The 278,375-nt window shown below is 41.4% G+C and overlaps 22 protein-coding genes and 2 non-coding genes across 32 annotated transcripts; 11 read left to right on the forward strand and 13 right to left on the reverse strand.

Moving 5' to 3' along the window:
- Nucleotides 1-3,619: 3,619 nt before the first annotated feature.
- On the forward strand, nt 3,620-7,919 carry LOC135488500 (uncharacterized). Its single transcript, XM_064773133.1, has 2 exons — nt 3,620-4,302; nt 5,015-7,919. Exon 2 carries the CDS (start codon nt 5,083-5,085, stop codon nt 5,824-5,826), a length of 744 nt encoding a protein of 247 aa, XP_064629203.1. The 5' UTR covers nt 3,620-4,302; nt 5,015-5,082; the 3' UTR covers nt 5,827-7,919.
- A 625-nt stretch (nt 7,920-8,544) lies between these two features.
- LOC135488498 (receptor-type tyrosine-protein phosphatase eta-like) lies at nt 8,545-31,733 on the forward strand. Its single transcript, XM_064773131.1, has 39 exons — nt 8,545-9,222; nt 11,350-11,545; nt 11,904-12,167; nt 12,535-12,777; nt 12,992-13,294; nt 14,343-14,405; nt 15,202-15,459; nt 15,757-16,041; nt 16,251-16,523; nt 16,716-16,979; nt 17,132-17,401; nt 17,537-17,833; nt 18,147-18,352; nt 18,664-18,859; nt 19,105-19,386; nt 19,576-19,863; nt 20,176-20,466; nt 20,757-21,038; nt 21,501-21,782; nt 22,046-22,219; nt 22,783-22,926; nt 23,213-23,343; nt 23,716-23,811; nt 24,109-24,175; nt 24,349-24,528; nt 25,284-25,421; nt 25,686-25,818; nt 25,961-26,028; nt 26,574-26,673; nt 26,786-26,923; nt 27,158-27,239; nt 27,662-27,755; nt 28,217-28,299; nt 28,629-28,763; nt 29,107-29,229; nt 29,481-29,638; nt 30,087-30,222; nt 30,326-30,428; nt 30,913-31,733. The coding sequence occupies exons 1-39, from the start codon at nt 9,202-9,204 to the stop codon at nt 30,927-30,929; spliced, it is 6,864 nt and encodes a 2,287-aa protein (XP_064629201.1). The 5' UTR covers nt 8,545-9,201; the 3' UTR covers nt 30,930-31,733.
- Nucleotides 31,723-37,758, reverse strand: LOC135488499 (uncharacterized). The gene is made up of 10 exons (XM_064773132.1): nt 37,396-37,758; nt 36,954-37,121; nt 36,520-36,696; nt 36,178-36,308; nt 35,586-35,767; nt 34,989-35,136; nt 34,604-34,660; nt 32,926-34,483; nt 32,558-32,649; nt 31,723-32,245 (listed from the first exon to the last, which is right to left on the reverse strand). Exons 1-10 carry the CDS (start codon nt 37,509-37,511, stop codon nt 31,980-31,982), a joined length of 2,895 nt encoding a protein of 964 aa, XP_064629202.1. The 5' UTR covers nt 37,512-37,758; the 3' UTR covers nt 31,723-31,979.
- Nucleotides 37,759-39,101: 1,343 nt separating this feature from the next.
- Nucleotides 39,102-48,832, forward strand: LOC135488451 (probable insulin-like peptide 7). Of its 2 annotated transcripts, XM_064773068.1 has the most exons (5): nt 39,102-39,625; nt 44,155-44,272; nt 44,745-44,908; nt 46,166-46,401; nt 46,873-48,832. In XM_064773068.1, the coding sequence occupies exons 1-4, from the start codon at nt 39,532-39,534 to the stop codon at nt 46,357-46,359; spliced, it is 570 nt and encodes a 189-aa protein (XP_064629138.1). In that variant the 5' UTR covers nt 39,102-39,531; the 3' UTR covers nt 46,360-46,401; nt 46,873-48,832. The 2 variants fall into 2 exon arrangements, with proteins under 2 accessions (XP_064629138.1, XP_064629137.1); XM_064773067.1 differs by having other exon boundaries at nt 46,166-48,832.
- A 2,832-nt stretch (nt 48,833-51,664) lies between these two features.
- Nucleotides 51,665-57,065, reverse strand: LOC135487624 (tumor susceptibility gene 101 protein-like). Its single transcript, XM_064771606.1, has 11 exons — nt 56,934-57,065; nt 56,571-56,656; nt 56,168-56,252; nt 55,790-55,855; nt 55,292-55,455; nt 54,888-55,035; nt 54,438-54,686; nt 54,039-54,163; nt 53,517-53,743; nt 53,098-53,200; nt 51,665-52,754 (listed from the first exon to the last, which is right to left on the reverse strand). Exons 2-11 carry the CDS (start codon nt 56,613-56,615, stop codon nt 52,659-52,661), a joined length of 1,308 nt encoding a protein of 435 aa, XP_064627676.1. The 5' UTR covers nt 56,616-56,656; nt 56,934-57,065; the 3' UTR covers nt 51,665-52,658.
- A 175-nt stretch (nt 57,066-57,240) lies between these two features.
- Nucleotides 57,241-59,288, forward strand: LOC135488151 (uncharacterized). Its single transcript, XM_064772624.1, has 2 exons — nt 57,241-57,444; nt 57,787-59,288. The coding sequence occupies exon 2, from the start codon at nt 58,108-58,110 to the stop codon at nt 58,960-58,962; it is 855 nt and encodes a 284-aa protein (XP_064628694.1). The 5' UTR covers nt 57,241-57,444; nt 57,787-58,107; the 3' UTR covers nt 58,963-59,288.
- A 532-nt stretch (nt 59,289-59,820) lies between these two features.
- On the forward strand, nt 59,821-66,718 carry LOC135488009 (tyrosine--tRNA ligase, cytoplasmic-like). Of its 2 annotated transcripts, none has more exons than XM_064772366.1 (13): nt 59,821-59,888; nt 60,383-60,459; nt 60,600-60,746; nt 61,228-61,403; nt 61,608-61,818; nt 62,096-62,147; nt 62,351-62,533; nt 62,806-62,891; nt 63,163-63,298; nt 63,486-63,577; nt 63,788-63,981; nt 64,332-64,467; nt 64,728-66,718. In XM_064772366.1, the coding sequence occupies exons 2-13, from the start codon at nt 60,388-60,390 to the stop codon at nt 64,836-64,838; spliced, it is 1,596 nt and encodes a 531-aa protein (XP_064628436.1). In that variant the 5' UTR covers nt 59,821-59,888; nt 60,383-60,387; the 3' UTR covers nt 64,839-66,718. The 2 variants fall into 2 exon arrangements, with proteins under 2 accessions (XP_064628436.1, XP_064628437.1); XM_064772367.1 differs by having other exon boundaries at nt 59,887-59,976.
- A 7,276-nt stretch (nt 66,719-73,994) lies between these two features.
- On the reverse strand, nt 73,995-78,051 carry LOC135488172 (inhibitor of apoptosis protein-like). Its single transcript, XM_064772651.1, has 2 exons — nt 77,895-78,051; nt 73,995-77,637 (listed from the first exon to the last, which is right to left on the reverse strand). Exon 2 carries the CDS (start codon nt 77,608-77,610, stop codon nt 75,955-75,957), a length of 1,656 nt encoding a protein of 551 aa, XP_064628721.1. The 5' UTR covers nt 77,611-77,637; nt 77,895-78,051; the 3' UTR covers nt 73,995-75,954.
- Nucleotides 78,052-86,619: 8,568 nt separating this feature from the next.
- Nucleotides 86,620-90,215, forward strand: LOC135488060 (cilia- and flagella-associated protein 298-A-like). Its single transcript, XM_064772451.1, has 8 exons — nt 86,620-86,755; nt 87,195-87,345; nt 87,575-87,742; nt 88,007-88,074; nt 88,318-88,476; nt 88,760-88,891; nt 89,168-89,263; nt 89,507-90,215. The coding sequence occupies exons 2-8, from the start codon at nt 87,207-87,209 to the stop codon at nt 89,615-89,617; spliced, it is 873 nt and encodes a 290-aa protein (XP_064628521.1). The 5' UTR covers nt 86,620-86,755; nt 87,195-87,206; the 3' UTR covers nt 89,618-90,215.
- Nucleotides 90,216-90,632: 417 nt separating this feature from the next.
- Nucleotides 90,633-106,692, reverse strand: LOC135487992 (protein eva-1 homolog C-like). 2 transcript variants are annotated; one of them, XM_064772327.1, is made up of 8 exons: nt 106,388-106,692; nt 102,691-102,908; nt 96,455-96,578; nt 95,490-95,642; nt 95,216-95,359; nt 93,223-93,426; nt 92,554-92,664; nt 90,633-92,213 (listed from the first exon to the last, which is right to left on the reverse strand). In XM_064772327.1, the coding sequence occupies exons 1-8, from the start codon at nt 106,479-106,481 to the stop codon at nt 91,861-91,863; spliced, it is 1,401 nt and encodes a 466-aa protein (XP_064628397.1). In that variant the 5' UTR covers nt 106,482-106,692; the 3' UTR covers nt 90,633-91,860. The 2 variants fall into 2 exon arrangements, with proteins under 2 accessions (XP_064628397.1, XP_064628396.1); XM_064772326.1 differs by having other exon boundaries at nt 93,139-93,426.
- A 1,595-nt stretch (nt 106,693-108,287) lies between these two features.
- LOC135487716 (uncharacterized) lies at nt 108,288-110,434 on the reverse strand. The gene is made up of 5 exons (XM_064771780.1): nt 110,012-110,434; nt 109,618-109,791; nt 109,278-109,463; nt 108,839-108,916; nt 108,288-108,509 (listed from the first exon to the last, which is right to left on the reverse strand). Exons 1-5 carry the CDS (start codon nt 110,432-110,434, stop codon nt 108,288-108,290), a joined length of 1,083 nt encoding a protein of 360 aa, XP_064627850.1.
- A 2,147-nt stretch (nt 110,435-112,581) lies between these two features.
- Nucleotides 112,582-112,663, reverse strand: Trnas-gcu (transfer RNA serine (anticodon GCU)). The gene has a single exon. It is a non-coding gene; the product is annotated as a tRNA-Ser (tRNA).
- A 1,573-nt stretch (nt 112,664-114,236) lies between these two features.
- Nucleotides 114,237-114,318, forward strand: Trnas-gcu (transfer RNA serine (anticodon GCU)). The gene has a single exon. It is a non-coding gene; the product is annotated as a tRNA-Ser (tRNA).
- Nucleotides 114,319-114,839: 521 nt separating this feature from the next.
- Nucleotides 114,840-120,099, reverse strand: LOC135488354 (uncharacterized). The gene is made up of 11 exons (XM_064772931.1): nt 119,932-120,099; nt 119,721-119,768; nt 119,531-119,623; nt 119,244-119,369; nt 118,899-119,092; nt 118,556-118,694; nt 118,221-118,407; nt 117,772-117,964; nt 117,287-117,478; nt 116,078-116,182; nt 114,840-115,890 (listed from the first exon to the last, which is right to left on the reverse strand). The coding sequence occupies exons 1-11, from the start codon at nt 119,960-119,962 to the stop codon at nt 115,624-115,626; spliced, it is 1,575 nt and encodes a 524-aa protein (XP_064629001.1). The 5' UTR covers nt 119,963-120,099; the 3' UTR covers nt 114,840-115,623.
- A 4-nt stretch (nt 120,100-120,103) lies between these two features.
- LOC135488355 (poly [ADP-ribose] polymerase tankyrase-2-like) lies at nt 120,104-122,761 on the forward strand. Of its 3 annotated transcripts, none has more exons than XM_064772932.1 (7): nt 120,104-120,214; nt 120,450-120,574; nt 120,879-121,013; nt 121,193-121,245; nt 121,510-121,568; nt 121,845-121,958; nt 122,162-122,761. In XM_064772932.1, the coding sequence occupies exons 1-7, from the start codon at nt 120,104-120,106 to the stop codon at nt 122,255-122,257; spliced, it is 693 nt and encodes a 230-aa protein (XP_064629002.1). In that variant the 3' UTR covers nt 122,258-122,761. The 3 variants fall into 3 exon arrangements, with proteins under 3 accessions (XP_064629002.1, XP_064629003.1, XP_064629004.1); XM_064772933.1 differs by having other exon boundaries at nt 120,147-120,214; nt 120,454-120,574; XM_064772934.1 differs by lacking the exon at nt 120,104-120,214 and having other exon boundaries at nt 120,453-120,574; nt 120,884-121,013.
- Nucleotides 122,762-123,456: 695 nt separating this feature from the next.
- LOC135488194 (SET domain-containing protein 4-like) lies at nt 123,457-126,613 on the reverse strand. The gene is made up of 7 exons (XM_064772688.1): nt 126,241-126,613; nt 126,003-126,141; nt 125,422-125,842; nt 124,987-125,161; nt 124,432-124,597; nt 124,120-124,225; nt 123,457-123,949 (listed from the first exon to the last, which is right to left on the reverse strand). The coding sequence occupies exons 1-7, from the start codon at nt 126,479-126,481 to the stop codon at nt 123,821-123,823; spliced, it is 1,377 nt and encodes a 458-aa protein (XP_064628758.1). The 5' UTR covers nt 126,482-126,613; the 3' UTR covers nt 123,457-123,820.
- A 1,326-nt stretch (nt 126,614-127,939) lies between these two features.
- On the forward strand, nt 127,940-150,000 carry LOC135487482 (uncharacterized). 2 transcript variants are annotated; one of them, XM_064771178.1, is made up of 27 exons: nt 127,940-128,043; nt 128,381-129,598; nt 129,960-130,067; nt 130,354-130,392; nt 130,722-130,808; nt 130,996-131,023; nt 131,336-131,460; nt 132,812-133,318; nt 133,519-133,983; nt 134,355-134,786; nt 135,178-135,678; nt 135,838-136,365; nt 136,665-137,240; nt 137,477-138,193; nt 138,767-138,886; nt 139,069-139,107; nt 139,401-139,475; nt 139,767-139,800; nt 141,438-141,534; nt 141,868-141,915; nt 144,599-144,680; nt 145,389-145,631; nt 146,030-146,747; nt 146,990-147,131; nt 147,360-147,750; nt 147,873-147,950; nt 148,065-150,000. In XM_064771178.1, the coding sequence occupies exons 2-27, from the start codon at nt 128,408-128,410 to the stop codon at nt 148,344-148,346; spliced, it is 7,653 nt and encodes a 2,550-aa protein (XP_064627248.1). In that variant the 5' UTR covers nt 127,940-128,043; nt 128,381-128,407; the 3' UTR covers nt 148,347-150,000. The 2 variants fall into 2 exon arrangements, with proteins under 2 accessions (XP_064627248.1, XP_064627249.1); XM_064771179.1 differs by lacking the exon at nt 141,868-141,915.
- Nucleotides 150,001-150,236: 236 nt separating this feature from the next.
- On the reverse strand, nt 150,237-158,699 carry LOC135488308 (uncharacterized). Its single transcript, XM_064772866.1, has 3 exons — nt 158,627-158,699; nt 157,421-157,757; nt 150,237-152,127 (listed from the first exon to the last, which is right to left on the reverse strand). The coding sequence occupies exons 2-3, from the start codon at nt 157,693-157,695 to the stop codon at nt 151,071-151,073; spliced, it is 1,332 nt and encodes a 443-aa protein (XP_064628936.1). The 5' UTR covers nt 157,696-157,757; nt 158,627-158,699; the 3' UTR covers nt 150,237-151,070.
- A 3,321-nt stretch (nt 158,700-162,020) lies between these two features.
- On the reverse strand, nt 162,021-166,126 carry LOC135488326 (growth hormone secretagogue receptor type 1-like). Its single transcript, XM_064772885.1, has 3 exons — nt 165,265-166,126; nt 164,668-164,885; nt 162,021-164,251 (listed from the first exon to the last, which is right to left on the reverse strand). Exons 1-3 carry the CDS (start codon nt 165,567-165,569, stop codon nt 163,758-163,760), a joined length of 1,017 nt encoding a protein of 338 aa, XP_064628955.1. The 5' UTR covers nt 165,570-166,126; the 3' UTR covers nt 162,021-163,757.
- A 6,603-nt stretch (nt 166,127-172,729) lies between these two features.
- LOC135488051 (neuropeptide CCHamide-1 receptor-like) lies at nt 172,730-231,380 on the forward strand. Its single transcript, XM_064772437.1, has 3 exons — nt 172,730-172,953; nt 205,577-205,621; nt 228,643-231,380. The coding sequence occupies exon 3, from the start codon at nt 228,710-228,712 to the stop codon at nt 229,883-229,885; it is 1,176 nt and encodes a 391-aa protein (XP_064628507.1). The 5' UTR covers nt 172,730-172,953; nt 205,577-205,621; nt 228,643-228,709; the 3' UTR covers nt 229,886-231,380.
- Nucleotides 231,376-236,231, reverse strand: LOC135488050 (DBH-like monooxygenase protein 1). The gene is made up of 10 exons (XM_064772436.1): nt 236,063-236,231; nt 235,690-235,863; nt 235,073-235,186; nt 234,402-234,591; nt 234,030-234,233; nt 233,663-233,788; nt 232,971-233,059; nt 232,634-232,727; nt 232,182-232,333; nt 231,376-232,036 (listed from the first exon to the last, which is right to left on the reverse strand). Exons 1-10 carry the CDS (start codon nt 236,069-236,071, stop codon nt 231,929-231,931), a joined length of 1,260 nt encoding a protein of 419 aa, XP_064628506.1. The 5' UTR covers nt 236,072-236,231; the 3' UTR covers nt 231,376-231,928.
- A 6,074-nt stretch (nt 236,232-242,305) lies between these two features.
- LOC135488446 (cholesterol transporter ABCA5-like) lies at nt 242,306-259,794 on the forward strand. 2 transcript variants are annotated; one of them, XM_064773056.1, is made up of 30 exons: nt 242,306-242,321; nt 243,806-243,929; nt 245,271-245,370; nt 245,765-246,158; nt 246,416-246,531; nt 246,969-247,061; nt 247,422-247,555; nt 247,703-248,051; nt 248,565-248,730; nt 249,014-249,176; nt 249,467-249,713; nt 250,045-250,191; nt 250,512-250,631; nt 251,028-251,166; nt 251,521-251,611; nt 251,721-251,860; nt 252,239-252,343; nt 252,570-253,019; nt 253,440-253,582; nt 253,711-253,974; nt 254,320-254,604; nt 254,952-255,182; nt 255,572-255,820; nt 256,245-256,469; nt 256,822-256,994; nt 257,328-257,403; nt 257,660-257,754; nt 258,360-258,479; nt 258,701-258,939; nt 259,161-259,794. In XM_064773056.1, the coding sequence occupies exons 3-30, from the start codon at nt 245,284-245,286 to the stop codon at nt 259,286-259,288; spliced, it is 5,169 nt and encodes a 1,722-aa protein (XP_064629126.1). In that variant the 5' UTR covers nt 242,306-242,321; nt 243,806-243,929; nt 245,271-245,283; the 3' UTR covers nt 259,289-259,794. The 2 variants fall into 2 exon arrangements, with proteins under 2 accessions (XP_064629126.1, XP_064629128.1); XM_064773058.1 differs by lacking the exons at nt 242,306-242,321; nt 243,806-243,929 and adding an exon at nt 243,955-244,186.
- A 1,083-nt stretch (nt 259,795-260,877) lies between these two features.
- Nucleotides 260,878-266,819, reverse strand: LOC135488411 (uncharacterized). Its single transcript, XM_064773016.1, has 6 exons — nt 266,694-266,819; nt 265,875-266,126; nt 264,456-265,774; nt 263,928-264,102; nt 263,311-263,486; nt 260,878-262,949 (listed from the first exon to the last, which is right to left on the reverse strand). The coding sequence occupies exons 2-6, from the start codon at nt 266,113-266,115 to the stop codon at nt 261,024-261,026; spliced, it is 3,837 nt and encodes a 1,278-aa protein (XP_064629086.1). The 5' UTR covers nt 266,116-266,126; nt 266,694-266,819; the 3' UTR covers nt 260,878-261,023.
- Nucleotides 266,820-267,865: 1,046 nt separating this feature from the next.
- Nucleotides 267,866-277,339, reverse strand: LOC135487600 (uncharacterized). Of its 2 annotated transcripts, none has more exons than XM_064771543.1 (3): nt 277,264-277,339; nt 273,426-274,546; nt 267,866-272,756 (listed from the first exon to the last, which is right to left on the reverse strand). In XM_064771543.1, the coding sequence occupies exons 2-3, from the start codon at nt 274,533-274,535 to the stop codon at nt 268,596-268,598; spliced, it is 5,271 nt and encodes a 1,756-aa protein (XP_064627613.1). In that variant the 5' UTR covers nt 274,536-274,546; nt 277,264-277,339; the 3' UTR covers nt 267,866-268,595. The 2 variants fall into 2 exon arrangements, with proteins under 2 accessions (XP_064627613.1, XP_064627612.1); XM_064771542.1 differs by lacking the exon at nt 277,264-277,339 and adding an exon at nt 275,535-275,707.
- Between the last annotated feature and the right edge of the window lie 1,036 nt (nt 277,340-278,375).

A 278,375-nucleotide genomic window follows, 5' to 3' on the forward strand; every position in this document is an offset into this window, starting at 1 on the left:
AGCTTCATGCAGTCCAGGGGTTCTCTGTCGGAAGTTGTTTCGACGCTTTCGCTGATGCAGCGCCGTCGCCAGCGATGTCCCTGGAATGAAATGAATAGTCACATTCACTGATGGGAAGGACGTCAACCCAGTCGTCATATGCGACAGCAAAAGTTTGTTGGTCGGATGATTTTACTTTACATTTGATAGTGATAGAACGTATTAATAAAGGCTGGACCAATCGCCATCCTATACAAAACATCTTCACAGTCCTAACTTAGATATGGACAATCCGGTCAGGATTCTCACCTCCGGTCTTGGCCTCTCAGCACACCCCTCAAATTCTAAGGACCGATTCTTCTTGACGCCAATCTGTCCCGTGCTTCGCCATCGACTTCCTACCATGTCCGCGAAGTGCACCGATCGAGCAGGCGGAGCGTCCTCTCTGTCGATGAACTGAAAGTCGGCTTCGTGAAGCAGGTTCCTGCTGCCCAGCTCCTCTTCGTCGTCGCTGCTTGAGAGTACCTCCGGCAATGTGGGGGCGTAGTCGCGGATTTCGTGCATAGAGTTGGTGCCACGGGCGGTGCGCTGGGCCCATGGGAGAAGGAAGAGAAGCAAGGCAGCGATCATCAGGGGGATGGCGGCCACGTGGAAAGCCAGGTTGTAGGAACCGGTTGCATCCGATATCAAACCTTTGATTGGAGAAAATACAAAACAGAAACTCTTGACCCAAATTTAACTTGCGCATAGCTTGTCGTTTGCCAGTCAGACTTTCTGTAGGGTGGGGACTGCGAAAACAGAGTGAACATTATAGTTAAAGGGGTTGTCAGGTAATCTGAAAAGTTTGTAACTCTGGTTGATCTCACTCGAAAACAGGCTAAATAGCACCTAAACAGTATATCAAAATGATGAGCTTATCTTACCGGCCATAGGCGGGCCCGTCATGAAAGTCAAGGAGCAGACTCCGACAAGGAAACCCCATGCGACTGATGCTTTCTCTGACCCGACCAACTTGGACGTCACAATCGGGAGGAGCACCACGAAACAGCCGTCCACCAGTCCGTGGACAATACAATAGGCGACCAGACCGCCGTAGGATTTGATTGAGGGCAGCATCATGTACAGCGTCCCCGTGGTGATCATCGAGGCCTGGTGAAGGTTGACGCGGTTGAGGATGCGCCACTGGACAATTTTGCCCCACATGATTCTGCCGACTGCGGTGGATCCCCCGAGGAAGATAAGAAGAGTGGAACCCTTCTCGGGCGGGATGCCGATGTCTTCTGCATGAGACACCTAAACATAATCAGATAAAATATATTAGGTGTGGTCAAATCCCTTGGTTAATTCAGTCCAGTGTTAACCATGAGATTTGCTCTCTTGACGAAGTCGTGCTGAGATGGCTCTGGAGTATAAGTGTTGACTCAAGGGTTTACTAAGAGTTAACCTGAGCACTTAACATAGAATACGCCCTCTTTTTCTTCTGTTTTGGCTATGTAGGATGTTCCAAACCGGGGAAGTGAACTGTCACCTATTGAGTAAATGCGTCTTAAAAGTCTTCTTACCAGGTGGACTCCGATGATAAAGTATCCGAAGAAGGACATTGCTAGTGCAATCGTCCACAGGACAAAAACCCTGTTCTTCCAAATCTTCAACTCCGCCAGGAACTGCTTGGCTTGGCTGTGCTGCTGTCGTTTGTTCGCCTTCGTTATCGGGGCGGGTTTGACGAGAGCACCGAAGAATACTGTCGTGAACGTGAATGCAGCGAAGACTCTGAAACTGTTTCGCCAGCCGACACTCCTGAGAAGAGCTTGCGCGATTGGTGAAAGTATCAACGTCCCGGTACTGCTCCCAGCTACCATGATCCCCGTGGCTAGCGACATATACTTGTCGAAGTAGACCTGGCTAAGGCACATAGTCGGGGTGTAGGCCATGGAGGAGCCGATGCCGTAGACGACAGAGAATGTTCCAAATAGGACCTCTATGGTCGGGGCGAAGGAAGAGGCGACAAGCGAGATGGTACAGATAGTCGAACCTATCATGAGGACGGGCCGGGTACCTATCCTAGACTCTATCAGTCCGGTCAAGCAGCCGAATGCCATGTTCAGACCGTAGGCGATGGATCCAAGCCATGCTGAATTTTTCGAAAGTTTATACGTGTAATACAGTATATTGTAATAGAAATTAAATGTATGTGTTGGTAAAAAATTATATCGAAATCATCAACACTGTCTATGGTCAAATGACGATAGAACGACAAAAGGTCTTCGTAAATGTTTTGTGCGCATCGTTTGGGGTTCTTTAAAATGGACTCCTCGCTCTGATACCACAACCCCTGTATTAGCTGATTTTTGTCCATTCCAATGAGGGCGTTGGACTTGACTTCAATCCCCGGTTGGACCTTGATGTTTTTCCTCTGTTACATTCCGATGGTAAAGATGGTCCTCAACAAATAGACCATGGTTTCGAACATCCAAACGTACCAAGGCAAACCCGGTTGTTAGGCCTATATATAAGCTACATATCATTTGGAATATACGCACCTGTCTTTGCTTTTGTAGTTTGAAATTCCTCCACGAAATATACAAAGAAAATTCCAAATACATGTAAGAACCCAACTATGATGACCTGGAGCATGAAACCAGCGAAACAAACAACCCAAGAATATCTGGTGTCTTTTATAGAAACCGCGTAGTCTATATCTTCATCGACATCATCAGTCTTCGCCTCAAGGGAAGGGCCAGTCTTTTCTTCGTCACACAGGGCCATTTTTTCTTTTTCAGCTTGAACGATGTGACAAGTGTCGCCTATATATTCGACGTTCCTCCTTTTCCTGCGGCCCTGCCCCAAGGACTATTTCCTGGCTACCACTGACCGTCGCTCTATTTTTTGGACGGATAAAAAAACTACAGAAAAGCTGTCCCGGTAGATAGATGTCACATTCGCCGCCCAAGTCCGGAAGGTTAACCCACATAGGGCCTACTAAAGGGTCACTCAATGTTCCTTCTCCTGTGCTTTCACAACGAACGCCATTCCAGTCACGATCACTCTACGTCTTTTTGTCGACGCCGTAAAACGAAACGTCGCCCAACAAGTACGCGTGACGTCACATACGGTTCTCGTTGTCGCACAGAATCATGCACAGAATAGTGTCCGATCTATTTTGTGTTGATAGGTCTTATTCCCAAATGGGCGTGATAAGAAACAGACATTTGAGTCACCATAGGCCTACACCCGTTTATTCGGGAAAATATCTGCGCCTACATTATTCATCTAATTCGTGGTACCGTGACAGATGATTAAAAAGAAGGGTACCTAAATGGAAAAGGAGGATGCATACGATTGGCTGTTAGTGAATCGTAGAATATCCACGATAGGCCAATATAAAGGCCAGATGCGAGACTACGTTCGTTGTGCAGGACCAGGCCAGTCCACGTTGTCTCTGCGTCCGGAGTGTAATGAGGGGAGGCCACGGACGGAGTACCTCTGATAGTTTAGAATGCAACAGCTGTCGGCGAAGTACACCTGCAGTTAGATATCGGCTAATGCAGAGCCAATTCCTTTGAAGAGAACTCCCCGGCCTCTGATGGAGGTTTGGCATTGCGTGAAAATCTATCTGATGATGGGACACTCGTTTTGTAGCCGTGTTTCATTGTAGGAAGAATACCTCGAAATTGCTCTAGTCAGGTTCATTGGCAATGGGCCGCGCCAATTACTGTACATTCATTACCAATTGCGAGACAACAAAAGCCATGGCCGCCAAGATCCCAGACGATGTGGAGGAACTTGCGAAGGCAAAGGGCATCGAACTGGTCGAAAGTACTTCTTCGGTTTCTAAGGGGAAGTGTATGGACTGTAAAGGCCCGCTCCTTGAAGGAACCGGTACCTGGTATGAGGAGCAGATTATATACTTCGAGGAGCCAATGGTTAAATATTGGATCGTTTGGAGCAAGCAACTGAGGCCCGCTGCCTACAGCTGGCCGATGGGCGAGCGGAAATACCGTTGTCACAAGTGTTTTAACGACTTCAACGACGCCCGGACAAAAATGACTGCGACTCGTGAACAGGCTACGAAAGCTGCCTCAAAGAGGGGTATCAAGCTCTTCAGCGATGGCCCGTATTTCCCGGGCAGGGAGAGACGTCGATGCAAAAAGTGTTCTGTCCCACTGACAAACAAGGGTTGGTACTCAAGTGGAGACACATCGAAAAACAACAAGCCGGTGTACGTCTGCTGGGATGTCAGGGATGGCACTTTGGTTCCTCTTGCATACAAAGTCGCGGGAGAAATCGAGGCGTACGTGTGCCATGACTGTTACAAGAAAAATGGTAAGATAGTTTGAGAACTTTGGCACGCCAAAAATGATAGACAAGGTCGAACAAGGATATTCTCAGTTGGTTTCTGTTTTACGTCGTGTATTATACGTGTATCATTCTCTTCCTTTCGACTAAATTCATGCCCGGTAACTGGCCGCATCGTCAGTTGATAAACATGTACAGTGATTTAACATGTATTTCTCTCACATACAGAACAAGCATGATGTGATGCGAAGCTTTTTTATTGCATACAAACGATGGTTGTGGTACAATTGCCGAGGAAATAACATCAAATCGGTGACACCATTTTCTCCTTAAATGACCGCTGGATCAGCCGTCTCTTTCGTACATTGTTATTTCCGATTGCGTTAAATGTGGAATGATAATGATCATCCGTTAATTAGATACTTATAATTTACTGATGTCATCAACGTAATAGGCACTTGTTTGACTCATCAAGTCTAAATATCAGCGGAATTAACAATATTATGTGTAGTGATTGTTTGCAGGCGAGACAATGGACACGCTGGGCCCTACGCCAATTTCGTAGGAGGAATGACACCATGCCATTGTCGAGAGGATATAATTAGATCGAAACGCATATTTAGAGACGCAGTAAGCGATATTGACTTGGTAACAAAATATTTCATCTCTATAAATAGTTCTATATCCGCAACTCTCTCAGCTGATTTCATTTTCCATTATATTTTCGCCACATACGCAGTTGGATAGCTTGAAGTCGCAATCCTGGAGGTCGTCAGGGACTTATCCGAACCACCATTATACTCCCAAATGTTTGGTTCTAAGAGTTTCATCAGAGAAATGTCCATGTCTGGGTCTTCCTCAAAGTTGGAAAAGTTAGAAGATGCGGCCCTGACGGATGATTTATACGCAGTACAGCAGATTATCAAGAAAAAGAAAAAGAAGATTCGTATTCGGAAGGCGTACGAGCCATGCGGGCGGATTCGCTGCGGCGACTGCGGCGGATGTCTTCCCGAAGGGACTTGGTACGTCGAGGAGATGCTGTACTACGATGAACCGATGATCAAGTACTGGTTCCCCTGGGACGGTGACCTGCGCCCTGCAGCCTACAGCTGGCCTTTCGAAGATAAGGAGTACCTCTGCACGAAGTGCTTTAACGACCGTGACGACTCTCGAACCAAGATGACGGCAAGTCGGCCGGAGGCGTTGCAAGCCGCGGCGAAGTGTGCCATCAAGTTGCACGAAGGCGGACCGTTCTTTCCCGGCAGGCAAAAGCGTCACTGTAAACGTTGCAGCGTCATTCTCACAAACCGTGGATGGTATCTGAGCGATGATACCACGAAGAACAATGTTCCTGTGAATGTCTGTTGGGACCTTCAAAAGAGTGAGTTGATGCCAATAGCGTATAAAGTTCGCGGACCTGCTGAAACATATATCTGCTTCAGGTGCTTCAAGGAATGTGACGAGAAGATCGATGTGGCTTCTTTAGCTCAGAGTACAGACCAGGAGGGGCAGGACCGTCGAGGCTCTGCTCCATTTTATCTTGGGGAGTGACCTTCGACCAAACTGCATCATATCAAAACATTTATACGGACACGATCATAATCACTTTTCAGCCGAACAAAATGTAAACCTTTCGGTTCATAATGACTGATTAGATAAGAGAGTCACGACAAGGATGTTCTGCGTGACACAGTGAGTCTGTCACAAGGGCGACGTCTAAAAACGCTACGGGAAATTTCAGGGAAAAATATCGAGTAGGCGTCGTCTTAGATGTTAATCGGTTCTCCGCCCTTCAAATTTGATGACACCCTGCCTGAAGTTTGTCCTGTGTAAAAGTCAAAACATGTGAAAACATAGTGAAAACAGATTGACAATTCTCTGAACCGGGATTTGCACTGGTCTTAACAAATATTCAAGCCAATAGAACATTATATGACAGGACCTAGACATAAAATGAACAGCCTTTGATATGTTGAATCTTCTTTAAAGTATGGTTGACATAAACATTTGTGTCGGTATGAATTGCTTACAATTTCTTAGGTTCACTTTTATGGAAAACGACCTCAACCAAATACGTGGACACTAAGAGCTACTAGATTCAGCAGGATGGCATCAAAAAAGAGACCAACAAAACCTCTGGACGAAGAGTTTTTAGCATTGCAACAATTGGCTGCGAGGAAGGGTATCAAAATCAATGCTTCGTTTGGCTCAACTGGTACCAACAAATGCGTGGACTGTGAAACTTGCCTACGAAGCGGAAAATGGTACTCCGAGGACATCGTGTACAACGAAGAACCAATGATCAAATTCTGGTTGAACATTGGGAGTGATTTCAAGATGGTTTCCTACTGTTGGCCGTCAGGAGATAGGAAGTATCTCTGCCCAAAGTGCTTCGATATCCGCGATGAAGCCCGCCTGAAACATACCGCGAGTCGCGAGGCTGCACTTCAAGCCGCGACATCATCAGGGATAAAGCTCGACCCAAATCCTGGACCTTACTTCCCCGGGCGGGGCAAGCGGCGCTGTCTGTATTGTCAAGATTCCCTGTCCACCCAGGGATGGTACTTCAGTAGTGTGAAGAGTAAGAATGGCATTGCTATGTCCGCCTGCTACGATGTCGGCCAGACGATGGGCTCCCTGATCCCCATTGCATACAAGGTCAAGGCCGCGGTGGAGGATACGTATGTCTGCCGGAACTGCTATATGGCTTGCGATGGGGATATAGAGTTGTGAGGAAAGTGAGGTAATGTGCTTCATAGAATTCGCATTCGGAACTTGTCGTTCACGATGGGCTCTGGAAACTTAAACATTTTTAGATAGATATTGCATGTTTAGCAGGATATTACGCGATGGATTTAGTGACTGTTGTATAGCTGCCGTACGTACATGTAGTTGCAATCAGTCCTTTTGATTACACGATGTACTACAGAACCTTAGGGATTAGGTCAAGGATTAGGTCTTATGTCACCTCTACTCGTTCTCAAATTCGTGATCAAGGTTCGGACAGAATTTGTGGGTTTGAAAGAAGATAGAAAGTTGATAGATTTTCACTTCGTGGACGGCCGGTGTAACGTCTTTGGGGGTTTCCGTTTCTGAACGTCTCCCTTCGTTGTTAAGGAATGCTGAAAAACAAATCGACACGTTTTTCTCCTTGGTGTTTCCCCTTGTTTACAAGATCGCTGTCTATTTTATGGAAACTTAAATATGGGGACAACCACAGGTGTTAAAACGGACTGGCTGCACTTGGTACAGTTACGAGATAAAGTAACAGGACACCGGCGCTGCTTTTACGCCGTGAATTGGGTGAAAAGCGTCTTAAAAATGAATTGACCTTCGACCCTTTTTCTCGACAGTTGCGGAGAATTGCAGCAGGCGATGGTGGAGCAGGCAACTGACACTGGTAGGCCTATACGAGGGTTGAACAGACGTTTTGCTGCTGCTAGCTTCTCATGCTAGTTATGACGCTGCCTACTATAATCCTTCTAGAATGTTAAAAAGTCCCATCTTGAGAATTGTATATACATGTACCTACATTTTCCTTACATTAAGATTGTATTCCGTTTATAAGCATGTTCATATTCAATGCCAATGTATATATATTCGTACACACACAAAAGTAAAAGTAATAAATCATTTACTGTCAATGGCTTTAGTTGCTATATGTCACATTAAGGACAATCGCTGAATTGGTCTGAATCAATGGGTCAGGCAAATTTCAAATTGGCACTTGGAACTGGAGATGATCGATAGTCGAGCCCTCCGTATGGTTATGAACAGGGAACACTGCGAAATGTACACAAAGTCAACAAGAAGTCAGTGATGACCATTGGACAACTACGGTGCCGAGCAATGATTGTCTATCCAAATTCAAAATGTTGATGGTATCGAACGACCACTACCGTTTCTTGAATATTCAGCAGAAACGGTCGTAGACAGGTGAAATTACATAAGATTAAATGTATTGTACGTGGTCCTTTTAGATACACTTTGAGCATAAAACTAAGTGTCCTTGTTACGGGGGTTCCCAATGGGATTGACATGAAAGACAGCACAGCCGCTGAGCATATCACCAAGCCTTGATAAAGACTTCATTAATTGTCGATATCGCCGATAAATAGATAAAAGTGAGTTTTGTTTAAAAAAAGTTTAAGTTTCTCCCAACAGGCAGCGCGTCCGTACGCACAAAATTAAAACTGGCCATCATCGACCACTGCCCTCTTTTGTAATCTTATTAAAATACGAACGAGGAAGTTCAACTTTGTCAGTGGTAATTATATAGGCCTGTCTGTATTGGGTGACGAACACACGAGAAGGCTACTGGGCTGATATAGGGACAATCGAAATTTTATCAGAAGATCGTGTGCAGGTTTAAGGAAGTGTTCAAGGCCCTCTAGACTTTTTCGTGACATTCTTTCAAATTGATTATCTTTCTGTTTGGTGTTGGGACCGCAGGCGGTTTTATTCCGTATTTTCCATCATTATCTCGAAACTTCCCGATACCACCGACTATAAATAGGATACAAAGATCTGACGCGATATTGTCCAAGCTGATCTTTTATTTGATGCATTCTGTTCTGAGTCGGTTATTTGAGAATCTTGCTGAGTGGATGCAGGACTAAGGTTGGCACATTGTTTCCTTATACTGTATAAAACGAACACGGGAACATTCGGGATTAAAAATTGTGTCGAAGTCTTGAGTCAGATATTGTGAGTTGTCCGATTCTAAAAAAAGAACCCTGACATTTTTCATTGGGTCATTAAATTTATCATTCTCGGATGCCAAGAGTAACGATGGAGTGTATTCATGCGGCAGTATAGCGCCGCGGAAGACTTGATGGACCTTCTGCAGGTCGCCACTTCTTTATGAAAGAGAACTGACTGTTGAGGAATTATTAACATAAAGGCGCAGAAAGGGAAGATTTCAAGATGGTCATAAACGGCCAACAGGTTAGTCGGTAAAGTTAATCAGTTATTGACAGACACATGGTTAAGAACGAATTTCTCCCTATTTTGTCTGAGTGACATGAAGATGCGCTCTTTGAGTGTGACGGGGGCGAGAGAAGTAATCCAAAGAAGGTCCAATACATGTATATCCTATTGCTATAACTATAACATAAGACCCCTGTAGGAGATACATGTACAGGCCGACCCGTACAAGCCTGCCGATGTAACAGTCTTAACCCACCTAGAAAAAGTGCCCTGAAGGAATAGTGTTGGCATCCCGGAGATTAGAATACAATGATAGCCATTTGTCCCCAGCATACTCAATTCTAAGACAGGTAACCCCTTTACAATATCTTCGGTCGAATGTTAACGTAAAAGTTCAAAGAATATATCAGGATGCTACATTTTATATCATTTTAAACTGAAATGAGTTCACGCCCACCCACTCACGTATTTCTCACCTCATATATAATATCAATTTGATAGATTCTTGCAGATCGGTATATTGATCAACAAGTGGGGCATGTGACCCACATGACTGATGACAAGTTTTACCTGCACTTTAAAGGCGGTGGTCACGTCATTCAAATTCCGTTTTTTATTTAGTTGAATCAGCTTGTCTAATGTACTACATGTGTATCTGAATACCTGTTCAAATGAGCCTATATTTGGGTCATTTGAGCATTGTCTCCTCTTAACTTCTTATCTTATCATTAGTCTAGAAGCATGACGATAATTTCGATACGTAGGCCTATAATGTACATTCAAGTTATTTCACCTCAACACTGGCCCTCGAGTCAATATGCTTGATATCACGACGTTCATCCCGTGTAATGTAATAACTAGGAAGTTCGAGATTCGAAATTCAAAGGATCGGGTTAATAATAGGTTTCCTTTGAATAAAATTACATGACGAATAATTTACAGATGCCATGCCGATATAACAGGTCCGGGTGATTACCCGCCAAAAGCAAAAGGGGAATTCCCCTTCTTGAAGGTGTAGCTTATCATTATCTACGGCCTCAGAAAGACGAAAGCAGTTGCAAAGTGAAAGTTCTTTTGACCCCGTATACAATAACATCAATGAAAATAGAACTGTCTAAAAACAATGGGGACTGCGAATTTGATATTTTACATTGACTGATATATGGATATTTACAGTAATATTTGCCATATTCGATAAAAAATCTAAGGTCTACGTAACAACCATTGTCAAGGAAGGAACACTTGCAAAATCTTCAGTAACAAAATGCGGCGGAAAAAGCTAATTGAACATTTTTTGTCTATGATGGCCATTCGTATGCATTATGTCGGAAGGTAAAAAAAAACTAGTTCTCATATACATGTACTACATGATTGCAGGCTTACTTCTAAAAATGCGTAGAATCAAATGCAATTCATAAAATAAGTTTAGGTCATCATTTCCTTTCGTGTATTAGTTTCTGATTCGACGTTGTATTACTGATATGTACTAATTTCAATTCGCCCTTAGTGCTGGGCTGGTATAGTCTAGGTTATTCCGATGATAACCCATTAATTGAAAATGTCAAGAGAGCCTCTCTTATCAGGGTGTGCCAGCATTGGAATTTAATTCAACCATGCAGGAAGATATATTGTGTACACTATGTATTCGTGACTTTTAAGATGTCATCACTGCAAAGTTGTTGAAGCGTGAATCATGGATATTATAGTTTTATGGAAACACCAGTTGATCTTTGGATTCTTCTTAGAATCATTAAAAACAATCCTTCATGTACATGTATGTATCATAATTGTATTGATCGATTACATTTTTAAAAAATGGTATCTCATTATAAAGTGACGGTTTTCAACGGCGTTTCGGGCCGGCCAATCTGGTAAAATGAAAGCGAATAATTGTCATTATATATATGAATGAACAAGGAAGTTTCAATGTAAGTGGTTAGGTATACAATGTATATACGCATATCTATATTACACTATACTACCCCAGAGTCTTTCAAATAAGTTATAGTCGACGTCTACGTTTTTGACAGCATTTATGAAAAAAAGAAGAAATAAGGTCATTTTCTCTTCGTCAGCAATTCCTTCAGAAGTGTAGTCGTCGGTTCGGTCGTGAGTTTTATCCCTGATACAAAATGTTCTTTATAGATCGCGTTTGTCATCGTTCTCCTTGCAATTGCGATGACTACAACCACAGTACTGTCAGCTACAACTGTGTCAACAGCACCAGCAACAACAACAACAGCGGAGACTGTTAGCACAACCCACCCAAGTTCTCCAGTGACAACAGCAACATCGGTGACGACGACAGCATCCGCCACCACCTCTACGCCTGCTGCTACGGGTAAGGGAAATATGATACCATAAAATTTCGTATCACTCATATCATTAAAACATGGTAAAACAAAAGAGTGATAAAATTACGAACTCGTTGTGACATCACAATGCTTTTGATGATATCCAAGCAGCATTCCTTTCATAATTTGATTGCGAAATTAAAACGTCATAAGTGGTTTAAGAAGTTGTCCAGTTACATTCAAACCAGGAAAATGCAACACCAGCTTGTACCTGCATCGATTGTAAATGAGGAGGAAGAGGATAAATAATATCACGAAATGTTTGGTTTGTCGTTTTTCGGGTCTTGGGATCTGATATAGTTTTATCATGCATTTTCTTACAGACTTTATCTACGTATTTTTCAGTACTTCTGGCAGTTGCGGGACTAGCAGTGTCTAATACGAGCACAGCGGGACTTACTCTGACATGGATTAAACCAGTTGGTGATGGTCATGTCTACACTGTCTCATATAAGCGGGAGGACGGTCCAACAAATAGTAACAGCACAGAGGCAGAGACTTTTGAGTTCTCCGGTCTACTGCCAGGTTATAACTACACTTTCAATGTCACATATGAGGTCAAAAATGCAACTGAGGAGAGCCCAGCAGCATGGATAGCATTTGTATTAGGTAAGTCGATTCAGCTCATTTTGATAAACGACACAATTTTATCTTACTCAGTTTTGGTATATAAAACGTCAATTACTTCCCAACCTGCACCTTTAGGATCTTAGCACAAATAATTTGTTACGGGAATCATTGGAAAATTCAAAGGTACTTTCGAAGTGATCATGTTAGTGGTCTCTTACCAGCCAGAGACGTGGTGCTTGTGTTGATGTGATGCTCAATGTCGAGAGAAGTGTATTTTGAAAACGGAATGATGCTCACAAATGTTATAGGGTCGCAGAAAGATATTATCTATACCCAAGCAAATGATGACCAGTCAGTCACTGATTAATCGTTTTCATCGATAAAACGAACCAATTATACATTTTAGCTCCGGAGGAACCGAAAAACATTACGGTCTTGCAATATACGACTGCACTGACTTTGACCTGGGAGAAACCTGCTGGTAAGGTGGACAAATATGTATTCAGCCTAAATGGCACAATCAAGGGGAATACTACCACAGAGAAGTTAGAAGTCACCGGACTATTGGCTGGGACCATCTACATGATTGGCATCAGCTCTGTTAGCAATGGAAAGGAAAGTCAAGAGGAAGTCCTGCATGCTGCTACGAGTAAGTTTAGTGACCATTGATTGTGCTCTTACATACAGCCATTGTAAGCCAAAGCTTAGACATAGCTAACGACTCATTATTACTTTTAAGTTCCTAACACCGCTAAAAACTTGGCTGTTCACAGTAGTTGTTATATTAGCGAAGTGTGACGTTCTCATGTCCTCCCATCTGTATTTATTATCTATTTTACGACTGTTTTCTTTATCCGCCAAAGGACCAGAGCAGCTCGTAAAAATGTTAAAGGCAGAGGAATCAACTTCATCAAGCGTCTTGCTGACGGTCATTTTATATAGGCTTAACCCGGACTATATGATATCCATCCACTATAAAATCGAATATGGTACTGAACATACTTATAGTATCCAGCGTTTCCCCATGCCGGCCAGCGGAGATGCTAATGTCAATGTCACTAACCTCTCCCCTGGGACAAAATATTCGTTCACTGGATATACGGAATTACATGCAGTCGAGTCGGAACTTTCAACTGGTAGTTCAGCTTTCGATAGTTTTTATACCCGTGAGTATATCTTCCACTTAGTATGTCTTCTTCATCTCAGCGTTCGGTGACAGCATCAACTTCTTAGGTCGGTGGATGTCACAAATCAGGTTTCACCATTGCTGTTATTGTGAAAGGTTGTTCTTGATCCAGTGGAACATTTTGCTGGTGATGCTCCTTTTCAGGAGTTTGTAGAAGAGGCCCACATTCCATACCCTGTCAAATGCCTCGGCGAGATAAGAAAACACAACTAAAGTATTTTCCTTTTTCTGAAATCCACCCTCCGCCACCTGGGCGAGAAGTAAGCGCTGGTCCTCCGTTCTTCGGTGTTTGCGATTAGCAGACAGTGTTGAGCTGAAAGGGTGGTTAGACACCGGATGCCAGTAGAGTAGTCGCTTGTTGACAATCCTTTCCTGCACTGGCAACTTTCCATGCATCTGGGAGGAAATTTATTGGGTGGTAACTGTCTTGACTGGCATTTTCCTTTCCTTTTTGTGGATAAGAATGATGTTTGTTACTTTCCACGCCCTTGCCACAGTTCCTTTTCTGCAGCTTACATTGAAAATAAATGGGGAGAAGCTTGGCTGTTGGACGGAGGTGTTTTAGCATATTATTGCTGACTATATCAGGACCCGTTGTATCATTCTAGTATATGGGATCTTTTAAAACATACTGTTGCTTTCGACAACGTTGCTCATAGAACTAAGGCTTGTAAATAACGAGCCGAGCTGTGGAGCCATGCCTTGATCTCTGTCTACTGAGGACTCGTACAAAGTGTTCGTTCGATCAGAAGATGACACCTTTTGGCTGTATAAAGAATTGATCAGACTTCTGCTGAATTCATATTCCTGACGCCTCTGCAACGTTTGCGCTTCTGATCTTAAATGCTGAAATGCCTTTGGTCTGGAAGGGACAAATCAATAGCAGATTCGTCGTTGTCGGGCAGCTTCAGGAGTTGGAAATTCAGGCCATCCTTCTCACTTGAATATCTTGTGTGACAGAAAAGCTAAGACAAAAAGATCTCTTTTGATCTATAGAGACAGATATAAAGAAACTGTCATCGTTTCAGGTAACAGCTCCTCCGAGGAGAAAACTACCGTCAATATTTTCGTGAGGAAAGCTACCAAGTTTGGTATAACATTAACGTATTATTAGCATCGTACGGCGTTGCCTGCAGCCTATGCATGTTTTGCGTGTTTTGTATGTTTAGCATATTCATTGTATGCTCTTTTGCATCATATACACGTAGATGTACACATTATATCAGTCAGTCACCTTTATTTATTGGCCGGGTCTATTTGGCAAGCCGCTCGCCGAACAGGCATCTTTTTTTGTCCTGTTTGGAGAGCCGCTTGCCAAACAGCACTAAAAAGCCACCCTGTTCGGCCAGCCGGGCTTGCCAAACAGGTAGAGACTTTACTTTAATATTAATGAGTTCGGCTCTCCATTCAGGACAAGAAAAAGTCGCTGTTTGGTAAGCCGGGCTTGCCAAGTAGTCACTTCCTTATTTTATTAAGCACGTTCCAAATGTTAACAAATTCCCAAAACTGTCCTTGGTAAAACTCCCAACCAATCACCTACATGTAGGACATAATGGTCATGAAAAATCACACTCTTGCGTATTTCAAGTCAGTCTGTTTGTACAATTCAGGGATTGATTAATTGTTCTTAATCTTTTTGATATTTTATATGGAAACTAACTATCATAATTGATTGTATACCTAGACGAAGTCGCACAAGCTGTTGGTGGAACTCTATCCTTGATTCAAATCGAAGTGAAAGAATGACCAGTTTGACTACACAATCACAAAGTCTGTTCAGTTCCGTATGTTTAGCCTTTCTTTTCGCGACTCATCACAACATGGTTAGCTTTTGAACCAGTTGCCTGTAACACTTAACCTTAAGCAGTTTCATATTCCCTTCTCCAGGGTACGCTGCTCCTCAGAACCTTACAGTCAATGAAATGACGCGAGGCACGACTCAAGTTGGAATAACCTGGGATCCATTCGGTGACTTTACGGAATTCGTCTTGCATTGCAACGACACTGCGGAGGTAGCAGTGAAAACGACCAGTGGAGAATGCAACAACCTCACCCCTGGATCTATTTTCACAGCCTATGTTGTTACCAAGGCTAATAAAGATATTTTTCAATCTGAACCATCTGAGATACTGACTAGTATTACAGGTAGGTTGACGTCCATCCATTTCATAGGCTATCGATTTATTTCCAACTAAATTGTATAGGCATGCATCGTACAGAAGAGTTTGTTGAAATAGGAGGCGGTAAGCTCAAACAAGCTTCAAATAAATTTCATTCATGTGGCATTAACTTGATTAAGTCAAGTCAAATTCAGTAGCAGTTGCCTCAGCCAAACTAAGAAACTGTACGAGGGTTGCGTACAGCCTTAACAGCTACGTCCAACACAGCCGTGAACTGCAACTGTACTCCGAATACTCATCAGAAGATTATCTGTCTACACAGTTCCTCTACAACCAAAGACATTCACCGCTTCTGCCTCGACCTCGACCACCATCCATCTCGCTTGGACAAAAGACGAAGGCAATTTGAGGAACTGGATGTTAAAAATGGATCCTGCTGAAGGTTCAACAGAATTCTCATTATCTCTGGAGAACACCCAAACAACACATTATATTGATGGCCTGACACCAGGAAGATTGTTCAACTTTAGCATGTTCGCCCAAAGCAAGGACCCAGTGACTAATGAGACATTTGATAGTTCGGTCACTTTTGTTGACGAAAGGACATGTAAGTTTGAAAATACCTTGTACAAGTGTTCAGCCATCATTTTAAGTCAAGAGTAATCTTTCATTAACATTGTAAGATATATCATCATGTAGATGCTTCTTCGTGATTCACAAATTTCGCCTCACTATCTTCGATTCGAACCGTAATAAAATGCAATTTGTTGACCCCTTATATATATATTACAATTTGTAATATGTGGATACTTGCAGATCCAGAAGTACCCGAGAACATAACGATTCTCGGTACAAGTGAAAGCTCACTGGATGTAGCCTGGGATGCACCAAATGGTGATGTGAGCTTCTATAATGTGACAGTTTGCCCCGCTGATAGTAGTTCACCTTGCAAACCTGCCGTGAACACCACGGGCACATCATTCAACCTTACGAACCTGGAGCCTGCTGGACTGAAGTGGACTGTCAAAGTAACAGCTGTGAGTGGTAAAAAGGAAAGCCAGTCAAGCCTTGACCAAGATACGTTTACCTGTAAGTGAATTATCCTTTTTAGCTTTATATTAGAAGACCCCGATTATGACACTGTAAAAAGGACAGCATCAGACTAGTATGTGGAGCAAAGCAACAAAACTCTCTTTACCACCGATGTTTGTCTGTGATATAATGATTAAGGTACAAACAACTTGAATTGCTCTTCATTGCACCGATATTTTCTTCGTCTAGATCCCCTACAGCTACTCTCCCTAATCATTGACGACGTGATGACCACAAATGTCACACTGACGTGGAAACACGATTCTGGCGACAAGGCAGAAACGCTCCTTCTTCGCTGGGAACCACAGACCAGTACCGGGCCAATGAATTTCCCTAGTACCAGTGCTTCCCAAGTCATTACTGGCCTTACCCCGGGACAGGGATACGTGTTCTTCATGAAAGCAATGTCTGGCCAGTGGAACAGCACAGAGATCAACAATGCCACGACGATGGGTAAGGCGTATTTCAAATCAAGACGAGAACTGACATTAACTATAAGATGTCATCCACATATACAATGAGGCGAGCATAGAATGATATTTCACACATACAGCAGTAAACTATTCATTCTGTGATGTATAAATCGAACTATTACGTCGTTTCAGTGCCTGTCAGCCCATCAAATCTGATGGCAACCATAACAAAGCCCCACCAGTTGGCAGTATCTTGGAACGTCACCGAAGGCCTTTACGACTCCTTCATGGCTTCAATCAACCCAGGACCAAGTAATGGCTCAGCAACCATTGACACCAATACCACAGACGCTGAGTTCATAAACCTGGTTCCCGGAACAGAATATACTGTCACCGTCTTCACCAAAGCTGGTGACAGGGAAAGCGAAACTGTCTGGCAGTCTTTTAATACTAGTGAAACAGGTAAGTTTGGTAATACATTTGATGGACTGTTCTTAATGCTCTTTAATGGAACATCAATTCACAGTGGAAAATCACGGCGGGCTTTTTTGGACGTCGAAATTTGATTTTATAAGTATATTTTCAATTCCGTTTCAGAACCAGGTCCGCCTCGCAATCTTACTCTTGTTGAACCAGCAAACAGTCGCTTCTTCACTGTGAGGTGGGAAGACCCTTTGAAGAAAAATGGTTGGATTGAGCTCTACGTGATTTCTGTTGCACTGCCCTCCGGTGTTCTGTTCAGTCTAAATACTTCTAAGAATGAGACGACAGAGAGGAAGAAGACGATCATTGGGTTAACGCCGGCGACGGAGTACACTGTATATGTTAAAGCTGTCAACGGTGCTGGTGCGGGACAGACGTCAGAGAATATTAGTGTCACGACAGGCGAGGAAGGTATTAGATGTCCACCAAATTTTCTTAGAACATGTTGAAGGAAAACTTTCTTTGAATTATTTGTTTCCCAGTGATACAAAATGTTCGACCAATATAATAATAAAGATTTGTTTCTTCATAATTTACCATTACTTGCGTGGCCACATGAGCAAAATAAAGAAAAGAAAAAGATTTGCAAGCAAAGATTTTTCACTCACCAACAAGATGGCATTAGTTCCTCAAAGTCAAAGAGGACTCATTCATTCAAAATAATAACAAAATTGCGGTAGCAGGAAAACGAAAAGTGTATTCTGTATTTCTGACTTTCTTACAGCCTCTGGTGTAGTATCCAACCTTACCGTGACTAAAGACACGGCCTTCTCTATGATGATTTCCTGGGGTCACCCACTCGTTCCACACGGCAACATTCTACATTACGTTCTTGAAGTCAGGTTATCGACAGGGGAAGCCAAGTGCCAGCAGGTCGTCCTCTTTAACTGCTCTGACTGTCCCGCGATGAACGAAACAGATGCTGTCTTGGTAAGGAGTTTATCTTTTTTATTGTGTCGTACATGTATACCTTCATGATGCCAAGTGGTTATTGTGACGACTCTTATACGCAACGGCAACAACCAGTCGTTTGCATAATTGACAGCATCAACCATTGGGTTTCAACTTTCTGAGATGCCAGGTGAAAATATGGTATTTCGTTCCCCGGTTACGGATATTGGTCTGGGTCAACAAATTGGTGCTCGCTGTAAGAGCCTGGTCTATTATTGAGAAGAGCTAAGAACGTGCATTTGTAGCTTAGAATGATCAGCATATTACGTAGTACTAACGTGTTTTTTCAGGGAAAGGTGATTACACCCTGCTACCCACGAGACAACGATGTCCGTGTTGATGGAGTCGGATATCAAGACGAGGCATCTGTAACTTATAACGTGGCGTCTCTCTCGCCCTTCACTGAGTACATATTTACGGTGTACCCCGTCAGTCGACCTGGGCTGGGCAACCTGACGTCTGTAACAGAGACAACTGAAGAATATTGTAAGTGGAACACGAACCTTAACAGAATAAGCAATAAGTAATGATATCTATAACTATGATAATGATATGTTACGTTTTATGATCCATTTTGTCTGCGAACGTCCAATTTTCTTTAGGCTTATGCTGTGGATAGTTTTTGGCGTTGGTTTGTTTGAGATGAAAATCTTATCTGATAATATCAATTTCAGTTCCTATTTTAAGTCAGATTATACGAAATACAAAATGCTGGACAATGGTAATTTCAGATCCTGGCATGGTTGGTAGCATCAATGTCACTGACATTACAAGTACAACGTTCGTCGTGTCCTGGGCAGCCCCAGAAGAACCCAATGGAAACATTATGAACTACAATATATCCACGGAGGATATTTCCACTGGCGACACTGAATTCTTTTCTACGGATTCCACACAGACGTTGATAGACAACCGTAAGATGTTTAGTGACTATAATGTCAAGGTCCGGGCTAACACGAAAATTGGTCCGGGGAACTGGAGTGAGGAGCAACTTGTCAGAACAGAAGAGGGTGGTGAGTTATTTTTCTTTATCAAAACTACAAACTCCACTGGACTCTAATGGCCATGCCTAAGACTGGAAGCTTTATGTTTAAGGCATATACTTATTCCTATCACAACCTTTGTCTTCGATGAGTTTCACCACCGTGCGTGGACAGCTCAGTGTGTTCAAAGTCATTTTGCACAGTTTATCCTGTTTTCAGCACCGGCTGAGGTACAGAATCTCACTGCTGAAGCCAGGAGCTCATCTTCGCTGGCATTGTCGTGGGAACAGCCTGCTGAATTGAATGGTATCCTGAGAAATTACGTCATTAACTACACATACAAAGCTGACTTTGAGGACATCACAAACTCGACGGAAGTTTCCAATGCAACTACCAACTACATCCTTGACGGCCTGACGAAGTGGACATTTTATAATGTTGCCATTGCTGCTGTCACGGTGAAGGCAGGGCCATCTAGATCCCTTGTGGTGAGGACTGACGAGGACGGTAAGCCATAGATTTTGTTTTTTCTCTTCTGGATCAAAACAAGAAAACAACTTAATCTCCCTAGATGACCAGATTTAAATAGTGAAACAGCACGTCCAACGATGGCACCTTCTCTACAACGTGTGCTCTTGGGTTGTATCTCTAGTCATGGTTCTATGTGCTGATTAAACTTCTTCACCATCTGTTATTGTATCATAGCCGCATCACCTCGTGATCCTGTCTGCAAGGAAGCAACCTATCGAACCAGTTGTTATACTATTTGTTTGGAAAATGGTCAAAATACGAAAGGTTAAGATGTTCCATTTCTTTCAGTGCCGGATGGACCTCCAAAAATGGTAGAAGCAGGCGACGTGACTTCCACGTCAATCAAGTTGTCATGGCAGCCGCCGGAAACACCTAACGGATTCATCACAAAGTACACAGTTGAATACAAAGATGTTGATGCACAACCCAAACGATCCAAAGAAACTACTGATAATTCAACCAGCCTTGTCATAGATGGTTTGCAGAGTCACAAATTGTATGCCTTTTCCGTTTGCGCTAATACGAGCAAAGGCCAAGGTCCTTGCAGTGATGAAGAGGAATGGCGAACGGATCAAGACAGTACGTAATTTAGAAAATGTTTGTAATGTTCTATTTTCTAATCGTTGCATTTCCAACCAGAATACGTACGTACCGGTACATCACATGAAAAGCTTTGATTTGAGGTTGATTTTGGATGGACGACGTCATTATCAACCTTCTGAAGAGATGGGACGATGGGAGTAAACAGTTTCTCGTGAGCCAAATCAGGCTGCCCTTTTTATTAACAAACGTTGCTTTTATAATTCCATTTGCCTCTCCCAGAGACCTGCACAAATTACACTATTTTGATAATCGTCTTTCTTTTGCAGAACCCTCACCACCACAGGACGTACTGGTCGTAGATACAAACTCGACCTACTTCATAATCAGATGGGAATCCCCAGCCACACCTAATGGTATTATCCTAGAGTATGAGGTTATTGCCACAATGCTAGCTGATAGTACCGAGACGAAAAACACGACCAACCAGACAGAACTATTGATCGTTGATCTCACGCCCTATAACAACTACAGTATCAAAGTCAGAGCCAAAACAATCAAGGGCTTCGGAAACTGGAGTGATGTCATCTATAAAGTAACATTAGAAGATCGTAAGTGTTTGCTTTGATACAGTCCGATCGCTGTCTTTGTTTCAAAATCCATTTGTGAATGCTAATTTATTTTGTAGATCTGTATCACTATGCTCACCTTGAGAGATAGAAGTGAGGTAATGCCTCAACCACGAATTGTTGTAAGTTCCGAGTGACATTGTGCCCATCACGAATTTTATACATTATACATTATATTATTAATATGGCCGGGTCTATTTGGCAAGCCGCTCGCCGAACAGGCATCTTTTTTTGTCCTGTTTGGAGAATCGCTTGCCAAACAGCACTAAAAAGCCACCCTGTTCGGCCAGCCGGGCTTGCCAAACAGGTAAAAAATCTACCCTGTTTGGCGAGCTGGAGACTTTACTTTAATATTAATGAGTTCAGCTCTCCATTCAGGACAAGAAAAAGTCGCTGTTTGGTAAACAGGGCTTGCCAAATAGTCACTTCCTATTAATATTGCAGTCCCCGATGAACCTCAAACGCTGACAGCAGCTGAAGTCCAGCCTTACGCACTGGTCCTAAAATGGGATGCACCTTTGAGGCCGAATGGTATCATCATTAAGTACACCATCAAATATGGAATGAAAAATGGTAACATCTCCACGGCCAACGTGAACGGTACAGTTACCAGTATAAGGATCGGATCACTTTTGGCATGCCGTTCTTACGACTTTAAAGTTGCAGCACACACGAAAGTTGGACCTGGAAATTTCTCGGTCCTCAAAGTTAGCACTTCAAATAACAGTAAGTACCACTTGTCTCACTCCGCACGTACACTTTGCACGTCGATAGTAATTTCTTTTTGAATGAGCTTGTGAAAAACTGTTTCGGCCACCCTTCGAGTTTTTTTATCATTTTCACAAAAAAACCTTGCATATTTGTGTTGGGTGAAAAACCTTTTTTTCAAAATTTAAAAAAGCCCCAAACTTTTATTTCTTACAGTGTACATTAGCAAGAAAACAACCATATGTCATTCCTTTCTCAAAAACTTCTCTATAAATTTGCAGCACCGAGCAAACCGTATAACCTTGACCTCAAGCCACTAACATCCACCTCCCTGCGATTGATATGGACGAAACCTAACGAAACATGCGAGGCTAAGTACACAATAAAGGTTCGTGAGGACAATCCAGTTGGAGAGGACAAGTTGTTGGAAACACGACCAGAATTTAATATCGTGGGTAGGTTTCGGTTGGCAACTTAGCAATTATTAAGCGGGGTGTTACGACTTTTAAAAATCCTTTTTTACAACTCCCCAGTCACTATCCTTTGTCAATAATCTACGCGTTTTTTTGTCTTCTGAAGTGGCACTAATGAGGATGTAGCTACCTCGGTAACTAACTACATGTACTTTGTATGTCACGTTTTCAGTTATCACGAAAACATGTCCCGAAATGAAATAATGATTAACAATATAATAGAGCACCCCATGATGGAATACCAAACGTATGGGTCCATAGCTGAAAGAATATGACTATGAAAACTTTGTCGAAGTGGTTGTGATGGTTGTGCCGACACCAACAGATGGTAGAAAAATACAACATGGTGTATATATTGGCAACATTCTTTATGATGCATCAAAAACATACTACTTCAAAGTAATGTTTTTTTAAAAATACATTTATATTTATAGTGGTTCACGTTGAACTTGTTCGCCCCACTTTTTGTGGAGACCACCCCTGTATCCACAATGTCTCTAACGCTATCGCTTCAGTATAATCACTTCTAAATTTTAAATTTGTAGATAACGGCGCACCTCCAAGGACTTCTTCAGTTGACATAACCGATCTCCGCATATACACATTGTACTACATTGAAATCGAAGTGGTGATTGGCAGTAAAAGAAACGTTTCAGACAAGACGGAGAAGATTAGAACAAAAGAGTTTTGTGAGTTGAAATATTCATTTGACTATGATTGTGTTCTTCGCAAAGGAGATCCTGACAATGAAATTTCAAAACATGTACCATGGGAAGGACCCCTCTTGGCGACTTCGTACATGTATAACGTAATCTGATCTATGACTTGCTCCTGTCTATAGACTCGGCCTTTGATTTGAAAGACTCTGGTATAATGTATAGTTTAGAAGATTTCATATATAACTGGTCAGTCAGTATTCAGCTGGTATCAGCAGTCTGCCCATTTCGAAACCTACCACTTATTCTCTTTCTTCAGTTGCTGGGCCAGTTACTGACTTCAAGACAAGGGTGTGCGACGACTGCTATACAAGTGTCCAGGCAGAATGGAAACCTCCGTCGAGAGAGAATGGCAAGATAACCTTTTACATAATCACATGGAAACTTGAGGTATGGTTCAATCTTTCCTTTTAGGAATGCTCTGAAAATGTCTTCATGCTATCAAGGAAGTGATGAATTATACAACACGTTATTATTTGGTGATGCAATAAACATACTTACAGTATGAAAACCACAAACATGTATAATGCTGCTGGACGGGGGATGTTTTTCATCCAAATAGCACTCAGGTATAATCAAAGTGGCCCACTGGCAGTAATTCAATTTATTAATCATAAGAATCATGCGAAAAATACGAGTATATACACGTAATACGGAATCAAATCAATGGAAAGTGTCAGCGAGTGTGGAATCGAATAAAGAAATTAATTGAGGAGTGAAGCCCGGGCATTAAAAGTTGATCCGTCTCTATCCATATTTAAGGGTTTTGACAAAGAATATGACAAGTCTCTCCCAGCAGAAAGTGTTTCCGTCAACATCACAGAAAACATTTGGTCTGAGACAAAATATTTATTCACGGTAGGTTTAACAAGAGATACTAAAAAGGTTAGGGGGAACTTATTTGGATAACTCCAAGGGAGATCGGTGCCTGGTAAACAACCTACGGTCGTTCAATTGCCAGTTAGTATTCTGCAGATGCCAATACCTTCTTGAACGCACATACCATGTGTGAGACAGTATGTTTTGATTGGAGAAATACATTTTACAGAAAAAAGTATCTAATTCGAAAGGAGTTTTCCTTTAATATCTATGTTCATTCCTTTTAATATCTATGTTCTTACCAAACATTAGGCACCATAACTTTTACATTTTTAGATTCAAGCTCAAAATGGTGCTGGCCTTGGTAATAAGTCCTTTTCAAACGTCGAGATCGGATCCGGGCGTAGGTATCTTTATCAAACTTGCTGAGAGTGAGAGCGAATGATGGCCTTTGCCAGGGTCCTAAACTGCCACTCAGTTAAAACCGTTGGAACATCCGACTAGAATAACCAAAAGAATCATACTGCAGTTTTGAATTGATACACTTTATTTATATCAGTTTTCTTTACAATTTAGCTGCCGTACCAGTCTTCACCGATCCTGCCATGATGACGCGGACCATCGCGAAAGATACGACAGATGTGGAGGTAGATAAATGGCAGCAGTTCGCGATCAACCTTGAAGAACAACTCTTTGATATGAAGAATGGAGAAGTCACGAAAATAGGCGTGTTTGTGGCCGAGTCAAAGAATGGAAGTAAGAGATCAGAGCACTACGGCATCGTGTATATAACTGCATTTCAATTTTCCTGAACCACCAATAATAACCAACGGTTTACCCCTTTATCAAAGCTAAACGCAGATTTAAAGTCATGACCATGTTTCCTGAAGACGATGTATATATGTCGGCAAATATTGAAAGCCAATGAGGTATTTTCGAAGGCCGGGTCTATTTGGCAAGCCGCTCGCCGAACAGGCATCTTTTTTTGTCCTGTTTGGAGAGCCGCTTGCCAAACAGCACTAAAAAGCCACCCCTTTCGGCCAGCCGGGCTTGCCAAACAGGTAAAAAATCTACCCTGTTTGGCGAGCTGGAGACTTTACTTTAATATTATTGAGTTCGGCTCTCCATTCAGGACAAGAAAAAGTCGCTGTTTGGTAAGCCGGGCTTGCCAAGTAGTCCCTTCCATTTTCGAATCATGTTTTACCATACCGCTACACTATAGACGCGTATATACAAATTTACAGTCTTGCTCGATCCTCTTGGCATACCGCATAGATATCTTCTTACATCGTGCATTAGCTACACACTATGCAGACACGCTGGCAAACAACAGCTTCACAAAGTGTTCAGGACCATAACCAGTGTGTGCCGGCGTGTCCGTATACCGTCAACCCATCCTAATAGAATCATATACGCATATGAACAAATCTAGATAATGAAATAATTGATAGTCAAGGCAAATAACAAGGCACATTGGCTGCATGAAAATGAATTTATTGAATATTTTTAAGACAAGATACCTAAGGTATTGAAAATACCCGATTATCAATTTCCTACATGGCATGACACCCTTGGTGCCGACGGCAACCCGAAGGCAACATACTACATGATAAAACCATGGGAACAGCCTCCGAGCTCATGGAAAAAAGGTAAGATGCTCGTTCATTATGTTTTTTAACCAGTATATTTTGTAAACCGAATCGTAACTTCACTTTAGTGGGGAGCCTACTGTCATAAACTTGAAAAAACGGGTTCTTCTTCTTCTGCTTTTGGAATTTTTGAGATGCACGCTAGACAGTCAGTCAAAAAAAGGTTTATCGTTTCTCTCATTTGTGTTGGAAAATACTTTGAATACACAAAAAAATTGTCCGTCTTCATTTTAATTTGTCCGTTTTCATTTTAATTCTTTTCAGTAACCCCGTCCAGGAGACGCCGTGCAATCGCTCCGAACATCGTGATCATAGGTGAAAACACTGCGGGTTGTTCAGGCAGTAACGGTGAACAGCAATACTGCAATGCCCCACTTCAGCCAGATACCGAGTACTGGTAGGTACAGTCTTAATGGCCAACTCTGTTCGTTTAAAAAGATGAAAATTTAACTCGAATGTGAATCTTTCTGATTGACTAAAAATGTACTGCATATAAATTTCAACAGTGCCGGTGTAGACTGTTTTTTCTCCATTTTCAGTGTTGCGGTTGGTGCTTATACAAAATGGGGATTTCACAGAACGCCGTGTGCCGAGTTCAGAACCGGAGGTGAGAAACATGCAAGAAATGAAACCTCTATTTTGACCAAAATCGTTCTCCATCAGCTGCAAGTATTGGCCACACTATGGCTGAATTGCCATACTTAGTTGGAAATACTATGGCTACCGTCTCAATTGACTATGTCCTTACCTATCCTCAAAGACATGGTTTATTATCAATGACGCTACCGCAGCTTATATCATAGCTGGGATAAAAATGTGTACCTAGAAAAATGGTCATGATACATGGACCATTGCCACAAACTCAAATGTCCTACGGACTCACGCCGGGCCCTTTGTTGTATATCTGCTAGGGATGACTGTGTTCTTCAGAAATGACTTTTGCCAACTAGGGACAGCCACTTCGAAAAGGCTGGTTACGCTAAACTGCTTGGACCAAAGTATAAGTGTTGATCCCCAAACGGAAAGTTGTCGCCTATTCAAGTGATACCCCCCTCAAAACTCCTCGATTCATTTTATGCCGTGGAGATACCACGGCATAGGATGATCGGGGAGTTTCACGTCTTTATCCGCATCATTTTGTTTGTTTTTCAGCTGCGCCTTTCCCACTAACTGCAGTTGTAGCTGGCGTCACCTGTGCTCTCCTTATCATCATTATGATTATCATCATAGTGTTCATCGTAAAACGCAAAAGGTAAGTTGGTTGAGTTTACAGGGGTTGGCAAATGCTTGTCTTGGCTCTATTTCCCGTTTTGTTAGTGAGCTGGTTTTGGTAAGTGAGCGGCTCAATATCTCCTCTTTTTCAGGCGAAAACGAGGAGACCGTGAGACAAGTGATGGTGTAATGATTGAATTGGGCACCAAAACACCGCTGAATGGAGAAGATAATGATGCTTTTATTATCACTGATGAATCCGGTGATGAGGTCACTGTCGAAAAGCCTCCGTAAGTATGAATGTTCATAGAAACCAATGACAGTAGATTGATATTTGAGACGTAAGGCTTCTAATTCTCCAGAACTATACACTGAAAGTCGAGGAAATTGTTTCCTTGAGTTCAAGCGGTATGGTTGCTTGATTGAAGGACAAGTATTTCTTGCCTAATTCTAAATGCGCATGAGTGCCAAGATCTATGATGCGCAATTAAAAAATGCGTATAATTCATTTGTTTCTACTATAGTCCTATCAACGTGCGTTCCTTCCCCGCCATTGAAAGTCAAATGCACCACGACAATGACAAGCTACTCAAATGGCAATTCAAAGTAAGTAATGATGCCATGATTATAAGTCGTTTATACATGTACGGCTATAGAAAATTTACATTTCGAAATTCATAAAACCAAAAAATCAAGTTGAACAATGGGACTATAACGTGTAATGTTGGCCCGCTCGCAAGAACTTCGTTCCGGCTTCTGAAAAAGAAACAGGATTCTTTTATCTATACACTCTGAGAAATAAAGGTTTTTTAGCTTTTAAAAAGTCTTGCCAACACAAATAAGCACCCCTTTGAAGTTTTTCAGTGAAATGATATACGACTTTATTATTTTCTTTTATGCCCCAGTGTCGTGGATTAGAATTTCAAATATTCCTTTGGATAAAGACCAGGTCCATCAATTTGAAAATGTCAGTTCTATTCTTCTCACTTGTTAAATGTAGTCGCACTCTCCACTTCTCTGTTTTGTAGCTTCTGGAGAAGGTCAGTCCATATCACACGAGCGAGAGAGCTGTCGAAACCGCGGCCGTCAAAGCAAAGAATAGATATATCAACATACTACCATGTGAGTTCTCGAAGAAAAACATATGGTCCATAGACCATACTCCGCGCAGTGATAGTAGTGTGATGAAGCGGCCAAACTACTACTGATTGAGTTGTCCGCCATTGAATCACTACTTTGAGATTTTGTTCCCTCCCTATAATTCAAAACAAAAATATTGAAACGAAGAGTTTTTGGTATTTTTAGGCGACCTATCTTCTTAGCATAGCAAGGGAAATTGCTGCGTTAGCAGATTTGTTCGTTCAGAGGATGACTTTCAATTGTCTCATAACAGGAATAAATGTTAGTAATAATTAGTTGATATTAGTAATAATAAATGTCAGTACATGGCTACATTTACATGTAGCTGACTCGAAGACTTTTGGTAATTAGTCATGATGACTGCAATTCGTTTGGATCATTCTTGCTGCGTACTTTTGTGATGATGACAAATAAGTTTGGTATGTTTTTTCTATATCTTCTAGTTGATCACACATTGGTGCGCCTGAATATGCCGGAGGGTGAATCTAGACCAGAAGCAGGTTACACCAATGCTAATTATATCCCAGTAAGTTATTCTTCTCCTTCTCCTTCTTCTGCGTTCTCTATCGACGATGGACAGTCCTGTTCTGTTGACAAATGCTGCAGTCTGTCATCATCTCTATTACCATTATTTTTTTCAATCTGGTGTTTTAATGTGTGTAGCAGTATGTGTAGTGCTATCGTTATGGATTAAAAAACTAATTATTTCATGAAAAATACAAACTAATTGCTACAAGGTAAGCGGACGTGGTTATGCATCGCGCACGAATAAAATAATTTGTCTTCGATTGGAGACTGTGAGAACCCTGTGTTCTTGTTTGAACGTCACTTCCTACGATATGGCAATATTTTCAGGGCAATAACCACAGAAAAGAGTATATGGCGTGCCAAGGTCCCTTGAATCGGACAATAGATGACTTCTGGCAAATGGTCTGGGAGCAGAATATCTCAACGATCATCATGTTGACCAAATGTGTAGAGTCGGGGAAGGTAGGCTTGAAAATTATTTAGACGTAAAAATAGTGATTTTTCATATTTTGCTATCTTCAAATGATGCTATTCAGTGGAATTTTCAACTGCATGTACCAGTATTCTCTTAAAGTCGGTTTTTCTCTTATACAGTCAACAATCCTCTTCACGTACATGTAGTTCTGACACCGTCACTTTTCCGTTATTCACTCTCAAGCGTAAAGCGGGTTTTTGAGATTTTGCAAAACATTCAGGGGGATTTCGGTGGGACAAATTGATATTCCAGACTTCCAGAAAACAGTTTGGAGCAAATATATGCTTGAAAATACAGTCGTCTATAAGATTAAAATATCGTAATTTTCAGGAAAAATGTGCTCGGTACTGGCCTTCAGACCAGCATCCAGTAATCAGAGGTGACCTTCAGGTTCAGTTACAGTCCGAGTCCTTTATGGAAGACTATGCTATCAGAATTTTGGAATTATCAGACGTAAGATATCAAAACCTGTGTAAATATGCTGAATATCTAGATTTGCTGTTATCATCCTGTGGTCGAGCGCCCTAATCACCTAGGTTGACAAACCTCGATTCAGGTTTTGAAGAAGTATACACGTGTTATCGTTGACCACTTCAAAACGTCCTATTTCCTTCAAAAGTCAACAACGAAATTGATATGAATGAAGAATCTGACTATACAATCATCATGGAGACCTCCACACTGATTTTTTTTCATCACTTCAGTTACAGTCAGAGAAAACGCGCAAGGTCATGCAGTTCCACTTCTTAAGCTGGCCAGATTGGGACAAGCCGGACTCGGCTTACTACCTACTCAATTTCGTCGATGTGGTCAAAAATCATCGGCGAACGAGTGACACTGGTCCAAAGCTGGTGCACTGCAGGTATGTCCACTTAACATTATGGCTACAGTTGATGAAAGCTTTTAAACAAGATGGTTCATGATTTTACTATCGTTGGGACAAATCATATTTGCATGTTTTCCGGGTATTCTGTCCGCCAAAGCCTTTAAAGGGGACTGAATGCAGGAGCCAAGTTACACGAAGTCGGCGATAGGTTTCGTCATTATTGCACAGTAAATCCATGCACACTGTTCGTGATCGTAAGAGGGTTGTCAAACCTGCATACCCAGCTTCCGTACTGTGCATAGCATAAATGAGTTATGACTTTGTGATATAAGTCACCAGCAGACCACCAATTGGGTCATCTACAATCTCTCATCAGAGGTCTCTCTTTAATCAGATATTAAGAAGTTCTTTCTATCTTTCCCGATTCTATGTACTTGTCGCCATATTTTACGTGGGCCATTCACTCGACTCTCTTTCCTTTAAGTGCTGGGATTGGAAGGACCGGAACATACATTACAGTGGAACGCTTACTGGAGCAGATAACCAGACAGCCAAAGATAAGCATCTTTGACACTATTTTGGACTTGAGGGAAAGTCGGAAAGGAATGGTGCAAGGGGTGGTAAGTTTCCTCGAAAGAATCACTTCGTATCAAAGACCAACATATCTCATCTTTAATGTTGAAAAAAACACTTTCTCTATCCAATTCTATTGTCTGATTTTAGAAACAGTATACGTATATCCACGAATGCCTCAAAGATGCCATAGAACAGAGACTAGCCCGAAAGCAGATTCACAAATCATCACCTACAATTGCCTCGCAGAACGGTAAGGTTTTGTTTCAACCCATTTTCTCTATTAAGTATCTTTGAAGCAGTACTGGCCTAATACTCCCAAAGGACCAACACGATACGATTAATCATGTTAATTATGGGTATTTAAACCCCAGCTTTAGTCACCGTGATATCTTTTACTGTTTCCAAGGACTAATACTGTTTGCAACCTAGCCGACTTTAATTCTTGATTGCTTTAACTGTTTTCATCATCATCATCATCATCTTCTTCGCATTTTAACCATGTTTGGTTTTTACGACTATGGAATACGCGTGCGGGCGCCTTAACTGGTAACAAACTTAAGTCATTTTGTGCTGAGCAAGTGTCTATGAAGAACCAAACGAAAACGAAAATTTCCTAACTGCCGGCGTGCGTGCAAATGAGATACATGTATGTACAATCCTTCGTCAGCTTATTCATATCTGGTGTCGTCTCCTTCCCAGTGCCTATCGAGATTACATTTGAAATGTCTTTTCAGGGAACATGCAGTGCTGATGTCTCCAGGTCGGAACATTGCTTGATAAGACAGACACCAGTGAATGACTACTTAGTAGCCTATTTTTTGAGCATATCGCCCACGATAAACAATGTATTGTGGCTATATAGGCGACAAATGGCAGTTTTCAAAAGCACATTGCTACATTTTCTCTCCACAGTTATCCTGGTTATCGGTTCCGAGATTCTAGCTCGGCCTATTTGAAAAACATGACGTTTTCGGGCTGATTTGATGACCGACCTATTTATCAACTTGGTCGATGAATCGAAAATATCAGAAATGATATTTAAGCATAATTAGAATAAGCCCGTCCTCTCTGCAGAGACCCGGATAGTGATCTCAGTCATGTCTGATCAAACGTCATCTTAACTTCCTAGTACAAACTTCCTAGTTTACCATATCAATGCTGATTAAAATGTATATATCTTTTTTTGATGGTGCTTATTACTCGAGATATGGACAACACTACTATTTATTGACAAGTTACTCAAGATATGGACAACATTACTATTTATTGGCAGAGACCTGGATGTATAGCTCCTTGGCAGAGATGCTGGAACATCAACTTGGCCCTGTCCATGGGTTCTTAAGGCCACTGTGTCACATGTAACATATTCATGTAGCGAGTGCTTGATTTAAGTATTTATCATTCAAGTGAAGGATACGTGTTCATTTATGTCATGTATCTATAAGTAAATGTATATAAGTGTGCATGTGTAGCCAATGTAAAAATTAACCCAAGAATACAGCAATTTAACACTATCTTAACAAATAAGGTCAATAAAAGCTTTCACCAAATTGAACTACTTTTGATTAGTCATTTCATAAGGTTTTCAACCTCTTCAAGCATTTCCCAATCGTTTGATACGGCGTAGACCTGTTCCAACGATAAGTCTTTCCCCGCCATCAAGATAGCTCAAAAATCCTTTTGCATACTACGTAGATGTTTATAAGTCGAACCTGTCGTCACGAGACAACTGTTATTCAGCCTCAAGGTTGTCCTCAGAGTTGTTGAGTTTGCAACCTCTCCATTAATCAAAATAGCCTTGCTATGGACTATCTATATCTAGAGAAGTCTTGTAACCGCCTTCTCCTGAGAGAGTGGACCACCCCTCTGGATCTGTCGTGGAACATTCCGACCCTGATGTTTCCGTCTCGTCTACCGCGCGGCTATCCATGTATGTCACAGGTTCGGGTTTCTTCTTTTTCTCTTGGCCAGCTTTCTGAACGGCATTGTAGACGAAGACATCTAAGATTTCAAAGATGCTGATGACGCTGCCTCCTACGAGAAGTCCCATAGACCCTCCTATGTCACCTGATAACAAAAGGGAAGAAAAACATCGTCATGTCATGATCATTTAGAATGTAAATGAACGGTTTTATAAAGTGACCATGACTTGTCACTACGGAGAAACAGAGAAAAACGTGTCAATCTATCTTTCAGCGTTTCCAAACAATGAGGGGAAACACTCAAAATCGTTACGCCCAGGACCTCAGCGGCGATAGGCGCTGATATTTCCACTGCTAGTACCACTCTCTGACAGCTCTCGAGGAGTGTTCTTGTACAATTAGCTAACCCAAAGGAGTTAGTTCTCCAAATTCATGATGTCCAGTTCCGAATACTTACTCAGTAAGCTGAAAATCGTGTAAGCTGTCTGCTGCTCAACGGACTCGTAGTTCATCTCGCGGAGGAATATGACCATCGAAAGAAAGTTGTCTCTGAAAATATCCAATTGCTTGTAATGTGGTTTCTTTGGAGATCTGATTCATGTTCATGTAGGCCTACATATCATATGCATGTATATTTCTCACAAGATTATTGAGCGTTTGTTATAACTCAGAATCATATAAGAATTCTGTTTGGATTTTCGACAATCTTCTTCCAAAAGCAAAATAGACTAATGTGATCGGATCATTATTGCTGACGCTGACGACACCTTTGCGTGCGATGAGGGATGTTACTTCGGACTACAATTATTGTACTCTAATACCTACGTGAAGAACTTCCTTCCAATCTCGTCATCTCTCTTGTGTTTGCCCATCATAACCGCAACCGCTTGACAGGTCTCGAAAAACATGTCGGCATTTTGAGTCAAGTTCTGTCTAAGGTCCGCCCATTCTTTGGCCCTCTTCTTACTCTGAACTTGCTGATAGAGTGAGCTCTTTAGAAAACTTTCTTCGTCTGCTAGATCTGGGTGGTAACGCTTCATGTAAAGAAATATGTCACGGTCCGTCATAGTCCTGTTAAAGAGGAGATCCGACCAGAAGACATTCTCTATCCAGTTCCATTGGGCTTCCATTGAAGTCGCCAGGGTGTTGACCAAGTCAAGGAAGTACAGCACCTCGTTAAGGTTATCCCTGGTGTCCGGAGAGGTGTGGAGATTTGCCAGTGTACTGAAGTTTACAATAGGATTTTCTATCGTATCCAAGTAGAGTCTCGTGATGTTCCGCACCCGTTTCAAGGTCTGTACATTTTGGCTGACCGTTGCTACATGCTCTTCCAATGAGTTAATGTTCTTTTCTATGTTGTCTATACGTTCTGTTACTCTTTCCTTCATGTATTGAAGATGTTCAGCCTTCTCCTTTAGATCCCGCTCGGGCAACCGGAAAATATCTGACATCATCACGCTGCGGTTCCCGTTGAAATTATCAACAGCCCTGAAATATCTTGTTTCCAGTATGGACAGGGCCTTTCTGTTATATTGCCTCGTTTTTGTCACGCGCCCAAGAATGGTCAAGAACTGGTTATTACAAAATAAAATCTCGTTACACATATTAGATATCATATGATAAATCAACTGAATGTTGTAAGCAGATTTAGACGCTGTTGTGGCGTCCAGCGCCTTCCGGAGAAGACTCCTGGGCGTGATCAGATTGTGGGCGAACTCATCCTTTCCCGGGTAGCGCGTATCCAATCTACCTTTGGCGTTCCGGTAACTGTCAATAATGTCTGTTATAGCCATTAAGGTTCCGTTAAGAGAGTTCCCCTTACTTCTGATTGAGGAATCTACTGCATCGAAAATGACCGTCCGACGATCATGATTCTTTTTTGTTATGACCGAAAGCCTCTCAACACTCTCGCGAAACATTGTCAAGAACGCCACCGGCTGCCCAACAACACCCTCGAAAAAAAGCTTATTGTTGTCCTCAACGTACTTAAGGAACCTTTCCTTGACTATAAACTCTTGAAATTCGTATGTCTCTTTGATATCCGACAGGATTTTGTTGGTTACCAGCTTAAGTATTTGCAACTCGTTTCTCTTTTGATGTAGGAATTGCTCAAATTCAAGTTGAAGAAAGTCACTCAGCATGTCCATGGCTTTCAAACATGGCGTCAAGACGTCTCGTGTCTCGTCGATCTTTGTCGTCATTCGCCTGATATCACGTGCCTCTTTATATCTAAAGTTCAGCTCGTCTTTTCGGGAGTAATTATCTAGGATTTTCGCCCGATCGAATGCGGATTCTTTCAGGAAAGAGAAGAATGGATTGTATTGCGTTGTGTCGCAAGGTGGCTTGCAGTTACACAGGGATCGGCTGTGCTCATCAAATTCGGCTGAAAGGTAGAGAAGAGATTTGTACAAGTAGGCCTACTAAAGACTGTAATTGCTATATTTTAGCCATATTATTACATAGATCTTACGCTTAGTACTTTCATTATGAAAAAATGACTTACCCTTAAATTTCTTGTAATGAACGGCATATTCGAACATAGTGCAAGTCGGACCATCGCCTGCAAGACAATAATACACAGAATGTGAATTTAGAAGTAAAAATGTTCGTGAGAAGATATCAAGCGTTTTCAGTTGATTAAGATTCGATCAGCAAAAGAATCAAAACTCATTGTGATTGGGTCCGAATATGAAACAAATTCATTGTGAGAAAAAAAGATGCTGACACTCGGAACACTCTCCAAGCATGCAAGGAGCATGGTCGAAAGTTAAGTGTGCAAGTTTTTGTTCGCTCGCACTCGCCGACCCTGGACGCAGTTGTGGCTGTGGAAGGAGCCTGCAAATTAAGGGGTGACGCTTTTTGCGGATGGCTAGAATACAACATTGTACCTTTCATGTAGGGCAGCTTGCACCCAGTTTTCCCGAAGAAAAACCTGGTAAAACACTCCATGTAACAAGCGGTCTCTGAATATGTTGGGTAGTATTTAAGCTTGGCACTGTTGGTACAGTTGCCGTAAGGTGGAGGCAGTCGCTTGATCTGAGGAATGACATGAGAAATGTAAAGGATTATCGGTCAAAATACAGAAACCTCCTGCCATCATTGCTTTATGTGGAACGGGCACGTGATCCAGTGTAGGCTGATTTCTTAGGATGTCGTGATTATTTGTTTTCCTGTATGATTTCATTACAAGTTAAAACTACGCCAAATGGCAATCGATGTGTAATGATCAATGACGACAAGATGAGAAACAAACAGGAACTATAGCTACAATTACAGTAATAGCAGCATTATCAGTATAGCAACACGAGCATCAGTAGCCTTAGCATAATCTGTAGTAGAAGCAAGTGGAATATCAATGAATTGAAGAATAAAGAATTCTCTCCGCGGAATTATTTCGTTGGTGAAGATTTCTTTAACAGTGTATATCATGACGTTTTGTAGCAAATTTAAAGTTAACTACATGTTTAAGAATTCAGTTGGCTTACCACTTTCAGCTTTATTGAAATAAAGGTATACGTCCCGGGAAGTACCCCGTCACCCTTTCCAGCGAAGAGTGGTACTTCACTGTGGTCAGCCAGCAGTAGGTAAAGCCCACTGGCCTGGTTCGGACCCACCATAGCCTCATAGGTCTCAACGTTGATGACCAGCTTCAGCGAAGCCTTGGTGCCTGCAAAGTAAACATCTCTTTCAGATACAAGGAAAGGGGGGCAAATGTGATAATTAAAGGAGCCGAAACAAAGTCTTTTGCGTAAAATAGGGTCCATTGCTCGTATCCTGCTCGGACACCATCCTGTTCAGGCACAGACCGTAGAAAGCATGTTTATTGAAAGATTCTGTTAAGGGCAAGTAGAATTGTTGTCGTCAATGAAAAGCTTCAGCCCTTGTTCTTTGTAATTGTGTGAAGTTTATGAATGTGAAGCGCTTTGAGCGACGAAACCACGTTTGATTTTGTCTCATCACTGTTATCATTATCAATAATATTTGCAGAATAAAGTCTATTGAACCATCTTGAAAAATGTTCTATGTTTCAGAGCCTTATAGTTCCTCACTAGATAAGATCTTAAAGGAATGTCTAACCTGACTTGGAAGTGTGCAGTGGTTCCTCTGAAGATGCTGGATAGAAGTTGTTGAAAGAATAGCAAACACCGTGATCCGTGAAAATATGACTAAAGTTGGACGCACTGCATTTCAGGCCGAGCCAGTTACACCTAAAAACCAGAAAGAATCGAATAATAGAAGGGTGACAGTTATCATGACCGTTTAAAACTTTTGAGGTATAATGTAGTGCAGCATGCGCATCCGTCGAAAAAAACTGATAATGTGAAAAGAAACTGTGGAAAGGCATGCATCGACGGTCTAGTTTTGGTGTAGTGCATTCATTCTGGAACGAATGGAAGAAGGGCTTAGTAGCTGACTCACCCCACAATCATGTCCTCAGCCTGATGAGCAGTAGAGAGGAAAACATCCTCCATCGAAAGATTGAGGAATCGTTCATCGAATTGTGTGATATTCGGCCCCGTTACGTCATCAGACTTACTCGAACTGTAGAACGTGTTCAGTTGATCTTTGTAGCCGAGTCGATAAGCTTCACGAATTCTGTAAATGAGACTAAAAGCTTGTCTTCGCTGTGTTGATACACTCAAGCATGCTTGCTACAATTGATCTGTTGTGGCAACATGGCAAAGGATGTGATCGAGCTGGCATCTGGGTAAGATAAGATTTTGTACTCTAAGGAGGTATTGCAAATGCTGTAAGAAGTAGATGTAATCTCCAAACAATGAAGTTAAGACAGTCCAAATGAGGATACTGCACTCATGATCATTGGAATCTGTTCATAACCTTCGGGACTTTACCTGAACGAGTTCTGGTTGCAGATGGCAATCGCAGGGAATCGCAGCGATTCGTTCAAGTTGACATCGACCTTGACTGTGACCGGCCATTCCATATAGTGGATGACACTATTCACCAACAGGTTGACAAAGATACCCGTCGAAGCGAGGAAGATGAGGAGCCAGAGAATTCTGGAATCAATATATAATCTTATACATGTATCATTTGCATAAATTTCACACTGCACATTTTTTTTATCTTGCTTCTTCACCTCTGTAATAACCAAATGGTATTAAGTACAGAATTAATGGAAATTGAAATTGATTTTGGCACTATAAAATTAATACAAAAAATATGTCGATCTACCCTCGATGTGCATATGTCCATGGGGGACACTTAAGGACTGATGTTCATCGCCGGTTAGTCAGCATACACGCATAAACCTACATCTTTTATTAAACTTACCTTCGAAGCGTCGAAAGGGATGATCTGTCCCAGACGTAACGAATGCCATGGAAAGTCGTATCCTGCGAAAACTGCTGCAGGATGTCGCGCCACGACTTCTCAGTCTCATCCTCCATTTTGTTTAAACTATTCTTTCGCCGCCTTCTTCTTCCTCAGCAATACAACGTTTACATATGTACAGATATGTATTTTGATGTTATTTGACTTTTCTTCATGTTTTAAGTAAATAATAATGGACTCGACTAAATGATTCTAATCCAAAATTAATTCCTGTAGCAGCAGTGCCAAGTTGGAGACTAATTATGAAACCAAAACGAAAAAACGAAGCAGTGTCACATATCTAACACCCAAAGCCAACGAAGTTCCTGTGAATAAAATTTTCATACATACAGATTGGCCATGCAACTTGACTGTACGGATATGGAATATTAGCTTTTCGTATACCAGCTACTGGGTGCGCTGAAAGGCCGAGACAGACCATCCTTTCTATGAAATTCTGTGTTATCATAATTATGCTAGAGACCAATTAGCATGATTAGTTGACACAGACAAACTACTGTAAATTCACGATATTACTCTCTTTTCACTTATATAAGGTTTGCAATACTTTTTGTTTCTGTGATTCACCGTGCAGGGAAGCAGGAGCCAAGTGGGAAAGATGAAGTTTCCCGAAGTCGCCAATAGGTGTGTCTCACAGTACATCGGCACCTCCATGCTTGGACGAGGAATGTTTAAAAAAAAACCTGAACTATGTTTCTTGACCTTGGCATGATACCGATATCATATCTAGCCATGTAGTCATGTAAGGTCATTAATGAATAGCAACATACCTAGCTTAGTATCATACTTGTATCATCTATTGAATAAGATTTCTATTTGACCCCAGGCTCCTTATTCCGTTAATTGAATCCTAGATGTAATTCAAGGCAAACATTCCGTAGGCAGAGTGATTTCTGTATAAGTGACTCCGCGTCACCGTCTCCATTTGATAACCTAGGACACATCTCATTCGAGAAATGCTGCATTTAATTGGAAAAGGTCAGGTCTGAAATGGTCACAAGTAGATGTACATGTATCAGGTCAGCAGCACTCAGACGAGGATAAATGCGAGCTGTCGCCATATTCTGGCCCGCCCGCATTTTCGGCTACGCCACTTATCCCCAAGTCATGTCCGCCCTCCGTAGCGGGGCCGTGCTGTGGGGGGGGGGGGGGGTTGGTACTGCCCACAGACGTTTCCGAAAAACGTGTGGCCGCCAGGCGCTGATGTTCTTCATTTCGAACATCGGGCTTACCACTTCGCCACTCTGACAGAACTCCGAGTCTGACAGTATCAGGGTACGGCGCAGATGCTGTTGAGGTCTGGTGTGGCCTGCAGTTCGGAAGCAGAATATTTAGCTTTGATGGTTGCATTCATGATATATAAAAGCTGGTAAACTCGAAAACGAATCATTTCCGCCAGAAATTCACTGCCTAATGTAAATGAAAAAAATGATACGTACACCGGTCTTAAGCATGTAGGCATGAGATTCTAATCAAAGCTGTAAAGAAATCGGTACATTTACGATTCAGGTCTTGCCTCGAGGCCCTGGGGACCAGATCAACCGCTGCAAGTAGGAACGCGGTCGCTTATTAGGTAAGCGGGTTTTCTGACTATAGCATGGTGACTTCTATTGTCGAACTATTCGCGGAGGTGGTTAAGACAAGAACACAGACTACCATCGTCTTTAGTTCCCCATATGTCACATGGAGCGCAGGAGACTAGGGTTATATAAATCTTGTTAAGATGGATCGTGTTCTTTTAGTAATGGTATTTTTATAACTACATTTCGGCCCAGATAGGTTTTAACAAACCAATTATTTCAGATATTACACGTGAATTCTCTTTCTTAAATCCCAAACAAGGGACTCTAAACGTATCGTGCATAGACCGCAGATGATTCGGTCCCAGTTTTATTCTGAAAGGAAAGTAACTTTGACATATCAAAAGTAACGAATTAAGCCGAGACCAACCCCAGCGATATCCTTAGACTTTCCAACGGTCCTGAACCGACAATCAGGAGGCTAAACTATACGTAAAAAGTACGGACATTGGTTCGGAGACTTATTTTTTATATCAGCAATTTGTTTGTGTCAGCGATGTCGGCGCGGATTTGGAGTGGATATCCTAAACAGAAGGGAACAACTAAACGGAAGGAAGTTATATCGTCTGGCTGTGCCACGATGCTAAAAGGTGAGTGAAATTTATTCACTTCTTCCTGACCAAAGTATAGGTACTTCTACTCTAATAACTCATTGATTACATACCTCATTGATATTTGAAACCGCTTAGTCTAAATCACCACTTAGAGTGAGCCACGCCCTCGGCTGCATCTGTAGATGGCTGCGAGTCGGGTATGTCGAGTTCGTTAATTGGCGAATCTGGCTGGTAAGTTTGACTCAAAAGTTTGTCAACAGACGAAAAGTTTGGTCACCAGCAGTTGACCAACCTTTAAAAACCTCAAATTTATCAATTCACCAATTTTTGGCTCGTGGAAATGTTCGATAATACGCGTAATCCGTCCGCCAAGTCAATGAAGCCATCATTTGATGCATGTTGCATAATGCATGTACTATGCTTTTTCTTCGAGAATAAAATTATGCCAAAGGAGTCCACGTTTTCATCTTTTTTTGGAGGAGGGTGTGAGAGGGTCTGGAGAGATATGAAATATTAGACTGCATACTTGTTATTCGTTCCGTCGAGTCAGTATAGTTGACGCCAAGCGGTCGTTACTCTTTTCAGTTGCAGATTCTGTTGTGTTAGCGTTCTCTGACGCGATACAATTTTTTTTGTTGAATGATCAAGCCAATGGTGTCTTTTTTAGGGGTGAGAGCTGGGTCCGGAGAGACATGAAACGGTTTCATCTCTCGTGACATTATCAGGTGATTATGACATGGTCCTGAGCCCTTTTCCTCTCCTTTTCTTCAAGGTCAATGATTATGATTACTAAGCAAGCTAAGCCTAACCATTAATAGAAAGCTGTCGACGGTAAAATCACGTCTTTTCACCTTGAGCCACTCTCAATGTGGTAATCAATAAGTCTCTATTTAGTATATTCTTCTCCCAGCACATGGATCAGCATTAATATCAAAAGGTATATAACATGACGAAGTTGGGCCGAGCGCTTGACGCATATCACAAGTCATTGCCATCTGAAGAAGCCACAGAGATATATATGTGGATCTTTAGATCTCGCCCCGCTCGCGACAAAAAGAACAAGAAGAACTGTGGATAACATGATCCCAAGCCTTAACTTGACCGAAGCTTTGACATTGTAGAAAGGTCGTTGATACTGTACTGCGATACTGTACTTTCGGTATTCGAGCCATGTCTATATTTACTTTGACGTAGGCCCCATGCCCTGGAAAAAAATATACTAACCACTGGATGAGGCTATTTTGCAAATGATCATTGGGAATACTACTTGTGACTGAGGTTTAGGGAGTTTGCCTTGGGAACTGACACCGCGAACTGGAGGTATGGTTTTCTCACAAAACATCGTAAGGGTGAGCTAAATAGGGCGGCAGCAAAGGTTTTGGGGAAAATGACAGCTCGACTAGAGCGAGACTGACAACTTGCTTATGACAGATTACAAGCATTACATAAGATTTGTCGAATACTTCATCATTGACGAGAAGCTATTTCTAAGAAAGCTTCTCGCTATACCGAATAATCACGGTGGAATAATAGATACGAAAACACAAACACACCTTCGCAAATAAAACGGAGGCCTTAAAGGGAGGCTATAGGTATAGACTGGAGACAGGTATAGACAAAATAGGCAAAACACACCATGCAGAGTCATGGTTTGGAATTGTCTGCACCCTAGAGGTTCTCCAGCGAAATAAAAGACCTTTGAAGCTTTTCAAACTCTCAAAAACCATGAGAGCTGTTTCATTTTACCGAAAAACCTCTCTGAGTACATGCATCTTCATTTGGTACACCATCATATTAAGGAAAATCTTTACCAAAGTGTTGCAGTATGTCCTTGGATCAAGAATAAATAAACCCAATAGTCCTATCCTCGCTTGGATGAAATATCGAATACGAAACTATCACAACAATCGTATTTTCTTTACCAAACGAAATGAAATATAAATCCTAGTCTTTTCATATTCTTATGGCAAACATTCAATTGAAGATTTCAAAAGGCTTAGCATTCGAGCTTGACAATTATTCTAACTTTGGACTAATAAGTAAGCGCGTGTATATTCGTAGTTTTTCAAGTGAAAACACTCGAATAAAAAATGTATTTCATTTACCAAGTGTTCAAAGAAGATATTTCGTCTCTAACAAGCTTAGGCAAATAACACATTTATGTTTACTTCTGTGCATGATTATAAGAAGTGAACCTGACGTGAATCTTCACGTCAGAATTTACCAGATACGACATTTTTTTCAAAACATATTCCTTAAAGGTCTTTATCTCGTTTAAAATGGTTAAACGGTGTTTTTGTCAAAAGATGTAATGGACGGCATAGGCTTCACCCGGCAATTTGGGCCAAATATCAGACGAGCCATGTCATTGTCACCCATTCCCTGTTCTGTTCCATGCTATAATAAATCATCGTTGATCAGGACATGTAAGTACTTGTATATATACCCCAATATTTAAAAAATGACTCATTCAATGTGCCTATCCGCAAGTTTTAGGTCAACTTGACACTAATTTACAGGTCTTTGTAGACAGGAAACACATCGGAAACATTCAGCCACCGCGTTGGCGAAGTGATTTATGAGAAAAACTAGCTGATGCCGTGTTAATACAGCCCCTTAGCCTTTCAGTGCCAATGCTGAAGCGATACCCAGGTTGGGCAGAAAGCTTATAGTTGATTAATGGTGCAGTGTGGCAATAATTTTCCACCAAATAGCGTTTTTCTGCTGATGTTGGTCACTGAAGGCGCCTTTTGACTTACTCATTCGCCACTTTGATGATGTTTTTCCTAAGAGTTTCTGAACTGCTTCCACGAATAGCAAACAAAAAAAATTAAGAAGGAAAAGACTACTTTTCGCCCGATGAAAGAAAAGTTGGAGGACCTATACCCAAGGTTTTTTTCTCTTTCTGGGCTGCAGTAACTAAATAGGCCTTCATGATGTTTCTTTTCTTGAGGAACATCGACAATCTTCCGGTCTGGGCATTCAACGGAGCGATCGACCAACCAAATATCACGAGATCTCGCCGTCAGGTGCGTGGTTTACCAGGCTGTTGATTCAGTCATTTCATTTTAATACGTCAAGCATTGATGACGTCGACATTATACATGTTCATCATCCGAAACTCGAAACAGAGTAATAACAGTACTTAAATACGAACATTTATGGTGTTCACCAGAATGTCGACAAAATGATATTCAGCCCATTATCACATTAGTATGGTTCAATATCTGGAGGCACTAAAATTCTGCACGACCCGACGATTTTACGAAACCATCTTGTACTACATATCATATACATGTACAGGATAGGTCAACATAAAAAACGTCGCATTATATTGCGCGTGGGGCGTTTTAAGAAACAGAGAGAATACCAATTAAGGGTACTGACGCATACCTTTCAAATGCATAGCAACTTGGAAGAAATATCTGGCCTCATCTCTCGAGACAAATCTACTGACTGATTACCATTTGCATTTAATTTACAATCAATTATACCATCATTTTCAGTGTAAGCAGATTTCAAGAGATTTTTTATCAAATAAATACCCAGTGACGCCATTTAAATGAATAACTGCATTTTAAATCGTCTTTTTTGTAACAAGTTGCTGATTTTTATCAAGGCAGTTACCAGTCTTCTCTATACGTAAGCTGAATTTATTCTTTGCTTAGTTCTTTAATGTTCAGGTTTTGAAACATGTGCATTTGAATACATGTATGTGGCGGTTAGATTGGGACACCACTCTCTTCCCACGTCGAAGGTGGGTTATGCCAATGCCTCGTTTCTTAAATTATACTAACATAATTGTGTCTCACATGCTTCCCGTTGGAAATTTACGCTTGCGACTGCAACACATGGTGACATGATTCAAAATCTCTGCACCCAAGACGCCGATTATACCATCGTTGCATAGGGGATTACAGCTGTATGACAACTGTTTTAGCAGCGCCTGGCCTGACGACATCCGGGATTTAGACCCAATCTGCTGGAATTGCAACACTTTTTTTCCCAGAAATCTTACGTCAATACTATTATAGTGTTCATTACATTTATCCAGTAACATCATTATATTCATTAAAAAAGAAATTGTATTGGTTTGTCGTGAAAAACAGAACGCTTTGCAAATCAGTCTCTAATTACGTCGCAGACCTGTCAGACGCCATTCCATTGACTCTTCTATGAGGTTAGTCGGTAAAAAACGAGTGTATGAAAAACCAGTGGCGAGAACAATTTTGAGAATACGCTAAATCCAAAAGGCTGAGTTTACATATAGAGCTGGACGGTACTAAGTGATACGGACGCCGGCCGGCGAGCAGTAGCTTCACGAAGGGTTCTAAAACACCTCGCCAAATTTGCAAGCACCTGTTATTGAGAGTGTGGTCCATTGATTCTCTATATTTCAGACACAGTTCATTTGGTCCCATTGATTCTCCTCGCATGATATATATTTCAGACACAGTTAACTAGGTCCGTTGATTCTACTCTACACAGCCTCGTCCACGCGGCCTCTTGATTTTTTTACGCATGTCAGAACGTTGAAGCTTAACGCATCATGTTTTGTGTTTCAGTCCGCAGTTCACATGGCTCATTGATTCTCTACGCCGCCCTCTTCATTGTCATCACCTGCCTCGTCCACTGTACGGAAGCGGAGCGTTTCGACCACATGCTTGCCGATTTCTTACTAAGGTAAATTTTTATATTCCCCCTGATGAAAGGCTTTCTGACATCTTCTAGGGGCCCTCCCCGCCGTGCGGTACATTCTGCTCCAACTGATTATCGCTTTGTTATTACTTGTTTGTGAATACTGTGGACCTATAGGGTGAATTATTCCGCGGGTGCGCTTCCATATTGAAGGGGGCAAACTGGTTTATTTGAAAAACTCTGTAACCTTGATGAACAACGGAATATTCGCAACACCAGCCAAGGCGACGGCAGGAGACAGCTTCGCTGTTGTACATTAAGGTTTCCCTTGCAGGTGTCTGTATTGTCACCGTACGGAAGGCATCATAGGTGCATAAACATACAAAAACATCCCAAAGAAAATATGACCAGATGAAGAATTATTTGGCAGTTTTCCCCCAAATGGAACTGTCAGCATAATATAGTAAAACGATAGTTATTGTTAACGAAACCGTTCTGTATTTAAAATTTCTTACAGATCTGAAGACCAATGGCGCCAGGCTTGGCACACGGACTGCCATAGGCGATGCCGCCACGAGCTTGACTCGCAGATCCGACTAGCATGTGCCAAAGATATCTATAGAATCAGACGCGCGGCGGATGTCGATGCCAGCAATGTTACACTACCCCCAATTCCAAAAAGTAAAGTATTCGTTTTAATTTTGTTTCTATACTGTTTGATTACATATTTCCGTTCATTCAAAATTGATATTTTGAGGACAAAATCACAATGACCATAACCCGGGAGCAAGAAGTCCGGGTCATGCCCAGGATAAGTTAACTTTAAAATTGAGGACATCACGCCGAACCATGCATGCAGCAACGTTTTATGTCCGCTAAGCGATTCACTGCACCTCAAACTTCTCAGTGTGCGGCACCACAGGCAGTTGCACCTCAGGTGCAAAGAATCGCACCCCAGTTGCTATTAATCGCGTAAAGTGTGCAAAGCCTTTTCTAAACAAAAACAATGATGATTAATTGTCATTCATTGCAACTGATCCAACTACACTATTTGAGTTGCAATGAATGGGCGCTCAGTGTGTGGCGGCATTGAAGATAACGAAATAAGTTGCGGGTGAAAAAATCTTTTCAGTGCCCCTCCGTCTCCGCTGTCACCGGCACTGTTTTCTTTTCGTCATTATGTATCTTATTTCTTAATAAATAGCTATACAAGGATATTATATGGTATACTCCTCCATTCCCTTTAGCGAGAATTCCCATTTTATCACATTTCCTTTTGTTCCAAAACCTGCAAATAGAAACGCCACATACATGAAATGTTTTTATGAATTCGTGGATTGTGGCTCATATTTTTATCCTTTGTTATGATTGTTATCGCGCAGGAATGAAGTCGTTTTGCCTGGAATGTAATCCATATAATGTAGGGTCATTGGTGTTCTTTTCACCGAATTTTTCTTTTCCCCTTCCTAATAATTTTAACAAAAGAAGACTCATTTGTTGTGACCTGCATACCTGGCTTTTATGTATTTATGCCTCCAACAATTACGGAGGTAATTGGCTTGAAGTCACACATACAATTTGCCAGTTTCGTCTTTGGCTGGCTGTCGCAATCTTACTCATCAGTCAATTCTCAGTGGCACAAGATTCATTCCGTACTTGCTCATAGTAGGGACACTACGCAGCTTATCTGACATCGCCTTCAACATTAACGAACAACAAAAAAATGTATGACTTGCAAATTTAATCTTGAATGATGTATTGAGTCGGAGTCGCATATGTATACAAATGTAGTTTGGTGACATTTTCGGTTTAACTGCTGGTTTTCAAATATATGAGCCACCTTCATGTAACAAGGTAGTTGAAGTCGTCGACGGAATTCAGAATGGAGCTCAACCTGAGACTTTAACAAGCATGCACCAATACCTTCTCCCGTTTCAGACCAAATCTTCGACCGGAAGACAGCCACGGCGTTCCTTCATAAACTGCACCGGCAGCCCATCAGGATGAAAAGGGGTATCATGGAAGAGTGCTGCTACGCCAAGTCATGTAGCTGGGAGGAATACGCTGAGAGTTGCCATCACTACGGCCGCTCCGATGCGGACAGTTCGAACATCTGTGGGCCGTGGGATTAACGACATCTTCGGAAGCAACATCGACTTGTGCCGGTGTGAAAGGTATCCAAGACCCCTCGTTAAAGATTCAATTGTACGATCAGATCCAAGGCCGTGGTCTCCTTAGCCATAAATACATAAACAATCATTGAATAGCAGGACAGAACGCATGCAGGAAGAACTAAATTAATACGTTCACGCCGGTGTATAAGAGAACGCCATAAACTGAACTTACAGCGGTATTGCCTCCGTAGCCTCCGCTCGTTGTCTGCAGGCACATTGAGGCTGAAGATGGAGGACGCAGGCTGAAATTATGTTGAGTTCTTGCGAGGCAACCGTAACGCCAAAGCGAACGCCGTGGCCGACTTTGGCATGATGTAAACTATGAGATAGGCGTTCGCGTTGGGTGTTTTGCGAGCTTTGCAGAAGCTTTCCCTTCTCCATAAAAGGGCTTATTTTTTGCACGCGCCTGCTCTGCTGTCAATATGCAGTTTTAATAGACAATACATAATCCACCTCTCTCTCACTTTACAGGAAGTATGAATTCAAACATCAGATTCTCTATGTGAGGTGTTCCTGTTTGAGAGTTATACAACCATTGGAGGAAGTCTCCGACCTTGCATCATGATCAGCTGATTGGCACGCTGATGACTCTCAGATGTTACGCATGTATAAAATGTTGCTGACAACATTGTTTCAAACTGTAATTTAATTGTGCTTTCCTCCTACGTTTTCTTCAAAATCTTCAACATTCCAGTTGGGCACAGCGGTAAACTATCTAACTGTTGAGTTGAAGCACCGTGTCTCCAACTTCACATCAGCGTTTCCATGAGTGTTACCAACTGTTTGATAGAGTGATACCACACTACCATATGCAGGAAATGTCCGAGTTTGCATAAGGGACGGTATATAATTCGGACCCCTTTAAACGTGGTTTGCCTTTATTAAATCTATGGACCTGGAAGGACAGCTGGAAGAACCCAAACCATGCCTACGAATCCGAAAGATCCGGTCATCAAAACGTCCCCATTTTTCATGATGTCCAAGAGATGGCACGTCTGCTTGGCATTATTCTGTATGAAGCCGCTGCAATCCACACGTGTCAGACAGGTCTGCCCACATTCAAATCTCGATGTTATACCGATCTTGGTGTCGATTACTCCGCCAGTCACAGGTCCAGTCTTCCCTTCGAAGTAAGCATGGCTGGTAAAATCTGAAAGGAGTAAGGCCCGAAAGTGAAGCGGTATTCAAACCATGTGGTCAATGCAGCCAATGAACAAGACTAGCCATTCAACACGGAAAAGGGGCAATGGATGCTGGCAATACAACAGTTACTCTTACTATCAAGCAGGTAGGCCTACCTATACATGAATGTGCCACTGGTATAGGCAAGCTCCTGCTATTAAAAATCCCTCAAAAGACTTGGTCAGAGTCAAATGCGTTGCAGAAGGAATATGTTGCTGTATTGTGAGTGGCGCATGCAGTGGAGGCTTGAAAACAGCTCGCCTTCTTATCAAAATTAGAGAGATTGTGAAAGAGAAACTGTGAACAACTTTAGTCAACAACTGATACCTCTCTATACATAAACCACATGTCGAATTTCGCATAACTCGAATTGAAATTGCCCTCGTCTCGATGAATCCGACTTTTATAAGGTTAAAAAGAACACATTGCATAAAACTTCGCAAACTTCGCCTACCTTATGTTGGACTCAATATTGGTGAATTCTGGAAACAGTTGCTAACGCCAGAATCACTAAACATGAAAATTCCAACTTCCTTCCACATATCCACCATTGTTTCAGGTGTATCGAGAGCGTTTCTTTGCAAGGGATTTTTTATACCACTCAAGCGTTCTGTATTTGTGCTAAAATATATAACTATTGAGAACAACACTGCGGACAGTGAAGCCGTGCAGATTTTCATGCAATTGTGTTCGGCAATCTTTTACCTTTAGTGCCCGGCTAAAGAGCCGCTCATATTTCAAGACTGGTACTTTGAGTTTTTGTTTTTAGTCTAAAACAGCTAGATTCTAGCCCGCAGGGTCCTAAATCATCCATATCGAAGTATGAACTAGTTTTTGCAGACCAATCGCTATTAAGTTTTGATATCAGTATTGAAATACCAAGTAATTAACCTTAAATTGGTTATCTCACGAAAGCCGCACGACATATCTTGCAAGTTGACCTCCACACACTGATTCAAGGCGTTTTCGAATTAAATACCTATTCTCTCAAAGAAGTTGTAATTATCATTGGTGTGCGTCAATTCTCCAGTGACGTCCTTTACGGAACACTTGTTCTGGTAGTACTGGACACTCTTGCATGCTCGCCACTTGGAGCACAATGCCAGACACTGCACGTACGTGACATCCTTTGTTGATTTGTAAATCGGAGGCGTGCCCCCACAACAGTCCCCCTGCTTCCATATGTAGATGTTGTTAGGAACTGGAGACGGAAGAGACTGATTACATCACATCTTGCAATTATAGATCTCAATAAGGTAGTTGATAAAGCTTGGAATCAGTGAAACCTTGGAACCAGTGATAAACCTTGGAATCAGTCCTAAAAATGCATAAAAACATGAAATAATGCCATTCGAACCTAACGTGGTTACGAATCAACATTTGGAGCTTATTCTTACATGATCAGATCGGAATTTTATGGTAATTTAGAAATCTGTCGCATATCCGATTCAATAGTCTATATTTAAGAACAACCGAGTTGTACCTCGCCTCCAGTGTACAGTACTGATCTCCCAAATATGGGAAGACACGCCCACCACACACCCATAATATGAACCAATAGCGCTCCGCTTATAAATACGCCACCACCACGCGGGGCCTATTTGAACTACGGATCGGTCTGTTCATACAGGGTGATACAGAGAAAATTGGGGGCCTGTCATGCATTATGCATGGATAAGGTTGACGACTATGTCTAGGCTTAATTGTCTATGATTGACTGATATTTTATAACAAACGATGAATAAAAGAAGCCTAGTCATGTATGTTTATTACCGAAGTTTGCGGATGAAAATTTCCTTCGCCGTGAGCGATTTCTTACATCTTCCAGTACGCATCGAGGGATGCAGAGATCTTTGTGACGTCACCAGTTCTAAGCGGTTTTTTTATTCACGTGTGTGTTTGTCCTATGATCTCGTGCATCTAGTACCGAGCATAATACTTTATCGTCTATGGAATACAAAACAATCATAAAAACTAATTTTTGCTTCCATTGAAGAGAAATAAAATATTTTAACGACCACAGCGCATTGCCAATTGATGACGTCATCCTCCACATTAAAAATGTTGGCTTCTGAACTAACTGGCAAATTGCTATCAATAAAGTCAGCTGGGACGAGACTGTCAGTTGGGAGGGTATAAATCGTGGAAGGAACGCACCCGATTTCCCGCGCTATTTGCACAGTGATTCCATGGTTTACATTGAATATTCCAAGGTTTATCAGTGTTTCCAAGGTTTCACTAATTCCATACTTTATCAACTACCTCTCAATAATCATTTTTTAACAAAATATTTAGAAGTTAGTCATCCCAGCCCTTAGCTTCGTTTTGTCTCAGCCGACAAAATGTCACAAAACAAAACATGCGTTTTTCAATTAATGATAAAAGGACATAACATCGCTGTCGGCTTTTAGCGCTTGCTTCAGAAGTGCTTCTTAGGCGCTACATATCAAAACTTGAAACATTCAAATTGGGAATTATACGTTAACCTAATACGAAAAGAAGAAAAACGCTCGACAAGATAACCAAGATTAAGAAACAAGAAGCACTTACCAAAAAGTGCGCCCATGGCTGTGGATGGTAAGTTCATGCATGTGGCAAGAATTGCGAGTAATGGCCGGAGTAGCATATTCATTGAACAGCGTATTACCTCCGTTGTCAGGCTTGAAATGAAACTTAATCTCTACTAACCGAGCGCCAATCATCTTTGCGACTGTGGCACTTACAATAAAATCATTAATATTTACCTTACGTTTGTGTCCGTTGCCAATTATTTCTCAATTTGTAGTCAGCAAATCAATCCAGAATATCATTTCATACAAAATTCATGATTCGTGATTTTTTTTCAGAAGGACCATTGGTATTATTATGGGCAATATTACCCAGCTGTCCGCTCCCCACTCACCTCCTATTACATATAAGTATAGTTCCAATCAATATTTTACAGTCGTAAAGCAATCAAATTAATTAACTTCTCCCTGAACTATTTGCGATGGTTTAAATTGAAATATGAAATCAATAAATTATGCAAAGTTTGCCTGGCCTGTGCTTAATTGTTACGGACAGGTTTCAATCCCAAATTGTTGTTCCCGAATTATTTCAATTAATATATGAAGTCAATTCAAAGCAAAAAATTAATCCAGAACGTAACTGCATCTAAAATTCATGAGTCACTGTGTGGCAGAAACGGAATTAAAACTTGGATCAAAGCAATAGGTGATAGCTCACCCAAGCGCATCAGAGTGGTTGCCTGTGATAGTGACCCACACTGCCCAGGTTGTGACATCAATGTGGTCGCCTGCGATATAGACCCTCACTGACCAGGCTTTGACATTGGCATCAGAGAAATCTCGCCCGAGATATAGACCTACACCAACCAGGTTGTGACGTTGACCTCAGAGTGGTCGCCTGCGATATAGACCCACACTGACCAGGCTTTGACATTGGCATCAGAGAAATCTCGCCTGAGATATAGACCTACACCAACCAGGTTGTGACGTTGACCTCAGAGTGGTCGCCTGCGATATAGACCCACACTGACTAGGCTTTGACATTGGCATCAGAGAAATCTCGCCTGAGATATAGACCCACACCAACCAGGTTTTGACGTTGACCTCAGAGTGGTCGCCTGCGATATAGACCCACACTGACTAGGCTTTGACATTGGCATCAGAGAAATCTCGCCCGAGATATAGACCCACACCAACCAGGTTGTGACGTTGACCTCAGAGTGGTCGCCTGCGATATAGACCCACACTGACTAGGCTTTGACATTGGCATCAGAGAAATCTCGCCGGAGATATAGACCCACACCAACCAGGTTGTGACATTGACATCAGAGTGGTCGCCTGCGTGTATAGACCCACACTGACTAGGCTTTGACATTGGCATCAGAGAAATCTCGCCCGAGATATAGACCCACACCAACCAGGTTGTGACATTGACCAAAGAAATGAAGTAATGTTTAGCGACACCACCATGCTTGGTCTCTTCAAAACGATATGTAATGGCTATATAAACAACTACAAAACTGTCATCCTCCAAACTCATCTGATAGATAGTCATATGACAAACAAGATTTCTGTGATAACTGTTTTTTAATTGATGAATATGTACAGAGGCGAAACAATATACTATTTACAGAACAATTTGCATCAAACATGACTGCTGTCATGTTCAAATAATTTAAATGAGGGCAGCATTGCTACATTACATGAAATAGAAATCAAATTTGACTGCGATGTGATCTTTCCAAGCTTATCTTCATACATCACCATCTCCCAAGGATCATAATTGACGGAATATGCAATGAGAAACTGCAGGGAGTTTGCCTGAACAGTAGAATGTTACAACCAAAGAACAACGAAAATTTCAATTTGACACAAATGTGAAAGCCCTTTTGGCACATGAAGTTTACATTGTACATACTTATCCGTTACATAAAAGGTGAAGTTTACAGCTGACAGCAAACAGCCTCGTGGATTACAGACAACAAAATACCACAACTACATGATTTTACTTCATTGTGAAAACTAGATAACTAAACAGTGCTCATTGAGGGGAGACGTACAGGCAGGAGTTTAGAGGCAGTATTCATCTGGCCTATCACCCAATACATCCTTATGAGCACTGAGGTTAGGAATAGTTTTACAGATTCCAGGTTCTCCCCAGGTTCCACATGAAAATAGATGCTGCTTAGTGCACTACAATCAACTGAGTAGACAGTGCAGCTCATAGCAGATCTACAGGTATAGGGCAGATAATGACTGCCTCTAAATATGACCATTTACAATCACCATTGTTTACAGTGCAGATACCTTACTTTAGGATTGACTGCAGCTGTTTGCAGTGAAATGTCATCACACAGCCCAATAGCACCTCCTCATATGCACAAATAAAATATTCCAATATTTATGATGCCATAGACTTCAGAGAGAGAACACATTATCAGAATATTCCCATAGCTGACAGAATGCATGGCATGGCATGGCATGGCATTAATGGGTCCTATCAAACAAATATAGCACATTATATACATGAAAGTCCTTTTTCCGACAGTTACACATTACGAGTTATCCTTATGCACTGACAACTTCAGGTAGTCCAGCTTTTTGTCGGCATTTTGTTATTAGGGCACGGAGCATGAATTGTCGTCGGGATAATTCACGCACTTGCTGCAAAGGAAAAGTCGACCAAAGATTAGGAAAAGACCAACAATGACGCAGCCAGCAGAAGCTGTAGGTTTCCTTCGGGGTTACTGGTTTCCTCCTACTTAACATTAGGAACCACCCAATGTCAATAGAGATAAGAATGTTCTTGTTGACACACACCTCTCAACTCGTCAGACTGATACATTTCACCTCAAGGATACACAACACAGGATTGCCCAATTCATTTCGGAGCTAAAGGTACCTGATCCAAGTTGTGCTGGCAACTATACATGTAAGCTCCATGAGGTTACAATTCAAGTATGGCAAACTTCAAAGAAGTTTTCATGGCCATTAACTAAAAACTTACTTTAAGGAACACATCAATGTCTATTACTTCTTTCCTTAGAGCTTCACCTAGGTAATAAATGGTATCTTCTATGGCCTGTTCTTCAGCAAATGAGTTGAGTAATCTGGAATGTTGAGAGAGGGAGAGTATATCACATGAAGCTCTGTGATTCAATAATCTTCCAAAGGCAAGAATGTTTTCCATCTTAGAGGATGCCACCTGTGATATCACTAGTCGAGGACCCAATGACGTTTCCAATAGCAGCACCTTGCAAGAGTAAAATTCTGTTCTGTCACAACATTCACAGTTTGCAACATGGTTCTTCGAGGACTACAGCTGAACCTCTCTCAGCAGACACCACTCTATTGTCTACTCTACTTCTTGTACTGTTTTTGATACCAATTGGCACAAAAGACACTAGTGTTTCTTTTAGTACTCACTGTTTATAAAGAGGAGCTGTGGGAACCACGGCTTCATCAATATCAAACTCCTTCTGGTTATCCATGCTTTCCAATGCTTCTTGAATCTCAGCATTCTTAGTTGTCAAAGTCGAGACATTCTTTTCCACTTCTAATTGTTCATTCTCCAACCGCTGCACCATACTTTCTAACTTTGCTTTCCCTTTGTTTAGATCCTCTTGGGTCTTTTTCAGTGAGTCTATCTCAGCCTGGTAGAATAAAGTAGAGCTATAGGAACTGCTTCTTTTATAGAGAAATGTGAGGGCTAAGTCTGAAGTAATTAGTACCAAATAAATCTATATAAATATGAACAATAACTGCATTTTGAATAACAACTATTTGCAACTCCATCTTACAGATAAGATGAAAACTCTTCACAACGCTAGCAAGTATGGCAAAGTGTTCCAGTCAGTAATAACCACAGCACCCATGCATCAGCAGGATGATGATGATGAAGATTATAGTCGAGCATTGACTTCTTTATGGCAGACATAGAAAGTTCACCTTTGCTTGGCTGAATATGTCCTTCAATCTTCTACGCATTTTGTCCTCAACTGCCGAGAGTAAAGAAGCCTTTATTTGATCTTCACTAAGAGAGGGTGTGGACTGTAGTTTTCCATGTGATGTAGCTGAGGAAAATTAAAACTTATTATCTACAATGTTTAAGTGCATTTTCTGAAATGACATGTACCTTGGATGAAATTCTCATACTTTGAATAAACAAAATGCATTATTGTCGAAGTTGGGGACCCACTGGTCAGTCCGTCCCAGTCAGTTGGTCTGTACCATGCAGAGGGAAGTGACAATGTCCCCCCAGAAATAGATTTTTCATTTTGTGGATTTTACAGGACTTCAGGTTTTTCTTAGATTGGCCAAATGGAGAACCTTAATCCAGGAACTTACATGTCTGAGTAACTGCTTGAGATCTATATCCTGCCCCTGATCCAGGATAAGGTGGTTGGGCCGAGCCTGGGTAAGGATAACCTCCTGTTGATGATGCTGATGATGATGGTGGTGGTGGGTATCCTGGGTATGAGCCACCTCCACTGCCATAACTTGACGGAGGGTAGCCTGGGTAGCTACTGGTTGGAGGTCGATATGATTGCTGATAACCCCCTGGTGGATTTGGGACGGGCATGGGCATACCTCCACCTGATATAAAAAAAGCATAGGTAAGACAATATTTCAGGCTAATATAATTCTGTACTATGAGCAGAAAACAGATACCTTGAAAATGGGATACAGGAAAATGTGTGAAGTGAGAAAAACCGAACATGATGTTCACAGTTTTGCCAAATGAGTGAGATTTTAATAGATCCAATAGATCTGACAGCACTCATCTTCACAACACACCTGGTGTCGGATAAGGGGTGTGTGAACCAGTATGTGCCCCAGGATAGGGAGGACGGGCCGGCAGGGCAGCAGCTCGAGAAAATACAGGACACTCTTCACCAAACACTATAATCATAATCTGCACCAGTCCAAACAGGTCTGAAGATGGCTGGAAAATAATGGAGAAAAGACAGAATTATTTTCAAGTAACAATAGAAATGGCACAGCAGGCATAGAGCTATATTATGATGATCATCACACCACTTCTTAATTACTTGACCAACACCAAATCAGGTAGCAAATCGCCAGGCCCCAGATTGAGCAATAATCACTGACAATATGAAATTATGAAAATTTGGTCGACTTTTATTTAAAACGACGCAAGCTGCATAAACACTATGTATATCAGGGTGGCCTGTACTTACATGCTTCCATTCATGAAGATAGGGCAAATAGACTCGCCCATTCGAGTCAACATGTTTGCCAGGCTTGATTTGCATGGTACTGGTTGGTTTGACAAAGGCCATTGGTGGATTGTAAGGCTGAGTCTCCAGCAGCCACACACATATTGGGATATTGTAAATATTCCCTAAAGAAAGAGCAGAAAGATTTAACGACAAGCCCAAGACTCTTATGCCTGGGAGGTTTGGGATGATTTGGACGGCACAGACAGTTGCTGCTAGCATCAAACCTGGTGTGGTACATGTTTTTGTAACTGGCACAAAATGTATAGGGTGTGGATAGGCAATGTATACTGCATCCCTATGTATTGTTCATTTGATGAAAGACAAAGGACAAAACAATGTAGGTTTTTGAATGTTTTGCTCAAGGACACAGAGGCCAACAGTTGCAACCCTTTAGAGCCAAGAACCTCCTAATTACGAGCACAGCAATTTAACCACTGATCTCCTTTGAAATATTACCTTTGTATGGCACAGGGATGGTCCCCTCCAAACAGATTAGTTCTCTTCTTTGCCCATCATTGAAAACTGAAAACAGACAGAAGTTGTTAATTTTGAAAAAAAAATTATTCATGAAATTGAGAGCTTTCCCATTCAATTTCATTTCCAGCAAGACATGCAAGAAGAACTTACTCATGAGTGGGTTTACTTTCATCAGTTAGTAAAACGTTTTTCTTTCCTCAGCAATTCTAGTTTCATTCATTCTTGAAGATTGGTTTCAAATCGCTTAGGTCTGTAAACTGCAACATGAACTAACAGAATCGTATTGTTCCAATTGTATACGCATATACATGTACTGCGCTACACCAAAATTAAGTAAAAGTTCTGGCAGTTACGCACCAAAAAAGTCCGCCTTTGGGCGAAGATCAGAGTACTGATCAATCAGACTACAGATATCGCGTCTCACAGTATCATAGTGCTTGTACTGAAAAGGAAAGCACAATAATTTTACATTAGATATAAGAATCAATGTCAGTCAAGTTGTATTGCAAATTCTGAGACGTGAGACAGGTGAGAACTTGCGTCACAATCAGCCACCCAGATCAAATCGCTGTGGCAAAAAAACATGGCAGCCGGCCTAGGAATCATCTATCTTTACTGCAGTCTCTCACAGCATCAAAAATAATTGAATGGAATGTTCCTTTCGAAATAAGAGAACAAGCAGTAAGCACTAACTTACTAAGCCGTTGTCCAGAATTATGAATTTCATGTGTCTTACTCTTAGTCTAGCAATGAACTTTACCTTAGGTATCAAGTGGCGAATCTGATTTTCAAAGGAATAAGACATGGTGCATCAAAAATTTCAGTCAGTCAACCTGTGGCATGAACCTGAAAAATAAACAACCCACAAGTGAGTCTTCTTCTTCTGCATGCGCCCCTGCTGGTCTTTATTTTGATGAACTGAAACCTTACTGGACGTCATATCATGCATACACCTAAAAGCCAAACGTCCCCGCTATACGGCAGTGAACATTCACATTGCTTAGCTTCTGCAACTGTCAACAGGACCAGGAGAAAACCTTCAACTATCTGAATCAATAAAAAATCATCAACATCATCCACATAGACATATTCATTTGTGTAGTTCGAAATGACAAATACTTACAACTTCTAACAGTTCACAGATCCTAAAGCAGACCGAGTGCTGATCAACTCGTTTTGCGTATGATCGTAGTTTATTGATAAAATCGATGAAATTTCAACACTTTTCTGAAGAATGACTTTCGTTTCCGCATTCCAAAGTGCGCATGCGTATCAAAATATTGATGAGTTTATGTGAATAGGTAATAAATTAGTTTCTTAATGATTACTTGCTAATTAACGCATATATGTTTTCAATATTGAGTGAATGTGTTAAAATTGAAAAATGAACACAGAAAAATGCGTTAAAACAGCAAAAATACTGCTATATAGAAAAAACCCTCATCGATGTTTAGATGTTTAGAGTCAGTTGTAATACTTCTGGCAAATTTCAGAAAATGTCAAAATTCTGAGGATAAGTATCGATTTTAACTGAATCACGGAATCAAGTTGAAGAATTATTGTATATATTGGTAAATTATCTTGTGAAGAGATAACTTTGGTGTGTCTAGATAAGGACCACATCTATGCATGAGGTGTGTAGCTGACATAATTTGCCAAAGGATTACAAAATTTGAAAAGAAAAAAGACTCATCGCAGTCACACTCTCAGACTCTGACTCCGACACTGTCACTTGTAAAGCCTGTCACTGGTGGTCTCAAAACCTGCAAACCAGTAGGTGAGGCAGGTCAGAAATCGGTCATGCGTGCATTCCTCTTGGCAGACTGCAGCAGCAGCTAAGGACAGGCAAAATGTTGCAAGGTAGGTCATGACTGAGGATCAGACATTGAGACAACACTTCCCCCTGCCAGAATCAACACACATCACTGGTCAGGATTGCCAGTCCTGTGAAAACTAAATTCTTTTTTCTTTTTCAGCAAGACTGTTCAAGCTTGATGACCTGAGAATGAGATGTCTGCTGCATTTTTCATGGTTGGTATAACCAAACCAAGATGAACTCATCAATTTAATGTTGATATGTTTCATGCGCGAATTTCATGGATTGTTCCTTGTTGGTACTCTGGTGTGGGGGCTGCACAACTAATACCTGGTGGGCATCACAAGAGGAATTGCGACACCTCTATGATTCCCTAAAGTTCTGATATGAGATCAGAAATCAGTTAAGCAGACATTGTAAGGCTAAGGGAGGCCTACTCTCGTTGCCTATTTTGATAGATGTGCCAGCTTATTCTTCCAGAATGGGTAGAGTGTACAAGAAAAAACTGATTCGTATACCAGTAAGCCATTCATGTTCAGTGCATGCCGCTGCAGATTTGGTCACAAAGAAGCCACATTTAACATTCCCTCAACTGAGGTCAATCTATAAGAAACTCGTGAAATTTGTTGTGTTTATCCTAGTGTTTGTGATGCTGCCCGTGGGTTTTGTTTATGTTGCAACATGGGGGCGGACCTTTACACTGTCCCCAGGACTTACTGAACTGTTCAAATTTAACCAACCAAATCATATGAATACTGATCTAAATCGCCTGAAGTGCACAATGTCGGCACAGGAACGTACAGACATGGTCAAACTTCTGAAAGGTATTGATTCAGTTTTGGAAAAACATAGAGTGACGCATTGCCTTTGTTACGGTAGTCTGTGGGGAATGCTTCGAAAGGGTGATGCTATTCCATGGGACCATACTGCTGACTTCTGCCTCCTGGAACGAGACTTAAAACATATAGACAACGATCTGTTTTTCAAGGATTTCCTAGACTTGGATATGATCTTGCACTATGACCCACACTTTGGCCAGTATACAATAGACTTTGGCCATGCGAAAGCTCGATTGGTGCTTTTCAAGGACTGGTCGAATAAACTTGGTTGGCTCATGTACCGTAGAATTGGATCGTGGATTAAATTCTGGAACTGGCAACATGAGACATTTCCTAGGATTCTAATGGAACCGCCTCTTAAGAAGGGAAAATTCATGGGCCTAGACTTGCCGGTGCCAAGAGAAAGTTTTGAGATTCAGAAGTACCTCTACCCCAATAGCTGGTGGGTAGAAATAGTGCCGTTTGAGTGCCAGAATGACCAAAAAAATTTCTTTTAAAACCATGACATTAATTTTTATTATCATGGCTGGCCATGTTGTACATGTACATGTGCATGAAATAGTCTGTCAGAGGTCCTGTGTGGTGTTTTCTACTTAAAATATTATATTTGAAAATGGATGTTGAATCTCAAGTGTTTGCATGATACTGGTATATATTAGGCCCACTTCTGCTACTAAATGTATTATCTCCTCTTCCAATGTGTGTATTTGGGGCTTATGAATGGTTTGGTGTTTTCAGATGTCCTTGGGTCAGAATGTATGAGCTGTTGTTAGTGTCAGTCACATTATATCATGGAATGTTTAATTATGATAAATAAATTCGTTTAAACCTTTCATTAATCAACATCAGTTTAGTTAGTCTATCTCTGCAGCCATTCTTGCCTTTGTCTTGTTGATCAGAAGGGGCTCTAGATTATGTACAGTTAACTGGAGGAGGCAATCTTCTTTTATTCTTCTTATCCACACAACAGGGGTTTGTTTGAGACTGTTGTGTGTTTTAAATTACCCCCATCTTGCCCCTCCTTCCCTGTCCAATTCTTGGAGACACCAAGACAATCATGTGATGAGAGGTGAGGGATGATAATCATCTGGGTAATTGGACAACTGGCCTATGAGACGAAATTGGTAGCTTCTTCGGTTCTGTACACCTGTGTGCAGAGCTGGCCAGAGAAGGGGACATTAATTCTTGATTTCCTAAGGATGACAATTGGCGGGACTACCCCCCCCCCCGCAAAGTGGGAAGGACTAAAAACTCGGGCACCAATTCGGCAACGAAGACAGTCTTGATCGCGGAGAGGTTAGCGGTAAGAGGAGAACGGAGCGATATGCGTTTGCGACAACAATGACACGTGCTTCCGGTTTTTCTGATGCAAACTTCAGAAATTTGCAGTGAGATATTATTACAGATTTTTTCGATATCTGAGGTAACTTTGCTTTAAAGACGTATACATACGCAATCATTTATACTATCCTAACATTACAAGGGGACATCTGTGGGGAGATCGTTTAGAGGTTAGTTGTATGTCGGAATTCGAAAGTACACAGGTCGGGGACTACCAGTCTACAGGGTGTGTCCCAAAAAAGGTTTAGGTCTCTATTTCATGGGTTGAAGAAAGCCCCAGCAACCAGCTGCAAACTGAGGACTGAGTGGTCACATACCATTGACTTGTTCTTTGTTGTGTCTATGGTGTTTTTTTTGCTCTGTAGTCTGTGTTTGAGGGGGGGGGCAAGAAATCTGCTGACTAGAGCTAGAGCCCAGACTGCCCTAGAGGTTAAGAGGCGCTTGGACAGAAGACGTTTACGTTACCCGCCTACCGTCACCGTATGGATTCTTTCTCCTCTTCTACCTTTTAACTCCTTGATTCTAGGTCCTATTTTCAAATATCCTATCATCTTTTTTTTATTCTTATATTTTCAGATACAATGGCCGAGAATGGAAAAACCCAGCCTGTCACTCCCGAGGAGAAGTTGCAGCTAATAAAAAGAAACCTTCAGGTATGTCTACTGGTAGGATTGCCAAAAAAATTTTAGAGATCCTAAAGTTTTCCTTTTTTTGGCAAATAATGAAAACAAATAAGCGAAAAAAAATTGGCAGTTTACGGCCACTTTCATTTTCAAATTTCCTCATGTTCCAGGAAATCATTGGTGAAGATCGCCTTCTTGAGGCCTTGAAGACACAGGATGTGAAGGTTTACTGGGGAACAGCAACAACAGGCAAGCCTCATGTGGCCTATTTTGTGCCTATGTCCAAAGTAGCTGACTTTCTAAAAGCTGGCTGTGAGGTAAGATTTGGCCTTTTGTGGTGGTGAGTCTTAACTGCTGAAGTGACTCGTATACAATATCATTCTCCTGATTTCTCATGGAACTGGTCAGGTTTATTTTTAGGGGTAAGATGTATTCCAAAACCAAGGAAGCAATGCTATTTCATGCTTCATTTGACTGGCAGACAAACTTGGAAGATAAAGTCATGGCAGTCTTGTTTAGCTGTCTGCTGGAAAAAGGTGGAAAATTTGCTTGTCATTCCCGGATTCTCCAGAGATCTTTATTCAGGAAAATTTGGCAAAAAATGTCTCAATGAAGTGGAGGTAGGAAAAATGATTTTTGTGTTAGTTTTCAAGCTGCAGTTGTCAATGACGATGCAAGATCAGTGCTGCCCTGGACCAGCAAGGATAGGTTAGATCCAGTCTATCCTTGGTTCTGGTCAAGTCAGTAGGCATGAAGGGACAATGAAAAAGTTAACCATAGAAATCTACTCTTTCTTAGGTGACAATTCTCTTTGCTGATCTTCATGCTTACCTGGACAACATGAAGGCACCCTGGTCACTCCTGGGCCTTCGAGTTGAATATTATGAAAATATCATCAAAGCTATGTTGACTTCTATTGGAGTTCCACTGGAGAAGTTAAAGTTTGTCAGAGGAACCGATTATCAGCTAAGCAAGTAAGTGTGAGGATGTAGCAGGTTCATATATCAGTGGGTTACTGGGCAGCTGATCTGCTAAAATGACTCCTTCAGTCCTAGTTCAGCTGCTTCGTCAAATCAACTTCAGGCTAGGGATAATGTGGTGGGATTCTCAAAGTATATCGTATTAGACATATGACATATGACACTCCTATTCCTAATCTTGTTTTTTCTTTCTTTCAGAGAGTATACTTTAGACGTTTACAGACTATCCTCAATGGTGACGGATCACGATGCCAAGAAAGCTGGAGCTGAGGTTGTGAAGCAAGTTGATCATCCTCTACTTAGTGGCATGCTTTATCCTGGTCTCCAGGCTCTGGATGAAGAGTACTTAAAAGTGGATGCACAATTTGGTGGTGTGGACCAGAGGAAGATCTTCACATTTGCTGAAAAGGTACGTTTACAAAGGTTTTGTTTTTGTAATGTTCTAGATGTACAAAAGCTCACATCCCTCTGGCACATTTCTGTTGATGATAATAGAGGGCAGTACATAATCTTTCATGTCATTTGTTCTTTTGAAATTGATGGCAGTAGATTGAAAATCTTTATATCTCATTCAGTGATAATGATACATGTAAAACAAGTATATTCCGTTATGCAGTATGAATGCACATGCTTTTAGATACGTGATTTTCTGACGTTCCTTAACTTTCCCCTTTGTCACCTTCCAGTACCTTCCACAGTTGGGCTACAAAAAGAGAATTCATCTAATGAATCCCATGGGTAGGTGAATTATTGACAGTTGGGGGGGGGGCTGTATGTCTCTTACCTTGGTGAAGAACAGCTACCGTATATTAACTTGTAGTAATTGGAATCCAGTTGATATTTGAGTACATCAGAGTTGCATTGGTTTGTTTGAGACTTGTTCAATTTATCTTGTACTGTTCCATTGTCCTTAAAACAACATTGTCTCTTTCATATTGCAGTCCCTGGGCTCACTGGAACAAAAATGAGCTCCTCAGATGATGAATCCAAAATTGATTTGTTAGACAGTGCGGCCCAGGTTAAGAAGAAGTTGAAGAAGGCATTCTGTGAGCCCGGCAATATCAAGGACAATGGTGTCTTATCATTCGTCAAGTATGTCCTGTTGCCACTAGCCAAGGATGAGGGTAAGATATACTTACAGGTTAGAATTGAGTATCAATCTAATAATCATAGAGTATGATAGTTAACATTATCAACTGAAATCAAAAGCATTGCTCTACGTGGCATCAGTTTCAAATTATTGAAAATGCCAGCGAAAAAATCAGTCGTTGTCGACAGTTATGTGCCCTCGTATTGTGCACAGAAAAAAATAGAATGCTGAATTTCTCAAAATGACTGCAATGCACAAAAGTCATCGGTTTCTGAACGTATTGCTTCACTTCGTATTGTTCTCCAGAATTCGTTATCGAGAGATCTCCTGAATTTGGTGGTGATGCTGCTTACAAAACGTTTGAGGAACTAGAAGCCGCCTTTGCTAAAGAGGTGAGAGCATCGTAGGCTGCTAAGTTATTCCTCTTAAGATTTATGTGATTGGCAATTTTTCTAAGCCTTTGCTGCGTCCTGTTTTGCTTCTATTAAGAAGCACCTTAAAACATCTGCTCCAAAGTTAAATCTCTGGGGATAAGTTAAAAGTAAAAGGCTGATGCTAACATGATGTTTTCACAGTCAAATAAGCCCAAATAAGGGATATCAACTATCAGAAGACAATGTATCTTCAGAAATCTGGTAATTAAATGCTTCCTTTTTCATTTAGCTTATTCATCCTGGAGACCTGAAAAATGCTGTGACGAAGTACCTTAACATACTAATGGAACCTGTTAGACAGGCCTTCACTACCCCCGAGATGAGGAAGTTAACTCAGCAAGCCTATCCTCCACCAGTTAAGCAGAGTAAGTGATTTATTTAAGTTTGGGAGCCATTTTTGTGACGCAATTAACGCATCGTTTAATGTCACATGACAAAAAAATGTATTGTGGAACAAAAAATGGCTGAAAAATGTGCGAGAGATCAATATCCTACTCGGATTCCATGCTTCCAGATTCATTAGGCTCACTTAAAAACTTTCTACTATTTCAGAGGGGCCAAAGGCACAGCCAAGCTCAGCCAGTGAAGAATTGTCACCCGCTGCCTTAGATCTGCGGATAGGAAAAATCATTTCTGTCAAAAAGGTAATTTCATTTCTGGAAGTAATTTGGTTGTCAGCCCTGTAGTACTCTCTAAGAGAACACCTCAAACAAGAGATGATTTCCATTGACAGACTTGGCTCTTGTGGAATGGCAACTGCTCTTGTGCAAGTCGTGCTTGGTTCATTATATTTGCCCTCTTTGAGTTCACCTGGCTTGTGAATACCTTCTCAGATCTTTTCTTCCTTTCTTCAGCATCCAGACGCGGACTCTCTATATGTTGAAGAAGTTGACCTAGGGGAGGAGGCGCCAAGAACAGTCGTGAGTGGTCTGGCCGGGTTAGTTCCAATGGAGGATCTCCAGGGAAGATTAGGAGTATTCTTATGTAATCTCAAGCCGCAGAAAATGAGAGGGATTGAATCAAAAGCCATGTTGATGTGTGCTTCCATGTAAGTATTACACAGCAAACTTCTCCTGTCACCAGAAAACTGGTGACCCACTTTTAAGTCTGTTGGGCTGAAGGCTCATTAGAGGTTATCCCAGTTTCTGTAGCATTAGCCATGGGGGAATATGATTCCAATGGGATGATGTGCTCGTCCATCACAGATTAACTTCTCAGGCAAGACTGGTACCAATGTATCCTCGAGGGTTGAGAGAAGTAGTGTGGGATTAGGTGTCTTGCCCAAGAACACAGTGATGAAACAGTCAGTCCACAACCTCTTGATTATAAGCCCGGCACTCTAACCACAACCTACTGATCGTTTGTCCTCATGAAACATCTATTCATCCCATTTTATAGGGATGAGCCTCGGGCTGTAGAGCCCCTGGATGTGCCCACAGATAGCCAAGTTGGCACCAAGGTGTTTTTTGAAGGATATGACGGTAAATCTGAAGGCGAATTAAAACCCAAGAAAAAAGTATGGGAGACAATTCAGGTGAGTTATAGGGATCTTTTCCTGCCAAGCAAACATTCTCGAAAAGTCGGTTTTTGTGGGTTGTTTGAATGTTAGAGCGAAGTCACAAGGCGAGGATAAGATCACTTCAAGCGTGTCTGGGTTTTCAGTGAGAGAATTCGATAACTTTGAAAAAGAAGATACAAAATATGGTCGATGCAGTATCTAGGTTCTCAATCATTTCCTGATTGCTTTGTATTACCGGTAAGACAACAGTTATATGATGCAATTCATTCTTTCAGTCGGACCTAAAAATAAATGCAGAATGCGAGGCCCAATGGAAAGACAACCAAATGATGACGAAATTAGGAAAGATCACATGCAAGTCGCTAAAGGGAGCACCTATAAAATAGGACACCACAGTCGAGATATGAAGGGCTTGATTCAAGTCTGTCTGTAACATTTTAGACATTCGTTATTGTGCTAATTTCAAATTGCCCGTCATTTTTGTCTTTAATAGGACTATTACTCAAGTGTCATATACTACTGGGACCGTCTTTGCAGTGGCCTGGTCATGTCACATACTATACCACTACTTGCGCTCTACTCCATTTCATGTGGGGTTGGCGACAAATGATTGGCGGTGATTCACTTCATATTGCTTGTTATGGGCCCCAGACCCACAGTCTGGGGACCATATTGAGATTGCTGGAAGTTCTACATTCTTCTATCTGTTCACCCACAAACATTATTGTGAGTGTTCTCTAAAACACCTAAATAAACCAAAAATCTTTCTTCCGTATACCACCAAACATAACCCCAACCATTCAACGTCACCAAAGACTTTTCGAAATTTGGGTTCATTTTGATGCTTTTGAAGCGTTTTTATGCGCCGATTTTCTGATTTGCTTTCAAATCTCCGGCACGATTCTGTCAATCCATGCAATCACACGTACACTAGCATGAGCTCCGCCCCGTAATGGTGACGTCATATCCTCATGCATCATGGCGGCGGTATCTCTTTGCCGAAGTGGGGGATCCCCCGAAGTGGCGAGCTGTCGAGTATTTTGAGCAAAGAACGACGGTTGAATGTAGGAATAAAATAAAGGAATAGCCTTAAATGCTTATCGATGATCCATCCTGCCCATCTGAAAAGGTTAGGGTGTTGTTTAAATGTTATTGAGCGTGTGATTTTGAGAAAGCGCGAGCGTGTTTGTCCGGAAATAGATCATCCGCGAAACGGAATAGACTTCAATCCTCCATACGTGTACTGTGTGGGCCCGTGGGGGCTATCAAATTTGCTGACAAGCAAATTTCAATTAAATTTCTAGTAATCTCTTGTATCTTAGTTATTCATATTCTATCAAAAGTATAAAAAAGGATTTAATTGAATTGTCATCTCAAAACAAAACGTAGTACAGTAGACCTCACCTTAGTCGAACCTATTGGGACCATAGATTTTTCTTCGACTTACACAAAGTCTACTTAGGTGATGATTATTCAAAAGAAAAGCATGAAATTTGCTTCAGCGTAATCAGATCTCGGCATATGCAAGTTCAACTTTGGCAAGGTTGACTGTATCTTCAATTTTCATGACACGGCATACCTTTTCAAATGACAACTCAATTATTCCTACATGGACCAAAGCAGTTGTGCCTGCCATGAAAACCACCACCACTAGCCAATTCTGAGGAAAACCAGATGCTGCTACTATGTTAGTCCTATGGACAACTCCAAAATACAGAAGTACTTGATTTAATCCCACAAAGCAACTACCTTCTTTGCTCTTCTACCCAGGTGCCTCCCTACCTCACAACTTCCATTGTACATCTTCACACCTCCCTCAACCCTAATTAGTGGGGACCATTCAATTTGCTGCCAAGCAAATTCATAGTTCTAGTTCTTGGAAATGCATTTAGTGAAGTGAGTGTTCTTAGATACATTGTACTTCTGACTTAGATATTTCACACGGAAGAATACACTTTGTTCAACTGTTATCCGTATGAAACCATTAAAAAACCTTTTGTCGTTAAATGGATCAAGTAGTGCATTGTGCCCATATATACATGTATGTTGTACTTGTGGTTTCTCAAATTGATCATAGAGGTCTCCCTAAATGCTTGGAGACTCAATGTTGGGCTTTCTTTTATGCAGAGTTCACCTACCCAGATACGCTGTACTTCTCATTTATCCTAGGCTGGCAAGAGCTTGGGCAACTCTCATCCTTTCATGCCACTCATATCAGTTCTTTGCTATAAAATCTATGATAGTTGAATAAAGCTAACTTATTACATGTATGCTTCAGTGTTGTTTTCTTTTAATGTTGCACATCGGGTGTGTCACAAAAATTAGACGTTTCAGTTCGACCCCTATTAGTCAACACCTTGAGTTAGTGTTTACACTGACATTTATCATGAATGATATCAGCTTTAAAATGGTGTCAGTATCGGCAAGAATTAATGCAAGTATCAATTCGTTTCTTGTCCCCCCCCCCCCCCCTCAAGGGTAGTTAAGCTATCACCACTAATCTTTGCCGATGCTCGAGTAGTATTTATTTTTCCTTTAGTGAAAATTTGGCGAAGCTGGAAAGAATAAGGATGCTAATGTGTCGATGTCTTGTCGAACATACAGCCTTACCCAGTAAAATTAGTTTGGTTACTTTATATGACGGTGATAACTGATATATTGTTGATGGTGATGTCTTGACGAAAGAAAAAGTTGCATTGGTGAAAAAAGGGTGATGCTTGAGCCTCAAGATGTCGTTATAGGGTGATAAGGTGTCGTACCCATGAGGAGGGGGGGGGGGTACAAGACACGAATTGATACTTGCATAATACAGACTAGAATTTGGAACTTCAGAAAGCCCAGTTACTAGCTGTTATTCTTACTCTAATTGAAGATATAATAATCAAGTGCCTCATTTAGTTCTCAACTCCCACACATAAAGCAAATAGATGTTTGAAATCCTGCGCCATGCTAGGGCATGATAATGGGTATACCTGCATGTCTGAGGGGTTTTCCTGGTTGGCTTGATACTTAATTTGTCAAACATTTTGTGACAAAAATCAAGCATTGTCCAACCAACAGGAGCAATGGCCATTTGATCAGACGCTGATGTAGCCTTTAAAAGCCCCCTATTGTCAGAATTTGGCATCTAGTACTGAGTAATACGCTGTTCAGTTTCTTGGTCTCAGTTAATTCTTGGGAAAATGAATAATTCTTGCATGCAGAACAACACTCTGATTCTTATAAATATGTATTTATCTGCTGGACGGGAGGTCTATGCCTATGGTACCGAATACATACAGTGCAAGATCAGACAGGCAAGATCCCCAAGGTCGTCTGATTAAGGCCCATCTCATCTGTGACAAACAAACCCTTATGTCAATCAACATATCGGGCAAGTTCTTGCCCGGTTCGGCCTTGAAAGCACATTAAATCGTTAGTTAGTCAGAAGCAATTAAAATGGCTTTTGTTCATGCTTGTCAGCTTTTTATCATCAGGTTCATGATTTCATATAGATCTAATAGTAATACGCACAATGGAGGTCCTGGGACTAAACTGTATCGGAGAGCGTCATTTACAAGTGTAATAATGGATGAAATTACCAATAAACGGCTGGTCATTAGAATCGGATAGTTTGGCCGATCTTACGACTGACGAGGACACAACCCCTGCCCCCTAATTCGCCTTGCAGATTGTTCGTATCTTGGGGTTCTTCAAGTCCTTCCATAATTTTATCAAATTACCAGGCGTCATATTCGTCATGACAAATACTTTCTTCTTGATTAAATGACACACTTTATCATCTTTTGGCAAATACGCGTATTTCTGAAACTTCTCTCCCCTGTCTAATAACTTGACAGTCGTTCGTTTCTTCATCTGCCCAAGAATTTCTGGAAGTACCCCCATTGAGAAAAAGTCAGCTTTTTGGTGTTGCTTTACATTCTTGGAGGTTCTATACAGTGCCGCAGCAAGCCTGGGCGTAAAAATAAACCCATCTCTCTTTACGTAAAATGGCATCTTTCGAAATTGAAAAATTCTGTTATTGGTTGAGATTCCTTCAACTTTATTTACCAAAATTTCATCATCCTTGATGGGTTTCTTTTCGAGATAATGTGAAATGGCAGGAATATTTGGAAATGAGTTGTCAGTGATTATCAGAATGAAATTGACGTCTTGGCATTGTTCCGATGTCCATAGGTACACTAGTAGAATTTTCTTCGCCTCATTTTCCAAAGTATCAATGAAATTTGCTTGAATGATGTCTTTGTGAGTTTCGCTTTCTTGAAAAACTTTGAATTGATTTTTCAATGTTTCATTCTTGTAATAGCCGAGAATGAAAAACACCTCAACGTGCACATTCTTTGAACCCCTGTTGAATGCTGGCCACACACCAGTTTTGGAATAAGATGCCCAAGTTCTCCTAATCACGTCTCTTTTATGATGGGCTCCCGGATCTGATAAAACCAACACCACTAGTTTACTTTCTATCTCGCATGGGCCAGGGTTGATGACGTATCGCATCTTTGGGAGGACATTCCTCCACTTTAACCTGTCAGAGCTACCATTGCTTCGGAAACAGACAATGACGAGAAATACCGCCGTTAAGGCTATAAAGAGAATCCGGTAGATACGTCTTGCATTGAGACTCACGGAGATGTTGAAGCATCGTGTCTGCATTGGCGTCCTGAAACAACTTTGGACGATTGGGTTCAGTGATGGATTTATGGATATGGTAGGCATCTTTCCCCTGCTCATGGAAGTTCTGCAAGTAGATGAACCAAGTCCCATCAAAGTACAGGAACATGAAGATCAAAACTCAGCCCAACTGACACCCTCATACGATTATTTTACATGTAATGTACATAAGATAATTTTACATGTACAGTACATGTATATTGATGAGTGGAGTCAGTTGGGGTGGAGTTATCGACATATAAACTATTGGAAGTGACTACTTGGCAAGCCCGGCTTACCAAACAGCGACTTTTTCTTGTCCTGAATGGAGAGCCGAACTCATTAATATTAAAGTAAAGTCTCCAGCTCGCCAAACAGGGTAGATTTTTTACCTGTTTGGCAAGCCCGGCTGGCCGAACAGGGTGGCTTTTTAGTGCTGTTTGGCAAGCGGCTCTCCAAACAGGCCAAGATGAAAAAGATGTCTGTTCGGCGAGCGGCTTGCCAAATAGACCCGGCCTAAACTATTACATCATACACGGCTGTCACAACGAATGTTGTTGACATGCGGTGTCCCGCCGTGATCCACTCTTTAACCCGAATGTGACGACCGTCGTGGCCCCAACTCCCTGCCCCAGCTTAAGTAAATTCAGCCTACACTTACCACTTATCTACAAACTGCCTTGTCAAGGTCCTTTTCATGCCTGTGGAAGGAAAAGGCTGGGAGGAGATGAAGACTCGAGACCACTCTCATATAAGCGACTGCTGAGTGTCTTCTGATTGTGACTTCTCGGGATCACAATTGAGATAAAGAGCCAAACTCGGTTCGACATTTCCTGCCAGTTTTTGAAATATTACAATGCTACGAGAAATTCAAATAGGCCTATGCCTGCTTACAAATTCATCCATCCATGAACATTGAGGCATATATATATACATGAAATTGTTTGAAGAGATTTCATTATATCAAATACTTTCGAAGCTATTCAGCCTGTACAAAAGGCCTATATCACGTGTAGTAGGCCTATTTTAAAAAAGACGCATCAAAACCGGCTAAAATAGCGTCTACACATTTGTATGCAAGGATATACATTGTCTGTTGACCGGTCTCGTCATAGATAGTCATTGGTATAATCAATCTCGTTATGGTGAGGGACGAGGCCGGCCTACTGCGTTAGGAGTGTACCTACTGCACTCGCCAAAGTGGTTCTTTTTTTGTTAAATGCTCAGCAAAACTTAAAAAATAAACCTTGAAGTGCCTTCGTGCACATACCTTTTCAAAAAAACTTGATAGAATTAACCACCCTTTGCCGGCTTTTTCGGGGACATGAATGGGCAAACCCCTTTCTATCGAAGTGACCAACCGAGTTGATTACAAATTACAATTACATGTATTTGCGTAACTGACGAGTGGGCGGGGACATCACAAAATAAAAGGTCCCAGGCCTGAAGTCTTGTCGCACATCCCAGAATTTTCTCGTGAACGGAGGTATCAACCGTCCTTCCCAGTAAAAAACATCCTTCGTCCGAAATGGTAAGTTTTTTCAACACTTTTTGTGTTCGAATTTTTCCAATAGAGGCATACCAACTCTCTTCATCACGGATAAGGATGAGCTGAAGGGATGGTTATAGATTGACCACAGGCTCCACCATTTCGGCCAGACCCGCTTAAAATCTAAAGCACTTAGAACTCTTTTAAAAAGTGAATGTCAATTGCAAGAGTGGAACTCTAGAGTCGGTTCCGGAGAATAGACTCCCACTCTTGAAATTGGCATTCACTTCAATTTGAAGAAGTTGCTTAGGATTTCAAGCTTGAGCCGAAATGATGATGCCTCGGACTCGGTTTTGAGAAGTGACACACTGTATATGTCAATCACCACAGTCTGGAGAAGAACACTACGCTCGGCGAAATGGTACCCACTATGGCAGCTGCTGTCATGATCATTTATAACGCTGTCATTGTCTTCGGTAGTTCTTCATTTTTTTGTCTTCATTGCAGCCTAAGACTGTTGACAACATCCGTGAAACCATCCAAGGTGCTATCAAAAGTGATCTTGAGAGTAAGTAGCCTGTATAACGTAATATTCCCAGGTAACACGTCCCGATGGGTGCAATCCATACACCCCCAAAAAATCAGTCTCCCGGTCTTCAGTTCTGGCACTTTCTAATTACTGATTTCGCCTTGTCGGTAAAAAGAGTTTACAGACGTCCTTAGCAACGATGCTTACATATGTGGATGCTTGGAGAATGACGAAATAAATTTCGAAAGAATTAACTTCGTTTTTAATGCTGTGCAGATCTCCCTTCACACGCGTAGTGATCCTTCGCGTGCATCTAACTTCACACGCGTATAGTGATCCTTCGCGTACATCTAACTTCACACGCGTGGTGATTCTTAATGCGTCCACATCTCACTTCACACGTGTAGTGATCCTTCGCGTACATCTAACTTCACACGCGTGGTGATTCTTCATGCGTCCACAAATCCCTTTACACGCGTAGTGATCCTTCAATCATTGGACCCTAAAACTATCAAGCTCGGCAGGGTTTCAATCACAGTGACTTTATATCATCAAAACAAAGTGTTTAAAACATTTTGCGGAAGAAATGTTGTTCTTTAAATCGCTGATATTATTAAAATCATCAAACCACGGCAGAGATAATGGTTGCCAAGTGCGCGACACGCTCGTTACCCATGAGTTACTGCATGGGTCAAGAATATTGCTCCAGGTCCGAAATGCTGACAAAAGGTAAGAGAAACGCCCCCTATATAGCTATACCAGTATTTCGTGACAATGAACGTGACGTATGGTTTACCCTGTGTAATGATTTGACGTATACATATATATATATGCATATTATATCACTTTCTTTTTTTCAGGGGCCGAAAAAACTTTTAATAATTTAGATGCAATGGGGGATAAGAATGGTAAACTTTCCAAAGCTGACCATGAACAAGCATTCATTGGCCTCGGGAAGAAGTACCACATACCGAGTGAGTATGCTTCTACCCATATGGACCCCTTGTGATAACCAAAAAAGCTACCGACTATGATGTCATCTCGCCACTATCTTTATCTCCAGGTTATCCATTGTATCATTAACATATAATGAGACCTGATGGTTTTTCTTTGAAAATAACTAGAAAAGGGCTGGCAGTATATGTAAAAAAGGAAAAAAGTTAAAGAAACTAAATAAACCGATGCACAAGTAATTATCTTCGTGCACGCGATCTCACCAATGCATAATCTTCAATAATTGTCCAAATAGGGCAGCTTGTTGGTACAATTATGACGAATGGTAGACTTAAAATTTTCTGATGGTTATAGGCGACATATCAAAGCGTCTTGTCAACGAGAAATCTCCTATTCTGTCAGGATTTGAGTAGGCCAGAACAAGTTATTTTGACAACAGTTTCGAACCTCCTATTAACCTTTTCAGGCGATGCCGAAATCACCCTGGACGAATTCAAGGCCGCCTGTGCATCCAATGCTCTCGAGAAGAAACTAAATATCGAGGCGTACGATCAGGATGGCGTGATTGGTATGATTGATTGCTCCGACTTCAGACGCATGATTGAATGCGAGCTGGGCGAAAACATTGAAAACGAGGATGATGGCGCACTCCGCACCATTATGGCGGCGATCAACACGTCCGGAAAGGAAGGCTTGTCATGCACTGGTGTGTTTTTAAAACTTCTTCTTTGCGTTCGCTGGACAGTCACTTCCAATCTGTTGATAAATTCAGTTGGTCTTTACAGTATACTGAATGTTCTTTGCAGTACTATACACCTGCAAGTGAATAGTTAATTGCAGTACTATACATGGACTCAGCTGCATTTACCGTTTTTAGGTACATGTATATCATACTCCAAAATCACTGGCCTAGAGAGCTTTTCAGGACATACCATTGGCCAAATAAGGGTGTTTTGTGGAGAACGACTCCCTCCGAGTCTGCTTCGCCTATTATCTCTGAACATATACATGTATAACGAATATACAAAACTTTTGTTGCAGTTTTCAAGACAAAGTTATACGAAATGTACAGCAGCCCAGAATTATATGGGAGTGACGATGCATCAACGGTAGGATAACGACAAACTAAGAATAGTGTTTCCATAAACATGGCACATTGGAACAATGTCATTTATGCTATATTTACTGGATGGATGTTGATTTGGAACAGAAATGATGCAATCTTGCAACTGTACTATATTTTTTAAAGGCCGGGTCTATTTGGCAAGCCGCTCGCCGAACAGGCATCTTTTTTTGTCCTGTTTGGAGAGCCGCTTGCCAAACAGCACTAAAAAGCCACCCTGTTCGGCCAGCCGGGCTTGCCAAACAGGTAAAAAATCTACCCTGTTTGGCGAGCTGGAGACTTTACTTTAATATTAATGAGTTCGGCTCTCCATTCAGGACAAGAAAAAGTCGCTGTTTGGTAAGCCGGGCTTGCCAAGTAGTCACTTCCTTTTTAAAACGCCCTGTCTACTCGGAACAAAAAAAGAAACTGTATATCATATTAGTTTAGCTATTTCCTTTTTAAGTAATTGGAAAAAATCTCCGATATAAAGTTTTCCTGATAGATCAATATCATCTGCAATAATGTTGTAACAACGCTCAACCTTTTATTTGTACTCCGTTATCTCGAAGTTCATAACACAATCACAAGTCCAATAAGAAGTTAAGTTGGCATTTTATGTTCTGCCCCCTCTCGCCTCACACATTACACACACTCGACGCACACAAATCCCCCTTGGGTGTACATTGCATGTTTCACACTCGACGCACACAAATCCCCCTTGGGTGTACATTGCATGTTTCATGTTTCATTTTTCAGGCATTATTGAAGGCATGCCATGCTAAACTTGAACCCTCCGAAGAACAAACTGTGGGTATGTTGAAATTATTTATTATTTACAGTTTATATACGTGAATCAAAAACAGTCAAATTGGTAAATAATAAATTCGCGGTCTTCTGTGTCGCACCGATATAAAACTAATCTTTAACAGTCAGATATACCATTTACAGTTACGTGTATCGGCGGTTAGACAAGAGGACATAGATCTACATGTAGGTACTGAGATTGATTTCCTTGGATTCTTCTTATAGGTTTTTATTGCTAACGGTCACATATGGGTTCTATTTTTCAGTGCATACAAAGAATTTTGAAGAAATTGATAAATCTGGGAACGGTCAAATCGATGTGAAGGACTTTGAAAGTCAAGGAGAAATGACCCCCGAGTTCATTGCTGCTGTTAAAAAGATCCGAGTCGAAGACAAGGGAAAAGGTAGGTCACACTGCCAAATGAATCATAGGTCTGCTGTTCCTCCTAATCATTCTTCCTACGGACATGGCGAGTCCGATCCACGGCTTCCAGAGTGCCGTAAAAGCGATTCTTCATGTAAATAAACGGTACACTGTGGCTAGTGTATCGGCTAAATTTCATGTGACCCCACCAATCAGCAGGATCGGGAATATGTATACATGCAGTGAGGGACAGCAGAGACATCGATATTGGTGACCTTTCGGAACATCAATATGAGCCACCGCACTCCTGTCTATATGAAGCCATTCAGTAATTTAAATCTTTAAAAATTTGACTCATTTTTCAGTAAGCGTCGATACTTTCGTGTCCTTGAGGGAATACTTGCTGGCTTTGACGCTGTGCGGATGGGACAAAATCATGGAAAAGGCCAATGGATCACTCCCTACAACAGTTACCAAGGACGTATTCCTGAAATTCCTAACCGAAGCCGGCGTGAGCGCTGACGCCGCAACTGTAAAGACCGTCTACAACAAGATGCCTGTGGCGGAATATTCAGCCTCAATTGATGGTAAGATGCTTCGTGTTATTAGGAAGTGTTAAACATGAAGTTCTTGGGAAGGTTCCCAGCGTATATAGCGCCCGCCCGGCCTCGGGATTTCCCTGGCTCGATTGCTGCGGGCGGGCTCTGCCTTCTCTGTGTCGGCTATACCTTGGGAGCGCTGCTCCGGTGTATAGCGTTTTTGTTTGTCCCTCACATTACAGTTTTGCCATACAATAGAATGCTAGAGAGACTATGACTTTTCAACATGAGGAATCGGATAAAAACGTGTCATTATTACTGTCAATCTGTCTTAGAGCGTACCAAAACGATGAGGATCAAACACTCGGAAACGAAACCACTCCCAAAACGTTGCTCCAGCTGGTATAAACCGTTTCATGACCTCGATTTAACTGAATTGACAAACGTTTTCGAATAGAAATGCAAAACCAAGATGTGGACACGATGGTTAATTTTGTCTTTAAAATCTGTCAAATTCTGTTTTCAGATTTCTACCAAGGCATTGCAAACTTCGTCGTAAATAAACTGCTTGCCTAAAGCAACTACATGTAGACACTAACGACGCCGGGGAACAGATAACTATCGCTTGATGGAAATTCAAGAGACTTCTTCTCGCACATGACAGCTGCTTAGGCATGTCCATTTCTTGTCGGAATGGAAGTCGCTACTAAATGGCTGCCATTAAAAACTGTAAACATTTTGGAATATTTCAAAGATTTCCACGGATATTTCGTCCTCAGTAACAGTTTACCAACCCTATACCCCCTCCGCCGTTAACTTATATAGTGCAATCTTCTAGAGAAAGAAATCGATGACTCTATGTATAACATTTGAATATGCGTGGCGTCTCTATACGGACACGTGAATAAATAATTATATTGTACACGAGTGGTTCAGTAATTTTTTCCAGTCTGCACACCCGGAGAATCACCGAATTTACCAAAGAGTGTTAGAAAATAAACGACTGTACCCAGTCAACTGTATCATTATCATGGTTATGTTGTTCTCCAATAAGATGGTAATTCATTACTCGTTGACCGCAAGGCGGTCGGTAATCCGTACCCTGCATATCGGACACTCTCTCAACCTGGCAGCGCAAGTGCGACAGCATATCAAGTGATGGCACGGGACGAACACGGTGTCTCGGTCCTTGTCGACACAGATGGAGCACAGCTCTAGATCATGCAGACTCTCGTTCTCCTCATTGATCTCTCGAAGATCGCCGCTGCTGTTCACACGCGGACCAAAAGTGGGCGACACAACTGGCGTCTGCTCATATCCTTCCAATGGAAATTCTTCACTTGACCTGCTCTCCATTGGTAACGGGGTGGTTTGGCTGCTTGGTGTCCCAACAATGCTGTTATAGCGTAATGATCCAGGATTTGAGACCACAGCACTGGTAGTACCTTCGGAGTTCGCGGGTCTGCGGTGAAACTGTACGCTTGGTGGCGGCCGGCTCTTATTTCTTATACCGTCGAGGACCTTTACCATTTCTGTTGCGTTCTGGAAATCCGCGCCTGTCTGCATCAGTCTTTCCTGGATGACGCTCCCGACTTCGTCCTCCGAGTAGCCCATGCCTATGACATAGCGTGCCATGTCCATGTCCAGGCGGGCCATCACAACTCTCCCATCGACCAGGTATTGGTTGGCGATTTGAGATTCAGCGCCTCTCTCCTCCACGGAACCCTCCCTCCTCTGGCTCATCCGTTCGTCTCGGAAACCTGGCGCGCTCATCTCATTGCGAACAGAGGAAACAAAATCCTCTCCTTTCCGGAACAAGACATATTCACAATCAATGCTGTACTTTGCATGCTCCTTCCAAACGTTGTCGTTTTCTTGCCATTCATGAAGAATCAATTCGCAATTGAAACATTGGCACAAGTCGTCTGCAATGAAGATAAACCCACAGTCTGCAAGTTCTTCCTTTGTTGGCCATTTCCTTACAGGCCAGAGATCGAACGAGGAAAGCCTCGACTCGTAGGTTTCGAAATCTCTTATCTTAGCGTTTCGAGCATCAAAAATGGGTCGTTGAATTCTTTCCGTCGCAGCCGGTGATCTTAAAAAGGTCGATATCGGAACAGAGCATTCTCCCATTGCTGTTGCATTTGCAGGCTCGTCATTTGTCGATGTGATCATTCCGAATGGGCCCCTCTGCAGGTAGAGATCCAGCCTTGAGAGCTCCGGGTGGCTCCCGGATTTCTGGGGTCCACTGGCGTACATTTCATCATCGTTGATCGACTCCACTTCATCAAATAACTCATCGCCAGATGAACTCAACCGCTGTGGATTTTGCCATCTTTTAATAACACCATTGCTCTGCTTTTCACCAGATTGACCATACATGTATCTCCCTACCTTCTGCTCCTCAGGCTTACACATGGGTGACTTTGCCCGATGTTGGTCAAACAAATCATTCATATGCTTCGGAATGTCAAAGCTAGATTCGCAATCAACACAGACAACCCTCTTTGTTATCTTGTCGTAGTAGAACCCCTTGTCAGCAAGGGTTATTGATGATAAGTTGATTGGAAGGGAAGAAGCCACGGAGAAAGAGGCTAGCCTTCTCATTACGTCTTTCATCCTTGTGGCTGCCGCTCCTGCGTGTTCATTTGTTCCCGGGCCTTGGTTGTGACCAAATGGTTGTAATTTCGAGCTCCAGGATTGATTCAGGAAGGCTGCCATGACCGACAGGGATTATCAAGTGATAATCTGAAAGTTGAATTGAGAGACGTATGAGATGACTATAGGAACTTAGAAGTAACCAGCAGAGCGTACTGGAATTACATGTAGATTCCGAGAATTCGGGGGCCCTCCTCTTGAAAATGAAAGTATCCGTTTTTCGGGCATCTATTCCTTATATTATAAGTAGTTACATGTATTTGCTTCTAATGGTGGAGAGGTGAAAAATATCTCGGCCGAAGGGGTAGGTGTCTCAAGCGCCTCCCCCTAAATCTGCCACTGCTTACCTTGCTTTGAACTGGCTAAAAATCCCAACATGAAAATGGCGACTTGTCTCACTATCGGTATCACTTCCTATAGAGGAGTAGGGTAAAATGTACATAGAACCGAGTTGCAATGGGGAAATCCCCCATCGTCATTGCTACTAGGTGTCAAAGTGAACACAATACACTTTTAAAATTGAATAGCATTATTCTCCTTTTTTACACTCAGTATAATTTTTAATCGGCTTCGACATATGGTAGATTCGTCATGAGAATAGAATTTATCAGTATACATCTTTATACCGAAAATGTATAAGGACAGGAGTGTTTGATGATATGCAGTGCAGCCATGTGGAGCCATGCCATACTATTCTCGGCGTGTTCTGCCATGAGCCACATTATTATTGATCGGTGACCTGACCTAAATTCCTAAAAGAACTAAAGATTATCATCCATCCCAGAATAACTTTGACATGACTTGATGATTACTGCCCGGGTTAGTAGCCAAATTCTCATGGCTAAACAGCGTCTCCACCGGTTGACGGGGATTATCGGAAGATTTTTTGATTCATAGAGGTATATCGGTGTGACAGAGCGTGGGGTAATCTGTCAGTGGTCAGTGTCGTGAAAAAACTACACCAAATCCAACAGTACTTGTATCTCTTTATTGCTTCAAATGAAAACGTGTTTGATAACTTCGGTATTCCCTATTTGTTCGTCTTTTTTCTGACAAGTGTTTTTACCCAATAAAACATACTGAAATTACTCGCAATAGACAGGTTTCGCAACTCCGTCTGACGAACGACGAAGTATGCCAAGGTCTGAGGTGTCAAAGTCCTGCGTGATTTCATCTACGACTACGTGACACTCGTTAATCGGCTTTCATATACGTTGCACGAGGAATCAAAACACTCTTCAAAAACACATTTACGTCGATAATATATATATACATCAACATACTTCGTACTTGATCGTTCGGAGGGGAGTTACATGTCAACGAGATCTGTGTCGGAGCCGTACAGTTAGCCTAGTCGTAACTGGTGGCGTTTCTGAACCTCTCTGTTAGGCACTTAAGCCACTTACAAGAGGAGAACGGAAGTCCGTCACTAGAGAGTTTTCGCAAATACCCCGAAACATCAACGCGAACGCCTATCTCATTGTTTGACTTCCTCAAAACGAGATCGAAAGGGATAGGCGTTCACGTTAAGGTTTCGGGGGCTTTGTGAAAACTCTCTATTTTGCACTCCCCGAAACTCTTCATTAGAAAGTGGGCTAATGTAATATCTCGTCTTTTTTTGTGTGGGAACACAATTTCTTACGTGTTATGGGTTTTAAAATTGAGTTTTTGAGATACTCATAAAGCTATACAGACCGCTACATCTGATGGCGTTTCTTGTACCAGCCCTACATCGGGTCAAGGTCCTGGGGTCCATTGTCTGTGTCAGCATTCTCTAACTTGATTCGTACCTTGTTCATGATCACCTTGCTTAGCAAACCCTTCCATTTTTGCCGTACAGAAACAGAGTTATTGACCAGCTCAGGATTCTGCTGTTCTTCTACAAGAACTGACGTACCTTCATTTGCGTCAGGATTCATGGCGTGGCTTTCTGGGCCCGCAATCTCGCCATTGTCACCAGCGTCAGTTTCCGTACTTATTTTACCATTCTTTGATTTTACCTCCTCCTCGTCGAGTGCTTTATTTGCATCGATTTCCTTTTCAGCCCACTCCGGAATCTCTTCTCCCTCCGCGAGATCAAGCTCAGGTTGTAGACCTTCTTCTGTTTGAACCGCATGAGGCCTATCATCGCTGCTCCCTTCCGAAATGACGTCTCCTGCGGAGAAAGCTGCATCGTCTGCTGCCGACAGAGTTGGGTCGTCTGCTTGCGGTTCCTCAACGTTTTCCACGGACCTTGCCTGTCCACCTCCTCTGTGATTAGACTTTGCCGTACTTGCCCTTGTATTAGATGGAGTTGTGCTAAGGCGAGGGTTTCTAGCGGAAGTGACTTCGGTACTTTTCTCTAAACCACGAGACATCGGTCTCGCCTGCCCAGGATTGTTGTCATCTGAAGCTCTGCGTTCACCTTTCTCCATCAATGGTGAACATAAGCGAGGCGTACTGATTTTGGTCCTCGAGACAGGTCTATATCGACCCCTTTCTCGCTTCAGTGGTCGTTCCAGACACACTGTTGGGTAATGTGGTGGCTCAGTCCCGGGGTCACTTTTTAACGCTGCCATGGAGTTCCTCAGCTGAGAATGGAGACAGCCAAAATCACCTTCGAGGCTTTCCCGTTGATCCACGCGCGGAGTTGTGCGGAGCTCGAAAAACGGTATCTCACGAGCATTTGCCATACGGTTGAAGATATGACTTGCACTTACATCCATCTTGTTCGGTCGAAGATAGTTCCCATATTTCATCCTCTGGTATTTCTTAAAAGTTGGCAAGATCTCCATGTCGCCCGCGGATCGTGGACGTTTCGTTTCTGGAATAATTGGCGCTTGTACGGTCTCCATCTTTTTCTCCGACTGAAGGATGTAGGTGTTTGTGTAGGAGACATCGGGGGCCGATGGGACCACACCCTTCGTCTCGACCGAAGTCGTCCACTGGTAGCGCTGCAGACGTGGGGCGGCTGCCACATCCTTGATTTCAGTTTTGGACCGCTTCATGTCTCCGAGAAGAACAGGTTTGAGCACAGATTTTCCTCCCACGCCTTGCCTACCTAAAGCTACTTCCTTCTTCATAGTAATCGTCTCAACAAAACTCTTACCACGCTTACCGCCAAAGATTCCGCCGAGTTGCGTCCTCTGTCTATGTTTCATGATGGGCGAAGGGTGCGGCGCACGCTGGTTGTAGGCCGGTCCGAGTATAGTCCTCTCATCCTCCTCTGACAAGAGCTTCTGACGAACGCCATACCGGAACAGTTCCTTCAAGTCACTAGTCGTTGGCTGTACAGTTCTGAAGAGGTACGGGCGTTTGCTGATCTTAGCCTCTCCAGCTATAAGATTGGGCATGGGTTTTTCTGTACCCTTGCCGCGCAGTAACATGACTGGACCACTTAGATTCATGGTTCCGGAGATTTGAATCTTGTTAAGCTTGTTCTTCTTCATGTAAGCACCAACAATTAGTTTAGTTAGTTAGCAGTCTCTGCTTTTACCATATTCCATATCTTGTTTTCCAGGATATGGAGCTGTCTGAAGCGAAGACATCAATGAGTCGTCTCGGAACGGGCACAAACTGTTTACGCCAGAAAAAGCCGCGCGCTTCCGGTTCTTCTAAACAGAAAGTCGGTGTTATCATGTACTTCTGTCCTCAAATTCTCCTCCACGTTATACCGAAGTATTTCCCGGCAGCTTATCCTCTTGTGACTTTAAATTTGAAATTGAAAGTTGTTCCTCTTCTTGGCCAAATACGAAGTTTTCACGACTACTGTGTATTCGTAAATAGAACTTCCCCATATGGTCACGGACCTTCTACATCGTTGACGTTGAGCTGCCTGTGGGAGTCCTACGCCCTTCTGCCAACTTTGCCCAGTTTACCCTTGAACAGATAACATACTACTAAAACGAACGTCTCTCTAGCGCCCATTTGATCCTGTCTCTCCTGGTGGACGATTCAATGTTGGGTCTAGACTTCTTTTTTGCAACATTACTGACTTATGGCTGGAAGATTTTGACATTTCGGAACATGCTTGACATAATCTCTGACGGATTTGGATATAAAAACATTTTAATCTAGCTTTTTAATTCCTCTGTGGCTTTCTAAGGGGCTTATATTGGTCTTAGCAACCGCGAGGCGTACGTAAACTCACTACAGGTCACTACATGGGGCTCTGTTCGATTTTTAAGATATTTTTTATATGAATTATATTGCCTCCAAAGGTGAATACTGTATCACGCTTCTGCTATTTCATGGCAATTTCATGGCAATTTCATGGCGGATCCCGTCGATATACAGGCCTCGTTGTTAACGATTTAATCCTTTTAACAATGTTCAGAGACCAAGTCGGGCGTAACATATGCCAGCGGATATTTTCTTACACGAGCAGAGGATTAAGAAATGACTTTTTATAGCAAAAATATTTGTCAATTTTTTTGTAATAGCGTTTACACGACGACTCCACTGACATTGCATTCGGCATTATTGTTTGCGTGACGATCTTTTTAATAATTTTATCACTTGGATTGGTGAAGCAGTCTTAAATAACCCCCTGGAAAAAGTGTCCTTCCTTATTGTATGATGACGGATTGAGGTATAGCTATATAGAGACCCTTTGACCTTCAATACCTATCTGGGATTAAAAGCATGCGTTGACTATATACCCTGCTATACACCGCTCGAGTCGACCTCAAATTACGTCCCAAATCACCGGCTGGCGCCTCCGGTTCCAGCCTGCATTTTCGGTCAACCCGAGTGGTCTTGATTCCAACGACCGCCATCTCGGTTACACGGATGTAGAGCACAATAATTCAAAACAAACACTGTCAAAAAACCTTTATTTCTATTAAAAGAGTGTATGTAAAAATTTAATGTAGTCTTGATAAATTGATTTTGCAGCCCGAACTATATATAACATTGCATAGCCAACACCTCAGGCCTGTAATACCCCTATTATAACATCCGCCATCTCTCATTATTATAAGGTTTTCACAAATCTCGGATTAAACGGAAGAACAGGATCATGCCTATATACATTTTGCAATTAATACGCGTGTTTTCAAATCTTTGTGAATTTTAATGATCTTTCCCGCTGGTTGAGCCCGCTTTTCACCAAATCTAAACAGTTATTGCCAATACATTCGTTCCATTTTATTTAGTAGGATAAGCTTACCAATGTACGTCTGCCGTGAAGAAAACTCTGAAGTTTTCGTTAATCTTTGAGAAATGTTCTTAATGACGCAAGAACACTGGTATTGGGCTTGTTATAAGGCATAATACTTGTTTAACGGCGGACGCAGACTCTAAAATGGAGGACAATCTCATCATACCTAAAAATGACGACAATTCGTTCTATCAAAACTGCCACACCTAGATGAGTAAGGTAAGTTACACTTTTCCTTGTTTTGAACATCGAATAGTTACTCCGTGGATGGACTGGTTGTCGTGAAGGGCCATTTCTTGTAAATATGTCCAAACAGTCGCCACACACTAGACGTATCCCTTGGCGAATTCAACGGCATAAGCATGCTGTAACGGAATCCATATAGTGACATCGCTGCACGGAGAGAGATTCTGTGGTGTTTGATCAAAGCATCGATCGGTTTTTACTCCGAGGACAAAGTCACAACCAGACGCTCTACCACAGCCACCGCGCCTCACCAGATGAAGAACTTTGGTTTTGCCTCTCATTCGAAGGACGAAGCAATGTGAGGTCGGGGGGTGCATTATGGGGGAACATCGGTGATCCTTCTGAGAGTCGCACCAACGATCTCCTAGTTATAAGCTGCGCAATGTAAGCACGATGGTACTGGTCTTCCTTACTTTCCTTCACTTCTTCACTACTTCACAAGCCTGTTTATCTGATTCAATCTTTGATTTTTTTTTTCGTTTCCTTTCAGATATATGCAGCCCTATAAACATGATGAGATTACATGTACTTTGACTAGAAGACAACCAAATGCAGACATGTCAGTGATGCACCCTGTTGAGCGACTCCGGGTCTGGGGTAATGGAGGAAGTCCCGTGAGATGGCCGTCTGCTCTCGGACCAAAAAAGGAAAAGAAGAAGGTTCACCATGGCTTACGCAGCGCCATTCGCAAGCAGCCCGCCTCTTTTTCCGTAGCCCTCTCTAGGGCAGCGAAGCCGGCAGCGAAGCATGAAATCTACGATGACCCAGTCGAAATTGAACGTTTAGCAGACATGTGGGCAGCACAAGGTGACTGGACCGAACTTGCGAATTCGGCTATGTCAGATTATGTGCTGCAGGGTACTAAAGTCAGTGATAAGAAACCGTTGAGTAATTATGAGAGGGCTTTATGGACGAGAGCTCGGAGGTGCAGGAGTGAACCTTCGGGTCCTGACGCGAGGGAGGGTGTGTCCAACGAACGGGAACAGTCTGCGAAGACTGTGAAGAGCGAAAACTTCTTGCCGGCGCTAGGTTGTGTCGCGAATGAAACCAGAGCGTCAACGCGATCTGCTCCGAACTCTCAACCACTTGAGCTGTTTGGTCGACACATGCGACCTAAAGATTTTGATGATGAGGATCACATAGACATGGCATTTTACGTGGCGCAGTATCAGCAGCAGCTACCAGACTCCTTCAGGCCGCAAAAGAAGCTGCGGTTCAGTCACACCCTTGAGACTCCGCGAGACCGCAGGGCGGATAAGACCCAGCTTCGATCGTGCCTCAAGGTAGAAGCCCAGACTCGGGAGATCCCTCGGGATAACGTCAAGATGAAACACTTCACACAATATGTCAGGACCACGAATCCTCCCAGAGTCAAATTCGGAATGATGCCGACGAAAGCGGTGCAACGAATCAATAATGCAAAAGCACAACCAAAGTACGCTTTCGTCAGTGTTGAGAGCTACTTGAACTATCCTGTTGGAGACAACACAACTTCACCGGAGAAATTGCTCCTTCAGAACACTGCTGAAGATGATCAAAAGCAGTTTGGTTTCATGTACAACTGGAACCCAAGTCCACAAGCACGAAAATCAAGCACGTATTCTGATATTGCCGTTCAGAAAGACTTGGAGGAATATTTCAAAATTGGTAACAAAACAATGGGAGCTCGGACGATAGACAGCACGAAGAAGTCTGTTCGGTCGGCTTCGCAGCGAAAGTCTGCAATGACTGTAATCGAGGACGTAGAGGACACGTGGGCAGCAGACGAACAGGAATTTCTGGCAGACGACAAGGATGTGACGTCGCAAAAAATGGAGGTTGTTGATGACACTGAAATGGAAGTACAGAACCATTGACATTGACATTAGTCCATCCGGCTGGATCCAACACTTCTATTTATCCAGGCGCCAAACCGGTTAAACCATCACATCATTTCTAAAGTGACCCCACCAGCCGCAAATGTTCTCAGAAGCTGGCCTAGTCACAACCAACTGGATTCGCCTCTGCAGTGGCGACACACACGCAGAAACTGTCAAACCAATAGGGCTTTGGCACAAACTTCGCGTTTTGTTGAGAGTTCCTCAAAGACGTTATCACTTTCAGTTCATCACTTAAAAAAAAATTTAAGTTGATTCTAGCTAACATGGTTTTGAAATACCAAGACCTGATCTAAATGCCTCCAATTAATCCTGGTTCGATACCTGGCCTATCCCGACCAGGCCACCCAAACGACAGTTCACAACCTATATGCTGGTCTGCTGTTTGACCCATATTTTGGTTAATGTAAAATTGTTATGACAATATATATATTATATAAAAAACATTTGCATTAGAATATTTATAAGTGTAAGAGGTATCTAACCATAAAATCAAGATTACTTTCAAGTTGATATTTCTTGAGATGAAAATGAAAAAACTTAATAATAAAAGCACATTATACCAATATATTGATCTTTCAGAAATTATTTAGGTATCCAACATTCGTTTCTCTGGTCAACTCATCTATTTAAAGGAGTGGTAATCGCGTTAATGACGAACGCCTGCTGCCTTTTAACAAGATGTGGACCATTATTCAAATACCTAGGGTCTAACCTCAGCGCTAGCAGGGACTGAAGAGATAATAGTCAGAATCGCCCAAGTAACAGCAGCATTAGCCAGACTCCATCCCATTCTTCAGAGCAAGAATATCAGCCTGCAAGTAAAGGTCAAACTCTACGGGTCCCTCGCCGTCTCCATCTTCCTCTACGGCTGTGAAAGCTGGACGACAAACGCCGAGACAGAGCGCCGCATCCAAGCGTTTGAGATTAAGTGCCTGCGGAAACTACTTGGGATCTCATACCTACAACGAAGAAGCAGTTAGATAAGAGGTGGAGACAACATGTGGAACGCACGAGTCCTGATTACCGTAAAAAGACAGAACTCCTCAGATAGCAAAGAATGTGGGCCCAATATGGGTATTTGTGTGGGCAATACGTTTCCCATATGCCATGTATGGGTCCAATGTGGGTGACGTAGGCCCTATAGGCAAATTTAGGCACATTTTGCATGTGGATTTCATATGGGGACCAATACAAGTGGGTAGATGTGGGCTCACTGTTAAGTGTCACATGTGGGGCCGACATGGGATATCACAGGGACAACCTGGGCTGATTGTTCAGGTCAACTAATTAATTACGTTGTAATTATTATGCTCAAAATCAATTAATGAAAATAAAGATTAGGGTAATATCAACCAAACAAGTGCGAAGGAAGTGTAAGTTAATTGATTGATTTTGGTGACTAGACTCAAAATGAATTCAAGTGTTTCAGAATGCAAACCATGGGCATAAAACATCACAGATTTGACAACCCTTGAAGGCACAGTCCCGGGTACGGTACTCTCTCAATCCCCAACAAACGTCCAAGGGAGCGAAACAACTTCGATCTGGAGCGAAACGACTGGGGCGAAAAGGTCAGGCAGCGAAACAACGCAATTCTGCTAAACTTCCTTGCAGAAAATTTAGGCGAAGAATTTCAATGGCTATAAAATAAAAGTATTAAAATACTACCAAACCAAATGAATATTTATTGACGTAAAATAAGGTTTTATAATATTCTGAATCGAACCGACTCTATTTTAGATCAATTGTAAATCTTTCTGCAATATTTACACTGTTGCTATGACATTTGTTGCTGCCGAACAAAATCACAGTCTAACCGGAAGTAAGCAGGTCCTTGTCTTCACTTGTTTTTCTCGAAATTTCTCCCTTTACAATCTACTACATCATTAATCTAGGCACACAAAGTGTCATATTTAGATCAGTCTGCGAGAATCAATTAGTGGTAAGTAGAGATTGTTGTTTAGTCATTGAAATCGAGCAAATAACAGCTAATCTGACAACGAAACTCGAGAAATGTATCATCATTCATAGTATGTTAACACATGGAGGTATTATTAATAATACCTCCATGGTTAACACAACAGACTACAGTTCATTTGTAAAACTTAAATCTTAATTTGGAATTAAAGGCTGTGCACTCTGACTCAATCTGTGGCCTGCTGCAATGTGTGTCTTTAATAGAGTGAGTCTTATTATTACATATCACTCGGTCTTTACTCTCTGCTTTGATTGGGAGATAAATCACAATCACGACATATCATCGCCATGTCGGAACATTGAAGTGTTGCCAAATATTTATTGGGAATTAACATGATGAATGACATGATGATGTAAACATTCATCTGTCTCACAATTGCTAATACCATAGAATTTTATTTCAGATATATTCCAAAATGGTTAAACTTCACATCAAGAAAGGCGATGAAAGCCAGTTTCTTTATGAAACAACAGTCAATATCCCAATCGACGAACTGATGAAGGATGTAGTGGCCATCTACAACGGGAGGTTGAAAGTCAATAGGATATGTGAAGGTAGCTTACTCACTATTTCTTCTGGTGATATACAGGTGTTAGATATTCTTTTGTGATGAGATTGCAACACAACAATAGCTTGCACGCTAAAAAAACCTAGATTATTTCTGTACGGATTCAGTTCTAAACACAACAATATCTATTTGTTGAGAACGATACTGGAGACTTGCAATGCTTTTCAGTTTCCTGTCCAGTCTTCCATATTTATATGGTTACATAATCTTTTCAGAAATCAAAAGCCTGGCGGAGCATGGTATCATGATGCCGCCAAACATGCAAGGTCTGACAGATGAACAGATTGAAGAGTTGAAGCTGAAGGATGAATGGGCAGACCGCTGTGTCCCTAGTGGTGGCAATGTTTATAGGAGAGATGAAATTGGAAGGAGAAACGGAATGGGTGAGTCTAGTTAAAACTGTGGAGTAAAAAAATTAACATGTGTCTCACATTCTTATGTTGATTTCTGGCAATCGGGCATATCTGGTGTGACCAACTGCAGTGGATATTCTCTATTCAGGATATGGATGTGTTGTTTATGTTAGCTTTTCTTTAGAGGTATCCTGATAACAGGTTACAAATAACTAAACTGTCTCTCACTGTTACTTGGCAGTGGACGCGCATTTTGATGTATCAATTACAAAAACATTTGATTCTCTTTTTTAGCTCCGAATGAACAGATGGCAGAAATATTGACAAAAACTGTGAAAGAAGCAAAAGATGACGTATCAAATGTAAGTACACCATTTATTTATGGGTGGAATTTGATTCTTATCAGCCATGAAAGTTTGACACTTCCCACATACTGGCTCTATGGATAAGATCTTAGCATCTCGGCATCAGTGCCAAGGTCAGATTGAGGTCAAAAAGTACATTTTTGGTGCGACTCATGTGAAAATTCAGGTGAAACAAACAGAAATACATGAAGTTGTATCCTTAGTTACTTCAAAAACTGACATCTTTTCACTTGTTTGTAGAAAAATGTTGCAGCCGACAGGTGTGTCACACAAGTAACGGTAAAAGATGCCTTAGATAAACTATGTGGGGCGATCATGATAGTTTACCCAATGCAACTGCCGCCTCATGATCCAATCCGTATGGAATTTGAGAATACAGAAGATTTAACCGGAATGCAGGTAAGATGGATTGCACTATTAGAGTACACAGCAACCCAGCTGATGTATAGTCAAGAGTTACTTTTGTACAAAATTATGTATATCTCAGGAAATATACCCCCATAAAGGCCAAAATCAAGGTTAGAATTGCTTTTGAAAAAGTTCAGCACTAGAATGTATCATTAATAAGACCAACTTGCTTACCGGTAGCAAGTTTTCATAAAGACTTCGGTTTTTATGAATACCGGTACTTGTATAATAATAATTATATGAAATGTTACAAGTTGAGATGATTTTCTTCCAGGCCTCTTTAGAAGTCTTAGATGAGGCCAATGCTTCCCTCTGGTGGGCTGGTAAAGAAATGATCAGGGGGAAGAAATTGATGGATTTCATTGGCAAAAATGAAAAAACGAAAATCATAGCCAAGCTACAGAAGGTAGGTTCATTCTGTCAAACAAGTTGAATGCATGCCATGCATTTTATCATAGAGCTGTTGCAAGTGTCTTCAACGCACAGGATCTTCTGAAGATTTTAACCCTTGCCGTCCACTGCTGACATGGTACCTAACTGGTGGAGCTCTGCTATAGTTGTGAAGCATAGTAATGTATCAGCATTTCCTTCATACCACAGAGAACCTCAATGGAGACCAAATGAAAGAGATAAACTCACCCTTTTTACACTTATATCAGTCCATGATAATTTTGCATTTCAGAAAGGAGCAGGTGCTCCATCTCGAGAACCTGTTGTCAGTGAAGAAGAACAAAAACAGATGATGGCATATGCATATAAAAAGCAAGAGGAATATAAGGTTTGTGTAGATTATTTCAATCGTTTGACAACACATTGTTCCTGAACTCGTCTCTGACAAGAACGCTTCTTCAAGGGAACTGAAATGAGATGAGTGAGGCTCTACTCAAGAATGGGTGTATTGAATTGTAGATTTAGGCCTGGATGGATATTTTTAGGTCAGTTCAGACCGCACAATAATACAGCCTTCATTTATCGAAACTAGCTTGTCTGAAACTATCTTTTTTACTTTCTTCCTCCTTAGAAACTCCAAGAAGCCGATGACACTTCATACCTTGACTCTGCCTGGGCTGATTCAAACTCCTTAAAGAAGAGCTTCCAGGGAATACGAGATATCAAAATGGGACCGAGATAGGGAGGGCATTAAGGACACTGATCACCAAACTGTATTCTTGTGACATTTTTCACCTCATTTGGATATGCTTCATGTCATTAGAGGTACGCCGTGAAGTACAATTCAGAAGCATTTGAGAAAGTATACCAGGGGTGGTCGTGGATCAAAGACTCGGATAAAGAGTGGGCACCCTGCCCTAACTTTTCAGACTTTCATGGTCAAATTCAAAGATTATGAAAACCATGCGTTTCCCATGTTGTTAGGCTAAACCCACTTGGGGAATCAGACCTTCAAAGAAATGTCCAGTTCTGTGGAAGTAGTGTCTAGCAATATCAGCTGCAGTGTATTCATACTACATTCATTCACTGACTGTAGGATGGTCACTTCTAATCCTAATAAAATCTAACTTCATTCCTGGTTAAGGAAAATCATCATTCCGTCCAACACATTCAAGTGTTACATGTTCAGCGTCAATTGAAACATCTGCTAGAATTATTCAGGAAAAGTTGTAAATGAAAAACCATTGGAAAATCAAAATTGACTCGGTCATAATGTACATGTAATTATTGTGTTGTCATATTTTGCTGCATGTCAAATAAAATGGTAATTTTTTTCAAGATTTTTTCTTGATTGCTTCTTTAATAACGTCATACGGTACGAGCTAACAGAGCCAGCAGTAAAGCTAGCTTTGGAGAATTATCATCATTATCATCATCAGCCTCATGGTCCCGGTTTTGGCCTTTGCCTGCATTTCAAGTCCTGCTTAGCTAGGCTGTTTTCTGATTGTGACGTATCACAGAGGACAAACAAATCCTTACACAAGAGCATTGGGAACGTTTGAACGATGGAGCATTTCAAATGCAGTTGCGGTCATAGCACTGGATCCATGTTTCCTCCGCAGTCCAAAGCCTTAAAATTCATAAACAGCCAGGTAAAAGACCACGGAGCATCTCATTAAGGCATGTTTCAGTGCTCGTATTCATGGCTGCCATAGTCCATTGTTCAATATGAAATCAAAAACAAATTGTACTGAATATTAATATGTTTATTGATCTTACAAAAGGACAAAACTTTATACAAAATCCATGGCTTTGTCATGATGCATAAGTTTGACTCTATGAACAAAATTGTCGGTAGCATTGTCAGAATGGCAAGAAATAGAAGCTGTTGTGAACTGATGCAGGCTTTTGGATGTCGACCATGATTGAGTTGTTATAGGGCCATCTTATGAGTTGAAGAGGTTGCTACAGGGATGAACTCCAGAACCAAGCAGAAAGTCCATTCACGGTCCATATCTTTGCCCTCGGATTTTGCTGGGAATCAGACAATCAATACAAATGCTTAAATTTGATAAACCACACTACTACAATACTACATCATTTATTTATTTACAAATGAAATGATTACAGAAATCATAAATTTACAAACGAGCACCTTCAATTATGTCGGTAGACATCAGCAATAAATAGGTTCATTCAGAAATAAAAACGCCATGTCACTGTGTTCAGATTCTAGTACAAACGTTTTGAGTCAATTGAATCCACAACCAGTTGTGCTGGGCAGGATAAATGCGAGAAAAGTAAAATAATTTGCTCATGATTGTACAGAAATCTTTCCTTCCCAAAACTATTGGATTCAATTAACAATTATATACCTTGGGATCGATCATGATCCTGAAGGCTTATACTCTCATCTGAAAACATGCAATGCAGCATATAAAGAGAACCCCAGTGTTTGCATGTTAAAGACCGCAAGAATCAATGATCAAATTTAGGTGACACCCAAGAAAACTGAACTGAAAATGAAAATGAAATTAGCACATTTTGTCAAAACATAGCTGTCTTACACGGTTTTCCTCATAAAGAGATCAAAGTCTAAGCTGATATTTTGATATAACAGTACCAACAAGTTGGGCTAGGCACTTAAGGAAACATCAGTACCTTCTCTGCTGCTGCAAGCCCAACCCTGCGTAGTCAGTCAGGGCAATTCTATCTGATATCGACTAGATGAAGGGCTCCACAAGGGGTCCATTGATTGCTCAACATTGTCTGTGCCAGGACTAGGAGCCAAGCAGTTACGGTCGCAGCTCAGCTCAACCTACCACAAGGACAAGTTTTGTAGAATCAGCTTCTTGACTACCCCTGTCATTGCCACGTCACTATAACTCGTCTTCTCCATTAAAATTACACAAAAATCATGCATAGAAAAATGGGCATCTTTTAATGGCATCATAAAATACTCATACAAACAAAATCCTAACTCCATCACGTGTAGTAATGATTCAAAGTTCGATTACCCGATTCTCCACTCGTGCGGAGCGGTACACGACTATTATACCGTATGACCTCAATCCCGTTACCCTGATCGCTCTGGTTACTTTGAACAGTATCTGTATTATACGCTAACGGTATATCTGCATCCTCCAAGAGAAGACTGTGATGCGCCCCAGGTGGGCGGCTGAGCCGTCTTCCCCGTATTTCTTCTGGCGTTATTTCGACAGATTTCTTTTTTCTGTTTTGTCTGTGAGTGACGATTTTAAAGATGATGACTAGTAAAAGGCAGACAAGTCCTCCACATGTTCCAAGGACGAAATATAAGATTGCTTTTTCCCTGTGGTCTGAAAAATAGATGAAGAGATTTATATACTGAATTGTTGCCTAGCATGGTGACAGAAATGAACCCCTTGATCCTCCAGTCTGACGACTGGTGTGTTGGCCCATTCAGAGCTCTTCTGCATTTCGAGTTCCTGAGTCAGCCTCCCTTTATGCCTAATGCGGTTATTTAATTGACTCACACAGTTTGAGTAACTTGGATGGTAGCATACTGTGCATTGATAAACAATTGCCACAAGAGGAAATGCCAAAGATGAAGAAATTTGTTTATAAACCTCCTCGAGCTGGTTATCATCGCACAAGTATAGAATATAAGTTATCTGGTTTGTGCCAATCATAACTCACCTAAAATGAAATTATATGTGCTGATCCAGTCTGATATGAAGCCGATCATGAACTGGTTCGATGATGATAATGATGTGTTGCAGACTTCCTCCTCGGTCGGAAGAGTTGTCCCTGAAAATGAATCAAAGAAAGGTCAGCTGGAGAACTGTGATATGCAACTTGAGACCAAAGACCAGGGGCCTACTGCAAAACAGGTCAAGCGTGGTTGCAACTTCCAAATAGATGCAACATCAAGGCAAACAAGGTAGATGACTGATACCACCTCAAAGGGTCTCCAAGACGTTCAAATATGCAATAAAAGTGCCTTTTGGTGGCCTATGAGTTCCAAACTAATGTTTGCACTCAAATTGAGATGAACAGTGACTTTGTCAACATTAGTAACAGTGCCACAGAGACAGAAAGCAAGATTGTGATTGAAGACAGAGATTGAGACATGGACATGCAGGGAGGGGTGCGTGATGACGCTTCGAGATGGAAACAACACCCGATATATAACCAGAATCCTTGTCGGCAGCTTTCTGCCCTTTACAAAGATGGAGGAAAATATCAGGGTCTAAGTTTTCATCTGGTAGTGACAATGTGTACCTGAAGGCGAGTGCAGACTAGTGTCAACAGAGATAGTGGTAGACGAATCAAGAGTGGACGTATCACCATCATAATTTGGCTGACCGTTAATGCTCAGATGACTGCTGCCAGTTTCCTCCGGTTCCCAATTCGTTTGAATCGGCAATTTAGGTTCTTGCTGGATTGCGTCAGGGAGATCAATTTCCACAGGCCGAGGACGAGGTTTCCGCCGATCCTTTTCGAGGTCTGGTGCGACATGACCACGTATTGATGGTTCTCTTTTTAATTCTTTTAATATTCTTTTCTGAACTGAAATATATGAAAATAAACAGTCAAAGAAAAAAACAGGTCAAAATGTGAGGATTAAAGTATTTTCACCTGGTAGGCCAGGTGTTGACAGATTTCTATCTTTGAAGGCCTTCCTTTTGGAAATTCATGTGACATTCTCTCTAAATAGAAATCAATGCAGTGTAATCTGCTGCAACCAAGCAGATAACACAACACAATGTCCTTGAAGAAACATGAAACATGATCGTGCATTCTCTGTGAGAGTGATGAATTATTAACCCCAAGGGTCGATCAATATTCAGCGATTGAATAGGGAAAGACCTTGCCTATTGGGGTGGGGCAGGGAATGCAAGGAAATCAAACCCAGTTGGAAGCGGATATGAGTCAGAGACGTACGGTGGATAGCCAAGCAGATAGTTGGCCCTTTGATGTCAATACAGTATTGGGTGAAATGATGCTCGCATGCGCAGAGGTGAATCATGTTTGGTTTTTTCTGGTACAAAAAGATGGATGCACCTGATAGCTTTCATTGCCATGGTCACTAACGGCAAGCTACTGATTTGAGTATATTGTCCCCATCTTTAGGAGATCAAGTCATTTTGGGATATATAATATTATAAACAATCAAGCTAAAGAGAAAACCTATTCATATCTGACTCCGGAACACACATTTATATTGTGCCCCATGACATCTTATCATATTGTTTCCATGTATTTCCTCCACTGGTTATATCGATGTATACCTGGGGAAAGAATGTTTTGTTATCGGGATAGCGGTTGGAAGGCAACTCAGCCTCATCCAACTCCTGCGCTCATGCTTTCATGCTACGATGTGGCAAAATAACAGCTAGTGCTCTCCTATAAGCATTAACTCATTCATTGCTGCCATGGTTGAATGGTGTTTAAATGTCTTATCGTACTTGACATGATTTTCAATCGGTGAAACTACACTATTTTACAATCGAGGAAAATTTTAGAGCCGTCATTGAAACCACTGTTCAATGAATTCTGGTTCAAATTTAACCTCATGTTAATGGCAGAAACTAAGCCTCATGCGCTGCAAGTGGTAAAGAGCGAATGGTTCAAAGTTTCAAGAGTCATAAGCACCTGGTGTTATATGTAAGGTATCACGTACTTAGTACAAACTGTAGTTACCTTCAATCAATCTTCACCTTTGATATTTTGGAAATAATTCAAAGCTATTCTAGTGTATTTAGCATAGTAGCCTTGCCCTAACGTATGCCAAAACAGGAGCCTGGAGCTATACATTAGTTCCCACCCAACAATAACTTTGTCACCCTCCCTTTTCTGTTACTCATTCAAAACTTAGTCTAATGCCAAATTTTGACCCGAAAAAAATTCAATTTTTTTTTCAAATGAAAGACGGTCTGCCATTTGTTCCACTGCATTGTGCAGGTTATATACCTGAAATATTATTGAAAGTTAACACCTTGATGGGTTGATTAGCTCTACAGCCAGCTAATCCAAGGTAGACATTACCGTCTATGAAATAATATCATGGTTAGATGCTAACATCAACATAGGTATTGCACAAGATGAAAGGTGATAACCCACCAACATGTATAATATACTATATAACAACATTAGCGAAGTTGAAAATCTGGGGATGATTAAGTTTTCCTGCAAAAATTGCTGAACTTTGTCATAAGTTCAAAATTCTGAAAGATTTTGGGGGCTGATGATGTTTCTTCTTGAATTTGAGCAGAAAAAAAACAAGTGAAAAAAATATTTGGACTCAGAAATTCTTTCATCCTTCATTGTAGAATTTTTTCACCAAAAAGCAACTCACCACAAGTAAATATCACATGAAGGTATTTTTTCATCCTGGGCGGACAGGGGTCTCCAAAAATATGTTCATTGGCTTCGACCATACATTGACGTCTCCCGTGGCAGCGCTTCATCACCTCATCTAAAGTATATGTTGATTGGCACTCTGAAATAAGCAGGGTAATTTGAAAAGTGTTGATCTTGATGTACAATGATGAGGAGTGAATCGGGTTGAGAAGAATCACAGAGAATGGGATAGATGAACATTCCTGAATGAGTTCCCAAGTCACAATTACCTTGATCCTCGTCGCCTGAGTAGGACGGACACTCGTCAGTCCCCTCTGCTGTCCGTCCAAACATGGCAGAATAAATAGCTATACGAGTTTTCTTTTTTGGACAGTAAAGCACCATTTCTTGACCTTCACAGGCTAGCTGACTTTTGAATTCATCTGAAGAAAAGAAAGTGTTGAGATTAGACCATCCTGACTCATCTTAAGCTGACATTTACAATTATAGATATGCTCGAGCTGAGCAGAATTGTGCAAATTCAAATCCTTGAAGGTTCCATCTAATCTAAAGTATGACATTTTTCCTTTTCGTTACAACTGCCCACAACAATAATTCATCTGAACCTGGGTCCATCTCATTCATCAAACAAAAATTTAAAGACAATCGGGACTCCACTTATTTCATTGTGATTGTTAAGGTGCGAGGTGAAGATTTAAAACAAGAAAGACATGGTGAGGGTTATGAAAATGTGATACGGCCACCAAGACCCTTGAGTAACCCAATAGGCAGCGATTTCACTTGGCAGCAATTTAGACATTTTGGTCCAAACATGAAGAACAATAACTACATCTATTGGTAGTATTGCAGAACATGGAAAGTTATTGTTGCTGACATCAATACGGTTGAGACAGGACAAGAAAAGAGACAAAACTGTTAAATGGAGAAGTTTTGAAAGGAATATTACCAGTAATTATAATGCCTCTGAAGAGGTGGTATCCTGAAAACCAGATTCAAATTTAGAAATGCTCATTCAGAACACTTTCTACTCATAGGATTGGTGTGGCGCCACACTATATTTCTAAGATTGGCACACTATACAGAGGTCGGGGAAGTGGCCACTTTTTTATTTGGCACTCACAGCTGTCTGGAGCATATATGCTAACTAAATGCCGATTGCCGGGTGTCTTCAAACTGTCATAGATCCCGTCATAGATGAGTGAAACTTGTGTACACCGAGTGGTTTAAAACTTACTTGGTCTACACTTATAAGCAACTTCTAGGTATTTCGTTGTGCCGGCACAAGGATCCTGTCCAAATGTGTCTGACGTTGCCTCCACTGAACAATGGCGTTTTTCCTGACAAGCTTTTAGCACCACCTGCAAAGATAGAAAAAGAAGCCATTATTGATTTACCACTTTTCAGACTCTTCAAAGAAAAAAATCACAGCCATATTTAGAAGTTCTTCACCGCAATAGATGACTTCTAAGCTTTTTTTGCATGCAATCATGATTGCAGGTCATAGTGATTCAATTTTCTCTTCTGAGGGCGCTTTAGTATTCAAATTTCTGCAAATTGGTATAAGGGAGCAGGAGGGCCCAAACTGAAGATGATGGTACATGTAACTAATGTAGCAGTCTCCGATTGGTGAAACCATGGAGGAATTTGTAGAGCGCTTTTTTGGTGAGGCTGTGACACTTTTAGTGAATCCATGTACACGGAGTACAACACTCTCCAGGTAAATGGTTTTACTACACTGACAGGTGCCAGGTCATCCACAGAATCTTCACAAAAAGTAGCAGTTCTGTTTCAGAGCTTTCTCCACCGGGAAAGATTACAACACAGCACCGTGCCAAGAGATTTGAAAAGCAACAAAAGTACATGAATACTCACAGAAATAAAGAAGAATTTGAGAAAGATTTCTGCAGTACCGGCAGTAAGAAGATGCTCCGGCATATTGCAACCTCGGTGGAACTTTAGACATGCTACCAGTCTGAGAGGAGAGAATGGAGCTTATCGCTACACAGAGCTATTTTCATCAGCAGAATTGCCTCTGAGGGTTATCAAGATAAATAAGACACTGACTCCAGGGAGGATGGAGTTGCATTGGGTAGAAATAGAATCATTGGATGCATGTGTTTGCCGGCTCCAATGCACCTATCTGTAGTGAAACATGTTGAAAAGATGATAAGATTTGTTCGAAGTCAAGAAAGACCACTGAAAACTCATAGCTGGTGAGTCAGGGCTGGCAATGGTGGGCAGTTCAATGGGTACTGTCAACCCCATTATTTTGGCGCACATACTATTTTTGCAACTTGAACCTGACACACCCTCCTGGATCAGCTTATGGAGACTTGACCATGAACCATAATTTCAAAATGGCAGGTCATTGTGAGTATAATGAAATCGATCACTTGAGCCATCTCAAGGCCAGAGCCAGGGGTGTGTTATTTGATCAAACAATTCTCAATATCAAATTTATGGATCTCGGTCATTGCTTGTGGAGCCAAATGGATTTGTATTTAGATTGTAACAGCAGAGGTGTTGACACAAGATGTAGATGGAGATTGAAATGTAGTAAAATCTTCACAGCGTCCTTTTTGATATCACAATGAAGAAAATCATTCTTAACTTCGTAACTTCTTATTGCTGTGATATGATGGCCCTCCGGCACCATCCAACAACAAGTTCAGAGGTGTAGCTTCAGTTCAATTGTTACAACATAGATGTCACTCAGGTATTTCAATAGTCGTCTCCTCGCACACATTTTAACCCTTTTTGTCATGCTATTTATGAAAACATGAGAAGCAAAAGGTTTCTTGAACAGTTGTGCAAAAGTTACTTTTTGTTACTGACAATAATTGTAACAAGACGGCATATCACACACAATTGTATCTATATACTGTACAGGGTGTTATAGTAAGCTATTTATTGACATGTACTGATGTAGTTTCAAATATTAGAGCATGTTTACCTGAAGGCCAGACCAGCTCTAGCAGAAGAATCATTCACAGATTTGAAAACCATTGCCAATCAGCCCATAGGGAAACCAATTATTTAACATGCATCCCATCTTGTTTTTAGAAATCGGGTAATCAAACACCTCAACTATTTCTTCTTTCATCTCTGAATGATACACATGCACAGGTGGTTCTCCTTTTGAACAAGCACTGCTTAACCCAACCATGAAGCCTGCTCCATTCAGTTACCAGAATCCTGTTTTAAATTAGCCACCCCACAAACTTGTATATCGAATGCAACAACATAACCTTTTTAAATATTGCATCGTCTCTGCAATGAAGAAATGATTGTATATGCAGCACCTTAGATTTGGGTCATTTTCTAAAAACATGGTTTTTACAAAAGGTTCCTGTATGGATTTAAAAAATATCAATTTTGATAAAATGGCTGCACTCATTTCATTCAATAGTAGAGGATTTCTACATTTCAAGGACCTTTTAAACCATTCACATACTTTAAAGCGGCCAGAAGGACCCTTTATGGTGTAATGGAAGGCCAGAAGGGTGTTTGCCAAGAGTCCATAATGTAAGGGGCTATTTCAGTAGTGGACTCAAGATCAACCAAATAATGAAGTAAAGCTGGTATTCATATGATTACATCCTATTCGTTATATTTTTCTTTGATCGCATCTCAAAGTAGTTTGAAGGCAGAAAAGTTCCCATCTGTTTTCTTCCCTCACATGATTCTGTTTCATTGGATCAGCACCCAACACCAGTTGTCTTTGACACCGCCCCTCATATCATAATGCAAGAGTAAGTGTCACCCAGCCACAGACAATTCTCTTCTCATGACCGCAGTCATTTTAATATCTTTATTGAGCTGTAAAAGTGTTTACTCTGTGTTCAAATCAATTTCTGAAGTAGGCAATCAAATAACAGGATATTAATTAACCATTACCAACTCATTGTTGTCGGACATGCTCAACCTTGCAGTGGCCAGATGATGGTAAATATTGCTGACAAAAATTTGAATTTTCCCTGGATAAAATTCATGTGTGTGCTGAGGGAGTTTCATGTTACAGCATATACCAGAAGCTAATGGACTATATGGTTATCAGCCATTGGTTTGTCCATAGATGACAGCTCATGCAAGATTTGAACAGAAAATGTCAATGCATCTTATGATACGACAACATTTTGAATTGAGCCATTAAGTCCGCCATTTCTAAGATGACAGGGACACCCAAGAAGTCTGGACCACCACTTAGCTCATTTCATAAGCTTGCAATCCTGTGGCTTCGATTGTGATGGGCTTTTAAAGTTGTTGCCTTTAAAAGCCACAGCAAGAATTTGAAAGGATGTTTATTTAGACATTTCCAAGATGATAAATTGGTTTATTTGCATAGGTTTTCAATGGTCACCTCAGTTCACCTTATGAACTGTTTTTGACATTCATGACCAAAACAAGCTTTTGTGAGGGAAGCATTTCATCACTTACACAACACTACATTTATTCCTAATAGCAAGGGACACAATGCAAATGGCTACTGAAATCCATAAGGTCTAAAGGACACACTTAACAGTAAATGCTGTATTGGGCAAGTCGACTAAGTCTCTAACAAAGATCGAGTACTACAGTCACTGCCAATCAATCACAATCACCATTGGTCCCAACAAAGGGTGTCATTTTCAAATTATCATCAAATGTTCCGCTACGAGGAGTTACATGGTCATAAAATTTCACGGGATATAATGACGGGGTCAAGCAGGCATCTAATACCCCACAACAATGCAGGGCGTGACCTTGAACTTGGACAAGTATACGCCCTTCAGGTTCACTTTCCACGAGCGCTCGCAGTTCTTATACTGGGTGTATTGTACGCGCCGGTCACCGATCCAAAGGTTGACCGCGCTCGACGTTGCTTAACTTCCGCTCTGGGGCCAACGCGCCAACCACTGGGCCATAAAGGAATTCCCTCATGGCCGGCGGGTTAAGCCGTGCCATATACCAGGGGGTACTATACACTGGGTAGTATTATATCAGGGGGAACCAACAGACGAAGATGAAGGCAGATGCAGAGAAAATCTATTTGACTATAATGGTGCTTGAAATCTATACATCCACCTGGTCAGTTCTCATACACTAAAGACTGCTTTGTCTGAATGATCAATAGGCTGATCTTGACAAAGAGATTAAAATAAGTTGACATTAGTATCAAAAAGTAGCAGAAACATAGCAACAGAATCAGAAATGTATAAGTAATTTTTTTGAGTAGTTTTCATCTGAAGACTTTGCAACTAACTACTATGTACATCAAAACCACAAAAATGCCAGATGGCAACTTGATAGCACTAGCAGCTAGCTAATCTTATCAGAGGGGACATCTGGTGAAAAATTCTTTTGCACTGATTTTTTTTAAGGAAACTCAACAAAACAGCAGATTTACATATTTGAGGTTGATGTGACAGACATAGCCTCGCCATCTGTCATTATAAATAAACTGAGTCAGTGACCTTTTTTCGGAGAAAACTCATTTTCAAAATTGACCATGAATGGCCCTTTCAATTAGTGAGAATGACCACCCTTTCCTCATTCTGAGTATCCTGTCTATATCGATGTCTTCGTTGCTTTTAAAACTTCCACACAATCATGTCAGTTTGCTCCAATTTGACATTACCACTGTTCTCAACTTACCAGAAAACTCAACTAATGTGTTTGGATGTAAATTAAAGGTTTCAGATGTACAATATCTTGCACTGCTATTCAAGTCTCTAAATATTGTGTCCTGAGCTCAATCATAGGAGCTGAGATGATGATTACAGGTTTTAGTTAGTGACACATACAAATGACCATTGTCCACCAGTCTGGAGCACCTGCTGAACAAAAGACACCAGAAGGATGACCAAGGGTACCGAGGCTAAAAAGGGCAGCGCCACAATTCTGTCACATCAGGGGGGGATTGGGTCGTAACAAAGTGACAGAATAGGGCTCAGATGGCTGGAGCACAAGATTACAGGATGTTCTAAGAGAGCAACCTACTTATTATAGTATTGGAGCTTATGCAATTTTTATGTGCAAGGTATGGTACATGCAAATACCATTTCTGAAAGGTGATGCTGATAGGTGATTTAGCATGACGACCTTGAATCCAATGCTGTGTCATCAGAATGGTCACAGTCACCGTGTCTCACTCAGTGACATCACCAGCAATGAGTCATCATCATCCCCCTGTGCTGCAACAACCATGACAACAGGACATGCAAGGGTATACGGACACATCATTTCTTCAGTCTCTAGTCATAGTTTCTGTTCACGGATCTGTTGCCTGTGTATCTAGGAAGAATCTACTGAATTTGGGTGTAGGGTTCGAAAAGCAGCTGTTTTGCCATGATCGACAAAATGGCTGTATTTGCAACTACATGTATCATGAATATTCACGTATTGGTGACCAGTTATATGGTTCATAATGGGAAGATGATAATGTCAGTTCATAATAGGGTTGATTGCAGTAATCCACAACTGGTATATACTCTCTGCATCAGAGGACATAATCCTTCTCTATGTGGTGGACTCAATGTCAAATCGATCTTGGTACATCACCAGGGTTTGTCAGGATAATAGAACAAAATTGCTATTGTGTCCAAGGGTTTAATGGATAAGTCCATTGGAGACCTGCAGATGACAGACATTATTTGAGGCTATACAGTCAGAAGGGGAAAGAATTATCCAAAGGCTGTACTTTAAAGCTAAGACAAATCTGTCTTCAATTTGAAACAACCTTTCACATCAAATTTTTTATCATGTTATGATACTTGGATTCTGACATTTTTTATGTGAAAAGTGAAGTACAAGTTTGGGTAATTAATTCTTTTTTATAGCTGATCATCTTCCTGGAGATGATGGCATATTTCCTGTGACCTTTATTATGGGTTGGGTCTATAGGAAGAGAAAAATTCCCAGGAGATCGTCATACATGCATAATATGCAGGGAAGAAGTTGTCCAAAACCAATATACCAACTGAGATATATTGGGAATTCTTTGCGTGAATTTGAGTGACAGGTATTGTCAATCAGGAACATTATCAAAAACAGATTAAGATTTTTTTCATATTCGGGCTTTATTCACGATTAGCTTATAAAGCTTGCACCCTTGAGGACATGATAAAACTGAATAAGTTCAACAAGCAATAACATAAAGAATGTCTCGCTGGTATATTTGCTGATATGATTAGCCTTAACCACCCAACACACCCAATATCCTCAGAACTGGCAACCTGGTTCCAGAATAGCAATGTTTGAAATGGAAAATACATGTATGTGAAGCTTTTTATTGAAGCAGTCTATGGCTTGGTGTCAAGAAATATAAACTGAGATTTGATGGCATTATTGCTGACTATGAGGCCTTTACGAATAGAAATGTTATTCGTTACTGTAGTTCCTTAGTTGTCTCATCAAGACTGCTTTGGTAGACTTCAAGGCAGAAGGCAGAAGAAGAAATCTGCCAGAAATCTAGCTATATCTTGAACTTACCTCAAGGGATGTTGTAGCCAGACAATTCGTATCCTCTTCCTGAGATGACTGAGGTAATAAGCTGCCTGGTTTCGATGGACACATTTGATGACTAGGGACTTGGCGGCCAAATTGTGCAAACTGGATGCTCAAAGTTGTATCTTGGGGACATCGCAGTTTCAGCGTTTCACCACTGCATGCATGCTCCTGAAATGTGTACAGGGTGCTCGATAACCGACCTGAAAATATACCAAATCAATTCGGATTACTGTGTTTGGCTGTTTTTTTGCTGAAAGGTTGCACAGCACAGAGTTATCAAATTGTAAGAAGCCTTTTGTAGTCATCCTGACAAACAAACTATAGTTAACAACCGCATATTCTTTTTTGAATAAAGTTTCAGAGTTATCGCCCTATGCAATGTAATAAAAGAACCATAGAACCCATACCAAGAGTTAACTGCGCTCTAGTGGCTGTGGTTCACAGCTTGAAGAACACTTGGCAAGGAAAGTATGCCTACTTGTAATGTCTGAGCTTCAAGCAGCCACCTTTTGAAAGGTATGTCAGGGACCATCTCAAACAGGTTGAAGCAGTGGCAATCCCTTGCCTAAAGAGAAAGAAACTCCCCAGTGGTGTCTCAGTGGCATGCAGAGCCATGTTCCAGACACCACGTTCTTCTTCAAGCTGATAACTTCTTCAGTTCAGGCCGATGAATATGGCACTTGGCAGGGGTTCGATCATCTCATAGAATAGGAGCAATTTCAACCCAATGTCAAAGCTCAAATAGGTACTGTGTGGACCAGTGGCATTCAGAGCCAGACAGTTATCCAGTGGATCATGAATGTGAAAACTGTTGACAACAATAAGGCCTTGGATATAAAATGTAAAATCATCCAGCAGCTATTTTCGTACATTTGTATACCCCAAAGATGTCAATATGAGAATATCCTAGTAAAACTCAACGGTGCATGAGAACATCAGTATACCTGGCCATGTACACGGCAAGTCTCATTTAGCAACCATAAACATGCATTTTTATTTTTTCCCTCCAACAGCTGGATTAGCTGTAAAAATAGTAGGTAAATTTGACTTGAGTGATAGCTAGCTTTCTGTGATAAAGCTGGAGTTATAAACACCTTCCTTCAACAGGTCTAATCAGTGTTATTGATGAGCATTATCATAGAGATGGCGCCAACTTCTGAAATGATAACCGATGATTGGCTTCTCATCAGTTTTAATGATGATGATAAGCTCATAATTATACAGTGGAACCTCCCTTCGTGGACACCTATCCTATTCGGGTCATACCTCATCTCATGAAAATATCTTTAAAAGTTTGCTGAGCCCGCTATATAATGTGACCATGCCAGTAGGAAGGATAGAGGCACAAGTCTGAGTGCCCTTTAAAACCTGGGAATATAGTAAAATTCTGCAGATGAAACTTCACACTTTAGCGCCCCGCAAAACTTTAACATTCCTCAGGCATTGGTTAGAGCTGAGCAGCAACCTCCAGCAAAACTCAATCTAGCTGCACATCCATGCCATTCCATGTGCTATTTAGACAACTGGCTTGAGAGGAACGTCTACCTGCTGGTTCTGCCTTGAAGTAAGGCAAGCATGAAATTAAGAAAGTCTTGAAATTGGATATGATATCCATATATACTGTATATATACTTTAAGAGAACATGAATCCAAGACGGGCCACAGAATTGTAAAGCCATGGACCAAAAACTAGACCACTCAGCGTAAAATTGGTCCATTTCACTAGGACTTCAAAATCATAAGTCATTAAAACAGTGGATGAAAGTTGGTCGACAACAGCCCCGGTTCTTGCTGAACAGCTTCCCCCAGCTGGTGATCAGAACTCCCAGGCAAACCCCTTCAGAGTTACACTCAATGATTCTCCAATCATCCTCTCAGACATGCCTAACCTGATGCTGACATCTCATGCGCCATCCTGTTCCACGGCACCAATAGCTACCCCATCAATTCAACACCAAAAAGGGTCCAAAAGACCCATGCTAATTTTACATAATTCCACAAAGGGTTCTATTTTAGGGAGCATGCCAGGGGCGTATGTCCACATCATTACTCCTCAAAGGGTCAAAGCAAGTCCCTTACAGGGAAGGATTGGTACTCTTCCCCTCCCACTGAGCGATATTGTCAGGATGAAAGCGGTGATTTGGGATAATTTTATGGCCAATTATGAGCCAATGTATTTCCACCAGGTTGGACACTGCTGATTAAATAAAGGCCAGCTTTCACCAGTCCACCAGTGAGCCAGTGAGCTCAAAGAGATCAGGAATTTTGGACATGCCTGATCTCCAGCAATATCAAGACCTGGGAGAGAGAGAGAGGGGTGCACAAAATTAGAATTTTTAAGACATTTGAACTTTTCATTTAAGATATACACTTTCCAACTGATTTTAATCACCACAAATGTCAACCTGAATTCACAAACCCCCTCGTTTTTTCTTGGACGATGTGGTCGCAGGCCAAGACTTTCCCTTAGTTGCTGTTCCGATTTATCAATGAAAACTCCCCATTTTTACAGGTGTTTCTAAGACTTGCTTCCTTTTATTAAAATGCACTTAGGCCCCCATGTAGTGCAAAATAATACAAAAAATGCAAATAATGTATATGGATCCCGGATTGGAGGTTCTGACTACTTTTTTCCCACGCCGCTATACAGGATAAGTGCAAAGTTCTTGACCTCAACTTCTCAATTTGTGGAAAGAATGGGCTTTCTTATAATGAAAGCTAACTGCATGTTTATATGCTAATATTTTAATCTCACAGAAACACAAAAGCAATTCAACTTTTGTCTTTGTGTTTTACCTCCTGTTTTGCTTTTGCAATTTCATTAAATCGGTACTTAAGTAAGGTGGGACTTAACGAGCCAGAAAGCCCTCCTCCTATACCCTTTGTACACAAAGTCATAAGCCATGGTGGTACCAACAGTTTTAATTACATCCAAAATTGTGCACAAACAGTAATGTCTGAGTAATGAATAGAAATATATTCATCACATTTACTTCTTTTGCTATTACAAAATGTATGTAGGTTGCAGTTTCTTTCACTTTCGACATGTTCAAAATTCAGACAGCTCTGGGCATTGTTTGTGATCAAATTAAAGGAGGACCCCTTTCAAAAATGCTGATGTGTGTAACACATGAATAGCCCTAGCTTTCCTGTCATATTTTTTTTATATTTACATATCTCAAGTTAATCACCCTAATTATATACCCTGCACTAATTAAAGTAAACTTGCTAATCATACAAATGGAAAACAGATAGGTGAGAAAGCGGGACAAAGGACACACATTCCAACAGGAGGTATGACAAACTATTATGTAATCCTAAATAGGTCAGACAGTTAGCCCCAGGCTCCACTATGCATTGGTAACACGTTGCCACGGTGCACAGTGCAAGGTGCACAGTGGGAACTGCTGGCTATGCGGTAGCTATGCTATTAGTATTAGTATTAGGTTGTGACATTCATTCCGCCTTCTAGCCATTCTTCTTTCCTTGCGTCCGTTCGGTTACTTCAAGTAAGACACACCCGGCCGACAATGACTGAAAATGAAATCATGCTTATGTCGTCTGCTCGCTGTCAACTCAGTGTCATCTTACTCGGCTATCACAATTGCAGTAACTTTAAACAGAAATCTAGAAGTTTTATAGGCTCAGGAAGTGAAATAATGATTATATAAAAACCTACCATAATTTGAATCACTACTATCCTTTGAATCACTAATGTAAGCCAAGGATGCAAATATCAACCCAAGTGTATTCCAACTCCACGACCACGGCATGGTTAATAAAAGTGGTTAGCGAACAATCTCACGTTTTCTCCCATAAAAGCACGAACGATTTACATCCTGTCAGCGCGATGTCTTCCTAGGACACAGACCTCCGTGAATTCCAAGTTTGGAGGCGAAATCAGGCCTACATTTTGAGAAAATCACGATAATCCACGAGAGTAATCCTGCACTGGCTACAGCATTTCAAGCCGACCACGCTGCTATATCGGGGTCTTATAACAAATGAGCGCGAATGTGAGAAAGTGGGCGGGGCGTGTGGTGCGTCATACGGTGTGTGTGTTTTCAGTGGTTTAGCTCAAAATCTAACACTGGCAACACCAAAAGAGTTGCAAACCTTCTAAGTCAATTGAGAAGGCGAAAAAAGGAGGCCAAGGATTCCTACTGAGAGTTTGTAGGCCTACTTCACAATATTGTCTGAGATGAATTTGTTAGTCTTTGGTTATTTTAAGGGTCCGTGTTTTGGCCTGAAGTGAAACTACCACAATATAGACCCAACAGTTTCAAGTCACAGACATCCTGAGGATATTTTCTCCATCGTGCCGCAAGCATAGGCCTACTACTAGAGTCAGTCGTATGCTCCTCCCCTCAAACACGTAAAGCGCGGTCACCGGGCGCGGTCATAAGCGCCGAGAGAACGTCCTGAAGTTCAGGATGACATGTAGCCTACCGCATTAACGTTATTACCATTATTATCATCATTATCATAAAACCATTTTTATAGCGCTTAATTGAAGTAAACCTAAAGCTCTTTACCATATATTAAAAGATGGACACATTCATTCAAGTCTATTCCCACAAGACCTGGCCCTCTCGTCCAAATTTCGCTCAATTTTCTTCACCTCAGAACCGAGAGCATGGAAAGTGAGAATCAATGTCATAGATGAGATAATGAGCTTCTAACATTTCGGTGACTTTTTAATTTATAAGTTATAATTTATAAGTTAATCCTATCACTTGAATCGTATCGTACTAAATGCCATCTTTTGGCCAATCAAATAACTAAACGTCACGGCAAAAAATTGTCTTCGAACGTGAAACTAGATTGTGACTACCTTTTTCAGCTACTGGTGGGATAGCTGTTCGATACGACATTTTTTTGCTAGCATTTTCAGGCCAATTCATCACACGTCTTCTGTAGAACACTGGCCAGACATGGATCGGTGGACGATAGATATAGGCGCACCTGGTTAGGAAACATGAGAAGTCAAAGCTCTGTCGAATTTAAGTGTCGCCGAGGAATACTCAATTACAAAACATCATCAGGCAGCTGGTTTTGCAGCCCTTCCGAACCTCGTTACCAGCTTGGGGAATCATTTTGGTAATTAGAGAGGAAATCATTCGGGACCGGCGATTCTTGGTCGTCATAGCGGGGTGCATGGTTGCGTTACCAGGGTGGTCGCCGACCGGGGTTCCACTGTATCAAAAAACCAGAGTCTTTCAAATAAATTATTTATTTATTTGAAAGACTCTGATTAAAACCAGAAACAATAAAGGAAGCATACATATCATTTTAGCAAAAGAAAAATATGTCACTTGTTTGTAGTCTTTCAGAAAGTCTCAAATAAGTCCTATTCTTCAAGTTGACTGAATTACACTGTATGATAGAGGCTGAAAATTCAAAAGGAACTACCAATCAGCCATTGTACTGAATAAGCCTCTAGCTTGGCCATTAGAGGGTAAGCTGGTGCCTTGGTGCTTCGTAGACAAACGTATTCCTTCAAAAGACGCCTGGCATGCTTTGAAAGGAAACGTGTCCACGAACCAGGACAACCAAGTACACCCTTCTGCTGGCTGCATTTATAAGAAATGCAACTTTGCCATCAGATAGATATGGTCGGATGGGAAGTTGGTGCTTGGTAGACCCACTTCTTCCTTCAGTAGACGCTGGGGAGGCGTGTCTACCACGCCAGAACAGCCAATGGTCTTACTGTTGTACCATATGTAGTCCAAGCATCCAATGAAGACGGGGTCGTCAGTGAGGGATAGCGGGTCACAGTTTGTGGCTTCTGGATTTCGCCCCTATAATATAAAGGAGGAGACTGTCCATTAGGGATTAAAGAAGAGTCAGTCGTTCTTTAACCCTGCAGAGAGGTTTGTTATTCATATCCGTGGAACCGTAATCAATGAGAGCAAAATTGTTCCAAGACGTCTTCTTATTATCGTAATCGCCATCAGCCACCGCATTCTTCGACACGCATCCATGGCCACCCCATCCTGACAATATCAAGCCATTTCACTCGATACATACTTACTCCCTCAAAACATGCGTAAGGAGAAGTCGTGTTGTAGGCCCTGTTTGCAAGAGGATGCGGCCATCCGCGCTCAAAGATGTCAAAATTGCTTCTCACCTTTACGACCAAATATGCATTTTTCAATGGCTCGTTATGGCAAAACAGATGTGGGACAACTTCAGGAAGCGAAAAAACCTGGAAAAATGAAGTACACGAGCAATAACTTACAGTGGTCGTGTGTCCGTCCCCATATGAAGGTCGGGGTAGCAATGGCACAATAGCAGACAGTTCTCTGTCATGTCACGTTTTGAAGCACTGAATTTGGTAAAAGAATCAAAACATCAATTCCTTAATTCGATATTCATGACACGGCGTGATTCAGTCGCATCTTGGCCCCTGTTGGCTCCATAACTCACGCAATGGAGCTAACGAAGTCACCCTATACCTCAAATAAACCACTAGCACCACGCTGGTCTTATCGGCATTCTGTCTCGGTGTCGAGACTTTAAGATTGACGCAGAACGCCGATAGATCACGGAAATGGCGTAACACATACCTCGCCGTTGTCCAAGGCAACAAGTTTCTTGTCTGGATACTTTGCGAGAACTTCCGGTGACAGTCGACCATCTCGGAGAAAGCAATATGGTGGACAGGAGGGCAAGCTATTGAAATCTCCCGTGTAAACATAACAGGAGTCACTTCCTCCGGATAGTTCGAGCAGTTTTCTTAACCCCGCACAAACCTGTTCAGAAGTCAAAACAAAAATAAAAAAATAAAAATAACATATTAACCGAGATGTAGTCCGGTTGGAAAGATGGCAAGAGGGGCGAGATGGACAGTGATCATGAGGCCATTTACTGATGAGTGGTCATAACTATTGCATACGTAGAGCGTACCTGAGCCGTCTGCACCGTCGGCCATTCCAAGTCTTCCCACGTCGTATGGATGTTTGCAACAGTGACCAACCATCCGCTCTTTTTACACTTTAGCTTGGTTAATATGAATTCTTTAGGACGTTCCAAATATTCTCTGACTGCTGCCGTAATTTCATCGGATAGTGAATTGCTATCCTGAAAGGAATGGAAAGAAACATGATATGGTATGACGTGGCCGGAAGATCCATCGCACCTACGTCCCAAAAGACGTCTCGCTTTTTCGGTATCCCCTGGTAAAAACATTTTGGGATGTATTAGGAAACATGAGGCAAATTTTGCAGTCACCCACTTGCATTTTGGCAGAAAATGATGAAGTGGTACAAAACTCAATGATTCAAGATGTGGAACAACTTACTTGCAAGAGTTCCATGAATGCATCATGTGCCACACGACGCGCGAACCACTCAAGGGAAAAACGTTCAGGCCTGTAGAATGTGGCAGGTCCTTCCTTATAGCCAGTATGATCAGAAGCACAAACATACCCCTCCCTCTTCAAGTCTGGTATCAACCTCTCACTCAAGTTATTGTTCTCAACCTCTTGCAGACAGAGCACATCCGGGCACCGCTGCTTCACCTCTGCTACAATGAGAGGATGCCGGTCCTCCATTTTCAGAAAACCGTCCCTGACGTATTTGTACCCTGGATTGTGCAGGGCGACAACATCGCATAAAATGTTATAGGTCATGATAGTGAAAGCTTGATCTTCGACAATAGGGGAGTCTGCGTTGATCCATTCCCTCGGGTAAGGCTGCCAATCATGGCGTCTGACGTCAGCCATAATGGTTAAGAACATGGATGTTCAGCTCACGAACGCACTGAAAGAAAATATCAGAACAGTTTATTCAATCATTTTCGATGTACCCGGTACATGTATTCTAGATCTTGGAGACCATGACGGGAATGGGGAAAGAGAAAACGTTCAAGCTTGAAACAGTTATCACCACGACCTGCTGCTTCCGGCTCAGCTACATTTGACAAATTGGAGTTGTTAATGATCAACCCATCAGCTTTAACGTTTGACCCTTCAGCTTTAAAGTCTGCATTCCGGTGTGGCAGTTAAAAGTTTCCCCCGTGAAGAAGTGTCCGCCTATTGTATTTTGACGGATTGTGGTTTTCAAAACAATGACCGCTTACTTCTCAGGGATTAAAGAGCGCACAATAGAATTCTGTGCCCGTTCTCCAGAGATGGATCTATCCAACATATCAATGGGAGATCCTTGACTGCATGTATCCTACAACATTGTATTTCCATTTAAGCTTGATATGTATATCACTGAACAGTTGTATCGACAAAGCATAGTGACTGTGCATATGAGCCGACGTATTGATTTTGGCCGGGTCTATTTGGCAAGCCGCGCGCCGAACAGGCATCTTTTTTTGTCCTGTTTGGAGAGCCGCTTGCCAAACAGCACTAAAAAGCCACCCTGTTCGGCCAGCCGGGCTTGCCAAACAGGTAAAAAATCTACCCTGTTTGGCGAGCTGGAGACTTTACTTTAATATTAATGAGTTCGGCTCTCCATTCAGGACAAGAAAAAGTCGCTGTTTGGTAAGCCGGGCTTGCCAAGTAGTCACTTCCATTGATTTTATCAGGTCGGAGCGCTGATATATAGGACATTTCAAACTTTTACACAGCATGCATCAACGTAACTCTAGAAAACTGGTGAAGTAGTAGGGCCGGGCAGTAGTAGGCCAGTAGAAAATTGATAACTCACGGCCACTGCATGCACTTATCAGCGCTGATAATCGGTGTTCTGAACGTTGTCCCATGATCCCATGATCCCATTGTCATTAAGCCATCCAATTGGTCAATCAAGTTCCGTTACATGTGATTGTCTCAAATACTTACTTGACCGACGGAATCCCATTAGGTCCCTCTAACGGTTGTAGTACTGGGACATCATTCTGGGGTACTCTAATTCCAATTACACCGGCAGATCGGTGGTCAGGACGGGACCAGGCAGATCTGTCGTCAGTCTGGCGTAACAATTTCGAGTGTTTCATTGAGGAACGCTTGAAAGACGATGTGCATCGGTAGAGACTTTCGAAGAAACACACCGTGGACGATCAGGATGGCGAAATGGACGGCATAGGAGTCTAAACAGCTGCGGTCTTGAATTAACTATTGTTGTCGAATATTAATTAGTTTGATCCCCAATGAGAGACAACAATAATTATCAAGTATGTCATTAAACACTGTCAACAAAGAGAGGTTGCAACGTTCTCTCCCTTTCTTGTGATATCTACACGTCCTAATTGATTAGGTTTTTCCCTGATAATGACCAAGTAGTCAGACGAGAGGTTGTTACTTTGGCTAGTTTCCACGTTCACATCATAATGATAAAGACAATCATTGGAATCCTTCTTTTAATCTCCTATGCTGGCTTCTGGATGATTTGTGCGGTGCCGTGTCGATTAGTTGACACTGAAGGTAAGGGTGATGCGTTTAAAGTGTGGTGGGCCTGAGATCCCTTAAAGAAGTCCGGGAAATAGACAATTGGTTGTTGAAAGCTTTTATTGTCAAAGCCCTTTGTTTTCTTTAGCCATGCATCCTGACGTAATCAGTGGTTTTAAATATACTCCTCCTCTCGATAGCAAAAACCTGATCTCAGGATGTTAGCCATGTGGCTTCATAGAATAGCGCAACTGCACAACTGCACAACGGGCACGTGATCGCATACGTGCAGTTGTTAATGTGGGAGGGTCATTATGTACATCTATAACTAAATTAACAATCAAGGAAGTCTTATTATTCTGACTTGTTTGACTCAGATATCAAATTTAAGTTTTCTTCCAAAATTATAGGTGGCAGAACTTGCTAATTATGCTTTTATCTTGGTTAAATGATACCCAACTAACAGAATGGAACAGATAAAATAATAAATGATATGGAAAACTACAGAAAAAAAGGAGAAAAAAGAAAAGTATCGACGAGGATGGGATTCGAACCCACGCGGGGAAACCCCAATGGATTAGCAGTCCATCGCCTTAACCACTCGGCCACCTCGTCCGCTGGTTGGCGCTGCAAATTCTAAAAGCTATCAACATGACAATACTGATAATGCGAAGCGTGGTGGTGTCGAAGAAAATGTCCACCTTTAAAAAGAGTCCGGCCCTATTGTACTACAGTGAATTAAGGTATATAGAAGTCATGTCTGAAGATGCATCAGAGAATGAAAGCACACAATGGAATCCTTATCCCGTACATTCTATCCTATACCATGTAGACCCCTGATTTCCTCAGGATAGCCTAAAGTCGTTGAGTTGACCGGGCCGCCGGGTTGGTTGGGACCAAGCCCAAGCCCAAAGTCAGTGGGAGCCGGGGCCAGGCCGATCAAATACAACTTTGTCCTTGTACATTTGGTCTATTTGTAATAGTCAGCGTGAAGTTCGTGGTAATTTTTTAAAGATAAAATTAACTTTAATTAGTTTTGAGGGTTTTGTTAAAATACTTTGATTAGTTTACCACAGCATTATTCAGGGCATTGACAAAAAATCTTATGGAATCTTTGATTGATTTCACAAGTTTGCATTTCAGAGCCCAAGATGAGAAAGAGACGGAGTGTGATGCTGCGTGATGGAGAAATGACAGAGAAGAAGACGTCAGGACAATCGGACGAAGATGGAGTGGGGGCGTCTTGCACAATAAAAATCGTTAATCCGTAGGACTGAAGATGCCAGACGTCAGTCACGATGGTCTTTCTGAAATTCATGTTGGCCTAGGCCTTGACGAACTCGACTGGTTCAATATGAATAAAGGCAACATTTCTTTTCATAAATGTTCGGCGTGGTTTACTTTACAAAATGCAACGGGAGTGGACAGTCTAGCATTCCGCGAAGTTACTATTTATAGCTCATAAGGTCATTTGCATAAGATATTGATGACGTTTTAGTCACGCGACAGTCGGACATCGACACTTATTTCTACGCATTTGAGCTTATTTCAAAGTCAATTATCTTTGACCCTGCATTGTTTTTAGCATGAATGATACCATAGAGTCAGAGAGAGAAATATTCAGAACAATTATGTAGTATTTCCAACACTCGGACATGTGCCAGATTGAATCTGACTGCCCCAGTTAGAAAGCCTGAATCTATTACGAAACCGCATGTTTGTCCAACAATACAACATTGCCTGTAATTCAGCGATGGGGAAATAGAGGGCAGCAGCTGCACTGACGTCATCTTCGCGGAATGCTAGAGCCCCAGCCCCAGGCCGCCAGCTATGAGGAGAACAGGAGAAGTAAGTCCCCCGAACCCCCGTTTAAACATTGAGAGGCGGCCGAAGAACGTTACTCTAAGATGAAAATCACTGGTTATACCCGACAAAGGTCGACAATGACATGATAACGATAATGCTAGGTTACTATCAACATGAAAACGAATAGTAGACTCCCGGGCAGTCCATTGCATCGTTAGGACGAGGCTGGAACGCTGCCTCCGGAGTGTAACGTATATACAAACATTCCCGCTCAATTTTGTATGGCTCTTTGTCATAACACGTCACAGCAGCGTCATATAATTCTGTGAATAATCAATGCATTTATGTTTATATTCAATGGAATTCACTGGTACCACCGGCAGACGAGGTGGCCGAGTGGTTAAGGCGATGGACTGCTAATCCATTGGGGTTTCCCCGCGTGGGTTCGAATCCCATCCTCGTCGATAACTTTTAATTTTTTTCTTATTTTTTAAAACTTACTTGTTCTTTTTTTAACAACCATGGCCATGTGTTAACGATGTTTTACCATCTTCTGGCACGTAACTGCTACATAATTGCAAATTTGCCACTTGTCACCTAAGCCGGACGGACAATGTATTCTCAGTTGAAAATCACAGGACCAGTCCAACTCTTGTTACACCAGGGGACCCAGCCATAATTAACAATGTTGGTACCAGTAACTACATGCCCACTGTTCAGTTGAGCCCACCTGATAAAACATGGCTTGTTTTCTCTCATCGTGCCAGAGACATAGCAGCACCATATTATTTAATTGTATGTACCCATTAGGCGTGAGACTATGTCCATCTCCACAATGAAATTTGACTCAGGCAGAGGATCTGAGCCCATTGTTCAACTACCATTCTAACTGTTGACAATCTTCGCGTAAAATGATGATGCAGAGATATGAGATAGGCTTGAATAGGGTGTTCAAAAATAACACAAGAAATATCTTCGACTTACATTATTTTATTATTATCATTTTTTGTACAGTTGCTATTGGAATACCAGCTTCCAGAAAATATTTTACCTGAACTATTTCAAAATGATCACAGACACCATGACTGAATAATAGTCGAATGCAGAAGATGATTATAAATGAGCACAACAAAATTGGCTGGCAATCATCCAAAAGTTATGAAAGTAACCACCATGATTCATTATGACTTTGATAATGACTTGTTAGACTTGACTAGCTGTTCACTAATCAAAACCAATCATGGAAAACAGTTTGACTATAAGGTGGGATACCAAATGATTTCACCAAAATATTTTATCATTTCAAAGGACAACCTGCATCCTTAAGACTAGATAATGAAATACTGATCACACACTTTACTTGAAAACTAAAGATTGCTAAACATTGCAAGCTGACAATAATATATAGGGATACTGGTACAAAAAACAGAGGTCAGCAGCATTACCATGGTTACTGGTACTTCTAAACTCCTACTCCAGTAGAATATAAACATTATAAAACAGATGGACTGGTTAGTTAGGATTATAATCATACAGTACTTCTTTAAACTCCTGAAGTCATTAAAGTACAAAAATATTGATTGTCTATACATGTAAACATCATAAAATGGATGGATCTACATATTGGTGATTGTTTGAATCTGCAGCTTTTATGAATACAGCACTAAGGGATAACAGCAGATAGTGTCTATCAACAGACAGGACTCACATTCCTAAACCACTAATTTTGGAAATGGACCCTGTATTCTTTCTGAAGACAAATGCACCCTTCACCACATGAGGGCATTTTTTATTTTCTCTTTAGTGTTTATCACAGTGGTCAAGTTTTCCTCCATATGGTGTATAGATGAATCTATCTCGGCGTTATGGTTCTCAACTGCCTTCCCAAAGGTTTTCAGCTCTTGATTTGGGCGTCCCTCGGCCTTCCACCTGTCAGCTGCATCCTCCGCTCGGTCCTCCAACATGTTGTCAAGTTTGGTAAGGAATGACTTTGCTCCTGGGACCTCTCTGGCAATGGCCCGACAAACATCACAAAACTGCAAGAAGTCCAGCCATTCAGTCAAAAAAGAATTGTTTAATACGTAATGGGACTTGTAAGACAAGGTGAACTGATAAGCCTTGGCAAAAAGGGGGGGGGGGGGGGCGCAAAAAGGAAGTATCCCAATATTTAAAATATCTTTAAAACTGACCACAAATTAGCCTGTACACTGTAACCAAACTCACCTTTTGAAGAGTTTCAACACATTTAGCCATATCTTCTTCAAGATCGTCAGCAAGTTCCCGCTTCTTTTCAGCAGAAATCGTCAGGAAGTAGCCATCATCTTCAATCTGAAAACAAGCGATTTTGATGCATACATGTACAGTGGAACCCCGGTCGGCGACCACCTCAGTAACGCGACCACCCCGCGAACACGACCAAAATTCTCCGGTCCCGAATGGTTTTCTCTCTAATTCCCATTAACTGGCCCTCGCTAACACGACCACCCCGGTACCCAGACCGCGACCACCAGCTTGGTCGGTCCCAAACTGCAAATTAACCCCGCTAACGCGACCATGAGGCCTAATTGCCGTAATCAACCATGACCGCATCGTATCAATTGGCACCTTCTCGCAAATCCGTGTTGATAATTAGCACCTCGAACACATGGGAATCCATATGAAAATAAATGATGTGTAAGTGAGTTTGATCAAATGTAAACGCAAATAAAATGAAGAATAAACTTTCTTTTCGACTCACGGTTTGTGTTTTCATCATTTAGTATTAAATGATGTCAAGAGGCATGCACACGTAGTTTTTAGGACAAATAAATTATGTTGATTAGTAAGAGTACCGATACTCAAGTAAAGAATGCTCACTACGTCGTAATGTTGATAAAATACGTTATTAAAAAGATGATTTAATCAGTACCAGTTCAAATTGGCTGAAGTTAAAGCAGGAAGACATCAGGAAGAATTCTCAACATCTTCTCACATCACCTCTCTCAATGTTAGCGGGAATATTAGCTTGACATCAAGAAGGGCAGCTGCCGATGGTGTGAATTACATGCTTGTTCTAATTAGCATGCTCAAGTTTTAATGTAATGTTTGGTCTAATTAGCTCTCGTCAGTTTATTTACTCATTTACATAAGTTGCAAATTAAACGCAAAACACTCAAGAAAATGATTTTTTATTCGTAATATACACACAAAATTATCGAATCACCCGGTGGCGTAGTCATTCATGCATGTCAATGTACACACAGCAGGACGATGTTTTGGCGGGAAAACCTACTTATGATTCTTAAATTCACTAACGCGACCACCCCGGTAACACGACCACTTCGGCTTAGTCCCTTGGGTGGTCGTGTTACCGGGGTTCCACTGTAATTACATGTCAATTTAGATAAATGGACAAAAGAATGCTAACTCATTTAGTATCGGTATTTCACAAACCTTAAGCTCATAATCTCCCTCTATCTCTTCCTTGATACCAGTAACACATGAAGAGAGTGTACACTCCTTTCCATCCACCAGCTGTGCTTCAACACATGCTATGCGGAATTCCTTCAGGAGGAACTTGTAATTCTTGGTGAAATTGTAGTTCATCTTCATGGGAAGATAGCAGCGTTGATAAAGTTCATCAAGCTAAAAAAAGAAGAAAACCACCATTGGGACTGAACTGAACAGTGAAGGGCAATGTAGTCCGATGTCTCTTTGCGCCCCAGGTTGATGCAATAAGCCACAACCTCATTGTTCAACAAGGAAATCTAAAACCTGATCACAAAACAGAATGGCCTGACCGATGCATTGCAATCAGTGCTACATGTATGCACTGTCGATTCCTTTAGTTTAGAACTCAAGACAAATTCATATCTTGTTATTTGACCCTACTGAAGGTAAAATCGACAAAGGACAATAAAAGCCTAGTATTCTCTCACCTGCTCTACCCCAACAGGGTCAAGCTTGATTGGATCTTTCTCCCCTTTCTTCTTCTTGTGAACTTTCACCACTGTCGCTTTCTCACATTTCTTTGGTGATGCCTTTCCGAGGTGTTTCTCCAGCAGATGGCGGATCAGTGACGTCATAGCTAAACCCACACTACCATCGTTAAACTTCGCAGCGACCGGACAACTGAAAGTATACAACACTTTGAACATGAAAATGGTAAGCCATACGTTATCCTTCAGAACTTCAGTGACTTTGTTACAACTAGATCACCAATGCCTATGATGAAAATGATGATGCATGCATAATTCCTTGCAATCAAAACTAAAAGCTATTGCTGATGATGTGCCATCTCACACATCAGGCCCATAGCTAGCTTTCAAAATTGGCCCAAGTCCATATGAGAAACAGCCTATTATCCCACTAGCAAAATGATACCAACCTTGATATGAACCCGTGTTCCTCTCCGATCTCCTGAAACTGTTTTACCATTTCTGGTGTGTCATCCTCCAGCACCTGTGTCTCCTCCAGTTTATCATCTGCTTTCATTGGTGTTCTCATTTCCTTCCTTGCCCTCAAATCAATCAGCGAGTCCATTTCTATATCCTTTTGTTTGTTTCTGTATGTGTCTGGAAAACCAATGTAAAACAGATTATCATTTCTGATAGCTACAGAATCAATCTAGGGAGGAGAGTCAAATTGTAGGAGAAAGAACCAAAACAATTATTTGCCAGGATAATTGTCACAGAAAAGTCCCTGTGCCACAGAAAACCTTACCTGGCAAACTGTCAAGTTCCCACGAATAGATCTGCTCATCAAATGGCTTATCTATCGTCTCGACCTGAACTTCCTCAACTTTCTCTTGGGCCTTCTTTGCAAGCGCCTCAACTTTGTCCTTCATAAACTGCTCCTCTACCTAAAAGAACACAAACATTCAGGTTCAACCCATGAAACGCCCATTTTTTTATTCTGCCAAATAACATCGATACAATTCAGATGTCCATTTCTAGAATGAGGTAGCGGTATCCGTCTTAAATGTATAAATTCAGGCCAATTTTTGATTGGTCACAGTATCAAGTGATCAGCCATTTTCAGAGAATTTGACAATTGATCAACTCACCACATCAAGCTTGTTGCCAAGCAGCAAAATAGGTATCGTCCCCTGCTCTGCTGGAATATGGGTGACCGTGACCCTTGGCTGACCATCAGCATCGACCTCTCGCTTGGTCTTTGTTACTGTTGCATTATTAACCACCTCTTGCTTCCATGATGCTGCCAGCTCAACACTCTCACGATCAGCAATATCAACTACGACTGAAATTGAACAAAGTCTAGCTCAGCTCCAACAGAGAATGACTCACTCATGCAACAGCCAACACAAGCTTTCAAGAGACCGTAAATCTGCTGAGACCTCACTTAAGAAGTTGAAAATGTAATAGGTTCTAAAGGATGGGGAACAACTCACCAACTGCAGCATCTAGATCTCTGTAATATGTCTTCCGTAGATCAACATCATCCCTGCCTGGAAGATCCCATATCGTCACAGCAACAACATTGTTTTCAGGTATATTTACTTTACGAACTGAACTCTCTGAAATTGAAGTGACTAAGGTAAGAGAGGTTCTAAAAACAGACAACAGCTCTGAATGGTATAAGTATAGACAGATATAATGTTTGCTAAAAATTCTGATTCAGGCGAGTTAAACTGAGACGAGTAGCCAAGTACTTTTGTATTAGGAACAGAATACATACCAATGCACACATCCACTGTTGGCCTGTAGCTGTAATCAAACTGATTCTTAAGAAATCTGTTGAATACGCTTGTTTTCCCAGCCTCAGGTTGACCTAAAATAAAAGAAGACATGTATCAGCACCCCAGCATCATGCTTTATTAGTTATTACTAATAGGAGTTTCACAAGTCATACTCATGAACTAACTTACCAACTAGAACAATCTTGAAAGAAGGAACCTTTGGTTCGGCGACAAAATCTGAAATCAAGGAGGTCGAAAATTTAAAAATATACAATCAACAGCATGGATTAATTGATTTGTTGATTAATTAATTTCTACATTTTCTCAATTTTTTTGACACACCCTGTAGTGTAAAAAGTGTAACTTCCAAAATATTTGGCGAGTGGTTCACACATCTTACCAGGTCTTTCACTACTACAGCCAGCACCCATGGCTAAGATTGACTGTATCTGTGCTGGAGTATATTCTCTATACTTGTGACATCAACATTTCTTTGAGATCTACCAATTTTGGATACTATTTAGATGAAAGTGAACAGGAAATCTGACAGTTAGTGCTTGTTTACAATTGCTATGTGGCCTACGTCATCATTTCGTGAGTGTTTAGACATGGCGACGGATCGGCATGTCGAAAATTTTTCTTCGAAGAACCTAGCTTCTGCTGCTGCAAATGGCAATAAAACGGTACATTGGTCCCGTATTTACAATAACTATATATAATAGAATCTAGCTTTTGCCATAAAGTGCTAGTTCAGTTGCAAAAAAACTTGAAATTCTTTTTAAATCGTTGTGATTTTGAAACAGATTATTTTGCGTGCATTGCATGTATGCAAATTACAATGCATTGATCTCTCATGATTGATCATGCAGAATGATGCACTGTCATTGCACTTGACTTGTCTATGATTTTCTGCTTTAGGAAGTGTTGGCAGCCATCCAGCATGGAGCAGACATAAATCAGAGATCCGGGGATGGGATGGTACCTTTATGCATAGCTGCATTCTGGGGTTATGCAGACATTGCCGAAACCCTTTTGAAACATGGGTGAGTGTTGAATAAAATCACCAGACACCGAGACAGTTAAGTTTAGAGCAGAAAATAGATGGTAAGGCAATAAATAATTGAAGGATGGAAAAGTACATTCTTTGTAGCAGGGCTAATCAGGTCAAAATTCACATTTGGGTTCTAATTTACCAAGAATATGCCAGCTACATTTGAATCAGTTAATGGCCGAGATGGAACTCCGTAACATGACATGATACTGTATTTGGATTGAATTTGGAATTTAAAAACATCTAAATTGGACAATATCTACATGTCACTCACTGATCTTTTGGACTGTTTTCAGAGCAGATGTGAATGTTACAAACTCTGGCACAAGGTGGACAGCAGCTCATTGTGCAGCTTTTCAAGGACATGGAAAGGTTCTCATGAAGCTGATGGAATACAGACCTAATCTTACTCTCAGGGATTCTAAAAATAGGTAAGTGATAAGTGTCTTATTATTGCAGTACAAAAATTGAAGACATTTCTCCTGCTTTATTCTTCATATACCCCACTCTTTTACTATTCTTATGACACAGAATTCATATGTGAATCGGAGTTAGTACCATGACCACATTCCACTCGACTGATAGTCTTGTATTTTATCTGATTATACAGGACAGCAGGAGACTTCGCCTCTGCACTTGATTCAATCTGGTCAATATTTGCAGGTAAGAAAAAAATTCAGGGTGAATGTAGCCTGCAATTTGAGAAGACCAATTTTTGCATGTCTAAGCCGTGGTTGAGCTTGGTGTCTACAACAGTTAGTTTGTCATCATTTGTTGTCCTCAGAAGATCACAGTTTCAAAACTGATAAACTTGTGATAGCAATGTGAGAGCCAGTGCACATATATAAATGTACCCTTGTTCTGATCTACCAGTGGTCTTTATTTCGAGAAAAACTACCATTTCCACAAAAACATTTCTTTTCACAGCTGCAGGATGCCGGAGGACACCTAAAGCAGATTTAATTAGGATGGACATTGTCCAAAAGGTATGTGTTCATGTATGTCTACACTTTCAATGGTGTGAAGTCTTCATGTCTGCTTGTTCATAAGAATCCCATCATACAGGATTGATGGGACATACTCAATGAGAAAAATTCCAAGAGGGGCATATGAAATTTGAAGCATGTCGCATCTTTAGAAAAAGACAACAAATGAATTCAGTTGAATTTGTGGAGAGGGAAACTAGTATTGATGGAAATATTCATTCCCTTGTATCTGACCGAATATGCTGGAGGAATATACTTGCACATTGTCTTTTCTAGATTTATTCAGAAGAAGATCCGACAATTTCAAAGTCAGATTATGCCCACTTTTCAAGGCCAGGATCGGCATATGCCATGCGCTCACAACCAATGCAAGGATTAGACACAAGAAGGGTAAATAACGTATTGTTCCTCTCTGATTGACTTGTAGATATTATACATGTATTCACAACTCGACCGTAAGAAGAAGTCACAATTTTAGAATGGGTCCGTCCTGAATGTACAGAATTTGAATTTCTTCAGTTTATGTACACTTTCTAAGTGATAGCCATAGTAATGCTCAGAACTCATTTCTTGATTGTCTCTTTGTCTTTCAGGATATGGCAGCAGCAACTGGTGATGTGTTAGCAGGAATAAGTGAAGAGCCAGTCATGAATAGCCGAGGACCTTCATTACAGATATGGAGACACTGACATGGGGTCTTCCTGGAGGTGGAAAAGAGACTGTGTTTGACTTTTATTAGGCCTGGTCCATTAGTCACACTCTTGCCAAGTCGAATTCAACTTGAATTTAGGTTGCCACATTGAGTTGTTTTAATGGGGTGTCATGCTTGTATAGCCTAATCAAGCTTCACTGCCGGATTATTAGGCAGATATTGTTTACATTCGACTTGGCAGAATACCTGACAGAAATTTATTCCGTCCAGAATTGAGTCAACGCCCACAGAACAAGTTCTGTTAGTGAACATGCCGCACATCTATCAGTTCACATATGTATGTGTCCATTGAGTTGGGCATGGAAGCATATTCAGCTGGGATACACAATGAAAAGCAGCAACACAATCGAGATTATACAATGTATTCTATTTACATTCCACGAGGAGTTTCCTAAGTTATTTACAATCATATTCATATATCATGATGCCAATCACATTCCATACATTATATTTTGAATTGAATAAAATATTTTCACCAAAATTCATGTGTTTCTCCTCACTGTTGTGATCATCATCATTGACTTTACCAAGGTCATGTGGAGACCCATGTCAAATACTATTCGAGGGAGGCAAGGGGACAACCAGAAGCAGACAACCCAAATGATATGATAAGGAGATGTGGCTGAAAAACAAACTGTCTCCTTGCAGGGACAGATGGCACCTGGAGCCCAAATTTTCACATCCACAGGCCTCTAAAAGATGCTTGGGGACAACAAATTGGTCCAGCAGTATTGCATACAATCGGGATCATATCGCCTATTGGGATTATTAGCCTGTTGATTCCATTCTTGGCCAGGGAGTTGCTGTCCACATGGATAGGGTCTTTTGCCCTGGCATAGGGACCCATACAAGGAATCTCGGTTTCCCCGTCTCATTCGGAGCAATGCAGGGTTACGTGTCCTATTCAATGACACCCAAAATGAAACAGTAGTGATCCTTCCTAGAGTCAAACCTTCACTGATCTGAATCTCCCAAGTCTTTGATAATCGATTTGAAGTCCAGTTATGTCGAGATAAAGGAATAGCGTGGCATGGAGGCTCGGTTAGCCGAGTTGAAAGCCCTAGAATGTTCATGAACATGAACATGTTTAACATATTGGCACGTACCTTATGAATGCACATCCAAACAAAAGGAAATGATGAAAGATGATACTTGATAAACATGAGTTTATTTTAAAATATGAAGATAAAAGTGAACTACATTGTAAATTATGAGAAGCACCATTATCATTCTGACATGCTTTACACCGTGAGATACTTCATGTTGTCAGTGGAATCATACTAATAACCAGTTACCATGAGCAATTACACCCAATGATATCACGTTTTCTACAAGTTGAATGTCCTGGCCAAAGCCTGAAGCACAGGGACAGTACATGTACAGGGCAACGAAAGCAGCAGCGATCACATCACTTTCACAAGTCACACTATCCTTTTTCTAGACTGCTTCAGCGCTCTTCGTCTGGAGTTCAACATACATGTACTGAACAGCATCTGGTTTCATATTTATAAAGATTTCAAATGTCTTTTATTCACAATTCTCATCCAATGTCAAAGGTGACACGTTTAAGATTACGTTTGATCAAGATCTCCTCCAACTGTTCCAGAAGGGTGCTCACCATTGATATATGATAAGATGGCTCACATTCTTTGATAGAACACAGGCATTCCTAAAAAGAAAAACTTCAGATTATTTCTAACCTTGTAAGTTTCCTAATGAGACAATCAGAGAGGGCTAATCAAGAGTTTTCCATCGAATGGTCGGGTCAATAGTTTTGGACGCTTCGTAACTTTTCGCATACTTGTCGATTCAATGAGTTGATAAAATCTTTTTTAATACCTGAATTCTTTGTAATTTCTCTTTGAGCACCATGTCGCACAATCTCTTCATCTTGAACTTTTCCTTTTCTGTTGGCTCAGTCATTAGATACTGCCCACAGGAGATTCTGAAAGATATGAAATGAGCAAATTAGAATAAGAGGATCTGGTTCCCAGTTGATAAGACGGAAATAGTGACAAATCTGGTAGGCCTACCAGGCTTCCCAGTTTGTGGTAAGATTGGTTTTTGTAAAAAGTTATGTTTCCAATAAGTTCCCAAAGCTTTGGCATCCTATACACTTGATGAATAACCATTTCTGATAGTGTAACCTACCGTGTTTCCCAGTCTCTAACCAAGATTCTAAACACGCACTGAAGATTCCAACTGGGCCCATCAGCAGAACAGCAGAGAGAGCAGAGCACATCATTCTCTTCCATCATCGCCCTCTTCTTCTTCCACGCACTCTCGGGGAATTGGAATTTAATTATGTTGAAATCATCTGACATAAAAGCAAGAATTGAAAATTGTGATGATATAAACCACTCCAATAGGACCACAAGATAGCTACTCCATGAAACACGAAGCAACTGGCAAACTGTACCTAGCCATATTTGGCCCATCTATACGACAAGAGATGTTGACGTGGCAATCTATACGACAAGACTACAGTATATCCTAGTCTACCACACTAGCATTACATGTAAGGACATGTATGCAAAATAGAACTCTAGCATCTGCACTTCTGGAATGGATTGGGATTCAATTCAGTGTAAATCTACCAATCTGCAGAATAGAGTGTTCGAGGTTTCTTTCTAGCTTCCTGCAACAAAACATGTTATCAAGGGCAATGCAGAGAGATCACAGCCAAGTAAAAGCAAATCAACTCACCTTCTTTGAAAGTTACAGCATTGTGTGGGTTAACGGGAAGAACAAAACCATACTCCAGGAGCAACTTGGAATTGTCATGAGGTCCATAGCAGATAAACACTTGGTCATATGGGCGGTAGGTATCAAAAGTTTGCATCATGTACCTGTCTGTTGACTTGGAAAACACAGCTTTGACCTAAAAGTGAATATGGAAACATTTACAATTGTCCTCCTTTACCTTATACTACTTGTGGAGCTGCACTTGTCGTATCAATGATCTATTTGTAATCTAAGATTCAAAGGAAGAGTGTCCTGAGATAATCCTGGGCTGGCACTAATCTGGTCATGTCAGTGATATTTTGACTTGTTGTTTTGGGGCACGTTCCATTAAAACATTGTGACTAAGGTATGTTGTATTGTAGAACTGTGTTATTGCATACTGGATGATTTCCTTACCTTTGCAGAAACCGAGTGATTCAGCATATCAAGGAGTGGTACAAGAGCATAATGATCAACGCCAGTCAGTAAAGGATGCAACCTCTGCTCCATGTAGACAGACCTTGTATTCACCACACCCCAGGCCCAGAGATACTGCTCCCATGATAGGCCACCAGCGAAGTCCTTGCAAGCGGCCTCAATATGAGCCCCAATCAATAAGGCCAATTCGTATGACACCTTGATAGAGTTTAACTGGATATCCGACTTCTCCTTTAGAAAACCTGGAAGGCACTGACGTTCTTCATCAGTAAAGAATGCAGTGGTACTGAATGAAGCTGGTAGACTTGAGATATATGGATACCAAAAAGATTTGTTCCCTCGGCGCTTTTCATAGGCTAGAAAAAGGCAGAGGATCAGTTGAGGAGATATTTCTTCTGAACTGAAATTAAAAGGAAGAGCGTTTAAGGTACCAACCAACAGCAGATAGTGAGTGATTTGTTCCTGCATCCACTCAATGGTGTAGGAAAATCTTTCCTACATCCTGTATCCTCAGTTAAAAGCAACAAGACATTCCCAAGACATGCACACCTGAAACTTACCCAAAACCATATTTCTTTATTGCCTCACCGACATAGCTATTCAGGGCAGTGTGTGTAGTGATCAGAAGTTTACTGGGGACAGATATGATGTCATCACCTGGCCGAAGGTGAGCTTTTGTCAGGAGACCTCTGCCAGTACCTGCAATATGGATTTGAAAAAACAAAACATCGTCTTACATGATAACCATTTCCATAGTGTATGTTGTGTGAAAGAATTTAGATGGAAAAGTGAAAATACCTGGAAATACAGCTGGTCTCAGGTTCTTTAAAGTAAAGCCATTTTTCTTCATCCATTTCAAGAGCACAATGAAGGATTCTTCATGTTCAAGAGAAACTGGTCTCTCAGAAACCCGCCTTAGCTTTGTGTGAAGAGATTTTGTGTCAACATGGCCTTCTGATTCTGAAGATGTGGCAAGAGGTTCATAATCAAGGTAATTTCTAGTTCTCCTTCTCCCAGTCCGACCTTTCCTCCTCGGCATTGAGACCGAATTTCTTAAGTGTCGTATTGTCAAAAACTTCTTGGAACTATAAACTCATTTCTTGGAATGGTTTGTGAGCTGTGATGGATTCTGCATTCACCATTAAGGGTAGTTGTAAAACAAGAAACACAGAAACGAAACAGAAACACAGAAACGCAGAAACGAAACGCAGAAACGAAAATCAAACGGGTTTTCATAAAAGTTGGAATCAATCGGCACGCTGATACTTTCCTTGCCCAATCCGTTGTTATTGTCGTTTAAAAGTAAAATCTGAGGTTGGTGGGTTGCGGCCAGCCGGAATGCAATAGAGTTGTTGAGGGGATACATGGAGCAACTTGGGGGGGGGGGGGAGGGGGCGGCACGATATGGGTGAAGTCTTTTGAGGTGGTGGTGTAGTACTTTGGTAGGTTCGATTCGATTCCTACAGCATGTTATTTTAAATGAAGGTGCAGTGCAACATCTTGCCTTGTAGTGTTCAATTTACATGAAGTACCAGGATCATCCTACAAATCCCGTCTGATGCAGCACTAAATGCAAGGTACGGTACCAGTACATGGGTGAATCATTTCGACGTTATGTGAGACGTGAGAGACCAATTTTGGCGACTAGAATAGAGTAAAGTGGGGGGGGGGGGGGCGGGCACTAGACTTGGACTTGGAGTAACTCAATCTTGCCTGCCCAGCTGCTGCCTTTAAATAGTCCCTTTAAATATCTGTTTATGTTAATGAGGTTGCAGTAGGGAAGTTCAGCCTAGTGTCGTGCACAGGCCATGGAATGTACAAAAGAACAGGACTCGCTATTCGAAGGACTATTTTCTATTTACGCCGTGTAGTACATACATGTAGTGTATTGGCACGATCAAGGCCGGATGCTGCCAATCTGCGCACACGTTGATGAGGCTAAAAGGGGTATTGGGAAATGAGCATTCCTCCTTCCATTCCGACTGAATACCAGTTTTAGTTACACCCGCGTTCGCGGCCACAACCATGCAACAAGATGGAGTCTGCAGACCAGAATTCGCCACAAGACTGGTTTCTGCGTTTCGTTTCTGTGTTTCTGTTTCGTTTCTGTGTTTCTTGTTTTACAACTACCCCACCATTAATTAGTTCATCCGATAATCTAACATTTAAACTTGTAAGCAACATTCTTGTCCGAAAATAGATTTATACAACAAATCGAGGATGTTCGACATAATGTTCAATATCTAAATAGTTGGTTAGCATCTACACATGATCTTTTGAAATTATGTACAATGTAACTTCACACAATTTATATCATATTTCGTATTTTTCATTTCAGAGTGTCTGCAGTTTCCCAATGTTTGCAAATTGGCTGAAGTTGGAAAATATTGACAAAACTGTCATAGTCTTGAGCAATATGATGAAAATATTCATGAGCAGGTGGGTTTACGATTTTCAATACTTGCTCGAGACTGTAAAGAAAGGGCACTAACATGACGAATGAAGACAGCACAATTTGCCAACAAGAAACCAAAATCAACATTGGTTTTGCATCTTCGCCCTGAAATATTCATTTTGATGACCGAATTGGAATTAATATCGGTACTTGCACTCTTATTGTCTCCTTTAGTGTGTCTAGTTATCATGCAAGCCTATTATGGCCCAAAACCATGGGCACAACGTACAAGATGATGGCATTGGACGATTGGTGCAACACGTGACACTCACACTGACACTGCACTGCACCACACCATGTGGACCATCGCCATCCATGGTTGCATGCTCTCGTGATTTGTCACAATAGTGACTCGGCCACCAGTAGCCTAGTAGTAGGCTGTAGTAAGTAGTAATCAGTAGAGTGAGAAATTGCTGGGTTGTGTCTTTGAGAAAAATTAACTTTCTTCTATCATGTCTTATCTAATCTTGTTCATGATTTCAGGTCATATTGATTTGACGGAAACAAGTCATGTTTACAGGCATGCAAGGGTTCTTTGGTGGTCTTGGTGGTCAAGGCCAAGGGAGTGCTCCTCGGGCAGGAAAATATGACCAGTTTGGCCGACCAATAGCTCCTCAAAGTATGTCTTCTGATCTTGGTGGCATGACCAATATCAGGGGTGATGATCAAGCAATGGGTATTCGTGGCAGTCGATATGATCAGTTTGGGCGACCACTTGCTCCAGGTTCAGGAACAGTAGATTCAGGCCCAAAACGTACTTTGCTGCCTGCACCAGGCGTGGTGTACCCACGGCCATTAAGAACGCAACCATCTAACTCTCCGGGAGCAGCACGGGTGACCTCTGCCCCAGTTGGTCCATCAAAAGAAGCCATGATTGAGCATGCGTGCCGACCAATTATGAAAGTTGATAAGACTAGTTCACATTATCCTTGGGCTGAAGAAGGGGGAAAAAAAACCTCCCAACTGATGCCTCCTCCACTCATGCCTGGCTTTGATCCTCCTGGGCGATCAAGAGGGGACCAGTCTGATAGAGACCAAAGAAATCGTCCTGCGGTGAGGCTTGATCGCCCTGGGTTAGGGTTCGGTGAAGATTATGATAGAGGTGATCCTGGCAAGAGAAGAGATATAGTGAGTCGGTCTAATGACCCCAGTAGGGCTAGATCTCCTGACCGCAGGAGTTCTGATCGAAAGGGAAGGGTGGATGTCCGGTTTGAAGGGCGTGGACTCCGTGATTTATATCAAGATAATGACTTTGGAAAGGGAAGAGACAAGTCAGATGATCGTAGATCTGATGATCGCAGATCTGACTCCAGGGATGGTGGAAGGAGGAAGGATGATGATCGCGGAAGATCAAGTGAGAGGAGGGATCGAGGTCGAGACCGAGATAATCGAGACCAGAAGTCTGGTTCCAGATCTAGAGATGATACAGGAAGGTCTGGTGGTTCTTGGGATGGAGACCGCAGAGATTCTTCAGAAGAGGACAGGAGAAAGGAACGCTTGGAGCAACAGCGCAATCGACAAGCACAGCGGTCAAATAGCATGCAGGATATTGGTCAAGTAGATGACTTTGATAGTGCCTGGCAAAAAGCCTCTACTGCAACAGCTCGCGATCAGGATCTATTTGGATCTACGCCAAGTTCAGCTCAGTCAGCCTGGTGGACCTCATGCACTATCTGTAAAACAAACTTTAGATATAAGGAGGTAAGTTGATATCTGACAATTAACTCGATACAGTTTTGGCAACAATGAACATCTGAAGTTCTAAATCTGATCCACATTTAGGTTAGCAAATGTATGTCTGTCATACAATCAATATGTTTTTGATCTTCTAGAATAGCAGGCCAGAGACTTGGCTCTATGGTGTGAATTGCTGACCTAGTATTGGTGCCTGGTAAAAAAAGGTGATTATTTGCAAATATTTAAAAGAGATTCCTACTTGAATTTGCTTCATGAACCTTCTCCGTGAACACATACAGGTCATTAGGTCAGCCACTCGTTCATCATATACAAAAAATGTTTGTACAATGTAGTTCAAAAGTAAATGTTTTTGATCATCCTCCAGGAGTTCACAGCCCATGTTGACGAGCCTCTTCACTATATCAACTTGGAAAAAGTTCGCAAGGAACACGCAAAGGAAAAGGCTGTGAAGAAAGTGGCAAATGTAGCACAGGTAGGTTTGGCAAATAAATCATGATTTCCTCCTACAAAATAGGTTACTCTTTTGAAATTCTAGGACCTTGCATCGCCAGGCAGTTCATGGCTGGGTCATCTTGTTGGGAGAGGTTACAAGAAAGAACAATGCTTGGCTCTCCACTCTGTCCTGAAGGGCTCACACCCCACAACTTAAAAAAGTTGTCACGTCTGAGGCAGCGAATCAAAAAAGTGTTGAAATTTCTTTTGGGGAGTGTTCATGTTGTGTTGTGATCGATCATTGACGATTGTCTCTTGTTTTGTAGACTGCCAGTGCTGTGGAATCTATCATCTACCACTGCAAGGTCAGTATTTTTTTACTGAAGGAAAATCATCTTGATGTATTGTAAAAGACTGCCTGGAGAAGCTCTTTGACTTCAGATCTGAACCTCAATTAGGTTGTCTACCGCCAACCATGAAATGATTATCTTGCTGCATTTAACCCTTGAATTGATCTCCTCATGCATTTTACCTTTAGTTTGGTTACAAATGCATACTTCTCATCCAAAACAAACAAAATGATTTGAAAACATGAAGAAGAGAGGGCCGCCTCTCCTTTCAAGTTGAATTGAGATGTGAATAAATCTCAACTTTCTATGACAGACAGTATTAACCTGATTATTTTCCTCTTCAGATTTGCAACATCTCTCTCAATGGTTGGGCCAATTTCAATCAGCATGTCAGCTCTCAGATTCATCTCGTTCACTTCATCAAGAATGTGGTAAGTTGCTCTTGAGACTTTGCATGCTTTGGGGAAGCAGTCAGTTGAGTAACCAGCAGTTTGCTAGCCTTGGCTGGTATACATGTACATGTAGGCTTAGAAGTTCAAGGCCATTGCTATTTGGTCATTCCTATGGTTGACATCTGGTTGTATATTCATGGTCTCCACTTGATTTCTCTCTTTCAAGGGCCCCAAAGGTGATCCAAAAGGCTTGGGTGAGTGTTGGTTTGGTTGTAGATTTTTTTTCAATGTGCTTTTAACAGTTATAATAGGCTTCAGGTGCTGCAACATTAGCACGGCTGTACAGTTTCTGATACAATTCCTTCACATGTTGCCAATAACAGCAATGAATATATTTCAGTGATGAAAGAGAATGTGTAACCAATTTAGAGTAACTAAAACTAAAATTTCTCTTATGGAAACAGTGGCATAATACATCAGCTTTATAATGAAATAAAGCCAAAGGAAAACATTTAATGATGTCCTGGTGCAAAACCTTGTCATCACCGACACGTAAAATATTTCAGAATACTTTGAAGTATCTGATAGAGATGCCCCAGAGGCGGATGGTCGAAATCACAACAATGCGGCGAGCCTTCTCACTGACTGGAGAAGATGCAAGTGTTGTAACATGGAGATCCCTTCGTGGGAGGTAAGTGGAGGTTTCCCTAAGAGCTGTCACCTTCCGATCATAAAACTTTCAGTTTCAGTTCTATTTGTGACCCGTCACAGCAAAACCAGGCGCTTGTCGCACAGAAGATGAGCCTAAATGACACCAGGAGATAATGGAAGTAATTGATGTGCTCATATTTCACAAAAGGCAGACAATAGAGAAATGAACAGACAGTCCGTCTCAACCTGTCAAGCTCAGAGCGACATGCGCCTGGTTTTGCTGTGACGGGTCACATTTGATAAAAACGGTAATATATAATGCAATGTAAACGATAAACCAATGGCAAATCAAGAGGGTACACGGTTGCATGTTGCTTATGCTTTGTGGAAATTATTTTCAGGGAATGGGAGGGAGGGTGAGGACGAAAATCATCCGTAAACCATGAAATTTTGGTCTGTTTTAATCTCCAGGAACTTTTGATAGTTACCCTTGAGATTAGGTTAAGAACTTTTCTTTTTTCTTCACAGCTGGCATTGTGCCACTAAAGAATGTCTTTCTTCATTGCTTCTGCTTCTTGATGTATCTCAGGCTTTGACTTGTGATCTGAGAAAAAAAGTAGTTTTTTGTTCATCCATTTGCGAGGGGAATGGTCCTGTTTGGTTTCGAATATGGACAATGAGCATCCCTTTGAATTCTACCAACTGAGATGGATGTACATTACGTGAGGGTTGTCTATATTTATGAGTGAAAAGCGGGATGATCTGCTGATAAACTCCCACACGACTTACCAGTCATCAAGCCTGAGTGGCAGTGGCAATGTTCACTGATGCTTTTATGAGCAATCTTGAAGAAACAGATGCCGTCCCAAAGTTACGAACACCAGACATGAACTATATTTTCATTCTCTGTGCATGACACCCTGGTACTGACTAGTAGTATGCCGACTTGGGTGTCATGATTCAGGGTCAGTGTCTGTATATCATGAGAAAGACTCGCTCTGTCAAATTATGAGCAGTGGTCATTGTTGCAGATTTTTTTCAGTGAGAGATGTTATCTTGTTCAGCATGTTATCATGCACTTTGTCCTGTTCAAGTTCATTTACAGTGGAGCTTCCCCTGAGCTGACACGTCTGTAAGCGTTCGCTCTCTGTCTTCATGATAACCCTGATAAGGCACCCAATGGACTTCAGTATAGTTTCCAATTGGTCTCGCCTTACAGAGATTTAGCTAGAATGTTGCTGTTTTTCTACTCACAGGACAAATGGGTGTAAATCCACCAGTCTGTAAAGTGAGCAGGTTGCTGACTGGTTCCTAGTCATATAGATACTGTCCCATTTGTCAACTTGACAGTTTTTGTGCCACTAAGAAACCTGCATCCTTTCCAATTTTAGGATCCCCACATGAATTGTCCAAACCGAGGCAAAATAAACAAAATGGGTATCCCAGAAGACCCGATGGCTGACGACGCAAGTGGAGAGCCTCCTGATGATAGTCGTGAACGCAGCTGTGTTCTTCCTGAGGAACTGAATGAAAAAAAGAAAGCCTTAGGACCAGCTATCTTCTTGTTCATTAGGGAATCTCTAACCCGTTCAAATTTCCCTGGTATGACACATGAGGTACCTGCAATGGTTCCCTCTGAGGTGTCTACCTTAGCCGCTGAACTGATCAGCAGTGCTCAGAAATATCCTATGGTGGAGCCAGGAAACTTGATTGTTGGGGCCGTTGTGAATGGTGTGAAACTTTATATGACACGTAAGAAGAGGAAGGGATGGAAATGCTGGACTAGTGATATTCGTCAAGTGCAGGATCGATTGAGAGTACTGGTAACGTTTTGCGGTGGGCAAACAACAGATCTTGAGGACAAGTTCAAGGCAATGTTGGAGTTAGCAGAACCAGAGGTAGGCATTCGCTTGATTCACCGTTGAGTTTTCACATCCTTATGGTTTGCTTTCTTTCATTATTTTAAGCATTCTGTATAAGAACATGTCTTCAGCTCGAAAGGTAGGTTTTTAAAAAGATGAATTGGGAAGTATAATGATGAATTGATATTGTATAGTGATTCTTTTTGTTATATTCACCTCTGATAACCCTTTTTCAGGGGGTTTCAAAGGAAGCTGCAGCACTTGAATCAACCCAAGTGGAAAAGTCTATTGACATGTTTCGGAATGAAGACAATGACTTGAGGGCAACAGGTTCACCAACTCTCTTGAAGGAGCTAAAGAACTCTCTAACCAAACTCATGAATGGACACATCCAAAGCACATTCAGCAAAATACCCTGTAGGGTGCCTCCTAAAGTCCCTAAGGCTGTATTTACAGCAGCTGAGAACTTGAACGTTCAAGATGTGAAGTTGGGACAAAAATCGGGAAATGCTGTCACTGCCGCCATTATTAATGCACTGAAGTTAAAAGAAAATTTCAAAAAGACGATCCGAGGAAAACTGTCAGCGAACAATGTCCATGACATGTTTGATAGTCTTCAAAGATTGGTGTCCATGTTTGGAGGAGACAAGGAGCATTTGAAAGCTGGTACAGACTTTTCAAGGTATTTGGACTTGACACATGTAAGTTTTAAAGGAGATGTTTTTCAAGGTATGCTAGTTGGCAAAAATGTACTTTATGTTCTGTGTAGAGGGCCATTCTTGGCTGCATCAGAATATGCAAACATTCTACAAACTGTGCACACTTGTGGATGAGCATTCTCTATGTATGGACTCTGAATATTGAACAATATAAAGCCAGCCTGGTGTTGTCTCAAGATGTTTTTAAACATCGTGAAAAATATTCTTTTCTTCACCTTAATATCATGATTTCAAACACTTAAGTCCATGAATTGATGGCACTGCTCGATTTGGCCTCTCATTGCCAAGACCTCTTAGTCGAGTGGTGTATGAATTTGACTGTTCAGACATCCCCTTATGCTTCTTCTCTGCAGGATGCACCCACCTCAGCTGACACAGGTTCCAGGAAAATTGAGAAAGAAGTGCTGAAGGAACCTAACGCACACGACCCATCCGACAATCTTGTGAGTTTGAAGGCCAAACTTGTTGATGCTGTGTCTGACTACATACAGAGCATCACGACCAATGTGCCGGCTAGGATTCCGCCTGCAGTTCCACCGAGGATGCTTGGAGCAACGAGGGCCTTGCACTCGTATATTGTTCAGAAACATCTCACGGCAGATCACAGTATTGTTTATGCAGTACGTGATGGAATGGTGAAAGCCTTCAAACCACATCTTCCACGGAACTTCACCGTTAGTCACGTAACCGACCTGAAAGAGAGTTTTGGAGCCATGGTGACCAGATTCGGAGATGAAGCTGCGAAATTGAAGCACAGATTTGACAAGCTGTTGGAATTAGCAAAGGTTAATTTACTCAGATTGTTACGGGGGAATGCGATGACAAATGCTGTCGATTGTCTTATTTTGTCCTGGTCATTGTAAAGATAGTTCTTCATGATAGTTTATACGGTTGGCCAGAACTACTCCCTCAAGGTTGCTACATGTAGTTCTGGCTATTTTGCCTGGATGGGGTTAACAGGTATTACTGAAGTCAGCTGGTTTACAGCTCATTCACTTAATATATCAGTTCATACTTTACAGGCAAACAAACAGGAAACTACTGAGGAAAGTACAGTGGTTCCGCTAATGTCTCTCCCCTCTCTTAGAAAGAGGAGACTCTGGAAGATTTTCAATCAGACAGATACTTTAAACTCTGGTGGGTTGGTTCCTACTGCAGTTTCTGTGTTTATTTCAGGACCCGAGTGAGCCTGATGCAACGATCCAACCTCCAGGCACCGATTTGCCATGGCTGTCTCGAAGTACTGGCATGAGCAATCCAGATGCTTTCCATGAGGATATGCCACTCAGACGGGACAGCACACCACAGCAAGAACTCCGCAGACCAGAGTTTGCCGATATACAGAAAACTCTGAAGAAAATGCTTGTCGCATATTTCCGAGCTGTTGTAGCTGGTGGTGATGACTATGTCACGTCGGAAGAGACAAAGTTGGAGATATTCACGGCTGCTAAGGAGTTGGACTCTTATGACGTTAGTTGCGCCGGTGCACCAGGCTCTGCTGTTGCCATTGCTATTCAGCGTGCGGCACGCACAACTTCCTTTAAGGCGGCGTCCATAATATGTATTCAGGGAATAAAAGACAGCATGGTTTCTCTTGTGGAAACTCTTGGTGGAACTTTCCCTGCAAGGCTAGCTGAAAGATTTGATGCTTGTCTTACAGTTGCCCGGATACGTGAGGTAAGATTTCATAGGTTGCAATTGCTATTCAGGGAGGAATGTGTCGTGATAGTTGACAGTTTACAGATTTACACCAAATATGAACTTCCCCTATTGAAGTTAAAGCCTGTTTTAGGTCGTCATCTGCCTCAGTTTTCAACTTCTTTTTATTTCTTCCAGACTGAAAGTCAAGCCGATGGCATGCAGCAAAGGACAGCGGACTCTAGGAGAGTGGTTGGCATTGACATAGCAACGTCAGACGGGAAAGATTTGAGTGATGTTGAAGCAGAAGCTGGTACAAGCAAAGCAGATGATACCGCTGAAATGAAAGAGCCAGATGTACTACCCAATGATGTTTTCAGGAAGAAAATAGCTGTACGCGTCGCTGTCTTTCGATATTTAAAGGATCATCTCCAAGGTCTTGACATCCCTGAGAAATCTTCAATGGTTCCCGAAAACGTTTACACGGCGGTGACAGTGCTGTATTCATCGGCTGTGGAGAAAAACATCAACCCTGGACCTGTTGTAACTGGAGCGATTGTGGCAGCTGTGGAGTTTGTTATCAAGCGGTTGGCTAATCAGAGTTGGAAGTTCACTGGAGCAGCTGTCCAGGATGTGAAAGGGAGACTTGACAATCTTGTGAGCAGTTTTGGTGGGGATCCTAATGACATTGCCCCAGTTTATGACATGGTCATGAAATTTGCAAAGGTAAGGAATCCTTGTAAACATGCATTTCAGCATGGGGCTGATTTATACATAACCAATTAATTAAAAAATCCACGGCTGCACTCCAAAATTGACATGGGTCGGTGGATGATCGTCTGAGCATCTCCCACTCCAAGTACTTGCTTAATGTAAAGCACGTTTAAGGACATGAGCATATTAAGGATAACCACCCAGTGAATTACTGATTGTGATACAGATTGATGGCCTACTTCGATGATACCGAAGTGTATGTGATGTATGTATCTCACTTGAGCCTCTGAATTTGATGTTTTTGTATTTAGGACAATGCTAGAGAAGCAACTCAGCCAACACGAGACCCTTCCAAAGAGGCATCAAAAGGGAAGAATGAACCAACACCAAGCAAAACTGGACAGAGGAGTCGGGAAAAGATAAATTTCTCTTTGAAGAAGGAGGAGGAAGAAGAGAAAATATGCACGGGACCAGATGCAGCATTCGAAGGCACCAAGATCCTTCCTGTTAGCGTTGTGCAGAAGAAGACGGACTTTGGCATTGGGGTAGATAAATTTTGCAAACAGCTACTACTCTCGAAGGACTACTCGACAGGCATTGATTCCAATGTCCCGTTTGCTGTTAGTGGCTTTCTGAAGGATCTTGGAGTAAAATTGGTCGACTCTGCAAGGAAACGTGCCAGTGGGTGTGACGTTGGTGATGTGATCACGAGTGCCATGGCCGCAGGCGTTAATACATTCTGTGAAGGGAGAAGTGAAAACTGGCGTTTTAACTCATCTGCTGCTGTCTACGATCTCAAGGCGCGGCTGAAGAACTTCTTGACTATTCATGACGGATATCCAGCCAAGTTGGATGAAGTATTCAGCAAACTGTTGGATCTTACTGAGGTAGGACAAATTTTGTGAGACAGTACAAAAACACTTGGGATGGCAGATTTTTTCAATGTGTTTGTTATTTGGACAACAAAAAGATAATGCCAATAACTTCAATCTGTCCTGTTGAAATGTGTCTGCTGTGGGTTCCTTAGTGAGACTTGCCTAATGAAATAGTATCACGTTGTCACCTTGATAACTTGTGGGAATTTTTTATCATTCGTGTTTAATATTGTTCACTATACTTTCAGAACAAGGGGCTTGATATTTCCGAAATAGAGGACCTTTCCTATGATGAAATCGTGCAGCTGGAAGGGTTGTTGGGGTTGGGTGATGATTCAGACATGGAGGGACTGACTGTTCCAGCTCCAGCTGACAGTTTGGCCAATCCTGGCAATTCTGGTCAGGACATTGGCTTGCAGAATGAAGGTTTCAGTCTTTCATCTCAAGAACCTGCCCAGTATGGGCCCATTGCAGGTGGTGGTCTGACGAGCAACCTTGGGAGTGGGCCAACACTTGGTGCCAAGATGCCAGAAGTACACAAACTGAAAATGTCAGTTTTTACATACCTAAGAATTAAGTTGCTGAATTTGGAAAAAAAGGCAATTGTCCCCAATAGAGCAGCAGAGGAACTTGCAAGTTTCTGCCTGAAGTTTGGCGCTGATGTTGGCCTGACCATCACATCCAGTATTGTTCAAGGCATTAGACTAGTTACTGATCGAGTCAAGGAAGGATGGAAGAAAGATATTTCCCAGATTCGAAGCGAGTTGAAACCTCATTTTGCGTGCATCACAGAGCTCGTGGGAAAGTTCAATGGAAATGGTTTTAAAGTGCGCGAACAGATACGATTTCTTCTTGACGAGATTGACGGCAGTGCCAAAGCAAAGTGGTACATCCGCAAAGTAGAGCGACTGCAGAAAATCGCTTCACTTCCAGGTTTTCAGAAATTGAAAAATAAAGCAACAGAGGTATGTTTTACAGCGAGTGGCTGTGTTAGTCGTAAAAGTATCTTGCCATGACTTCTTGAAATCTTGGCCTTGCTGGTTTTCGTTACCTCATTATGTTCTAAGTTTCCTTTTGAAACTTGTCTTGTTGGAGATTGGGAACAGTGTAATGTTACCTTTGGCTGTTTAGCATAGTCCAACAGGGAATAGCCTGAAGAACTCGATGGTAACCAAGACACTACCTTTTATGGACAGTTTTCTTGATTGTCTGACGTTCTCTGGTTCCTGATTGGTGTGCTGCCAGTAAGTTTTGCCTGCTCTTTGCATCTAGAGGAGAAGGGAGGGCAGGGGGCATGTGTTTCTTTTGAGTAAGGTAAGATTTTTTTTTGGAGGTATTTGCCATTGGTCTATTTTACATTGCATTGGTGTGATAATAGAAGAAAAAACTATTGTCAGAGTTTGTAATATGCTTCATGAATGGTATTAGAATCATACGTGAAGAAGTTAATCCCCTTTTAAAGTTTTCTGCCAGCATGTGTCCTTCATGCAGAATATTCTTACAAAAATCATTGAATTTTTTATGATTGCCATTTCCAGCGCTATAAACTACACTTACGAACACAACAGCACCTTGATAATACAATTTCTGATCTGTTGCGTGAAGTGATTCAGGAAGAGACCGACTTCATCAAGAAGCAAGCAGCAAATGGGAAAGAGGTAAGAGGAAAGATAATATGCCTGGTCACAAGTTCTCACTTTTAAATACAACACCATACAAGCATGAAAATGTGTTTCCACATCTTTCCCTGCAACAGGTATGACTTGAGTCTGCTCGAAGTTATTGGCTGCGACAAGTATTACGGTACATGAAAAGTATATTTCTGTCTCTGTTCTTGCAGAAAAATGTGGAGGACATCGAAAGGAACCGCAAGGCATTTGTAAGTAGTCTTGTTCTTTGTTCATTGCTGAACTGTTGGCCCTTCTGGTGATGAATGCTGGTGTCGGTTGTATCACTGAAGTTATAATAAAAGGATTCCTGTGGGGTTCCTTGACCTTGTAGCGTGTGGTACATGGAAGTGTGACCACCCAGAATCAGAATGGCTTGTTTGGAACCTAAGAAAATATGGCCTTGTCTCTGATTTCGGCGAAATAAAGACTAATGTTCCCCAGCTTCCACTCCCCGTTTTACCACACCTCAGTCTGATGTATTATTCCTTGTGACAATTTCCAGTGGGAGACCCAGATGCCTCTCAACCATATCAGACCTAGCCAGGGGCAGATGGATGATGCTTATTCTACCTTCTTGGTGAGTTGACCGTCTCGCATCGTTTCGCTTCAAATTTTTGCCGCAAGATGAACAAGTTGGCCTTGGAATCTGCCAGGACTGATCTTACACTAGGCTTTCAGTCTGTTTGCCAAAGCCACTTTTGACAGGTCTCAAGATGTGCCCTGCTTACCAGCCTTTTTGTCACAGCAACCTGTGATCATGATTGCAGCAACAATAATTGCCAGTTTAGGCTGTGATCTAAAAGATGATGCAGATGATAAACATTTTAGATGTGCTCCCTATAATTCTTTGATTCTTTTCTCTATTCAGAAGGAAGCTGGAATTGATAATGATAACAGACAAGGTATGTATCCTGATCGGACAGTTGCTATTTGTCGAGAAGTGCAATTGTACACATTTCGAGTATCTGGTGATATGTACTAAACAATCAAGTCATTTTTCAAGATTTTGTTTATGTGTCCTTCTTCTCTCTGTTTAACTTGATTGCCCTGAATACTCTATGTACCTGTATTCGAGGGACTATCGATGCACACCAGTGTTGCATGTACTTCATGAACAGCTGAGTGAAATCTCTCAAATCTGACTGTTGTATAGCAAAGGACACAGAAGGGTTCCTATTTCAGCTTTTTTCACCTCGCTTGTCTTCAAAGAGACTGTTACTGTACAGTGTAGGAAACTAACTAGTGGTCTCTTTCTATTCTTTCAATGTGACTTTCTGGTCATGAGCCCTGTGTTAGAACTATTTCTTTAAGGATTTCCCATTGACACACCTGATAGAACTGATGTCAGTGTTTGAGCTGGGCCAATTGGAATGCTTGTTGACCTGAAAACTGAATGATGGAAACGCTATGGGAGAATGAGAGTGGTTATGAGGAAGGTGATGTCCTTGATGATTCCCAGACGATGGATCCAGGATGACTCTTTGGAAAGCCGTCTGACCTTGGCGTAGGTGCAATCTGGTGGAATCAGCATGAACTCTAGGACGAAGATTGTGATGTCCTGTAGGCCTGTTGGGTAGGCAGGATGAAATGGTGGTGAACGACATTTGCGCCAACGTTTTTCCCCATGCTGTAGAAGTGATGTTCCGGAAGAGACCGTTTCGTTTTGCCAACATTCTGCTTGTTACATTGTCGGCATTGAGAGCAATAAGCAACAAAGATAAAAGGGTTCATGGAGTTTGCATCTTGAGATACCTGGACAAGAGAATGATACTTTCATGGCTGTAGTGGAATAGTTTAGAGATTTTAGTGTAGAGTTTAGATTTGAATTCTGGCAGATCTCATCTGCAGATGTTCTTCCTTTCAGGGCAGTTAACAACACTTGTTCTTTTTAAATATATGCGTCTTCGGGTTTCGATCTTTGTTTCTGATAGCATCCCCTTACCATATCCTCAGGAGACAGTCATTTTGATAGGAATTCGTGCTTTCTTAAGTCTTAAACGATTGTCGTTTTCTGCTGTATATCTTGTTTTCAGGAGTATCTTTACAATAGAAAAAACTTAGTATTTACTTTTCAGCTACTTAAGGTATCCAAGTGAAAATGCTTCTGCATTGTTACCGGCGGTGTTTCCTTCAAAAGCTTAATAAACAAAATTAAACCAAACCAAAAACGTGTCATTTCAGTAAGCAGCCGATGAAAACACTAATACTGTGTTCATGGTACATGTACATGTATTACAAATGCTGAATAAAAAATTTAATCATAGTCTAAAATGCATTGAAAATCGTTAAAATCAACACTCAACACTTTTATCATGAAATAATGTTTTGACACTCAAAGGACTGGTTTTACAGCATAAAAAATGTTCAAAGTTAGACTGTCAGCCATCATTGAGTTTTGAAATGCGTAATGGAGCGATTTGGGGCCATGTTTGCCAAGTTTTCCTTCACCTAGACTGGTTGCCAAGCAAGGCTCAGGAGGCCCGTCTCCTCATAATCAAACATTTGTCACTACACCATTCTGTACCTTCTTTGACTGCAGGTGACAGCAACAATTCACAGAGCACTCCCCACTACAGGGAGCAAAGAGGAGGCTTACAACAGCAGAAATCTGAACAAGGCCGACAACAGTCTGGAAGGTAATGTATTGGCTAAAGCTTAGATTTTCAGCTGATTGGCCGGTAAATCCTTTTCTTCAACCCTCACAAAACTTCCACAAAAACTCTTTTTCGCATTTTGTTATGTTTTCCATAGACTTGGAAATTGGTCCTCTATATTTCAGGTGCAACAAATTCAAATTGGCAATTTGTTGGTCATTAACTCAAAACTGTTAGAAAAATGGTCACACAGATCTCACTTTTCTGTGTGCGATCTGGGATTTCGGAGTTCATTGCTTGGTTCCAAATACTCATTTTGCAACTGGCACAATAACTTCAGTCATAAGATGCTGAAATATCTATCTTCTGTTGCAGTTTCGATGATTATTATGATAATGACAATTATGGGTATGACCCAAATGGGTAGGTAGACTGCAAAGAGAGAGAGCATTGAATGTTGTCTGTAGTCTATAGTTACTTTATGTGGTTGTTTTCCTATATAAAGCCTTTGTGATGCAGTAAGAACTTAGTTTTTTTCTGGATTTTAAACGTTCTGAGCTACGTTTTAAATGCTTACACCACACCTCGTCTCTTCACACCCCTGTGGGGGACTTGAATCCAATGCTCATGGTACATCATCATATCTCTTGCTGGGTCGCAATTCTGGTTGAAAAGGGAGCTAGTCTGTTACATGTTGATTTACGCTTTCACAGGTTTGCTTATGGTGTCCCTGGCGGCTTGAATTTTCTTGACCGCCTTTTGTTTCCTATCCTATGGCGCTCTCAGATCACGTACTGGAGGAAGTTCACTTAGATTTTTGCAAAGTTCATCAGTTCTGAAGCTTTCAGTACTGAATATGCACACTGAACAGTTTCTTGCTGCAGCTAACTCTCCATGTGACATAGATGCAGGCCAGCTCTGTAGAAAGAATTCGCATTCCAAAATTAGTGCTCAATGATGTGTGGCTCCCAGCATTCAAGGAACACACAGGTTTTGCTAAAACAACTTCTAAAACTCTTTGATCTAAGAAGAATAGAGGACGACTACATTGTATTTGCAGCAACTTCATTGGTGGTGACCACAAAGGGGGAATGAAATCATGCAGGCATTCATTAACACGCTCACATATGTTATGTTTTGTTCACCTAGAAACTATCAGAAGACGTTTCACTTTCTGCATGAGTTTCATGTTTCTCCTGATCAGTATTGCTGTATCAAACAGTATATTGTCTTTCTGTTTCTGTTTGATGTCAGAGGGGTAATGGCTCTGGCAAGAGCTCCAGCTCCCCTCTCCACTTTCCTCTGTAGCGTATTCTGGGAAACAATTCCCATCTGATGCTGACTTACTATCCTCCTCTCCCCTCAGGTTGCTTTTGGCACCATCACTCTATTGCCATCTACTCTGGCAAAGTCTGGTTCTGATGGTCTACTGACATTTAAGTGCTTTGATTTTACCCTTACTTCATGAAAGAATGAGTATGTTTGTGTACGGATATAGCTAGATGAGTTGTGACCAGCTGTGCTGTGATGTGACTGTTTGTAAAGATGTGAATTTTCATTTAATTGCTTAAACCATGAAAGAATGAAGACCAGAAGGCCAATTGTTTCTGCCGAAGCTGCAATGTCTGTTATCAAGAAGAAGCATTCACTGCGGACACACTTCTTTAGCGTTTACCATTAGAGTTTGGATTGCCATCATGACCTACCTGTAGCTCCTGATACATATTCTGTTAAACTTTTAATCAATGTATAACCCTGAAGCTGGATGCCATTGATACATCTCTTTGCTTTGATGGACTCACTTTTGATTTTGACCACATTTATCGTTCTTTCGTGCTACAATTACTTTTCTAAAGGTGCTCTCATTATCATATCTAGAATATCACCATCTGTCCACACAATAGATCAATTTACCTCAATATTTCATGCCATCATTATCAACTTCCTGCCTTTATTGGGAAACCAACTTGCCTTGTTTAACGTTACTTTAGCGTTCAGCCAATCTTGTCATCATCTCAGTCAATATTGCTTAGAACTTGATTCTGATCTGGATACTGTTGGTCCCAAGATTACCATACATGTAGCTGAGGAGGAAATCACAAGCTGAGGTTGTGGCGTTTTGTGTATGAGGTTTGTTTGACAAAGCCCTGACACCCAAGTATAGTTCCTGTTGTGATTCCTTCTTCTTCCTGCTCGATACACTTTACACTGGTAACTCTACCCTTTCTCAAAAGTGTGTTCTGGTTTTTTGAGAAGTGAGGCCTGGACGCTTAAGGTTGCTCTATCTCTTTTTGATTTCTTACGATGTTTGGTCAATCAGCTTTTAACATCTTTACCAGTTTCTTCATGATGCAAATCGAGCTGTTTGATGGCCGTTTAGAGACGGTGCATTAGTCAAACTCTGAGAGAATAGAATGTTATCAATGATGTTTAGGTTACACCCATGCCATTGTAATTCCTGGCATCATCTTTATTTTATTGGCCACTTTATTTCGCCAACTTTGTTGGTCTGTTCTGTTTAGTTTGAATGTTTTTCATGCAGATTGTACACAATTTCAAATTTCAGCTGTCATAAATCAGATTGTTTTGTCAGGACTACATTGTACGTGATGTTCTGCTCCGATAGTGATATACATGTTTCAGTGGATTATGAACAAGGTTTAAAACTTCAGTTTCCATACATTATTTAGCTTCAATTCAAGGATATATTGATTGCAAACAAGAAAAATGCAAGTGTAAATGAATACACACAAAAAGCTAGGTGTAATGTATAGTAAATTAGGGAGGTACTTTGTAACTTGAGATGGATGTAGAAGTCAGGTGAAATGGTAAACTTTCTGAAAAGGATAATTTAAAAAACTGTTAAAATTGGGAGTTATGATGGCCCATTAAAAATTATGTCTGTGTTTGGTCAGCTTTCATTCAAGCAACCTTTGGGTAGCTTAGAGTGGTTAACATGTTCTGATGCTACCAATCGTATTATTTGGGGTTTTATTTTTCATTGTAGGTAACTGATCTAGAGCAAGAGTTATTATAGGGGGTTAGTCATCAGCTAGCTTTGACGGGTAGTAACTCTGTTGTCTTTTTCTCCTTTTTCTCTGAGCAGACGTCAAGATAACCGAGGACCTGATGGAGGCGGTGGGTATGATTATAGCAATCGTCAACAGACAAGTTCATCGAGCCAACAGGTAGGTTGAGATTAAGTAAATACACCCTGTCGCAGCGCTTAGCCGGCGGAGGACAAAAAAACAACTATACGTGGCGGATATAGAAAAAAAAAGAATACAATTCACAAATCATTTAATTGACATTATATACACATTACACATTACACATTACACATTACTCACGTAAAGGCCTCGCGTGCTAGCTCTATAATTAAGCGGAAAATGCAGTATAAAATAAATGCGGTATGGCGGCGCAGGATGTTCTTGCGTTAAAGATTCGCCATGTTGTTCAAGTGAGTTTTCTTGTTGCGACGTCAAAACGTCGTAACGTCTAAACAATAAAGAAACGCGCAATCCGCGGCCAACAATAAACACAAACTTCGCGTCACGGATGACGTCACATATAATGTCCGTAGATGACGTCATAATACTCATTGCGAGTGCGCATGCGTACTTAGTTTCGGACACACCGCCGCGCGGTGTATTGATCATGGACGAATCGTCGCGGCTTCTGAACGAGTCGCCCGTATTTGGAACGGATCGGAACACACCCTGTATGGAGCTTGTGCATGATGATGTCATCTCAGCAGAACTCGTCATCTAGACAGTCAAATTGACATCTGTTTGACATCATGGAATTGGCCATCCACCCGGTTCCCAGCTCTGTGATGTGACTGACTGGTCTCATTGAGGTGCCCTATATTTACGTTCAGTTCTGCTTTCCACTAGGGTGGCTCCAACAGGTTTGACCAAGCACAGGAGTCTCTTGCCAGGCCCTCTTCCTCATCGTCAACTGGGGGTGGTTTGAGTAGCCAAGGCCAGAGTGTCCTAAACCTCTTTGACAAGTTCCTGATGCAGACAGGTGGTGAAAAACTGTCTAATTCGCAATCGCAAGGTCAGGGCCAGGATAATCAGGCTTCCAAGTTGCTGGACACAATACAGCAAAAACTAGAAAATATTGGAGATGTAGAGGTAAGGCATGAATGCACCAGGCAATGAAGTTGCAACAACAGTATTGGAATTCTAGCTGATCGATTCAGGGTCTATGCACAAAACTGTACCAAGATGAAAGTAGTTCCATTGCTTGAAGCCTTCTGTTAATTTGACCCCTTGTGTTTTACAAGCTGTTAAACTGACCGTCATTTGCCTCAGAAGGGATATCTGCCCTGTCAATATGTTCTTAGATGTCAATAAGAGAAAACCAGTGCAGATAAAAGCTCGACTCCTGTTTCAAGTTTTCAAGTTTCTCGTTGCAAAAACTCAATTTATTTATATACATGAGTTAATGATAGCACCATCAACAAACACCTTGTCTACGTATTGATGTAATAAAAGGAAGCGTGTCTGAATATTGATATTATATCCTTCAGGATGATAGCGCTATCAACATGATCCTTGATCGTGTCCTGGATGAATACAAGGCTCTGAAAAGTGGTGGATCACAACCAGTATCACAGGCACAGGCGCCTCCTTCTTCTGTTGCCAGCGCCATGTCTGGCGGCCAGGTACAGTCAAGTCTACTACAAATACCTGGTGGTACGATGCAAGATCCAGGCATGCAGATGCAACAGCAGTTACAGGATATGCAAATGCAACAGCAACTGCAGCAGCTCCAAGGAATGCAGAGTGGGCAAACTTCAATGGTTCGGCCATTCCTCGTGCCAACACCAACATCTATGTTGATGCCACCGACGGTGAGCAGGATGCAGCCTCCACCGATGCGACTCATGCAACCAGTGCAGTCGAATATGCAGCCACAGATGATGCCACCACAAACTGGCCCCAATCAACAAGGGCAGATGAACCTTAACCAGCAAGGAAACCAGAATCGGAACCAGTCTAACAGGAATCAACAGGGCCAAGGAAACCGGAACCAGGGCCAACCAAACAGAAATCAACAAGGAAACCAGGCAAACCGGAATCAGCAGGGGCAGCTCAACAGGAATCAACATGGGCAGTCGAGCAGGGATGAGCCAGGGCGAGGCGAGCACCCAGGCAAGATGAAGGCCCTTCTCGCTGCGAGCTTAGCAGCCACACTTGCAGGGAAAGACAAGAAACAAGGAATGTCCGAGTCCACGCAAAATAAATGTAAGTTGTTTCATGGTCCTGATAGTTGTGTTGCCTGTTGAGCCGTAAGAATCTCTTCAGAGCCAGATTCAGGCAACCAACTCAAAGCTATCCATGTAACTTTGATAAGTTATTGGCTTGGTAATTGTAACTGCTACAAAGGCTGTGGGAATGGTTTCCAACTGTAGTCGAATCTGACCTTAAAAGTAGTCTTCCCTACACCCGCCAGAATCATCTAAGCTCTTTTTTACTTGCTTTACTAGTGTCTGCAGTTTTGCGTTCACTGAATGAGAGGTTAGAGCCTGGTCAGAGGAAGCGTCCATCCAGATGGAGTTCAGAAGATACAGGTCCCGAAAAGCAGCAGGACAGACATGTATCTCCTGAACGCAAGCGGCCAAGAGATCGGTACGTGTGACATTTTCTTGTAACACTGTTCAAAACAACCTCTGCACATGGATCTTATTTCCATGTTTTATCTCCTATTGAAATGAGTTGTCGCTCTAACTCAGTAATCAACTTGTGCTTGTTTCGTCATTGGTTGTTCTGTCACCTCTGTGATTTTGAACCCAAAACCAATGCAAATACTCTTAAATGTGATCCATTCTTGTAATCATCTTGGACTCTAAATTGCAGCTCACCAGATCAAGGAAGAGGTGGTCCTAACAATGGAGATAGGAGACCAACACGCTTTAATGAGAGACCAGATGGGAAAAGGGATCTTCAGGAAGCTGGCAGGGGCAACCATGGAGGCCCTCCGATGAACATGCACCGAAAGGACGAGTGGATGAATGAGATGAAGTCAATGCATGGGAAGCAGATGGGAGGACCGAGGATGCCTGGGGCTGGGGGCCCCAGGGGTGCGGGCCCCATCAAGTCTCTCCTTCCCCAACCTAGAGGGGACATGGCCCAGGGGCCCAGGATGAATATGCCTGGTCCGGGAGGCCCTGGAATGAGGGACAATGGTGGTCCCAATACCCCAATAGACTTAATTACTGCACTGTATGGAGACATCATGAATATTCTGGCAAGTTCTTCTCAATTTTTCATCAGTCATAATGTGTTCCATCAGGCTATCCCTGTGTTAAGATATGCTTTCTGATGATATCTCCATTGTCTTTATCTTGATAGTTCGCTCTCTCTTTCCAGGCTCCAGGCAGTGTTAACACACCACAAGAAATGAGCGTCGCCACAGAGATGATTGCATCGTTGTCACAAGCCATGGCTGTGAGTGTCAGGTTCCCATAATGATTAGAGAAAAGATTTATATATATTTATATAAAAAAGGCGATTTTTAATGCTCTTGCTCATTTGAATCTGTTCTCTTTTCATTACTTCCAGTGTGTCCTTAACAACATCTACAGCCCGGAGAGCCAGGTGAAGATCCAGCAGTCGGCCCAGAAATTCAAGCTGGCATTTGGCAACCATCCGTTGGTGCAGGCGTTCTTCTCAGCCACGAGTGTTCCACCAGATGTCATCCAGTTGCTTGCCAAGCTTGACCCGATGCTACAGAAACGGGTAGTGATTGTGCTTCAACAGGCCAGGAAGGACATCCAGCAGCAGGCGTTACAGAGTGCAGTCTTCTTGGAAAAGTTTATGGTCAATTCAAACCTACGCATGTAGGACATGTTGGAAGGTTACAGAGAGCTGTCCATGGTCTGCTGAGATAGTGTGTTGGTGTTGAAGTGATGGTCTGCATTTAATGGCCAAAATGGCCTAATGTACAAAGCATATTTTTAGACAAACAGTGTACTTGAATTTGTTATTTGATCGTAGTTTTATTTTCGTGTCTTCTTAATTTTAATATGGAACTAATCATCACGCATTGTCTGATCTTAAAGGGGGACTACTGTAGAACCGGTATTGTTCATGTACAAGCATCTATATAATTCTGCGAGTGAAAGGTTATTCCAAAAACCCACAAACAGAAAAGGCACGTGAACACTACCATGACTACCGGTTGTGCAGGATACATGTACTACTAAGTACCCATTACTTGTTTTCGATGTAATGTGAGATGGAAGAGACCCCAGTTGGCAATTTCATGTAACTAAATCTGTTCGTCCTGGCTCCTGCCTATAGACTTCCATTAAAAACTGTTGTTTTCACAATGAATGCTTTTAGGATGGTCTTTTCTTACAATCAGTGTTGTAAATTGCCTTAGCTCTTTGAAATAAAGCTTTGTACTGTGCTGTAAATGTAAATGTTTACCCTTTACCCCAGTGCCAGGTCCACTGCTTTCACAATGAATGCTTTTAGGATGGCCTTTTCTTACAATCAGTGTTGTAAATTGCCTTAGCTCTTTGAAATAAAGCTTTGTACTGTGCTAAGCCTAATGTTTACCCTTTACCCCAGTGCCAGGTCCACTGCGCCTCAAGTTGATCAAAATCTTAATTGGTGAGCTATTGACTTTGGCATGTAAGGGTACGTGTGAATGCATATTTTAACACCTTCAGCGCCGAACCAAGTAGATCTACATGGCCCAAATCCCCACTCCCCTTTGAGCTGGTTATCGGAGTCTCATGGACTTCATGAAAGAAAAGGTCTTTTCAGTTCCTACCTTGCCCTGAAGATGGCGATGGCGTAGTTCTTTCATGAAGTCGTTTAAAGTTCTGAACTACGCCATCGCCATCTTCAGGGCAAGGTAGGAACTGAAAAGACCAAACCACTGAATATTAAGCGAAGTAAGCTGTTCCGGGGTGTGTGGAAAAGGGGGCCTTTTTGGTCATTTTTCAACCAAAAAATAAGATATAGTAAAGGAGTGTAGCAGACATACTTCTATTGATTCAAGAAGACTTTGTCTTGGAGAAGTTACTGCAAAAGACCTTATGCAGCCATCTCTTATATTTTGCTTTCTTCTGGGGGTCAGAAAAGGGGTGTTGGGGGCTGAAACTATTCATCTGTTTCGAAATCAGGGAATTATACCATGCAGTTTCTTCTGCTTTTGGAACAGACAAGTTAATTCTTCAACGTGCAGTTCATTAGAGTATATCATGATTGTATCAGTTATGAAAAAATAGTACATGTTTGTAAACTTCCCTCTTTCCTTTAATTAAATCCCTTTCGAAAAAGATCTCGGATTCTCCATAGTAAGATTAAAATCTGATTTTACCTTGGCCCCAAATCTGTCTTCTGAGAGACGTCTCCACCGTAAGCATAGCAGCTCCAAGAAGACCATTTTCAGATTGAAAAACTTTGGGCATGGCCACATCCCTGTGACGCATCCTCCGATCATGGGCACTTCCAGCACTGTTGACGGGGTAGAGGAGTGTTTGGAGTAATATGGATATTATGTACACTGTCACCTTTTCCACGGACGATTTATATATGATCCGTCGTCATACCCAGATAATTAGGAAGAAACCCCGCCGTTCACGCTCGTTTACGAACAATCGAAACGGGTCTTAATTAAATCAATCCATCAAATTATTTCAATGACAAAAATATCATTACCCACCCTGCCAGAGTTTACATCTCGGAGGCATTAGTTCTCACAGCTTTGGAAAGCAGGAGACCAGTTGCCTGTTCGTCTGGTTTGATATGTCGACGAGGGTTTCATGGGGGAGGATATAGTAGGGTAACAACAGAACATCACCTGAGAATTAACAGTTTATTTACACAACATTCCAAATAGAGATGTAGTCAACTGGAGATAGCCAGCCATTTAACAGTCACATCACAGATATTGCAATAATAGCATAACGTCAAAGAATGAAAAGCGCTATTACAACAAGCCGCGCACAACATTTTAAAACAGTTTTATGGTCTGGTCACAACTTTGCTTGTATCGCTCGGTAAGGCATCATCTCAAGTTTGATGCCACGGGAGATGATATATTTTATCCCTCTGGTCGGAACCCTCTCCCCTCTAAATGACTAGAACAGACTGGCATCAACATTTGAGAAAAGACGAAATTTGGTACGGGAATGAAAAAAATCATCAGAGCAAGCAATTCTAAGATGACCTTCAACTGAATCCATAAAGAAAGATGACAAGAACGGCGAAGCCAACACATTTCAATTTCCCAGCATACCTACCAAAAACAACCATATCAGCCTAATCACGATCTCTTCTTATCCTCCTTTGCCTTACAAACTCATTTTTGGAAAGTTATTGTTGGTACATGTACCTTGGCGACCGCCGGTAATAATCTCCCTTAAAACCATCAGAAACTCCAAAATTGCTTCTACCATCTCGTCATCAAGAATGCTAACGTTGGGAAAGGAGAAACTAACATCATTTTTCTCGGACAGTTGCACGCTAAGTGGTCTACGATGAAATCGCATCAATGAATGAAATTAGAGTCCCTTTGGCAAGCACCTCATTAAAAACTTAACTATCAAGTTGTTAAGTCAAAGGTCTCACTACCTGTACGCCCTCGTCGACCATGCCTATTTCTCGTCTCAGAGACCTCAAGTCTAAGGAATGGGGACTCGTCACATGATACTCCTCTGCAGGATCACGTTCATCATGTTCGCATCCTTTGTTCCACCAACTGGGATGGTCTAAATCCTGGACTGGCGAAGACGGAGGGGCTGGTGGTTCATGATTCAACCCCGCCGCCATGGCGTCCAGACGCGGCAGGTAGACATCTACGACTGTCCGCTTTTGAAGATTACTCGGTTCCTCTTTGTTCTCGTACATCACATTTTTAACATAAACAGCTCCCTTGCTCGAATTTATTGGAGGAATCTTTCTTTTCTTTGCCCACTCCTCGGATTGAGAGTTCGGCGGCATAGGCACAGGTAAAACGTTTAAGTCCAATGAATTCGTTTGTTGCTGTGGGACGCGCTGCTGCGCCTGAGCTTTTAAAGATTTCACACAGCAGTGCTGGCAGTATCTTTTGGACGGATTACAGTTCATGCAACCAATGTCATTTCGCTGGCCCTGAAAGTGGCAGTTACAAGTATAAGGGTCGTCCCCTCGGATCATAGGGTGCGATAGTCTGTTATAGTTCTTACCCAAGAGCCAGGCGTCTCGATGTGATTGTAATCCTCCTGGGTTAGAAAAGTCCTCCAGGGCGTCCTCCGCTTGAATATCACCTCGATTTTGCACAATTCCCGTGATTATTTCTCGTTCTCCTTTTGTCAAACTTGTCTTTTCCTTCACAAAGAGCCTCCCACTAAGCATCCTTATCCCAGTACTATAGTACTGCTTCATCTTGGCGACCCGTGCCGCGTTTGGATGGCGCTGGGGAAACGCTGGGCGCTCGCACGACGAATTCAATCTGGTGCTTCCGACGTCGTTGAGGCTGTCTGACCAGTCGCAGAAGGTTGCTACTTTGACCCCAGGGGTGGACGTATCATCTTGCTGGAGATACCGAGGTGACTTCTTAGGCGACCGGGGCTCCGTAGTCGTCATCTCAAGTCTCCCATAGGCGGAAGTAGACCGGACAACTTTCGGCCTGAAAGAAGAGCCAGAAAGCAAGTTACCAACGCAGATTTTTATGATGGACTGACTCGGCACCACGAACGCTATAAACCAAGTCGCGGTATTGATTTACAAGCTTGTTATTTATCCAATCAATTACTCTCCTGCCTTTAAATATTTCAACGCAGCCTCTAACTATTGTCTGTTTTGTAAGCTAATAATGCAATTCGCATGAATAATTTTGTTTGTTTGATATAGGTTTTTAAGGTGTGCAGGAAAAATTGATCGTAATACATTGGATTGTGTAGGTTAGAGAGTCAAACGGTTGCCGTGGCCTGAGGCTGTCAGTCAAAAAGATGTTTTGACACAGAAACATCAATAACTCATTATTTTGGTAGGAACATAAGAATTACCGGTATTTGATTAGTCAATTAGCGAATGAAAGTGAAAATTGTATCGAGCAATACGGGTCAGACCTATTCGAGATGTTATTGAAGGATATACAACGAAATATAAGTAACCAGGTAGGCTATTGCATAAAATGTACGACAGGCTGATACTACTGTTTTTGGGAAGCGTTGCGACGAACTCGTGCAGCCCTCTCTCTTTGGCCATGGCCGTTATTTTCGGGAAGGCAAACGTTCAGAGTTTGATCATCAATATTCATAAACTTGTGATCGGAGTACCAATAAAATCTGTAAAAACCACGTTTTAATCTCAGTCAATTGTATATTACTTCCTCCCTTCTTTATAGTCGACTACAGGGATTACATCGACCAATAGAACGACAAGAACCCTCTTTAGTTTTAGGTTCGGTCTGAATTTCAGCTCCTTTCAACAGAAGAAGAAAAAAACAATTGACCCAGCAACACTCATGAAGATATATTCAAACTACTCTTCCGTGAAACGAGGAAAAGGGGCTCGACCGGGTGTTGAACCCGGGACCTCACAAGCGAGAATCATACCACTAGACCACCGAGCCAGTGCATCTACAACAATCTCGAATTGGCAACTTGGCGTCTGTGGACAAATCGGGGTGACAGTAATCCCCTCCCTGGTCATTTCATACCATATATCGTTCAGTAGTGATTTATGATGGATGGCTCTGGAGACCAAAGACCTCACAACAACGCGCACAAGATGACCCTTTGTTGCTGGACACTCTGTGCACATTTTGATTTCATGGTTGAAACGATCATTTATAAAACAGTGACGGCGAAAGAACCTTTCATCAGGGATGTAGAGCATCACAAAGCTTGAGTTTGGCAAGGAGGTTTATGTTACGTCCCATGAGTGAGGCAACTTACCATAAATTCCAGCCTGACATTTTCTCTTGGTTTTTCAAGTCTATCATTTTCATAAGTAATTATCCGAAATGATCCTAATTTTCCGCGTAGTTGTTACATTCATATTCCGTCCACAAACAAGTCTTTAGTGCGTTATAGTATTCCAATTGACATTAAAGGGGTAATTCTCCAGGTGCTACTGACAATTAGATAACCCTTCTGCTAAACATTGAAGGGTCGAAATCTCTCTGTCACCAGTAATCTGCCCCTTTTAGTTCAAATCCCAACTGGTTGTATGACAATCCGCGTGGAATCCACCCCGAATGATTTAGTCCAAGAAAATATTTCGTAACAGAGAAAACTTCGATATTTTGAGACATGGGCAAATAAGTAAATAGTTACGTTGTTATCTTTAGAGTGTCGTGTAACTATTTTCTCGGCCTGATTTAGCGAATTAAGTGGCATTGTAGACATGAAGTAGACATATTTTATGGACATTTGGGATTAATTAAGCATGCAAAATAAACGAAAAAATAAATCTTATTCAACTAATGTTGATATAACTGAGGCTTTAGTTCGTCCCACTATACTTTTCTGCTTGGCTAGGTCTTCAAATGACACCGATATCAGCCATGACACTACACGTACATGTATATACTGGATTATGTCCTGTTCCCACGTATTTAACACTATTTTCATTATTGCTGCATGATGTCATCAAGTGCGTGAAGTGCTTTTTTTGCAAATACCAGGTTTCCCTTACAAAGGTGAGGAAGAACCTCGCTTTGAGGGTAAAGTCGAAAGTCACATTTACCAGAGAGCTTGAAGGCCACGATCGTCGCTTTTCTATCGGCCAGAGTATATCAAATTATTTAGATGGTGCACCAGGTCGAAAGCAACTGTCATATAGCAAAAAACTGACAGAACTAATATATTCATGGATCAAAGGGCCATGCACCGAGGTTAACCTTAGCAACAGCTTTGGGTATGCATTCTTCGGGACCAAACGATGTCACAGTGAGGTGCAGGGTCTGTCGAAAGCCATGATCACCAGTGTCCCTCGCCGATATTCTCTATTATACGTGCAGAAGCCAGACGACTATCTAGTACCAATGATGGTAGAAAGATGACAAGTCAGAAACAACAGCAATCATATCGCCAATTGCTATCGCCAACTTAGTGAAATACTAATTCGAGTGCAAATTCGAAAGCAACGATTGCCATCTAGAAGAACAGGATAGAACTTAATATGTTCATGGTTCAATATCACCAAACCAACCATGTTATGATCGATCGCTTCATTCACAGGCGCTGACAGCAGACGACCGGCTAAGACGGATGCTCATTTCCCGCCAAATAAAGCAACCGAAGACGTCAAGCTGAATAGGTTGACGGGGATGTTGATGTCTAATTAAGAAGTGTGCTGTGCACCATCCATCATTTTCGGAACATTTAATCGGTTTCAAAGATCGATTTAAAGGACACTTTCATCGCATGAGGCTGATCCGAGTTTAGTTTGATTCGAGAATCGGGATTGCGAACAATTGTCTGAGAGAAAAGTTAAGCAGCAGGACTGACTAAACAAAAGGTAACAAAGCAGAATGATAATAATGCATCGAAATGACCTTGTAGTCTTAATCTCTCCTTCAACTTGCTTCGCTTCTGAGACAAGCGCAGCGACAGCGCTTAAAGTTCAGAATGTCTCCGCTAAATAGTGCGGCCATTTGAATGGTTTTAGGCTTAATGCTGATGAATCTGTCTGAGCTCCCCGATTACGAGTGGTAGTGACTAACATAAGAAAAGCACGACTCAAAAGAGGACATTGACGTGAACAATCGTCAGAACTTTTCTCTCCAAAGAGCCATACGTAAAGGCCTGGCTGAGAAGAAGACGAAGAAGAAGAAGAAATGTCCTGGGATAGAACGTCCAGGGAACGACGGATTCTATTCTGAGCTTTTATATGTAATCTCTGAGGCATTAACAGTCTTGACCTCTATAGAAATAAACCATATTCCGAAAGTATATACAATAGAGCTAGACATGTTCTCCTGGAGGACATTTGCTGTGCTTCAACACCGTAAACCCTGTATCAAGAGATCAAGTTTGGATATACCTTTAAGCCAAAAACTAAGAATATGTTCTATATTCTTCTACTATGAAGTATAAAGGCAAATAAGAGAATATGAAGCGGGGAAACGGAACAATCGGAATCACTCGCGCACTCACCGATATCGTAGTTCCTGTCCGTGGTTACTACATCTCGCAGTCGGACACATTTCGACTAAGTCAGATACGGCCATCTCCAGATAGCCAGACTGATTTAAAGATTGTCCCTGAACATCGATAATGTACTTTGTGGCATTTTCCCCATCAACATGACAACATAACTCACACTGCTCTGAATAATACATTTGGTCTTGTTGCTAACTGCCTGTGCATAGCCAATGGAGCGTCAGCGAGTGCCGATGGACAATATTTAGTGCGAAAAACAGCGGGTCAAGAAAATGGTGTATGGCACGCCTGCTGCGTCCTGGCCAGTAATTGTATATGCGATACATGTATTTTGTTTGTAGTGAGATGTAACTTCAGAGGAACTAGTTAGGCTTTGTGTATAACAACTGGTAAATGATACGTCGGAGTATAACACTTACTCACCAGAGCAAATATTACATCATCATATTCAGACAACCATGAAATAACACAAAAATCAGTATAAACATGTATATATCGCCTCGAAACTCCACATTTGGCATGAGTTTCTGTATGATAATGGTCGTCCCGGTGAGGTTTATCTTGGTAACTCAGTATGTCCCACTCATTAGACTTCGGAGATACATTTACGCCACAATGAGCAATGAGATGAAAGACAAGGCATGGACCGGTGAATAATGGTCAACCCGCCTCAGGCAAACCCCACACTAAACAGGCTAAAGGAAGAAGATTTGGAAAGAAGAGAAAAAGGTCACTTCCGATATAAGGCGCAGATTTTGCAACAGCAAATGAATAATCACGCGACATTGGATGGCTATAGCATGATCTCAAAAACGAATTGTCTCTATACAAAATGCGAACTTACGTCGTGCTTCATGCAGTGCAGTTGAGCTATCGTCTAATATCAAACCAGTCTAGGAGGTCCCCGAATAAAAGTATTGCTTTTTATTGCACGGTAGCTCAGCAACTGAGGCATGCATATCTGAAACATTGACCACTGTGTAACTTGTTTCTCTGAAATGCTTTTTACCCTGAACGCATTAACCAATATGAAGCATAAAGCCGACTGAATGTATATCTGACAACCTTAAATGAATATCATTCTGATATTGATAGCCAAAACACTCTGGCAGCCGAGACAAAAGCCACAGACTTCAGGACACAGAAAGCCACTTGTCGACTAAAAAAGCTGTTCTATTTTTTTTAAAAGATTTCCTGCAGTCACCTTATTCTCCGGAAACGTATTTTCAAATCCGGAAACATATTCTCCAATTACCCAGATGCATAATTCTCCAATTACGAATGCAATATCAACTACAGGAGTTCATCTCTGACAAAGAACACAACATTGAAATATATCAAGCTTACCTACCATTACCATCAATGGGAATCGTAATTAGTTAATGCGTGCAATTATATCACTGTCGATAGGTTATTAGCTGTCCTATATGATCAGATCCCTGAAGTACATTTAGGTTTTCGGATTGACAGAAAACAACAATGCCGTCATCTCGCTGTCTTCGTAAAAAGCGAACTTGTGTTTGGCGTACGCAGCAGCACGACACGAGAATGGTCTCGCATACATACATACATATATGTAGCTAGAATTATTGGTTGTGGCAAAAAGCGAAAAATATATTTTCATCTCTGCAAGCCTCGGAAGTTGTACATTTTATGCGGACTCTATCGGCGTTGTGCCTGTGATATGCCGAGACTTGATAATTGGCTCAGCCGCCGATATATCGACATGTTCTTCTCCCTTGTCGCAATGACACATCGTTGATAACAACCATGGTCTACATCGACTAGATTTGGACTAATCCCACTTACCCCTTTCTCGAGGGGTTGAATGACCGTCTGCTGGTACTGGTCGCAGGACGTCTCGTCCGCGGAATCCCCAAACTGATATTTAGTTGGCTTGGCGTCGACGCGCGGACCTCCGATCTGTGGTGAGGCATCGGGCTGGTTGGCCGTGCTCCCCAGGCCTTTGCCCTCAGCCTCTCGAAGACTTCCCGTCTACAGATATAGCAGCAGTTACAGCAAGTGCTTGTGCAGCTGCACAGACTCCTCTCTTCGATGTTGACCGCATCCTGTAATGTGGCCATTGGGCAGGTTGTTTAGGGCCGTTTTGTGGCTACATAGTTGATTGGTAGCGGCGTCAGTCTTCCTGGAAGGAAAGGAATCAGAGTTTTACAACCGACGATGAAAAAAGTGAAACAGTGAATTTGGCATTCTCCATTCGCCTCTCGCTATATAATAGGGTTAATTTCAATTTGACTTCAATATTCAAGAGTGTTAAATTCCAACTCTATATCGATCTTGTTCAGTGATCCTCCATGTAGCGAGGTGATCCGTCAATCTTCATTATTGCTACAAAGCTAAGCTTATGTATCCCCATATCGCACAGAAAAGCTTCGTGAATGTTTTATGAAGTATTTTGATGAGGGTTTTATTATTGCATGTACATCGGCATTTCATTCAATGGGCCGTCTGTATGCAGTCAGGCAGCACTGGTGCATGAGAACATCATGATAGTGAAAATATGAGAGGAGAGTAAAGTGTCGTTATTGTTTACCTACTACATGTATGTTATATCATTTCATAGACTCCCTCATTGTTGCTGACAAAACCGAGGAGACTACTTCTCCGAAATCGGTACTGGGTTACACACCGTGCTGTCCGCCGTGTCCTGCCGGTATAGATGTAGTTTTCCCGCATGTGAGATACGAATCGGAAAATATCGCCAAAGCCACCCGTAGCTTAGCCTATAAGAAGTGTTTTCATACACATGTTTGCACAGTTTCACTCAAAATTCCAAAGTGATTCGCCCAACCCAAGTCATTTTTTTAGCTACGGCCAGGGGATGCGACGCTCCTTTCGGAACTCATGGCCTCCGACGCCCTTTCGACCGCCAAAGAGCACATGTATATATCGGATGTATTGTAGGTATTCACTGATGAAAAGTAAAAGGGCTTATGCAGTCAACTGGCGGTTGGGTGCAGACCAGAATCCTCCAAAAGATGTTATGGTACTTACCTAATTTGCGATTGGGTCTACTGGCCAGAGCTCTTCCATCCGCTCTGCGGTATCTGCGCGTCCGACCCGCCGTGTCAATGGCAACGCGCGATGTCTCAAAACAAACGGTTGAATCTCATATTCACGTTGCTCGACACAGTTAGGCAGGACCACCTCGACCAGTCTCCAATATACATAACATCGGTGTGTTTCGGGTATATTCTCTTACAATCATTATCAATAATGTACCCTGGGTAAACACATTCAGGAGCAATACCGATCCTAGCGCAGTTCATTGATCGACTTTTTACCGCTAATTGGCAGCTATAAGGGGGCCCTTTCGCGCGTTGCTTGTCGAGTCCACGGCTGTGATACGTTTTTGTGATACTTGTGACAACACCGATAGACGGCTCCAGCATTAAAGCTGGTTTTGCCATTTAAATCAACGAACAGGGAACCACTCGCGCCCGGAGACAACCTGCCACCTCGCCGGACTAATCTGTAAACGGATCAGCCATAAACCAATATATTGTATCATCCACGGACTGAATTCGTCCACAGTGGATGTTTGGCTTCCCCAGCGGCGATTAGTGCTGACGAGGTCTAAAGCCGTGATAATGCGAATCCCTTCTTCGCAAGTATTCTTCTGTCGAGAAACTATAGTATACCGGTTGTCTCACGTGAAGCAACCCCAGGCGCATGGCGGCTTGGGCGAAATAGTGGCAGCCCTTATACCCGGGAGATGTTTGGTTTGGGGGAAACGGCAACAGTTAGGTATTAACCAGAATCAGTCATCACAACTAAAACTCCACTGATGAAGAAAAATAGGAAGATACTAATATAGCCCCCTGCCACTGTTCTGTCTTCACACTTTCGAGAATTGTGAATAGAACACGACTTGATAAAACTGCTGACTTTCTGTCGGTGCTGTCTCCCCCATTTTATTTTCAGTATAACACCACATTAGTTAATCGTAACTAGTATCCCCAGCAGACGAGACATTTTTTCAGCCTAAGTGGTATACCGTTGGACAGCCAAAATGGTTAAGATGAATAACGGCTATCCAAGTGAAAATGATGGATCACTCGCGTCGTGACGTTGACTTCCTCCTGGATGAAACCCTGCAATCATCTGATTTCGTTTTGGATTTGACTTATGGCATATTCGATTTATCTGTGGAGTGTGAGGCGTCCGGGAGCATAATACCTATGATAGTTAATGGTTTCGAGGGGCAGTGTCACCTGTGATTACCGGTACATTTCATAGAAAGGGACAGAAGCTTTGGTTGGTTGGTCGGTTGCGGATGACGCGGCCGTATGATGAATACAGGGTGGTCCAACAAAAAAGTGTGCAATCGATTTTATTTTCATAAAATTGCTTTTCACAGTCAAATGTACAACATTCTCCCACCCCTGGTAGAAAAATCATTGCAGAATTACAATATTTGTAGAAGTTATGGCATATTATAATAGCCCGCCCTTTTTTGCGGACCACCTTGTACACCCCATAAGAGGGCGTTTTGCATGCTTTCACCATGAATAGGTTCGGCATCGCGTCACCAACAAAAACTAATATCTGATAACTATCCGACAGTGTTCGTTGACACGCATATCTCTTGAATCGCAGACAGTCAATTCAAAGTTCATGTTGATGATTAATAAATTATGAAGAAACTGCATTCGGTACAAGGAAAAATATGAATTTGAAAATTCGATTTATGAATTTTAATACGTGACCACAGATTCAGCTTGGACATGTCGTCTTGGTATTTGGTTGATCGACGAAAAAAAGTAGTCTCATCGACGCGCCATCTTTCATGGTAGTCCATACATGATCAGTGGAAAACGATATATTGAGAAAAATGTTCCTTGTGGCGGGTGTTCTCTTCTTAACGGCAATACCATCAGAACATAAAATCAGACATCTGGTCAAAGGTATAGAACAAAGTTTCACGTAGTTAGATCCCTGAGGATTTCGGAGTATAATTCACCAAGTAAATGTATTGGAAGACTGCAGTAATGGGATTTTGCACCATCAAATCTTAGGCTGGCCGTCCCATAATGCGATAAAGATGGTAATTGTCTTAGCATAGATATTCTGATAGCAATTGGGCATCGATCGCAGCGCCAATTTAGCAGCTGGCATTATTATATATTATGTTACCGCTTACGCCTTATGGACATCGGTTACTTCGACGCCTTCATGAAACCGAATAGCATTCCGCAAAGATGACGTCACTGCAGCTGCTGCCCTCTATTTCCCCAACGCTGAATTACAGGCAATGTCGGACAAACATGCGGTTTCGTAATGGCTTCAGGCTATCTAACTAGGGCAGTTAGATTCAATCTGGCACATGTCCGAGTGTTGGAAATACTACATAATTGTTCTGAATATTTCTCTCTCTGACTCTATGGTATCATTCATGCTAAAAACAATGCAGGGTCAAAGATAATTGACTTTGAAATAAGCTCAAATGCGTAGAAATAAGTGTCGATGTCCGACTGTCACGTGACTAAAACGTCATCAATATCTTATGCAAATGACCTTGTGAGCTATAAATAGTAACTTCGCGGGATGCTATTCGTACAACTATATAATTCTTGGGTCTTGACTGGTTATGGCAACCGACCGCTAGTCGACAGATCTGGTCAATGTATTCTGCCAGAAGAAGCGACAATCATACTGTCATCATTGGCAGGTTATTAAGTAAATGAACGAACTAATGGAAATGACTTAGGGATAGATTGCGCATAAGCTCCGGGATGAGACAAGGCCAACGCCTAATAACACAAATATATTCATATTGGGCAAGGGTGAGAGTGAGTCTGCGAAGCGGCTGGGGTTGCTGGTCATATTCTGAGCATTCATTGTCTGACCCAAGAGACCGTAAACATGGTCTGCCGTTTGCGAATCAAAGGTTCCGTAATGTTAGGTCAATTGTGGCGTATCTGGAAGCGAGAAAGGGCAAATGTTGACCAATGGAGGTGGAAAATCGCATCTCACGCGTTCTGGTCCAGAGTTACTAATCCAAATAAGTGCACCGAAGTGTGTTTGTTGGAGAACGAAGTTGAAAATATATATTCCTAGTCTCACAAGACTAGGAATGAACCGCAGCCTACATGTCATGTAGGCTGCGGTTCATTTTCTGTTTCCGGGATGAGTCTACTCACACTGGATCCGACCAACTGATGCTCATTCAGGTAGCCTTCTAATGCAGGGTGGAAAAATGCATTGCCAGATGCACTAGGAGAACATCTACTTGCGTCTCCGTTGTACAGTGTAGGCCAAGGTTTAATAATCTTTCCATATTCCACACCAGCGTCGTCTCCAGCCAATCAACTAACGAAATAACGCCACAGGATATTGGGTTAAATCATTAGTGCGAATGATAAAACAACTAGCCTATTAAATCCTAATGAATATACTTTGGTGGCCCCTGATTCGCATACCAATTGTACTCAAAGCTATAAATTGTGTCCTTTGTAGACGATGCGCTGGTTTTATATTTGCATCGGATTAAAATGGTCGCCTGTTCCTGTTTACCAAAGTTAAACTTGTGGTATTTTATCCAGTATCATTCCCATATATCGACAGATTCAGGGCGAAATTCTTTTTCGATCCTCCAAGCAATGTTCACGCTTTGATAGAGGCATTCCGTCCCTTGGCTATCCGCTGTTTACCGTCTTTGATGTTTAGCTTTACCACTTAAGGATAAAAGACTGCATTTATACCAGGCAATATCAATATCAGTGAACCCGGGGCGGACCGAGATGGACAGACAACAGGAGGTGTCTATGACTAAGTGAATTCTAGTATGTAGTCGCTTCTGTGAACTGCAGATGGGTAGACCTACACTCCGACCCTAAAAAAACTTGAGATATTTGAGGGTTCAAAGTTTTTCTCTGTGGTCTAAAGTTGACTTTTGCAATGGTCGTTCATATGTTTCGATAAGTAACTGAAGTAGTTCTTGCACTGAGGGCCATTTTATTTATTGATCTTGTAGTTGCCAATCACTCTCCATAACCTCGCCTCATATTACCACTGTCACAGTTCACGCTGCTATTACAAGTACGTTGTAAAGAAGACAAATGCATACTCTTGGTGAATAATGGCTTATTTTGATTGCCACGTGAAGAACACAGGCTGAACACTTAATCAAGGGCAAATAGTCGTCCATCATATGCAACATAGAACAGAAACAATCAATCGCCGCCATTTGCAATATTCCTATATCGCCGCCGTTTGCAATATGTTTGTATACTGTATGTCAGTCTCCTAGCACTACAGCATCTTTCGGTGTTTGCATTTTCTGCAGATTTTGTTTTTGTATTTGCCATCAGCATCCGAGAAATGAGTTCAAAGGTCTACATTCTACTCACAGAATATAGCACTTCACTAACCGTCTAATGAAGCTGCCGCTTTCTTCAAAGCGGGATTGTGCAACGATTGAACAAAGTATAGGTGATTTGTTTAGATATAGCGCACATTACTTCTGCCACGGATGTGAGTCGTTGATGACAGTGCATTGGGAGTTGTTCACTTGTCACAGAGCACTGCACAGCGGTAATAGGCAAGAAATAGAATACCTCATAGCTTCATGAAATAATCAGTAAAAAATAAAAGAAATCAACTATTCGTCAATTAAAAATTACAAAAAAATAATTTTAATTGACGAATAATCGACTTCTTCTTCAAAATGTTATGGGCTATGATATGCTCCTTTCAGTTCGAAGGACAATGTTGTATTGATTAACAAAGGCTCATCCTGATTTAATTCACGACAGCGCAGGCTATTTTTATTTATTTCTTCTAATTGTGTATTCTGTCCAGGATTCAATTAAGTGCCTTCCCCCGTGTTGTGACACAATAAAAGAATTCAGAGTCCAAATTGCTGTCATTTAGTTGGTCGGTCACGTATCTTAACCACGCGTGGTATCCGGACCTGGCAATCATGGTAAATATATATGCAGAGCGAATACGATACTGTTTTTGTAACGTTCTTAGTAAATAAGCGAACTGTTTGAACAGGTTCGTGTCAAGAACTCAACTTTACTGTTTTTAGAAAATAAGTGTAATTGCCAATAATATTATGGAGGCTGTTGTCATTTTAATGTTAATTTTTTTCTCAAAATGAAAAAAGCTATTTAAATTCTCATTTGGATTTCCTACACCAAAGAATAGAATGAAGTACCTCTTTTGCATCATTTCTATAACGTCGTCCTCCAAATATACAATACAGATAGAAATTAACAGCGTAGTTAAAGAACCAGATGTTCGCCAGAGCAAACGTGCCGATACCAAACCTCAACTGCCAATATTGCTGAGTCATGTCATAAATGGCCGCCAGTTCCGGTAGCTCCATGATTGGATCAAACACACGGAACGGAAGTGTCGTCACGACGTAGGCTAGACTAACAAACATCAACATGACTGTCAGGTGTCCTGTTTCTTTCCCTTCCTCTTGGTTTGCTCCTGCAGTCGCTTTAAGTTTTCGTCTGTTGATCGAGGCTTTCCACAGCGTGATAATGATACCTAAATTACTACCCAATATGATGGTAAATGGACAAACAGTCCCAACCAGTACACTGAATAGTGACGCGGTCTTCTCTATTTCTATTGGTACGTCATACAACAGCATTCTTACGCCTGGAAAATGTAGAACGCAAAGTAAACGCAGCAAAATAAACATAACCAGCCTCGTGTTGTGATGAATATGTTTTAGTCTTGTCTCACATACACTTGAAAAGGCGAAAGGTATCAGAAGAAACCTTGCAAAGGTGGCTCAAAATTTTCCCATTCTCTTACAAAATCAAATGTGGTTCATAGGATCCTTTCATAGTAAGGTTGCTCATTTTCAGAGTTCAGAGTCAATGAGAGAGTACGAGGCTGTGGAAGGACGGCTGTCCATTCTTGACAGTGTTGTATTGAGGAGTTCAATGCTCATGTTCTTACCCTTCTTAACCAGTGACTTGACATTGGTAAGTGCCTCGATCGGTACGTAACTCTGTTGTGCCTTTCAGTGCAAGTATGAGGTGCTACAAAACCCCCTCGATTGCTCTTACCTGAACTTGGATATTCCACGTACTTATACACAAAGAACAGATGCACGTTGATAACCATTAGTAGGATCATGGCGGAGATGGTCAACTTGGCCCTTCTTGGGGTACAGAGGCCTTTGGCAGCCATGGGGAAGCGGACAGCGACAAACCGGTCGACCGACATGCCTGATAGGAAAAGGCCCGAAAGGGAACTGCATGTCAAAATCATGTAGCCATGTACTCTGAAAGTAAGATGACAATTCGTCGTCAGTCTTCGTACCAACTTTTCGATGAATATAAGTTGTGCTCTCACTGCTCTTTGGTTGAAGGGCAAATATTTTACGCCTAAATGAATCGAAAAAAAATCAAATCCAGATACATTGTATTACCAGTTAGAATAATAAGCAGAACAAAACTTGTCTATCAAGCCACTCATTACTTAGTATTCATGCGACTCATGTAATCAATATAAAGTCGCTTTCGTTGTCTTCCTTGTGACAACCTCTGTATTGATGGACCCCACCTCAATCGGACGGGTGGACTGGCGTAGCATGTTGTCCGTTCTAGGATTTGGCTCTATCTCTGTATTCTTAATCAAAGACAGAACCCTGATTAACAGACCTTGCCATAATTCCTCTTGTAGCTTTAGTCGTGATTCCATCAAGTTGACCCGTGTTGAAAATTGAATAAAACCAGAGCAAATCTAACAGGAAGATTGTGTCAACAACGGCCATAGCAGTCATATAGATACATGGAGACACCCTCCGGTTGTGCTTTCTATTGGCTACTATAATCGTCAGAATGTTGCCGGGAATTCCAAAACAGACGGGAACGCTCCACACGTATCGAGTCAGTGCAACGAAAATATTCCGCAGGAATGGAAATTCTTCTTGCAGAGCGACCTCCAAAGTTGTCATGTCGTTCATCGTCGTATCTGCTCAAAGCGATCATTCTGAACTTCCAGTCGAGGTATTCCCTGCGTAATCACTCCGCACAACGAAGCTCGAGACGGCGTAGTGGAGTTACGAGGGTCGAGATGATAGCGATTAGCATTTCAGTTACTCAGTGTCACGGTAAAGTGGATCTCAGAAGGAGCCACGTAATACAGACCTGTCAAACCTGTGGCAACTATTGTGGAAGCTGCTGCAAGTGAACTAGAGTCCGGTCGTTTCTTAGTCTTGTCTACCGCAGTATTCGTGTTCACCAGTCACGGTTCCGCCTTGCCGTTAACCAGATTGCGAGAAGCTGCAGCAGGTGAGAATGATGGCATCAAACAACCATGTTGTGAGGGCTACCCCATACCCACCTATTCACAGCTTTACAACACATCATGCAGGAATCACCAGGCTAACTGACGCGGAAAACCTGAAGCAATGCCGAGGTGTATGCATCCGGACACAATTACATCCTCCATACTTCGCACGGATATGTCAGCGACACTATTTTGAAACTAACTTCTAAATATGACATTCGATCATTGGTGGCGGTAAGTTATATCAATCTCAAACAACATGCGGTCACGGAGATTAAAATAACAATAGCAGGATATTTCGGGTATGATATAGTATTTTAAAATACTACAAAATGTGTAGTATACATGTATATTTACAATGTGCATGTACTTCATTTATGCATCCTGATTGAAGTACAACTCCACGAGTAAATGCTTTGTACTTCTACCACCGGTAAACAATTTTAAGTAAAAGGTTTTACTTCACCTTTAGGCATACTGATGGGTGAAGAATAAATTTCACTATACGTTTTTATGTCTTTATTTCGCACAAGGAAGAAAACAACCCATAACTTCTCTGGCATCATTTCTGAATCGTCTTCCCCCTCCGATGCAATACAGATAAAAGTTTACGGCATAATTATAATACCAAAGATTCCCGACAGCAAAAGTTCCAATCGCGAACAACAATTGCCAATATGGCTGACTCATATCATAAATTGCCGCCATTTCCGGTAGCGCCATGATTGGGTCAAACAGCCTAAACGGAAGTGTCGTCACGACGTAGGCTAGACTGACAAACATCAACATGACCGTTAAGTGCTCCGTCTCTTTATCACGCTGCTTTGCTCCGTCGCCGGCTTTGAGCTTTCGTCTATCAATGGCGGCTTTCCAAAGCGTGATTATGATTCCAAGATTACTGCCCATTATTACAGTAAATGGGCAAACAGTCCCAACCAATATACTGAAAACAGACACCATCTTTTCTATTTCCTTTGGTACGTCATACAGTAGTACTCCTACTCCTGAAAAAGCAGTTGTTGGCCTTGAAAGCTTGCAAAAAGGATGGCCGTGATAATGATGATAACAAAGTGGAATCCTCGGCTCGGGGCTGAAAAGTGCTGTCCTTAATAGAGAGGTGTCCAGATCAATACTGTTGAAGGGTGTACGATGTTTTATTTTATGCATTATAAGATGACAATGTAGCCGGAAGTGATGCACTTCTGTCATGCTGTTTCGGGGTTTTGCAAAGGATGACGTGAGTTTTTCCTTAAAAACGGACAGGGCCATCTGAACATTCGACAATGTGCTTTATTGAGGTTAGTCGGGGGCTAAACTGACTCAAAAGAGAATCCCGTAGTAATTTTGTCACGTTACGAAACATGAAACGTATCTTAACCTTACCTGAATTTGGATACTCAACGTATTTGTACACAAAGAACAAATGGACATTGAGCGCCATGGGTAAGATCATCGCTACGATAGTTAGCTTGGCCCTCCTTGGGGTACACAATCTTTTGGCGGCCATCGGGAACCGGACAGCAATAAACCGGTCGACGGACATCCCGGAGAGAAAAAGGCCCGAGAGGGTGCCGCAGGTATAGGTGGTATACACATGAATTCTGAAAGTATGATCTTATTGGAGTTGAAATCAACTGCAAATATATACATGTATAAGTGATACAGGGCATGGGCTGCTTATTCGACTGACGATATATCGTTCGGCAATGCATGATTATAAAACCTTTCTGGGTTGAAGGCTTTTTTTCAATCGGAATGATGATGATATATGAATACTTCGTTTTTTGTATTGATATAGCTCACTGTGATTTAGAGGGAGAACTTGTGCGTGGGGTTTATGTTACCAGGAGGATAATGTACCTATTCGCCTCTTTCCTGTCCTGTAGTAGAATGGCTGGGATAGTTTATCGTATTGATCAAGCTCACTGTGATTTAGAGGGAGAACTTGGGTGTGGTTAGATTCTACTGACCTTATAAGAGCGAGGGGAGGGAGGGGGGGGATGAGTATTGCACAAACCTTGCCATCATTCCTCTTGTTGCCTTGGTCGATATTTCTTCAAGTTTCCCCGAGTTGAAGAAGGTATAAGACCACACCAAGTCTAACAGAAAGATCGTGTCGACAACGGCCATAGCAGTCATATAGATACAAGGGGACACTCTCCGGTTATGCTTTCTATTGGCGACTATTATCGTCAGAATGTTGCCGGGGATTCCTAAGCAAACGGGAAGGCTCCAAACGTATCGAGTCAGCGCGACGAAGACCGACCGTAAAAACGGAAATTCATTTTGGAGACCTTCCTCGAAATCTTGTGTCGTGTCGTTCATTGCTGCCTTACGTTTTGGTTTCTTGATAATGAATCAATTGATTCGTTGCACACATCTGCAACCTCTACAAAGAGCAGCCGATCTATTGTTAGGAGTGGTTAGTTGAATCATTCTATAAAACATTTGTACCTGCCCGCCAACTTATGCTGCGTTTTGCCGCTATCACAAAACAACATGTGATGAAAATACATGTACCATTAGCCAGTAGTTTCAATCAGAATAGATCGTGACTGTATTTTTCACATCAAATGAAACCTATTTATAACGTTATATGTACGTTTCTACCGGTAATGTCGTATCTTAAAATGTGGATATACACGAAATCAAACTTTAAAGTCTTGGGGCTTTCTGACATACATGCACCTGACAACAGTGGATATAAAGGTTTGGTCTACCACTTCCTGCCGTCTGCTACGACTGTACATGTTGCTATCAAAACTTTTGATGAGGGGAGCTGTAATAGCACCTGCCGATCCTGCTGGCGACTCTGGTCAATTATTTTTTCCCTATCCGTGACCAAATCACCTGAAAGCCCTACCTGACTCCAGAAATATTGACCTGCCGTTACAAATGAGCTGATGGTAATGAAGTTATACATTATCATTGCCCTGATGTCTCGGGGACGTCGAATCACATCACGGTGCGCCGCACCAACTGGGGGCCGCTGATCGAGCGCGGCCGCGAGAGTCGCCTGATATAATTTGCGAAGCGATCGGCCACCTCGGAGCGGTGATGAAGCAACCGTGCATGAAATTGCCACATTCTTCAAACGAATCCACAACCTGGGTGCAACTATCAATCGTTTTGAGGACGATCTCCATACGTTAATGGGTGGTTTGGTATCTTTCACGATCGGTGGACAATTCGATAGTGTCCCATGGTTCAAGCTCATGCTTGATTTGGGTCAGATAGATAACATTGTTAAAAGTGCCAGGAAGCAACCGAGAATTGACGTCCTTTTTTACTTATATATACATTTGATGTATTTTTTTCATGATGTATTCTTCCTTTTTATCCATGCTAAGATGAAGTTGATTTTTCTCCTCCCGTGCAGCACTTCTGCACGACCCACACTTGCATCCTGACACACTAATAGCCTCAGGTTAAAAGTATTGGTAAAATGCCAGTGGGGAAATTTGTTCGGTTCTCCTGTCGAGGTAAGCCATCCCAGGCTATTCGTTACACCAATTGCCCCCTGGAGCCTAAAATCCGAGACATCAATCGGTCTGAGCTAAACATCGGTGTCCTGATACTTGTAAATGTAAATACTCCATGAAGTTTAAAGATTTCAGACCGGTTGATTGATACACCAAAATCGAAACAAAGGCCATGCCAAAACCTGGCGTTCTCATCGGAAATATTGTCATTGCCATAGATCTTGTTGAATCAGGATGACATCGTACGACCTTGAGCCCATTCTTGGAACCTGACATGAATATTCAGAAATGGGCTTGCACGTGAATCGGTGAAACTATAGAGTTGTACATGTTTATCCGAAATATCATCCTCAGCGTCACATATTCCTCTTAGCAGATATATCTTAACATGTCACCTTTAGGAGATTATCCATTCAGAAGCCGTCGGCATCTGAGTGAATAATAGGGTCCGTCAGCAAATTGCTATAGTCCTATTCTAGCGTGTAATATGTTAGCTCTCGACCATCAAATCAGGCTGCAGATTCTATATTTGTCATTTTTGTAAATTGATTTCGCGGTCATGTAGGTAATTTTCTGTCACGGTGTTCGCTCGCGGTGACACCTTGGATGGACCGAATGGGAATGCAGATAATAGAAGTTGCTTATGATGGTCATTTGGAAAAGACATTCGGGGAGGTATTTTTGTGAAATGAGTTAGAGTAGCTATCTCAGGGAGACAGATGTCTCAAGAAGGCATCAGTCGCGGGCGATGGCGGCTAATTTCCTCGACACTCTGTGATTGATCAAAATGTCTGCAATGGGCACGCAGCGATGACCTTGAATAAGGTCAAGGACGAAATCATAAACAACACGGCAGCCTGATGCTTGATGTGATGGCCATATGTTTGGTAGAGAAATAGCCTTTGTTGAAGATATATTCTGTTCAGAAGAGAAAACAGAACTCAAACAGTTTAGCCAACAAATTCAAAATAAAAATGCAACGTAATGATAGCATGCAGGGTTCACCGTTTTGCGAAAGGGATCTTATATCCAAGGAAAAATATATTTTCCATTGTTTTTGACAGGATCCTAGGGTCTTGGAGAATCTCTTGTCATTGATTCCCGACTTATCATTGAACAATAGTGGGCTAATTTTCCCGGAGGACGTCGCCTTTATCACCCACTTTAGCAGCACAGAAAGCGCTATTTCCTGTAATTTGTTTTTTCTTACACTGTCAGTGACTGTGATTAACACGTTTTATATCCTGTGATAGCCTGGGTAGATTTATCTATTTACATGGCATGATATATTTTGTTGAAACGATGTGTTGCAGTTAAAAAGCATTGCAGCAGTTCATCACAAGATGTATCGCGCATTTGTCTCAAGGTTTGCTATAATATTAGATTGGTTGTGCAAATTTAAGTCAGTCAACTGCGTAAGGAACAGAGAACCTCCTTCCCCGAAAGCGCCTCAGAATCCGACAAATGGTTTCAAAACACTTTAGACCCAAGGCGGCGTACACGAAGGTGGCCATCTACATGTTGTGTACCTTTACATCACCCTGTGCAGTAACTCTTGACTGATATGAGCACCAGAGTTCAATGTGCATTTGCCATTCTCTAAAGGGTGTGTTATGATACGGTTGATCTATATTACACTGCAAGCAGCCAGAGAGGAACCTTTCAGCAGTCTATATTGGCGAGTCATTCATTTCCTCCTATCAAAAGTTGGTGCACAATAGGATTATATTGTTGAATTGAGGAGTTGAGACCACACAAATCGCAATTGCCAGGGGCGCAAGATCACAGGAATCAACTATCATTCACATCACATACCATATCACGCTCTTGATCAAGTTCTGAACATGGCCTATCGATTTGGTATTTACACCAAATTTCCCTGGTGGGTTCACGGCGTATTAGTAATCACTTTCGCTACGGTAGCGGCTCAAGAGTGTCTCCATAACAGTGCTACCTAAGCTTGCACTGATTGAGTCACTCAGCAGGTACAGTTTGCTCGGATTCGTGAAGCCTATAGGACCGTTGGCTTCCATTGTGATTTAGGCATTACGGTGATAGCAAGAGTATAGAGAAGAATGGACAACTTCAAAATAGCCCAAAAATGCTTAATACTTAAGTGACATTTCATGCCATCCATTTTCACACCACGCACCATCCATGTTGAGGAGTCACCCGTATGGGCGCAAATCCGCATACGGGCGCGGCGCAAACACCAACCGAACCTCCGTCACCCACGTCGCGTTCGTCGCATTGATCAGGACGAAACCCTGAACATCTCTCCATTCCCAATTTGCCAAATTCCCGGCTTACCGATCCCATGATTACCCACCGATCCTATTACTTCAGCTAGCCAATCATGTTATCAACAAGCATCCAGGATTTGTCCGCCTTATATTAATTATTGGTCACTGTCCGTTTCTCCGACGGATTATCATCATTGTAACGTCTTGTGACCAATGATGATGACAAAGACGAGTTTGTGTTTTTTTGGCAATATGTGAGCGCAAGTAACTTTCAAACCATCCATCGGACAATCAAAATTACATCTGGTCCGTAACTCTAAATGTGTCCAATCACGCACGCTTGCTCTGAAACCTGAATACTCTGTAAAAAGGACATGTACATCGGACCTTTCACTGAATATCCTGATTTCAGCCTTCTCTCTGTGATAGTTTGCCTGATTTGACGGCGGTATGATCTTAAAGGAATCCACGTCCGCGTTTAGTCGTGTCTGCTGCTGGGATTGGGTCAGCGCCTATTCAGAAAGAAGAATAAATGCCACTTATACTTTCCGCTGCAGCTTCTTTTGAAAAAGTTGTTCTCTGATCGGTTTAGAGATTTAATTGATTGATGACTGATTGTCAGATTTGTTCTTTGAGCTATACTGAATTGCTTTCCTTCGAATCAATCACGGCTCGGGTCAACTGTCATCCTCCTCCTACCCAAAACACAACTCGTCCTAAACAATTCCCTTCACCGATTCTCGGCCAATACAAGGGAAGAGACATTTGTGACGTCAACCTGCACCATCTAAATCTAGTTACGCTATCTTCAAATCTCTCTGTCAATCTTATCAACCTAACGAGTAGATCGGAAGGCATGGCATCCATTTCCCTCACTTCTTCGTTCTTGATACTTAGTACCTTGCTTTAGGCCATCCATTCGCCAGGAATCCTCCTGCTATCGCTCCGCCTGCAATCCGATAGAAATGCCTCCACATCAAAAGCCAATACCACCACATCGAATCCAAATTTTCTCCATTCCAACAATGGGCGAAAGAATCTGAAGTGGGGAAACTACCTCACTGCCTGCCTCCCCTGGTTCTCACCTCAGATCGAATCCCGGCGCGGATAACACACGAGCCGCATAAACACATGCGTCAAATCTCAGATGGGCTTGGTCCGATTTGATAGCAACGGAATCCCAGAATCGGCGCACTTCTGAACTGAGCAAAATTATTGCTTTCACTACGATGTATACGAGAACTGGATAAACTTTTTTACATCTGTTATCAAAATACGACGAACTTATTTTGTTCTCGACTTCTTGTGAAAGAGTTTTTCACGGAAAATAAAGGTAGGGACATTTCACTTTTCATGTTGTGCCTTTTTTTATCCTAAAAAGTTTTTTGCTTGCCTGATTGTGTTTTTTTAAATTCATGATATGAAAGGTTAATTAACAATGTCCATACTTTTTTCGATGGTTGTTAATCTTGTAGCCCAGAAGACTTTTCCTTCACAGCTGTTCACAAGCAGGCATCGTCTTTTTTCCACTCTATTGTCTACATCGTTCCTGAAGTTAATGTGGGATTCTGCCGGCGAAAACCCCGATCATCGCACGATCGTTCGTAACATCACACTTGACTTTCGCATCGCGCATCGACGAATATTGTTTCTTCTCGCTCATCGACCGAGCCTACATTCTTAATTCTATAACTGATAACGAGCAATAGTCCCTTTTTCAATGCGATAAGTTTTTACATTAGATTTTTTGGTATCATATCAGAACAATTGATGTGGTGGAGAGTGTAACTGAACGACCCCTCTTTGGTTAATAGAACTGGAGTTTTTCCAAGGGATTTATTTCCACCTATCGACCCGTCGTCAGATTAGATGACAGATGATAGGCGATATATCACGAAGACTAAATTGAGAGCTTCAAGGATAATCACCTTGGGCAATTTCGCCGACGGATGTCGGCGTTTCTTAAACCAGTTTTCGACGGCAAATTGAACTTTCCACCGAACTTACCCCAAACAATTTAATATGCATTATCAACATGAAATTATGGTAACGGAAATTAGATTTTAGTTCAACTCAAAACTATATCGAGTAATATTTTAGTAATATTTTAGTTATCAGTTTATATACGGATAGTTATTATTAGTTTCACTCAGTTAAACTGTCGAAATTGCAAGAAGATCGGATATAAATATGTTTCCGTCTATACATTTCATAGCGATGATTTACTCATTTTCTGGTGTTCATTGCCGGCATTGTTATCTGTTACATCCTACGTAAACATACTAGCAATATTGTAGGCAGCTGATTATGTCAAAGGGTTGAAATTATTCAGTAGCCCTGTCTGAGATTAACTATGCTTGCAGTAGATAAGTAGTGCAAGCCAAATCTAAGAGCAACATTCCAAGATTACCGATGTTATTAAGGATGAATCCTCGAGGAAATCGGGTCTTTAGGTATAGTTATAGTAAGAATCATGATAACGTCACCCCGTACAGTCCCAGCGAGGTAATACGAACCTCTGAGCAATAGGCAGTATACGCAGTTTAGAAAAATGATATGCATTGTCGTTTTCCTGAAAGTCTCAGATGTCAATGACCGGGGCGCTGTTTCCATCAGTAATCAGACGGTGTCAGGTTGGTGACCCTCCGAACTTACAAAGTGGGCAATAAATAGACCTCGCTGGGGAGACTAAAGGCTCAAGACAACAACTTGTTTGTGAGTTTGCTGTAAGGACACCACGCCTTTTCATAATCAAGAACCAACGCAATGAAGTTACGCACAGCTACTGTAGCGTTTTTGTCTTTGATAAGTTGCAATCCGTCACTTGGAACGTTCAGCAAATTGCCTGTAACAATTTTTATGCCCTAACAGCATTAGCTTAAACAACTGATGATTTCTTTGAGTACATTTGAGTGGATTTGACAGTGGGTTCCTTTGCTGTTTTGCTAGTTGTAGAATTCGAAGATAATTGATATTTGCCATTCTTTTCATACGACGAGTTGGTGCTCCAATGCGTTTTGAAAAAAACTTACGTTAGAAAGGGGGGGAGGGGGGTTGAAGTCGTTCACCCTGAGCGGTGTTTAGACAAAATGTGGAGTCATTGCACTTTTAGGGCTCAGTAAACGGGTCGTATATTTCAAAACTGAATAACTCTTTTGCGAATAATCCAGATCAAGTCGCACTGCCATGATCATTCTGATGTTTGCGATTTCAAACATTTGCTTGGCTTCTCAATCATAGCCAAGCGTTTCATCAGCCATCTACACCTTCGCCTTTTCACACTCAAAGCTATTTAGAATATGAAATTGCTCAGGTACGGACTTTATCAATAATTCACTTGTTGTTTTTACTGTTTATGCCAAAGCTTTGCCGGTAGAACTCAATGGCGAGTAAAGTTTTGGACATTTTCGATCCCCGATCTAAACTTCTTCATTTGTTATTCTCTTATCGGTTCACTTTCAAATGGTCGCTCGTCTGTGAAGGTTTTCTTTTAAGTGCGACACGCTCTGATTCAGATTTGAATACGACTTTAATTTACAACTGTTAAATTATTCATCTAAATTTGAGAGATCATTTTCGCGCCGACTGGATCAGCGCTCAGAGTGATGGAGACAGATCCGGACTCTTCGCCAGCTCATTAGCAAGTACGTTTAGGCCGCCAAGTCTGTCATTCGGATCGTCTATCCTATTATTTCAAATCCCAGTGGAATAATATGATTTCGGGATGTTACTGAGAAGCGCAATACAGTACATGTAAACTAATGCATTTGTGTAGAATAATTTTTATTTTGGCGGACAACGAAATTTCTTTTATGATTTCAACAAATATGTATTTTCGTGAATTGACATTATTCGCGAAATCCGGGAAAATAAATCGCTTGGAAAAATTTGGCGGTTTCACATGATGTATCGTCAATAAACAGAAAATTCTTCATTTTTAGCTAAATGTAACCTGATAGCGATATGAATCGGTTCTTGTTGCAGGCACCGTCGATGACCACTGCAAACGAGCGTTTTTTGTCGCATGCGATCATGATTGCTGGTCGGTGCGATTTGCGAGGTCATTTCGGCCGCCAAGTCGATCAATTACTCATCAAGTTTATCAATCCAAATCCTAGCGGAATAACGATCTCGAGATATAATTGAACACCGTATGATGTGATGTATCTTAATACGGACAGAGGCGTCTTGATACAAGCTAAACCCCGAGAGTCTAAACAAATCAATCTCTTCAAAAACTTTAAGACCGTAATTTCAAGTTTCACTTCTGCAATTCAATTAGTGATGACAAAGATCGATTGACTACTAAAAGGTCACCCAGTAGTGCGATTAAAATGTGTGTCTGTGATTGTCGGTTGATTTCGCTTCTTTGTCTTTGCGTTAAATGTCGGTAAAAAAGAAAATAATATAATGAACTGACATCTTCTTAGCAAAGCATGGGAGATATGCATATTACATAAACACCACCTCCAAATTATCAGTGCAGCCTATACAATGATCAGCTGTTGCGAACAAGTCCTCTGTTAAGTTTTACGAAATACACGTAGTCTTAGATCTGTGAAATAAAGACTATTACACCAGAAGCAGGCTGTTGCGCTTATCATTTCTATAGCTCTGGATTGAGAAAGAGACATGCAGTGTTTTAAAGTTGCACATATACATTCTCTGAAACAAAATAGGCCTATGAGGGGTAATATAATAATCCTAAGAGTACGATACGGCAAATCCTGTCACCACAAAGCGCACAGTGTAAAAACTTTAAATTGAATTTCATGAGAAATGCTATATAATCCTCTCCAAGAAACCTTTCGTCAAAGCTTTCAATTCGGTGCATTTGATGCCACGTTAACACCGCTGCTATCATTCTCCAACAAATACATCAGAAAAATTAAAATGAAATATCTCTATGCCGGGATCTATTGTTTCTTTTTGTAAATAAATTGCAAAATGCAGAAATATCTTTCCAATGTTCCAACTGATGGTTATATACGAAACGGATTTTGTTCTCAGAGTTGCACCTGCAGTGGTAAGATGAATCAGATACGAAGGACTCGACACATCACGTTCATGCCTCATCCGACCAAGGTCAGGCCCATATAGGATGCTTTTTAAATTTTAAAATCAACGGCCTCAGTGCTTGATATAGAAATTTTAGCCAAAACTATAACCCTTCGATAAAGTACATGTAATTATTAATCGATGAAAGTCTATTATCTTGTCAATGGAATCTCCCACTTGGACACTTGATCGCATCCTCGGTAAAAGTGGTTGCGAGGACAACATATTCCCGATGTCTCATTTTAGATAGTGTGTGACACGTTCAGCCTGACAAATGGACCAATCCTTTTATACAAATTCATGTTGAGGATATCAGAAATCCTATTTGGTTTTCTCTTAATTGATTCATACATGTACATAGAGAAAATGTCATTATTGTAAGCCAGACTTAGTTATAACAGGCCACCCAGGCGCAACGCTACCAAATTAATCGATGGTTGGTTGTCAATCGACAATGGGATCCTATTTTCTGACAATATTCATTTGTAGAATTGGTTACGAGGGCAACGCTTGATATATCAACGTATCTGATGCATTGGGCACACAGTGCAGCCGTCTCAATCCTCAGCAAAGTAGATTTAGGGATATTAGAAGTGGATAACATTTCATGTTCATCATTTCTAACTTGCGGCTTTGAATGTTCATTTCGAAAGACGCTCACCGATTACTAAAACCCCTGCCACAATTCTTACATAAAACCAATAAATATTGGGGTGTTAGTAATCATAGTGCGTCAATTATCTAATACTGGTACTTCAAGCCATGGATATTTCCCGATGTACCACATTATTCAGCATGTTCACATGCGCATGAAGATCGAATTGAAACGCCAGCCTGACTGACAACAATAATCAGCATCAGAGAATAGGCTTTGATGAGTGTTGTCAGTTGGGCTGGCGTTTTAATCCGATCTTCATGCGTCTGTGACACGTCGAATGACTTCATCATACTTATTTTCATCATACTCAGCACTATATGATTGAGCTCATCAGTATAAGGTGAACGGGATCAGCATTCCAATATACCTGCCAAGAAAGCAAATACTGCATCATTTATTAGGGTATTTATCTTACCCCTCTAGCTATGATTGCCTTTGGAATCTCACCTGCTGCTTTGCATTGATCTCGTATGGTGATAACTCATCAGCGTAAATACTTGAATATTTCGCTTTTCTGTTGCTCCCTTTCCCTTCTAAATCAACAGGCACATTTACAAGTACCCCAACACCCATTTTTTTTATCATAGTCAATGATTGTACTTAAATGTTAATAATTATGAATTGGTTATCAATAATAAGAGTACCTTTCAACGACTAGAGTTGAATTGCTGATCAAAAAGATCTGAAAGGGGCGGGCCATTCGTGTAGGCCTACCTTATTTTCGACTTATTTTCATGTGGCACGGTGGTAATTCGAAAAAAATGCCAGTGTGCGTGCTGTACATGTAACTACGCATACAGGCGCAATGAAAACTGGTATGTACATTATTTTTACCAGTGTGCACAATATCACTATGTTGATACACATGTGTATCCAGTTCCCGTTCAACAAAAATTCTCAAATTCAATCCTGAAGCTGCTACGATTATTGTCAAGAATCAAAGATAATCCTTCCATTTGAGACTGGATTTTGTTCTCAAATGAAAATACGCTTAATCTATTCGTTACTAGGAGCAGCATGTTTAGTCATTGCTTGGAGCAAGAATGACGAAAGAAACTTATTCTCGCGAGGAGCGATGTCTTAACTAATCTTTCTGAATTTAATCTTTCGCTATAATCAACAGATTGCCCGTGGTACCACTGGTAAACCATGGAGGTATGAAAAAACTTCCTTGGGTAAAAGAAGCTCACTTCGAGGTACCGAGCTATAAAATGCAGTGGCCGGGTAGAAAATAATCCCATGGCTGCATGTGTCTGCAAAGAATCGTAATAACCAAAGCGCCACGCAAACGCGATTCCAACCAATCACAGCTGCACTGAAACCTCGCAGAGATTTGCATATAGAGAATGGAACTCTAAGACCTACTCGTTCTATTGTATTCATGTATTACGTCGTATTTCAGTTGAGCCGTTTTGCCCGATAGGCTTGTATGTCATTACGTGTGTCCAATTGCGTGGTATAGTGTAGTTGACTGCATGAATAAACTAGACTGGTAAACAGAACCAAAGCGTTCAGATGTGTTTTCGGTGCGCTCCACTTTCACGAAGCTGGTGATCCCAAATGACAATTGCCAACACTAATCAAAGTAAATATGGAAGTTTTTGATGAGTGTTGTCAGTTGGGCACATTGGGAGATCGATCTAGTAACTGATTCATTCGATCTTCATGACGTGTTTGTGAATGATGAAATCCAGGTGACCAGCGAAGTACATGCAGGCCTAAAGAAACTATAGCTTGGTCTTGCTTTACCCTCAATCACGTTTTGGACTCCATCCACTGCACCGCCTCGGACTTCGTTTCACTAACGTTAAGAGTAAGTTACGACGAGAATAAAGCCATGACAGTCGCGGCAGAAAATATTGGGTCTTGTTTGTCTTAAGAATTTCTTCTTGTTTCTTCAGCGTTTGCTCTGCACTTGGTTGGCCTGTAAAAAAATACGCTTCATCAACAGTTACCTTTTAGCAGCAACCTTGGTGACAGAACCTAAGCACTCTGTTGTCTTGTCAGGAGTACATTGAGGTCGATCGAAGAGTCCTCACCTTTCAAAATATTACCATGTGCCTACAGCTGATTATTGGAAAATTGAGGCAATAGATTATGAGACGGATCAAGAGGAGTAGGGAATCAAAGGAGTCAGGAACGTGGTGAGGCCACCGCAGCCACAACTAAACAAGCCAAATAAGCTTCATTGGTCACTCACCCCAGGCTGAAACTAGCTCTTGACGCCTTTGCATGGCGACCTCGGCATCTTGGATGGCAATGAGACCTTTCTAAAGGAAAAGCTGAGAATTTCAGGTTTCTGTTTCTGTTCATAAGAACTTACATTTTCATTTCATTGCACAATCTCAGTAATTTTTACCTCTAATCTCACCACCATCTTGGTCTTGGCTACAACTTCCGCAACAAAAACGACCATATCGACAAAAGCGGACATTGACATTGACGTTGCCAGGAAAATGTTGACAGATTCGGTTCCAAACGGCAAGATATCACGGTTGGAAATTGTGCTCCAGCTATAATATGACACGTTGTCGGCGCATGGTATACTAAGTCGGCGACTTTTAAAATGTTTCAAAGCTTGATTACAAGCCACATGTACATCGATTACTCAATTTTTTTCTCGTCGCCAGGTACATAACCATTCATCTGTAAAAAAAAGAATTTTGCGGCAGTGAGGCAACCCGCAACAACGAAAACCGGTGTCACGTAACCGAATTCCACTTCCCGTTCGCCTTTGATATCTTTTATTTGGCTTCATTTGAAGGCAGTTGCAGTCTCTAATACGAAGATCATTTAGAGTTCACAGCTCACGTACGCTCGGATCATTAAAACCAACACTCGCGAATCGCACTATTTCATGATCACCTGCTTCTGCTGCAAAATGCAGTAAATAAGCTTAGTTTATTTCCTTTAATAACTCTTCTTGTGACGGTAATGGGATAAGACAGCACCAGACTAACGTGCCTTTATGGATACTGGCTTTTAAACCTCAGCTCCTTTATAAATAATGGGCTCGTATTAATAAATAACCATATTAAATCATACCAATGCTGTTTTTGACATAAATCATTCCTTATAGAAAGCAATTAACAATACTATTCTATTGCTCTGAGATAATTCTCATTGCTTGTATAAATAATACTACTTATAATTACGGTTCTAATTACTTATTGTATAAAGGTCCATGATGTAATCGTGTAAATTATGTGATGTTATAATCTTACAAATACATGTCAATATTTACTTATTTTATTGTCGCTATTCAAAAGGAGGTAAATACTTGAAGACCAATATAATCGTAGACTAATGAGTTTAATAGTTTTGTTCTTGACTCCTACATATATCAAAATGCACTTGATACCTCTCGGCGCGATCGAGTACACTCTTTATTCATTTGTGACCCGTCACAGCAAAACCAGGCGCATGTCGCACAGAAGATGATCCTAAATGACACCAGGAGATAATGGAAGAAATAGGTGTGCTCGTATTTCACAAAAGGCAGACAATAGAGAAATGAACAAACAGTCCGTCTCAACCTGTCAAGCTCAGAGCGACATGCGCCTGATTTTGCTGTGACGGGTCACATTTTATTCATTGCCGTCATTGACTATGGAGTATCCTCGTCTTTTGTCCATTAGAAACCAATTGAGCGTGGGAGAAGAGGTTGATTACATAGAAATTACCGAAGCCATTATATAAGTGCTGTTCCGTACGCGCGCCGGGTAGAATTACATTGCATTTCCAAGTATAGTGGTTACCTAATCGGCTGAATGTAAGGTTATACAATCATGTAGTTTGGGTTACCATCGAGAAGTAAAGGAAAACACTGTGAGTTACAAGTGATAATGTCGGCGTTGTTTTTGGCTGTCAAGTTGCTCAGCTCAATGCTTAATTAGAATCACAATTCCGATCTCTGACCCCTCCACGGCACAGATGAATGGGTGATTCAGTCTGAGCCGATGACGAAACAGGTGTTGGGATGGATAGCATAGGCCTATCAAATTATATACCGAACCAAGTTTGACATCTTTATTTTGGAAAAGTGGTCTATTTATGGTATCCGTATTTATCATATCTACAACTGTATACGTTCCTTTTGTGGATGCTCGACTGGACGAAATAATGAGCGTTCAACATTACTGTTATCAAATTGTCAAAAGGAACGATCCGGTAAAAATAACTATTAAAAAATTGCATTGGCACATAATGATGGATCCGATTTGCAATATATACCAAAGCATGATCAGAAACTACTTTATTTCATTCGCCACTCGTATTGCAACTGTTGATAACCTACCTTATCGGGACAGTTGGCCAGATCGACCCATTTTAATTAGCGAATAACGCATTACCCGAGAGCGAACGTTTGACGATGGAGGCAATTAGCTTGCCCGATTGAAAAGCATCACCGGAGATGATCTCGTGAATGAAAGGATGCTAATTGGGCAGGAACAAAGCGAGGAAGCCTTATCAACAAAGACTAAATCTAGAGCAGATTGCCGATGTATTGACAATAGATCATTGGAAACAGTTCGGCGATAATGCTCTGGGTTCTAACACCGAGCGACAGTCCTATAAGGTTCAAACAAGCGTCGTACTGGCGTATGTGACATCATCTAGTTATTACGAACCTTTGCTAAGGTATGAGAATTAGCGGTCCCTGTCAACTCACAAATTGAATGGAGAAAGGCTAGGCTAGTCTTTGGTTGTTGAGTTGGACAGAATAGACATGAGACAACACGAAGATCACTCGAAGAAATGGCTTTATCTTTGACAAGCCGGGAGCCAAAGCGGACCTACGTACGTATGAAGTCAATCGGATTTTATCAAATTCCTTCAGCTATGGTTTAATCAGGAAAGCCTAGTTGAAAGGTTGGAGCCAAGAAAGCCAAAAAAACTCATTACATGCACATGACATGTATAAGAAGTTCGATTGGAAAAAGTCAGCTTGAAGATCTTTGACTTTGAATCTAACTGATTGGCTGGACGTGACTATTATCACGTCATTGGCGAGCGTACATTTGTACCTCTCTTTCGTCAAGTACATTTGACTCGGAGCGCGTCACATTCGATATAAAAGGCTTCTCAAAACCTCTTGAACCACTATCTCGAACCTTTTGAGTGCATCAATTTATCCTTAATACGAATTTATTCCACATCAAGATCGATATCAGCCAAGAGTAGCAGTTAATTTAATTTGTCGAGGCTCGATTCATATTGTTACCGGGGACAATATTTGAGATCGTCGGAATAAGTACATGTATGAACGCAATCATAACCAATACCATATTATGTTTATATACCAGTACACTGGTCCATGACTTAGGTCAGGCAAGGATTGCGCATTTTGCAACACCTTGAACATCATTGATTCGACTGACCATGCCAGGAGATACCACAGCGTACTCGAACGGTGAGTTTGACGGCGTCGATAGCTCGATCGTCGTGGCGGAATATCCAAAACACAATTTGCGTACATATAAAAATGCATATTTCGCTAAATCATACCGCAGCCAATGTGTGACCATGACAGCAGGCAGTGTGAATTTGGAAGTCATCACTGAAATCAACATGAGCAGATTCGCAGACCCGGCTGCTCTAGGTTTTTAGTCGAAAGAAGGTATGAAAAAAAATTTAGGAAGATGTTTGTAATCATTGCGGTTTCATATACTATATAATAGTCTTGCCGGTCCCCCATCTCGAGACACTCCACGCGTCCATTTCACACGCAATTTGAACATCATTTTTGACGAGGCTATGGACAGTTTATCATTCATGTCCCTTCAGTTCATTAACTACTGTTGAGTATACGTGTCATTCCCAATGTTTGAGCTGTGGCCAGTTTTGTTTAAGGAAGCCGTATAATTGGCGTAATGATGACAGGAATTTAAATCTGTTCATACAATCAATGAATAATGGTACACACAGCTGTAACTATATTGGGCGCTGTACCAAGAGGACAACGAGCTTACATGTAATATCGAGAAGTAGAATCAAGCAATGACTTGGTGTTTTATCAGAATTATTATACTACAGGGTAAACCAATAAATAATTCATTACATAGATTTTACATGTTGGTCTATAACGCTTTCATGATGGTAACGGTAACCATCATGATGTTAATTAAGTCAATCGGTATTCCGACCACTTAGCGACGGATGCCTCAACTGAAGAACCGTTACATCGGACAAGACGTAATCCACAAAAAAAACCAAGCAAATAAGAGAATTTTAAAAAACAACATAATGCAGTTTCACTCATTTAATCCGAATGCGCTTCCGGGCGTCCGCTAAAACATCCAATAGATTTTAACGACGAAAAATCGGCTATTTGATTACGAAAGTAAACTTCGATATAAAACCACCATGATTCTGGCCAATTCTTGAAGAACTAACCATGCCAATGCTACATGAACAAGCCGATGACATTTCCTGATTGACTGGCTGTATACAATAACTTTTCTCACGGATTTTTGATGCTTTTCTTCCTTTCGTTTCCTTCCGATTTCAATCAACTGATGAAGTCAGGAAATTTCAAAGAAAGGTATCTGTTTTCTCTGTCACACAACTAGTCAGCCGAATGTTATTTTTCATTAGAGGTGTCAAAATGATCATTTAATCCCAGACGCAATTTGCTGTCATTTACAATTGTACAACTGTCGAGTTGCGGAATACAAACTTCGTCTCATCAAAAGCTTTGTTAAGAATCGAACAAATAACTTAGTCTTTTTTGAGTTTGACTATTCTTCAATTGAAAAGGGAACCAGCTTAAAACTGCCAATCACTATAACTGCAATTGGTGCGGTCGGTTTCGGTCCAGCATCTGAGTAAATGTCTCTGTTCAGCACGGTTCGTCATGGCTGCAGCAACTGATCGAGTTTCGAGAATTTTTAGTTTAACTTTCCTGTTGCAAAGTTTGAAAATACAGCGTGTCCCGTATTGTTGACAGATTTTGATACTCTTTGGCATGAATGACTGGATAAAGCAACTTATAGCCATTGCGGTACATGAATACTTGATGTATCCTTGAGTCCAATATGAATTCGATTTGAATGCGCATACGATCGCCTAGCTTTCCCTCTATGGAAATCAAGTCTTAATAATCAAGTACCGCCTTGAGGAAGGAATCTATCGTTTTGAACGATAATAGAGAACTTAGCAAAACTCTAATTGAGTTCGTTTTATTAACGTTGCACCGAAGTTGGCCCTGTGGGTCTGAACATAAAAATTGATTACGCAAATTAGACGTTTGTCTTAGTTAAACGGTAATGTGGTTACATGTAACGGCAACATGCTTCTTGATTGTTATAAAATTCTCTTCAAGACGCAGCTGCGGTTTCAAGGAAGGGACAAGAACATTGGGAAAGTTCAATGATGAAGTTCTTTTGTTCACCGCGTTGTTTGCGATATACATGTACATATACCACTTGGATGTGTATGTATACCGAATCCAAAGAAGCTTTGGATCAGCTTTGAAAGGTGCTCTCGTCATTTACTGAAATGCTTTAGGTAAACCTGACTTTAGCGGCCTGGCAAGAAATTGTTATGATTTTGTGAAGTGATAAGCAATCTTCAAAAAATAATGTTTATCTTTTTTCCCGTACTAAGTAACACTCACGAATTTAGGATGTAAACCTTTCTGCTTGTGTAAAGTGGCAATATCGGCCATGTTTGCCACTTTTACCTGTAAGAAATTAAACTGGGAAAGTATCGATATTTCAACATTTTCGAAACAAGATAAAAGCGTTTTCCGAAAACATTTCTTTTCACTTGAATCCACCCATCACCATCATCAAGAAGTTAACATTTGTTTTATCAGGGATCTTATTACCTAGCATCCACAACTGCATTTGTTTTTCGGTAACATAAGGAGTGTGTCATTCCCCCGGGACGTGTTATTCGTGTAGCTATCGGGGATATCCTGATTAACAAATTAAAGCTACCAGAAATTTGATCTGATTCTGTATAACGTAGATATATTTGGCAAAGAAAGTAAGGGATTCCACGACAACGGGAAACCGCTGCAAGGAACCCATTTCATCCACCATAAGCCACTAATTTCAAACGCCGACGTTAAAGTTCCACGCGGCTCCAAAACATTACATTACATTAATCTTGTCGTTCTCACGCTTATTGGTAGGCGTTGAGAACTATTTAAGATAGACTGGTCATCATCTACATTCGTGTAACGTATAGTTGGCATTTGTATATCAACGCAAGCATTTGACTCAAAATACCCCTGAGCTGCCGAAAGCTTTTTTACTTTCTATACACTGACATCAGTTGTACTCGGGGGCAACGATTACCAGATGATATCAGGCATAACTCCTACCCCTAGGGGTCATCTGCGGTTTTATCCGCTTCCGATGTTCATGTTCGACATTTGAGAAAGGGTGCATGTACTGAACGGACAGTGATCCCAAGACATATTGGTCGACGACCTCACATACCTCGTCGATAGTCCCATTTGACCAACGATTGACATTGAATTCGGCTTGATATACTAGGAAATCAGCAAATGAACGTGATGTCATTCCTTTGAGCTTTATGCTGTGTACATGAATTTGAAGTCATGATCTGGCAAGTCATGAAAAATCGTACACTCTGTTATTGGTTATATCACTGGACATTTTTTTACAAAAGACGTCTTAAAAATATCGTCAAAAGTGTATTCCTTCATAAGTCATTGATACAGGACAGTTTCTTACCAATAAGACGATTACATTTCGCAGAGAACATATTGGCTTAGGAACCGATATAGGAAATTCTTTTATTTCATATATGGTTGAGTTCTGTAAAATATATGTTCCCGCTGTTCTCAAGTTCATCTCAAGTTGCCCTTCTTCTCTAAGGCAGTTTACGTACGAAATCGCATATTGCATCCAGTCATCTTTTCAACCTAACATAACGCAAACTAGCTGCTCGACTGTGCTCGCGTGTATGAAAGCCAATAAGCTCAGACGACAAAATAATGGCTTTAAAATCAAGGACCGTTTCCCAGTTGATGTCTGCAGTGGTGGTTAGTTTTCCTTGAGAGTACATTGGTGCACTCAAAGCTTCTGTGGCAACAGAATCTTTCTCGATCTTTTTCGAGCCGTGTCATAGTCACACACCAAGCTCAGACTGGCTTTCATTTTGATAGAATGTAGGAGATTTGGGTTGGAATCAAGAACGCACCTGGAGGAACGTGAGTGAGAAATAAAATCGTAGCGGAGATGCAAGCGCTGAGCCTACGATCATGTCTTGCGGAAATAACATACTTCTGTGGATTCAGTTGATTCATGGTATTTGGCTGAGAACATCTAAGTGATAAATCGTCAATGCAACCGGTTTCTTTGCTTTTCTCGCGTATAAAATGATGGGTCGACTCTGCCAATATTAGTGAGTGACCCGGCCACATCGAAAATTTATGGTAAGGAGAATTTTCAAGCCTAATGGGCTGGAATAAAATGCAAATGCACTAATCGTGCCCGTTAGGGCCGCTTTACACACAATTTGTGTGGTGTCAATTGGCATGGTTCACGTCAGTGTCACATGTCATTTGTCACCAGCAGGAAGGAATAAAGTGGCACGGAAGGAATTCGAACCCTAACCTGTGGATAAGAAGTCTAAGCACTACACCACCGCGCTTACCCTAAAAATCAGGATGGCCGAGATGCGGTGTGGTCCATGTGCATTCTCACAGTGAACTACGTGTATTTGCAAGTCTTATCCTCTTCCACACAACATACATGTAGGCCTATATACCGGAATAGAACGTAACACGACACTATATTAAACTAGATCAGAGATATATGCGTTGAAGCCAATATTGGCAGCAAACAGTACCACGATGAGATCAGATTAGGGCACCAGTACACCGTGTTTAAGGTCCAGTCAAACACATGTGGTTGGGGCTCTGCATAAACATGTATATCAGGTGTCTGTCAGCCAGCTGATGTCTTTCAATGGCAGACATTACTGACATAAGAATTCTCATTATCTCCACATGTTTAATATATGTATTGATCCTCAATAGGTACGAGGCATTTACATGTACATGTATTGCTACAACGACTAAATGTAATGGCAAGATTGACCTTGCCCACAATAAAACAAGTCACATCCCCAAAGGTTCGAGTGCATTTTGTCGTAAAAAGACTATGATAGATGTAGCCTCTTGGGATGTCCTTTCCTTCTTTTTTGTTCGATATGCGCAGACTTAAGTGAATATCTTACGTCTGGTAGGCAATAAACATATTCCCCCCCCCCCCCCCATTTTCCACAGCTGGCTGTATTGCTGGATATCATACTAGTAGACATTGCGGACATAACATTGCCAATAGTAATTTGACCATTTTGAGCGTTTCTACCCAATAATATTATCCATAACTGAATGATGTACATCGAATTCGACCTTATCAACAGACCGAGAATATACAGGATGTTAAAAATATTCTTGCCACTTTTAAAATTGCATAAAAGTTTTAAAAAGCATTTTCTTTTGAAACAGTTATTACATGTTAGTAAAAATAGTCGTGATGAGATCTACATGTGGTTAAATCCCATCAGGAATGTAGCCATTAACAATGATAATGGTCAGTATGCTAGGGGAGCAATAATCTGAATATCTCAAATGAGCGATGAGGGTTTCTTTCCCCAAAGAAGAGAAAGTTGTTCTCAAAATGTCTCTTCGTTCTTGCATGTATCACAAATTTAGTGCCGATGAAAGGCTTGGTCAAATATGCTACCCTTTTTGAGCATTAAGTGTAACCAGCTGAGTTAGCATCGAGAAATTGTAATAAACATTTTCATCTTTTTTTCAATTTTCAAAAAAACCGCAGTCAACTTTGAAAGTAGCAAGACTATTATTTTACATCCTGTACTACTGATAGGGCCAGAATGCACATTTGATTGATCCTCTCAAATAGCACAATAAAGTATCTTCGATATCTATGAGGTTTAGGTGTGAGGGCATTGATTCCTAAATCCTTTCTATTGCTGTTCGTTAGGAATGTTACCATTCTCATCGATTTTCAATAGGATTACTTGTGATAGCGCTGCCGTTTATATATGCTATTGGCAGCTTGTTTATAAAATATTCTAGGCGGGACTTTCGCGGCTGTCAGAACGTTGATATTTGGTGTAAATTGCTTGGCGGATATGAATGCTCTTTGCCATAATGCGCGAGGAAACGTCGGTGCATACTGTGCATGACGTTTCGTCATCAGAACTCGATGATTCGAAAAAATTCGCAAGGAAGCATAAAATGATATGTCAACGTTCGCTAGAAAGCACCAGCGTATAACATAGTGTCTGTTTGAAACAGACTTCCGTTTCCAATGTAACGCAAGTTAGGGCGGGGTCCTGAAGTTCTTTCAGTTTTTTCAGTTTTTTCAGTTAACAGCAGCCACCGTCGGGCTATTTCTAGTCGGGCTTCATTTGTGGGGGTGGCTCGATCTGGGCAAGACACCTGCTTTTATCTATATCAGTCCAACTTCCTCGTAATCAGCCCGAAAAATGTTTTCCCTCCACTTCTGGTAGATTTCCAAACGAATTAAATATTTAGTTTGTTTTCTTTACAAACGGAAGCCCATTATTGCCACTTCCATCAGGCACGAGTTATTCGGAGAATTTCATGAGATTGATGTTGCTAAATCTGCAGTCATCACACGGCATTTTAGTTCCAAATTTGGGTGAATATATCAATTCTTGCAAACATCTTTGCGATAAGACGATGTAATCCGTAAAGTTATGTTGGAACTATTTCGCTTTTTCAGAAATAATTCTAATCGACGTTCAAAAGGACCAATCAGATTGCTCATATTAATTGGGTCATTGGGTTGGATAAATTAATGCAAATTTAGTCCTCTTCATTCAGAAAATTTTTGATGCTTTGATCATGCCTACTGTGGGCAGAGTGCTCAGGAGAATGATTTTACGAGCTAAAAAAAGAATTATCAGGTACGTAGTTTTTATCATGAGTAAACATCTTCGCTCGAGTTGTAAATGAAATGCACATGCCGCTCTTGTTAAACAAAAGCATACGGTAAATGTTTTTCCCGCTTGATTCGCAGATGTTCTTATCGGATTTCTTTCTGCTAAATTAGTACGAAATGAACGATTTCATTCCGAGTCGTGGTTTCGTTCTGGCAGGTGTTCTAGACCAGGCTGTCACAACATATGCTAACATTTAAGCTATTTATTCAAACATGTTAAAAGGTGAGATTCATAAAGAACCATGAAACAGACTGAATTTTCCGCGCTAATTGCCGTGATCGCTAGTGGAAAGTGGTTTGAGAATTCTGCCTGGCTTGTCGTGCTTTCGCCTGAACGTTCAACATGTCTAAACATACGAAGTAGTTGGGAAACGTGGGAATGGCGCATGTCTCATAAATCTAACCGTTGGTATAGGCTGACTGACTATTTCACTCAGAGTGGTCAACCGTACAGAGCGGAAATTAATCAAAATTAAAGGCACTACATGTACGTCAATTTTCATACGTAATAAATGCACTATAATACGGCATAGTGAATAACTGGACTTCTATTTTCCTGACCCACGATTTAATACGAACGGCGAACCCCTTTCGTGTGAAGGTGTACTTTGAGCATGGTATAGATCTATATTTGAATTCGTCATTTGTAATCGATCGTTTTCTAATTGAATTTGATTTTACCTTTTATTCGTTAATGAAACAAAACCGAGTCAATATCAAAACAATCGCATTGCATCAGGGGAATCGAAAAATATTTTTCGTGCAAATCAATCTTCGACTCCCTTGGCAATATCGGTTACTTAACTCTAGTGTTCCTTGTGTTTATATTTCCGCAATAGAATAGCACAAATGGCACTCAGGTGCGGTTAAGATTTATTCAGCGACGATATGGACTCCTAATATCCGACCATTCGCTCTCTTAAGGATTTTTATTGTTATAGTATACTCCCGTGGTTAGGGAGGACAATAGCGCTATTTTATTTGGCTTAAGATGGTCCCAGCATCAAGCTACTGTGGATTAAAGGCACAATCTCTTCAATTTAGGATGCTATAGCGAAATTGGCCATTTAGTTGCTTTTAACGGGGAAATATTATAATAACTGCTGTGGATGTTTTTGGATCAAATAGACACTGTTTGGTCAATCCCACTTGCTTTCTTCGACAGTCTGTGAAAATAGCTAACTTTAATTTGCTGGGTTGCCGCGCTGGTTCCCCTGGAGTTCTGAAATCACGTTTAGGAAATGGGTTTCTGTTCGAAGTGTATTCTTCATTCTGAGACGTGACTGAATTTCTAATTCGGCAAAGATTTATTTTCCATCAAAATGTGAATGCACTCTGCCTGGTTATAGGGACAATTCATCAACATTTCTCTCTCAGGAATTCCTGACAACCTTTTTTTCCTGAGACTTCCGGCTGTCTTGCCCAATCAGAATGCCTAAATTCTGCATCACCAGTTTAGACATTAGCCAATCAAAGGCGTTATATTCAAAAGGTTTCGTGCTGTAAAGAGTTGCTGAATATCTATTCTCTCATCTCTTCTTAAATAATATTGATCTTTGTTATCTACTTTTTCACAAGGAATGGTTGCGAAGAAGTCGTCACTAACCACGCTTTGAAGTCAAATGTTTTCGTAGTCTTGCGTTTCAAATCGCGGCCACCACCGTCTTTCATGACACTGCATGAACCCAGTAATCCACTGGCGTCGTCCGCCCGTCACTTTCTAAGTTGTATCAGAGATAAGAATGTTTCTCAAACAGGTATAATGATAACACCCTGAAGCAAAACGAGCAGGTCGAAGGTTCAGGCTTAAGAGGCGTCAGCTCCTTTCATCTCTCGGCGAAGACTCGCGTCCATAAGCTAATTCTGTAATCTTCCTAATTTGTTTAGATGTCGAGCCGATCTTTACACGTTTGTTAAAAGTATGATGGCGCACGAATTTATACAGTGTCACATTGAAGTTAATCAAGTTTGTCTTTGTGCGTGATAAATATTACCATCTTTTCCTCATCGGTGTTCAAGCAAACACATCTTTCCCTTAATTCCGCCCAGGAAGATACATTTTCTTGATCACATTCAGGAAAAAACTGTTACAGTCTCTCATTTTGCTCTTCACTCACCAAAGAAAATCACTGCATCAACTGTCATTCTCGAAGCAGATCGCATGACATTCTCTCGATACAATACTCTGCACGGGTATAAAGAAATTTTCACAAACGCCGGTCGATCCGTTGTGATTGCTAGAACCCAGTGTGATATCTGACAGTTTTCCAAATGTCTGTGTTCCCCAAACGCAGATTGACGAGATAAGAATTTCCCGGACGATAGATGCCGGTCGCACGACGACGTAGACGAACCTTCATCAGGTCAAGGCAATTCGGCAGGAATTTTCGCCAAACGTAAAACTAGATTAATACCACAGAAATCCCGATTGTAAAATAACTAAAGCTCAGTCATTGATAGAAAAGGCCCGGCAGTATCGATTGATTAATTGGATTGAGTTGTAAGAACCGGAGAGAATTTCTCTCGTCAACTCTGATATGCTCATTTCCTGTCCCGTTCGGCGGACATGAAAGCTTTCTCCATACCAGATGACTGACTGACTGAGTTGGCGGTGATTGTCGTTGTATGTGTGGCAAAGGCCGACTTATTAAAGCACGGGTAAATGGTGTGGCCGAAAGGTCCAGCGTGCAGCGAATTTGACAGCAACCGGAGCCAGATATTGTTATTGGAAACTAGGCAAATGGCGAAGTCAAAAGGCTGTGTGTCTATGAGCGATAAGGTTGACGAGTACAGGCCGCTAAACTGTTATTGAACGTAAGGTGAAAGTCGTGGTCGAGCCGTGTCGAAGAGGTTCTGTGCCATGCGAAAGCTGACTGAAATCGGTTGCCCATCGTTGTAACCTGAAATTATGGAGAATGGTGTTAAAATGACAAAAAGCTATGTTCCGTGTTTATAGCAAATGCCGACATGCAATGGCTCTCCATCTTACTCTACACTTAACTGTGAATTGTGAAATGACATTTTGACAGTTTGGATGCTTAAGGTGAACCACGGTGCAACGAACGACGGAGAGGTTCAGCGCCTGGCGAAAGCCGACATTTAACGCGCTCTGCCCACCCAGAGTCTTTCAATAACTATATATTGAAAGACTCTGGCCCACCTTATCAGTTATTGGACAATCAAGATGAAGTGTTGAAGTGGCCGGGAAGCTTCATGTCTCCACAGCGAATGCCGTGTTGCGCTTGTTCTATAGCAGTAGCCATATTGGAAAACAATAATACCATTAACTCTGGTTAAGATTTCTTTATCGACATTATTTCCAAGCCAGCAGGGTTTTCTTAGCAAGATTGTTAAGGTAATCAGGCGTTCGAAACCAGTTTTTCTATTGTGTGAATGATGCCATGAAATCAACTACATTATGGAGGGGCAGTTAACAAGTTTTCGCGATAGATGCATGGACCATAATCGACCGTTAACTTTCTATAATCATATTCTTCATTGATAGATCAAACTTGTTAGATAAACAAATTCACTTTGAAGGACTTTACATTTTGGAACATGCTCCTAGTAGTTAAAAGTAAAATACAGTCTGATACTAACGACACAATGAGATGCTAGCATTTACGGATGCGTTCGGCGACACTATAGCATCGCCCCGATAGAGACAAATAATCGAGGATTTGCATAATTCGCCCAGATCGGTTTCCTATTCTACACGTATACCAAGATACATCCTTCGGGAATAGCAAACCTTGGCACTTAGGAGCACGCCATTCCCCGCCAGAGGCCCGTCGCCAAAAAGATCACACCATGCCGGTGTTCCTTTTAATATTCCCACGGAGGCAATTCGATACTATCAACATGATTACTTGGTTAATACAACAGATTATTCCCGGTCCTTACGGACCTGATAAACGACTATTCGGAGCCGTAAATGAAATAGGAGAGCGGAGCATGTATTATACGTTTGTCAAATTCGCCTGAGACTCTCACAACCAAAGAAATAGAGAGAGGCGTTCTAAAACACCTTGGTTACAAAGTAGTTCTGTCTACAGTGAGTGTATAATTCCCTGTCCCTCGTTTAGGTGGCAGCGGTTATGGTAGGCGACCATAACTGTTTGGGCTGTACAAAATATTTCAGCAGTCAATTTTCATTTACGTGTTTACTTTGAGGTGTCTTAGGAAGAGAAATGGATACCTCACTATTGGTATTGGTTCTCTCTCTAAAAAACCCACGGTGGACGCCTCCTCGGTTTCGACCCACATTATAGCTCCACCCTCCAGTCCGGTATCAATTCTATAAACGCGATGTATTGAGTAGTTTGCTGTGTTGTTACAATCCGCGATGCCAAAAATGCCTTAGTCTCTTACAACTGAATACGATACACACTATATATATCAGCTTGCTTTGCGTGTGACAATCCATGGTGCCACAAAATATAGGGATGCAACTTAATCCATGGTGCCTGGGTCACGTATTAAGTCTCTTAACTAAAGACTTATAGAACTCGTACAGCAGACTTGGAGCTAGCTGCATTGTTACTTCAATCCTTGGTGCCTCTGATTTCCCTTGGTGGGAATGTTTATCAGCAAGACAGATCCAACATTGAAATTATTTATATAAGTCTTGCCTTGTTATTGCGTTGGTCAGTGTTGAAAGGTCGGGACACAAAAAGTAATGTGAACACATTAGTATCAAAGAGAACATGGCAATGTACAAGGTGCTGTAACATGGTTCTTCTCTTAATGCTCCCCGCGTTATTACACCTGAAAAACTCTAGTCTATTAGTGTTGGAGCAGTATACTGCTGGTATTGGGGAGATGAACACCGAAGAAAAAGATATCTCGTCAGCTCTTTACACCGGATATGTTATATGCCGTGCAGTGGTATTTAAGTTGAAATATCACTGAATATCTTCGATGTGAATCATTCCAAGGTGAAATTTAACCGAAGTTTAGATTGGAAATGTGTTATGTTACCTTTACAAAAATGACATATGGTTTTTTGCTTCTTGGAAGAGATGTCCTGAAGCATCAATCGTTGATTCCGCCGAAAATGGGGCGGTGGCCACTTGCCTCTTGTACTTCTCCTTAAATCCGCCACAATAATCACTCTTTGACACAAACTGTTGCTCACCGGTTCTCATGATTAATATCTCAGGACGGTCCATGTTACGGAACCTATGGCTCGTTATATTGCGACCAATTAAGTGAGTCGCTGGAGGCACGGTCATGTTCAACGCCTTCAGCCATACACCGGTGACGACCAAGAGAGCGGCCCGCTTACATGCTAGCACTGCTAACTTTGATTACAGACAGTATAGGAACCGGTGGAACCCGCTGTTTGACAAACATACATACCGTACTTAGTACTCTCGCCTTCTTAATTTAGCGAACATTGCTTGTAAGTGAAAATAAGACCACATCTGAGTGGAAGTCGTGGCCAATTTACGCGCCGTCGGTAAAAGTATGACATGTAGTCGCCTTTACCGGTAACGGAATCAGTCGAGACACGGGGAGTCTTTCAGACTGATGGGTGTAGGTGAAGTCAAAACACTAGCGGCGCTGTTTTAATCATTAATGCTCCTTAAAAAAAGCACTTGGATATCATGAACCTGTAGAAAAAGGAAGTACGTGACAGGTACTAGAGGTGCTTTTATGCATAAAGCCTGACCGTCGAAGCCTTGCCGTTCAGAGTGTGAGGCCGGTTATAAGCTTGGAGGACACTCACGTCACAAGGCTAAACGATGTTTTTCATTACCGCTAACAACATTGACGAGAGTCCGTGGCTAGTCATCTGCAGTCCATTGATATTTTCTTCACATTTTTGCTGAGACATAGCAAGCAATGACATCCACGTTTACCTCTAGGTACATGTGCATACATGTATCTTGAGAGTCGTATACCGCAAAGCAAGATTTATTTCTTGTTACTGCAACCTTGTTTTTTCACGATGGACCTTTCCATCGCTGCTTAAAGCACGATGGGGCGCATCATACACTCGTTTATTGCAAGCAAGACTACGTGAGCAGCGTATAAAGCCCATATTAATTCATTAGACTATTGACCGTCAGATATTTGACCCATTGGGACACAGGAGTGGTAGTGCTAACATTCCTCTCCTCTCGGACCCATTTTACATGTTAGAGCCAGATGACTAAACAGCCCCAGTATTTCAACGGCAACTTCGGGAAAATGGGTCGCACGAAAATACAATGATGGTCGGTTGCCTTGAAACCATGGACATGTACATGTAGTAGTTCTAAAATCACCTTTAGAAGCTATTCGAATTCCTTATAAGTTGGGTGTGGGCACACGTTTTGAACAGTAACGTTAGTTCCTTTATCATTTCATTGACATTCAAAACAAGTCATTAGATTGATCTAAATTGCAATATGTATCAGAAGCTCTTTTCTAAACGGGTGGAAGTGAAAGAGTTTTTCTATGTCATCCAATTAATAACACTTCCAAGCTCAGATATTTCGTATAAAAACCTAATTGATTTTGGAAGCAAGTTTATCTAGACTTACAACGTGAAACAATCTGATGAGGGAATTGATTTCGTACGGGTAATACACCCTCTAACGCGGCAAGGCTTAATGTATATTTTGATTTGATTAGTTTCCTGATGGAAGTGGCAAAGTAGTGGTCAGACTTGATTGATTACGAGATTGTAAAGGTTTTTGTAATGGGTTCAGAACTTTGCGGTCGTACGGAGCGGGGTCGAGAGACGTCAATACTGCTACTCGATCTAAAGGGCTTACGCCGTTGCAGGTTATTGGGTCAGACCATTTGGGCACGCGGACGGGTCACATACCCAAGAATGATAACTCGTGATGTGCATGAACAGAAAGTTTATCGTTGTAACTTTGTAATTACATGTATGTAATTACGTTGTACTTCGTTCGTGTAATCTTTACATCAGCAAGACCATGTAAAGAAGGGCAACGACCTAAAAGAAATTGATTTTAACGCCCAAAAAACACATCACGCAAACGCGATTCGTCCAGACCATAATAAAGAGCAAACTCGTTTACGTCTCGCCAACAGTCACACCAAGCTGATGTCAGTCATCCATGCATTAATCTGCATCGGATTTTTGTTCGATTGATGTTTTCTGAAATCACCGGTATTGGACATGCATGCTAAAGCGAGCCCCGCAACCAGCCCGAGTTTTAGTAAGTGCTATTTCGTCGCATTAGCCAGCCAAAAAGTGGGTCCGTGATTCGGCATACAACGGTGGCTGGGAAAGGACATCACATGATTTTTTTTTCAACATGAAATTTTTTTTTCAAGCAGGATCTCGATCGATGGACTTATTATCTCGAGCGCTCGGGATAAATAACTCGGGCGATCGAGATATTATTTCCGATCGGGTTATTTATCTCAATCGCTCGAGATAATAAGTCCATCGATGGAGATATTGCCTGGAAAAAAACCTACCAAAGGCTGTGATCACTTTCAACATTGAGTAGCCAAGGCGGCGAACACAACCTTGCACCAAGCGCGACGATCTCAGATCTCAAATTTCTGATTTATAGTATATATATTTCAGAGGCAGCGCTATAAACACGTTGATGCCTCTTGCGACCACAACTGCCATACGCAAATATGATGTTATAACTATGAGCTACCGGGCAGCCATTAGATGATGACTGCGAGAATAAGTCGGGTTCTCAAAAATTCTCTCTTGAAAGCCGGAAGCTTTTAAAAAAATCACAATAAACATCAACTGAGTGCATCAGGGAGATATATATGTACATGTATACTTCAATCATAGACATTTTGTACGCCCGTGCTTCGATCAAGCATGTCTCTGCATAAGTCAAAGATCCAGCATGGTATGTGATGGCGCATTTCTAAACTGAATTGTACTGTGGTGATAGTCAAATGACACTGTCCATCTGGGTCTAGACATATCTTCGTCACAACCATCGAACTGATTTTACCAAATAGCATGGATATGGTCGACTTGGGTATAGGTCATGACTCTGCAGCAATGTTAGACGGAAAATGAAGACCATGTTCCTCTAAGGACACGAAAAGAATGAGAAGGTAATTGAAGTGAATTTAGAGAGAAATATACGCCCTAACTCTACATGACCTGTAACAAAAGCCGCAACAACACGCTCTTACAAAGTGCCAATTACAACACCGTCCCAAGATACTTGGCTGACCGATCATCGACCCTGTGGATTACATATCCTTGCCCATTCAAGCAATGACCAGAAACCAACACGGTCGCCTGACTACAAAGCGCCATGGGAAACGTCACGTTAGAATGCATCTCATCGGAAATATCACTAGATTCCGTGACCAAAGGTCGGGGTATCCCGCGAGGCAGTTCCTTGAACAGCTTGCTATCCCGTTCACGTTCAATGGGTTTCCTGCAAAAGCAAGCTTTGGTGGACCGTGAGACTGACCGTCAGTAATTAAATTATTCCAATTTCCTTCCGACAGGTAACCACATTTGATTGACTTTGCCTGCAATACGGGACTTGCTGCTTCAGTTTCGTTCGAAACCGTCTAGTTTTTTGGTCCAAAAAACTTCCGACCATTACAAATCACGCTACACTCGATTTGTGCGTGATAGGAATTTGACTGGACATGAAGACGCCGTGCATATACTCGATACTGCGAGAACTGCTGTTGGGCGTTCATCAAAAGCAACTATGTTTGCTGTAAAATCATCGAAAAACTTTACAAAAAGCATCCGGAGTCACATGACAGAGAAATGCTACTCCTCAAGCGATCAGAGATGGAGACGGTGTCAGACTTTTGTGACTTTGCAATCGGAACCTGAATGATCTGATCGGCAACGGCTTACGAGTTTTGCCTCTTTAAACAAAGAAATTGGTATATTCGATCAGATTTACGCAATGGACTGCCATCGTATCGGGAACTAGGTTAGGCCTACTGTGTCCTGGTGCAACAACTCACGTCGCAAAACGTTCAAGGTACAAAACCTGATTTATTATTTACCCGTTGATTGGTATACTTTCCAGTGTGTTCTGTCCGACGAGTTGACGCAACAGATGTATAATTGATTCTACCCTGCTGCTAATGAGAGTTATTGTTGACGATGCAATTGTGGGAATTGTGGCATATTGTAATAATCATGACAACTGTTGGTACCGCACTGTGGTGCAAAGGTAACAACGCACTAACGCCTTGCAAGCGTCTGTAATTGAGGCCTCCGTGATACCATTTCGGAGAGTCGGATGTATTTAACACAACCTAACGATACTCAAAACAATATCTCATCTTAGCATATGACGCAAGTATTGTCTAAACGACTAAGCGTAATATAACGTGAATATTACTTTATCGCCTAACATTTCTCAGGGTGGGAAAAATGGTCTTCATTAATCTTTAATGGATTTCCCGAGAAGATGCCTAAAACCTAACACGTCCGCCGAAAGGATTTTTGATTCGTGACAATTTCTAATTACAGAATGCAAGTACGACAGGGATATTTTCTATAATCTGGCATTTCTTTCCTTTTTAGAAAATGTCATGGCCATGTTCTTTGTATGAATGTGAGATTGGGTCTTAAGTAAAGGCAACCATGCTACATGGAGCTAAATATTTCCTTTTTAATGGAAATGGCCCGTGATGACATATTGAAACGTTCAGATAATGGCAGTTCGTTATTTGCTGTGACGATAATATTGATTTCTGATGATGATGATGATGATGATAACCATGATCATCATCATAAGAAAGTAAAGTTTGTTTAAAAAATGGTGTTCAGCGCGCCACTGATCAATCTTTCATAAATTTTTTCTTATGGTCATTCGAAAGCTCCGCCTGAGTAGACTTGCTTCTAGATACATCTCTCATTTAGAATCGTCATGTTCTCAATCTGCGTCTAGGTAATGGTGTTCAGCGCGCCACCGATACCTATTCCCTCGCCCAAGGGATTGACAAACCATTCATATCGCCGAGGTTTTTCCAGCAGCAGTGGTCCTAATGTTTATTCAAGTAGAAACCAGCTCACCCTTAGTTATTTATCAGAGCGGACATCAGTGAGTCCCCCGAGTCAATATGTCACCATTTCAATTCTTATTTTTTTACAACTGAATGGGTCAATAAAGGTACGAAAGGTGATGAATAGAGCTACTACGTTGCAAGAAAAACATGTCCTAATTATGATTCTTGATCTTTGTTCCTTAATGAATAATGACACAAATTACCCATCCTTAAGACAATGTGCGTTTCATTGCATCATGAAATAATGCCTATTAATGTATCGTGAATTCATTTAAAGACGAGTGGACAATAATGAAATAAAAAGTACATGTATTCTGTCTGGATTATAATGATTCATTAAATCCTTTATGCACTGATACAGTGTACATTTGGCCTGATGGCAACTGCTAATGACGAGGAAGGCGAAGGTACCGAAGGTCAAAACAATCATTGACCTGGTGTTTTAACTTTGCGTGATATCATTTTAGATTAACCTATTCGGCTTAATGCCACGCTAGTGACTTAGTCGTGTAAACGACTAGTGGGCCCATATCTTTAGGAAACACCGCCTTCAGACTATTGCAATGGGCCGTTGGATGGTAAATCAGATGTAACCAGGCCGTGTCCCCTTTGCAAATGAAGATATCGACGCGTTATTTGTGAGCGGACATGTTAGCTGGCGGCTGATAAGACTGCCAGCAGATCTGCAATGGCTGGCTGGAGAGTGGGTCCTATAAGAAAGTACCATTAGAAGGTATCTATTGTCCAACAAAACACTTGCTTTGAATATTGATACAGCGAAAGAACTAAGACCACAGCGCCAACACCGGAGACTTGATTGCATATTTCGAACAAGAAAAGTAAAGATTGAAGTACGAACCACGTCACGCCTTCCTCTAGTTGTAACCGGTAGTAGAAACGTTGATGCTGATGACATTCAGCAAGGACAGAGCAAAATATCGCTTCAAAAGACCGTCACATTTTTGGTGACGGCCTGATCGGAAGGTGCCACTTCCGACTTCCGCTATATCTTTTGACGTTTGAAGCTACATACTCGACTAGGGTATAGGCGTCTGTTAGTTACGTATGGTGACAAATTTACTTCATAATGTTGTTTGTGCATCACAATATCGAGTTCATTAATGATATCAATCGGGCGCTTGGACTAATGCTTTAGCGTGATATCACCATCTCACGGCAGGAATATGCGTGACCCGAGGACCTAATGGAGGAATTTACCTTCATAATTGACGCCAGCATTATTTGGTAAATGGACGTGGAAGCAAAATTAACGTTTTTTTCCCATTTATATTTACGGTTAGACAAGCAGGGGATCCTGGGTGTGCTTCATGATCATAATAAAATCCAATCCCTGACCGTTATGGACCCAATAAATGTACCTTGTTGTCAGTGCTCCTGACAGATAGACCTAGTCTTGCCCTGTTAACTGTTTTGTTTATATTCTCCCTACTTCTACAGTGATAAATTCAAATATTCTACTAGTGCTGTTCTGCCAGTTGTGTAAGTCATGGTACATTTTGCATGAGATTTTCGACTCTGACTATAGTAAAACTTGTTTGTGGGCTTAAGTATAAGGTTTTCTTGAGGTTTGACACGTTTGTCAATAATTTGTTTATCGTTTACCGACAAACAACCCACCACAATAGAATAACTTTGCTGATAATTCAACACTTAGCCTATACATTAAGCCGATCAATTTCCAATTCCCATTGACAATTTGAATAATAAAGATACCAGAATTCGAAATGAATTTCCCTTTATCTGTCGTGACGTTGAAGATAATGGAATTTATTAAATGTCAGTGCTGCATGAAGTGCGAGTCAAAACTCAGTTTTGGATGTTCCTTTTTAAAGTTGATAATCAACAAGGGAGCTTTCGTATTAATACCCGATCAATCATTTGCCAATCCTGCAACTATTCGATCAAAATATCGGAAACTACAATGTACAGCATCTGATGTTATTATTTGTGTTTGTATAGATTCTTTATCGTGTATTGATGCAAGATGAAAAAGATGAAAATGGCCATCATAATTTGCACACTGGGCGGAAATATTAATGCCGATCTGTAAACGATCTCACGCTAAACATTCCTTTTCCTGTGTTTTGAAACACGAATTGTGTCCGGGAATTGAACTATACGCATCACCAAAAGATAGGTCGACGACAGCAAAACGCCAACAGGTCTGGTAGAAGCCAATGCACCACTGCGCCAAAGGACAAAGTCCGGCCAATAGCATTCCGCGAAGTTACTATTTATAGCTCACAAGGTCATTTGCATAAGATATTGATGACGTTTTAGTCACGTGACAGTCGGACATCGACACTTATTTCTACGCATTTGAGCTTATTTCAAAGTCAATTATCTTTGACCCTGCATTGTTTTTAGTATGAATGATACCATAGAGTCAGAGTGAGAAATATTCAGAACAATTATGTAGTATTTCCAACACTCGGACATGTGCCAGATTGAATCTAACTGCTCCAGTTAGAAAGCCTGAATCCATAACGAAACCGCATGTTTGTCCGACATTGCCTGTAATTCAGCGATGGGGAAATAGAGGGCAGCAGCTGCAGTGACGTCATCTTCGCGGAATGCTATACACCGTGAAGGTCCACACTCAACCACTGCACCGCAAGACATGATTTCCAATGGGAAATGAACCTATCATTCCATTAACTCCTTGCGAAATAACATGGATATTTCAATTAATCAAAACTTTGCTGCCAATTAGGCCTTAGGCTTCCTGTGAGATCAGATGAGGGTGAATAACGTCCCCATAGATGTGATATGACCTTTACATGTAAATGGACAACGTTTCTAAGCTTTCTGTCCAACTTGAGGTGACGATGGTGTTACACTAAGGGTTATGGAGGAATCCATTTTCTGCTGATAAAATAGCTTTACCTCGCCATCTTATGGTACATGCCAAGTTACGCCGCAAAATTCACTTCCTTTTTGTGCTCGGAGGCAGATTTATTTCTCCCTAGGTGCGAAAAGTGCAGTGACATGGCCGCTCGGGTCGAACTAGCTTGAAATTTGTACCATTTTTTTCTTGTGAGCGATAAATCCTTCAGGCTCTCAGCCTGTTATTTAATGGCTAAAACGTTCTTTTAACGAGCAGTGCCGCAAGTAATGTCACTTTCTCGCCTAGTTCCAGTACGCCCCTCCAATTCACACGATGCAATGCACAAGGAGGGAAGCTAGCTGTTTAATTATAAGAAGTATAGAAGCTTGTTTCAAAGTTTCTATTCTCAATCTAATTTTAATCTAATACAATGTAGACCAATTAAATTGTCACATTAAGGGTATAAATTACCGCCTGCTCAATACAATGCCCTTTATTTTCCGTGCCTTTAGTCGGTATCACTGCGAGCTTCGGTAAAATGTTCCCAAATCGCTCCAACACTCATTGCTATGGAATTCCGAAGTTGTCAGAAAAAATTAAAGGTTGGCAGTAAGGCAGTTTTCCCATTTTAATTGTCAAAATATAAAGTTATTTTAAACGACGTATTTTTTTCGGCGATTGTCTATCAAACTCAAGAACGTTTTACGGTTGTGTAATTGGATTGAACTAACCGTTAGTGTATCTTTTTGAGGACGATATAAAAGGCATTCGTGATTTATTAGAAGATAACGGACTAAATGGGCCAAACTGTGGGTTGCCGCGGAATCCTTTACGATCAACTCGAAAAAAACAGGTAGGGGTCGATATATATTTTATCAAAACTGGTTCAGTATAACTTGATTTCATGCACGCAGAGTGGTATGATCGTTCTTTGAAATTGTACTTCGTCTGAATTACATGCATCGTCAGTACACCCAGACACTTCATCAGTGAGTGACGTGTCGGTCATTGTTTGTCTATTCGCCTGCAAAAGATGGATGACGTCGCCACCAGAATAAAAAAAGGGTCACTCAATGATGAAGTCTTGCAATGCACACATATTTTCAGAGGTAAATTTTCAAACTCAGTGATAGAATTAACTTACCAGCGCGTATGTTTTGAGTTTGAGATCAACAGGTGTTTGCTACTACAGGTATGATTATGAAAGGCTTTCTCTCTCCTCAAATCTCACTCAAAACATTAAATCGTATTTTAGAGGTTCCGGTGCCAATTAGTAGGTTGGTGTGTCATTCGATATACAAGGTAAGAAGTGGAACATTCTTCAAACATGTGCTAAATGTGGAGGCGTTTAAAGAAAACAGCTGGAAATGAATTAAGTTAGATCGAATACATCGGAGAAATACTTAACCTGTTCTGTCTGTTCGTTGTGTACTTTCTTAGCCGAAGGTACTGTGGTCAATTAGGGTATTGGTAATGTTACCGGAAAGAAGAGTCCATTCCGCATTGATCATCCCTAACAACATAGTAAATGCTCTTTCACTCTGAAAATTAAGGTTTTTTAGCTTCAGGGAAATCAAAAACCCTTTGAGGGTCTTCACAAGGTCAAAAACTTAAATTTAATTTTATAATTTTTTTGAAAAATCTTTAGGGGTGCGTGTTGTGTGAAAACCCTTCAAAGTTTCTCAATTGCTCAAAACACCGTATATTTAAGATTGTTCCTTCCTGTAGGACAACACGTAGATACCCCTTTGGCGACGGTGGTACATGTCGATGTCGTGCGTATCACTGTACGGCCTACAAGAGAACACTTGTTATTCAAACTACTACATAAGTACATATCCTGGTCAATAGTGAAGATGATTAAAAGAAGTCAGATCATCTGTTAAAGACAATGGCCATGTTCGACCAATTCCCTTTCTACATGTTATCATGTCACGGGGTGTTCTATAGAATAGACAGGACCATTTGACTTTCATGGCAACGGGCAGCGTATTTGCCCGGAGATACATCTGGCAATGTCAGGCTGATGGGTTCTCTGCATGATGTATTCTTCCATCGAAAAGACCTTTCAGGAGCCTGCTTAACCTTGAGGGCGATGCGTTATTGCAAACAAATTCATAATCTGTACCCCAAAAGGAAAGTTGCTTTCTTTATAGGTTATGATGAAGGATTGTTATTCGTGATTCATGATTTAAAAACAAAATAAACAAGAACAAGTATCACCCTGTTTTCGTAAATATCCTATGGATACGCCGTGCGTAACTTCGTGGGAAATAGAAATACAACATTCTAAAGAAATCCGCCCAGTTTTCGCGCAGCGGTCCAAGATAAATCAGCCCTAAGATAATATTTACTTCTGAAAGCGTTCATTGCGAGGAGTAGGCTAATTCAACCTCGCATCATTGGATCAGCTGCAGAGTACATGGCAGGGAAGCAGGTGGCGGTGGTTCTGAGAGTTGGAACTTGTACAGCGCGGACTGTGAATTAGCTTTGATCTATTATGATATCGTAGCAATTCCGTACCCTCGCCGACAGTAAAACTCAGTGGAAAAGCTTTGATAATCGGAATTTTCTTCCAAAATAACCTACTGGGGATGAATCTGGTTTTACCAACCGTGATTGCGATGATGAATGGGAAGCAAAGCAATGCACATTTTAAATATTTCTACCTTAAAGGAATAAACATAAAAGCATCAATGTTATGTTTTTCGTATATCCTTACCTAATTTCCCTTTGGTGCATTAAGCCAAACGTCATCGCAATAGTGAATGAGGACGAGAACAAGCAGTGCACTTCGAAAATGAACATGTAATTGTAGAATACATGTACATGACTTCCCCTTTTTATTCAAAATGTTGTAAAATGTTGCTGTTGAACATTCCTGGATCACCTTACCTTCTTTCTTTATATGAGCTTGGGATTTTTTCTCAATTTATTCTCAGTTTATTAAAAATAATGTGTTTCGCTGTTTGCGAATTTATTTACTGTCTTCCTGAATGGCCGTGTAAGGTTAACTGCGAAATGAATAGTCTTTGCCGAACACTCGCACATGAATTAGTTATTCGAACAAACGAGTAATTTCATGACTTTCTGCATCTTAATGTCTGTTGAAATGCAAATGGGCGAAATGTTTAATGACCAATTCCACCAAATATGTTTTTTCCTATTTTAATCTCTAACTTGATGAATAACTAATAGTGCATTTGCTGCGGATGAGGCGAATGGGAAAAAAATGCACAGAAAGTTCTTGATATGCGACAGTGGCAATGTTTTTCTCTCGTATAGACGAATTTTTGATGTAACTTCGTCTGTTGATGCGGCAGTTGTAGACTCCCGGTACGCCCTTGGCAGTGCGAGGATAATTTCTAATTGGGCATGCTCTTTTAACTAAATGTACAATCCATGATTTACATTATTTCAGATGGGTGAGCAATGACGGGAGGATCGCTTATTACAGGGCAGTTTGGTGAGTTACATTTATATTTACTGAGTTACAGTTGGTAACTCATTGTCTTCGATCTTTCTTAAGAAAACCATCCTAGCAGACTTGTAACATTTAAAAAGACTTGTGTGCTTCAGTTTTGGCATCCGCGAAGAAATAATCATCCGTCCTTGAATCTGGCCAACGATTTTGTTGGTTAAAATGTGATGATATAGATCAAGCGGCGGCCTTGAATTCGCTGGTGGGAAAAGTCATCCCTAGTCTAGTCACCCCTGGCGATGCTGGTTTACATATTCTGATAAGGAAGAGAACAACAGCTCTCCCGCAAAGAAAAGGTCAAATACAGATTTTGGAAATCAAGAAAAGCCTGCCGGAAAATGGTCGATTTTACGCTATTCAATTACAAATCGTACATGTACATGTACTTCGCCCAGCAAAAGGATTCGTGTCCTCGATTGGCTGAAAAGTGATAAGGATCACAGTTGACAAAATAAACATTGAATTCCGTAACCGTAGTTACTTAGCATTGATATCTCCATAATGATATTTTTCTTCGCATGGTTGTCACTTACGATGACAGTAATATGACATTTAATTTCCCCTAAACGTGCTCATCCTGCTTAAATCGAGATCGAGTCATGGTTAAGTCTGATGAGGGAGAGAAGGTGTATCGTATTATGACGCTGGAGATGGCTTAAGGAGTTGTCATATTTGGACTGATCTGATTTAAAGGTACATGCACGTGGAGGGAATCGGGCTTGGTCCCGGCAAGGCGATGAAGCTGGCAGATCGATTACAGGATCAATCTCGTATGCTAAGCTCTCCATCTTCAATCAGTGTTCTTTCCAGAGTTGCAACATTGCATCTATTTTGTCCTTTTCTTGAGGGCTGCAGTTATTTTTAATTGTTTTGTGCGCACGCATAAACTACTGTAGACATGGCAGTCAGGTTCCAAACGGAAACTTAACAAAACGTCCTTCTATAATTTCCTGTTTCATAATATTTTCTCTGACATGCTGCCCAAATAATGAGATAACAAATTCATAATGTAATGTTCTGCCGCCGAGTCAACATTTCATACGATCTTTTTTTAATTTCATTTTTCAAATCCAGCGTCTTCATTAATTTGACAGTAGACATCTTTGTCTCAGTTCCGGGGTAATCATACCCTGGGGTGGATTTTATCAAGATTTTTTTTTTTGAAAAATGATTTGTTACGTGTATCAATATTTCAAAATACAAGCAATTATGGTAATTATCGTGACGTCCTTTCTCACTGAGCCACGGACTTATCCGCCTGTAATTAAGTATCCTGCAGTTGAAATCTTCTGGATGTTCTGTGATCAGCAATAAGATACCAGGTCCGTTAATTGGTGTTTGGTTTGATTTAGGCAGAAACTCCTCTGACCGATGAGTGCAAAGCACGCGCTGATTGGGCATTTCTGAAAACCCCCAGGATTCCTGGGTAGTTGGCAGAGGTCTGTGGAGCTATCAATGCTTTCGCCTGATGGCCTCGTGGGTATAGTGCATTCTTCATTTAGCGCATTCGCCAAGACGGCACTTTTACCAGTTGAAGACATACTGTAATCTCTGCACACACGGGCGATACATGTTTGATAAGCGTCATTGATTTCTCAAGTGGTTAATGGACGCCGCACTGAAAACAGGCAATCAAGGTCTCTGGCAACTTTCTGACAACATCAGAGTGTTGACCTTGGTGGCAATATCCCACAGCTTTTTGCATCCACTACTTGCAATGAACAAAAATATCCAAGATCGATGCATTGATATCATGACGCTCCCAACGAAAACATCATTGGCAGTAGGCCTAATTGATGTATCCACTTTCATACGAAATAGAGAACGCGATTGGAACAACGATCCAACATAATTTCATGTCCCCTGCGCTTCACTCGAACTATTTTTTAAATATACATTTTTAACATATAAAAGGTTTTGCATCTGTGTGTACCGGTCAACTGCTGGACTCGGGCATCTTACTTGCTGGCTATACTTTCTGACTGGTCTCAGGTCGCCATACCCGCACGAATACCCCTCGACAGTTTCTCGTCGCCTATCCCAAACGAGTAACTACATGAAGCGTTCACGGTCAGATTATACCTCCCGGATTATGATAGTTTCACTGGTACACATGCGCCTTTTAACATCAGATATATTGGCCATTCCAGCAAATGACTCTCAGTCTCGATCCGGCCATTTTTTCTATTACCATAATGTGATGAGACGGGTATCTGGCACGAAGCTCATATTGACAATTCGTGGCTGAAAAGTGCGGTGACACAGCAATGAAATTATGGTGATTGCGTGAACGGGCTGTATCCTCAGCAATCAACGACATGGGAAATCTCGTCACTAGGTTTTTTTCGTCAGAGAGCAGAACCATCATGTCTTCTTCACTCTCATGATAGTCTCCTACTTCTTCTTCTTCGTCCAGCTGCTTGGATAAGATCGCTTTCATAACAATACAACTAATCTTTTCCTCATGCCCTAACTCGAGTAAAATGATCCAATCATGAAGTTCTACTTTTTTTAAATGGATTTCAGTGCTGGCTATCAAATATTTTGCCAGTTTATACATCAGTGCGTTTTAAATCGATCAATAAACTATTCAACGTCAATATACGATTCGCGATTGGTAGTTTTATTGGATTTTGATCCGACGACTCCAGGGCAAAACATACCTATTTATTAAATTCCCTCGAACTGGGGCCATCGCCTTAACAAGATTTAACTGACTTTGACTCCGCTCTAACTATGCGTAGCAAATGTCTTTAATTCAGATTCAGGTTGGCATGCGAGGTTTCTAAGGGAGGCTGACTAAAATGTTTAGACACTTTTGTATATTTCTTCGGCTGTCCAGGGATTTGAAGGTTCATACGTTCATAGGTATAGTATTCTTAGCTTGTTATGACTGTACAGTTGATAAAACTATTTCACTATTCTGTACTGAATTAGGCCGCCACACAAGGTTTCTAGAGGATGCTGACTCTACTGACTGGACGATTTTCCGTTTTTTCCAGTTTCCCAAGGACTAGAAGGTTTATAGGTTCCAACTGAAAAGGGTGTTGTGGCTGATAAAAACATACAACCACAGAAGCCACTGTCTACTGACTAGCGGTCGGTGTACACTGTTAAAATGTGTGTAACATTTTCGGCAACATGTCGTTATCACACCTTGAGCTATTGACATTTTTTCGTCAACATCTCAGTAAAAACTGGGTGACATGCTCACAAAATTTTATGCCCGAATACACTGTCAACATTTTTGGCAACATGTTACCTGGCCAACTTGTTACCAAGAATGTTGCCGACAATACAGTCAGAGCTTTAAGTTGGCACACAAATTTAGATGCCGAGTCGACTGGCCTTATGATTTTTTTGGTTGCCCGAGAACTTGAACTTTCAGATGGTAAGAGATGTGGTAGTTTAAGCATGTGGAGTATGATGAAAAACCAACAGTATACACGTCAATTTATTTACATAATTAGGGTGATCAATAATCAGGACAAAGGAGGGGATTTGAATTTGCATTTTTCTCCGATAGCCCATGGACTTGAAAGCAGGTTGAACTCCTCGGTCAAAGAGGGAAATTCACAGCACGTTCTTGGCTGATGAAAATGTAACATTACCGACAGACTACATCGGGCCCTTTGTCTTAACATTGGGAGAGGCGGACGACAGGATCAATCTTAGATGATTTGTCTTGCCTTTGGCTGCAGTGTCGATTCGTCTGGTATTGTCCTGGCTAATTCTATTACCTCAGGGGGTAAGTGTGAGAGTTGTGATATGAAAAGAGGAGAGTCAATCTGGTCTGGCTCATGAATAACTGTTCTTATTACATACACTGTACTTGTATTGGTAATCAGGAGTTTGCTTCCGGTGATATTAGTAAACCAGGTGTGATTCGATGGTAATATATAGGCCTATGATCTCTATCTTACATTTCATTTGTAGGTGCGCGTTTTAGGGTGGTTCTTAAGTACACAATTATTGACCCAGACAAAGTCACTGAGAAGAAGAAAACTGCACTTACTGAAGTTCATTCGGAAATGTTCTGATTCTTCAGAAGAGGGTGCCAGCAGATTACCATCAGTCCAAGGAGGATACCGCGGTGACGTCACGGCTTTTCCAAGATGGCGCTGCATATTGTAAACAAACTCGATCCACGGCCAAGGGAAAATCAAGTCATCAAAAAAGTTAGATTTTTCGCATCAAATCAGAGTTATTAGTACTTTTCTGCTATGAAATAAGTCTTCAGACAATAAGCTATCATTTGAATAATGAAAAGTGCTGTTTTGATGGGGAGAAATAGGGTTTTTTAAACCAAATAGCCGGCACCGATCTTCCAAAATTAGCGATGGTTTCAAAACAGTCTCCCAGATATGGGGCAATCTCTTCATTATCATAATGGGATTTGGAGGCATGTTTACAGATTTTACAAGTTCGAGACCTGTAATACCTAAAACTCGCATAGATCCCCATAGATCCCCTCTATTTGTCGAGTTAGCGCCCCTGTAAGATCATGCATTTTCGGACACTAGAACGAAATCTTCCTGCGGATATCGCGGTTTCGGTGATGATTTAAGGAGAAATTGACTGTTCTTAGAGTTGTATGGGACAGAAATGAGTTCATACTTCATGAATACATGAATATATTATGATATGGGCGGGCTTCTAAGTCAAAACAATAACAAACTCAACTGCATCTCTACCGTGTATCGCGTAGTGCATTGCCTAGTGTATTTCGTAGTGTATTTTAGCGGAGACATTATTTCCCATTATTTCCGCACTTTGGCCACGCCAAACGTCTTTTTTATTCGCGGAAGTTAATCTGCTCTGTAAATTTTATTCTACACAGGAAGAATCCATACTAGGTATTGCAATATTTCATGTCTATTGGTGTTTTTGTGTACAGGAGCGCACCAGACAGTAAGACATGGAGATGTGTTCAGTGCTGGTGCTGTCAGTAGACTGAATCTGATTGGCCATAGCGATCACTAATATGGGTCGGGATCACGTGATGTGACGTCACCGCGGTATCCTCCTTGCCATCAGTCTAGACGAAATAAGACTGCAGCATTTTCATAGTCATTCATATCAGCGCTTCATTTACTGATCTTCATTGGGCGGGTAAAGAAACGAACGGAAATAATCTGCATCATTTGAGAGCTCACACCGCCAAAAGCGATTCATACCGACAGACATGCAAATGAACTAAATTGCTCACTAAGATGAATATCTATGATCGCTTAATTCTTATACTCGCCCAGTTTGCCCCTGGCTTTATCTTCCTCTAACTGCACCATGCGCCATTGTGATACGAAATGTACAGGGTGTACATTCGCGACTTCACTCCTGATTCCTGACGAGTGTATTGAATGTGTATTTCATATATAAAATTCAATTTCAGAACGTTATTTTGCCGCCTATACATGTACATGTACCTCGCAGTTATAAGAATTCATGCCTATAGCCTAATACACGGCCTATTGTCTTTAAACAAAGGCTGCTCGCACCTGGTCCTAAATTCCCTTTGTTCAACCGTCTTATGAAAGGGTTATCAGGACAAATATTGATAACATCGACCCCCACGGAACAACCTTCATATAGTCGATAGACCTAAACCGGCATAGGTATATAAACGTAATGTTCTATTTTTCGTTTTAAACAAGCGGACCTGCTCAGTGGCCTTTAAAGACAAGACCATGTACACCCTGAATATCAGCAGGACCCTTTTCATACAGCTCTTCTCGAAGCCATCGTATAACGTGTATGATTCAGTTTAAATCAAGATCTTTATAGTGATTGCTAAAACCCAGCGTTAAGATTCCGGATGGTTCTTTAATCGCTGTCATGACTCGTGTCCACCGCTCAGCTATAGGAAAGAAGATGTGAATACCCAACAATGGCAGCAACTCACGTCGGTCAACATTAAAAGAAACGGCATAAAGACACGAAGTCCTATAACTGACTTTGGATATGTCAGACTCAGAATATATGAGTTTGAACTTTTGACTCCGATTTTTATAAACCTGATAGAATCTGGTGACATTTAATAGGATACCTTACTTAGACGTCAGGGAACACCTGCGGAAATTGATTTTCCCATTATCGGATACGAGAAATTGTCACATTTGCTTTCACACTGGTTGATACCCGCAATTATGAATTGTGTGTCAAAATGAATGTATAGACACTGTATTTGACGTTTTGGAGGTGGCTGATATTGGTAAAGTGGTATGCTCTAATGCTTATAAGAAAACTGTAAACTCGTGTCAGAGTGTGACCGAAAATGCTTTCACCTAGACATAATGATAACTTTCGATGATTGTGAAATTTTTTAGTTATATCCAGTTTCCAAGTCTATTTGTGGTCCAATGGAATGTTCTGTCAATACTTTTCTGACACTTCATTGAAATAAGATGTGGATACGTCTGCTGTTCCACTGCACTAAACAAACCCTGACACAACAAGTGTGAGGAGTGTAGAGTATTCGGATTTCGTACATTACACAATCATGTAGCACGGTCAATAATGTTTTGTGCACTTTCTGTCGTCACAATATTAAGTCGAGATGTAAAATGTCAGCTGGCCTTGATAGAGATACCTATCTTCGTCTAATGTTGGGAATCGGTGATCCATCATACCCGCCTTATTTCTCCATGTCGTTTGTTGACGTGACCAGCAGATTTTCTATGTGTAGTGTGTCAATGCTTCATGTATGTGGAAAGATTCTTTGAAAAGCGTAATTAAAAAAACTTAATAAAGCGTCTTCAATTCACTATTCGTTTCGCTGGTTGTAGTTTACGCTGTACCTTTTTTCCCGGAGCCAGACGAAACATCGTCAATGCTTCGCCTCGGAACACTTGCCGCGAATTAATCCAATGTCCACCGGAGCAGTCGGAGAGCAAATTGCCAATCGATGAAAGAAAATACCTACACTGATCAAGAAGCTTGCTATTGACAAACCCATATCGTATATCAATAGGCAGCATCCTTTGTTCGTGTCTTCTTCAGCCAGAAAGCCACATTGTCAACATCTCTACTCGGGGACACAGTCTAAATTGAAACCAACTGACAATGGTTTATCTAAAGGCTGGCAATCCTTAGGGGGTGCAATGTTAGAATGTACGGGAACAGCGGTTTGCCTTTAGCTCCTGTCACAATCTCTCTGTAGCCGCTGCAGACTAAGAAGAAAAAGAGCTTGCCCTCGGCAAGTCACCCCGTGGGATGCCAACTTCATGATGGTGAATGTAGAGGTACCTGGTCCACCGATTATATAGAATAAGTTGGAATCTGCATGCGGTGTCCATCTAGGGCGAGCGGGGGTATTGGGAAAATAAAACGATTTCGACTGTAGTTCCCCTTCGAGTATGAGTCGTATGTTATGAACGAATTGCTAGTAATGTACAAAAAAACCCGGAGAAATTGATATTTCAACATATTTTAGATAGTCCTGTTGTAAGCAATGCTGTAGATAAGCAATGGTCTCGTATAATAACATCTAAAAACATGATAGGCTTCTTTTTCTACATGAAACCTCTCAACAGAATTGTGTATGTACTTGCATACATACAAGTACAAAGAAAGAAATGAGGAGAGGACATGATAAACTTTTTTATATACTTCTAAAATGTGACTTGTACTATGACTCATTGTAACTGCATGCATACGTCATTCGTTAGCCCAAGAAGGATGGTCACGTATGATTTATCCAAGGTTAGTCTTGAACCAACAAAATGATCTTTTGGTAATGAATATCGACAATCATGGCACGAGAGAATCGCCGTTCAATCTTCAGTTCGGATCATGGTGCAAAATGGCGTATTGCCATAACACCTATTGCTTGATTGGGTTGATGACAGTCGTTGGGAGCGAATGTCCGGGGCGTTAGAAGCAGTTACTGTGGCCAGAGATTTCCAGATATAGTCCCAGCGCTGTCAATAAGAGAGATATCAACATGATCATTTTGGTGAGGGGAAACGGTAGCACTACGTTTAATATCAATATGTCAAAATTACCAAATGAGCACCACCCACAGCTTTTATTTCGAACTAGAAACGCAATAAAAACGCATTGTGTCTGAAAATTGCGTAGAATAATTACTTTGTGTCCAGACGATTTGCTTGATAAATGTTGAGCGGATGAAGAAGAAATTGAAGTTACTAATCTGCAATCGCCCTACAAGTATTTCCCTTGAGTGATTAAAGTACTAAAATATTGATGCTTTGACGCCTTTAGTGCTAATAGACGTGTCCTATTAAGCGGACGCAATCACTGAGACACGTTTGAGTAGAAGAACGCTGCACCTGCCACTAATCGAACCTATGAATTCGACATATTGCTAAGATTTGTTGAAAACAACAATTTGGCAAATGGCCTATATTTTTAACACATTTTAGAATATAACTGATTGGTTTTTAAAGATCGCGAATTTTTTTTATGAAGTCGCCAAATCAAATCAACAGAACATACCAAATTCGGGTCATCAGCTGATTTCTCAGGTGTCATCTCATGTTACCCAAATTGGTGATGGATTCACCATGTAACTTACAAATGAGGTAGACAAGATCCTTCACGTATTTAGTAAATTCGAAAAAGCTGTAATTTACAACTTTAGTGACAATTTCCGTTTACAACGCCGTTGACACGCGCACTCCCTGTCAAGGAGGTACATGTACAATGTATATTACAACTCCATTACCTGATTATTTTGTTGGAATTTATTTCATTGTGGTAATACTTCCACGCATTTTGAAAAATGATTTATTATTTGAATTACAGCAATATGCCGTTTTCAATTTCCTGGTCTGCGTTGATAAATTTTGAATTTTAACTGCTCGTTTAAAACTTCCCATGACATATGAATGGGACGATTTTTTTTCATTAAGTAATGGATTACGGTTTACATGTGATTTGTGGTCATGTTGTATGTTGGTCCTCTAATTTAAAACAATCGTAATTTATTGAATTCATTTTGCTCGCTCGACAAATACCATATATCGGTCACAGTTCATTAATTTACACATTCAATTCGTGATTTACGACGTGTTTCACCAATATAGGATGCCAAGTGTCAATTTTGAAATTGGTCACTTCATCCATGACAAGAATGCCATTAGCTGAAGTTGCAAACATCTATTAAAGGAGAGGTAGAATTGTTGAAAAGGGCCCACCTTGTTAAGTCCATAATGGCTCAGTCTCTACGCTTGCAGAAAGAAGCCTAAATTTGTAATGGGATTGAAAATGGTTATAGGTGCAGTCACAGCGAGAGAACTAAGCTTGACTTAGGTAATGTAGCCTGTGTTCAGAATGATATAATTTTAATTTGACGGAGTTCTCTTTCCTGGGCAAAAAGTCTTTTTAAACCGCTGATAAATTCCTTTATCATGATCCCTTTAATTGAATTCTGTCTCTGTAATTCGTTGATAGTGCTCGAAAGACAATGTGCTTATCAACTAAGGAAGGCTTCCAAACCTCAATAAAAAATACCGTCTTCCATAACATTACTTTTGCATGAACCATTTGTGATTACTTCTGTCAGTCATCTCATGTATCAGTCAGACATATGGCAACCATGTCAATTACTAGTAACGCCACAATCAGTTGGCGACTTGTGTATAGCTAACGGTCCTTCGGATCATATATGATTAGTATTTCACGAAACATCCTATATCACAAGTGGGATTTGTGGTGGGAATATTTTCACTGAGAGGTCTTGCTAACACTTCGGCGCGTAGAGTATCTCCTACATACGGTGGCTGCTCTCAGCAAACTGAGTTAATAATGGCCAATTTCGCCAGGATGTCGTCGTTCGCTTGGATGGTGTAATATTATGACCACCAGCGGAAATGGCCACATTTGGAGCTGCCAAATCCAGACAATCGGTCTGACATAGCGCCTCGGACTAGAAAATGTGCTATGACGAGACTTGACGACGCACTGGCTTGATAGATGTCGTGCAATAATGCCACCAAATTCATTATAAAGTATAAACTGCGTTAAGTACCATTATAATATTCCCTTTAGTGTCAATGAGAACGCCAAAAGACCAACATCATCAACTGAACCTTTCGGTGAAAAACTGGAGCTGTGCTTTGAGGCTATTTATTGATAGGGTTTCGTCAGATCGAACATCTATTCAGTCTGCTAAGAAAACGCACATTTTAACACACATGTTAAGTCCTTTACCAAGGCTTTTCATAAAAAGAATCATATGTTTTGTTAGTGATGCACAGCAGTTCGAGGCTATTTTCAAAGCATCAACCGCCATCACATGTAATTGAAATGTTCTGCACAAGCTGAAGCGTTTAGGGTAGGATATTTCACGCATGATGGAAAATTTGGAGCAAACGAACAGCCCGGCAATTTCCTCACTTAAGTGCCGGGCAAGCATCTTTCGCCGGGGGAAGTCAATAGTGGATGTTAATTCGAAGAACACCTTACTGATCTAGTGTGTGGTTTTCGGCTTCATATATAAACAAGATCTTACTATACTAAAGACCTTCAGGTGGATTTCTGATCATGCGTTTAACACGAAACATTTTAAAACAGTTTGAATATTTTAAGGATGGGTTTAACGCATATGTCTGCCATCGATATATTTTGGTACCTAAGAGTGGCTATAGGATTTACTTTATCATGTTTTCATTGAGACCCCTTGGCGTGGTGCTGGGGAATCAATGCATGTTATTGCGCGAGTCGAAGCCACTAACTACTGAAAGTGTGTTGATTGCCGTAGATCATGGGCGCGGCGTATCGAGAATCGCCAGAGAGGGAGTAGTTTCGCAGATCTGCCAGGGCCATTCACTAGTCCCCAATGTTATTCTCGTCCAGTTTTAAGGAGATGCATCGCAAGCCCGACCCTCCTCTGACTAAATGCATAGATTGGGGGCGCTATACGATCTCAACACATTTTGTGTTGGGTCATGACCTCATTCCAAGTGCCTGTCAGTGAAAGTCCTGTATATGTATACTATAGTATGTGTTCAGCCACACTCAATGTACTTACCTTACGAAAAAATGACGGACAGTGTATGTGGAAGTGCGGCTCTGAATACGCTTTGCGGAGACCGTCTTCAAGCGATGCTTTTTAAAACTGCCTGCTCAAGGTTTCACAAAGATGTTTTCAAGTGTTTGTCTTCATTTTAAATAAATAAATAGCCATACATAAGAGGGAAGCAGGAGACGATGTAGGTTGAATATGTGCGCATAACGGATTGTCTTTTGGAAAAAAGTCACGCAGTGTTTGAGATGGTCGAGTGATTTTTTCTTTGACTCAATCAACGCTGTCTATACACGTCCAAGCATATTGAAGATAAAATCAACCCCACTATTCGTTGCAAAGCAGGATTTCAATCAGTGTCTGTTTAATCAGCCGTGAGTGCCAGAATCATTCCCATTGGACCAAATATTTACATTTTATTTCATCTTCGTAAAAATCATTCACGCACCATTGAGAACTCACGAGTTTTGACTACATTTGTTATAACAACTTTGGTGTCAAAAAGAACAATGCTTTACATGATATAGAATGTGCGCTTCAGACACCTTAAAGTGCAACTCCACGCTAATTTCATAAGAAACAGTACTCCCTGCATGGTATTATGTTTGTCATCAACATATGTACACGGTGAAATTGGCAATAGAATACCATTAATGACTGTCTGTTTCTTGTGTACCATCCCTCAGATGCCAATTAAGATTATCATTAAGTACAGGAGACCTCAGAACCAGAGATTATGCGTTGGCACTTACAAGATTGGCAATTTGTTTTCGATGACTCTTGGTAGTAAAGTGCCATCAACATCAAATAGGATGGCAGAGATGAACATAATGGGATCGCTCCTTGTTCTTGGTATCTCACAGAGTACGGTTAATTCATTTTGATACTATAATTTCCAATCCTCTGCGTGTTATTTCGTGATGGTCTGCGGCAGATCATGGCCATAGCGGTAAGGCCATTGGGCTCCCCGCCTCACAAGTTTCGGCGAACGTTCTGAGTTGCTGTTTCTTCCCAGAGACGTGAGCGCATTTCATGGAAAAATCTCCTGCCTATAAAAATGTTTTCATCGTTCCTTAACGATTTATGGCTTATCTTCTTTTCAATAAAAGCAAGTATTGATTCTTTAATCTATACTTGATAAAAGTAATGTTAAACAAGTGAACTTTCAGTGCTATTTGTACTAACCCACATGTAAATGTCATTTTGTTTGAAGATGAAATATAGTAATGGTTACTTAGGTTTTTTTACAGCTTGAAAAGGGTACTTATAAAAGGTTATCATTCGAAAGTGCTTCTTTCACATGGTTGAAAATATCAGATGTTATCTTCTCCAGACTCTCAAAACGTCTTTGATCACTTATAATCAAAGCTGTGTTTTGTTAAAGGTGCATTTTACTTCGTCTGAGCTTTAAGTGCATACCCATGTTGTGTATTGATGTATTAATATTTTTCCCAGTATTGTCCTGGGAGCAACTGATGGCTTAAAGAGCAGTCCAGTATTTCCATCACAAAAATTTGAGTCATAGGTGCGGGAGAGCTTTGTTTAAAACAAAAGACCGTGTATTGGGCTATATTCTTTTAACTGTGAGGTAAGAGGCAAATAAACGTAACGACCTTTTTGGTCGTTCCAAATTTACCTTAACAGTCCCACCTTTTAGACGTATATCCACACTAAAGGCGACGTCTGCTTTACCTTAGGCTTAACATATCAAACATGTCCAGTTGTAGGTAGACATTATCCCTTTAAGACATGTAAGACTTGGTCCGCGGCGATAACGAAGGGATAAAAAAGCTACGAGAGAGAGCAAAGGGGAAGGTTTTCCTGACGACAGCTGTGCCCTTAGACATAAAAACAAAAAGGAAGCTAGTGCACAGCTCTTAACGAGATGCCTGCTCGGTCATTAAAATTTACCGATAAAAAAATCTTCATTAGTGATCGCGTAAATGTGTTGGAAATATTGACACTGGTACACGAGAAGACGTCCAGAAGACATTCAAGAAGTCGCCAGGGTGTTTTAAGTGTTGCGATGTATCACGCACACATATGAAATCAGTGAACCAAGAACACTTCGGCTGCAACTCTTCGACAGTGGCGTCTTTGAAAACGAACACGTCAAAGAACAAAAACCAGAAATCTCGTCGGCGGAGAGTTCAATCATTCTCCTGTTGTGGAGGCTAAATGACATAATCTCCGTCTCGATAATGGGTTAGTGTAACCAGTGATCCCTTTCGTTGGAGTTTGGATATCAATCACTGCTCGGTGAGCCGGTTATTTCCTGCCAATGAACCACCGCCGGGAATGTGTCGAAGCCAAGGCCGACTTTCTGAATTAATAAACTATAAGTTGCTTTGCGGTCATTTACCCTGGCGCTGGAAGATCTGTAACAGCCCATGAAAAGTTGTTGATATCGTGGTTCTTGCTATGCCAGTAACAACCCTGGGCCCTGTTCTTCAGTCAGTAATGTAGTTCTGACGTTACTACAAAAAATGAAATTCACTGAAGGAGCGGTTAAGGTAACACTGTCGTGTGTCTCCTACGCCGAATCAGAAACTTATATCAGCCAGGAAATTATGTTTTCCTATCATATGGAGTGTCCTCGTTTGACGTGCAGTGACATCGCGTCCTTGTTGGTGACTTCCGTGTGCCATCACCCAAGTTTTTAAAACTGCTGCAAGTTGCCATGCTCTTATAATTATGGATGGCATTAGCTCGTATGAACCAATTTCCTTAAGTGACATCTTTATTAATTTTTATAACCGCACCAGGCGTAACTGAGAAACCAATGGAGAAAAAAATCTGCACTAAATGTACACACATTTTAAGCTTTCCTTCCAAACTGGTCGATTTATTGCTGAAACTTGATCACTATGTTGGTCGCAAAAAGCAACCATTCGTAGGTGTAGAGTTGCATTGTAAAATCGTTTAAAGGCAAAATGAGGCTGGTCATGCTCAGTGACGAACTGGCTCCCTTAAATCGTTCACAGGAGCATTTTGCTAAAATTAACAATTGATGCTAATGACTTATGCTTGATATCATCATCAACACTGAACTAATATCAACGCCACCGCTTGGGGAAAAAACGACATGCAGAAAAGTACTGCTTTAGGCGTAAGATTCTGATGATTTGAGATTGACTTGTGATTGTGTTAGCGTTGATAAACGCCAAGATGTTATCAAGCATGAATATGACGAACACTGCAGCAGGCGCCCCCAAGCCTTTGCCATATCTTGTCTCCTGAAAAATGTGCTTCATATGGCTGGAAATCGTAACCATTTTGATTCGTTTAGTAAGGATCTTGGCCGTCATTATAAGAGACAAGAAAGCAGAAGCAAAAGCATTGGCAGCGAACGTTTATTTTGGGTTCACCTTGGTTCCATTTCATAAACTTACTTGATGGTTTCCTTAACAGGAATCAAAATTGTTATTATGTCGACTTAGTGGGTTCTGGCTGACAATACTAAAATACCTTGATTACAATGAGCCACAGTTTATAGTGTATACATGTATCATGCACTATGCGTCAACTGTGCCTCGTTTTGACTACAGCCATACCTCGAACTTTACTTTGACTTTTAAGTTGTTAGACTAACAAGAGCTGAGGCTACAGTGACGTCTTGAATATTCGATACGTTCGTCGACTCGAACTTTAACTTTACCACGTCGAACTTTAATCTAATTTTGTTGCCAGACAATGAATGCTCTGTCGCCGCTTAATTGATGAGTTGGTCAAGAGGTTTTTTCTTTGCACAACAAACGCCGCCACGAGAGAAAGAAATCATTATGCGCTTCACGCGGTTTATTAAATCAAGTTGATTCAATTTACTAGCTCGGCTAACATGTTGACTTTTTCATCTCCTGTTGGCAGAAACTTGGCATGCAGGTTCCATGGTCTTGCGTGTTTGGTTTTGATAAATACAGCCCCCTCGGGCTCGTTGCGGCAACAGTTGAGATGTCCAGCAGGAATCTTGTCACTTATGTGATTATCCAAGTATATTTTGTCACACGCTAATTGTTTTACATGTACAAGAAACTTTGGGCATCAAAAGAACCGTGTTAGTACGTTGGGATGTGTTTTTTCTCGCTTGTTTGAGAAAGCGTTCTCGGTAATTTGTGATATGAAAGCGAATCGGGACCTGACAAAAAGCTGCTTTTATTTTGTAGTTTTGTCAGCTGAGGCTCGATTGGACCACTGAGACGAATATTCGAATGAAAGCATGGAAAGGGTAATTTTCACTTGAAACTTTTGATCACAAAAAAGAAATTGGGAAATTCTTAGACTTAGAATGAGCAAGGCTTGGCTTCAACTGTGTCGCTGATTGGAGTTATGGTAGACGGAAATCATGCCACATGTATTAAGTGGACAAAAATTGCGGTTTTGACTCAATGGATGTCCAGGAGGTGAAACAATCGCCATAAACAGGATTGTTTTTTTAGAACCTGTCTACTACAGATGACCGGTCGCAGTTGCGATGGTCATTTTTCGCAATCAACATCAACACCGCCGCAATGATAAATATTGCAGAGAAATATAAATTGATATTAGATGCTTTATTAATGTCAGCGGACCAGCATGACATAAACTGATTGAGGATAGTTTATCTGCTCCGTTATGAGATTATTGTTGAATTAATGCTGATTGACAATAAAATATACTCATATATTATGAATCCTAAAGAGCACAGACACGAAAAGTCCAGTTTTAACGTATTCTGGGGGAAGATTGGCTCTTTGATACACGTAAGTGCTTTTTATTGAGTAATCGCGGCTAAGTCCAGTGCAACGTCGCCTTGAGAGTTTGCAATTGTGCATGACAGCAGACTATGGTATGAGGCAGCGGACGCGAATTATCTTCCTACCACTAGTAAACGCATTTTCAATTCTAGTATTTATTTTTACAATTTTTTTTGAGTCCAATAGTTTTTCACTACTATGCTCCTACAAGCATATCAAAGAGCATGTCCTCGGCCCATCGTAATATCGTCTGGGAGACCTCAAGCATGCCAAAGCCAGATGACTTATTTCTTCCTGAATTTCCATATCGGACAGAAGATTAATGGCTTGTTAGTTGCATTCGTACTTGGGTGGTTATCCAATTTGGGGGCAATCGTAAACTGGTAAAAAAGATAGATCTTGATGTATACTCCGTCATGTAAAATAGACTTCTAGATGTTACAGACGGAGGGCATCGACATGGGTGCGTTTGACCGAAGCCACAGCTATTGGGGGTGTAATTCTTTAATCCCACTTCGTTTTTGACCATTCTTGATAGATAAGGGTGACATTGCTCGTTCTTTCCTGAACGATTGGTACGAACGTAACAGCTCATGCATCGTCTCGTACATGTAGTTGGTTATGTTTGATTGTTTGACTTTAGAAAAATATCTGTCGTATGATTTGTAATTGTTTAGGATTCCTGCTCAGGCGTCATCGTGTCGATGGGAGGTATGTTTTCCTACCGATAATCGAGTTTGAAACAATATCGCAAAATAGAGCCTTTTTCTCTAAAAATACATTTAAGAACCACGCCACCCAATGATAACACTTTCGAAAACCATTCCCAAAATCAATTGCGCTGTTGTCGAGTTTTTCATATCACTCTGTGGTAAACCCTTTCTTGGTAAATTTTCTTCTCTCTTGACTCTTCTCGTTTCTCTTTGCGGGATACTTCAACTGTTAACCGCTAAAGATTTGGGCGATTTAATGAAGAAGAAAAAAACCAAAACAAAATAATCGTCAGCCGTCAAAATAGCATTTTTCTAAAAAAATTGCAAAACCAACGGGGGCAAAATCCTTGGCGGAACAAGTCGAGCGCCTTTTGCCTGTTCAGTTGAGATTTGATTTATCTTGTTAATTACGAAATAATTAGGTCGATATCTGACAAGTCCGTTAAATGGAACTGACACTCTGAAAGTGACAAGAACCATGGCGGTGACAGTAATTACAGAAATGAAAGGATCTTTACAGTAAATGAACCGGGCTGAAAAGCACTGCATTAGGAACATTATTTTGTTGACTTAATTTAAATCAAGATATTTTGTCGCCACCGGCAAACTTTTGCTGTTTTCAAATATTCCGGGTGGCCACTTGCATCACAAGCCCACCTTTGAACATCGTACAAATTAAATTTTCAGGTAAAATGTAAAGTCGATTTAAATTTGGCGGATTACGAAATTTCCTTTTTGTTCTTTCCAATCAAAAAAATCTTTTTTCTTGATTTTTATGTTCGCCTGCGAAAAATTGGTGGTTAACAGTAAAAGATTTGCTAATGATTTCTTCATCTGAACTGGTAATGGCCTGCACTGTCTAAGCTTCTTACTGAAGTCATCTAGGGGATTCCTCTGAAGCCATTCTGATACGGTTAAGAGGGATTTAGCCAGCACGACCGCTCCTAACTCATGAACCTGCCCCGGTGCCCATACCCACTGAGAGGATTTATACCTATCATGCACGGTATTTCATAGCGGGTAAATTGTTTTTATGCCAGATTTCCTCTGGCGTGATATTGTCATCCGAAATAAAGCAATAAGCTCTTGCATGATCAGATACTAACGAGTCATATTGATATGCGGTACGATTGCTAGTATTTCTTCCAGATTAAGAATAATGTCAATTGACACCATCAATTTCTTCTTCACCTTCTTCAGCGTTCGCTCTGCACTTGGATGTTGTATCCCCAGGGAGTATTCAACCTCCAAAATGGTATGAACGTCTTGGGTTACCGCGACATGTACGATGAGGTTCCAATTAAGTTAACTGGCCTGATGACTCCGTATTAGGCCGACACCAGTTGCCTCTAATGCACTGACGAGCTGTATTTGACATAAGCGTCCTCGCTATCCATGATAGAAGAATGTTACATTGAGAGCTTTATAGAGTCTGTTATATCCTTCTAATTGGATTGTCGACGGTTGTCACATTTTCTTTCACATTATAAATCAGTGAATGGTCTGTCATTGTGTTCTCTTCTTTTTTTAATAATGTGATGTGATCAGCGTTTGCAATCTTGAAATTTGAAATAACACGTATAGATATATCAAGAATAAATTTGATTATACGTGTAGCAAGCACGTTTCCTAAAAAAGAAGGCTTGCGAAACCTGCCTTTAATCTGGATATGGTACAGTACGAATCAATTGAAGAATTCCAAAGTCATTGCTAGCTTTTGTCTGAATAAGAACCGCGGACTAATCTTACGACAACTACGAAAAGTCGAATATCACTGCATAAGCCCGATACGGCCTTAAGGAGCGGTTTCTCTCAGAGTAGAAGGATTTGGTTAAGTTTCCTTCCCCAACACTCACCTGCCTGATCCATCCGTCAAGAGGAAATCCCCTCAAGTGTCCGCTGTCAACACAGACAACTCGAAACGAGACTTTATGAAGACAAATCGTCGAGAGAGATATTGAACAACGGGCGGTTAAGGAGGCTTCACCTTTCCTTGCTGGCACTGCTTACCATTCATCAATCAAATTTTACAAACTCAATAGATTTCAAGAGGTTCTTGTCTGATATTTCCAGCCTATTTTGTTCCATTTAGTTTCCTACTTGGTGCCCGCACTTGGAGTTTTTACGCGAGTCCAATAAGTTCAGGGATAGAAAAATCTACACTCATGCATGGTCCTTCGCCGAGTAATTTCTGTCGTGGGTCGTGATTGGCTACCATACCCATTCCTTTTTATGCGTGATCTCTATGGTATGATATGGCGATATCTTCTTTTCAATTTCGACTATCTTACTGTGGTTGTTATTGCCCCTGGATGTTTCATATTGCAGTCAACATTCTGTAAATTCGCCGTGTCAATTCTCGCGGACGACAAGCAACATTATTATAGAATATGTGATGATAAATTGATAAGAACTTGGACATAATAGCGAACATTCTGAAAATATATAAAATGAATTTCTTGGAAGTTGTTGGGTTAAGGTAATATCCTGTAAACGTCCGCGGAATATGTACATTATTTCTCCCGTTGATTCTAAAGCCTGGGATTTCTACTCGCGATTCTCAATTTAATATCTGTCTATCTCATCCATGCTCTATGCTCATGACAATGCAACCGATCGTTAAGAATGATAATTCCCCCAGCTACCGCATAAGCTCAATCCCCTTGACAAAGATCGCGGCGAAGAGTGCATCAACACCACACTTTGTGATATCTTAACGCAGGAAATACGCCATCTTAGTCCAAGGGCCAGAGCGAGAAAAAGACCCAACGAAAGTGCAGAGCGAACGCTGAAAAAGAAATACCTTCCTGCCGAGACTCATCCTCGCCCCAGTTGTTTTCAATATACTACGTCTCTCGTATACGACGTTGGGAGTAAAAAAAGCTTGATCTCAGGATGACCGAGACTCTGCATGTATTCTCTTCGCAACATACTCACGAAACGAAGTCTGAGTCGGCGAAGTGGAGTCAAAACGTGATCGAGGGTCAAGATAAACAAGACCAACTAGTTTCATCAGTCCTACCTTGTTGCATGGTCACCTAGATGTTATCATTCACAAGCACATAAATATCCAATGAGTCAGTTAATAGATCGATCTTCAAATCTGCCCAACTGACAACACTCATCAAAGGTTCCGTACTTTGATGAGTGTTGGCAATTGTCATTTTGGAATCACCAGCTTCATGAGAGCGGAGCACACAAAAAACACGTCTGAACGTTGCGATTCTGTATACTAGTACTGGTTTATTCAGTCAAAAGCCCTCACAGCCCATTTGGCACACGTAATAACAGCAGTGTATAACATTGCTGGTAGCGTGATCGCTCACTTCGTTTCAATGGGGTTTTAGGAAGACTATTGTTTTTTTTCAAAGGTTTTATTTGAAAGCCATTGAGCAGTTAATCCGTAATGGCTTGACCGCGTCACATCGAATAATGCGTATGGTTTTAATCTGAAATTTGGATACGATTTTCTGGACAATCGGGCGAGTTACTAATAAAATCTAACTGGTAGTCCTGGGAAATTTTGAGATGATGGGACAAGTTTGAGAGACGATGATATTTCGACTTGTTTAAACCAAATTGCAGATAAATCTATAAAAATCTACACATATCAAAGTATTTGTTTTCATGAAATAATTTCTTCATATCTGTAGACTTGCCGCCAGAAATAGTTTTCGAATACCTCTCCAAATATGGACTTGATAATCTGTGACAGCGAAAATCTGTTTGAACCCTATTGAAACAGATGATGTCAAGTAAGAACACTGATGTTGACGGGTGATATTTTAATCTAGCGGCTATAAAAAATCTCCCGATACCCGTAATTATGACAGCGACAACGCCCGGATACAAACGTGACAATCGCCGTCAGCTCATTTATTAGTCTTGTCATTATGGTATGGGTAACCATCCATATTTGCTTGATATCATGACCGTTGATTTTAAATTTCACTTAGGAAGTCATACAATGTTCAACTCGACAGGAAGTTGCTTCGGGTTATAATAGGATCATTGCCGAGCTGGTGCTAAAGACCTTTGCAGGTCTAGCTGGTATGCTGACGTTAAGAGGAAATAATGTTATTTCCTCCTGGTGACGTACGTATACTTTATCGTATACCACTCTATAGATTCAGCACCGCATCCGGTCATCTTGAAAGCAATCAGAAAACGTGCCAACGCGCAGAACATGTCAGCGCGGCTGGATTCGGCTCACAATTTCGGCTACCTCATCACGCAGTCATTCAAATCAATAAAAAACAATCGAGTGTCCTGCGCAAAACACCAACTGTCAAGAGTCTATTTGACACTCCTTCCACCGGGCCATTGGCAAATTGGAAATGATAACAGCCACGCATACTAAACCGTACCCCAGATACTGCTTGACAGGGCAATGATTTATTAGCTACCTTTGCTGCATATTTTGTTGCCCATGGGCATGGGTAGGAGGGATTACCAGATTGGCTGAGCCACTTATTTGTCCTAATGGAGGACAGCGTTCATAAGGTACATCCAGGAGTGGATGATGGGGTCCGCTCTTATTGGAACTTTCTGTCGAAGTTCGACAATGCTCTTTGACTTTACACGACTGCCGCTGTTGCAGGTACCAATCTGTTTTTACTCGAGATGGTATCAGAAAGTATCAGCAGGGTGTTTTCAAAGTTAATCACAAGTCTTACGTCACGTCAAGTCAACATTCTATCCAACTGAAGAATAAAGTTAATTGGAAATCTGACTACAAATTGATTACTGCAAAGATCTGACGAAACTGTAAATGAATAGATAGAAACTCGAATATTCACTAAAACGAAAGTTCAAGACTCAAGGGAGCCATCTAGCCCTAAAATCCCTGTTTTGCTTGAAACATGTCTTCAAATTTAATGATTAAACTAAAAAAAGTTTGAATCAAATTTAATGATTAACTGAAAAAAAAAGTTTGTGTCCTTCAACTGAGCGACAAGGATTACTCCAAATATTCATTAAAAATAATTAATCTAATATTATGGTCTAAAAAACTTTTTTTTCGAAAAATGGATTATCCATGGATATTCCATCACTCCCTGATTTATTTACCAAATACGAGCTGTTATCAAATAACTAATAGCATTTATCCCCTGATCCTCCAGTAACCTGACTCCTTGACTGATTAAAATGCGCAACGAGTTTGTCACTTGTGCGGTGAAGGTATCACGATGTCACCCTGTACACCGAGGTCAACCTCAAATTCCTTTCTAAATAATTTCTTCATATCAATTAAATTCTTTTGATTTTTCAATTCACTACCCTAAATGCACTCAATCTCAGTCCTTATAAAGGTATAGTGGGAATTTCCGTTCGGTTCAGTTTGGGGAATAAAAGCAACAGATGGAATTCAAAATCACGAATGATTCACACCCGCTTCTCAATACGCTGATCCACCACTGTTGCCCGATCAGGTCAGAATCAACCATTTGACTGTCTTCGCTCAATTGCACAAAGCCTCTGTAATGACAACGCGATAGACGAAATCGACAGCCAAGACGAATGGTCGATTTGATATCTTTGAGACATTGTCTCATGTCATCGGAGAAATACATTGGCAGAATTATCCGCCTAACGAAATGGCGCCTTGCTCGTAGCATTGTGGGGTGTTTGATGTGAGATCGAGATGTCATAACTAGCATGACTAATAGGAAGCTGAGTGATACGGAGGCCCCCAGGTCATGAGAGCAGCCTCCCTGATTCGAATCATACAGAACAGTTGTCGCTATACAATTGATTGAATGTTGTCAACTGCAGGTTTAAAGGCAAGAGTGCACCAGTGTGCTGAGGACGTAATATTGACCAGAATTTTTCAGTAAATCTATTTTATTTTTAATAAATGTGTTAATTTACATGTATTTTAACTATCTTTGTCCTGACCAAACGCGGGCAACTACTTCGCAATGTATCCGGTCGTGTTGCACCCTGATCTTTACACTCCCAGTCGATATATAGAAAAACGTATCCAATAAAACCTGCCAGTATCATAAGAAAGGTTGTCCATCACAAAAGTGACATTACAATCATGAAAAAAATAGGCGACATTAATTATTTATAGGAGTTAATTGCCAGGATGATTTATCAACCTTGTATTGCGCGAGACTAATGTACCGGAATAAAACAACGCCCATGCTAACGACATTGGCGATAATGATACAAATGTTCCGTTTTTTCCCCCCAAATTGCGTCAATAGCAGATGTCGATTGTAGTAACTTGCAGGATGCCAATAGAAGCATCGACCCAGTGCACAGCTGACGAAAGCACACGAAAACTCAAAATTTGACTACATGTATTTTAGAGTATATCAAAGTTACAACTCCACTCGGGCAGTGAGAAATCCATTCTCAAACTACATGTACATAGAAATGTGATTTTGAGCGTTTTTTATTGCCTCGATATTTAACCCGAGCGCTTAAGGTTGCAACACGAACACCGCTACCGCACTTCGAAATCAAGGTGCATATGCATATCAGTATTGCGACACACGTGTTTTAGAATTTTAATAAACTTCTTAGTGACTCGTTGTTGATGAGATTAACTTCTTCTACTTTCAGAATCAAAATGATACACCAGCGAAGACTCTAAGTTGAATCTCCTCATTCCGACGACAAAGAAGTCGAGATGACGGACACAGACGACGGGGTCGTCGAGTACCAGTCGAACACGACTCGGGGAAACTCAACCTTCCTGTTAGGGAACGACACCACGAATGACACCGGGACTGGCGAGCTGATATACATCACGTCCACCCTTAACACTTCTACGGAAGCTTTAGTGGTGCCCATTGTCTTTGGGTTGATCTTCATCGTGGGAGTGATTGGAAATGGAACAACCATTTTCACAGTTCTAAAAAATAAATCGATGCGAAATGTCCCGAATGTTTACATTGTTTCGTTAGCGTGTGGTGATCTGTTGTTAATATTGATATCAGTACCTTGTATGGCTACGTTGTATACATTCATAGGATGGCCTTACGGGGCCGTCATGTGCAAAGTCACACATTTTCTTCGGACCATGTCATTAGGTGTGTCCGTGTTTACTCTGACCGCTCTTGGTGGTGACCGGTACACCGCTATCGTGAACCCTATGAGCAAGCACATGGGCAACCCGATTGCTCGGACGATCATAACCTCTGTATCTATATGGGTGGCTTCAATAGCTTTGGCAATTGTGGACGGGATCAGCGCCAGGATAAGCTACCATCAACATCGCGATTCCCCAGAAGTGTTTTACACTTGTCAAGAATACCCTGTGGACTGGGGCGATTGGTACCCAAAGTTTCATACGATATTTCGCTTCATCATCTATTTTGCACTACCAGTATACATCATCGCCTTGTTCTACGTCATGATCGCGCGTATTCTCGTCCACAGTTCGTATCACATGCCGGTAGAGGGCGGGTTGAAGAGTAGCCAAGGCAACAAACAGGTGGAGGCTAGGAAGAAGGTGGCCATTGTTGTCTTACTGTTGGTGGTCATATTCATTATCTGTTGGTTACCGAGGCACATTTTCAGTATGTGGTGGCACTTCGACCCGAATGATTACAACGAGTTTTGGCATATTTTTAAAGTGACTGGTTTCTGCTTGTGCTTTATCAATTCATGCGTCAATCCCATTACGCTGTATTTCCTTAGCAAGCAGTTTAGAAAGTATTTTAATCGTTATCTGTTCTGCCTGTGCAATAGGAAGAAGCGACTGCGAGCAGAGGTCACGTCTACGTCAATGTATAACTTTAACAGTACAGTCAGACGAACGAGTACCACCATGACAATGCTACCCAACTCACAGTCGCTGTAGACATGGCGTGAGATTAAAACTTAATAGTATTGAACAAGTACGGGGATATGTCAGTTAAAGGAGTGAGCCGGAGAAGCCACACGCTTTCTGGGACAACATGGCGAATTACAGCGAAGGAGTCTTTGAAATACACCAGCTCTTACTACTGGCTGACACTTCCAAATTAGTACTGAGGAAAGTATTATTGTTGGTGTTGGAAATGAAAACCAGATTACGGGTGATTGCTTCAAAAAAGCCCTTTGAATGTGACATGCAAGGTCCGCTTTCAGCAGCCCTTTGAGAAAAACAGGTGAGGGAAGTCATCTAAAAGCATCAGCTTTAACCGAAGGCACATGACGGACGTGCCATGGCAAATGTATGTTGCATCTGTACATGACCAGAGGTCTGAGAAGTTTCCGACGTGTCTGCGTTAAGAGTATGGTTAGGGTACACTGATAGGAAGTATAAACGTAACCTAATTGGTTTTCGCAATGCAGTCGGGGTATTGGTGAAATATTTGAATATCTAATATCCTTAAAAGGATGTACCATGTGCATTTGATCGGGAACAAACTACTTTTGATGAAACTTTGTGTATATATGCCAGGATTACGGAAAATGTTGACGATGGAGTTATTTTCAAGTGATTTCCAGTGAATGCGTTTTGTGATAGACTGATGATCACTCGGGGTTTTTCATAGTGAAGGCGTTGAATTGACGGGTTTCGCTTTAATTTTAGAACATTATCACGCTTGGATTGCTGCATTAGCGTCCGCTTTTAATAAGGTGTAAAAAGCGGTTAGCTTTGAAGTAAACAATGTATTGATTTCAAGGTATAGTAACTTTTTATGAAAATTCTAATGATTTCACTCACTCTTATTGAACACACACTCTGGTATCCATGTATATTTGACCTCCTTGCAAAGAAATATTTTCTATCCATCCTCGAATCACGCGATTGGCAAACTTTCCATCTTGAAGAAGGGCATCCTAAATTTAACGAAATAAAATTAGGTAAGTTATTAAGTGAATTCTGTGCGATATGGATCTATATTAGCCTCAACCGCCGGTATCACAAACACACTATTTGGCTTGCACGCCAAAATAAAATAAGATTATTCATACCATCCCCGAATCAGACGATTGGCAAACTTCAAATAGTTTCCTGAAGAAGGATTTACATGGTGATGCTGGCCTTAAGTACGATAACCAAACCACAAGGATGAGCCTCAATGGCCGTAAAACAAACATCAATGAATTCAGAATGGACTTTGATTGATTCGTCTGTTTGTGGTTCTATGAGCCCAATGGCGAAAGTTTTCTGCAGATATTTAGTAAGGCTTTGCAAAGCTGGATTCAATTATTTGCATCTTCACATCAATCATCACTATCATCAATACCATTACCGTCATTTTCATATCACATGCATCACGTTGCCACCATTTTACCATCCATTGTCTTCACTGGTCGGTGAATCATTTCATTTCTCATTTCGTTAAGATAAAGCACAGGTTGATAGCACGTACGGCGGTTAATAGCCTAATTTTATTGTAAGTATCTAGAACTGTAAGATTGTTTTCCTTGAACTCGTTCATATATTGGTTGTATTATATTATAAGCATTATAAGTATTACCATGTTGATAACTGTAAACACATTACATAGGCAATATATCGCTATTGTATGTTTAGCACAAACATGTTGTTTTATAAAAGGTACAGTGAATAAAATGTTTCGTTGTAAACAAAGCAGGAGCTTATTTATTCACTCTCGGCATACCTATCACAGGGCCATTCTCTAACTGACATATGGATTTAATAAATACATGCTGATATTAACTAGCATAAGAGCAATGATTTTGTATCAATTGTTTAAACTTTAGCCATATTAAAACGGAACAAAGTCACCCCTGGCCAACTCGTCGTCATCTGAACATGAAATTTTGACTGTCCCAAATGCCTTCACGCTTAGGTACATAGCCAGTAAACGAAATTGTATTCCATTTAACAGGAGCAATGAATTTACAACACCAGCCTATTATTTTTAAGATGCTTTAAGAAACAACTTTAGGCACCCCTCGAGCATGTCTTCTGCTTCGCGATGAATCCTTCTATCTCCTCTCCAAGTGACAGATGACTGATGATATTCCGCCTGATGTAACCACCAATGTTGCCCTGAAATATATGACAAACCTTTAGCTGCCAACAACGATGATGATACACCTGTAACTCACTACTACATGTATTGAAAATATAATTATTTGCTCTGACCTTACAAGCAAACTCCATCAAACTGCATTTTTCTTTGAGCAAAACGTACCTTCATACAGTCTTCGGACATTAGGCTATGAACACGCTCCATACATTCCTCTCCGCACACGTCCTCACGACAGGCTTTATCAATGGCGGGGAAAAGCTCAATGTCGGCCTTGTCAGCGAAGACGTCGGTTTCACAAGACCCTATGTTGCCAGCTGGAAAAAAGATACCGACGATAAGTGCTCGTTACGAAATGCACATGATGCAGCTACAAGTACATGTACATATAGACTAAAAAACAGGTCTTGAAATAATATTCGAAAATGTCTAACTGTTTCCGGTGTTTTGTTGTTAGAACTCCTCGGCCATATTGAAATTCACAATGGCGACTATCACATGTTATGTATGTATTTGAATGTTGACCAAGCAGGAGCAAGGGACCAAGTGCAATTGGCCGTTGATTATGTTTGTTTCAATGTCTACAAAGTGAAGTTGGTGTGACATGATGTCCTTACTTGCTTTACAAGAGTTGAATTCATCAAACTGTATGCACTGGTCGAAATGTTCGAGGCGAGGAAAATAGCTGACGAAAGCGTAGCACATCTCATCCTGAAATTACATTGAATTATGTTGGTTAAGAGAGAAAAAAAAATTTTTAAATGGGTGAGATCATTTTTAATACGTAACGATTTATTTTGGCAGTTAACTTCTGAGTTAGTTCCTTGTAACATAAATCGTTTGAAATTGTCAAGCATTGATAAAAATTAGTCATTATTAATTCTTACTTCAAATTCGCGAGTGTTATGAATGATAAGAGTAACCACGTGGCGACACATCCGCCTGAGAACTTACCAAAGCGCCTTCACCGAAATACACAGTTCCATTTCGTTTCCTTTCTCCATTTTTCGTGTCGAACCAACAGGTCATCCGAACTTCATCACCTGAAAGACATAATCAATGTCAATGCAACAGTTTTTGTGATCAAAACGTACCCTTATTGCCAAGACTGCGATCTCTATCAGGGGAAGCTATATATATCGTGCATACAGACACGCAAAACCCAAAGGTGACATCTCTCCGCAACACACCGCACTATACAACAACACTAGAATTGGCGATAAAAAAGTATCACATATACTACACAGTGAGTATCGAATGTACTCACTGTGTAGCACTCAGTATCGAATGTATTTCGATACTCACTGTGTAGTACTCAGTGAGTATCGAATGTTTTTCGATACTCACTGTGTAGTACATGTACTATGTGTTATGTAATATGTATTATTAAAGCGTTCTCTTTCCCAGAATTCAAAGGATTTAGGTAACTATTTTATGTAAGCCCTTTAGATAGCCATCCATATCTACAGCTGCCTTGCTATCAGCTGACCTCTCCCACTTGAGGCTACTTAAATGTATGTTCCTATTTTTGGCCTTCTCTTATTTGATGATATAAATGAATAATTCGCCACTGTTCAGGGCGTGAATTCTGCCTCAAGATGGTTGCTGATTACAGACGTATTTGGAGGACATGTAACGATGAATACCTGGGAGAATCCTTGCTGGAGGATCGTGGTAATGAATTGGAGGTGCTTCGTAATTGTACTTCGGGTCATAGGCGATTTCTCTCACCAGTCTACCCTTTCTGTATTGAGACAGCATTGCGCGAATACCTGGGCGAAAAAAGGACTTCAATGGCCTACACACGTGCAAGTCAAAGAAAGAAGCAAATTTACGGAAAAGTAAATGATAAAGTGATACCAATTATCCTGTGTTTACAACATTCAGGTATTACATGATTAAAAGGTCACAGGGCCTGTATGTACATGTATATACCCACTAGGATAACGGTGGCGTTTACATTTTCCTTTCAGAAAGGAAATTAAGTAAAAACCTTCAATATTTTACGCTTACCAGTGAAATGCATATGGAGGGCAGTTCGAGTGAGGTAGATGGGATGTTGAAGAATGTCTCTGGTACATTCCGGCATGCATGAACCAGACTGTGCATAGGCGTCACCTCCTGGAGGAATGACAAGATTATTCTGGCCAATCTGGACGTTCCCAACATCGTATTTCCTTAGTCGTTTTGTGTAGAATATTCTTATCCCAGAGGTATCTGAAAAGATGACGGTACACCGGATCTAAATTACAAACCGTTCATGTAAAACCCGCTCTGGTTTAAGATAAGACAACAAGTGTATTATATTGATCGTGACTCGCTTTCGTACATGGTTTTGAGGTCACGTAATAATCTCAGACTGCGATTCCGAGTATTAGTACATACCTACGAGATTCTCCCTCAGCTTATCGTTGTGCCAATGTATCTGCAAGGACATATACTTGATGGAATTCTTGCCAAATTTTACGCCGGTATCCGGGTAGGTGCAGATTTGTCTCTCCTTTAGCCCTATCGTCCATACTGTCAACCAGCTCCCACATTGTTGGTTATCATAGGAGCCACACTCGTGGGGTTGCTGAAGAAAATATAAAAACAAAATACATTGAAAAGGTCTGAGAAAAATAACTAATAACAACTACTAAGTAGAAAAAACACATACTTCTTTGTAAGAAATTTTCTTTTTAACAAAATGTTTAAGTAACAGGTTGAAATATTAGTTATTTATTCTCACAGAGTTCAGACAGTTAGATTTTTAAAAATAAAGATGACAAGGTTTAACAAGACATAATGATAGGTAATTCTCAGTAAGAGAAATAGACTAATACAAAAATTTCAGAACTAATAAGATAATTCATAGTAACAAAGTAATTCAATCTATAATCTTTTAAAAATAAATTATATCAGTGATAGGATGAGAACTTGGTAATCTTTTCTCAGTGAGACTTTTCTTAATATTTACTAAAAATTGTCGCAGTTCATTATGTCAGTGTCTTTACATACTGTACCCAGCTAAAATGTTGCAATTGTTGCCCTGAACATTATTGCTGTACAATTACCGTTTCAACGCTGTCGTCAGAACACGAGAATAGGAGCATGTGGTGGAGAATGCCGGTGTTGTTGATAATTGGTTCAAAGGCAACGGCATGGTAGTCATCCTCTACTTCCGGTAACTGAAGACAAATTGGAAAGAATTGCATGTTCAGCTTGGAGTTGTGATCAAAGGTGAGTCAAGTAACAATGTGCCAGCTAATAATAATATGTGTCATGTTGTAGGATCGCAATGCTGGATGAGGAGAGTGTCTTCGTGTTCTCTGGTCCCTTGCTGTTGTATATATCAGCTAGGCTGTTTTTCGGGCTACTTTCCCAAGACAAGGCTTCGAGGTCATAGCTTATGCAAGTTGGATATACAAATTGGATATTCAGAACAATAGTTAGAAGAACCCGGGGAAGAACCGACCAGGACCAGTCAGTCACTGATCCTCGTTGCTTTTTCAACAAAGTTGTTTAATTGTTGACTCCTGTTATCTTTGACCAAGAGTCATCAATTGACTTCAATTGCTAGTAGAACGATAGTTTTTATTTCTTTGTCTAAAAACTAACTGAAAAAACATTCTAGAGATTGTCGACTTTGGTCATAATGATTCATTTCAGAATTCAAAGACAGTCCACCTACCTCAAATTGTTTGCACACATAAAATGTTGACTTGGCTGGGATTCGTGTTTCAGGGAGTCGAAGGTCGAAATATTTCGTGTCTGGTTCTTCAACAGCAGGACAGACGTCCGTATAACAGAGCGAGAGGAGAAAAAGCTCGCTCAGAATAACGTTGGAAAGGATAATAGAAAGTAGCTGAAACGATTGAAAGAAGAAAATCTGAACGATTATGTATTTGTACCCTGCCATACTCAGAGTACAATTGTTGGCATGATGTATTATTTGGGGGTTTATAGTACATCTTTATAGTAGAAGCTCTAAACCCGCCTTTGGAATTCAAGCTGAAGACATGTCGGGCATGAGTTTAATTTGACAGCATCGAACACTGGCCTACCTGTCTCATTTTCCTTTAGATCAAAATTTGTAAATTCCAAAAGCCCTTGAGATGGTCAAATACAGTAAAGCTTGGTAGAGTAATGGCCTGTGTGAAAACAACAGTTGCGTGACTCTAGCATAAGTTCGTCAGCACACACGAATCTTCAACACCAATTACCAACTACCAATACTTATCTTAAATTTGAATGACGTCATGGTTTTCCCAAAAGATATCCTGTTCTACTGAACCAGGTTACTCGGCCTGTTTCCCCGGACGGTAAGCATGTAACCTATTTCTTTCCAGGATCTGTCACTTGACCCAGTTTTTGTCCGTTGATCTGATATATACATACTGTATATGCATAAAAAATTTCAAGTTGTGCTGTGATTCATATCGAACCGTTTGTTGAAAAACCGATAACAAAGTGTGAGTCATATTTCTTCTATATTTCGGACGCAGTGGACCGGACCAGATTGACATAATAATAATTCAATATCGCTGGTAAATTACTGGTTATTAAAAAGATTTTGTCAGAATTCAGCGCTGTCTTCATTTCGTTTTTGTCTTTATATCATTTGCGTGAGTTTTGCCACAAGTCGATAACCCCAATTAATGGGTATAAACCAAAATATCTCCAACCATAAGCTTGAAAACTGCACAGGCCTGCCAGTCTTCATGATCTACTATTTCATCCAATAGATGGCAGCGTTAACACGAAGCGAAAAGAACGATATTTTTAGTTAGATTTATCATATCATTACCGGCGTCGTAACCCTATTGGATTTTTACCGGAGGTATGGAGTCCACTATAGGCTACTGTCCACCTATGTAGGATCTTTTACTTGCTCTGGCATAGACACTCAGGTACAAGGGACCACGGCTTTTAGTCTCATCCGACAGACCCTCGAGTATTTCATACGTTAATGTACGTGTTGTGAAGAGCCAGGAATTTTAGTTCCTTGAAAGCCACGCCGGTTCAAAGTAGTCAAAGCCACGTAGTCAAAGCCACGCCGGTTCATCCAGAAATACAATCCTGGGTTCTCCCCGGGATCGAACCCGGGCCCTATTGCGTGGTAGCCAGCAGTGTTAACCACGAGGCTATGAGGCTCATGAGATTTGTCGCCATATGATTCCTTTTAGCAAAGCTTTGCTCAACGTGATTTCCCCCAGTAAGTCGTTCTAAGTAATATGTTACGTAAAGAGCTTATTTCTCTTTTGAGAGATATTTCATACGTTCTTCATCATCATAGCATACATGTATACATGTACACATGTATACATGTATACATGTATACATGTATACATGTGTATATTCATTGTCCTTGTCGTTGTCGAGGACGAGTTTCACTTTTTTGCACGATGTCCCTCTAACAATAAATTAAGAGACGAGTATCTCACAAGTATAATTTTTTATAAATGTAGTCAATTATTTTCAAATCTGGATTTTATTTCTATTATGAGTAGTACTGACAGTAAGATTATTTTAGATACCGCTATTTTTATCTCGAAAGCCTTTAAAGAAAGACAAACAGTTCTTCAGGGGAACTAATTAATAAGTCATTGTGGTCTTATTTTAATTACCATATACATGTAACTTTCTTTTAAAAATATTTTTGTATGTGTTGTATTTGTATCTGCCATACTGTCTTATCCTTTGATAGTTGTGCAATAAATTGAATTTGAATTTGAATTTAAATTTGAACTTGTATCATTTTTCATGCATACATGCAGCATTACTTCCTCTCTGCGCTCACGCATGTGCATTGGGCAGGCAGTCCTTTCGATTCTGCGACCTGCCGCCTATTATGCAAAACTCATGTCCCATAATCGAGAGGAACTATATTAACACCAAAAGTCAAAATTGCTTTATAGTGTTTTATTAAACATTGATTGTTGGCCTTGGGTTGGTTGTATAGTACATGATGCTCTGGTGTTTGCGTCGACATTTGATAAGAACTGCCGACGTTCGTCCATGACCTGAATCGCTCTTGTCATCTGTTTCGATTTATGATCGCAGTCAGCCAATCGGATTGCTCCTTTCATCTGCGTTTTGAGAGTATATCATTGCCGTCTCTCTAACCAGACACACCTTGCATTTACCGGTCTGGAGATAGCTTGATCGATTCCTTGAGCGGAGAAGACTCTATCCAAAGGACTTGAATATTCCGTCATGGCGTGCGAAGCTCTGAAGCAGGACATTCTAGATAGCAGCAAGAATGATTGCGACGATGATCCGTCAACCCCACAGACCTTTGTGGTGCATTGCAAGCACCGCACCCTCCTTGACTCGGATATCGGAGTACGCACAACCGTCTTCGGCCCCGAGGACAACGGTAAGCCACAGAAGGTCATCCTTGTCGCTGGTGACAGAGTCGATGTGATGGAATCTTGGATTGGTGGTCTCTTTAATTACGTAACGGGCGTGGAATGGAAAGATGACTTTCGCTTCAAGTGGATAGAGAGCGGTGTCCCATGGATGTGGAATAAGGTGTACACCCTCAACTGGCAAGAAGGTTACAAGATCGATTACAATTTGATAACCGTGTTCGTCCCCAAGTACAAGGCGCATTTGCTGAAGCATATTGATCAGTATTACCCCGAAGTCGACGAGTACTACTACATCTGCGCCGCGAAGAAACTCCTTGAGGACAAAAGGTTTAAAATGTGGGGGAGAGACCTGTCCGGTATGGGTGATGTGCCGTGGAGTCTTTTGCTGGACGGAAGCGGCACTGGCTCTCAGGACCATATGGCCAAGCACATGGACGATTTCAAGTCTTATTGCGGGAAGACCTACGCCTTCCCGGATCTCGACATCACGTACCGCGACCACAAAGACCCCGGTGGTGAGGTTCACTACAATGGCAACATGAAGGCTTACGCGGATATGCTGGAGTAACCCTTGAATCGTTTGGCTGATACTATTGGATGGCATTGACATGGAAGAAACATACTAGAGAAAGTACTGAACCTGCAATAAGTATGCTAGTTTGATAACTCATTCAGTTCGTCCTGGGGATAGACGAACAGTCTTACCGGTAATATATTCGCTTTGGTGTCGGAACTATGATAATTGTTGATTCATGGATATTTTTAACCGTTTGACAGTTCACGTTCGCGCTCGGCTTTCGCAGTCCCTGGATTCACGTATTGATGATAGACTGAACACTCTCTGTTCCTTGTTGAAAAGATCGATAAATGGACTTCCGCAAGTTTTATTTTTGCGAGGCATTGGTGATTTATTCCTCTAGTGGTATTCATTACAGACAGACTGGTTGATGAAAGTGATGTGTTGCCAACAACATGTCAGCTCATGGCAGCTGAAGCTCCTTCTAAGTTACCGAAAGATGAAAAGAAAACTTTACGGTTTTATTAGTTTTTTCTTGCTAATGGTTGTTTGCTTTTTCAGTATACAACATTTGGTTTCCAGGCTCGAAACCTTCGTTACCTGTTGCACCTTATTCTTATTCAACTGGCTCTTTGATCATTCTTGGTATCCAAAAACGAACCTGGTTCTCTCTGAAATCGTTGTTGACTGTTATATATAATGATTGATCAGATAAAGGCTAGCATCACAGCATCGGGCAACTAAATATAACCTACTCTAAGACAAGAAGCCTTTTTCTGTAAATGCTACATACCTTCCAAGATGTAATATGGCATCGGACAAAGGGCCGCAAATTTTACAAGGCATCAGATCGCGACTATTCTGCTCCTAAGGTGGATTGCAAAGTCCTTCATAATCAGGATTATGCATAATAGTTCATTTACACATAGTGAATTTACACCTCCATAGCCATAAAATGGATGCTTTTCACTTTGAAAATAGCTGTTTCTACCTTTGTGGTCACATATATAATGCATAATGTCCTTGAAGTTTCTTGGCCTAAATTTGTACATTGAGTTGAAGTGTATACGTCAACCTTTTTTATCATTTTGCGAACATCGATCGTGGTGAACTGTCAGTGTGATCAAACAACTGCTCGCCTACTACTATTCGTAACAATTTTGTGATGAACTTCTATAAATACAGGCAAGAATAAAAGTCCTTATTTCTTAATACAGGACGGTGTATCAAAAGCGGTTTTCAACAGAGTACATGTGTAGTACAAAAGCACCCTGCCCTGAATGTTCTGTAACTCCTAGTAAATAGGCTACCTACCTCAAACTTTTTTGTGCTGGCCAGACAAATACATTTGCACGATTCTTTTTGATACATGCTGTAGAATATCCCTTCCAGGGACATCAACACGGTCTGCGGACCTCGATGGTTTACATGCATCTTATCGCGTCCAAAGAACGTTTCGGCTTGCTCCAACGAATAAATAGGTCATCAAGACAATTATACAATTAAAATATGTGTTATTTTTTCTTTATTGCGATGATATAAAGCACTGCCATAGACGAAACGACCTGGAGAGCCACTTATGGTAGTCTGTACTCTAGTTTTTTAATGTGCAACTAGATGAACGGAATCAAAAATGACAACCAGCTGTTGGAGGTTAAGGTAGAATCTACCACTCTCGTTTACCAGAGTTTACATTGTCTCATATTTTGATCGAGTCTACTTGAGTTTGAGCATGTTAACCCCATTCGTGTATTAGTAAAATGATTTGCCCGAAGCTCAGGGCGGTTAACCCCACACTATACTAGCCCTCTCCTTGAGCCATGGCCGACCCCCAACCAGTCGCATGTCTTGACCAGACGAAGACAATAAGTTTTCGAAAAAGAATCCAACAGATACGCAAGCTAAGATGATGATTACCAATGGTCGTATAGCGATACATGTAGTCGTAGCGAAGACGAAGAGGAAGATGCATCTCAGAATGCACTTTGGACTTACTATTTAAAATGGTACCCAATCACCGTACAAGGTTTTAAGTGCCATGGCATGGGCGTAACACCGGTGTAACAGTTTTAAAAGTCCTAGGCTATAGAGTGTCGGCGGGAAAATCATTGTACACAATGTGTGCGCTTTCTGGTGTATTGAAGGCTATGCGTCTCTGCAGAACCATTATTTCATCCGTCATCCGTCAGTAGGGAGGATAGTTTTTTCCAGTGATATTATACATGCGATACAGGTGCAACCAGCATGAAGTTAATCAATTCGCCACATGGCTCGATATACCCTGTATTGATTATCATTAATTAAGTATGCAAATTTTAATTGCGATACCTTGTACATTTGATGACACACACGTGCAGTAACTTAGTAATGTCATCAGTAATTTTGATAAGCGGGTAAAAATGCAAACGAACCCAACAGGTGTTTTTGAAGTTGGGGAATTTTCTCATGAAGCTCTCCGCAGACAACCCTTGAAACGACGCGGGAATGTCGTGTTTTAAAACGCCTTTGCGGTCATTGCACTTTTGTAAAAGGTGTACTATTTACATCATTTTACTGTGTACACTGTGTAGTTCGTCAAATCATGACACAGGCCCAGAGCCTATAGCGTTCTATACAAATCTGGTGTGGGTTTCAATGGCGAATTAGCCAATGTTAGCATTGAATGTGGCTGTCATCAGCAGGCTCGTTTGCCCATTTTCCCGTCTGGCGTGTCTTGTGTTGTTTTGCAGGTTTCGGCAAATGGCCAGTCACGATAGAGCTGTGCCTAAATGTAGAGAAACATGTAATTCAATAAAATTGCCATCATAAATCAGTCCGGCGATTTTGGATGAATAAGCTATTTTCTCACTTTACCAGGCACGTTACCAGTTTCACAACAGCTTGGTAAAGAATATCATAACACACGAAAGAATGAACAAATGAAAATATGAAAATATGAATCAACAGATATCGAGCTCACAATGATGTCTAGACGAGCAGTCGTCATTGCAATATTATATGCATCTGGGTCAGCGAATGTGTTGTTAAAACGACAACTTGAACACACATATAAAGGAATTGGTTGGATCTGGGATGGTTGTTCAAAACAAATTTTGTCACTAACGCTGGCGTTAACTTAACTTGGCGCTATTATATATAACGTTTCTCTTCATACATGTATAACTCTTTTTCTGAAAAGATGATTTACTAACATTTGATTACTGACAGATTCTAACATGTACGTGTAGGTGATCTGTAGTCTTTTAATAAAACGATAAGTCACTTTTTTATGGCTCAACCATATCAATGGTACCGCAGCCTGCAGGTCGTTGTCCTAGCGTCGTCAATAACATTGTTACCAAGGTAACAAACCAACGTTAATCACCTGCTGATACACAGTGTTTGCTCGATGGCAGGTAAGACTGGCGGGAATGTACATTTTATTACCGAGCGGTGAGTACCATAAGTTTTACTTCCACCTCAGGTTTTAAACCCGGTGTAAAAGGAATGGACGTCCCAGGAATGCAGGACCCCACAGGCCTACAATAGCTGTGTATTGTCAACGAATGTGGTTAATGGTTTGGTTAGGGTTAGCTACATAATCTTCAACAAAGGACTCTATTCACTTTAACAAAAGGACCGGACTTAGATTCCGGGGGGACTTGCATTTCTTTTACACCGGTGTTAATCGATCCGGAGGCTCTGCAGATATAAATAAACCCGGATATTTCTTTGTTCGTGTCTTGCATGTAAGGTTGATTAGCTCGGCGACAGATGGCGATACCGAAATTTGCTCTCCAGTTATAGACGTGCACCGTGCGCACTTGTATTAAGCGATTGGCGTGCCACCTATCGCCGAATCGATACTATATAACATGACATATATTAAATATAACATCGTAAAGACGTGTGTCATCATGGGCCGAACTGTCATGCATGTTCGTATATGTGGAGGCCTAAAGTGCTTGAAAAACCTTTGATTTTTAAGTGATGTGTACAAGTAGTTTTCGATATCGTAAATTGTACTTTTTACTGTCGGCTTACCTGAAACCTCACGGCAGGCGCGCTATCTACCGCGATTCGGACATCTGACTAATAAGTGGGACATGAAAATCCTGATCAAATTGATTCGGATGGGCCTTTTTTTCGTTTGCGTAAGCAATTGATTTGTTTTAAACTGTCTATAAGATGGGCTTTCTGTCCATATAAATATCCACGAGTATATCTTATCCTGAGCACCACAGTTATGTACTTTCACGGAACGCAATCTGATTTCGTTTCATTCCAAGCCCCGGCTGACTGGAGGGGTTCGACTCGAGGAGTAGGACTCAGTTAAATTTTTGAGGTAATATCAGGGATTTGACCGAATATTCATGAATTGATAGTGTTCTCAATTTTAATGGACCCATCACAAACTCCTCTTGTTGGCAATGCGTAATGTGAACTACATGTAGGCTGTATTGCCTATCACATGTGAAAAGCATGAATTTATGCATTCATAACACGAAGCTAATTCAATTTTGATGTTTAACAACAAAAACAACATTGGGTGTCTAACCGGAAATGCCTTGATACGCGTGACTATTAGTCACCGCAAGGAATTTTCCGTAGCCTCAAATAAACTGAGTGTGACAAAATAGTTATTGCTCAAAGATGTATATTGTTTATCACAAAGGTTACTTGACTTAAAATAGTTATCATGATAATTTATTACACAATCATGGGATATTTCCGACGATAATTCCATGACGTCAATAGAGTAGTAACTGAGCTACGTATATATACAATGTAAAGCAAAGGCTGAAATAATCTGTTGTAAGCTGGTCAACAACGAGGATCGCGGGCTTGATATATGGTCTTAACAACTTTAAAAGTAAAGTTCTACATTCCTTCCGCGGCCACCGTCATTTAACTATCTATATCAGATATACTTGTAGGTCGAGCTGTTCGATCCGTGACTATCAAGATAAAAAGGATTGGTTCTCTATTCATTGACGAGATATTTCCCGTAATACGGTCGTCAGTGGTGACCCTGTTGGTGAAGCACTAAAGGAGACGCAGGTAAGATCTAAACATGGCCGTGATGACGTATTTTACGCATTGACATTGAATAGTTATATACATGTAAAGCTCATCATTGATTTGGACATTGAATAGTTATATACATGTAAAGCTCATCATTGATTTGGAATTCCGCATTGGTTTGTAAACCATGCGGAGTTGTTTACATTTGCATATAGGGTCATTTACTGGGTTACTCACTGTAGTAGCATTAGGTAGCGGCTAGCTTTATGGTTTCATGTGGATATGCCTTAACGGTAAGTCATTCATATATATACCTTCAAAATCTGAGCGTAGGATCAATACATTCATTTTTCCTGTAGTTTCACCAATGTACGTACATAATGGCCGGGGCTGTGAAACTGCTAGCCTTAATACGACTACATTATACATCTGCTGTGAATATGCCATGCAAGCTTATCGATTTTAATCGTCTACGTTATTTATTGGAGTCACTGACATTGAAATGGTCGGCGATGTCATTGCCCGGGTGCTCGGGGTCAGTTCTGCCTTGAATTCATCGTTGTGTCATCCGATCATGCCATTTGCCAGTGGGAGCCCGTGGCGGGAACTCGTCGAAACGAGGCTCCGTCACATATGAAATCGATAGATCATCAAATAAATCAGGGGTTGGTACTCTTTTGCTCAAATGTGTTTGCAAAAGATCCCCATGCATCAAACAATGCAGGGGCTACAAATAAACCGGGGCTACATATACCCTCCACATTCATGAGATCGTTACTGTTTTTCGTGACTGCATGAATCGTTTCGTTGTTATTGCGTTTTTCAGTATGTTATAGTATGTGATGTATTAATAGCTTATCGATTGAATATTTTTAACTCGCCAGTACATAATCGAAATAAGAACCACACTAAAGTCTACAACATGTCTCTTCGATATGGCTCCTTTGATATTGCATTAGATGTTTATTGCAATTCAATCTATTCAAGGTATAGCCCATTTGAACCTGCCTGCGCCACGGGTACAATGCTAGTTCTCTATATTACATTATGGTTTGACTTGGAGACTTTGAACCATTGAACAGTACGATAGGCATTTATCCCAGGGGATCCGCCCTTGGTGTTCTGTCAAAACGTCCAACCACCATCCGCATCGCTTTCTCAACGATCGTGACGCATAAGAATCGGTGATGAGTTGCCAATTGTTCAAAGAAATTTGTGTGTGATGAGTATTGCTCAAACCGCGACTTGAATACAAGTAAATGAATACTCCACGAGTTCTTTACTGGCGTTGATACTGCGCACTGGTGCTTTGCATGTACTATGTCGGTACTGCGTGCTTTCGTGTCGTTAGATTAAGCCTATAATATATCGTTTCAGCTTAGCTGCCAAAATGGGAGGTTCCTTTGGCCAGCAATTCAAGGCCTTCCTCAGGCGAAACCTGCTGTTGAAGAGGCGGAGGATTCCTTCAACATGCGTGGTGAGCGTCTTCAAAAATCAAAACTTTTCACTGAGCAATTTTTCTACCTTTCCCCGCCCGAGTGATTCATGCTTTTTTCGCTCCGAGATACTTCTCTCAAACCTGCGAACCCCTTGCAAAACCCGCTTAGAGAATGTCTGCTCACGACTTCTTAGTCCGACCATTTTTCGGCATGTGTTCAGTATGAAAAGTTCCTGCACATGCTTATACAATTGCTTTCATTTGATAATGTGAAAGAAATAAAGAGACAAACAGAAAATAAAGTAACCGTGGCGATCAGTAAGAGTACCGCCTATACTACCATTACTCTATGGTGTGGTACCAATCAACATGATGAGGATATAGGGCTGGTACAAGCTCCACCCCTCTAATCATCCTGGCTGCTTGCTTACAGGAATTCATAGGACCAATGGTCATTGCTGCCTTCGTCGCCGTAGCAAGCTCGGCGATCTCCAGAATTTCGTACCCCGCCGTCCCGGAGTACAGCGCCAACACCCTGTTCCAATCCCGCTTCTATCCTAGCCCTACAAAGACCCTGATGGTGGCGCCTAACAACGCCGCGGTGAAATCAATCATGGATTACGTAGTTTCGGAATTGCCTGTCACCGCAGCGAAAAAGTATGAAATGTTTGCGAATGACACCGCTATGGACGATGCGCTTCGTGCGTCCCCTTCCTCTTACTCGATCGGGGTGATGTTTGCTGATGACCCAATGGTAAACGGTACATACCAGATACGAGTTCCTTTCGACCAGCAGGCTGATGTCAAGACCACATTAGATTACGCAGGTAAGTTTCTCATGAACAAAAAAATCAGAAGTAAGCTATGTTCGGTCAAAATTAATGCAAATTGCGAACTGTACTGCAACCAGCTGATTTCGTGTCATGGTACCTTTTTTTCTGTCGGGCAACTGTACGCTGTGTTATTAATAATGAGACTTAGCGCGAACTCCAATGGGTTTCATCGCTATAAGCGCTTCACATCATTACCCCAGCTATATTTTTGTACATTCCGGATTCAAGCTCAACCTGCGCCTTTCTTTCAGGTCGGGCAAACTGTCGAAGTAGCGATGGATTAGGAGGGACCTGTCCGCCTAATAAAGGATATCTTTACAGTGGCTTCGCTACATTACAAGTTGCTGTTGATAATGCTATGATAAAGGTAAATGACTTCTGTAACCTTGACTTTGGTGGATCCCCTACAAAACATTCGTTGATTTCCAACTCACGTGCATTACAACGGAGAATAATCTTCGTATCTTTAGAAATGGTATTTTAACTATTTTCATACTATATTATGGTACATGTATTTCAATCTTAGTAACAGACTGGTCGATGAGTTGTATTTCAGCAAAAGTGACGGCGTAAGTCGAGTTCATAGAACACTGTACTTCACCTTTGTCAGCCAATGAGTCCTCTTTGATAGCCAAATGCTCGTTTATCATGTCGGTGTAAATGTTTGACAAGTTTGGGACGATACTCACCAAAAACCCTTATAGATTTTGATTTGTCCTGCGTAGGTTTACCATAAGTCAAGCTTTCATTCTCTATTTCAACGTCGTCGTGTATTCTGTAGTATTCCTTGTTTGTGCTGTTTAGGTGAAAACCTCCAACACTGGTTTCCAGCTGCCATCCATTTTGGTACAGCTCATGCCGAAGGAAGCTTATTCTGTGCCACCGCATTCAGTTCAGGTTAGTCAATCTGCTAATAAGTATCTAGCTCATAAAAGTCTTGACGAAAGAAGATCAGGAGTCCAGCAGTATCTTTTTCGGAGATCAAAATTTATACGACGTCCTTGCCTCAAGGTTTAGGCTTGGAAGCTGCAAAGGTTTGTGGTTTAGATTAGGCAGTTACAATGATCTGACTACAGAAAAGCCTTTTTTGGTTTCTCACAATTAATAGGACAGTTAAAACATATTTGTACTATGAAATGAAAAAAAAACAATGATATTTTGTTAACAATGATATTGTTGACTAGTAAACACACTTTTTTCAAACAGATATGTTTTCTCAGGATCTTTGGAGGAACAATAACTTCCCTTCTCTTCCAGTTCGCCGTTTGCGCTGTGGGTGCTGTCCTGTTTGTGTCCTTCTACGGACCCCTCGTTAATCTACTGGTCACTGAAAAAGAGAAGAACATCAGAGACTCTCTCAATATGACTGGAATGAACCGCACCGCTTTCTGGCAAGTTGAACATTACTACTCCCGATTCCGACTCGCATTTGAGACTCAATTACTCATTGAACCGGCCTTGACGACGTGATCCCAAACTTTCGGTAAACTGGTAAACAAGATTTCCTTTTTTTCTAACAAGCATCACCCTCATTGCAGGCTCGCCTGGACAATGATCTACTGGCTTATGGGTATCGTGGTCGCCGCAGGAGTGACGGGCATTTTCCGGGCAGGATCTGTCTTCATCACATCCAACTTCGGGCTGGTATTTTTCATAAATTTGCTGTACCTTTATGCTGGATTTATGTTCGCATTGATGATGTCGACGTTTTTCCAAACGACGAAGGTGTCGAGTATAGCATTCTTCATAATCTTCCTCTTGCTAGGGGGGCTGTATTTCGTCTGTAAGATCCCAGCGCTGGGAGGAGTGAGTGAGGAGATGAACCCTGCCGTGTTTTGGTTGTTGTCTCTCTTCCCTCAGGTGGCCTATTCTTTGGCACTTGATCAGGTATGTCTCTACTTCATTCTGATAACCTTTAGTTCCTTTTTCTCGTTCCCTATTGGGACCAAGGTTACATTGCAGTTCGCATAGCAGCTCTGCTTTTGATCTGCATGATATATGGCAGGTGACCGAATATTCATTCATGCATTAATTTGTCAATGAAATCGAAATTGACCCATCCACGAAAATGCTCATGACTTTATCTATTACATATCGGGGCCTCCATTGGGGTTGTAATCAAAGGGTTTTTCCGTGAAATAAAATCTTTCCAGAGTGCACCATATACGGGTAATCATTTAATGAGTATCTGATTAAATTCAATGCAACGGGTTGACTTGATACCTCAGTCAATTTGTCGACTCATGAATGGATAATTTCTGTCATGGTTTCTCTGATCTATGTTGTCTTGATAATGGCTTGATGGCTGACAGAAAATGTTAAAGCAAGGTATGGTGCTCTAAACTGAGCAATAACTGCCTGACTAAACACAAAACGTGACTTTATCCTTTTTTTCACCAGCTGATATACGTGGAATGGGCGCACCCAACGGAAGGTGCCACGTTTTCAAACGCTGGCTTCACTGCGTTTAAGCAGAACTTCTCCATTCAGGCTGCAATGGTCATGCTCTTCGTCGACATCATCCTGTACGCTCTTCTTCTGGGCTATTTTGACAATGTCGTGCCAGGTAGGTGGTACGATACAGTTAGCTCCTTGATAGCAGCTGGGGGGGGGGGGGGGGAACGTTTAATCACAAAATGTATTAGTTGGTCGGTTAACATCGGCTTTCTCCAAAACCCGAAAGTATACAACAAAAAAATTATCAATGATGCTTTCCGTCTTTTTTAAGTTCGAAAGACTGGTAGAAATATACTGAATAGGTTATTAATACCTCTATACTAGGCAGTTACAGTTCCTCGAATCTGGCTAACAATCTTTGAATTATAGTACATGTACATGAATGGTTATAGGTGTTATGGGGAAGAGAAAGTCACTCATATTCTGCTTTAAGAAGTCGTATTGGGAGCCACCAGAAAGTGAGCATAAGGACTTCAGCCATCTTCTGGAAGGCTCAAGAAAAATTGAAGATATTGAGAGCGTCCCGAATGATCTCGTTGGCAAGGAAAGCATAAGGTGCGCTGTGCGGTTCTTTCTACTCCATGTTTAAGCCCCTGTATTTTTAACTGTCCCGCATATCTCAGTGTTTCTATTATAAAAGAAACTGCTGAAGAGACCATGACTTTTCAAAAGGAGAACTAAGAGAAATTTTGTCTGTTTGCAAAATGAATGATGGGCAAAAGAAGCTAGTAATAGAATCATCTCTTGTCTGGCACATGGCTTGCGTGATTTCAAGCCTACTTTAACTCTAGCATAATGTCTTCAAACAGAAAAACTTTACGAATGCTTTATTTTATCGAATGTAGACTCTTCAACGTCCGGAAAATATACGATACTGGAAAAAGGAAGAAGAATGAGGAAAAGAGCAAAGGGAGGTGCATTCCTTTGTATGAGATGGAAACGATCAATGCTGTAGATTCCGTTTCCTTGGATATATATGAAGGCATGATTACAGCCCTCTTAGGACACAACGGGGCGGGGAAGAGCACTTTGTTTGGCATCATGTCCGGGCTCATTAACCCCTCGTTTGGTACGGCGACAATCTATGGAAAGGTAAAAACACACATCCATTTAGTCATGTTACATGTAGTGGTTAGATAACCAGACTCGTTTTTTTTCCTGGGTCCATCCGTGGTCCATCCTAAGTTTGTACCACCTTAATATTTTGCCAGAAATCGGTATCGATACATCTTGACCCCCTTCTGTTTTGCTGCGCCGTTGCTTCTGGTGGAATAAAGTATGAGATGACTAAAGCTTTATCCATTCCATATTTATGTGAGAGAGTTTTGACATTACGTCTTCTATCGTGCATTCCTATCGAAAGGATATTTTTCACCACCTGGTACGTTACAGCTCTCTTAGCCTATCATTTCCTCCTCTCCAGGATGTCTGTTCCGATGGTGACCTTTACCAGATCCAACACATGTTGGGGGTTTGTCCTCAACACGATATCCTCTATGATGACCTCTCGGTCGAGGAGCACCTAGAATTATTTGCCCATATCCGTGGGGTACAGAACGTAGATGCTGAGGTAAGTTCGAATATTTCCTTTGCTGAATGTTGCTCGGCATTTCGTTGGTCTGTCACTGGCTAACGTTATATCGGAGGCCTGCGGCCGAGGAATGGGATTATTTGGACATGTTTCTGTTTAAGAGGCCCAGCTATGTTCTTTTCATACCGAGACCAACGTTCTTCTTACCATGAAGTAGTCTGCAATATTTCCGTTAAAGATCTTGCTTTATATAAATGTATAGTGTAACTAAGAGATTTGTTTCCAAGAGTTTTCTTGTAAGTATCTTATGTGATGATTCTTGTAAATTTTGGTCGCAGTAATTTTTCTTGACATTTTAGGTTGAACGAGTCGTCAGCCTTGTTGACCTTTCAAGTCAACTTCACACTCACTCATCGGAGCTCAGTGGTGGCCAAAAGAGAAAGTTGTCAGTTGGCCTCGCAATGATTGGTGATCCAAAGGTATGATTTCACAATTTCTAATTTATAGCTAATTAACATTCACATTTGATGCTATGGCTTCATAGGTTAATCCACTTTGTTTTAGGCTTGTGAATGGAATACAACTTCAGGTTGCCAATGGCCCATTGTCATAAAAATCTCATATCTTCTTCAAACACCTTACGTCTGATGTATTACTGAAACCCGCAGGCTAAGGTCTTGAAAGTTGATTCAACTTATATGTGCCTGGAGGGGCTGTAGGAAAATGAAGCATATTCGTTACTCAAAAGATTTCTATTGCATCAGCTTATGTTGGCGTTGCAAGCATTAACTACCCAACTTGACTGAGATGTCTCTCGACAGACTTCTGATCGACACTACCCCTGATCATTTTAAGCATGCAAATTTGCATTCAAGGTGATATTCCTAGATGAACCCACAGCTGGCATGGATCCTTATTCAAGGCGCAAAATGTGGACCTTATTGAAGACGATCAAACGTGACAAGACGATTCTGCTGACGACCCACTTCATGGATGAGGCAGATATTTTAGCTGGTAAACTAAACATTTTACTTTTTTCATATTCTAGCTTGTATGCTCAACAGTTTACTTCACTTTTAATTTACATCGTATGACCAACAGTTTACCTAATTTCATTCCCAACTCCACTCTTGCATTGCCAATTTTCGATAAGCAGACTTTCGCTGTGTGATGTGGTTAACTAAGCAACGAAAAATCATAACTTAAGAATACCAACTAATAATTATTGTCGTACTTCATGACATGTCTGAATAGTAAGCATGGTTTTTACAAGAATGAAGGTACTTTTAATACTCCGTTCTCAATCTAGTTAAGAAATTATCTTCGCGTTTCATAGCATTTTTCAGACTCATTCTCTCCCTTTTGCAGATAGGAAAGCAATTGTTAACAAAGGAAAATTGCAGTGCTATGGGTCGTCCATGTTCCTGAAGAACAGATTCGGGATTGGCTATAGATTAAAGTGAGTTGATGGTATTGACAGGACACGTAATGCAATTTTGTAATAAGGTTGTGATTACTGATATTTTGGTATAGACAATTTCTAATTGCTTGATGTAATTTCGTTTTAGTATGGTAACGGAGGAAAATTTCAACGCAGAGGAGATGACTTCATTTGTCACGCATCACATCCCCGACGCGAGCATGATTAGGCAGCATGCCATGGAACTCTCCTACACACTCCCCATGAAAGACACAGACAAATTCGCCTGTTAGTAGATGAGATTTTTGTTTGAAACCAAAAGTGATTCGAGATGATGCTGGTGGAGAAGTTTGAAATGTCCGAGGATAGATTATCCAGGGACAGAAGGATTATATTTTGCGCGGCGGAACCACCAATAATGTTACCACCAGCATTATCTCAGGACGCTTAAGTGTCTTTCTGAAATCCAACATTAGCTCTTCTTTCTCTAAAAGTTACATGGAGTTTAACCGGGAGTGCTTAATACTTTCTTGCTAAACAACGGCATAATCGACACCATATCAGTTATTATTACTTAGTCCAACTTGTATATACATGCACACGTATTTCGAGAGGACTGCGCTGATCGAATGATTTTAATAGACATTATCTTATTTGTTTCTTCAGCTCTTTTCCAAGCACTGGAGCAAGAGCAGGCAAATGACAATGGCCTGGGTATAAACAATTATGGTGTGTCTATGCCGACTCTCGAGGAGGTCTTTTTAAGATTAGGTAAGCCAGCTAACTTCTTGCGGTTTGATTACACACGCTACTAATACCGAAAGCTACAAAAATATAGACTGGATCTTATCCGAAATACACCCGTTGTGTGCGTTGTGGCTAATAGATCAGTTTAGAACACCAGTAGTCACATTAGACCCTTTCCTTTCCTCATTTTAAGGGAAAAAGCCAGGGCACTTATACCATAATAACTAACACTGAAATCACACAATTTCAGCGGAAACGAATGAGTTTCGGGAACTAAACAAAGAATTGCCAGCAAATGACATCCAAATTGACAAAATTCTCAGCACAGATGACATGAGGGCAGCTACTGCTGAGACCAGTGCGGACAGGCATCCACTGAACATTGAAGAGGAGGACACGAGAATTGGCCAAGTGAAAGTCAGAATGAGGGAACCGCCACAGAACATTGTGAAATCTGGCGATTTCAAGAAGAATCAGTTCCAGGCGATTATCTGGATGCGTGCTCAGATGTTGAAGAGGGCATGGTTCGCGTTGGTGTTTCGCTGGATCATTCCTATAGCCGTGGGCCTTATCGGAGTCATGATACTCGGATTTCAACCAAATGAACAAAAGTATGAGATCCCTGTTGCAAATGATTTTGTGAAGTCGTGGATTGCTTACTTCTCGTCGGAGACGCCGTTGTTGTACTTAAACTCTGCTGGTAAGTGAAGAATTCCCGACTGCCCCCTTTACGTTGCAAAATGCAAAATTACATTTTTCATTTTATAACCCCGGGACCTCACTGATGCTACAGACAGTCATAAGGTAAGGGACCTGAAATGCGTTTATCCAGCTTTCATTTGATTCTCAAATGCAGCAATGGACGCTACGCCTATACAAGCCAAATAAACTCAACGCTTGTCACTTCTGTGGTCGTAGTGGGTTCGACTCCAAGTTGGGTCATGTCTAATTCATGTAACATTAGAGAGGGCGACTCTCTCTGAAAGGGGTCCTGATACGTTTCTCCGGTTTCCTCTTACGTTAGGCCTCCATTACCAATCGCACAATAATGTTTAAAAAGCTAATAATGTTCTAGTTGAGGCCACGCTCTCCACTTTATATTGTACCTCATATTTTGCAGCTACCTCGCTCACTAAACTGGTGAGCAACTTCAATTCATCAGGATACGTATGGTCGAGTGCGATGACGTCCAGCCAAACATTGACTGCCATTAGACCTCACCATGGAGCATTCAACATTACCGGTATTGATCTCACAACATTTGTAAGTATTTTAAAGGAACAATATTGTGGAATGTCGGTTTTTCACACAAAAATGGCTTCCAGCAGGACCATGACTCATTGAAAAATCATTAAAGTGCAATGTTCAACAGACAACTCTTCTTCTTCCAGGGTACAAGTCCAGCTTTCACCCTTTATTACAATGACACGGCTCTTCACAGCCTGCCTCTACAGTTGAATATCTGGGCAAACGCCTGGTATCGAGCATACTCAGGCGATACATCTTGGAAGATAGGTGTGACTTCACGATCTTTGCCTAAAATCAACCCTACCATCGAATTTTCGGGCCGAGTTTTTAATGGCATTCGCTTGATTGGTTTGGCATTCTGTATGCTTAGTGGACAATTTGGTTTTGAAGTTGCTGAAGACAGAGCAGTGAGTAGCGAATATCTTTGCCTTTCTCTTACCCATCTTGTACCTTTTTCACTTCCTCAGTTTTTTCTTGTTTTTCTTGTTCTTGTCAAATTTACCGGTTTGAATATGGTTGATTGTGGTCAAAACATCCAAATGGTTTTAAAACGAGTCTAGGATCTCGCCTTAAAGCCTTGCTACTCGTTCCTTTTTCTTCGTTGAATTTTTTTTCTCAAATAAAATATTAGATCAGGGAAAGCTATCTTTATCTTGAAGTACGTTAAAAGAACAACGAGAATCTTCTACATTCGGTACAATACCTGTTTATTTATTAATCAATTGATTAATATACGGTATGCTTTCTTCCAGTCAAAGTGTCGGTCACAGCTTAAGGTAGCAGGAGTGACAGTTCGCATGTACTGGGCCACCACGCTCTTCTTTCACGGCATCCAGTGCGTAGTAGGACTCCTCATCTGTATCGTCCTGCTCTTTGCCGTCAACATAGCGGAGTTTCAGGGCGCCAGCCCAGTAGTTTTGATCATAATCCTGGTCATCCTGTACGTGCCGGTCAACTTGCTATTCTGTTATGTCCAGACCTTTGCCTTTAAAAGCCCAGAGACAGTGGGAAGCGTCCAGGGGTGGGGTGTATCATTGGTAAGTTGGCATTAGGAGGAAAAGAATGAAATCACAACCTACCTTAATCATGACTTTTTACTGAACGCTAACCTTCCTGATCAAATTTGAATTATCTTCATAGTATAAGAGAGTAGTCTCATGGATTTTGTAACTTCTCATTGCATTATGCAATATAATTCAGTCGTTTCCCAGTTAATTAGTTTGATTGATTCAACTGGTTAGGGTGTGTGAGAGATGTATTTCTGTGAAGCTGGTGATGTCGTGAAACAAAATGCGGAGTACAAGTAGGTGTCGGAAAGACCATTGTTCGTTTTTGACACTTCGTTTCGTGGAAACAAAAGTATTCTTTCTTTCTGTCTTTTCAGTACGGAATCTTGCCTTATTTGGTTGTCTCGTTCATTGATGCTCAAAGTTATGTGGCGATGGTAGCACTGCATTACCTCTTCTGCCTCTTGATTCCACCATATCTGATAATAGGAGGACTACATTTCATTGTCCGGGTCTACACCTCAGCCCTTATCAAGGATGAAGTGGACCAGATCCAACAGCTCGATTACTGGCGTTTCGAGAACCATGTGATTGGAACGGTTATAATCGTAAGTATAATGCCGGGAAGTATAAAAACCAAATCGTAAATTGTCTCCTTGTACAAACTAGTACGTCTGCTTTGCTAAAGTCGTCCCCAACATCTATCTATCTTTCCCGGAACAAGTGTCTTTGTAACTGAAAACCATGAGAGCATTACTCAGTTGGTGAATTCGACACCAAGATTTTCGACAGAATCACTTCTAAAACTGTGTGTTTTTATTGGAAATTCGTGAAAATCATACAGGCTTTTTGTATTCAAATGCAAATGGACTTTGAACAGTTTACTTCTTTGCATTGAACATGCTTTATATGAATGAATGCAATCAAGTTCTTGAAAGCATTTGATAACTTAATTCAGTATTTGACTAGCCTTGTGTCTTTTCTATTTCTATTGCAGTCCATTTTCCATCTGGTATTTTTAAGTTTGCTCCTGGTCATTCTTGATGTTAGAAGTACTGGCGGTAATGTGAAAGATGTCTTCGTTCTCAAAAAAAGAAAAAGGAGTGTTTTGGTGTCTCCACATGAATTCAACCAAGCATTCGATTCGTCACCCGAATTAATCCTGGCAGAAGAAGTTGAAGACAGTGATGTGACTGATGAGCGCAGCCTGGTGGCGAGTATGTGCAGTGGAAAGGTGTCACAAGAGGTCAGTTTTGAAGCTTTTGTCTTTAGCATTGGCTGGGAGATTTCGGCACACTCTTGTCACTACTAGAAAACTTACATAAAGATAAAGTTTGTGGAACCAATGAGGACAGCAATGACGGATTTGCACTAAAGTTAGAGTCGATTCTCCTGGAGTCAAGTCTGCATACTTCGTTTATCGTATTGATATAGCTCACTGTGATTTAGACGGAGACCTTGGGTGGGGGATTTATGTGACCACGAGGATAATGCGCCTATTCGCCTCTTTCCTGTCCTGTAGAACTGATGTCCACTTTCAATACCTCTGGCCAATAACTTTAAACACATGCAATGTACACGAAGATGAAAAATAGCGTCTCCAATGATGCAACGAGTATGAAATAATCGAGTCGGAAGAAAATATCTTTAAGTTGTACCTTTTTCAACAGAACACAGCCATTCTTGTCAACGGGCTCAGGAAGGAATTTAGAAAGCGGTCTGGTGATCTGTGCAACTGCTGCCAACCATCTGTGGACAAGATCAAGGTAGCGGTGGATAACTTGACCTTCCACGTGCAGACGGGTGAGGTGTTTGGACTCCTTGGCCACAACGGCGCTGGCAAGACCACTGCGCTCAATGCCATAATAGCGGAGGTTGTTCCCGACAAGGGACAGGTGAGAGGGTTACATGATTGTATAGCTATAGATTCCTGTGGTCTCGAGCTTTCAGACCGTAAAATTCATCTTGTGCCATCTTGATACTCGGATCCGCCACTTGCTTTGTTTGTGTGATATTCGTGCTATGAATCCTAGATTTCGCATATTTCACTAGCATCTTTTAAGGTTATACTGTTAACCGAATTCTATACTACATGTAGTGTTAACCTTGTTCAATTAGATCACCTGACTCTTGCAAAAAGTTTTTAATCAAAAATCAGATTGATAAATCAATGCCTATGTCTTGTCATCTTTGAGAAACTGTAGGCTAATACCCCATGTTAACCATGCCGTGTTGGTTGCACTGCAGGTCATTGTGGGTGGATACGATGTGAGTTCGAATCTCTCCGAGGTTTTCCATGAACTTGGCTGCTGTCCCCAGCACGACCAGCTCTGGCACTACCTCTCACTGGAGGAGCATCTAAAAGGCTATGCTTTGATAAACGGAGTACCGAAGTCGGACATTGATCAAGTCATTGACTTGTATGTATAGGCCGACCCAAGATATTTTCTTCTCCTGGCCAGTTAGTTTCCTTAAATTTCTTCCAGCGCCGTGATTTTTTAAAGAAGTGGATACAGGTTTGCTGCCTCCAACAAAAGCAAACTAATTCTCTACAGATACAATATCGGAAACAATGACCGGGCTAGTAATTCATTTTCTGAGAAAAGGGTGATGGACTATCAAGTGATGTAGTCTACCAGGCCCGTTTTTCTCACAATTACGTTTTATTCAGAAATATTAGCTAAGTTTTAGATAAACCCGTGTATTTTCCTATGTATAATCCAACACAAACACATCATTAATATTTTTTACAGTTATTTGGAAAATCTACAAATTGAAGAGCACAGGAAAAAAACAACAAAGGGATTATCAGGGGGAACAAAGAGAAAGGTACATGTAATGAGTGAGTCAAGGATGATCATGATCAATCTTAATCAGAACACAGAAATGTCAAGCTACATGTTAGAACCTGATGGTACTTCAGTTCATATTTTCAGTGTGCTGGTGTCTCCTGATGAAGCCAATATTTTGATTGGACTTTCCAAACATTACTTTGCCAAATTCTCGTCTCACAGGTTTCTATGGGGATTCAATTCAATAGTATCGTTTAGTATATATCATTCAACGCGTTATATCTACTTTGCAGTTGAGTTATGCCATTAGCATGATTGGGATGCCTAAAGCGGTTTTACTCGATGAGCCATCTACAGGAATGGATCCAGCTTCCAAGAGATTCCTTTGGTAAGGTTTGCACATGCGTTACCGCATGCAGGCGGCTTGCAGTATACATCATGGGGATTCATTTCATATACTTATTGTGCTCATTTTGTATGCTGCTTATCGTAGGCTGTCCGGCTTGGCAGACTGGGTCATTCATGACATACTAAAATAACTGAGAGGTCGCTGGATGCTGCCAATAACCACCTGCCTACCCACCCACCCTCAAAATGCCCAGTAACAATTTTCAAATTATGTAAAGATGTGCGTTTTGTGTATTGAAGGGAAAGATTGCACTTTTTGGACACTTAAACCACATTGCGTAAACCATAGAATTGCTTTCCTCACGGACATTTCCCCTTTTCTTTTGGCCGGGTCTATTTGGCAAGCCGCTCGCCGAACAGGCATCTTTTTTTGTCCTGTTTGGAGAGCCGCTTGCCAAACAGCACTAAAAAGCCACCCTGTTCGGCCAGCCGGGCTTGCCAAACAGGTAAAAAATCTACCCTGTTTGGCGGGCGGGAGACTTTACTTTAATATTAATGAGTTCGGCTCTCCATTCAGGACAAGAAAAAGTCGCTGTTTGGTAAGCCGGGCTTGCCAAGTAGTCACTTCCTTTTCTTTTACTCCAGGGACACAGTGATTAAGGGCTTCAGTGGGACAAACCGAGGAGCAATATTGACCACTCACTCAATGGAGGAAGCAGACGCGCTCTGTACCCGTGTTGGCATCATGGTCGCTGGCACCCTCAAGTGAGTTAATTAGGATAAGCGCCACTATATTCTTGTCACACTTAGGGTGGAATTCAGTTGGCCTACAGGTTCATTTTGATAGTGTACCATTTTTTACGAAGGCACCATTGCTGAAATAAAGACTGTTTAAATTTCCCCATCGTTCTACTCCAAAATCCGCCCTCCTCAGGCTCCTCAATAACTTCAATTTGTACATCATTTTACACCCATTTCACTAACAGGTGCCTCGGACCAACACAACACCTGAAGACCAAGTTCGGTGGTGGCTACACCTTGGAGGTAAAGCTTCGACAGACGAAAGAAGATGACGCGGACGACCTGTTGGAAGCCCTCAACGACTACATCAAGGAAATCTTCCCACAAGTTACGATTCTTGAGCAGTTTGGCGACCGTGTCCAGTATAAAGTGCCGTCGGAAGATGTTAAGGCTCTATCAGTTGTGTTCTCAGCTGTAGAATCAGGTAAGTAAGGTTATAGATTTGGTCCTCAACCTAAAACTCTGAGATGAAACGCAAAAAAAATGCAAAAGGCAATTGATGTTATGTTTTGAAGATTCCTCCTTCGTTCGCATCCCCACCTCCGACCCCGCATGTGTCTGTTCACTGTTCATTAGCTATGAAGGCCATAGCTGTTTGGCTAACAAAAACTCATTTCATTGTGTGTTTCCTTGTTACTCTTTCAGCAAAAGATCGTCTAAACATAGAGGAGTACAGTTTTAGTCAGTCTACGCTGGAACAGGTGTTCATCCAGTTTGCCAAACAGGAGTACGAGGCCGTCGAGTCCGTACGGAAAGGGAGCATTAATGTCTAATAAAGACCTCGCACTGCTATGACAGACGGAGTGTGCGAGAAATGCTGATCAATGTTTGGGAACACTAATAGGGAACGGTAGAAAACATCGAATGTTACTGATTCAGGAAAGCAGATTGCAATACTGAAAACTTAGTGTGTAGATGGACGTAGCGTCATACTCAGAAACTTTTTTACGGAACTCGGTGATAGGATTTAGTTTGCTGTTACATGTAGAACCACTTTTGGTTAGATTGATCGCAGGAATTCTTGTCAGAATCTAATACGTGTTTAAGAATTAGACGGATGATTTTTATTCCTCAGTGATCTGATAGAGGATTCGCGTATTGGATCCTTGGCGCCATACTCATGGTAATCACAACCGATTAATCGGCACTTTATCGTTGTGATGCATTGATTTCGTCCAAAAAATGTGCATTTGACAGGCAATATCTTGTGAATATTTGACCATTAACATATCTATTTGTTGTAATATTAACTTTATGAATAAATCTTTAGTTTCACAGACACTTAGAGTTTCTTATCATGAGTTCTAGGACCTGGGAGCAATGGCAATATCCAACCAGGCAAGGTTTGCAAAGCAAAATGATCGCCAATGAATCGGTCAATGACATATGCATGTTGATCGTCAAAGCTACTCGCTGCATTGACTCAGTGATTATCACATCAGGGTCAGAGTCTGTCACCGTCTTGGACCAATCACCGGCATAGGGCATCATGAGATGGGTACTAAAAACCAGGAAGTCGCGCACCTTATCCTCTCGTGGGCACGGGCACGCCATCCTGAGATCTAGTTTGATACTCCTCATACCTCGTTTGAAAACCACTGGTTATATGTCAGGATGGGGGCAAGGCATTTTTGGACAAACGACCGAGCAGATGGCAACACCAGACCGCGACAGTGCCTTAATCTTTGAATGGGACTTTGTCTTCGGCACACCTAACATCAATAGATCGGTTCACCCATGATTCTGCGGATGCAGCTGTCTCTGTAATTCCGCGAGTCGAGTTCGGGGCCGTGGACTCTGCCGGCTCTGCGAACTCCACGGGTCGACACCGACCGGGAAGTGAGCAGAGTTCGGGACCTCCGATTCCCCGGCCTTGCGGACTCCCCGGGCCTGCCGGGTCGAGAGCAACCGGGGCGGAGTGTGGGGTTGTTCCCCCATGTTTTCGTGTTTCAAGGCAATAGACAGCAGAGGCTTATGACTTTTGATAAGCGGGAAACACAGAAAGAATGTATCAATCTTGTTCCCAAACAGTGAGGATAGACACTCAAAAACGTTGCATCGGCCTGGCGGGGCCGAAGCAACAATGGAGCGACGCTATTGTGACACTCTCCATGATCGGTGAACCCAGCCGAAGGTTGTATTGGTACAGTAAAAATGTCTTGACTCCGACTCCGTCTTTGATACGGCAAGATTGTGACACCTTCCATCAAACATACTGCAGATAGCGCTGTTACAGTGCTTGTTACTGTCTACTCCAGCCCTTAAACTTCCAACATGGCCAAGCCTATATGCACAGCCAAATGTCTTCCATTTACCCTGATCACATGAAGTTGCACACAAAAAACAGAGACAAAGTAATGTATCATTGTTAAGACTCCTTTCTTTTAATTGAATACCATAATGACCTCAATATTACAACGAGATCTAATCACAGATACCAAAAGTTATTTTAGCAGTAATTACAAAGTATTACTCCTTGGTGATGGTAGGAGAACTTCATAGCGATTGTTACTCGGTTTTGATGGCAATAGCTTCCGCGCCTGCGCCTTCTTCTGGGGTAAACTCAACCTTATACATTTCGCCATCAATCTCAATGTAGTCACCTGTAGACAACTCCATCACCTGTTCTGAGGAGAGCTCAATATTCTGGTGAGCTACATCAACGGCTCCCTCCACTAGAATATCTGAATGCGTTTGGGTTGAACCGGACTCACGGACAGCGACTTCCGAGTGCGTTGAGATTGTCTGTTCAGCTAAAGCTTGTAAACCTTCGATAGCAACCGCAGCATCATCGTCCTCGGCAGACACTTCAATCTTAATATCACTCATGACGACTTCAACAGTCTGTATGTTCATTTCCTGTACCACACCACCTGTTGGCGTCACCTTGGGTTGTATTAATGAATGCGCTAAATCACTCACATTGATTACCTTAGCCGTAGCTGAACCCCGCGGTTCTTCCACTGCCAAAGCCACCTGCTGACCATTCATATCAACAGCGCCATCTTCCGTTGGCGCAGAAACGACAGAAACCGGCCCATTCTCATCTACAACACACTTTGCAGTTCCATCTTTATTGACGAGGAGGCTGATTTTGTGCTTCTTTTTCAGATGCCAGTACAAATTACGTCTTTTCGGCGTGCAGTACTGACAGAGTACACATGAAAATATCATGTTTGGGGTCTCCTCTGGGTCACTTTCTGGATTATGACGCCGCATATGAATCAGAAGCGCCTTCTTTTGAGGCGTTTTAAAATCACAAACAACACACCCAAACATCCCCTCAGGCGCCATTGGATGGATTGTAGCATGTTGACCATGAACGTGCTTGTACAAATTCAACAGCTTCGCAAATCTCATTGTACAGTACTCACAATTAAATATCTTTGGTACGGTACTAAAATCAGACTTGGCGTACTTCTTTTTCTTATAGACAGTACGCGGTTTGGTTTTAGGTTCTGAATCAGAGTTCTGAGCAGCCTCCACAACACCCGGACTGATAAAAAGTTCAATGTTCTCATCTGAATTAGATCCTACAGTAACGACAGGAGAACTAGACACAACCTCAGGTTCAGATGTCCCAACCACAACTTGATCTTTAGGGTACTCTACGTTGCATACTGAAACCGCATCTGGTTCGATTGCCCCGATTGTCAGACACTCCTCACCCTTATTTACATTGTCACCAGTGACACACATTTCCTTACTTCCATCAACGACCTGACCCGTTTCCTCAACCATTTCAACAGTTTCAATCTTATCAGCCATGATAAGTAACTCGTCAGAGCTCACTTGGTAACTACATTTACCGACCTCGTCAGATGTAAGAATTACACTTTTTTGTTCTGATTTAGATTCCATCTCCTCAGTCCTTGTCACCTCATCTGCCAAGACTTCTGTCATCTCCTCTCCATCTTGAAGGAGACTTTCATGTCCTGTTGCCACATCCCTGACAACCGCTCCCTGGCTGCTCAATGTCTCATCTCCCAAAGAATCTTGGCCACTCCAATTCTCCTCATTCAGAGGTTTTATCACTACTTGTTTTGCTTTGTGGATGTCCAATTTATGCCTCATCCTCATGTGGCGAATCACGTGCTCCTTCTGCGAGGCTCGATACTCACAAACGCCACATTTGAATGGCTTTTGCTTAGTGTGAATAAGGAGATGGCGATTAAGACGACTCTGACAGTCTGTGACAAAACTACAATGCTCACAGAAAAGTTTCAGTTCGGGGCCTTTTCTGTGAAATTTCAAATGTTGCTGTAAGTCCTTTCTTGAAGTGGTCTCAAAGCTACATGACCCACATTTTAAAGTTATTACTGGTTTTTCTTCTCCTTGTGGTTTTTCCGAATGCTTGCGCAACATGTGAATCCTGAGGTCGGGGTTTTCTAAGGCACAGGTGTAGTCACACAACCCACAGCAGACTTGCTTCACCTGTGAAAAAATCAGCAAAGATCAATACTTGGGTAAGGTTTGGCCTTTCTACAGTGCAGGTGCTCAACAGTGTCGACCCACCTTTTAACATGGTTGCGACACTGCACAGAACAAACACCTTGCAACACCTAGGACCAGCTGACAAAGACAGTTATTGCGATAACAGGAAGAAGCAGGGGAAATCCTTTTTACAAAAGGTTCAAAATCATTTGGCAATGGTACGTTTTTAATCCTTGATTAAGAGGTAAATGGAAGTACACAACATGCACTTTCTGTGTACTATATTTATGAGGGCGCGAGACGGAGGCGATTACTCTCCTAGTGAGTTAATGGATTAAAGTTCTTCTTCAATAACCCTTACCATATGTTTATATCTAATATGTCGGTCCAGATGTATCTTCTGCTTGAACTTAGCAGTGCATCCTTCAACCTTGCAAGCAAACATCCTCAATCCAGAATGGGTATCATGGTGGCGCTTTAGGTTACTACTCGTTGTTGCCCTGTAATCGCACAAATTGCAGCGATGTGGACGGAAACCTGCAAACGAAACTGGTAAATCTTTATTTGGAACGTGAAGATTTTGTAACGATTTTAGCAAATATTTATAACCAAAACAAGATAACGCCAGACCATCATCCAGTTTATTGTTTTGACATGGGTCAGAGTTAGCTTCTAGGCTTTTTCAAACCTGTACAGATCGGTTTGTTTACAGGCAATGCGCTATGCAATGCTACAATGTATAGGGCCCATCTTACAGTCATCTGACCAAGGTACAGATGAGCTGTGGTCCCGTTTTGTGTGGGTGTCAACCTCATAGAATATCAGCCTGGATCAGCATGGCAGAAACTTGAATCGAATTAGCATACAATGCACTATTTTGTCCTTCATCGGTTAAGTCAGTGCTGAATCAGCTGCAGCAGGTGCAGGTGATTCTAAGGAGACCTATAACAGTGTCCATGTCGATAAACCTATACACACTTTCATGTTTCTTCTTGTGCTTGTACCAGTTGGCCCGTTTATCTGTGATGTACTCGCAGTTGGAACACTTTAGTAGAGCTTCTTCGGATGACTGTACATTTTGTAAGAACCTTTGTGGCAGCTTAATGCAATTGCCATCTTTATCATACACCAAAGTCGTGGAAGAGGCACCAGTCTGAAAAGTAAATTGATGGCAGACGTAAGATTGAGAATGTTACAGCGAGAATATGTAGGCTATGAAGGACCAAGATGCAGAATATATTCATGCAGTTTTATCCAATTCGACACCAATTATTGCCTAGCTAAGGCAATATTGACATGGCATGATATCGAAAAAGAAAGACACTGATTTACGAGGACTCAAATCATGCCCCTTTTAGTATGGAGTGCAGGGTTCAGTGTAACATTTAACTTGGAAATGTAGTGCAGTGGCAGTGGCAGTTGCAGGCATTCTAGATTTAGAAGAGAATAATCAGTTCAAAGTCTAGGTTCACTTAAAAGTAGGCCTACAGCAGATAGTTTCATTACCTTTTGCTGCAAATTCTTCACGATTTGTTGGCCTTCTGTTTTATTTATTTTAAAAACTTTGAATTGCCTGCCAAGAGAATCCGGAACACCTTCAGGCCTACTTATGTTTGGTGCAGAATAATTCTTGATAATTGAAGCCACCTCATCAGGTAGCTCATCAATGTTGACCGTCTCAACAAAGATGTCCTTCTCCAGTTTCTCCGAGCCGCCCAGATTTTGTTGTTCAACCTCAGCAATTAACATCTCCTCTGACCGTGTATCCTGTTCCCCCGCTTGTTGTGGCTGGGAGTTTATGTCTGTATCCATCACTAATGACTGCCACTGGACAGTTGGCATCTGATTTGAAGGGCCACTCAGAGTCTGTTCAGGAATTGTCTGGACAGCATTTGGCAAAGAGTCTGAAAGTTTGACACTCTCCAAAACAGCAAAACCTGGCACAGTTTCATCACTTCGTTGTATCGTTATCTGAGAAGAGGGAATGACTAGAGTCTCTTGGCCAGAAATGGTCCTAGCAGTTCCCATCAGATGGGGTGGAATATCAGCAGTTGCTGCAGCAGTCAGAATCGTCAGACCAGAGTTTGCACCATACTGAGAACCTTCACCATGGCGTATACCTGTATTTTCATTTGCTAGAATAGAGTTGATGACAGTTTGTGAGGCTGTGGTCAGCTCTGTGTAAATGGAAGTACCAGGTTCCACAGAACTCTCAGATATAACAGGACGGATCCCCTCAGTGACCACTCCTGTCGATGTCATCGGTGCAACACTGATTATTTCAACACAACAATCTTTCTGCTCCCCATCTTCGCACTCATCAGGTAACAGATGTGCTGGTGTGTCACATGTTTGTAAAACAGTCTCCACTTGCATGGCGGCTAATGTTACAGCAGCACTGGTAGCATCCTCTAGTGATTTAACATCAGTACCACTACCGGCAGTCACAACTGAGGGAATACGATTTTGCATTTGTGAATGGACAGTCTTGAGGTCATTGTTTTTCTCAATGACATCACCAGTAATTTCTTCAACACAGCATACCGTTTCTGACATTTTTTCAAAGTTCTTCTCAGCCTCACCAGCTGCAGAACTACCCCTTTCACTTAAATAGCTCTGCTGCCCAGACTCATCAACTGACATTTTACGGGCAGGAATACTAATACTAGCAGGAATTGAGTCAGTCCTCTTGCTCAGCGTTCTCTCCATTTCCTTATTACCAGTTCTCAAAACAGCTGTTAACTTCGAAGTAATAACTTCAGCTTTGGGAGATGTTTTCTGGGTGGCAGCATTTGGGGTCGATTTGGAAACGATCTTTTGCATTTCTGAAAACAGAATAGAATTATTATGATAGCCATCCTAAGTCAACTGAATGATAACAACACAAGATAAATGACAATGACAAAATGCTGTTATTTTTCTTACTATCATCGCTTCCACCCAGCTTCTGTATCTTTGCCTTGGGGGTTCCAAATGATGTCTGCATCCCCTCTAACCATTTACTTTTGGTGCGTTTCCTGGAGGATCGCCGTACTCCATCCTCATCATCACATGCAGCACTGGAAGTGGAAGCAGAGTCATCGCACTTTTTACCCCCATCTTCTATGGGTTTTTTTTCATTGATAGCTTTTTGACAGCCACGTGCCTTTTTGGTTTGTTGTGGCATGGTAAAGTTTCCTGAAATTAGATATCGATATCATTATCAGTCTAGGTTTGACCATGCTAAAAGTTCATTCATATCATTAGCAGCAATCTATTTTATATTTAATATCTGAAGAAGATGGTGTATTGCCCTTTGCTCTCTTGTAACTATAATCGAAAGTTCGTAAGTCGTTTGTGAAATTTATCGTTCTGTTTTCTTTCTTCATTCAACAGAACAGTGCAGCATGAGCAGATATCTTAGCGAGGGCGACCCTCCGGCCGAGACCCACCCTATAGTGGCCTGTACCAACAGCACATGCCCTACCCAGCTACAACCTCAGGTGTCTAAGATTCACATTGTGCTGAAAAAATGCATGGAAACATGATAAAAACAAGACAATTTCTAGCAGTAGACAATTTATCTTCAAAGAGAGGAGGGGCAAATCGCCATGTTGTTTTCAGCCTCCAAGACGGCGAGTTCCGATACAAATCTCTGTCCTCTCGCTTCGACTTAATCTGACGGTTAGATACGCCCTGTCCGTGCTAATCAAGCGAGTCAATAATAAAACTTGAATATAGGAAAATGTTTAAATGCTAATTCACCTGTAAATCTGCTTATTTTTAATGTTTTATGGGCAAAAACAGACACCACAACACCCACGAATAAACCCAAACAACCTTTTGTCGTAATGTTCCCGTAGTTCAGACATTTTGTCAGGTAAAGCCCATGCGCGGTACTCTGACGTCATCAGCATTCAATCGGCGGTAAATTTAAATTTCCCGCCGTAAACTGACATCCACGACGAAATGTTGTTAGCGGGATTGCTGGCCCTGGGCTACAGAACCATGCCTTGAATATATATTGCTAAGGATGGAAATGCATGACTTCAGCGAAAACGCCTCAAGGAGCAAGAACAGCGAACAGCAGTAGCCTACCACTAGAACAAAGCAGTTGCAGGAGTTGTTGCGAAACTGCATGCTGCCCACACCACGCTCCTTGTGGCTTGTGTAGCTGGTAATCCCAGATCCAAGCATTTTGCCAAGCCTTCCTTACAGGATCAAAATATACCATTCTTCCATAGCAGCCTTTTTTCGATCGTTTCTTTGCACATGCAGTCCTGGTCATTGACCCTCAATGCATTGACATTGCTCATTCCAGACAACGCGCGTCAAGTATGCATGGGCGGAGGCTACGGAGGCAATACCACTGAAAGTTCAGTATGAGTCCTGCTGAAACTGGATCTCGTGGTGGTCAGAACGCCATTGCCCAATCAGAGCTATAGTCCGTCGTCATTCTGATGCAAATCATATCAAAGGAGACCGGATCACTCAGTTACACATATATTGTACATACTGCCTATCATGAAAATTGTGCTAACTTGTCCACCATAACTTGAATTCAATATTGCCTACATATTTTATCGCACTGAACGCAGGTCCATTTTCTTATTTGGCCACCGGCCGGGGCCAGAATAAATACATGTACATGTACATGTAATCAGTATAGGTTACTGGGTCAGCTCTGTTTAAAGTGCCTAACTGATGTTGTCCAGTGATATCTTAGGATGGGACAGTGGGGTGAAGCACATCGACATACATGCCATGATATCATTAATTGAGTGAACCGTCATACTTCTGTCGGTCGTCAAGTGAATATGTTATCGCTATCCTCGAATATCGGAGGCAGTCGTATGCTTCTTCTCTCGCACACTTTGCGAGTGTTGGACCGAAGTTCAGGATGTGTAACCTTGGGAAATGAATAATAATCTAACGCATTTTCAATGTCAGTCGAGATATTTTATTCGCTCAAAAAACTACCAGAGTCGTAGAGCCCTCTGTATTGGCAATCAATGTAAAACATTCTCACGGTATACTGAGCACATTTTTCAACTTATTCCCGATACCTAACACTGTGTGTTCATTACCATGGCCAAAGCATGAAGCGTGCTATATTATTCTCTCTGGAGAATTATTGGGGCTGCGCCCCCCCCCCTGTCCTTGTTTAAGTTGAACACAACAATGCGATTTAGAACATACGATGAACTATAACGTAAGCGACGACGGCATATCATACACATCTGGAAAAAAATGAGATAGTTGTACTCTTTTCATCTCCATGAGATCAGTTGAGTTTCACTGGCATGATTAACACATTGGCCACATACTCTTAATGCCTGATTCTTCTCACCGTATAATATGGAGACAGATATTGGTAGGCAAAATGTATGATGATCCCCACTGATCATCACTGTGTTCATCTGGTAACATGGACAAATGTCATCACATGCACTAAATTTCGAAGTAAATTTACCGGCGGGACAAAAGTGAAAACAGAGTGTTCGTTGTTTTCGCACGTTGTGATTTCATCGTCATGGTTCCAAATCACCCTGATGTAACATGATTGCTCATGCGTCATCGATCCGCTTTGGAAACGGTCTTCCCTTGACATTCGCCTTCAGTGAGGGAAACCTCACTATTGTCTGCAGTGTCACTGTACCTAAATCTTTAAATAGGTGCATAATATTTCTCCTTCTCTTGCTTCTCAAATTCCACCATCTCATCAGGGTGCTCCCTATGCTGATGCTTCCTCAGCACATACCTGGTAGTGAAGGCCGCCTTGCACCACTGACACTTACAAGGCTTTTCTTTGGTATGGACCCGCGCGTGATTTAACAGAACTGATTTCCGTTTGAAGGCTTTCCCGCAAGTATCACATTTAAACGGGGTCTCATTGGAATGTACCAAACCGTGGGCGACCAAACTACTCGGCCGTTGGAACTCCTTCCCGCACAAGTCGCACTTGTATTCCTTAACCCCTGTGTGGATCATTTCGTGTCGCCTCTGCACATGCGGATGTGTGAATTTTCGACCGCAGTGTCTGCAAACAAATGGTTTGATTCCCGCATGTTTATTTTGGTGTAACTTCAACATAGCTTCTCGGCAGAAGCGTTTACCGCAGTCTTTACAAGCCCATGGCTTGGGCGGGGGGGTCCTGTGGCGTTTCTGGTGATTGTTCCGATACGCCTTGCTGTGGTAGCGTTTCCCACAGTAAAGACACTCAAAAGGCCTCTCTCCCGTATGTACCCTCAAATGTGTAATCAATGTGGTCTTAGAAACGTACGTTTTTCCACATTTGTCGCACTTGTACGGCTTGATACCTGCGTGCATTTTGAGGTGGTGATGAAGGGACGAACCGTGGATGAACTTTTTGCCGCAGACATGGCATTCTCGACAACCCTCGCGCTTGTGGATGATGGTGACGTGCTGCTTCAATGAGATCTTCCTCGGGAAGGATTTCCCGCATATGTCGCACTTCCAGGGCGTTTCCGTAGAGTGGGAAATGAGGTGACAATTCAAGGAGGTCGTCCGGATGAATCGCTTCCCGCAAAATTTGCACTCGAACGGTTTTTCGCCAGTATGAATACGTGTGTGACAGGTTAGAGTAGACTTCGTGGTGAACCTCTGATCACAGTACACGCATTTAAAATCTGTTTCCTGCGTATGTAAAACCATGTGCTTATCCAGGATGGACTTCATCTTGCAGACTTTACCACAATATTTGCACGAGAAGCCAAGAACTGAACGTCCATTACTCAAATCTATTCCCGAAGTGATTGGCTTGACAGTTTCTGAAGATGCATTGGGATCATTTTGTAAAGCTTCGGATGTATGTCCAGTGCTATAATAAGGCCCTTTTGGGATAGGAAATGTATTTCCTGACTCCTTTTCGGTTGGGCTTTCCTCGGTAGACGAAGTTCCAGTAGCGCCTATGCCATTCCTCGCGGCACAAAGTGATGACGCGGCTGTGTTTCCACGACCTTGAGTGGTATCCTTGGAGCTCTCCCCATGGGTATGAACAAGTCCATGTTGGATCAAAGACGACTTGCATGTAAATACCTTTCCACAATCTTTGCAGCCATAGATCTGTGAATTTCCTTGCTTTTCTTGGACTAACGATTGTGCCTGTCCTTTTTGAGACATGTCAGTAACTTCTCCAACCGAAAAAATCTTATCTGTTGGTTGCGGTTTTTTTAGACCTTGCCTTGGTTTATTCTTTAGGTAATGGTCCGTTTTCAAGGTTGCCTTCAAAATGTTATGTCCAAATAAGTAACTGCTACCTAACGGGCCGGCTCCTTTTACTCCAACAGCGTGACGACCAGTTAATGTGGATGACTGCGGTGTGTTGCTCGAGCCGCTTTTTTTAGTATGGCTACCATGTGATGTGCATTGCTTTGGCTTGTTGTTCGAGCCGCCTTCTCTTTTATGAGAACCATGCGATGTGGATGACTTTGCAGTTGATTTGTTGTTCGAGCTGCCTTCTCGGGTATGGCTACCATGTGATGTGGATTGCTTCGGTGTGTTGTTCGAGCCGCCTTCATCAGTATGGCCACCATGTGATTTGGATGGCTTTGCAGTTGATTTGTTGTTCGAGCTGCCTTCTCGGGTATGGCTACCATGTGATGTGGATTGCTTCGATTTGTTGTTCGAGCCGCCTTCTGTATGGCCACCATGTGATGTGAATTGCTTCGATTTGTTGTTAGAGCCGCCTTCTCCAGTATGGCTACCATGTGATGGGGATGTCGTCGGTCTGTTGTTCAACTTCAAAGCAGATGGCTCCTTGAAGGTGTACTTTGACTTGTTCAATTCGACTGGTTCGTAGTCAGGGTCTAGGTCCTCATCGTCTGTTTCGTCATTGAGGTTATAACAATCGTCATCGCTGTCAAACTCGACTGCCCGACAACTATCCTTTTGAGAATTCTTGGGAGTGCCAGAATAATCGTGATTTCTTTTTGGTTGTTTGGGTGACTGAGTTGGTGATTGACTGCGTTCGCCTCTCGGTCCATTCCCATCTTTGAACGAATCAGACATCACCCCAATGTTTCCTCTGCTTTTACCAGTATCGTTCTGCAGTCGGAGAAATTTGGAGTTTAGCAGGTCGTCACATCTCTTGAGGGAGATCACAGGAGATCGGACAGTTCTATTATTTGGTTCCGTCGTCTTTGAGCGTAATGGATTCGACATTGTCAAAGGTTCCTTTGCTGCTTTGGCTTTTGAATTTGACACGCTCAAGTTGGTAGTTGATGCTTCTTCCACATTAATGGTTTTTGAAGTTACTGAATTCGATTTCGTCACATTGTCAGTTGGTTGACCCTTTGCTGGTGTCACTCTGTCATTATTTGTGTACGACATAGACGCGCTGGTATTACTGTTTGCTCTTGCAGTGTTTGAGCCTGAATCCAAGATGGTATTGAGCGTTTGAGGCGAATCCTTTCCTGGTAAGGCATTAGCACTGGTTTTCGAGTTGGACTGGGCACTCCCCAATGTATCAGCAGGAGTCAATGGTGTGCTGCTAGCTGTAAACAGAGATCCATCTTTAGCAAATGTAATATGTTTCTCGACATTAGACTGATCATCACGCGTTCGTTTTATCGTATGTTTCGTTCTTGCAAACTTGGCGTTTGCGCGTCTTGATTTAACAAGGTCGTAGATTGATTCTTGTTCAGTCATCGATCCCTGGTTGTCAGCGCTAATCACGTCGAATTCGGTTCTCCTCTTTCGTTTTGTTTTATGGATGTCTCCACCAGCTGCACGGTTTCGTGTTTGGTCAGAGGTGGCTTTGTGTGTTGGTGTTTGGACACTACGTGGTGTGTTCTTCATTACGACTTCCCTGTCCTTGCTGGCACCTGTTGGAGCATCTGATGTGGTCTCATCCTTTCGGGTCTCTGCTGATTTTTTATCGGCCGGAGGACCAGCAGCTGGTTCATTGGTAACTGGTTCGGAAGCTTCACTAGAATCATTGGTAAGGCTAGCACTTCCAGTAAGAGCCGTAGGTGAAGATGCCGAGGTTAATGGGAGAGACAGCTGGATGCTTTTCGAAGGTACTTTGTTCATTGTGCTGCTGACCCCAGCAACATTGAATCTACTTGTGGTAAGATTTGGTACTTCTGATGTAACTCTCCTGCTGATAGATGGAAATGGTGGCAACTCTGGTGAGGGCGATCGTGTGCTGTTCTCTTCGCCTGATGCAGAATCATTTTCTTGGTCAGATGCGGTATCGTTTTCTTGGCCTGATGCAGGATCGTTTTCTGGGTCAGATGCAGGATCACATTCGTCGTCTGATGCAAGATCGTACCCGGTCTCCTCATCATCACTTATAGGGAACAATGTTCTCTCTTCTTCTTCTAATTGGATGTCGTGTTCTACAGAGTTAGAAGCTATATTTCTGTCTGGAGCATGAGAAACAGACTTGTTTTCATGGACTTGGTGTGCACGTGCTTCCTCCTTTGACCTTTCCGTGTTGTCGACCTGACCTTCACTTTCACTTTCACCTGTAAATGACTCTGAAGTGGCCTCTGCTTCTTCCTCCACAGACCCAAAATGTGATGGTGAACCATCATCATCTCTCATCTCTGAAAATGCTGTTGCACGTGTACAACCCTGTGGAGTACTGGCAGGGGCTGTGACGAGCTCCTGGGCCCCAACTTGTTCGAAGGTGGCTTCATGTGGAAGTTCGATCTTGACGGTTTCGTTAGTCATGTTTATGATTTCAGCAGACGGCAGCTGCAGAACCGCCCCAGGTTTCATTCCTTTTATGTCGGAAATGACGAGCCTGTATTCGGTTGGCGCATTTCCAGTGGGATGTTGACTTGCTGCAGAAACGGATTGCTGAAAAAGAATGGATCAATTGTTTATATTTTTCAGTGTATTTGTGTGCTTTCTCGATGACTGCTCCAATCTAAAATGACTGTTCGAGTGACCTTCCCTAGTCAGCCCTACTGTAAAGGCAAAACGCAGTTTTAAGAAAATCACGATTTTGTGACACTTGATTAATAGAAAACGTGAAGCTCGTGTCTATAGGAAGGGAACACAGACCAGCTTTCCTCATTATTAGGAACAGAACAGGGGCAGTGGTCACTCAAGTCAAACAACATGCATGGCTTCAAGTAAAAGCATTAGGAGTAACTCTGTTGTGGCAACAGCAAGGATGAATGTGAGAGAGGCAAGGAGGGTCATTTAGAGGAATACTAAGAAAGGGTCTAGAAAGGCCGTACCTTGAGCCAATGTAAGATTCAGACGAACATATTTTTATCGTTATCTCACTTTAACCAAAATGTATATCTCTGCCTTTTGCCTTAGGAGGGCAGCATTGTAAGGTGACGAATTAAGGTATGGTTTTATAGGACGTCTTAAGCATTCCCATACTTGAATAGATTGACGAGTTGTTTGGTCGAATCATGAAACGTAGATCTGGGGTGCTAGAAAACTAGCAGGAATACATTCTCTTGGCAATCAAGCTGAATGATTTATTGAGGAGTAAAGAGATGGGTAACCTACCTGAAGCTCAATGACATGCCCTCCACCTGGTTTGCCAGCTTCTTCCACCTCCATTGCGTCCCGCCTCAATTCCGACTGCAGTTTCTCTAGCAGTTTGCCCTTAACGATGAGCTCTTCGGACATGACTGCCAAACTGGTCTTGAGTTCCGCCTCAGAGCCTTCCAAAGCGATTTGAATTTCCTCACCTTTCTTAAGCTTCACTTCGAGTTCCGAACGAATCTTTTCACTAATCTTAAGTTTCTCTTTAGATGCGCCAAGCTCAGTAGTCATGGCGCTTAGATTCTTCACAAGTTCCTCTTGAGAAGCTTTGAGTTCACTTCGAATGTGTTCAGCTTTGTTCAGCTCCTCGCGGGTAGGCCTAGAACCGAGTTCTGCGATCGCCTTCTTAAGTTCTTCTTGGGAAGTGGCAAGTTCCTCAGACACGACAGTCAAGTTTGTTTGAAGGAGTCCCTTAGAAGCTTTAAGTTCTTCCTTAGATGTTTGAAGTTCTTGACGCATTTTCTCGGCGTTCCTGAATTTTTCTTGGGCAGCTTTAAGTTCTTTCTCGGCTAGCCTGCATTCCTCGTAAACACTCTGAAGTTCCTTCTTAGTGGCTTGAAGTTCCGCACGAACGTTGGCAGCCTTCTTTAGCTCCGTTTGACAGGCCAGAAGCTCTTCTGACATGACTCTTAAATTATTCTCAAGTCCCTCGCGACTTTTTCCATAATTCGCAAGGCTCTCTTTCACAGCACTGAGCTCATCAGCCATTGGGCCCATTCTCATTTGAAGTTCCTGTTTGGAAGTCTCGAGTTCGGCGCGAATCGCCGCAGCCTTTATGAGCTCCTCTTGGGTAGCTGCGAGTTCCTCACGAACACTTTTAAGTTCGTCCTCCAAGTTTCCTGTACATTCACCTCCCCTCCGATTAGAACGACCTCCATCCTCCCCTACTCGCCCTTCCTCCGCAGCCAATATCTCCGTCTCTTTTAGGGCCAGTTGTTCCTGGTACTCAACAATCAGGGTAAGAAGCTCCGACCAGATGTCCTTAAGATGACTGCCCTTATCCTCGATCTTGGACATCATGGCCTTCAGCACTGCCATGCCAGCTGGTAAACTGGCGGGGCCAGACATCATTGGTTATCGATCTGAAGGAATAAAATCATTCCCCTATTACACAGAATTTAAGTAACTTCATCCATTGAGCCAGCCCCTCAGTACATGTGTCCCAAAGTTTGATTATTGTAAAAAATGATATGCCAATAAGAATTTCAACCAACATGTATGTTCAACTGAAATCCGTGGACTCTTCTGTTTCATAGTGAGCATTATGAGGTTAAATTTGAAAATTTTCGTTACTTTTGCGTATTTCACTCAAAAACCAGGAACTTTGGAGCTTAACGAGCAAAAGTCTAAAAATATCACAAAGCCCAACCGGACACTTAAATAATTCAAACCATTGTTGCTAGCTAATACAACAATAAACGGGAAAGTCCAATTGGGAACTTGAGGCAACTCCATTGATTTTCGTTACTTTTGCGTATTTCAATCAAAAACCAGGAACTTTGGAGCTTAACGAGCAAAAGTCTAAAAATATCACAAAGCCCAACCGGACACTTAAATAATTCAAACCATTGTTGCTAGCTAATACAACAATAAACGGGGAAGTCCAATTGGGAACTTGAGGCAACTCCATTGATTGTTATCAACTAATATTTAAAAGAATTAGGTGCATTTGAAATAAAGAAAATCATGAAGTTTCAGTCCAATTGGCCTACTTATGGTGTTCCCCGAACTTTAGAACCCCAAACCCTGATATTATCCAGCATAACGTACAACGAAAATTTCATGGTTTGACAGGCTAGGATAGGTACCGTCTATTTGGCTGTGAAAGTGTCCCTCTCTGTTGGTACGTCTCGTAAAAGGTTATGAGCATGTAGATAGCACCATTTAAAGTGGAAAACAGCTTGACACTTTATTGCAGGTGCGTGACCGAGAGGGGTGATCCCTATGCACATTCTTCGTACTTCGCAGCTCTGAGGGCCGCGAAACCTGCCTTATGCAAAGCTTACCAACAAGCAAGAGCAAGAAGAAGTGATGTTCAACCACTTTGAATTTTGGCTGCGCCCTACTCACCTAGATTTGGTACACTTGAAAACACATGTCATTTGTTTAATTTCCAGCAGAAAGTCCATATAATTCGCTTGTTTTTAATGTTTAATCCCAAATTTAGCACAACAATTGGTAAGAAAGTGCGGGGCTGCATATTCCCCTGCAAGCTTGAACGTGAATATCCGTCGATTGTGATATCAGAAGTAGTCTCGGAACTAGTTTCGGAACCGAGTTCAGAACGTGTTCGGTATTTGAGCGATTGAATAGGCAATGTCACGAGCATTAGTCATTCACTTGATAGGGTTAGATATCATCAGCTGATATCATACAAGTACTGCTGATGAAGTGTTTTGAAAATATTTGATTAAGCTTTGGAAAGGATGTCAGTCACAATACTTGACTTGCCAAACTCAGAAATGCAGCGCCACTCGCGGACAAAGATAGAACAACTCGACAACTCGACGGACGAGAAAAACAACTGTTCTACACGCAGTGAAAGCAAATTCACACAGGTAAACTGGTTATAACTGTGGTACGTCTGTTTCTTAACACGTAATAGTTATCAGATTGCTAAATTATCTTAAATCATGAGCCTTAAAGAACTTTTTGAACTCTCAAAAACTTACACAAAACAAGTTCAGATTGCCGCCATTATTAGTTTCCGGATGGCTGGTACGCATGCGCAGCGAAAACCGGTGAAAAAAATGTCGAGTTGTTCTATCTTTGTCCGCGAGTGGCGCTGCATTTCTGAGTTTGGCAAGTCAAGTATTACCATATGTCTTATCTGTTAAAGTATGACCTCGCTAAATATGCGCATTGCGAGTACACGTATTACTAGTGTGCGCCGAAATATAGTCTAGGGTATATAATTTAGATTTTAAAATATAACTATTTCAGATTTCTTTGAAGTTTAGTTTTTGGTCTTCACCTCAAAAACAAACAGGATCTTTTCATTTTAGTATCCATGCTAACGAAAAATATTTTGATATGCATTTGAGTAGGCCTACTTTGACGTAATGCATTTAATTCGGACATTTTCCGCTCTGTACGGTTTATTTCTCGACCAATCTGTTTCATGTGATTTTCTATGTCCATCTACGCATGTACCAAGAATGAATGAGAGATATATCCAGAAACAAAATATGGCCTATCCAAGGGATGACCATTGGACTTCGCAGATTTTTTTATTTCTGCACGGAGGATGCTGAACCCGCCGAAAATTCTGCCTTTGGTTTGGAGGCAAGGATCAATAAAATAACCAAACGTCAAAGAAATTAGAGGAGTGTTTTTCCCTCCAGTGCCCCAAACACAGCAACCTACATTTACGGATGGCCTATAGGTAATTGCTTGTACTTGTTAATGGCCTTTACTTGGTATTGACATTCAATTTCTAATCATTTCATACTTGGCTGTGGAATTTATTAGTAATGGCACTTACCTGGGAAAAGCCTTTACTTGTTAATAGCCTTTACTTGGTAATAGCCTTTACTTGGTAATAGCCTTACTTGGTAATAGCCTTTACTTGGTAATAGCCTTACTTGGTAAAGGCCTTTACTTGACAATGGTCTTTAGTTAGCAATTGCCTTCATAGTACTTGCTATTATGTCATTTACTTGGTAGTGGCATTTACTTGGTAATGGCCTTTACTTGGTAATGACATTTGTATGGTACTTCTTGGTAATGGCATTTTCTTCCATCAACTTTAAAAGTCCAATTTACAAAGAACGATTTACATTAAGTAGGAAACTCTTACCTCGGTGTGTTTTAGTGGGTGGCACGCCCGCTCTCCAGGTTATACGAGATATCTTCATCGCCCTTATATCTAGTGAATGCATTCTGAAAATCGGATCTGTTAGACCATGCTCGAATGATGGGCACAATCATGTCAGAACTATTGTTGATAAATAGGTCGTGCATCAGAATAGTCTGCATTGAGGTATGCGCAATTGGTAGACGAGTTTTTCAATGTTGCAGACATACGCATGTTTTTTCATGGTCGTCTTATGATCACAAAACAAAACGGAAAAATCTTATGCTTTAGATTTGCGTTATATTGAACCACAACAGAGGTGATGAATTGACACATGCGCAACCTACAATTCCTGTCACTGCTGGACCGGCCTCTTTGCCCCGGGAATCCAGCGCAACCCTGCTACCCAGATATGCTTGCGGGGGGGGGGGGCTTCGGGGGCTTTGGGACTTGATTCATGTGGGACTTATTTATGGAATAGCTTATGCTATGCAAACACACCGAGGAATCGTGATTTTAGTCGTGGTTGGTCAGTCGTTTTGGGGTAGTTGAGCTCTTATCAACACGTGTCTGTGATTTGACCCGGCATATAATACCATGCCCCCGCCTTGTCCATCAATACCATTGTTTGATGAGCCGATTTAGTAGGCATACTTCTTTTATCAAATATCCACCTTGTCGAAATATATTAACGAGTTGATAAATGACCTGAATTGAACAATTAAGTCTCCTAACCTTATATTTAGTAGACCTAACCTAACGAAACAGGTCAGGTTTTTTTGTGTCAAAGCAGCAATGTTGTTCATGACTTTGTACTAATCAAAGTCCGTCAGGTCATCGACCTGAATGGAGACACGATCATAGCCGATATCCGATTATTCACAGTGTGCGTGTCAGGTCACATTAATTTTCGGTCAAAAGTATGGAAAAGTGCTTTAGTCGTGCCTTCATCTCAATCTGACCCGAATCTTTATCTCTAGAAACCTGCATGCCTTGTGTCCTGTCCTATATAATCACAATCAGAGTGTAGGAGCATAATCCTTTTAGGCCTGAGCAAGGGCCCTGGATGTCATCATATCACAAACAAGCTATAGTCATTCTTGCAAAATCGACCG

This window comes from Lineus longissimus, chromosome 5 (assembly GCF_910592395.1).
Source record: "Lineus longissimus chromosome 5, tnLinLong1.2, whole genome shotgun sequence".
Lineage (NCBI taxonomy): Eukaryota > Metazoa > Nemertea > Pilidiophora > Heteronemertea > Lineidae > Lineus > Lineus longissimus.

Coding starts and splice junctions, on each gene's coding strand:
- LOC135488009 (XM_064772366.1), top strand. CDS start 60,388: ATGGCCGAGAATGGAAAAACCCAGCCTGTCACTCCCGAGGAGAAGTTG. Junction 60,460..60,599: donor TAATAAAAAGAAACCTTCAG/GTATGTCTACTG, acceptor CTCATGTTCCAG/GAAATCATTGGTGAAGATCG. Junction 62,148..62,350: donor TCATCTAATGAATCCCATGG/GTAGGTGAATTA, acceptor TTCATATTGCAG/TCCCTGGGCTCACTGGAACA.
- LOC135487482 (XM_064771178.1), top strand. CDS start 128,408: ATGTTTACAGGCATGCAAGGGTTCTTTGGTGGTCTTGGTGGTCAAGGC. Junction 131,024..131,335: donor AGGTGATCCAAAAGGCTTGG/GTGAGTGTTGGT, acceptor AAAATATTTCAG/AATACTTTGAAGTATCTGAT. Junction 146,748..146,989: donor CGAGTCCACGCAAAATAAAT/GTAAGTTGTTTC, acceptor TTGCTTTACTAG/TGTCTGCAGTTTTGCGTTCA.
- LOC135488411 (XM_064773016.1), bottom strand. CDS start 266,115: ATGCCACAACAAACCAAAAAGGCACGTGGCTGTCAAAAAGCTATCAAT. Junction 265,775..265,874: donor GCTGGGTGGAAGCGATGATA/GTAAGAAAAATA, acceptor TTCTGTTTTCAG/AAATGCAAAAGATCGTTTCC. Junction 264,103..264,455: donor TGAAGAATTTGCAGCAAAAG/GTAATGAAACTA, acceptor TTTACTTTTCAG/ACTGGTGCCTCTTCCACGAC.
- LOC135488354 (XM_064772931.1), bottom strand. CDS start 119,962: ATGGGTGCTGGCTGTAGTAGTGAAAGACCTG. Junction 118,408..118,555: donor GGAACTTGACAGTTTGCCAG/GTAAGGTTTTCT, acceptor TTGGTTTTCCAG/ACACATACAGAAACAAACAA. Junction 115,891..116,077: donor GTGTTGAAACTCTTCAAAAG/GTGAGTTTGGTT, acceptor GACTTCTTGCAG/TTTTGTGATGTTTGTCGGGC.
- LOC135487716 (XM_064771780.1), bottom strand. CDS start 110,434: ATGGCTGACGTCAGACGCCATGATTGGCAGCCTTACCCGAGGGAATGG. Junction 109,464..109,617: donor CGACGGTGCAGACGGCTCAG/GTACGCTCTACG, acceptor ACTTCTGAACAG/GTTTGTGCGGGGTTAAGAAA. Junction 108,510..108,838: donor ATGCATATTTGGTCGTAAAG/GTGAGAAGCAAT, acceptor TTTATATTATAG/GGGCGAAATCCAGAAGCCAC.
- LOC135487624 (XM_064771606.1), bottom strand. CDS start 56,615: ATGTCTTATTCCTTTGAAAATCAGATTCGCCACTTGATACCTAAG. Junction 55,856..56,167: donor CCCAAAGGCGGACTTTTTTG/GTGCGTAACTGC, acceptor GTCTGTTTTCAG/TTTTCAATGATGGGCAAAGA. Junction 52,755..53,097: donor ACATTGATGTGTTCCTTAAA/GTAAGTTTTTAG, acceptor TTTCCTTTGCAG/CAAGTGCGTGAATTATCCCG.
- LOC135488172 (XM_064772651.1), bottom strand. CDS start 77,610: ATGGCAGCCTTCCTGAATCAATCCTGGAGCTCGAAATTACAACCATTT.
- LOC135488151 (XM_064772624.1), top strand. CDS start 58,108: ATGGGTAGAGTGTACAAGAAAAAACTGATTCGTATACCAGTAAGCCAT.
- LOC135488050 (XM_064772436.1), bottom strand. Junction 233,789..234,029: donor CCTCCATATGCATTTCACTG/GTAAGCGTAAAA, acceptor TTTTTCGCCCAG/GTATTCGCGCAATGCTGTCT. Junction 232,728..232,970: donor ATTTCGGTGAAGGCGCTTTG/GTAAGTTCTCAG, acceptor ATGTAATTTCAG/GATGAGATGTGCTACGCTTT.
- LOC135488498 (XM_064773131.1), top strand. CDS start 9,202: ATGGTCATAAACGGCCAACAG. Junction 14,406..15,201: donor GAGGAAAGCTACCAAGTTTG/GTATAACATTAA, acceptor TCCCTTCTCCAG/GGTACGCTGCTCCTCAGAAC. Junction 24,529..25,283: donor GGCCGAGTCAAAGAATGGAA/GTAAGAGATCAG, acceptor AATATTTTTAAG/ACAAGATACCTAAGGTATTG.
- LOC135488051 (XM_064772437.1), top strand. CDS start 228,710: ATGACGGACACAGACGACGGGGTCGTCGAGTACCAGTCGAACACGACT.
- LOC135488499 (XM_064773132.1), bottom strand. CDS start 37,511: ATGGAGGATGAGACTGAGAAGTCGTGGCGCGACATCCTGCAGCAGTTT. Junction 34,484..34,603: donor TCATTACAAGAAATTTAAGG/GTAAGTCATTTT, acceptor TCTACCTTTCAG/CCGAATTTGATGAGCACAGC. Junction 32,246..32,557: donor CACGATTTTCAGCTTACTGA/GTAAGTATTCGG, acceptor TTTTGTTATCAG/GTGACATAGGAGGGTCTATG.
- LOC135487600 (XM_064771543.1), bottom strand. CDS start 274,535: ATGATGTCTGGCCCCGCCAGTTTACCAGCTGGCATGGCAGTGCTGAAG. Junction 272,757..273,425: donor GGCATGTCATTGAGCTTCAG/GTAGGTTACCCA, acceptor ATTCTTTTTCAG/CAATCCGTTTCTGCAGCAAG.
- LOC135488451 (XM_064773067.1), top strand. CDS start 39,532: ATGTCGGCGCGGATTTGGAGTGGATATCCTAAACAGAAGGGAACAACT. Junction 44,273..44,744: donor CTTGCCGATTTCTTACTAAG/GTAAATTTTTAT, acceptor AATTTCTTACAG/ATCTGAAGACCAATGGCGCC. Junction 44,909..46,165: donor ACTACCCCCAATTCCAAAAA/GTAAAGTATTCG, acceptor CTCCCGTTTCAG/ACCAAATCTTCGACCGGAAG.
- LOC135488308 (XM_064772866.1), bottom strand. CDS start 157,695: ATGGCCACATTACAGGATGCGGTCAACATCGAAGAGAGGAGTCTGTGC. Junction 152,128..157,420: donor TTCAACCCCTCGAGAAAGGG/GTAAGTGGGATT, acceptor CTCTTCTTTCAG/GCCGAAAGTTGTCCGGTCTA.
- LOC135488500 (XM_064773133.1), top strand. CDS start 5,083: ATGTTTGGTTCTAAGAGTTTCATCAGAGAAATGTCCATGTCTGGGTCT.
- LOC135487992 (XM_064772326.1), bottom strand. CDS start 106,481: ATGCCGTGGTCGTGGAGTTGGAATACACTTGGGTTGATATTTGCATCC. Junction 102,909..106,387: donor TAGTAGTGATTCAAATTATG/GTAGGTTTTTAT, acceptor GTATATTTTCAG/GTCGGTTATCGAGCACCCTG. Junction 95,360..95,489: donor CTCAGGCGACGAGGATCAAG/GTAATTGTGACT, acceptor TGCTTATTTCAG/AGTGCCAATCAACATATACT.
- LOC135488060 (XM_064772451.1), top strand. CDS start 87,207: ATGGTTAAACTTCACATCAAGAAAGGCGATGAAAGCCAGTTTCTTTAT. Junction 88,477..88,759: donor AAGATTTAACCGGAATGCAG/GTAAGATGGATT, acceptor ATTTTCTTCCAG/GCCTCTTTAGAAGTCTTAGA. Junction 89,264..89,506: donor AAAAGCAAGAGGAATATAAG/GTTTGTGTAGAT, acceptor CTTCCTCCTTAG/AAACTCCAAGAAGCCGATGA.
- LOC135488355 (XM_064772932.1), top strand. CDS start 120,104: ATGTGGCCTACGTCATCATTTCGTGAGTGTTTAGACATGGCGACGGAT. Junction 121,246..121,509: donor AATCTGGTCAATATTTGCAG/GTAAGAAAAAAA, acceptor TTCTTTTCACAG/CTGCAGGATGCCGGAGGACA. Junction 121,569..121,844: donor GGATGGACATTGTCCAAAAG/GTATGTGTTCAT, acceptor TGTCTTTTCTAG/ATTTATTCAGAAGAAGATCC.
- LOC135488326 (XM_064772885.1), bottom strand. CDS start 165,569: ATGAACGACATGACAACTTTGGAGGTCGCTCTGCAAGAAGAATTTCCA. Junction 164,886..165,264: donor ACAAGAGGAATTATGGCAAG/GTCTGTTAATCA, acceptor TCTTACTTTCAG/AGTACATGGCTACATGATTT. Junction 164,252..164,667: donor CGTGGAATATCCAAGTTCAG/GTAAGAGCAATC, acceptor TACATTTTCCAG/GCGTAAGAATGCTGTTGTAT.
- LOC135488446 (XM_064773056.1), top strand. CDS start 245,284: ATGGGAGGTTCCTTTGGCCAGCAATTCAAGGCCTTCCTCAGGCGAAAC. Junction 245,371..245,764: donor GGATTCCTTCAACATGCGTG/GTGAGCGTCTTC, acceptor GCTTGCTTACAG/GAATTCATAGGACCAATGGT. Junction 250,632..251,027: donor CAATGATTGGTGATCCAAAG/GTATGATTTCAC, acceptor TTTGCATTCAAG/GTGATATTCCTAGATGAACC.
- LOC135488194 (XM_064772688.1), bottom strand. CDS start 126,481: ATGCCGAGGAGGAAAGGTCGGACTGGGAGAAGGAGAACTAGAAATTAC. Junction 125,162..125,421: donor ATCACTCGGTTTCTGCAAAG/GTAAGGAAATCA, acceptor ATTCACTTTTAG/GTCAAAGCTGTGTTTTCCAA. Junction 124,598..124,986: donor TGCTGTAACTTTCAAAGAAG/GTGAGTTGATTT, acceptor CTTTTATGTCAG/ATGATTTCAACATAATTAAA.